Here is a 203,909-nt window from a genome sequence, read left to right as displayed (position 1 = left end):
GCTTTTAAGTTGGGCTTTGGAATGGTCAAATGTACAGTAGAAGTAGAAGCCAATTAAGTGTAATATTTGAGATAAGGTATTTATTGGGAAGAAACAACCCTGGCAGTTCAGATTCATGTGACTTATTTAAAAGATGACCATCTCCAAAGGAAGGCAATCTAAGCATTTTCTTTAGCTTCTGAAGTACAGTGTGGGGGATGTGAAGTCATTCAAGTTAACCAAAATAAATTTCTTAGCCACAACTAGTATAATAGTAGTAACTGCTTCTGCTTGCATGTGGTACCAAAGAGCTAGCAGATAGGGGCCCCAATTCTCCTCTGTTGTCTTATATCCGCGGAGTTACTCCTGATGCACACCAGTGTAAGTTTAACACATGAAAGGTGTGCTTAAGCCTAGTGTAGTGCATCTGTAGAAGGTATCTGTTTCAATATAACAATGTAGTCACATCAATGCAAAGTTTGTTTTCTGTAGGCAGTGCCTTATTCCTGCCAACCACATTCCATGTGTGGACTTTTGTAAACCAGCCTGGGGAAGGAGCTTGTCCACTTCCTGTCCTCCCTGGGCCCCAAAGTAATGTTCTCCAGGACTGCATAAGCTTCTTGTCTGACTTAATCCCCAACTGGCTAGAGTTTTCCTGCTGCTTCAGCACTAGGAGCAGAGGCTTTTTCTTGCCCACACTACTCCTAGAACTGAGAGAAGAATTCACTCAACAAGTTTGTCCTATTTTTCTACTCACGGAATGTCACTTTATTGTGACTGGCTGAGTGCAGCTATCTGATAGCAAGATTCAGTCCATAAAGATACATTGCAACTGGGCATCTGTTCATAACTAGACATTTAAGGCCAGGAGATAAGACACAGAACTGGACAAAGCTCTCCAGACAGAATTTATTACAAGTAATCAGGAAGAAGAAAGCTAACGTGTTCTTTCCTTTTGAAGACTAAGTCAAATGAATCCTTCAAACTGGAATACAGACAAGAATGGAAAAGGAACTAAGCTTAGCCTACCTGACTGCTTCAAGGTTTGCTCTGTTTCAAAACTCCCAACCGAAAAAGCATCCTTCTCTTTCCTGGCTGGGCCCCTTCTCTGCTCCCTTTCTGAAGGAGGCTAGACAGTGTCACTGACCCCGCCCTACTTTAACAGACAGTTGTGGTCCTTTTGTAGTGAAGCTGATAAATCCTTTCCTCACTTCAAGGAAGGGGCATAGGCACCCAAATATACACCTCCCCTTAGGAGTGTGATAAAGGGACACCCAATGGAAGCCAACCCCTGCCTCCTGCAAAAAGAAATTCCACACTGGCTTGGTCATTGCTTGCCAGGTGATGCATAGGAAAGGAATGCTCCACCAGCTCGAACACTAAAGGGCAATGAAGATGCACATCCTTCACCATATGCAGCCAACTATGCTATGCATGGTTGAAAACAAGGAGGAAACAGCAGCCTGGCAGGTAATAGCAGAGGAAGTCAGCTTCCCACACCGGGTTAGAGACATTGTAACAGAATCATTTTCCCCAGCCCCCAAACATACTCTAGAGAATGTTTGTGTGAATGTACATGATTGGGTATATTCCCCCTTCTCCCACTCTTGGACAAATGACTCTCAGGCACACCTCCAATTTGTCAATAGGCAGAATACTTGTTTAAGTGAAGTCTGGACTTCATAGGATGGATTGGTTAAAGAGAATCTTCTTGGGATGGGTAAATGCATGACCACAAGCATCAGACCATGGACTGTGGTTGGGGCTTTCAGTGCTTGAGAGGCAGTCCACATGAAAAATTCAGAACAAATTACCAGTAACGTCAACCCACTACAGAGCTGGTTTTGGTGGTTGGGATAGGATGCTGTAATAGGCCTTGCTCACCTGATCATCTCTCCCAGAACCTAACCCAAAGTCCTTGATTTCTGGGTTTTCCCAGGTCACAGTTAGTTTTACTTACTTTGAGACCTCCTGCTCTATGTAGCAGCTTCTGCTGCAGAGCAGGTTGGTTCAAAATAATCGAAAGTGAATACCTAACTGTGCATCTACTTTTAAGTCAGCATCTGTAGACTTAAGATGTTTTCAGCTGGGCATGCACAGTATGACAGAATCTAGGCCATATGTCAAGTTTTAGCTGGTTTTGGTGCAGTAATCCTGTTTGGTTTTTTTTAAAGGTGTGGGCAAACTTTACACTGTGTGTGGGGTGGCGTGGGGATGGGGAGGAGCATGTTACTTTCTCACCTCTTCTATAATTCAAAAGAGGTTCAGGAGATTTTACTCAGATTTTCAGAAAAACAGCTAAGTTAGTCTCAAGGCAGAGACCGAGCATAGAATGTTTCAACTCTGTAGAGAGGGTTTGTCGGGGTTCATCCCTGTCTGGGGCAGTGGAGAACCACACCGCCCCCTTCAGTCCTTGCACTGGCCCCTGGGGAATCAGTTGGGCCACAGGAGTCCTGGCTCAAGCCATCTGGCAGGGGGCTGAGCCCACACACAGGTAACACTTAGCAGATAACAAGGCCAGGACCTGGGTCAGGGCGGGGCAGTAAAGAGTCACACCTCAGGCCCTTAGGCAGGCTTGAGCAACAGTTTATATAGTCAATAGGCCCAGGCCCTGGGTCAGGGCGGGGCAGCAATGAGTTCAAGGCTCAGGCCCTCAGGCAGGGGCTGAGCAAACATAAGTAAATAGCACACCCAGGCTTCAGGTTCCGAGTGGCCTAGGAGAAGGGGAGACTGCCATCCATGCATTGGGTGGCAGGGGGAACACAAGCCCTCCCACTCCACTGCGTCCTAGCACGGGACCCTAGCAGCGGCCAAAGGCCCGCTGCAATGTCAGTCGGGATCATGGCCGCAACACACTGGCATGGGTTCCGGCTGTGTTGCAGCCAGACTCAGGTCGGCTGCCCCTCGGCTACTTCCCAATTTCCCCTCTGGAGGTACCTGAGTCAAGGAGGTGTCCCCAGGGAGGTTGATCACCATTGGATCCTCGGGGTAGCTGATGAGGGGTAGGCTCAGCGACTCTTCCGGGTAGCTGGTGAGGGGTAGGCTCAGCGACTCTCCCACACGCTGTTCAGTGTCAAGTATCGGCCAGTCAGGCCAGTCTCCAGGTCCGCCACTGGTTGCTGGAGTCTCTCCAGCGGGAGCTGGGCCAGAGGCGTCTGGCCCCTTCAGCGGCTGCCTCTCGAGTGAGCTCTGGGATTGGGCTCTTATACTTCTTGTCCAGCCTCTGACCCCCTGGGGAATGGGCTTGGAGTGCTCTGGCTCCACAGCTTGTCCCTCTCTGCAGCACTGGGAAACCACACCGCCTCCCTACAAGCTCTAATAGTGAATATTTTATAGTATTAATGGAAACATGGAGTTTAATGGAAAGTGTTCCATTTTAACTAAAAGTTGCTATTTGCAACTACTATATGGTGTAGAATTATATTTGTCAGAGAAGAAGAGACCTGGAGACCTGTTGGATGTAAATTTCATCCCCTCTCAAGAGATGTGCATATACTATTCAACAGAAGCTCTTGTGCTGCCCTCACCACCATAGAAGCCCTAAATAGTGCATTAAGCAGCATGACTACCATTTGTCATGTGCACAGTGTAGTCTTTTTGAATTAGTTTTTATTTTAATAAATATGTACATGCTAGGTGTTTATAATTAGAGAAGACAAGGCCAACATAGTATGCTTTGAGCGGAAGGTAGTGAGATTTGTGGGTTTTGTTCCTCAGTCTCAGACAGGACCACCAGAAAGTGCTGTCTCCTGCACAGAACAGCCTTACCCTTGTGATAGAAAGTTCTTTTATGCCTGAGGAATGGGCCTGACGACCACGTCTTCATCCAAATGTTTTAGGTAAGATACGCTGGGTCTAGCCATGGAGTGTCTTGAAGGACAGAGACCTTGAACTTGGCTCATACCCCACACTGAAGATGTAAGAAGTATTCAACTAATGATTCTGTTGATCTCTAGATATATTAAAAAACAAGGAAACAAAACAAATACTGTAGATATTCATCTAACAAATTCGTTATCCCTGTGACATAGAATTTCTTAGGTAGCTATCTGGTGCCCCCTGGTGGTGTTTTCCACAAACTGAAAAAAGAATCATTTTAGTACTTGAATTCTTCTGATTTTTGTATTCTTCCCTTTCTGGATTTTTTAGATTCCCTCTAAAATGGTGGCAGAGGGAATTATAATGTGGCCACAGATACATTTTTAATTTCATTTTTATCAAGTGGGGAAATCAAGACCTTTTGTTCAAGTCGATCAACCAGATTTAGTCCACAGTAACACTTACTCCTTAAAGATAATTCTCATTAGCTTTCCAGGTGGCAGTTAAAGTTCTACTAGTCTTCCAAACCATGATTTTGTTCACCAGCATGCACACCTATGACATACTGTAACTACAAAAGAGCAATTCCCCTGAAGTCACTGAGGAAGGCTTGCACTGATATTATCCTGCTGTATCTGACAGGCAGATATAAATAGAGGGACTTCTGTCTCCCGATTTGTCAAGTGTGGAATCTTGCTGAGCATTTATATTCACTTTAAAGTGGGGGTGTCAAGGCTGATTCCCCACACTAGCACTTCAAGTGCAGAAGGTGGGGGCCCGCAAGGATTCTAAAAAGTAATATTGGCCAAATATTGGCCATTTAATATTGGTATTAAACTCCCAAGGTTACAGCTTCTCTCAGACCTTGGATGGGTAGATGCTGCCACCACTCAAATGCAAAAAATCCCTTTGAACCCAGGAAGGCACACTTGGGAATTCTTCCCTGTGGGATACCCTCAAGTCCTTTTACCTCCCCCCCAGGGAAGAGCTGAGAAAGAAAACAAAGAAAATCAGCTGTTGCCACCAGCTAATTAAACAACATATGTACAAACTTCATAGGACACAAAAGACCCAATCCTGTTCTTAAAAAAGGTAAATTTTATTAAAAACAAAAAGAAAGAAAATACATCTGGAATGTAGGCTATTGCGAGATTTAAAACGAGCAAATATAATAATTAAGCATCAAGAATGGTTTTCTTGCGGTCCAGCTTAAAGGTTACAAGCAAAACAAAAGCACCTGGGGTTAACACAGAGAAGTCCACAAGCCATAAAGAAATAAAAGAGATAAACCTAATCACGTCTTCCTAGACATTCCCCAATCTACTTACATAGCTGGGGTTTCAAATGAGTAGTTCTAGGTATGATCTGATGGTTTTCCATACCTGGCTCAAAGCTTCTTACAGCACACTCCCAGCCCTGTCTCTGCTCTGTCCCCTCTCTCTGGAGAACAACAACAGACAGACAAAGGGAAAGTTTTTTTCCAAATTTAAAAAGTTCTAGCCCTCCCATTGGCTCTTTTGATCAGGTGCCCACTCCCTTCCTTTTACCTATGGGCTTTTTAACCCTTTACAGGTAAAGCAAGTAGAGAACTAACAGGGATTTTATAGCTGGCTGGCTGGGTATCCCTAAAAAGGAGCTACCCTGCCCCTCCTTCATTTATCACAGGGGTATAGTCAGATTAGCAACTATGGTAAAAAGATACCTTTTTGCATACTCTTATATAAACTGTGCCAGTCAAGTAAGTCTGATGCTCTCCCACTCACATAGCTAGCGCCACTTATTGGGAGTGGTTTAATTATGCAGACGGGACAGTTATCTCCTGCCAGCACAGAGCAGCTACACAGGACACCTTACAGCAGCGCAACTGCAGCGGTACAGCTGTGCCGCTGTAAGGTCCATAGTGTAGACATAGCCTAACTCCCTCTGCTTTTTATCCCCCTCTCTTTTCCCCCCTCTAGCTGGAGAGGTGTTAATAGGCCACTACACCTTGAATGGTCCCTTGAAATATGTGTTAACTACTTATGCTAAACATTCTGTTCAACTTTTAGCTGTGACATTCTGAGGGCTCATCTGTGGGCATGGCTACACTTGCAAATATAGAGCGCTTTGAGTTAAACCAGCCTACGTAGAGCGCAGTACGGAAAGTGCTGCAGTCTGTTCACACTGACAGCTGCAAGCGCACAAGCGTGTCCACATTTGCGGCACTTGCAGTGGCATTGGGAGCGGTGCATTGTGGGCAACTATCCCACAGAGCACCTCTTCCCATTCTGTTGCTGTGGCTTGTGGGAAGAGGGCAGAGGGTGGGGGCATTCTGGGTCCTGTCCCAACGCCCTGTGATGCATCGGTTCACATCCCAGCAATCCCTCTGCTTTCATCCACAATTGGCGCCATCTTTCAACATTTTTTGTAGTGCGCGCTCTGTCTTCCCTTTCGATCTGCAGGAACGGAGCTCTAACTGCTGAGAAATATCCTGATGAGTCTCGCCAGCATGTCACGTTTGACAGTTGAGTTACTTCTTAAGATCCAAAGTGACGGCGAGGACTCCAACGATGATATTGATGTGAGTAACGCAAACGACACAAGTTTGCTTGTAGCATTCACGGACATGCTCACCACCATGGAACAGCGCTTTTGGGCTTGGGAAACAAGCACTGAGCGGTGGATCACATCATCATGCAAGTCTGGGATGACGAGCAGTGGCTGCAGAACTTTCGGATGAGAAAAGCCACTTTCATGGGACTGTGTGAGGAGCTCGCCCCTATTCTGCGGTACAAGGACACGAGATTGAGAGCTGCCCTGACAGTGGAGAAGCAGGTGGCTATTGCAATCTGCAAGCTGGCAACTCCAGACAGCTACCGATAGGTCGCTAACCATTTTGGAGAGGGGAAGTCGACCGTTGGAATCGTGTTGATGCAAGTTTGCAAGGCTATTAATCACCTCCTGCTCAGAAGAACTGTGACTCTGGGTAATGTGCATGACATTGTGGATGGCTTTGCACAAATGGGTTTCCCTAACTGCGGAGGGGTGATAGATGGGATGCAGATTCCAATTGTGGCACCAGCCCACCTAGCCTCCAAGTACGTTATTCGGAAGGGCTATTTCTCTATGGTTCTCCAGGCGCTTGTGGATCACCATGGGCGTTTCATTGACATTAACGCAGGCTGGCCCAGAAAGGTGCATGACGCACTCATCTTTCGGAACACTGGCCTGTTCAGGAAGCTGCAAGCCGGGACGTTTTTCCTAGACCAGAAGATCACTGAAATGCCCATTGTCAAAATGCCCATTGTGATCCTTGGAAACCTCACTTACCCTTTAACACTGTGGCTTATGAAACCCTACACAGGGAGCCTTGACAACAGCAAGGAGCGGTTCAACAATGGGCTGAGCTGGTGCAGAATGACTGTGGAGTGTGCTTTTGGCCGTTTAAAGGGCCACTGGTGCTCTCTGTATGGGAAACTGGACCTGACCGATAACAGCATCCCCACAGTTATATCTGCGTGCTGTACCCTCCATAACATTTGTGAAGAGAAGGGTGAAAGATTCACTCAGGCATGGAACTCGGAGGTTCAACACCTGGAGGCTGAATTTGAACAGCCGGAGAGCAGGGCTATTAGAGGGGCCCAGCGTGGGGCTGTAAGGATTAGGGATGCCTTGAAGGAGCAACTTCAGGCTGAAAGCCACCAGTAATGTCTGGTGCCCTGCACAGGAGTGGAGTGCAGTGGTTCCAATGTTAGTAGGAATCTGTGTTTGTTACGTATGATACACTGACTTGCAGTGCCTGTTGCTTTCCTGGGCTAAGGTATCTTTTATGTTATGCAATAATAAAGAATGTTTTCAAAGCAAAAAAATCCAGTTAATGAAAAGAAAATGCATTTATTGAAAAGAAACACAACTACTTGGGAAACACAAAGGGCAAGGGGGTGGGGTGGGGAACGGTACAATCACAGGTTTGCGTATGTCCTGTTATCATACTCAGCCTTCCTGTTGGGAATGCTGTGCAATGAGTGCTGCACTTCAGTATGGCTAAACTGCATGGTGATGGGGGTTTGAGTGCAGTGGGTAAGGGTCATAGTTTTCAGGGCTGGGTGGTGAAGCTACAGGTGTTGGAGGCAGCTGGTGGTGGTAAGAACCCGGATGTTGGGGAAAGTGAGTTGGAGGTGACATGGGGGCACAAGGGAAAGAGTTTGGGGACAAGGGCTGCTGGGGGCGTGGGGCATGGTAGTGCTCCGCCTGCATGGCTATGAGCGCCTGGATCGAGTCCGCTTGGCGCTCCATGATGCTTATCAGCTGCTCTGTGCTTTCATGCCGGCGATCTGCATTCTGCTGGCGGACCCTCCTTTCACTCTCCCGCCACTCCTGCACTTTTTGATTTTCATTAAGGGAGTGCTGCATGACTTCATGCAGCATGTTCTCTTTGCTTCTATGTGGCCTCTTCCTGATTCTTTGCAGCCTCTCGGCCGGTGATAACACAGATGGTTGAGATCTCAAGGTTGCATCTGTAAAGGCAAAATGCAACACTTAATAGAGGCAGCATTGTTGACACCAGATAGAGCAATGATTCCCCCGTACTTAACGAGGGCAAGCACAGTCTACACAATAGCATAATTTGCCCATCCCAAAGCGAGCACACATAACCTCCGGGAGCCCCAAAATGGTGAGTAAGCACAGGGTCAAGGGGGACTGATTTTTTCATGTCTGTACTGTCATAGATTCATAGATTCATAGATATTTAGGCCAGAAGGGACCATTATGATCATCTAGTCTGACCTCCTGCACAACGCAGGCCACAGAATTTCACCCACCACTCCTAAAAAAGACCTCACACCTATATCTGTGCTATTGAAGTCCTCAAATTGTAGTTTGAAGACCTCAAGGAGCAGAGAATCCTCCAGCAAGTGACCCGTGCCCCATGCTACAGAGGAAGGCGAAAAACCTCCAGGGCCTTCCAATCTGCCCTGGAGGAAAATTCCTTCCCGACCCCAAATATGGCGATCAGCTAAACCCTGAGCATATGGGCAAGATTCATCAGCCAGATACTACAGAAAATTCTTTCCCGAGTAACTTGGATCTTACCCCATCTAAAAACCCATCACAGGCCATTGGGCCTATTTACCATGAATATTTAATTACCAAAACCATGTTATCCCATCATACCATCTCCTCCATAAACTTATCGAGTTTAATCTTAAAGCAAGATAGATCTTTTGCCCCCACTACTTCCCTCGGAAGGCTATTCCAAAACTTCACTCCTCTGATGGTTAGAAACCTTCGTCTAATTTCTAATCTAAATTTCCTAGTGGCCAGTTTATATCTATTTGTTCTTGTGTCCACATTGGTACTGAGTTTAAATAATTCCTCTCCCTCTCTGGTATTTATCCCTCTGATATATTTATAGAGAGCAATCATATCTCCCCTCAACCTTCTTTTAGTTAGGCTAAACAAGCCAAGCTCCCTAAGTCTCCTTTCATAAGACAAGTTTTCCATTCCTCGGATCATCCTAGTAGCCCTTCTCTGTACCTGTTCCAGTTTGAATTCATCCTTCTTAAACATGGGAGACCAGAACTGCACACAGTATTCCAGGTGAGGTCTCACCAGTGCCTTATATAACGGTACTAAAACCTCCTTATCCCTACTGGAAATACCTCTCCTGATGCATCCCAAGACGACATTAGCTTTTTTCACAGCCATATCACATTGGCAGCTCATAGTCATCCTATGATCAACCAATACTCCAAGGTCCTTTTCCTCCTCCGTTACTTCTAGTTGATGCGTCCCTAGCTTATAACTAAAATTCTTGTTATTAATCCCTAAATGCATGACCTTACACTTCTCACTATTAAATTTCATCCTATTCCTATTACTCCAGTTTACAAGGTCATCCAGATCCTCCTGTAGGGTATCCCTGTCCTTCTCTAAATTAGCAATACCTCCCAGCTTTGTATCATCTGCAAACTTTATTAGCACACTCCCACTTTTTGTGCCCAGGTCAGTAATAAAAAGATTAAATAAGATTGGTCCCAAAACTGATCCTTGAGGAACTCCACTGGTAACCTCCCTCCAACTTGACAGTTCACCTTTCAGTAGGACCCGTTGTAGTCTCCCCTTTAACCAATTCCCTATCCACCTTTCAATTTTCCTATTGATGCCCATCTTATCCAATTTAACTAATAATTCCCCATGTGGCACAGTATCAAACGCCTTACTAAAATCTAAGTAAATTAGATCCACTGCGTTTCCTTTATCTAAAAAATCTGTTACTCTCTCAAAGAAGGAGATCAGGTTGGTTTGGCACGATCTACCTTTTGTAAAACCATGTTGTATTTTGTCCCATTTACCATTGACTTCAATGTCCTTAACTACCTTCTCCTTCAAAATTTTTTCCAAGACCTTGCATACTACAGATGTCAAACTAACAGGCCTATAATTACTTGGATCACTTTTTTTCCCTTTCTTAAAAATAGGAACTATGTTAGCAATTCTCCAATCATACGGTACAACCCCTGAGTTTACAGATTCATTAAAAATTCTTGCTAATGGGCTTGCAATTTCTTGTGCCAATTCTTTTAATATTCTTGGATGAAGATTATCTGGGCCCCCCGATTTAGTCCCATTAAGCTGTTTGAGTTTCGCTTCTACCTCAGATATGGTGATGTCTACCTCCATATCCTCATTCCCATTTATCATGCTACCATTATCCCTAAGATCCTCTTTAGTCTTATTAAAGACTGAGGCAAAGTATTTGTTTAGATATTGGGCCATGCCTAGATTATCCTTGACCTCCACTCCATCCTCAGTTTTTAGCGGTCCCACTTCTTCTTTCTTTGTTTTCTTCTTATTTATATGACTATAGAACCTTTTACTATTGGTTTTAATTCCCTTTGCAAGGTCCAACTCTACTTGACTTTTAGCCTGTCTCACTTTATCCCTACATATTCTGACCTCAATAAGGTAGCTTTCCTTACTGATCCCTCCCTTCTTCCACTCCCTATATGCTTTCTGCTTTTTCTTAATTACCTCTCTAAGATGCTTGCTCATCCAGCTTGGTCTACAACTCCTGCCTATGAATTTTTTCCCCTTTCTTGGGATGCAGGCTTCCGATAGCTTCTGCAGCTTTAATTTAAAATAATCCCAGGCCTCCTCTACCTTTAAACCCATAAATTCTTCAGTCCAATCCACTTCCCTAACTAATTTCCTTAATTTTTGAAAGTCAGCCCTTTTGAAATCAAAAACCCTAGTTGCAGATTTATTTTTGTTAATCCTTCCATTCAGTTTGAACTGAATTAGCTCATGATCACTTGAACCAAGATTATCCCCTACAACCATTTCCTCTATGAGGTCCTCATTACTCACCAAGACCAAATCTAAAATGGCATCCCCTCTAGTCGGTTCAGCAACTACTTGCTGAAGGAATCCATCAGCTATCGCATCTAGGAAAATCTGAGCCCTATTATTATTACTAGCACTCGTCCTCCAGTCTATATCTGGGAAGTTAAAGTCTCCCATGATCACACAGTTTCCATTAGTATTTACTTTATTAAAAACATTAAAAAGGGCTCTATCCATATCCAAATTAGATCCCGGCGGTCTATAGCACACCCCAAGCACTATCTCAGGGGAGGCTCTAATAGTTTTCTTCCCCAATTTAATTGTTACCCAGACAGACTCAGTCATATCCATTTCATCGCTCACTGTCCTCTGGGTTCTGTGCGTTAGGGACAGCCAACAGCTGCAGGGGGGCCCTATACTGAACATTATCCCCACATTTTCTACAGGAGTTCATCCTGCAAGATATCTCGCTGCTGAGGGTGACCTGGGAAGCAAGGGAGTGTCTTCTACTGCAATGCGGCTTCCGCCCTGGCCCATATGCAGCTTGCCTGTGTGCAGCAATGGTCCCCACGCCCATGACGGCACAGTGGCGCGGACATGTTGGCCTGACTGGGACAAGGACCACAGTGGCTCTCCCACAAAACCTGCGCAAGCGCATTGCCCAAGTTCTGGGTGAGACCTTTGAAGAGATCACTGAGGCCGATTACCGCGCTGTGAGAGAGCACATCAACGCCCTGTTCCACATCTAGGCATGCATGCAGCTCTAAGCCTCCTCGCCCCAAGAGCCCACACCTAATAACTTCCTTCCCAAAATAAAAGCCACTTTTCCAGGAACCTCCTCTGGTGTTTGTCCTTCTCCAAGCACCGGCCGCTGCAACTGGCTACCTTCCTCCTGGCTTGAGAACAGCTCCTGGGTGCATGCATCTAGGGATTCCAGGCTGTCTTCCTCCGCCAGAGCACCCTCGCTCCCGCTTTGCTCCTCCTCCTGCCTTGTTGCACTGACCTCTGAGGTGTCCATGGTGGTCCCTGGAGTGGAGGTGGGGTCGCCTCCAAGTATCGCATCCAGCTCTTTGTAAAAACAGCAGGTCACGGGGGCAGTAGTGCGTCCCGGTCATGGCCCCTTTCCTGCATGGCCCTTGATATCTGCCCGAAGATATCATAATTCCTGTGGCTGGAGTGCAGCTGGGACTGGACAGCTTCTTCCCCCCAAACACTGATGAGGTCCAGCACCTCGCCATTGCTCCATACTGGGGATCACCTGGCACGCGGAGGCATGGTCACCTGGAAAGACTCACTGAAAGCACTCCACGCCTGGCTGAGCAAACAGGAAGGGGATTTTCAAAATTCCCAGAGAATTTAAAGGGTGGGTCTAACAGTTGGTCACCTGACGGCAGGGCAGTAGAGTTCAAAGTCATGACCAGAGTGGCTAGAACAGGCATTGTGGGACACTTCTGGAGGTCGATCAGAACGCATTAACAGACCAGGGTTTTCACACTGGCACCGCGGCGCATCAAATGTTATTCCACTCGCCAAGGTGGATTACCAGGAGCACTCTAGCTGCAGAGTCAGAGTGCTCTACGTGCCTTGCCAGTGTGGACACGTTGTGAGTTAGAGTGCACTGGGCTGCTTTAATGCGCTCTAACTCGCAAGTGTAGTCATGCCCTGTGTTTTAAAACACTACAGCAGCATAGCTGTGCCACTGTAGCATATTCTACATTGGTCTAGGTCAGTGGTTCCCAAACTTGTTCCACCACTTGTGCAGGGAAAGCCCTTGGCGGGCCAGGCCGGTTTGTTTACCTGCCGTGTCTGCAAGTTTGGCCAATCCCGGCTTCCACTGGCCGCAGTTCACTGCTTCAGGCCAATGGGAGCTGCTGGAAGCGGTGTGGGCCGAGAGACCTACTGGCCATGCCTGCTGTTTGGGGTGGCAAAGCCTCCCCCAGCCTATGCGACCCGCTGCTCATGCCCCTGACCAATGAAATTAAACCAACCTAATTTTCTAGTGTAGACCAGGCCTGAGTATGTTTCCCAGACCTGCAAAAGAGCTCTGTGTAAGCTCCTCTCTCTCACTAACAGAAGTTGGTCCAATAAAAGATTACCTGTCTTGTCTCTAATATCCTGGGCCCAACATGGTTATTGCAATACTGCATTACTCATATTAGACTAAGTATTGAATAAGTATTTTCTTTGTACCTCTTCTCACCTTCTGGAGATATTTTAAATAGCAGAAACAGCATATTAGCAAAGTTGAGGATAAAGTCTCAAAGGATGCGAGATTCCTTCTAAAGAGAATTACAAGTAACAGGGGATTGTTTTGTTGGCAGGGACTGCAATGTCAGTTCCATCCACTGCTCTCGGTCTACAGCAGATAGTGAAGTGTGCACAAAGAATGAAGGAAGGTATAAAAAAGGTCTTTATGTAGTGACTTAAGCTTTTAGGGCTAGCTTGTACCTGTTAGAGTCCTTTCAAAGGATGGAGTTCTATTGATCTGTATGTGGAGAGTGGGGTGGGCTGAGCTAATTATCCAACCCACTCCCACCATCTTCTTTGGAACACCCAGCACCTCTAGAGAAATAGTTAAGGAGCGGGGATTACCTAATGTTCTGCCTGATATTTATGCAGGTTGTACAAGGAGTGAGAGATGTCTCTGACTTTTTAATTCATGGTCCCCTGGACTGAAATAGCCCAAATGTGTTGCTCTTTAGGACATACTGCAAAGCAGATGTTCAGAGAAGCATTTTCACACTGGACTAACTTGAATTAATGTAGATTAACTCCCTCCCCGCCACGCTCTTTGGTGGAAGGTACTACTGCAGTGAAAATAATTATTGTTAAAGACATTGTTCTTCTATTTTGTTTTTACCCTAGGTAGATGTAGACTGTAAAATCCCACTTATGTACGTGCACTGCCTTCCTGCTCCTCAGAATTTATTCTAAAGCTTCTGCTCTTACATATATTTTTATTTTCTGAACTATAAAGATAGAACAGGAGATTGTCTTAGAATAACATAGTTCATGCAAATTGCATGGTTTCTCTCTTCCGTCTCAGATATGTCTACAGGCTTTGGAGATAAATTTGACATTACAGGACATGCAACTCTATATAGTAATATTCTGCACTGATGCTACATGAAACACTTTACAGTTGCAAGACAGTTCACAGTGTAGCTTGTTTGTTTATTTTCTACTCAGACAGCTCAGCGGATGTGCAGTGATCACACTACTGCAACCACCACATTGTTACAAGTTAAAACCTTGTGAATAGAGTTTAACAAACAAAGACGTTGATGAAAGGCCCCTATTTATATTTACCTCTAGGAGTGCTGTTGATTTGAGTCTCAGTTAAGATATCCAAATACTTATTTCAGAGTAGCAGCCGTGTTAATCTGTATTCGCAAAAAGAAAAAGGAGGACTTGTGGCACTTTAGAGACTAACCGGTGCCACAAGTCCTCCTTTTCTTTTTCCAAATACTTATGAGACTCTTTATTAAGGCACTGCATGCATCCAGTCTCCTTGCTAGAACAGTTAAACAATTGCCCCATTTCAGTATAAAACTGGCATACACCAGAGAGGGACACCATAATATTGTGAATTAATCTTGATCAACTGCCTTAAGTAAGATTTGTCTGCTTACCAAAGGTTGTTTAGTACAATACTGAGTTAATATTGTATAAAAATTTCTTTATATCTTTTTGGCTGTTTCAAATTGTATCAAGCTGATTATTAATTTAAAAACGTGTCAGCTTGTGTGAAATTTCTATGGCTCTTGATTAATTGCAGTTAACTCATGCGATTAACTCAAAAAAATTAATTGCAATTAAAAACATTAGTTGATTAATCACACTGTTAAACAAAGCATACCAATTGAAAGTTATTAAATATTTTGGATGTTTTTCTACATTTTCAAATATAGTGATTTCTATTGCAACAGAATACGAAGTGTACAGTGCACACTTTGTATTATTTTTATTACAAATATTTGCACTGTAAAAATGATAAAATAAATAGTATTTTTCAATTCACATCATACAACTACTGTAGTGCAATCTCTTTATCATGAATGTAGATGGTTTTGTTTTTGAGTGCAGTTATGTAACAAAAAACAATGTAAAACTTTAGAGCAGCGGTTCTCAAACTTTCTTGCACCATGACCCGCTTCTGACAACAAAAATTACTACATGACCCCGGGGGGGGGGGGAGGGGAACCAGAGCCTGAGCCTGCCCGAGCCCTGCCACCCAGGTGGAGGGGCCAAAGCGCAAGCCCAAGCCCAAGCCTCAGCAAACCTATTGCTAGCCTTGGCGACCCCATTAAAATGGGGTTGAGACCCACTTTGGAGTCCCGACCCAGTTTGAGAACCACTGCTTTAGAGCCTACAAGTCCACTCAGTCCTACTTCTTGTTCAGCCAAATCGCTAAGACAAACAAGTTTGCTTACATTTACAGGAGATACTGCTGCCTGCTTCTTATTTACAATGTCACCTGAAAGTGAGAACAGGTGTTCACACGGCACTTTTGTAGCCGGCGTTGCAAGGTATTTACGTGCCAGATATGCTAAACATTAGTATGCCCCTTCATGCTTCCAGAGGACATGCTTCCATGCTGATGATACTCATTAACACATTATTATTTAATTAAACTCCTTAGGGGAGAATTGTCCTGTTCTGTTTTACCCGCATTCTGCCATATATTTCATGTTATAGCAGTCTCAGATGATGACCCAGCACATGTTCATTTTAAGAACACTTTCAGCAGATTTGACAAATGCAAAGAAGGTACCAATGAGAGATTTCTAAAAATAGCTATGGCAGTCGACCCAAGGTTTAATTTTTTTAATCACTTGACAGTCCTAGAAATTTCTTAACCTGCTTTTGATGATGAAGTAGCAAAATATTAAGTTATTGAGGTATCAAATACATTAATACAATTGGTGGAACAAAAGTAGGCTTAATTTGTTCAAACAAATTTGGAGCAGGTGATCAATGTAGAATGGTTGAAACAAATGTATTCAAATGTCTAAAATATACAATTTTCAGTTACTGGAAATGTGCAATACATAATTAGTTTCTGTTCAATGCAACTCACTTTATAATAAAATTATACAAGCTATACATAGTATTAAAGTGTTTTTAAATTGTAACAATTTATTGTGACACGCTGTTGATCCCATTCAATTAATTATTATTGTAAAAAACAAGCAAAAGGGGGAAAAACAGTAAAGAAATAACTTTAAATTAGAAATTAGTCTTCAGAAGCAAGGAAATTCTGAATGAAGTTTGCTGTTGCACCAATTTTGTCACTTCTGTGCCTTATGCGGCAAACACATGATCCTTTATCTAGAGCAGTGGTTTTCAACCTTTTTTCATTTGCAGACCACTAAAAAAAATTTCAAATGGAGGTTCGGACCCTTTGGAAATCTTAGGCATAGTCTGTGGACCCACAGAGGTCTGTGAACCACAGGTTGAAAACCACTGAGCGAGAGATATTTGTTTAATTATATCCCCTGAAGATAAGATAGTAATTGTGGTGACAATTACCTTGCTTTTGTACTATGCAATGTTGTAGCTATATTGATCCCAGGATATTGGGCAGATAAGGTGGGTGAGGGAATATCCTTTACTGGACCAACTTCTAGATATTACCTCTCCACCTTGTTTCTTCTTTTGTAGGTCTATCATGCATCCTTATTGGGGTATGTTCACAATTCAATGCACTTGGCTTAAAATGTGCTGCACAAATCCCAGTGGGAATTGTGCAACTAATTCCCACAGATTGGACCACTGAATTAAGGACCTGTGGAAATCTGGGACCAGCCGTCTCCTGCACAGACAGCTTTCTCACTTGCCATTTAGGGCTTTGAAACTAGGGACCAAGCTCTTCACCTTAGTGCAATATTGGGAGTGATGGAGGAGCTTTAGGCACATGGATCCCATAGCATGATCCCAGCACACCTCTGGGAAAAACAACAAAAAACAAAAACACACCTGCCCTTGAAGTAGGGTGTGTTTCCGCCCCCTAAATTCCTTGGAACGCATGTGTGGGGTGGAGGTGGGGGCAGTGGTTTTCCCAAGAATTGAAATGGGGGGGGGGTTCGAATTTACAGGGGCGGGAGTGTCAGGGCCGATGAGGGGTGAGACTGAGGGTGAAGGTGGGCTGTATGGCACCATAGTAAAAACTGAAAAAATGTTTCATGACCATTAGATTTAACTCATGTTTTAAAATCTCCACACAAATTAAAGTTGGCTACTCAAGCCTACTATGAAGCACTACGTCTACATCCTTCTTGGTTTCTTGTTAAAATTTTACACAACTCTGTTAATGAACTTCTTGAATTCAGTGTGTTCATCTTTGGTGGCCGGTACTTCGATGGATATGCTCATTAGTTCATTTACATGCAGGCAGAAGGCAACTTCTTTCAGAACACAAAATTCTATTCGTTCAATGATGAAAAAGAACATTCAACTGTAGCTGTTGTGACTGGGAGTAGCAAGAGATGAATTCCTACTTCTTTCATCCCAGGAAACAGAGCACAAAGATCGGGTCGAGCCACTAGTAATGATAAAAAAGAAGTTGAAGTCAAATCTTCATTCATTCGTCATATGACATTCCACTCTGTGTTCAAATTCTCTATTCTGTCCTGATCACATGGCAGCCCCATTGCTGGTAGTGCCTCACTCCACTCAACTGTTGGTGTTTTATAGGACAGGCATCTGTAAAAGCTACATAGAGGTTGAGTAGAATCTAGAAATCGCTGTTGTAGATTTTTAAGAATCAAGTCTGTGTACTTTTTCAGTTGTCTTAAACACTTCTTGTCTTCTTCACTTAAGGATTCAATATAAAGGCCTTCATTAATCAACTTCTGGACTGAAGTCTTTGCTTCTTCCAGTACTTTTTTAATGGATAGCTCTCTGATTGATCCAAATGTAGCATATATTGCTGGACAAAGATCTACTACTGTTATAGCAGATGCCTGGATGGCATTGTTTAATGACCCAAGTGGTTTCAACAATAGACTTACGAGAGAGAGAGAGAGAGGCAATAGTCTTCTCTGAACGTAGTAGCAAAAGTAATCCACCAGCCTCACTACTTAGATCCATCCCATCTTGGTAGATACTTTCCAAAGCCAGTAATAATTTTAAGACAACAGCCAAGGATCGCTCATGAGAAAGCCAGCAGGTTTTCCCAGGTAGAACTAATTTGAACTTCATTCTTAGTGTATCTTCTATATTTTCCAAGATATTCAGTCTTTGGATTTTTGCTGAAAAGAGTATATAAATGAAGACATTACATATATAGCTTTTTAAATGTCTTTTGAAGATTCTGCAGCTCGTACTAGTTGGAGTAGATGGCCTCTGCAGTGTGTATAGGAGAGATTAGGGTTACACTTTTCTCTGAGCAAAGCTTGTACTCCACCATGTCTTCCAGAGAAGTTTGCAGCTTCACCAAATGCACAACTCTAAGATGTGGGTTGTCACAGATGCAGCCCATGTGTCTTCTATAACTTGAACATCTAGAAATGCATCTACTGGCCTACCTCAACATCAAGATTTTTTGAATGTGGTGAGAGAGTTTTTCGCTGTTTCAGCTGCTGAGTCTTTCATTGTTGCACAGCATGCTTCTAGCCAGTCAGCTGAGTTTCCTGCAGAAAGATAGTGAGCATTTGCTGGTTTTGTTCGGAACCAGTGTTCAACTTCAGGATGAACAAGTGACAATGCACTTAACATTGGCTTCCAGTTTGTAATGTGTGGTATCTCTTGCTTAAATAGAAAGTAGGGTGCCACAGCCTTGTTTGTTCGCATGAACTGTGTTGTGTCTCCAGCATTCTTAACAGCCTCATTAAGTACTTCTAAAATTGGTTTTGAAAGTGGGCTTATAAGGCTTTCTGCATGTTGATGCACTCCAGAGGCCTGGTGTTTTGCAGCCTGTTCACGTAGTTTGTCATCATTGGCTTTGCTGATCGGTTTGACAAACCAAGCTCCTCCACTTTTACCAATTATAGCATTGGGAAGCTTTCCTTCTTTGTAAGCTTTTTTGCAAGAGGTGCACCAGCAGCCATTTTTTGTAACTTCAATAAATGAGAACACTTTGACCCACAAACATCAGGAACTGCCTTTAGGTTTTGGAGACACTGTTTCTTCAATAGGTAGCTGTATTTGTGCTTCGGGCTGGTCGGATGTAGATATATCACTTGAACCTTCAGATGACATGTTGATATATTCTTGGTTCTTGATGTGTTCTTCACCTTGGTTAGTTTTTGAGGCCTTTGAGTGGAAAAATTGTTGTATTGTTTTTTTGTCTTTTCATTTTCTCTTTGACCTGCAACATATAAAAGAGATATGAATAAAGTAAATGTTTTGTTAGGATAATGCAAATTTAACATAAGGATAATGCAAGTTACACCAAAACACAACAGGTCTAGATTTCTAAAATATATATATAAATTTAAAAAAAATATGTAATTTAAATTGACTTTTGAAAAGTAAGCCATCATGGGATAAGAGGGAAGTCCTCTCATGGATCAAAAGGAGGACTTGTGGCACCTTAGAGACTAACCAATTTATTAGAGCATAAGCTTTCGTGAGCTACAGCTCACTTCCTCAGATGCATATCGTGGAAACTGCAGCAGGCTTTATATATACACAGAGAATATGAAACAATACCTATTCCCACCCCACTGTCCTGCTGGTAATAGCTTATCTAAAGTGATTTCCAGCACAAATCCAGATTTTCTCACCCTCCACCCCCCCACACAAATTCACTCTCCTGCTGGTGATAGCCCATCCAAAGTGACAACTCTTTACACAATGTGCATGACAATCAAGCTGGGCTATTTCCTGCATAAATCCAGGTTCTCACATCCCCCCCACCCCCATACACACACAAACTCACTCTCCTGCTGGTAATAGCTCATCCAAACTGACCACTCTTCAAGTTAAAATCCAAGTTAAACCAGAACATCTGGGGGGGGGGGGTAGGAAAAAACAAGAGGAAACAGGCTACCTTGCATAATGACTTAGCCACTCCAAGTCTCTATTTAAGCCTAAATTAATAGTATCCAATTTGCAAATGAATTCCAATTCAGCAGTTTCTCGCTGGAGTCTGGATTTGAAGTTTTTTTGTTTTAAGATGATCACAGACATGAAGGTCGCTATCTTAAAACAAAAAAACTTCAAATCCAGACTCCAGCGAGAAACTGCTGAATTGGAATTCATTTGCAAATTGGATACTATTAATTTAGGCTTAAATAGAGACTTGGAGTGGCTAAGTCATTATGCAAGGTAGCCTGTTTCCTCTTGTTTTTTCCTACCCCCCCCCCCCAGATGTTCTGGTTTAACTTGGATTTTAACTTGAAGAGTGGTCAGTTTGGATGAGCTATTACCAGCAGGAGAGTGAGTTTGTGTGTGTATGGGGGTGGGGGGGATGTGAGAACCTGGATTTATGCAGGAAATAGCCCAGCTTGATTGTCATGCACATTGTGTAAAGAGTTGTCACTTTGGATGGGCTATCACCAGCAGGAGAGTGAATTTGTGTGGGGGGGTGGAGGGTGAGAAAACCTGGATTTGTGCTGGAAATCACTTTAGATAAGCTATTACCAGCAGGACAGTGGGGTGGGAGGAGGTATTGTTTCATATTCTCTGTGTATATATAAAGCCTGCTGCAGTTTCCACGATATGCATCTGAGGAAGTGAGCTGTAGTTCACGAAAGCTTATGCTCTAATAAATTGGTTAGTCTCTAAGGTGCCACAAGTCCTCCTTTTCTTTTTGCGAATACAGACTAACACGGCTGCTACTCTGAAACCTCTCATGGATCAGTAACTGGTTAAAAGATGGGAAACAAAGGGTAGGAATAAATTATCAGTTTTCAGAATGGAGAGAGATAAATAGTGGTATCTCTGAGGGGTTGGTACTGGGACCATTACTGTTCAACATATTCATAAATGATCTGGAAAAATCGGTAAACAGTGAGGTGGCAAAATTAGCAGATGATACAAAACTATTCAAGATAGTTAAATCCCAGGCAGACTGTGAAGAGTTACAAAGGGATCTCACAAAACTGGGTGCTTGGGCAACAAAATGGCAGATGAAATTTAATGTTGATAAATGCAAAGTAATGCACATTGGAAAACAATCTCAACTATACATGCAAAATGATGGAGTCTGAATTAGCTGTTAACACTCAAGAAAGAGATCTTGGAGCCATTGTGGATAGTTCTCTGAAAACATCCACTCAATGTGCAGTGGCAGTCAAAAAGCAAACAGAATGTTGGGAATCATTAAGAAAGGGATATATAATAAGACAGAAAATATCATATTGCCTCTATATAAATCCATGGTACGTACCCACCTTGAATACTGTGTGCAGATCTGGTCACTCTGTCCCAAAAAAAGATATATTGGAATTGGAAATGGTACAGAGACGGGCAACTAAAATGATTAGGGGTATGAAACAGGAGGAGAGATTAAAATGACTGGGAATTTTCAGCTTAGAAAAGAGATGACTGGGGGGTGGGGAGAAGATATGGTAGAGATCTATAAAATATTGACTGGTGTGAAGAAAGTGAATAAGGAAACGTTATTTAATCCTTCACATAACAAAAGAACTAGTAGTCACCCAATGAAATTAATAGGCAGCAGGTTTAAAAAACAAAACAAAATGAAGTACTTCTTCACACAACATGAAGTCAACCGGTGGAACTCTTTGCCAGGGGATGCTGTGAAGACCAAAACTATAACAGGATTTAAAAAAGAACTAGATAAATTCCTGGAGAATAGGTCCATCAGTGGCTATTAGCCAGGAGGGGGAGGGATGCAACACCATGCTCTGAGTGTCCCTAGCCTGTTTGCCAGAAGCTGGGAATGGGCAACAGGGGATGGATCACTTGATGATTACCTATTCTGTTCATTCACTCTGAAGCACCTGGCCTTGACCACTGTCAGAAGACAGGATAGTGGGCTATATGGACAATTGGTCTGACCCAGTATGACAATTCTTATGTAAAAATTAAATTATAATAATAAAAATGTTTAGTACAGAAACTCCCCAACATAATGACCTCAAGATAGCAATGATGTGAGATAACAACCTTGGCAAATAATGCATTTTAAAAATCTTGGCTTACTAGGAAATATATTTATATAAGTTTCCATTCCCAGTCACAAATCTAGCATTCTGGAGCAAAGTCACTAAAATATAATCCAACAAACATTTATTTAACGTTCCCCTCATTTTTCCCTCCACCGCACCCCACTCATCAGTAAAAAGAAAAGGAGTACATGTGGCACCTTAGAGACTAACCAATTTATTTGAGCATGAGCTTTCGTGAGCTACAGCTCACTCCATCGGATGCATACTGTGGGAAACTGCAGAAGACATTATATATACACAAAGACCATGAAACAATACCTCCTCCCACCCCACTGTCCTGCTGGTAATAGCTTATCTAAAGTGATCATCAAGTTGGGCCATTTCCAGCACAAATCCAGGTTTTCCTCACCCTCCGCCCCCCCCCACAAACTCACTCTCCTGCTGGTAATAGCTTGCAAGGTAGCCTAACTCCCCCCCCCCCCCGACGTTCTGGTTAAACTTAGATTTATGCTGGAAATGGCCCACCTTGATTATCATGCACATTGTAAGGAGAGTGGTCAGTTTGGATGAGCTATTGCCAGCAGGAGAGTGAGTTTGTGTGTGTATGGGGGGGGGGTGAGAAAACCTGTATTTGTGCTGGAAATGGCCCACCTTGATTATCATGCACATTGTAAGGAGAGTGGTCACTTTGGATGAGCCATTACCAGCAGGAGAGTGAGTTTGTGTGGGGCGGGGGGTGAGAAAACCTGGATTTGTGCTGGAAATGGCCCAACTTGATGATCACTTTAGATAAGCTATTACCAGCAGGAGAGTGGGGTGGGAGGAGGTATTGTTTCATGGTCTCTGTGTATATATAATGTCTTCTGCAGTTTCCACGGTATGCATCCGATGAAGTGAGCTGTAGCTCACGAAAGCTTATGCTCAAATAAATTGGTTAGTCTCTAAGGTGCCGCAAGTACTCCTTTTCTTTTTGCGAATACAGACTAACACGGCTGTTACTCTGAAACCACTCATCAGTGTTGTCCTTGGTCAGTGGAGACTCAGAGTTCAGAGGTGCTTTCACCTGAGTACACTTCCCAGGTGGGGGGCAAGAAGGCACCTTGCTCGTTCCTCCAGCTGCTCGCTGTTTACTCTGGCCGCTGCTGTTCATTGTACCACCGTTCACTCTGCCGCTAATGGCCCTGCGCCGTCACCTTCTGCTGCCACCGTGATCTCTGTGAGTTAGTCTCTTGAGGTTCCACCAGCTCTCAGCAATTTTAGCTGAGCTCTCCGTGGGGGAGCCTCACAGCTAGTTTAGTCTGGGCTGTGTCTTCCACAGAAACATTGTCCCACAGCAGGTCTAAGCACTTAGACCTGCTTATCAGTGATTTCAGCTGTCCTGGTCACTTAACAGAACAAAAGACTCTCTATGGAGCCTAATCAGCTCTGTCTTTAAACAGTGGAGACAGACCCCTCTCTCTTGATTCTCTCAATCAACACAGCCTAAGTACTGTTCTACTGCCCTTTATTCATACAATAAGAACAACAACATTTCATCCCCCTCCCCCCCCCCCCCCGCATTCAAGTGATTTGTAACCCAATCCCAGCCAAAATCTATCACTTAGGCAACACAGCTCTGTTTGCTGGATACCTGGGTAGATTAGGTGTGAATGCAAACACAATCTGGCCCTGAAGCCTTTCCCCCCAGCCCCAGCTCATCACTAGCTGTCAGGGAGAGCTCATTTAGACTTTACTTACAAATCATCATTTGAAATTATTAGGTTGGCTGACATCACCAAAATGAACGCACCTCCATTGTCATAAAAAACAACAGCTGTATAAGGAAGCTAGTCTATGTTCATACTTTTCAAATCTATTATCCTTTTTCAGATACCTGTATTTTATCATACACTGTATATGCTTTTAAAGTGTGCATAAATGTTTCAATTTCAATTCAAATTTCCAAACAGTCACTAAATTGGCATGTAAATAGTTCACAAAACTGATGGGGGGGGGTGTTGGGGAAATCACTGGGTGGGGGTGGGGCTTTTCCTCCGATACCTCCCGTGTGGGAACATATAGTGTCTGAAGGAGCCTCAATCACCACGCAAGAGACGCTTCACCTGGTGCAAGCGGGTTTCCTCTTGTTCTGACGCAGGCAGCAAACGGCAGAGGGGCGACGACACAGCTGCTTGGGGCTGCGCTGTTCGGCTTCAAACGGGCTAAGACACCGCTACCTGGTAGCAGCGGTTTTCCCCTTGGCGGGCTCCGCCTCCGCGGCTCTCGATCGCCGTCTGTCGTGCAGCCCGCGGGCTGGGCCTGGCGAGGGGGACCCGCGAGCCCCGTGAGGGGGACAGTGGCGCTCAATGGTGACAGCCCCAAGGCGGGGGGAAGCTGCGGGGGAGCAGGAACCGTGAAGCCTGAAGGGGCAGCAATAAATAGAGGGAACCAGAGGGTGGGAGAAGCTGGGGAGAGAGACGGGCGGGAGGAGCCAGCTGCTGCGGGAACAGGGGTGAGTGACGACAGGGGGGAGCCTGCCCGGGGGCAGCCTGCCCGGGGGCGAGCAGAGCTCCCCCGCCCAGCCAGCCCGCCACCGCCCCGGGGAGCAGAGGAGGCGCAGGAGAAGGCGGTGCCTTTCGGAGGAAGTTTGCGCTCCGACTGAAGAGGAGGGAGAGAGAAAAACCGCCAGCCCGGGCTGAGCGGCTGTTGCGAGGAGACGCGGAGCTCCCCCACGCCAGCCGCCTCTCCTGCCGACCGGCCCCAGGAGCGCTCCGAGCCGCTCGCGCCCTCCCGCAGCTCGTGTCCGGCGCTGCAGCCCCTGCCCGCGCCATGGGCGGCTCTGCCTCCAGCCTGCTGGACGAGAGCAAATGCAGCTACATCCGAGGTACCGTACGGCGCTGCTGCCTGCCGGCCCGCAGGCGATCGGTACAAGCTAGGCAGAGGGACGCGGTGATTCGTGGGCGGTTCTGAAGTTGCGAAGTATTTAACGGCTGGCTGCCTCCCAGTCTGGATGCTCCCTGAGATCCAGTGACAGGAGACAGGCAGCGGCCACCACCACGTTTGCATCCGAATTTTAATTCCGGGAGGGTGAGAAGCTGGCTGCTTTGGGGGGGAAACGGTGCTGCTTAAAAGTCTAGCAGTGTTCAGTGTTTGCAGAAAGTGAAGGCAGCAGGCAGACAGGACACTCTCCACTGGAGAGATCTGAGAGGTAGGCAGGAGAAATTGATACTTCTGGGTAACTTATTGTCATGAGCACCGACTCTGCTGTATCTGCCTGCCAAAGGATTAGGCAAAGCCTGTTCTCAGGAGCCTCCGGGACCAGACCTGCAGAAAGCAGCACAGCTACAGTGGGAAGTTCACTGTATGACGGAGTGCCCCAGACGTTTCTGCCTGGCAATGAGACGGGGGACTGAATGGGTGGGTCTGGGTGCTGCTGCCCTTTTACAGAGGGACTCCCAGTAAACTAGAGTCGGAGCCTGAAGTTAGTGTAAAATTAGGCAAACTTGGCAAGGGGGGAGCGGAGGAGGGCAGGAAAAATATTGGTGAAAGCAAATATTTTTGTTTTTGGAAAGTAAATACAGCTGCTTGCATTGCCCTCTCCAGGTCGTAACCCAATAAAACCAGGCAGTTGAGACTGGATACTTTCAATGTATGATTGATAATTATGTGAACTATACCATCTTGCCATTGTTGAAAATGCCTTCCATGCTGTCTGGGGCCTATTAAAGTTGTGGGACTTCAGCAAAACATTTAAGCATGTGCTGAATTGGGGAACAGGGCAGATCACTTCAGAGAGGGCCAACATATCACCTGATTCAAAGCAAATGATTTTTCACATTCCAATATTAATGCTTTTGAGCTCTTAATGATTGGCCATGCTTTGTGTAAAATAAATAAATAAAATAAACACATGAAATCAGAGAGGGCCAAAATATCCTGAAACTGGAAAGAGTGTCCACCTGATGTCAAGATCTCAACTCTGTGGTCCTTCTATACTTTGCAAAATCGGGCTCTTAGGGCCAGCATACAAAGCTGATAGTGCCAAGTCCTTTGAAGCCAATAAAGTTTCGTCTGGGTTTTGGATTACAGAGATAATCTGGAAAGGACTTGAGTTACCCAGACTAGTAAGGGGTGCTGTCATCACCTGCCTTGTAATGTTAGGTGCCTTAATACTTTGCCTCTATGACTCAGAGCTCTGACACCAGTAGTCAGCGTACAAACATAAAGGGCTCAACTCTGCCTTCCACCAACCTAGTTATTTCTTGCAGGATGACTTCAACAACCCCTGTTCTGGTCTGGAGTTCCCCCAAATCTGTTTCCCTGAGTTTTTAATGACCAGATATTCATATTTTCCACTTCGGCTCATCACCCCTGAAGAAATGAAATCTCTCCCCACCTATCAGTTCACTTTGGCAAACACACTTCCCACAGTTTGAACAACAGAGGTCAGTTTGGGGTAAAATACCCAGAAAAGTTTGTTTAATAGAGAAATCATAGAATCAAAGGTGAAACAGTAAGGAAAAGCAAACACAGACAAGTTACCCAGAAAATAAACATAAAGATGCAATCTCAGGCTTTACACATGTATATTATCTAAATTCCCCTTTTGCCTTTCAGACTATGGTAATTCGTGTTTATACAGAGCAGGGGAAATTCCCTCCTTCCTTAGTTAGCCAGGACTGGGATTTTCTTTTCCCTTTCAATGTCTTTCCATTAACTTTAATGGTCCACCATTGTCTTCCTCTGTGTTGTTCCATAGTAGGTTGTCAGAATTAGTGCCAGGGAAGCAACTAGCCTGTGAGATATTCCACCCCCCCGGCCTGATTACTTTCCTATGCTGAAGTTATGTGGCAGTTGCACCCTAGTTACCATTAGTGTTCTACGCATAGGGCTAGTCTACACTAGAAGCACTACATGGGTGCTCTATGCTGACAGGAGAGAGCTCTTCCATGGGCATAATAAATCCACTCTGAGAGGCAGTAGCAAGCATAAATAGCCATAGCCATAATCTGTAAACATCTTTCCCAATGACCATCAAGTACAGAACATACAAGCTTTTATTAAAAGACCTTACTTGATGTATATTTGTACACAATAACGTTGTATACAACCAGTTGATTCAACTGCTTATTCTTGGGGTTCAGCCCCTCTTGTTCTCCCCTTGGGGTGTCTGGACCGTCACATCTGCTTGTGTTTATTGTTAAAGTGATAAAGAAAATGACAACTTAATTTTCCAGAATATATATATTTGCTTGTAAAGGGAAATAGATAAAAAATGTCAAACTTTTTGTTACTATCTGTCTAGATGTATATATGCCCCCATCACTGTAGTAACAGCTGATGTTTATGTGACCAATTTTATGTCTGAAAATCTGCTTTTGCTAAACAAAACATATATAAAAAGGTGTGTGTGGGGAGGAATCATATAGTTGGTACTGAGACAAAACTTCTGTTGAAGCCAGTAGGAGTCCTACTGGTTCAGGGCCAACTGAGTCAAAACCTTTTTGGTACAAAATGCAGTCTGACTGCTCAGTGCTGTTTGCTATTTTAGTTGGCGTTCACTGCATTATTTTGTTAGTGTTGTGATCTGTGCTGGAGTAAGAATGTAGAACTGCCACTCCTTTAGGAACCTCATGGAAAATGAATAATGAACTGTCTCTCTCATGAGTGTGCCCAAATTAGAACGTTTTAAAATGAATAAATCACTATCAGATGAAGAATAATGGGCCAAATTGTGGAGCCTACATGGGGAGATCTGTATGTTTCCTAATGTGCAAGGGGGGAGATGAGCTGCCTCTGCAGCTCTGTTAGTTTCCTCCAGACTGTGGAGGATAGACTCAGCACAGGACAGAACCATGATAAATATGTCAATGGGCTCCTCCTCTTTGGCTCCCCTCCTGCCATTCATACAGTGGGGAAGGACAAGAGGGCAAGATCAGTCCCAGTGTAATTTTCAACTTCAAGGCAGTATCTCAGCTTCTTGGTCATTGAGACCTGATGATGAGAGTTGTGAGTCTCTTAAAGGACCAATACCTAGTTACTGCAGATAAGGAGACTGTTTTATACTAGCCCTTTAGATGCATGAAAGCAAAAACTTTTGCAAGTTCCTGCTCTTGGCACTCTTGTCTGTGAGGGGAATGGAGAGAACCATTGTCAGACAGTTAAGAAGTAAATATTTGTTTAGAATGCATCGGGCCATAATCCATTTTCAGTCTGGAAAGGATCTTTGTGTAACTAAACAATTCCTGCTTCTAACTCCTGCTATGAATAATGGTTGATTTTTATTTTTTATTTGTTTTAATCTTGGGAAGAAAACGGCCTATAGTACTACTTTTAGTGGGAGAAGGGAGGAAGATGGAAGCGTGTCTTTAATTCCTGATATCTGTTTAGGACCCAGTCCAGCAAGTGCACACCATACAATACTCCAGTTGGCTTTGGTGGGGGTTTGCAAGATTCAGTCCTTGTTTATCAATGGCTATCTTTTGGTAGAGGTCATGTGGCAAGTTCTTCAAGAAACCAGGGAGGATGTGACAGTGCTTCTCTTTCGAAAAGGGAAGAGGATGAATCAGTGCTTATATTAGAAAGGCAAGCAATTAAAACAATCTTGCTTAATTTTAGAAAGCCAGTTGGATGTTTTTCACAATGAGGGTAATGGAGGGCTTTAGAAATAACAGCAAAATGAGAAGAGACAGCTGTTTTTCCCCTTTTTTTGTTGTTGTTTCTTTTTTGTCAGTAAAACTATACGCCAGCAGCATGTGAATCTCTAAATAACAATAAACCCAAACCCTTATTCATGTGACTTTAGTGGAACTATTCACATGAGTAGTCTTGCAGGATCAGACTTAACAGTACTACTTCATATATCTTATTTTATTTAGAAAATGCATTCAGCTACATATCCTAGATTGCATGGGAATAACTTAGAAAGGGGGAAACACTCGACCTTCTTAAAGCCCCAGTGGTGGGGTTCTGTGTAGATGGAGTGCACCATGTTTAATAGTTATGAATGTCATTTCCACATCCTCCCAAATCAGAGTCAGGGCGCTAGACTGCTATTCCAGCTTGCAGGCTGAATTAGTATCTGCAGCTCCTTACCTTCTATGCCAGCCCCATAAATTTCTGTGCAGAGATCAGTTTTGGTATTTTGAGGTAGTTCATAGGTACCCCAATATAGCAGCTCCACTCATCTGTCATCCTTACAACTCCTATGTGAGGCTTAAGCAATGCATGGGGCTTTGCCAGACCTCTGCACCAGTAGTGAATTTGTCCCATAATGGGCAAATGTGCATGATGCTCGACTGATAAGAGATGAAGTCTCAGCTCTGAGAAGTTTACAACCTCAAGACCAAATTCTGAGGTTCTTCCTCCATTTTTATTCCATCCCTTTTCAAGTCAGTGGCAGTTTGACGAGGTAAAGGCTTGTCTACATGGACAGTCAGGAAAATTAAGCCAAATGAACCGAAAGTGTAAATTTGAACTGGATTAGTAAAACTGCATTCTGACCTTCTGTGGACACTCTCATTCAGAATTAAAATGGCCTTAATGTGGTTTACTTAATTCACAGTCAATTAAGATAAACTGAATTAAGGCCACTTTAATTCTGAATAAGAGAGTCCACAGAGGGTTTTAATGCAGTTTAACTAATCCACTTTAAATTCCCACCTTTAATTAATTTTTCAGTGTCCCCATTTAGAGGAGCCCCTAAGTAAAGACTTTGGGATTTGACTCTAAGGGCTTATCTACACTGCTCCGTGTTCAAACATGGTAATAAGATAACCCTGTCTCACATTTTTACTTGATATGTTGTGTGGTAAGGGTAAGGATGAATTAGATACGCAGTAACATCATGTGGTTACTTTGCTTACAAATAGACACATCTGGTAGATTCCACATTTCTGAGCTTTGTTTGTTTCTTGTGTATTTGAGGGGAGTACTAGAGTATACAGACTTCCAGGAAGAAGAATAGTTTAAGGGTAGTTTGGCTATGTCTACACTAGCACTTTTGTCAGTAAAACTTATGTTGCTCAGAGGTGTGAAAAAAACACATCACTGACTGACATAAGTTACACGGACAGAAGTGCCGGTATGACAGTGCTATGTCAGCAGGAGATACTTCAATCCATCGGTGATCTTCCTGATAACACCATCCTGGCCACTATGGATGTAGAAGCCCTCTACACCAACATTCCACACAAAGATGGACTACAAGCCGTCAAGAACACTATCCCCGATACTGTCACGGCTAACCTGGTAGCTGAACTTTGTGACTTTGTCCTTACCCATAACTACTTCACATTTGGGGACAATGTATACCTTCAGATCAGCGGCACTGCTATGGGTACCCGCATGGCCCCACAGTATGCCAACATTTTTATGGCTGATTTAGAACAACGCTTCCTCAGCTCTCGTCCCCTAAAGCCCCTACTCTACTTGCGCTATATTGATGACATCTTCGTCATCTGGACCCATGGAAAAGAAGCCCTTGAGGAATTCCACCATGATTTCAACAATTTCCATCCCACCACCAACCTCAGCCTGGTCCAGTCCACACAAGAGATCCACTTCCTGGACACTACAGTGCTAATAAACAATGGTCACATAAACACCACCCTATACCGGAAACCTACTGACCGCTATTCCTACCTGCATGCCTCCAGCTTTCACCCTGACCACACCACACGATCCATCGTCTACAGCCAAGCTCTGCGATACAACCGCATTTGCTCCAACCCCTCAGACAGAGACAAACACCTACAAGATCTCTGTCAAGCTTTCTTACAACTACAATACCCACCTGCAGAAGTAAAGAAACAGATTGATAGAGCCAGAAGAGTTCCCAGAAGTTACCTACTACAGGACAGGCCTAACAAAAAAAATAACAGAACGCCGCTAGCCGTCACCTTCAGCTCCCAACTAAAACCCCTCCAACGCATTATTAAGGATCTACAACCTATCCTAAAGGATGACCCAACACTCTCACAAATCTTGGGAGACAGGCCAGTCCTTGCCTACAGACAGCCCCGCAACCTGAAGCAAATACTCACCAACAACCACATACCACACAACAGAACCACTAACCCAGGAACTTATCCTTGCAACAAAGCCCGTTGCCAATTGTGCCCACATATCTATTCAGGGGACACCATCACAGGGCCTAATAACATCAGCCACACTATCAGAGGCTCGTTCACCTGCACATCCACCAATGTGATATATGCCATCATGTGCCAGCAATGCCCCTCTGCCATATACATTGGTCAAACTGGACAGTCTCTACGTAAAAGAATAAATGGACACAAATCAGATGTCAAGAATTATAACATTCATAAACCAGTCGGAGAACACTTCAATCTCTCTGGTCACGCAATCACAGACATGAAGGTCGCTATCTTAAAACAAAAAAACTTCAAATCCAGACTCCAGCGAGAAACTGCTGAATTGGAATTCATTTGCAAATTGGATACTATTAATTTAGGCTTAAATAGAGACTGGGAGTGGCTAAGTCATTATGCAAGGTAGCCTGTTTCCTCTTGTTTTTTCCTACCCCCCCCCCGCCCCCCAGATGTTCTGGTTTAACTTGGATTTAAACTTGAAGAGTGGTCAGTTTGGATGAGCTATTACCAGCAGGAGAGTGAGTTTGTGTGTGTATGGGGGTGGGGGGATGTGAGAGAACCTGGATTTGTGCAGGAAATAGCCCAACTTGATTGTCATGCACATTGTGTAAAGAGTTGTCACTTTGGATGGGCTATCACCAGCAGGAGAGTGAATTTGTGTGGGGGGGTGGAGGGTGAGAAAACCTGGATTTGGGCTGGAAATGGCCCACCTGATGATCACTTTAGATAAGCTATTACCAGCAGGACAGTGGGGTGGGAGTAGGTATTGTTTCATATTCTCTGTGTATATATAAAGCCTGCTGCAGTTTCCACGATATGCATCTGAGGAAGTGAGCTGTAGCTCACGAAAGCTTATGCTCTAATAAATTGGTTAGTCTCTAAGGTGCCACAAGTACTCCTTTTCTTTTTGCGAATACAGACTAACACGGCTGTTACTCTGAAATCTGCTGACATTGCTACTGCCACTCATTGGAGGTGGTTTAATTATGTTGTCAGGAGAGCTCTCTCCCAACGGCATAGAGTGGCTACATGGGAGATCGTATAGCAGCACAGTTGCATCGGTACAGCTTTGCTGCTGTAAGATCTCTAGTGTAGACAGAGCCTTTGAGGAGAGATGGTGGAACCAGCTCAAGAAGGGGTTTTAGATACATTGGATAGCATGGAAGGAAATCAAGAGTTGAGAAGGAAATGATAATGCCAGGCTCCAGCCCAAGCTCAAATGTCTACACTGCAATTTTGTAGCCCTGAAGCTCGAGCTGCATGAGCCTGAGTCAGATGATATGTGCCAGCCATGGATGTTTTATTGCAGTGTAGTCATACCCTTAGAAAAAGAGTTAGGCCTTGTACTGTGACCTAAAGGTCTACAAATTCAGGCCTTGATGAACCAGTTGGGGAAGTGAATTCCAGAGAGAAGGGTCGAACCCTTTGAGACCACCCTTCTATCAGCCCCAGGATTATCAAATCTGGGGACTGTAAACTCAAGTACCCCAATTTACTCAACTATTGTGGCAGCTGGGGGGGTTAGCCATTAGATATCCAGGTCCCAAACCACTGAGGGATTTATACATCTAAGTCAACACCTAGAGCTGTACCTGAATACAAATGGGAAGCCAGTGTAGTTGTTGAAATGCTAATACAATATATTTCCTGTGGCTAGCAACTCTTAATCGGCAAGTGTCCACATTCTACTTGTAGTTAGCACATGGTCCTCATTAGCTATAGCATAAAGGCTACTCATAAAGCCATGAGGGCCTGGATCACCATGCTGAGGCCTGGGTCAGGGAGAGAAGGTCACAAATGTCTAACAAGATGCATATGGAAAAAAATTATGTGTAGGGCCTTTCATGTGAGGATCTCAGTATTTTGCTTCATGCAGTAATTACTTCACTCACTAGGATTTTGTGAGGGTTAAGTAACAGAAGTGTACAGGGTAGAGTTTTCAATGCTACTTCAGAGATCTGGATGTTCAATTTCCATTAGAAATTGATGAGAATAGGGTATTCTCACAGGGGAACTGTCCCTCTGAGAGGGTTGGGGCTCAGCTACACCTGCCCAACTGTAGTCCGACACCCCAGGGACAGGGAATGAGTCCAGGATTAATATGATGGGAGAATGTGAGTCAGAGCCAGGCCTGCAGGGAGATGAAAAGGTCAGCTTGAGTTCAGTGAGGAAGACCCCAAAGAGAATGGACCTGGAAGGGAATGCTCTGTTAAAGAGCAGGAAGGTAGGCAGGAAAGGGTCAGTGAGAAAGCGAGGCTGAGCATATAGGAAGAAAGCCAGGGAAGAAAAGATAGGGCAGCTTGCAGTACATGGGTGGATATCCCAGTTGTCTAGGGACCCAGAGCTGGGAATCCACAGTAAAAGGTGAGTGTGGGTTCCCTTATGTTGCCATGTTCCGAGGGGGATCTATCTGGCTTTAAGATTAAACTCGATAAATTTATGGAGGAGATGGTATGATGGGAGGGTTTTGGTAATTAAATATTCATGGTAAATAGGCCCAATGGCCTGTGATGGGATATTATATGGGGTGGGATCTGAGTTACCCAGGAAAGAATTTTCTGTAGTATCTGGCTGGTGAATCTTGCCCATATGCTCAGGGTTTAGCTGATTGCCATTTTTGGGGTCGGGAAGGAATTTTCCTCCAGGGCAGATTGGAAGAGGCGCTGGAGGTTTTTTGCCTTCCTCTGTAGCATGGGGCATGGGTCACTTGCTGGAGGATTCTCTGCTCCTTGAAGTCTTTAAACCATGTTTTGAGGACTTCAATAGCTCAGACATAGGTGAGAGGTTTTTCGCAGGAGTGGTGCGTGAAATTCTGTGGCCTGCGTTGTGCAGGAGGTCAGACTAGATGATCATAATGGTCCCTTCTGATCTAAATATCTATTAATCTATTCCCATCAACAGTGGGGAAAAGAGACTGATTCCAGCCCAGGAGGACTGGAAGCTGAGCCCAAGAGATGGGCTAAGGACTGTTGAAGAAGAGGCAGACCCTAAAAGGAAGATGGGCTGTGCCTGGCAGTTGTCTAGTACAGAAGATTTATTTTATTTATTCTGTTATTTACATTTCCTTTTGGATTTGGATTAACTCTGGAGTGTTGTGATTTAGCCAGATGATTTAGCCATCTAAACAACCTAACTGCTGGGAGCCCCAGAATCATCTGAGTGGCAGTGGATGACCTGAAACCAGAGTGGGTTAGTCCCTGATTCAGGCATCCAAATCCTCTAGGTGATTTTGAAAATCTCTCTCCTAAGGAATATTTTCCTCACTGAAAAGTAGTAATTTCTGGATTGAAAAGCAGCAGCTGTTTAATAGCACACAGCAACACTTGATAGCTGGTTGGGGCTGTGTATCATAGCCAATTATGACTGCAGGTGGAATGTATGTAGGCATGCGCAGTTACCCTATTTTGAATTTGGACAAGACATCAAGGTTAACACCAACGTTAATCTGATAAAAAGTGGCATAGGATCCTTAATGAACACAACCATCTAAAAGATGGCATCTCCAGCAACACAGTGCCTATTGACGTATTAGATCAGTACTGACTCAGAAGGAAGAGTGCAACACCGCTGAGCTGCCAACACCACTTCCTGTACACATGTACATTTAAGAGATTATATGAACTGTGAGTGGAATTAGGTATATATCTCTCTTCCCTTACCTGTTCACTTCGATATTTTTAAGGGCTTAGGGCTTTAATACCGTAAGATTTTTTGTTGAACATACGTAGTTGCAACCTCCGTTTAAAGGCTTTGTCCATTTTGTTGTTTCTTAAACTCTGTATTTTTGGGCCTTTCTTTGTTAGTAGCTCACTGGGGTCCTGATTTCCCCTTACCCTGTAGAACGATGGAGATCTACAGGTTTTCTTGAAATCCAGCTCCCCCATACCTCACACTGCTCTGCAGAGTTTAGGCACTACCATGGCTTGCAGTCTTGGGAATTGGTAGGGTTTTCTTGTTACTTCCACACAGGAAGGGGTTATTTAATTTACTATAGCTTTAAAAGAGTTGATTTTTTTAAATTCAATAAAGCTTTAAGTTCCCCAGGATGTCAGAATGACAAATATATAAGAAATGTAAATGCTAAGGGCTTGACCTAAAACCTGCTGAAGTTAAAGAGAGTCTTTCTATTGACTTCAATGGACCTTGGATCAGACCCTAAAAGAAGGAACTGCAGATTGTTGTCAACGAGCTGGAGGTAGTTTAGAAAAGAGTGACAATGATAAGTAGGGGGCTGCAGGGATTGATTTATGTGGAAAAATCATAACATTTTATAAATCTAACTTGACTAAGGATGAAGTAAATTTGTAGTGGTGGTGGGTGTGTGTAACATAATTTGTCTATTAGTGGGTGCAGCACCCAACAGGGAAAGGCATTATTTAGGGTGGTACTAGGGAGTATAACTAGAAGTAATGTGGTGAAATTAAGGAAAAACTTCTTGATAACAAGCTCTAATAGACCCTGCCATAGATTTCAAAGGAAAGTAATAGAAGCCTTATTGTTTGAGACATTTAATATTAACAAGGAAAAATACTTGTGTAATATCTAGGAAACAATTCTACATAGCTGGGGGGATAGCTGGAGGATGGACAAGATGACCTAGCAGATCTTACCAGTTTCCCAGTTTAGAGTTAATGGGCCAAATTCTGCTCCGTAATCCATATGCAGCTCTATAGGGCCAGATTTTTGAAAGGGTTTAAGAGCAGACTTCAAGTGCCCAGCACCAGTAATTGAGGCTAGGCTTTCAAAGTAGTTTAGCACCCGGAGCTGACTCTAAATGTGAACTGAGCTCTTTTTAAAATCTACCACCAATTTTTGGTACAAGCAAAGCTGGTAAAAAATGAGATGGTCATTTTATTAAACTTGTTGCAAAACACTTTTTGTATGTGTTTTTCAAAAAGGATTTTTTTTTTAAACAATGTAGTGCTAAGCCCTTCTGAAAATTCTGTCCATGGAATGAAGTGGGGTGCACAGTTGTAACTGAGTAGAATCTGGCATGAAGTAATGAACCATACAGAATACCTCATTTTTGATTCTTCACTACCAAATCTTCCCTATAATTCTAATTTTCTTTCAGCTGTGAAAACTATTAGTTATTTCTATTTGTAATGGGCTCCTAGTAATTGTTTTTGTCTATAAGGATTAGTATGTAACTAATAAAAGTGTAATTTACCACTGAGGATGCAATTAATCATTTAATGATTCATTAAACGCAATGAACTTCTGAGGGATATTGGACACCCTCAACTTCCAAATAGAACTGTTCCGTGTGTGTAGGTTTTAGAGACTAGATGGGGCCTATTTTCCTCTTTATTCACAAGGAAGAGAAAGGGAAATCAGTCAGTTATTTATTAAGTTATACTCCCAAATCTCCTAGGTATCGAGGAGAGAAGTTGGTCCTTGCAACTTGAAGAAAGACTGTTTTTGCAGGGTAAGCACAGGCAGCTATGGAATTCAGCTGTAACAAGTGAGGGAGCCAGTTTGAATTTAATCGTTAACAGGGACACAGGAGAATGGAAGAATAAATTGGAATAGATTGTGAAAAATTTGGCCTTTTTCGGGGGAGGGGAATACAGGGCAGCTCTCAGACTGTGCATTTGACTTTCTGTTAAACTGTAATACATACTTTCAGTTTCTAACTTGCTGTATGTCTGCAAGTAGAACAGAATTTTGCAAAAGAGGCAAATTCTGATGAGATTTTTTTCTCTTAATCTGTACAAACTATGCACTGGAGTGTTTAGGGAATTATTCATCTGGAATTTTTGCAAGTGAGCTGGGTTGTAACTGAGGATATAGTATAAAATGTGACATATATGTGGAGCTATGTATGTTTATCTCCAATGTAGCACTTTTCATCTGTACCCCTCTCTCTGTCTTTCTTTTAGGAAGGTATTAGGAAAATGCACTTGAGTTTCCATTTCCCAATACACTGGGCCCCACAAAGATTTCAGTGTCTAGTGTCAAAGTGTAGGCTTTAAGAAAAGGAGTACTTGTGGCACTTTAGAGACTAACAAATTTATTTGAGTATAAGCTTTCGTGAGCTATGGCTCACTTCATCAGATGCATACCGTGGAAAATACAGTTAGGAGATTTTATATACACAGAGAACATGAAACAATGGGTGTTACCATACAGACTGTAACAAGAGTGATCAGGAAAGGTGAGCTATTACCAGCAGGAGAGCGGGGGTTGGGGGGAAGACACCTTTTGTAGTGATAATCAAGGTGGGCCATTTCCAGCAGTTGACAAGAACAGTAGGGGGGAAGTAAACAAGGGGAAGTAGTTTTATTTTGTGTAATGACACATCCACTCCCAGTCTTCATTCAAGCCTAAGTTAATTGTATCCAGTTTGCAAATTAATTCCAATTCAGCAGTCTCTCATTGGAGTCTGTTTTTGAAGTTTTTTTGTTGAAGAATTGCCACTTTGAGGTCTGTAATTGAGTGACCAAAGAGATTGAAGTGTTCTCCGACTGGCTTTTGAATGTTAATGTTTTCTCTTGGGAGAAAGTGCTCTGTTAAAAGAGCATGTAAGAATCCTGCAGTGGGCTCTGAAGCAGGAAGGACTGGGAGAGACAAGGGGGAAAATACCATGGGACTTGTAGCTCAGGGTGGGCTGAGGAACTGTGTTTGTGATTTGTCTATGTGTAGAAAATATAATTATGCCTCGAAAGAGACTTCAGGTGTGGCAGTGGGCTCTTTGTGGGCTGGGGACAAGTCTGTGCCTTATGTGTGGCTTAAAGGGATATATCCTTACTTGCTGCATTTTCTGAAACTTCAGCTGTAGGCAGATATCCTGCAAACTAGTGGCCATCTTGCCATTTGTCTTTGTAAAATTTGCAGCATGGTAGCTCAGTGGAAGAATCTGTAATCCAGTTTCTAACTTTCTTTAATAGTATTTCTAACTGATATTTTACAAAGTACAGAAGGCTTACATAATACATGGAGGTTACACTATTTAAACATAGTAGGAGTATTATAAGAGAATGGGTGTACTGGTGTTTTGCAGGCTTCTGTGAAGACAGGGTTCCTGCCCACAAGAGCTTACAATCTGTATAAATAGCATAACAGTACACAATGCTGTAGCAGCTCACCAAATGGGGTAGATGTAAACGATCCAAAGATTGAAGCATAATAGCATGATTATGCTAATGCTATATTACAGTATATAAACCATATGGACAAAGTTCTTCTCTTAGATACACTGATAGAACCCAACTGACTTCAAAGGATCTATACTGGAGGAGAATTCAACCCTGTACGGTAGCTGATGTTTTGGGTAACCTAGACACAAGATCAAATTGAGCTCACAGCTACACTGGTGCAACCCCTTTGGCTTCAAATGACATTATTAACAAGATGGCTGTCTTCAGTTCAGAACGGTCAGTTACAATTAAATTTAAGCCATGCTTCAGTATATTCATGGTGAGAAATGTTTCTGGCCACTTACATTTTCAGATTGTTCCTTGGAGCATAATGGGTGCAGTTTTCCTTAAACGCCACCTCACTTGAGTTAAAGGTAAGCTTGGGAGGAGGGTAATTAAATGATTCATACCTTTGCTGCTGCTGTTTGGCTAGAGACCACTTTATGTAAGGCTGAGTTAAGCATTGGTTACTATTGGGAAGACTTTCCTGGCTATAGAGCAAGATTGATTTTTTTTTTTTTAAATGAAAGTTTACATTCAGCTGAAAAGATGAACAATTGAGGGAAGGCCCTAAGGGTGGATTCTGTAATTTTCTTGTACCTGACTTTCCCAGTGTCTCTTCCAGGGTCATAAGAGGCTCTGGAATCTGTCTTGAGTGAGTGGAACTCAGCCACATCCATAACCTTAGCACCAGTTACCAGAGAAACAGTCTTTATCGCTGGGCAGAGGAAGAGAATGTATGTGTTATCAAAGAAATAAAAATTTTGAGGAGTTAGTCAACATTTCTGTGAAAACTTTATCCTGTTTTTTGACCACCACTATACATAAAAAAACCCAGGCCCTTGTTCTGCAAACAGCACATGCTTAACTTTACACAAGGATTCCCAAGATCTCAGTAGGATTGATTACATGGTTAAGTCCTAAAAGATTTTTAAGATCTCAGTCTCATTTTGTGACAAGGCCTCAGTTGTACCCTAGGCCTTAAGGATTGATCTTCAGCCATTGCCAACAACAAAAATCTTAAAACCTGCATAGTATTGGGCAATAGCAATGCTTTGAAGGGCATAATTCAGTTTGTTTTTTGGTACTGGAAAAAGAATTACTTGAGGGACAGCTGGCACCTATGAGGGGATATAGGAAGTTAAGCAAGTCTGAATCCTTCTGGTATCTCTTGATTAGATAATTAAAAAAAAAAAAGGACAGAGAGAGAGAACATTATTTTTAAAAAGCACATTTGAAAATTGCTTTTATAAATGGCTAGCCTAGTAACTTACAATAAAAAAGCGCACACATATCAATAGAGAATAAGAGGCTTTCCACCAGTCTAGTTTCCTTTTAAAATGAAAGATACCAATATAATTTTTAAAAAAATCTCTATCTTTTTCCATACAGTTTCCAATAATCTGACAAAGATTAGTCTATTTTGATGCCTTGAATTGAAAAATCTGAGATTCCTGAGGGTTACACTGGGGATACAAAAGTCACATGGCCGCCTGCTATCGTTTGTGCACAACAAAGCACCAAGTGTGTTTTGTTCCTTAAGAAAATCCCAGTACAATGCCAAATAATTCAGGTGTTTTTCCCATAGCAGCTACTACCTTCTCAATAAACTACGGACCAGATTAAGTCATTAATGAACAGGCCTAAGTAGAGGGAGGGTGTAAAGCCACTGAGCTCCAGGCGGTGACTACTGGATCTTTTTGAAGCCTGTCTCTGCACCCACAATAGGCAATGGGGAGTTGTTGCTGACTTTAATCGGGGCAAGAGCAAGCCCTCTGACAGCACAGGAACTAGGCCAACCCTTTAGGCAGGTGCACTCTGTGGCTGGCCTGTTTTGCTGCCGAGAGCAAGGTCAAAGCCCTGACTCCTCCTCATCCCTTTGGAGAAGCAAATGTTCATGAAGGCACTAGCCCTGAAGTGCCTGTGTGTTTGGGGGTTTGCTGTTGTGGCTGACCGCTGTGTGAGGGCATATGAGAGGAAGGCTCTTTGCATCCTCCCCACTTTGCACATATGTGCAAGGGCAGGCCATGATCTGGCCCTATGAGTTTTTTCTTTTTAAGATTTGTACTGTAAGTGAAATTATTGCTTGACTGAAAGCCTTGCAAATGTAAGTGCTCTCTACAGCACAGGCAGTGACAGTGGTTTCCCTTCCTCTCCCCTCCCCACCGCCATTGTGGCCTCGGGTCAGACCTGGATAGATCAACTGTAAAAGACAGACAGTTCAGTCTGTGTTCATTCCATCTTTGGCCTCTCTGCTAAGAAAACTAAGACGAGTGTGACCAGTGCCAGCTGTGGTGGTAATGATGTTTACAGCTTGAACTCTTATCCATTTGAAATTGGGGCATAAACCTGACAGATGTCAGAGTAATAAATTTCAGGTACTCTGGCTTATATTCTAAATCAATTATACAGTGCTTCTAAGGCAAATTCAGATTTCTAACTTGACCCTCTTTCACTGCAACAAGAGCTCTTTTAGAAATGGAAATTCAAAACTGGGTTTGATACCTAATGTCAAGCTGTCTGGAATAGCTCATGAGCATGAGTACCAACCTCAGGACAGACTGTTAAGAAGCAGACACAAGTCCCAAACTAGATGTGAGTTCTATATTTAGATTTCACCAACTAGTATCAAGTGTGAACTTCTCAAGCACTAGAGTAGTCAACCCTAAAATAATTAACTGAAGATTTATTAAGTAAGAAATAAGAGTTATTTGGAAGGTGTGACAGGGTCAGGCCAGATGGCTATAGGAGAGTAATTTTTTTTTTTTTTGGAAACAGAAAATAAATTTATTTGCATAACACACACAAATCGCCAAAGAAGATAAAACAAAACTATGCAACAAAACAAAAGCAAATGCAATGTATAACTTATCTTCAGGGGAGAGAACTGTTCATGCTTGCCTGGGCCCAGAGCAGGGGGGCTTCCTTGACGCTCATGGTCTTCCACCCTCCTGAGTTACCTGGTGGCCTAGAGTGGGGGGGGCTTCCTCGACACTCATGGTCTTCCACCCCCTCGAGTTACCTAGTGCCACACCCAGTGTCACCAACTATTCCTCTCCTGAGAGTGCCCAACAGGATGGGCAAGACTGCGGAGTGGGCAGTTGTGGGGAGGCGTGCACTCACGTGTGAAAGGGCCCCTCCTAGGTGGTGGTGATGATGGTATCCACAGCGGCAATGGCTGGGGCTGGGGTCTCTCGCTCTTCCCCTCAATCAAAGGGTCAGATGGAGGGAACCGGATGGGGTCACTGAGCAGAGAACCTCAGACAGCGCCCACCGCTCCTCGAAGGCGTCAAGGGAGTTGGTGGATGCCACCCACAGGAACTCTGCCCGGATATGTGAGTGTACTGAGGATTGGAAAACAGCCCTACAGTCGCAGGAAGCTTCATCGGCCAACCTCCTCTCTCTGGTTTTATAGATGGCTGTTTTAGCTAGGGCTAGGAGGAGGTTAACCAGGAGATCCTGTGACTTTGTGGGGCCATGGATGGGGAGTGTGTAAATGAAAAGGTGAGGGGAAAAATGCAGCCAAAAGCATAATAAAATATTCGTGAGGAGCCGGAAAAGGGGCTGCAGCCTGGCACACTCTAAATATACGTGTGCCAGGGTTTCCCTCACATTGCAAAAAGGGCAAGTATCTGGGATGGGGGTGAACCGCGTCAAAAACACGCCTGTGCTCACAGCTCTGTGAAGGAGCTGCCAACTGATGTCCCTGGCAGGCCTCGGGACCCAGGTGGAATACAAGCTGTCCTACCAGGGCTGCTCACCCTCCAAAGGTGGCAGGAGGTCCCGCCACTTTGTATCGGGGAAGGACACCAGGGTGAGGGCATGAAGGGTGTGAAGCGTGAGTGTGTATAGATGTTTCCTTGGCGCGGTCTGGAAACTGACCGGCTGCAGTTCATGCAGCTGGCTCACAGTGAAAGGGTGAGGGGTTTGTTGGGATCTATGGGGTAGGGACCCAACTGAAAGGTCCAGTGGGCCTGGGGTAGAGGGTGGGCGGGGTGTGCCCTCGCGCAGGGCTCGGTTGAGATAAGCCTGAGCAGTGGGCGTCAAAGCAACCTTCACCTCCTGAAGTATGCGCCGGGGGGGTACGAGGTCTGGAGAGCCCCATGCGCCTAGCGAGCGTCAGGGGATCCAGCCAGTCTCCCCAGTCGTAGTCCAGGAGGTCTCCAACTCTCGTGACTTCCGCCAGGACCAAACTCTGGCACACCGAGCGGGACTCCGCCACCTGCACACGGAGCTGGTGGTTGTGTAACGGGCCCAGCGAGGAGATCCACTCCCATGGTGGCCGTCCCGGACCTGGTCATTGAAAACAGTTTCCAGGTCCGGAGGAGTTCCTGGTAGAAGACCGGCAGCCCGGAGAGGTCTCGCAGAAAACCTCTCGGACAGAGATAAAAGAGCTGCCGGTCATATCGGAGCCCTCGGAAGTGGCGTAGGAAGGCGTGCACCAGTATACTCCATGTCGAACTACTTGTACTATAGAGGAGCCTCTGCAGGGCCTCGAGGCAGAAGACACGGACCTGAGTGTTCAGACACTTCAGGCTCTGCCCTCCTTCCTTCATCGGTAGATGAAGAACCCCAACAGGGGCCCAGTGCATTCCTGACCAAAAGAACTCCAGAATGGATGTCTGGAGGTTGGTCAGGAAACCCGGGGTCGAGACCAGGGTGTTGAGCCGGTACGAGAGCATGGACAGGACTAGTTGGTTAAGCACCAGCGCTCTCCCTCAGAGGAAGAGACATCGGAGTAGCCTCGTCCATTTCCGGAGCTGCTCTATCACCCCGCCTTCTAAATTTTGCCAGTTCTCCGGCAGAGAAGGGTGCGTGGCAGAAAGGTAAATGCCTAGGTAGAGCAGCGGACCCGCGCTCCACTGGATAGTCTGAAGCGCGGGTGGGAGGGAGCTCACCTGTCGCCAGTCCCCCACCACCAAGCTAGAGCTCTTGACCCAGTTGACTCGGGTGGAGGAGGCTGCCAAATAGATGGCCTGGCAAGCCTGCACCCGCGCCAAGTTGCCTGGGTCCTGGACCACGAGGAGCACATCATCAGCGTACTCTGACAGGACCAGCCGCAGCTCTGGCTCCCACAGCACCAACCCTGTCAACCTCCTTCGGAGGAGACAGAGGAAGGGCTCAGTCGCCGGAGCGTACTGCTGGCCCGAGAGGGGGCACCCCTGCCGTACACCTCGCCCGAAGCTGACCGGTTCGGTCAGGGTCCAGTTGAGCCTAACCAGACACTGCGTGGAAGCGTACAGCACCCAAAGAAAACTCTCCAACTGAGGTCCGAATCCAAACACCTGCAGAGTGCCCAGGAGGTACCCATGGTCCACTCTATCGAACGCCTTCTCCTGATCAAGAGACAGGAGGGCGAACGACAGACCGTCTCTACGCCTGAGTTCCAAAAGGTCTCAGACTAGAAATAGGTTGTCAAAAATGCTGCAGCCCAGGACAGTGTAGGTCTGGTCTGGGTGGGTCATATCCGCCATCACAGACCCGAGCCGCAGCGAGATTGCTTTAGCTACAATTTTGTAGTCCGTGGTAAGGAGCGAGACAGGATGCCAATTTTGTAAGTCGTGGAGGTCCCCCTTCTTCGGCAACAAGGTGAGCACCGCTCGCCTGCACGAAAGAGGGAGGACCCCGCCCTGCAAAGACTTGGCCCAGACAGTGGCTAGGTCTGGGCCAAGGATGTCCCAGAATGTGCGGTAGAACTCCACGGTCAGCCTGTCCATGCCTGGAGATTTACTGAGGGGCATGTGACGGAGGGCTTCCGAGAACTCGGCCAGGGTGAGAGGCAGCTCTAGTCGGTCTCAGTCGCCCACGCTGGCCGTGGGGAGTTCCTCCCAGAGCATCCTGCAAGCGCCAGGATCGGTCGGAAGTATAGAACTTGTATAGAAGTCACGGGCCCTCCCACATATCTCCACTGGATCTGTGAGGGGGGTGCCGTCTTCTGCTAGAAGGCAGGTGACGTGTTTCTTGGCCCCCCTCGTTTTTTCCAGGGCATAGAAGAAACGGGAGCCACGATCCATCTCCCGAAGGAGGCGGATGCGGGATCAAACAAAGGCACCTTGGATGCGATGGTCCTTGAGGGCCCGGAGCTCCTCCCGCTTCTCCCGGCACGCTCCACAGAGGAACGGGTCCTCGGGGCTGGCGGCCAGACGCCTCTCCATCTCTAAGACCTCCCGTTCCAACAGCTCTATCATTGCATTTCTCCGTCGGCTGGTGCCCCGGGTGTAGTCACAGCAAAAGAGTTTGGCGCGCACCTTCCCTAGATCCCACCATCGCCGCGCCGATGGAAAGGCACGCCGCTGCTCTCGCCAGGCCAGCCAGAACTCCTGGAAGGACGTCACAAAACCCTCATCCTCCAAGAGGCTGTTGTTAAAGTGCCAATAGGCCGGCCCCGGCCTCTCTGCACGGAGGGGGGCTGTTATGGTAGCTAGATGGTGGTCGGAGAAAGGGCCTGGCCAAATGTTGAAGGAGTGGACTCATGAAAGATGGAAACGGGATAAATAAATACGGTCCAACCGAGAGTGGTGTGACCAATGGGCCTCCACCCGGACAAAAGTGAACGTGGAAGTGTCATCTGGGTGGTGGTCATGCCAGACGTCCACTAGGGAGTGATGTTCGACTATTCCTCGGAGAATGTTCGCAGCGGCCGGGCTCAACTCGGCCCCTGAGCAGTCCTGCTCCTCAAGGGTGGTGTTAAAGTCCCCTCCCAAGACTAGGCACTCGTGAGAATCTAGGGTGCCGAGGAAGTCGGACACCCGCTGATAGAATTGCGGCCACTTTGGGCTCGTTGTTGGGGCATAGATGTTAACAAGGTTGACCACGAGCCCCTCCATACGGACTCGGAGATGCAGCAGGTGTTCCGGTATGGCCTCAGTGACCCCTAGCACCTCAGGCCGTAGGTTGGGGGAGAACAGGGTCGCCACTCCAGCTTGTCGAATCGTGAAGTGGCTAAAGTAGACCCTGTCATCCCACTCCAGCTGCCAGCTGTCCTCGGCGGTCGGATCCGTATGGGTCTCCTGTAGGAAAACCACAGAGTACCCCCCTTCCCGAAGGTAAGAGAGCACCTGGGACCTGCGGAGAGCCATCCTACAGCCCCTGGTGTTCAAAGTTGCAATAATGAGGGGCGTCGTGCGGAGGGCTGGGGGGGTGGGGGTTCCATGTTGGCAGGGGTGTTCGCGGCCCCCGGCGGGTCGCGCAACAATCCGTGACCCATCCCGTAAGTGAGTAAATCATCACGGAAGCTGTGGGCCCGCCCGTAGGCCGAGGCACCATACCTTCCTTTCCCTCTACCCTCCTTTATAAGGGCCCTTGTGGCCTGGAGGATTTGATCAAAGTCCCCCATAGCTGGAGAGCCAGCTGTACCCTGTTGCGGGAGCCACGGATGTCTTCTAAAAACTCGCGCAACGCTTTTCGTAGCTCATGGGGGAGTGGGGTTGCGATTTCCGGGTTATTCTCTGGTGGGGCTCTTGGTGCAGCCTCGTGGTCCGCTGAGGCGGGCAGGCAGGGTGCGGACCACCGACGGGGCGTCTGACAGACTAAAGTTATTAGGTCCGTCTCAAGCTGTGGGGTAGAAGGGGATGGCGGAGGGAAAATTGCAGCTCCTAATGGGTCGCGGCAGGCAAACGCAAAGGCTGCTCCTTGGGGGGGAATCCGCAAAAAACGGGAAAGAAATAACCCCAGGGGCGGCAATAGCATTGCAGGAGGAGGTGGATTGGGCAGGGACAGGGGTGGGGGCGGAGGCAGAGGCGAGGCTTTGGGCTTCGGGAGGCAAGCAGCTGAAAGGTGGCGCCTCCTGAGCCGATTCGAGGGTTAGGGGGGAGAGGGGGCTCCCAGTGATGCTAGGCGCAGGCTCTGTGGTGGATTTGGCAGCCACGGCCTCAGGTGGCGGACCACCTTCTGCGGGGTGCTCGCCCGGGAAGGCGGTTAGGGGGAGGGAGCATGGGGAAAGGGCGACTGGGGTGAGGTTGCCCAGATCGAGGCCAGCCGGCAGTAGGTCATCCTCTCCCTGGGTGACCAGAGTCAAACCTAGGGCCTCGATTTCCTCATACATGGAGGAGAGGTCGCCTTCCGCCACCCCGGGGGTCTCCCCTCTGGTGCCCGCTTCAACGGTTGCTTCGGGGTTCGGGTGATATTCGGGCAGAAGGGGCTTCCTCAGGGGTCTCAGAGGGGAGGGTCTCCCATGGAGGGGAGATCATACTTTCCAATGCTATTTTGTCTTCCCCTCCTGACACCGGCGGATGGATCTCACTTGTGGGCATAGCGGAAGGCTCAGTATCAGTGCCTCCCTTCCTGGTCTTCCAGGGGGCCTCCATATCGGATGGGTGCAGCGGAGCTCGAGCCTTCTGCTTGCCTCGCTTCCCCTGGACTAGGGTCCAGCCCTCCATAGCATCGTCTGGGGGCTGGTTAGCAGGGGTCGTGTCGGGGGGCAGAGGCGATGGTTATGGGGTTCGGGGGGGTAACAGTGAGGCAGCATGGGGGGGGGTTCTCCTTGGGGCAGGCCCTCTCCTATGCCCGGTAATATCTTTGCTGCACGCTCCTCCATAGGCTCTGCTGGATTGTTAACAGCAAGGGCGGGGCTCCCTCGCTCATCTGGGCGTTGTAGTGGAGGTGTTTCTTTGGCCCGGGCGGGAGCAGCGGTGGATTGAGCAGGAGGAGAGGTGGTTTCAGGTGCCGGGCGGCCAGGGGCGTCGGCAACAACAGAGCCGATGTCCTGCCGGGTCTCGGGTACCCCTCCCCACCAGGCCAAGGGGCAGTGTTTTCGGACATGCTCCGCTGATTGGCAGAGGTAGCACTGGGCCTCTCCCGTGGAGTAAAAGACACGATAGCAGGCTCCCTGGTCAGGGACTAGGAAGGACCCCTCGAGTGCCTCTCCGTCACACGCCATCGGCGGCAAATGCAGCTGCACTTGCCGGCGGAACGAGAGGACGTGACGGAGGGTGGGGTCCTTGCAGCCCAACGGGAGAGGGCTGATGACAGAGACAGGTTTCCCTAGGGTGGAGGGAGCGGGTAACAGGGCGGCATTGGGTAGAAAAGGAGGGACGGAGGTCAGGACTAGGTGGATGCCCAGGTCCTCTAGCGGCTCCAAGGGGACGAACACCCCCCCCACCGCCAGGCCCTTCTCCACCGCCTCCTGGGCGGCAGCCTCCAATGCTAAGAAAAAAACAACCTTCCCGTACATTTTGGAGGCTGCCACAATAGCTGTGGGTCCTACCACCCTCGCCAACGCCTGCACGTATGTCTCCACGTGGGACTGAGGTTGTTAGAGGGGCCTCACCCCTTTTATTCCCCGCCATTGTGAGCAGGGAGAGATGGGGAGACACCAGAAGGGGGAGGGGGAAGCAGATTAACCACTTCTCCCTGTTGGGCTGCAGGCGGGGAGGGGGGAGAACAGGAGTTGGGGTCAGGTAGTAGGAGCAAACTGTAGGGTGGACAGTCCTGGGCGGGGGGGAATGGACGGACGTGGACCCACGTGCATTTGTCCAAAGAGTCTGGTTTGGTCGGCTGTCGTTTCCGGTCCGGACGGTGGAATCAGAGCAAGTAGCTGAATCCAGAGGCAGATGGCAAGTTGCCAGCAGGGACGGACGGCAGGGGGGCTGTGACGGTTGTAGTAGTGTTGGGGGGGGCACCGATGGATCGGGGGGCAGCTCCGTGCCACACCCCCGTCCCCCTACAAACGCAGTTAAGACACAGTCAAACTCCCCCCACACGAGAGTACAGTTCAAAAGTTACTCAGTCTTATGGCCCCCTCCACGATGATTTGTAGCTTCCCTGGGTGATGTCTCTGTTGGCTGTCTTCTCTCCCAGGCTTTGTGGAGCATCCCAAAAATGCCAAGCAGATAAGATGAAAAAAAAACCCTGTTGGTTAATTACGGGTCCACAAACGAACAGCAAACGGCGGGGTTTGGGGGCTTCCACTCCCCTCCTCCGGGGAGCGGGTCGGCAATCCCCCCCCCGGGGGTTTCAGCTAGAGCAATAACAGCGTCCAAGGGCAGGCGTGGGGGGGCTGGCAGCTAGCTGGCAGCCGACCAGCACTCAAACGACAGCAGAAGAACAGCAAAAAAAAAAAAAAAAAAAACGAAGAAAAAGCGTCTGGCCCGGTGCGGGGGGCTGAAGCAGGGTCAAAAAGTAAGAAAAGCCCAGGCCAGGAGGCTTTAGGAGAGAATAGAAAGCAGATAGCTTAGCAGCAAGCGAAGGAGGTCCCTTTTCCCTAGGTAAGGGAGCAGGGAAGCTTCCAGAACAATCAGGAACCTTCTGAAGACAATTAAGACAGGCTGATTAGAACACCTGCAGCCAATCAAGAAGCTGCTAGAATCAATTAAGGCAGGCTAATCAGGGCACCTGGGTTTTGAAAAGGAGCTCACTTCAATTTGTGGTGTGTGTGCAAGGAGTTGGGAGCAAGAGGCACTAGGAGTTGAGAGTGAGAACACGGACTGTTGAAGGACTGAGGTGTACAAGCATTATCAGACACCAGGAGGAAGGTCCTATGGTGAGGATAAAGAAGGTGTTGGGAGGAGGCCATGGGGAAGTAGCCCAGGGAGTCGTAGCTGTCGCACAGCTGTTCCAGGAGGCATTCTAGACAGCTGCATTCCACAGGGCCCTGGGCTGGAACCCGGAGTAGAGGGCGGGTCAGGGTTCCCCCCAAATCCTCCCAACTCCTGGTCAGACACAGGAGGAGTCGACCTGGTCTGTGAATTCAGAAAAACAGCCAAGCTGAGGGCCGCCATGAAGCTCCAAGGCGAGCAAATCTTCCAATAAGTGCAAGACCTACCAAGGTAGAGCAGGAACTTTGTCACAACTGCTGTCAGAAGTGGGATCTGGTGTCCACAGCGCGGCGGAAGGAGGAGGGTGTTTGGAAGGGAAAGAAAAAAAAAAAAAAAAGGGAAGAGCGTCTATTTTTATTTTTTTTTCACCACAATGGAGGAGGTAGTGCGGGCACTGATAAGCCACGGCTGCCCAGCAGGAGGCTACTCGTTTCCAGGCAGCCGCCCAATAGGAGGCAGTGCGGCTGCAGCAAGAGACTAATCGCCTGCTGATGGACCAGGCTGCTCAAGACCGGGCTATGTTGCAGGGACTGGTAAACCAGATAAAGGCTCTTACAGAGCTGAACTGCAGCCATGATGGGACGCAGATCATGCAGGCCAGCAATTGGCTGCAGAAAATGACGCAGGAGGATGATGTAGAGGCATACCTCCTGGCCTTTGAGAGGACAACCCTGCGGGAGACTTGGCCCCGAGTACAGTGGTCTGGCATCCTCACTCCATTCCTGTGTGGGGAGGCCCAGGAGGCCTACTATGATTTGCCTGAAGAGGCTGCGGCAGACTACCCCCAGCTGAAAGCAGAGATCCTGGCCGGATCTGGGGTAACGACCGCAGTGCAGGCCCAGCGATATCATAAGTGGAGGTACCAGGAAAACTCAACCTCGCGGTCCCAATTATATGACCTCATCCATCTCGCATGAAAGTGGTTACGAACTGAGTCCTGGAGTCCGGAGGAGATACTAGAGGTTCTGTCATCAACCGGTACATGAGAGGACTACCGCCAGACCTTCGCGCTTGGGTAAGCCAGAACGAACCTTCCACCTACGACGAGGTTGTCCCGCTGCTTGAAAGGCGAAGGACTGCGAGGGAGCTGACCCAACCAGTTAAAGAAGAAGTACCCCGGGTTACACTAGCAGCACCCAGCCCTAGAGTTCGGGTGACTGGGCCACCAGGAGAGCCCAGGTGGAAAAAGAGAGGGGTTGAAGGCCCACCAGAAGCCACAAAGAGTCGGAGCGCTGAGGGGGAAGAGGATCGTGATGTTAGACTACCCAAACCAGGAGACCGGGGAATGCCTAGGGCTCCATACAGATGTTACTCCTGCAGGGAGTGGGGACACATAGCTGCACAGTGTCCCAATGCCGAGGAGCCTATGCAGTGTAACCTGGGGAACTGGGCAGACCCATGCTCCCTAATCCACTGTGTGGGGGTCTCACTGACCCCACATATGTACACCAGACCAGTGAAACTAAATGGGGTAGAGATCACAGCACTGGTTGATTCAGGGAGTGCTATCACTCTTGTCTCGGGGAAGCTCGTGAAGTGTAGTCAGCTGCTGTGGGCTAAGCGTATGGGGATAACATGCGTCCATGGGACAGTTGGTTACTACCCCACCATCCCAGTAAAAATCGAGATTCAGGGGAACACTACTGAGGTAGCAGCAGGGGTAGTTCCTAAACTCCCATACCCAGTGCTCATAGGGAGGGACTTCCCAGGCTTTGGAGACTTACTCCTGGTAGGGGAATTGGAGAAAGAGAGAAACCCTGAAAGTAGCGAGGCATCCACAATAGACTGTCAACCCCCAACCTTCTCTGAAATATCCCCAGATTTGCTTTCCACTCCCAGACAGCGTAGAAAGATGAAGAGGGAAAGAAGGGCAGCTAAGGCCTTGGGAACCTGAATACTGGCCCAAAGCCAGAGGGTCGCTCTCATAGGTAGGCGGACCCGAGCAGGTGAAAAGGAGGCCACCCAGGAGGGAGAAGCACCTGAGTCTGACCCACACCCTAACGCTTCTGAACCAGTAGAGGCAACAAAGGCTGGCCCCCTAGATCTCGGGCAGATTAGCCCCGGGAGAGGAAATTTTGGATGGGACCAGGCTGAAGACCCAAGGTATGACAACATTAGGAAGGAGGTGACCGAAATAGATGGGGTCCCCGTGGAAGGGAAAACCCAGGGACCAGGACCCTACTTCATAATGAAGAAGAATCTCTCATACCGAGTTGCACCAGTACAGGGGCAGAAGGTACAGCAGATCCTAGTACCTCAAAAACACCAGAATGCTGTATTAAGTCTGGCCCATAGTCATCTTTTTGGGGGATATTTGGGGGTAGAGAAGACCCTGGCACGGGTCCTGCGACGATTCTTCTGGCCCGGAGTATATGAAGAAGTGCGGAGGTACTGTGCATCCTGCCCAGAGTGTCAGCTGCACAGTCCCCGTCCCCACTTGAGGGCACCTTTAATATCCCTTCCCATCATAGAGGTCCCCTTCGAGCGAATAGCCATAGATCTAGTGGGACACCTGGAGAAGACAGCCCAGGGCCACCAATATATACTTGTCGTTCTGGATTATGCTACTCGCTACTCAGAAGCCATCCCCCTGCGGAACACGGCCTCTAAAACGATAGCTAAAGAGTTGGTGGGGATCTTTGCCCGAGTGGGGCTACCAAAGGAGATGTTAACAGACCAAGGTACCGCATTTATGTCGAAGCTAATGAAGGACCTCTGTACGCTGCTCCATATACATACCCTGAGAATTTCAGTCTATTATCCGCAGACCGATGGGCTGGTAGAAAGGTTTAACCGAACTCTCAAGGCAATGATAAAGAAAGTGGTAAGTCGAGACGGGAAAGATTGGGACACCCTACTACCCTACCTTATGTATGTAATTCGGGAGGTACCTCAGGCCTCAACTGGGTTTTTCACCTTTGAATTATTATACGGACGCCACCCCCGTGGCATACTAGATATTGCAAAAGAAATGTGGGAAGAGGAACCCAATGAGGGGAGAAATATAATTGACCATGTGTTGCAGATGCGAGAACAGGTAGCCCGGGTCACCCCTATTGTACGGGAACATTTGAAAAAGGCGCAGGAGTCCCAGCGAACCCATTACAATCGCCAGGCAAAAGTCCGACAGTTCCAACCAGGGGATCGGGTGATGGTGTGGGTACCCACAGCAGAAAGCAAGCTTTTGGCCCAATGGCAGGGGCCCTATGAGGTGGTTGAACCTGTTGGGAAAGTAACCTACAAGGTGTGGCAGCCAGGATGCTGGAAACAAGAACAAATTTATCACATTAACCTCTTAAAACCTTGGCACCAACGAGAGGCGTATGTAGTGGCCCAAGAGACCCCAATCCAGGGAAATAATATGCAGGAGCCGATCAGGATATCCACTGATCTGACACCAAACCAGAAGAAGGAGGTAACTGAGATGATCAACCGTTACCAGGACGTGTTTTCAACCAAACCAGGCTGGACCACCAAAGCATATCACCACGTTATCACAGACCTTGGGGCAAAGGTAACTTTAAGGCCCTATCGGGTCCCAGCGGCAAAAAGGGAGATCAAGGCAGAGGTAAAAAGGATGTTGGAGCTGGGAGTCATCGAAGAGTCCCACAGTCAGTGGTCAAGCCCGATTGTGTTGGTGCCCAAACCCAATGGCACCACTAGGTTTTGTAATGACTTTCGGTGGCTGAATGAGAGATCCAAATTCGATGCATACCCCATACCCCGTATCGATGAGTTAGTTGACCGCCTGGGCAATGCCTGATTTTTGACCACCCTTGATTTAACAAAGGGATGCTGGCAGATTCCCCTTGCCAAAAATGCGAAAGAAAAGACAGCATTCTCTACACCAGAGGGTCTGTTTCGATATACTGTTCTTCCTTTTGGACTGCATGGGGTACCTGCCAACTTCCAGCATCTTATGGACAAACTCCTACGGCCCCATATCAGTTATGCAGCGGCATACTTCGACGATATGATTATTCACACCCCTGACTGGGAAACCCACTTAGGAAAGGTGGAAGCGGTTCTGGACATGCTAAGACGGGCTGGCCTCACAGCCAACCCAGCCAAGTGTGCTGTAGGGCTAGCCGAGGCTAAATACCTTGGCTACATTGTAGGAAGGGGCATGCTCAAGCCCCAACTAAACAAACTAGAGGCTATCCAAAATTGGCCCTGGCCAAATCGGAAAAAGCAAGTCCGGGCATTCCTGGGTGTGGTGGGGTACTACTGATGATTTATCCCCCATTTTGCTAACAGAGCGAGTCCCCTGACAGACCTAATAAAAGCCTGGGTCCAGACATGGTGAAGTGGACAGATGCCGCAGAGGAAGCATTAATGGATCTACGGCCAGCCCTCTGCAGTAACCTTGTGCTTATAGCCCCAGACTTCAACAAGGAATTCATTTTACAAATAGATGCATCTGAAGTACGATTGGGAGCTGTCCTATCGCAGATGGTTGGAGATGAAGAACACCCAATCCTCTACCTCCCGAGAAAGCAGAAGTATGCCATGGTTGAAAGAGAGTGCCTAGCTGTGAAATGGGCCATGGAAACACTATGTTGTTACTTTCTGGGACGACGGTTTACCCTTGTGACCGACCATGCACCCCTCCAGTGGATGCTGCGAAATAAAGAGAAGAATGCAAGGGTAACCAGATGGTTTCTGTCCCTACAACCTTTCCAATTCACCATACAACACCGGGCCAGAAGCTACCATGGCAATGCAGATGGATTGTCATGAGTACACTGCCTGACGTCCCAAGTTGTCCAACCCCTTAGTGTTGATCGGGGGCGGGGGGGAATTGTGACAGGGTCAGGCCAGATGGCTATAGGAGAGTAATAGAAGGCAGATATATTAGCCCCAGGCTAAATAGGTCCCTTTTCCCTGGGTAAGGTAACAGGGAAGGTTCCTGATTGTTCTGGAACCTTCCCTGTTACCTTACTCAGGGAAAAGGGAGACAATTAAGACAGGCTGATTAGAACACCTGCAGCCAATCAAGAAGCTGCTAGAATCAATTAAGACAGGCTAATCAGGGCACCTGGGTTTTAAAAAGGAGCTCACTTCAGTTTGTGGTGTGTGTGTGTGAGGAGTTGGGAACAAGAGGCACTAGGAGCTGAGAGTGAGAACGCGGACTGTTGGAGTGAGGTGTACAAGCATTATCAGACACCAGGAGGAAGGTCCTATGGTGAGGATAAAGAAGGTGTTGGGAGGAGGCCATGGGGAAGTAGCCCAGGGAGTTGTAGCTGTCGCACAGCTGTTCCAGGAGGCACTCTAGACAGCTGCATTCCACAGGGCCCTGGGCTGGAACCCGGAGTAGAGGGCGGGTCCGGGTTCCCCCCAGATCCTCCCAACTCCTGGTCAGACACAGGAGGAGTCGACCTGGACTGTGAATTCAGAAAAACAGCCAAGCTGAGGGCTGCCATGAAGCTCCAAGGTGAGCAAATCCGCCAATAAGCGCAAGACCCACCAAGGCAGAGCAGGAACTTTGTCACAAAGGTTAAAGCAGGTAAACATACACACACAAATGTACAGTCTTAGGTTCCAAAAGACAATAGAAGCTTCTGTAATATGTAAGCTCTATACATCTTCTAGGGCTAACCCAAGCTAAGCAGCTGGGGATCCTTTGCTTATGCTTGGGAATCTTTGCCCCTCACCGTTCAAGCAGCATAGAGATAATTTCTTCTTGACAAGGATTTTTATTCCCTTCCCCCAGAGTTCAAGCAGATGGGATGAGTATTTTTGCATGTATCCTATTCATGGATGTGGGGAGAACAATCCACAAAGTCTTTTGTCCACTGATGTTCCAAACTGCCTTGTCTGGTGTCTGTGGGCCTTTTTTTTTGCTGGAGAGGAGATGACACCTCTGTGTAAACTAGTTTTTTATACTTGCTAATAGTTCTCTCTGACTGGGTTTACAGTTTGACCAAATACTTTTATAGTTACCGAGCAAATGTTTAAATGTTACGTCCGAGCTATGCAGTTCTCCGTGGTCAGTGAGGACTAGGGGCCTTGATGTGAGCTGGCACTTGGTCTGCCAGCATCACATCTGTTTCTGTGGTAGCACCTAAAGGCCCCTACAAAGACTGGAGCTTTATATTAAGCACTGCACAGAATGAGATAGTCCATGGTCTAATGAGCTTATAGTCTTAAATAGACAAGACATATAAGGAATGAAACAGAGATAAAGTATCTTGACTAAGATGACCCAGTACCAGAACCAGTATGCACATCTTCTGACTCCCAGTCTAGTGCTTGATCCACCAAACCACTATGTCTGTCTATAGTGTAGTATGCTCAGCTCAGTGACAACCTAGAAAGAGTTAATATCTTGTAATATATGGTAGAGTTGAATCCATCTTTTCTTTTAATCCTTAATGGTTGATTTATACTTTCATGCCCAATCTTTGCAAAAGGTCTAGAAACTTGCTTGTATAATAATAAAAAATCTGAGATTTTCCTTTTACCCATTTAGGTTCCCCAAATCAAGCTTTTTAGAACTCAAAGGCTAGCTCTTTCAGGCCTTGTCTACACTACGGGGGGAGATGGATCTAAGTTACACAACTTCAGTTACGTGAATAATGTAGCTGAAGTTGACGTACTTATATCTACTTACCGCAGGGTCCACACTACGCTATGTCGACGGGACACTACGCTCTCCTGTCGACTGCCCTTGTGCTTCTTGTTCAGGTGGAGTACAGGAGTCAGCGGGAGAGCACTCCGCAGTAGATTTAGCGGGTCCACTAAATCGATCACCAATGCATGGATCGCCGCAAATCGATCCCCGGGTAAGTGTAGGCAAGCCCTCAGTGCATATGGGATTGTAAGGCCCCTTGCAGAGCATCTCAAATAACTTGTTTGGCTGAGCAGCACCAACAGAGAATCTCTGCTACTTTTGAGACCTAAACACTAGCAAAATCCGGCCTGGATTTGGCCTTATATGCATTAGCAATATTACAAGAAATGTAATCCCCATCAAAGAGTTATTCAGCATTCTCTTCAATGGCATGCACGCATACCATCCTTTAAAATAGGGGTGGGCAAACTTTTTGGGCTCAGGGTCACATCTGGGTGGGGAAATTGTATGCAGGGCCAGGGCAGGGGGTTGGGGTGCAGGAGGGGGTGCGGTGTGCAGGAAGGGGCTCAGAGCAAGGGATTGGGGCAGAGGAGGGGTGTGGGGTGTATCAGAGGGCTCAGGGAAGGGGGCTAGGATGCAAGAGGAGTGCGGAGTGCAGGAGGGAGCTCAGGGTGGGGGTTGGCGTGCAGGAGGGATGCGGGGTGTGATGGGCCAAAGGGCAGGGATTTGGGGTGCAGGAGGGGTGCGAGGTGCAGGCAGGGGGCTTAGGGCAGGGAGTTGGGGGGCGGGATGCTCCCTGCTTGCCTGCCTGCCCTGGCCCCACGTCGTGCTGTGCCACTCTGAGAAGCAGCCAGCACCATGTCCCTGCGCGGCCCCTGCGGGAGGGGGAGGCACAAGGCTCTGCGTGCTGCCCTTGCCATGCCTCCAGGTACCTCCCCTGAAGCTCCCATTGGCCACAGTTCCCTGTTCCTGGCTAATGGGAGCTGCAGGGGGCGGTGCCTGGAGGCAAGGGCAATGCACGGAGCCTTCTTGCCTCCCTGCCCGGAGCTCCAGGGACATGGTGCCAGCCACTTCTGAGGATGGCGCGGGGCCTGCGGCACCATGGGGGGAAATCCCGTGGGCTGGATCCAAAGCCCTGAGGGGCCGGATCCAGCCCGCGGGCCGTAGTTTGCCCACCCCTGCTTTAAAAGGTAGAAAGATAGCACTAACAAGAATTCAGGCTCACAATACAGCCAATACATCTGCATCCCTTAAAATAGCACTTCTTAAACCCGTCTCATTGGTTATCTTTGTAAAGCTCTAAAATTTGTTTCGCAAGTGATCTCTCTCTTCCTATGTATGAAACCACAGTTGCTATTTGTGATTCTAGAATGTGTTTCATAGTTCGGCTGATGATGACTGAAGACGTGATTTTGCAAGTAGCTCTGCAGGGGCTGCCCACACAGAGCTCCTTGCTGGATCAGGGTCTAAGTATATATGGAAATATTTTTTTTCCTTTTTTTTTTTTTTTTTTGCTTTTGTTTTAACTCATATAGCGGAACTTTGATTATTCCCACTTCACTATTCTGTAAAGCTGACTATTCACACTAAAGGTAGCTTCATTCCACTTCAAGGAAAAAATGTAATAGCAAAGCTCTGTACTGAGGTTTCATGTTCTTAAAACATCATTACCTTTACAAAATACACCACAGTACTTTTAAGCATATTCAATTAAGTATTATCATAAGCATTTTTCATAATCGATATTCACTGATCCAGTGTTATAGGTAGCATTGTATATAATTTAGGTTGCCAGACACTTTCCATTGTAAGACCCTGTTTTTGGTTGCTGATAACTTTACCAAACTCTAACCATTTGGGCTGAAATTTTCTCTGTCAGGTGGCTGTCTCAAGCTGAATTTTTTGGGAAGGCATCAGCTAAAATGGCCTAGGAATTTCAGAGCTAGATTAGGAAAAAATACATTATGCCTAATTATTACACCAGTTCTGAGGATAAGCTCTGTTCTTTGGAGCGAGGACTTTAAATGTAGTGTTGGGAGGGCAGGACATGCTGGGTGAGTGAGTGTGTGTGTGTGTGTGTGTGTGTGTGTGAGAGAGAGAGAGAGAGGTGTGTGTGTGGGAATGTATAGGTCAGATTGGGAACTCTTTTTTGTTTTGTGAGTGCTGTTTTGGTTGTAACCTTCATTGTAACCTTCACCTTGTGTTGTAACCTACAAGAAGGCAGATTCTGTGCCAATTTTGTGATGCAGGCCTCTGTGCACCATGGTGTGAAACAAGACCATCAATAGGCCACCGAGAAGCCGCAAGATGGTAAGAACTTTCAGTCCTTACTGAGATGGGCTTGATTTGAACATGTTAGCTAAAGGTGAAAGGCATTTATACTCTATTCTTGGTCTTGAATCGTCCAGGCCTCCATCAAAGCTTATTTACTAGAAGAATATGATTTTTAATCTGGCTGACAGCATCTCAAATTGCATAAACAAATCACATGTTAATGGGAAATCATACCATTAGGCACTTCCTCTCTTGATGCTCCGAAGTGATCTAACATGCCTATATCCCACTGATAAGTATTCAGTGGCAATTATTTTCATCTTTCTTTAATAATGGAGAAGGATTATTAGTCACAACCCCCATATGGAAATATATGGGGAGGATAACATGTGCTTTAACACATTTCGTCGTTTGAAAAGTATTTGAAAACATATTATTAGAGTTGCCTAGATCATTGGATACATTATTGGAGCTTAGTTCCAGTAAGTTACTGGTATAAGTGAACCCAGTGCAAGCTCCATTTTATTCCAGTGTAGTCCATCCACATTAGAGGTGTGGCTGCACAGGTGCAAATTCCTTAAACTGTGTTCTGTCCTGTTGCAGTTATTGGGGTTACACAGAGTGTAACAAGGGCAAAATTTGGCTCTTAGGTATTTTTGAATAACTGCCTAGCTGTGCATTTACACTAAAGATGGAAAACTGCTAACACAGAGCAACCTTGACAGCGTTTTACAGTCACTAGGCAAGCATGAAATACCCTTGTGATGAAGGTGAGTGAGTGCTGTAATTTCTGCTTCATATACAGGAAGATGAAGGTGTGGGGTGGCTAAGTGACTGGCCTAAGGTGATTGAGGGTGTTAGGATTAAAACTCAAAAGTTTGGAGCTTTTAGAATGCTGTTCAGACCACCAGACCAGACTTGCTTTGGGTAAAAACATGGGTGTAACTTTGTTAAAGATTTTTTTTCCTTGCTAAATCCTGAAAGCACGAGAGAATTAGGTACAAAATATTAGACCAAATTCACCCCTAGTGCAACTCAGTTGTCATAAATGGAGTTAGAACAGGGATGAATCTACTCCAGTTCTTTAACATTTGTGGCAGAATGGCCGATGTTGGTATAGTGGGTCCCATGCTTTTGTTGGTGGGGAGGGGAGCTAGGACGCCACCCCTTGCCCCTGCTCTTGGGGTGCCGAGAGCCACACTAGTGGCTCAGGAAGGTGGTAGAAGAGGGAAGCAGGGAAGGGGTCTGGGTTTGCTCCTCACTCTGAGCACCAGCCCTCACAACCCCTGCGGGTTTCTTACCCTTTTCCCCCTTAGGTAGGTTTACCCTTGGTCTTTGAGGCTGGGGGAGGGAGTCTCCCTGCCCTGCTGGGGCAGGGTCTCCCTTCCTCCAGTTCTCTGGTCTTTCAATGCTCAGCAACACACCTCCAAACTCCAGTCCTTTCTCCTTCCTCACACCACCCTGTCTGCATGAAGCAGGGTTTTTTTATTAGGTTCCTGACAGGGCCTTAGTTGACTACAGGGCTCCAATTAACCTGTAGTAACCTTCCCTAGACTACAGGGAACCATGTCTTAATTAGTTTAGGGCTTATATATCTCCCCTCTACCACTCACATATACTAAAATTGGAATGATACAGAGAAGATTAGCATGGCCCCTGCACAAGGATGACACGCAACTTTGTGAAGTGTTCCATTAAAAAAAACACTCTCCCACTGTCCCTTGGCCCTGCTGAATCACATATCATCCTTCGCCCCCCTGCTCAACACCACGGGGTTGGCTACTTGGGACAAGAGACAGTTGTCGTGACAGGCCAGCCGCATTGCCGTGTTGGCTTCTGGCACTATGCTGCATCCGGAAGTGGAAAGGTTGTAGAGATAGGAACCATCTAGTCCAGTGGTCTCCAAAGTGGGGCGCGCGCAACCCAGGGGGTGTGTCAGAGGATCCCAGGGGATGCACGGCAGGAGGAGCACCACTGGACGGCATTCCGCCATTTTTTTTTCTTCGGCGGCAGCTGTGAACACCTGCAGCAGGTCTTTCCCTCTGGCAGCACGCCTGCAGCAGGTCTTCCCGTCTTCTTTCTTCAGCAGCACGCCTTCGGTAGGTCTTCCGCTCTCCTTTCTTCGGCGGCACCGTGGGGGTGCGTAATCCAAAAACTTTGGAGACCACTGATCTAGTCACTTGTGCATTCCTCTCCTTGTTTGTGTGCATCCATTGGAGTGGAGTGTGGTCCATCACAAGGGTGAACTGCCGCCCAAGTAGGTAGTACCGTAGAATCTCTATGGCCCATTTAACTGCTAGGCATTACTTTTCTACTACAGCGTACCATTGCTCCCTGGGCAAGAGCTTCTGGCTGAGGTAAAGGATCGGGTACTCCTCATCCCCACCATTTGTGAAAGGAGCGCCCCAAGTCCTACCTCCAAGGCGTCTGTTTGTAGAATGAATTCCTTCTTGAAATCTGGGGCTATGAGCACTGGATGACTGCAAAGGGCCATCCTCGTGTGTGTGAAAGCTTCTTCTGCCACCTTGGTCCACTTAACGATCTTCGGGCCCCGAGTTCTTATCAGGTCTGTCAGAGGCGCTGCCCTTGGGGTGAAGTGAGGGATGAACCGGCAATAGTACCCCACTATCCCTAATAATGTTCTGACTTGGCTTCTTGTGGATCAGTTGGGGCCTCCACTTGCATTGTGTTGCCTCCACTTTGTTCCATTGGGGTTTCTTGGAACCCCTTCTGACTACATACCCGAGGTATCTGGCCTCGGCTAGCCCTATTGCACATTTGGATGGGTTAGCGGTGAGGCCGGCCTATCTAAGAGCATCTAATACTGCTTCCACTTTTCCAAGGTGTGTCTCCCAGTCAGGGCTATGGATTACTACATCTTCTAAATAGGCAGCAGCATACTTGGCATGGGGTCAAAGTAATCTGTCCATCAACTGTTGGAAAGTCATGGGAGCCCCATTGGATCCCGAAAGGGAGGACAGTATATTGGAAGAGGCCATTGGGTGTAGAGAAAGCGTTTTTTCCTTGGCGTCCTCAGCCAGGGGGATCTGCCAGTAACCTTTTGTCAAGTCCAAGGTGATCAAGTATTGGGCCTTGCCTAACTGATCCACCAGCTCATTGATACGTGGTATTGGGTAGGCATTGAATTGGAATACCTCATTTAATTTTCGGAAGTCATTACAAAATCTCAGGGTGCTGTCAGACTTGGGGACCAAGACAATAGGGCTGGTCCACTGTCTGTGGGATTCCTCAATCATCCAGAGTTCCAGCGTCTTCCTTACTTCCACCTTCCTTACTTCCTTCTTTTAGCCTAACCAAAAGAAGGTTGAGGGGAGATTTGATTGCTCTCTATAAATATATCAGAGGGATAAATACCGGAGAGGGAGAGGAATTATTTAAGCTCAGTACCAGTGTGGACACAAGAACAAATGGATATAAACTGGCGATTGGGAAGTTTAGACTTGAAATTAGACGAAGGTTTCTAACCATCAGAGGAGTGAAGTTTTGGAATAGCCTTCCAAGGGAAGCAGTGGGGGCAAAAGACCTATCTGGGTTCAAGATTAAACTCGATAAGTTTATGGAGGAGATGGTATGATGGAATAACATGATTTTGGCAATTAATTGATCTTTAACTATTCATGGTAAATAGGTCCAATGGCCTGCGATGGGATGTTAGATGGAGTGGGATCTGAGTTACTACAGAGAATTCTTTCCTGGGTATCTGGCTGGTGAATCTTGCCCGTATGCTCAGGGTTTAGCTGATCGCCATATTTGGGGTTGGGAAGGAATTTTCCTCCAGGGCAGATTGGAAGAAGCCCTGGGGGTTTTTCACCTTCCTCTGTAGCATGGGGCACGGGTCACTTGCTGGAGGATTCTCTGCACCTTGAAGTCTTTAAACCATGATTTGAGGACTTCAATAGCTCAGACATAGGTTTATCACAGGAGTGGTGGGTGAGATTCTGTGGCCTGCATTGTGCAGGAGGTCAGACTAGATGATCATAATGGTCCCTTCTGATCTTAATATCTATGAATCTATAATTTCTTCTCCTTTTGCCTCTGGTATACAATATGGTTTTATCATCATCCTTGCTCCGGGACAGGTGACGATGTGGTGTTGGATCAGCATCGTACAGCCTGGTTGTGTGGAGAATATGTCTTGGTTCCGCTGGTTCATCTCGACGACCTCTGTTCATTGTTCTGGGACTAATTTGGGGGATATCCTTAAGTGCCTTTATCTCCACCCCAGGCATGTCTCCTGATTGAGCCAGGGTTTCAGTAAGTTGACATGGTAGATCTGCTCTGGCCTTTGGCTGCCTGGCTGCGTCACCTTATAATTCACCTCCCCAATGGCTTCCACAATCTCATAGGGTCCACGCCAGCTGGCCAGGAACTTGCTTTCTGTTGCTGGTACCAGTAGCAGTACCCATTCTCCTGGTTGAAATTTCCATGTTTTTGCCCGATGGTTGTAGTGGGTTCGCTGGGCCTCTTGAGCTTTCATACTATGGGGGTCACTTGGGCTATTCATTTTTTCGTCTGGGCCACGTGCATGATGACGTTCTTCCCTGGGTTGGGTTGTTCCTCCCATTCCTCCTTCGCGATGTCTAATATGCCATGTTAGTGGCATCTGTATAGTAGCTTGAAAGGGGAGAATCCAGTAGATGCCTGGGGAACTTCTCGTATCGCAAACATCAGGTACGGTAGGAGGGTATACCAGTCTTTTCCAACTTGAGCCACCACCTTTCAGATCATGCTCTTGAGAGTGCGGTTAAATTGCTCAACCAGACCATCTTTTTGGGGATGATAGACCGAGATCCGCAAGGCTTGGATGAGGAGCAGGGTACATAAGACTTTCATTACTCTCGATATGAAGGGAGTCCCTTGCTCTGTCAGGATCTCCTTAGGGATGCCTACCCTAGCAAATACCTGGACCAGTTCTTTTGCGATTGCCTTGGACGTGGGGTTTCTTAGAAGAATGGCTTCAGGGTACCTTGTAACATAGTCCAGTGTGATGAGTATGCTGCAGTGGCCCCGGGCCATTCTTTCTAGTGGGCCCACTAGATCCATGGCTGTCCTTTCAAACAGGACTTCAGTTACAGGCAAGGGTACCAACAGGGCCCTTAACTGAGGTCAGGGCTATGTATCTGGCATTCTGGGCAGGAGGTGCAATAGCGCTGGACTTCGGCCCGTATCCCCCAGCCAGCAGAACCGCCTTAGGACTCTATCCAAGGAGTGTCTGCTCTTAAATGTCCCCTAAACAGATGACTGTGAGCTAACTTTGATATGGCCCTTTTGTAATTCTGTGGCACCAAGAACTGTTCTACTACTACTTCCCCCCGTATTGGCACTGTGACGGCTTCGGTCACAGAGACCCCCTTGAGGCTGTCACCTGATGTGCTAATGAACTCCGAGCCCATTTTCCCTGCCAGCTTGGGACTCCAGAACCCTGCCTTGTTGAGCCAGACATGCTAGTCGGCTGTAACACAGATCTAGGTCTGGTCCATGCCCCCAGAGTTGTAGACTTTAACCAAAAATTGCTCAGCAAGTCACCTATTTCCAGCACCCAGACACCCAGCTCCCAAAGGGATCCAAACACCAAATAAATCTGTTTTACTCTGTATAAAGCTTATACAGGGTAAACTCATAAATTGTCCACCCTCTAGAACAGTGATAGAGATGCACAGCTGTTTGCTCCCCCAGGTATTAATCACTTACTCTGGGATAATTAATAAACAAAAGTGATTTTATTAAGTATAAAAAGTAGGATTTAAGTGGCTTTAAGAAATAACAGACAGAACACAGTAAGTTACCAAGCAAAATAAAACAAAACACGCAAGTCTAAGCCGAATACGTTTAAAAAACTGAATACAGGTAAATCTCACCCTCAGAGATGTTCCGATAAGCTTCTTTCACAGACTAGACTCCTTCTTAGTCTGGGACCAATCCTTTTCCCTGGTACAGTTCTTATTAGTTCCAGCTCAGGTGGTAACTAGGGGATTTCTCATGACTGGCAACCTCTTTATTCTGTTCCATCCCCTTTTATATCTTTTTCACAAGGCGGGAATCCTTTGTCTCTCTCTGGGTTCCCACCCTTCCTTCTAAATGGAAAAGCACCAGGTTTAAGATGGATTTCAGTATCATGTGACATGTCCTGTGAGACTTCGTTACTCATTGGCACCCATGTATACAGGAAGGCTTACAAGTAAACAGAGCCATTTACAACCAATTGTCCTAGTTAATGGGAGCCATCAAGATTCCAAGCCACCATTAATGGCCCACACTTTGCATAGTTACAATAGGGCTTCAGAATAATACTTCATATTTCTAGCTTCAGATACAAGAATGATACATTCATTCATATAGGATGAACACACTCAGTAGATTATAAGCTTTGTAATGATACCTTACAAGAGACCTTTTGCATAAAGCATATTCCAGTTATATTATATTTACACTCATAAGCATATTTCCATAAACATAGGGAGTGCAACGTCACTACCCAGTACAACAGATCATGTTTGATTATATAGTATAGTCCTGGGCCTTTGGTTTTCCCTTTTACTAGCACTCCATTTACCTCTACTACCTCCTCCTTCTCTCTGGTGCTCTTGGCCTGGCTCAGTTGGTCTTGCCCCACTAACTTCCCTGAGACCAGTGTGACAGCACTCCCAGAGTCCACCAAAGCTATGATCTGTATGCTGTTCATCTTTACTGGCCTGGTGTACTCATGTGGCGCTGTCGTGACCCCCACCAGGCTGATTAGTCCACATTCGTCCCTGCAATCCCCCAGATTGCATTGCATGGGCTCCTCCCTGTTGGGGCAATGGACTGCTATATGCCCCAACTCCCCACGCTCATAACAATGATATCTCATCCCAGAGGTTGCCCTCTGTCTTGGTTTCTCTGACCCTCTCCCCCAGCCCTCTGCCCTTGGATCCCCAGACCCCTTCAGGGCCTTAGGCCGCTCTTTGGTATCTGTTCTTCCAGCTATGGCTTTCTTGGATTTCTTGATGATCCGGGCCTCAGGGTCGGGAACGCTATGTTTCACCTCCTGGGGTTGCAAACAGGTCACAGGCTGTCAGTTATCTCTCTATGAGGGTGACCAGTACGTCAAAGGTGGAGGGGTCATTCTGGCCTACCCAGGCTCAGAAGCCCCGAGGGTAGTCCCCTCATATAGCGGTCCAGCACCAGGAGTTCCATCATTTTCTCAGAGCTGAGGGCCTCTGGGTGTAACCACTCCCGGGCTAGGTGGATTAGGTCAAACAGTTGTGATCGTGGTGTCTTGTCTTTGCAATACTGCCATTCATGGTACCTCTGGGCTCACAAGACTGTTGATACCCTGGACCTGGCCAGGATCTCCGCCTTCAGCCGGGGGGTAATCTGCCACCTCCTCTGTAGTCATATCATAGTAGGCCTTCTGGGCCTCCCTGCACAAAAATGGGGCAAAGATGCCTGACCACTGGCCCTACTGTATCACATATTGTATAAACTAATGGCTTCCTGAACCGAGAAAATGGAAATGTGAGGACACTCATATAATTGTTCCTTTTCTTTCTGGCTATCATTGTTTCAGGCTTGCCTTTTAATGGCAGTATTAAGGATGGAGTGTCAAATTGGTTATCATTTTAAGTGACAGAGAAACCTGCCTGAAGTACAATAACCTAAGTATTATTTTGCAAAAAAACTAATGTGGTGTATGTATTCCTTTTATAATGGTTTCTACATTATTTTCCCCCAGTAGGAACTGCCAGTGTATTGTTAGCATAATTTGTCTGAACCTGCAATGGAGTGTGATTCCAGAAAGTATCATTCTCGCCCCACCCTCACCACCAGTGATCGAGGCAGTTAGCCATCTGTGTATCCACTTTGGATTTTGGCTTTGTAGTGTTTTGTTCTAACTTGCAATTTAGAACTTTCACAAGTGGCTCCTGGTTTGCAGTCAGGTCCCCAGTGAGCAATCTGTTTAGTTTAATTTGGGTCACTCAGGAAGTATCAGTAAAACTAATGGCAGCAATTTAAACACTCCAATGATATGCTGTATGATGGGAACAGTGCCTGTAACTACCTTGGAACCTGATGTTTGTAAAATGCATTATTTGCTCTTGCACAGTAATGTACCATAATACTCATATTGGTACACTTGCCGGGTTTAGGCCTGCTGATCAGAAACCAAGTAAGGAAATATATAAAAATATTGGCCAAGATTTTCAAGAATGACTTGTGACTGAGTGCCTCAGTTTTTGGGTGCTACCCTTTAAAAGCTTGATTTTCGATTCCAGGCTGCAGTCCAGATCCGTGAGGGGCTGTGTCACCACCTGCTCCTCAACCGTGGGTGCCTCACCATGCTTTGCTGCTGTAGCTCCCAGCCCAGGCCCCTCACAAACAGCCTGATAGCACTCAGGTCAGAATTAATGATGTGCCACACCAGAGTGCCATGGAAATGAGGGTGTCTTACACAGAATTTAGCCCCGGGTTGCTGCAGAGCATACAGGGAAATTGAGCATAAGGCTATATAAATTACTTTTAAAAAAAAATCACATCACAATAATAATAATAATGTCTCTACCGTGATTCTCTCCATCAAACAAGGATCAGCTGTTAGAAGTCTAGATCCATCCTCTTTGGAACCCCCTTTCTGGTAGTTGAAAGCAGCTATCAAATCGCCCCTCATTCTTCTCTTCCGCAGGCTAAATAATCCCAGTTCCCTCTTCTCATAAGTCATGTGCTCCAGTCCCCTAATAATTTTTGTTGCCCTCCGTTGGACTCTTTCCAATTTTTCCACATCTTTCTTGTAGTGTGGGGCCCAAAACTGGACACAGTACTCCAGATGAGGCCTCACCAATGCCGAATAGAGGGGAATGATCACGTCCCTCAATCTGCTGGTAATGCTCCTACTTATACAACCCAAAATGCTGTTAGCCTTCTTGGCAAAAAGGGCACACATATCCAGCTTCTCGGCCACTATAGCTGCTTTCAACTATCTGAAACGGAGTTCCAAAGAGGATGGATCTAGACTGTTGTCAGTGGTAGCAGATAACAGAACAAAGACTAATGGTCCCAAGTTGCAGTGGGGGAGGTTTAGGTGGGATATTAGGAAAAACTTTTTCACTAGGAGGGTGGTGAAGCACTGGAATGGGTTACCTAGGGAGGTGGTGGAATCTCCTTCCTTTGAGGTTTTTAAGGTCAGGCTTGACAAAGCCCTGGCTGGGATGATTTAGTTGGGGATTGGTCCTGCTTTGAGCAGGGGGTTGACTAGATGACCTCCTGAGGTCCCTTCCAACCCTGATATTCTATGATTCTAAGTCCTCTTCCTCATTATGGAATCTCTGTCCTTAGGTGATTGATGAAAGGCAGCTACATTAGTCCCTTCACCCTCACCTGTTTATGCCACCTGGGATCCTAGTGCAGTACCCCTATGGTGTGCTTGGGATTTCTGTGTGTGTGAATCAAAGACAGCATATAGTCATTATGTGTACAGGAGAGATTTGTTTGAAGTTGTAGATGGTTTTGGTCAGATTTTCAAGTCATCACCACCCACAATTAGGGCCAGAGTTTCAGAAGAACTTGGCACCCATTGTACTTTTAAAAATCTGGCCACTTAATTTTGTGCCCAAATGGGAGCTGAGCTCTTAAAAATCTGACTTCAATAGGTTTCAGAGTAGCAGCCGTGTTAGTCTGTATCCGCAAAAAGAAAAGGAGGACTTGTGGCACCTTAGAGACTAACAAAAAGTCCTCCTTTTCTTTTTGACCCAATAGGGTTTATTCTCCCATCATTGAAGTCATGAGAGGCAGTTACCTGCACAAGATCCCACAGAATGAACAAAATGTAGGTTCTCTACTGTGTGGAACCCCATCTTTATTACACTGTGGCTGGTAGTCAAACATTTTGGGTGCTGTAGGGGTCTTGTTCCTCATGTTGGAGGATAGAATGCTTTGTCTTTAGAAGCGTGGGTTCAGTCAGTTGGCTTGATTGGGTTTATAGTAAACTCTTGTCAGTTATGACCCAGCTATGCAAGTCTGATCTGACTGTAATGGTGGCTGTCTGTCTGAGACTTCACAGCTAAGGATGGTGACTTAAAGTAACCACATGAGAGGCAGGTTTAGAATTAGGTGAAAGAAAGGATGGGTCCAGAAAGCGTGGGCAAAGAATGCACTCAAACTGGTCTGAATTTGTCACTGATTTCCATTGTATATGGAAAAGCATGAAGTTACTTAGCATATACTTATAGCATATACTTAGTATATATCAGATTGGGGAGCCCTATAAGTGAGACTGCACTTGGATACCAGGGTGTTCCCAGCATAAACAAACATGTAATAACAATGAGTCAGTATGGTTATAAAATACTACTACATGGTAACTTGAGCAAGAACTTGTGGTTTGTTAGTTATTAATCTTGCTACACAGTTTTTCCTTAGCGTGCTGTAAATATTTAGGCAGCAGGAAATGTGGTCAACTGAAATAAAATGTGTGCTTTTCTTGTACCAGTTGGCATTAGCAGGTGTTAGTTTCATTAATTTAAACTGAAAGCAAACACCTCTTTAGAGGATGTGCTTAGAGCCATGTACTGCTAAGGAATTGGTGACTTTAGCCTCCAATGACCAAAGTGCTCATTCAGACACAGTGTAAGGGTTCTGCACTAGGATACTGCATCATTATCATTCATGTAAGAGATGGCCTAAAAAAAAATCCTGAATCCAACCACCCCTGACTGTTGTCATGCTTGAATTCTAAATTTTGGAAAGAGTCCTTTGTTTTATAACAGACTGAACCAAATGTAGATTAAATGCTGAATTTGGGGATGCTCTACAAAATAACCAGGTCCAAATTTTGCAAATGACTCCTGTATTTAAAGTAATCTGATACCATAGAACGACCCTCCCACCCCAATCTTATGAGGAGCTGAAATCCAGATTTTGAGATGTGGGGCTCATCTGTAGTCAGCATTTTAACTACTTTTGAAAGATAGGAACTGAGACATCTGTAAAAATTAATAAGTCACCTTCCAGAATAACTCTATGACTTTTCCAGCTGTTGGCTGCAAGGCTTCCTGTTGAAATAACTCTGGTCTGATGTAAGTTTAAAACAATACAATTATGGTAACTGAAAATATGTTTTTTTCAGTTCTGTGCCATTTTTAGTTTTCTTTATAATTCCAGATATATCTACCTACTGTTGCGTCTCTGGAAGGTCAGAAAATGTGTTACTAAATATTTAAAACTTTATTGACTCTTACAGTCAAGTGATTACAGCTGATAAAATGGTATATTGATCATAGTCTGTAGTTGTTTTCTGCACTGTGTGTCTAATTTTGGTTTATCCTCATAAGTGATCTAAGTACTGTTGATCCTGCTCCCCTTCAAAAACCCAGTTGACTTGAATGATGCAGAAACAAGTTCCATAATGTTGGGTCATGTTATACTTTATTGCAACCACAATAATATGCAATCTGGACATTGTATCATATTTGCCATGTATGTGAAGGAACCAAAGTCGTGAAGGACCCACAAATCATGTCTTGAGCTCTCATTTATGACTGTAGGGCTATAGAATTCAAAAGTTTAGTTTAGGCATCTCTTTGTGATAAAATTCATCTGGACAGAATAATACACTAAGCAAAAGTATGCAAGCCAACAGACTATCAGACGGAGACTAAGAATAACTGGGTGATTTTCAGAATAGTTTTGTAGAAAATAATGTCTTCATTTTTAATAAAGTTTTAAAAAAGTCAAGCTTCTTTTTATCGCATATTTGAAGTTTATATGAGCTAGTAATGAAGGCAGGGCTACGATTGCTTCTGTGTATTTTTTCCCGGTGTATGCTAGAATTTCTATGTTGTAGCTCAACTTCAGAATACAACATTATAGAAGGAGTACAAACAAAACATATTAGAAATGTCAATAAGTTAATAGAAAATTAAGGAAGGAAAAGACTTCTTAGATCATCTGCTCCGTTTCAGGGTCAAGGCAGGATTGTTTCCTACAGCTTACTTTCCAGTGCTTCCTGCTGGTCAGATTTAAATGACACAGACAATAGGAAACTATTCTGAAATCTATTAGATATTTTTTATTATTTTGTTTCTATATTTGTATGCCAAGGATTTGTAAGCATGTTAATACTTCCTAAATAAATAAATGGTATATAGAAAGATTTCTTACAACAAATGGAACCTCATGTAACACTTTTTTAAATTAAGGTCTGTTTTTTAGAGGTGCTGAGCGCTGACAACTCATAGTAATTGTGGGTGCTCAGCAGTTCTGAAAAATCAGACCCAAGGTGCCTTCAAGTTAGGTTTCCAAAACTAGAGGCACCCAAATCTGTGGACACTTTTGAAAAATTTGGCCTTAATCTTTCAGGTGTGTCTACTCCAGTCTTACTGAGCACAGATGCTCCAGTTGATGGGACAGTTGTCCTATAAAGACCTAAGCTTGTTGGTCCAGAAGATGTTTAAAAAGAATCATTTAACACCTCTAGAAATAGACAACCTATTTCTGTAACTACTGTGCCAGTCAGCATCAAAGATTGTAATATTTTGTGGCCACTTTTTTAGTCACTTATGAATGGAGCTGGGCAGGAAATAGTTTTCCCATCCCACAAGAATTTGATAATTTTAAAAAAATTACTGTCTTGAAATTGGACGAAAAATCAATATCAGATTTTTGCAAATATGCAATCCAAAAAACCTTCAGTTTGGGTCAAAACAATTTATTTTGATTTTGGCCTTTTTGAAATCTTTTTTAGTCTAATTTCCTAAAATGTTGTCTCAGAAAATCTGCACTGTCTTGCTTATGAAGACTCCGACTCGTGTCCAAATCATGGATGGCCCTCCACAGGACTATGGGTGCTCAGTGCCGCTGAAATCAGGCCCTTATCTTTGATCTGTGAGTCTCCATCTATGAATTAGAATAATACTCACCTCCTTGCAGGGGTATTGGAAAGATTAATGCTGGTGCAGTGCTTTGAAGATGTAAACCACTATATACTTTCTAAATATGTTTAAATGAGAGCTACAAATATATACATATATATATATATATAATATATGTGTGAATATATATATGTATATATAATATATACATTAACTTAATACAGAAGCAGGGTTATTTTTCTGTTAAGTAAATTCAAATTGAGCATTTGGTTTACATACTATTTCTAGAAAAATATTTTGTCTGACAGAAGAGAAAAATAAACAGTGGTATACTAGTAGAATTATTTCTGAATACGTCTTCCATGAATCCTTAGCAGCTCTTTAATATTCTTAAATGCTTGTATAGCGCTGTAAATATAGAAAGCATTTTAAAGAACATAGAGATTTGAAGAATTTACAATCTGATATGCACAAAACAGAACACAGGACCACCTTTGAGAAAGGAAAATAAATATCAGTGCTGAAGTTAACCTAGGAAGGATTAATGGAAGTGGATTTTAAGGAAGAATTTAAAGACAGAAGTGGGAGACACAATGTAGTGGCAGCATAAAAGACAATATGAAGGCAAGGGTAGGAAAGAGGCTGATTGCTAATCTACTAAATAAAGGATTGCAGTCAAGAAAAAAATCGATTTTTAAAAACATTCCAACTTTGGTGCCTTCTGTGATGTCCATGAAAGAGTTAAGCAGCTAAAAGTTGCATTGTTTCACATGGTATGTATATGCCAGTGAGTGTTCTCTGATGAGTGAGTTTTTGTAAATTAATATCCTGCTGGAGTGCTGTGGTGGCTGGAGTTACTTTGGAAGTAGTAAAAGTTGGAGTTATCTCACCTGCTTATGTAGTTTCAGTTAAGCTAAGTGGAATGAATTTCTTACTGTTAGTAAAGTCAGTTTTGTTTCGCTAGGTACCCTCCCGACTCTTACTCCAAACACAATAGAAAAGTTGTTTAAAATAAATAAATCAAGTAAATAAAGCTGGTACTTGTTACTAGGATTTATCATGGTAAGTGTGGAAGATTAATAAACAGGAAACGAGGCAAGCTATTTTAGAAAAGGAAGTAACGTTGAAGTATTGAGACAGCAGCATTTGGTTGGACTGCGAAATTCTTAAAACATGTGCGGTGATTAAGGAATACAGTGGGTAACCAAGGACATCATCTTCTCATTAGAATGACAGAGCAATAACAAGCAGTACCTATGGTCTTCTCAATGAAGCTTTGATGTACCGTTGAGAGAGAAAGTCAAGCACATCCCAGGGAGACAGAAATAATGTAGAGGAGTTGGCTGATTGTCAAGATCTTTTGAGTGGATACAATAGCTCTCCGAAACTCCTTTCTCCTAATATAAACAAGGATATGGTGAAATCAGCCCCATGGAGGACAAAGAGGATTTCAAAACCCCAGCTTAGTGATATTTGATGTCAACACTTTTATTTCATAGTGAATTAAACTATAGTTGCATGCTGTACAGAAATCTCACTCAAATATTACTTAGTTCTGACAGTTCTGCTAATTAGAGTTAAAAACAATACAAGTTTGGGGATCTTCCTCAGAAAAAAATGCTTTACTTGTTATGGCAAGTAGAGACTAAATTATTAAATATATTTAATATAAATTATTAAAGTGCAATTGTAGTAAAATAAGTGACTACAAAATGACAATATGCTCCATACTGTATTTATAGTTTTTTCCTCAGTGACTGTCATCAGATTCACTCTCTCAATTAAAAGTTGATTTTTCTAACTGTCATCCCTGCAAACTCAACCTGGGATTAGAAAAATCCAGGTGGTTCTTTCTACCTCTTTCACTGTGACTTGTAATAGAGATTCTGCAATCATAACTGACAGTTTTACGGATTATGCATGAGGCAGAATAGGTGTGAGCTCACTGGGCCATCCTGTATCCATGTTGACTCTGCAGGGCCAAGGTATAAAATCCTTGTGTTTTCCCCCCAGAAAACAAACATAAATGACTCAAGCAGTAGATTTGCTGAGTAAGGAGGTGTCCTTTTCATCTTCACTCTTGTAATTGCAGAACTTTTTTGAAATACAAATCTAACTGTTTCCAGGATATAATTGTGGAGTATGGTATTGATTCTAAATTTGAACACTTCATACTATCTTTTATGCAACAGGTTCTCTCTCTGACCCAGAAGGAATCAGTGAAGCAAAACCTGCCAAGTATACAGGGAGTGGTTAATTGGCTTTAATAGTCCTTATTATCATTGTGTACAATGCTTAAAGGTGAAGGACAAAGCAAAACAAAATTTTTAACATTGCTTTTTGGTGATTTGATTTAAAAAAATAATTCTGCTTGGGTTTTTTAAGGCAGAAACACCAAGATCTTGATTCTGAGCTTGGCACATGGGGGAAGGGGAGATCAAAGAGGGTACAAAAAATCATCTCTTGGCCTTCCAGTTTCTGAAGACAACTGGGGGTATGTCTACACAGCAAAGAAAAACCTGTAGCTGACCCATTCTAGCCAACTCAGTCTGTCAGGGCTTGGGCTTTGTGGCTGTTTCATTGCTGTGTAGACTTCCAGGCTCATGCTGCAGTCCGAGCTCTGGGACCCTCCCCAGAATCGTTCATGAGTGGGGATAGAATATTTAGTGAGACCGTTTAAAACTAGGTTTTGAGAGGGGAGATTCTATTCCCGTCCCAAATTTAATTAAGAGTTGATGAGGCTTCCCTTCCAGTGATCCTATCCAAAGCCCTTCAAACTTGAATTTCCATTCACTTCAATGGGCTTTGGATCAGGGTCCAGCTTTCCTGTCTTCTGGTGTCCGCCAGCTAAAACAGGGAGGTCAGGAATGGATATTAGGGCTCCTAGGTATTGTGCTAATATAAATAATTAGTATTTCTGTTATTTCTTATTTAACTTGGTTTTTACAGCTTTGTTTGATGCTGTCTGTACATATTCATAAAGGAAAAGTATGTTTCCTTTGCAGTATGCCATTAACAAATCCACAAACAAGTAGCCATTATAGTAGCTGTGCCTTCACTTCCACAAAGGAGTTGGTGAGTGTATTTGCATAATCATAGGTCCACTGTACACACCTTTTTTACCACCAGTTGCTGCCGGACTACAAATCAAAGTGAAACAAATTGGACAATGAAAATGGACTAAACTTAAGTGTATGTGTATGTATAGACACACGCTGAAAAGTAAATTATATTTAAATATTTCACTTTTTTAATTAAAGATTTGTTAGTACACAAGTGAAGATTTTTAAAATATGATTTAAAACTAATTAGTTTCTCTTTAAATTATGGAGAAGAGTGAGAAATAAAGTTCTTGATTTTTATTCAAAGGGTTACATTTTTACAATTTGATAGCCTAGATTTTTCACCACATCTGCTTAGAGTACATATTTCTAACCTATTGTTGCCATGCCACCTCCTCAACACTGCTACAGAGAAGAAATTGGAACTTTTGAACATTAAAATCCCCACTTACACCTTTTCTTATTCCAGGATGCTTCTCTGTTTCTCAGATAACTAATCATAGTTTGAAAAACATTTTAAATACACTGGAACTGCCTATCTGGTTCTTATATTTGTGAATAAAGCTTGCAGCAGGAAGGTGGCTTATTGTGGTTTGAGTTATTAGAGCTTCCTGGAATAATATAGCCAGAGACTTGATTTAGAAAATTAAGATTACCAAGAAAGAAGTGAGTCAAACACAAGGGCAATATAAGCAACCATAAGTCACAAAAGGCTTTCTTTTGCAACCACTCATGCAAGCACAAACTGAAGTAGGAGATTGAATTCTAGGGAATCTTTGAGTTACTTCTTTAGTTTATTCTATATCGCTTCACCACTCATCTGTTTTGGTGATTGAAATTAATTGGGTTTACCTTTGTTCCAACTTTTCATCTCAATCAGGCTTTTTGTCCTGCTCCTTTTCTGAGATGCCCATACTGTAGGAATCCCTCTGAAGCAATTTAAAGACTCTTACATACTTCCTATTTAGACCCACCACCCCAGATTCTCAGTTTCCACCTACCTTCCTGGGTACTTAGGTTGAGAAGCATTTATTTTGAGATTTACAAGCACCCTGAATGCAGGTACAAAAAATATGAACCAAACCAGTTTATTGACAAATGCCATGTGGATAAACTCCCACCTCAGAATGAAGCTCTATACATTCCTCATGATCATCACACCTAGGCCATTCTGTTTAGTCAGCTTTATTGTCCTGAAGGGTAACAAGACTAAGGGTGTCTACACTTAAACAGTCCAGTGACACAGCTGTGCTGCTGTAGTGCTTCCCAGTAGACACCACGTACGCTGACAGGAAGGATTCTCCCATTGGCGTAGCAACACTGCATTAATGGAAAACTAGTGTCCAGGTGAAGTAGAGGTTGTCTGGCAAGTGTAAAGCAGTTTTAAAGTGAGCGTAAAAATAATCTGTGCCCACTTGGAGGTCACTTGGAAAGCAGTCTGAGTGTAAATAGGAATCGGGCCTAAGAGGTGTTATCTTGTCAAATCCTATATCACTGTTCTGTGAGATGACTATTTCTGTTCATATCAAATCACTGATGTAGAAGATTTTTGATTCATTCTATCTCATGGATATCGGTGCAGAAAAGTGACATCTGCTTGCAGTTTCATCATTATAGGGAAGGAGAGAGGACACATAATTTAAGGGTTATTGCAGTGTTGGCTCGCATTTCTAGAACTTGATATCAATGTCTCTTTACAATGTTTTTAGTACTTGGTACAACTTGGCAGTAATGAGTCTGACAGCCTGTTCACTTTCAGTTAGAGTGAGCCACCTCTATGTTGTAGAGCAAGCATAATCTGCTATTGGTCCCTAGGAGTTGAATTGGATTAATTTATAGGTCTTTTTTTAATCTAAAAGTTTGCTGATGCTTGGAAATACTGTATATAAACAAAAGATTCTCAGACTCCAGGCCTGTAGAATTTGACCTTGATTAGTTGTTTGCAAGCAGAACATTGTGATTCTAACCCCATTACCATTAAAGAACATATATTTCAACAACTTTCAAGACAACCTCTTTTACACCTGTAATAAACACATTGGGCTTAAGAGAAGGGAATGTTTTGCAGGAATAAAAACTGCCAAATTTGGACAACTCTTGAAGTGCTATTCTACCCTGAACAGACACACAATAACAATGCTATTGTGAGGCTCTTTGTTCATTGTCTGTCAATTATTTCTATATAATCAATTAATTTCATAAATAAAAAGCAGAGGGTTTTTTGAGTGTGAGTCTTGCAAACTCAGTTTGGGATATGAAAGTTAATCTGCTCACATTTCAGCACCACTGCTAAAGGTTCTGCAAACCAACTTGCTCACTCTCTGGCAGCTTGCCTGTGCAGTGGTAAAAGGAACAAAAAGTAATGAAACTTATTGTTCTCACTTTAATGAGCAGGAATGACTAAATGCACCCAAGAAGCAGATCTGGTGAGTAAAAAGGTGCCACTCTTATGCCGTCACTTATCACTTTAAAGTGCAGTTCTGTGGTGCTAATGTTTGAATTCCGTCCCCTAAGGGTTAAAATTCAGATTTTTCCAATAGTCGCCTTCAGCTCTATGCCCCAGTCATACGTGCATACAACTAGGGCAGTACAGCCAATACTTTTGCTTGTGTTTATTGGCTCTTTCCTGCTATAGATGAGGCAGAGTTATAGTTATGCTTTCAGAGCTATTTATACCCTTCTTTGTATGTGTGTAATACTTATCTGGCAAGGGGGACCACCCGTCTGCCTCTCATTGGACAAGGAAGCACAGATGCACTAGGAAGAGAGTGACCCACATGGTGAGTGACCCGTGACCCTCATGTACATGAAGAGGTTCATGTCTTAGAGAGTGCATGTATTAAGGGACTAGGTGAATCAACTGGAGATGAATGAGTCACAGAGAGGCATAATGCATTGGTGTCCCAGATCTCTCTCAAAAGTGGAATGTGTAGGAAAGGGGACAAGTCACCAGCAGTACCCTCCTCCCCCTTCAGTCTTGCTTTTATATTAGGGAGGAGGAAGGAAGACCCAAGTAACTGCCCTTGGAATATGCCCTGATTTGGAATCTGGTAGTGCATTTGACCTCCTGTGTATTTTTAAATGTATAATTTAGTGGGCTGTGGTCAAGACTAGTTGTCTGGAACTCCAGAGTTCTAATTCCATCTCTCTTACATGGACTTTTTTTGAGACCTGGGGCAAATTATTTCACCTGTATACACAAGTTTCCCCAAAACTGCGATAGGGGATATAATACTTATATCACATATGTGACCAGATGAGTTGTGAAGATTCATTCATTAAATTTTCTTAGTGACCTCCAATACTCTCTCTCTTAATCTGGACTAAGATGCAGTGCAACAAAAATCCTCTGGCCATATTTCATCATCACTTTCATTTCAGGCTATGATGAGATCCAGATCAGCCAGTTGCTGCGATGTAAAGTTTGTTATCTATTCTAATTAAAGCTCTCATGATTCTGAACTATGCAGGAGGTTGCAGGCACCAATAACAAAATAAGCATCCCTCAAATTTATTTCTGAATGTCTTCCTGCCTGCTACCACCTCATTGTTACAAAACTGACTGCCGGTGTGCAAAAAGTGAGGCAGGCATGCTCTCTATCCCAATGACTTTGCTTGTGGCTCTGCAGATTTTGGATGATATTAAAATATATTACCCCAGGCACCCTAGACTTATGAAAGTTAGAATAAATAATATAAGGATGAAGTTCAAGTGAATGTCAAGCTTCTTAATGAAGAGGTAACATGAAAGTATTTGGAGTTTTGTTTTGATTGCCAATGAACCTATTCTCCAGAGCACTCACTCATAGGTTTTAGTGGACCTTACGAAAGAGAACTGTTGAGTCTCTGTTAACTTAATAATGACTAAGACTAGATCAAAGAACTGGCCTAGCCTCTCTGTGGACTCCAGTGGAGAATCCCCATGGTCCTTTTGATTCCTGCGTGAGGGAGATGGGGAAGATTGTGCCCCCAGGAATCACTCTAGCAGTTTGCACCCAGAAGAACTCTAATGTAGGAAATATGTGAGCCAGTTTTGTGCCCCATAGATTTGGTCAATTCGGTCATATTCAGTCTTAAGCTGAGACTTCAAGACCTACCTTTTAAATCACAGCCTGTTTTTGACCTTCATCCTCCTTACAGTTAGAGAGGGATCACTTACCCCAATGAGTTCTGCACGTGCCTAATGCTCTCGGCCTTTTATCTTTCATAAGCACCAAATTCCTTTTTAAAGCCAAGAGGGACAAATACTGATTCCATATACACTGGTGTAAAATAAGGGCCTCTCCAGCAGTGTAAGTCAGATTCCCCAATTCCCAGGCATATTCTTTAGCCAAAAGACTATCTTCATTAAAGGCATACTTTTGTGTTTGTGGTGGCACCAAGAGTTATTCATTGATAGATAAAGTAGATTTTTATTGTTGGTGTTAAGAATTGAGTTTTACTAATATTGAAGATGACCGTGTGCACTGAGAAATAGGAGCTCTTAACTTATAGTATCAAGGGGATTGGAGTTCAGAAACCAGTAAGTCTGTCCAGGTTGGAATGGAACTGTTAAGGGCCTTGTGATTAATTTAAAGGTCATTAGGCTGATTAATATTGTGAAAAAATGGGAAACAATTGGTGTAAATAAATGGAGACTTAAGCTGCGAGAAACAAGTGCTATTGAAATACTAAAGGGGTTGATGCTGGTGTTAAGGATGGGCTAACAGTTTTGGATTTAAATAAGAGCCATCTGAAGTTCAAGCCCAAACCAAAGTTTTTCTGATCTTCAAAAAAGTTTGGCTAATATTTTTTCTTTTCATGGACTTCCAAGCTATAGACAGAAATGGAAAGGTTGAAATAACAGGTTCTTGCAATATTTCTAGCTTAACTGGAAGAGACAAGTATTGCCCAAAATATTTCAGAGTAGCCTATTTTAATGAGATTTCTTATCCAGTTTTGCAGACTCATGAGATTCAGGCAAACATCCAATCTTTTGGATGTTTATCTGAACGTAGAACTAAATTCACCAGGGGCATAGGGAGAATTTGACCCCTAATCCAAGCTCTGAAATTAGAGGAGGAGGATATAAAACTATGGGTATAGTATAGGTAACATTAAAGATCATCATTTGACCTCATCTGTATCACATTAGGGTCCTGTGGTGGTTTCAGAGCTTAGGTATTGTTTAAAAAATGTATTTCCAATGCTAGCTGTATTGATGGCAGGCAAATACTACACAGTCTTTAACTTTAACGTTTCCTATTTTGTCAGCTTAGTTATCTTCTCTTAATTTTCTTTTATTGATTTTGACACTTTCATCATGTGTCACTGCTTCTTTCTCAACATTTTACAGTGATGACTGTCGTGGCACTCAGCGTATGCAGTGCTCATTGTTTCAGACATGTATTTTTGTCTGGGATTTGCTTTGTTAGAGTAAATATTTTTTCAGTTTTTTGCAGACTGAGAATCATACGAGGAATGAAGGAAGGGATTTTTCAAAAGTGCCTAAGTGATTTCAGAGCTTACCTCAATGTGGGGTGCTGCAGAAAATCCAACCCAAAAGCTGTAGTGTGTAAAGAAAGCTAATGACGCTGGAGATTTCTCCAGTGAAGAGGAAAAAACTTGATAGCATCTTTAAACCCTAAAGACCAAGTTCTGGCTCTACTTACAGAGTGTGTGTGTGTGTATAGTAAAAAGAAAAGGAGTACTTGTGGCACATAGAGACTAACCAATTTATTTGAGCATAAGCTGTTGTGAGCTACAGCTCACTTCATCAGAGGCATGTAGTGGAAAATACAGTGGGGAGATTTTATATACACAGAGAACATGAAACAATGGGTGTTACCATACACACTGTAACGAGAGTGATCAGGTAAGGTGAGCTTTTACCAGCAGGAGAGAAGGGAAAAAAACAAAACAAAAAAAACCCCAAAACCTTTTGTAGTGATAATCAAGGTGGGCCATTTCCAGCAGTTGACAAGAACGTGAGAGTATTTCTTTTCTTTTTGTGGATACAGACTAACACAGCTGCTACTCTGAAACCTGTGTGTATAGTGAGTCTCTGAATTTTTCTTTCTGTACAAGGCAAATGCAGGCAGAACTGTGTGGATGGGAGAGCAGTGGGGGCTGCTACAGCTGGTGCTGAAAGGTGTTACCAAGTTCCTGTTTGCAGGTGTTCTTAGCTTCTAAGCCACCTTACAGCACCTCTAAGGAGTGCTGCTCAGCATGCCAAGCCTTGATATAGCACTGCAGAGTAAAATCTGCCTGTTCCTACAGAATTGCAACTGTGGCTGTGGGGAAGAGTTTACCTGCCTCTCTTAGCACTCCTAACACACTTTTACTCAACATGAGTCAGAATTTAGCCTTAAGTATGGCAACTTACGATTTTTTAGGATATGCAAATCAGAGGGGAAACAATAGTGTAAAAGTCTCCAGGGTAGCTCAAGAGAAATTAATAAGGAAGCAATGAATTTCAGAGAACAAGCTGTGCTCTATTTAAAGTGCTGTATAACCTGTTTATGTTAATAAAAGCAAGTACATTTAATTTGTCTTGTGGAATAAGTTTCAACTATTTGAGCACAAAAGGACATGCTGTACCCTAGTTCAAATTACTCACAGTTTTCATAAGAGTGTCCAGCATACAACTCTCACTTAATATACCCCAGACACTCGTTTTAACAAATATCCAAAACCTAACCACAAAGGAAGACAAGGTGTACAAGATGAGGTAGGGTGCTCTGTTAAAATGTGTTCAGCTAATAAATTAATAAATATGTAGAGTGAGTTCTCAAAATTTAATGGTTTTTTTAAAGCACCCTGGAGAGGATGGGGTGTACTGGGTTTGAGGAGGAATTCTGATAACATAAAGGAGAACTCTTCAGCTTCCATTCCAACATCCTGGATTTTGATGGTTCTTATTCTCTTGTTGGATTCTGAAATCCAAAGCCAATTAGCTGATGATGGATGGAAAGAAAAAGAATCCAAGGACCCATAATCTGCTCCACTGAGAATAACAAACTGCAGATGTAAGAAATTTAAAAGAGCATATTTATAAAGAAGAGAAACCACCTTTCATTAGTTGGGAATTCTAGAACCCTCCCTGCCTCAAAGGGATCACCAGTATATGGGCGTGGCTACACTTGCAGATGTAGAGCGCTGTGAGTTAAACCCGCCTTCGTACAGCACAGTAGGGAAAGTGCTGCAGTCTGCGCACACTGACAGCTGCAAGCGCACTGATGTGGCCACATTTGCGGCACTTGAAGCGGCATTGGGAGCAGTGCATTGTGGGCAGCTATTCCACAGAGCACCTCTTCCCATTCTGGTGCTGTGGCTTGTGGGAAGGGCCGGAGAGTGCAAGGCATTCTAGGACCTGTCCCAATGCCCCGTGATGCATCGGTTTGCATCCCACGATTCCCTTTGCTTCCGTCCACATTTGGCGCCATCTTTTACGGTTTTTGTACTGCGCGCTCTGTCTTCCCTTTCGGTTTGCGGGAATGGAGCCCGAACTGCTGAGGAGGATGCTCACAAGTCTCGCCAGTGCGTCATGTGTGGCAGTCAAGTTATTCCTTAAGATCCAAAGTGACAATGAGGACTCCGACGATGATATCAATTCGAGTAACGCAAATGACACAAGTTTGCTTGTGGCATTCACTGACATGGTCACCACCGTGGAACGGTGCTTTTGGGCTCAGGAAACAAGCACTGAGTGGTGGGATCACATCATCATGCAAGTCTGGGATGTCGAGCAGTGGCTGCAGAACTTTCGGATGAGAAAAGCCACTTTCATGGGACTGTGTGGGGAGCTCTCCCGCACCCTGCGGCCCCAGGACACAAGATTGAGAGCTGCCCTGACAGTGGCGAGGCGGGTGGCTATTGCAATCTGCAAGCTGGCAACTCCAGACAGCTACCGATCAGTCGCTAACCAGTTTGGAGTGGGGAAGCCGACCGTTGGAATCGTGTTGATGCAAGTTTGCAGGGCCATTAATTGCCTCCTGCTCAGAAGAACCATGACTCGAGGTAACGTGCATGACATTGTGGCTGGCTTTGCACAAATGGGTTTCCCTAACTCTGGAGGGGCGATAGATGGGACTCATATTCCAATTGTGGCACCAGCCCATCTAGCCTCCAAGTACGTTATTCGGAAGGGCTATTTCTCTATGGTTCTCTATGCGCTTGTGGATCTCCATGGGTGTTTCATTGACATTAATGCAGGCTGGCCCGGAAAGGTGCAGAACACTGGCCTGTTCAGGAAGCTGCAAGCCAGGACTTTTTTCCCAGACCAGAAGATCACCGTAGGGGAAGTCGAAATGCCCATTGTGATCCTTGGAAACCCCGCTTACTCTTTGATGCCGTCACTCATGAAACCCTACACAGGGAGCCTTGACACCAGCAAGGAGCGGTTCAACAAGAGGCTGAGCCAGTGCAGAATGACTGTGGAGTGTGTTTTTGGTGTTTAAAGGGTCGCTGGCGCTCTCTGTATGGGAAGCTAGACCTGGCCGATAACAGCATCCCCGTGGTTATATCCGCGTGCTGTACCCTCCATAACATTTGGGAAGGGTAAATGATTCATTCAGGCATGGAACTCGGAGGTTCAACACCTGGAGGCTGAATTTGAACAGCCAGAGAGCAGGGCTATTAGAGGGGCCCATTGTGGAGCTGCAAGGATTAGGGATGCCTTGAAGGAGCAATTTCAGGCTGAAAGCCACCAGTAATATCTAGTGTGGTGCCCTGCACGGGAGTGAAGTGGAGTAGGAATCTGTGTTTGCTACTTATGATACACTGATTTGCAGTGCCTGTTGCTTTCCTGGACTAAGGTTTCTTTTATGTTCTGCAATAATAAAGAATGCTTTCAAAGCCAAAAAATCAATTTATTGAAAAGAAACACAACACAACTGCTTGAGAAACACAAAGGGCAAGGGGTTGGGGTGGGAACAGTACAATCACAGATTTGCATGTGTCCTGTCTGGAGTGCTGTGCAATGCGTGCTGCACTTCAGGGTGGCTATACTGCATAGTGATGGGGGTTGAGTGCAGTGGGTAAGGGTCGTAGTTTTCAGGGCTGGGTGGTGAAGCTACAGGTGTTGGAGGCAGCTGGTGGTGGTAAGAACCTGGAGGTTGGGGAAAGTGGGTTGGAGGTGACATGGAAGCACAAGGGAAAGAGTTTGGGGACAAGGGCTGCAGGGGGTTGGGGGCGCGCACGGTAGTGCTCCGACTGCATGGCTACGAGCACCTGGATAGAGTCCGCTTGACACTCCATTATGCGTGCTTTGCTACCAGAGCACTGCGCTTTTGTGCCAGCGCTCCTCATTCTGCTGGCAGATCCTCCTTTCACTGTCCCGCCACTCCTGCACTTTTTGATTTTCATTAGTTGAATGCTGCATGACTTCATGCAGCATGTCCTCTTTGCTTTTACGTGGCCTCTTCCTTATTCTTTGCAGCTTCTCGGCCATTGATAACACGGACGGATGAGATCTCAAGGTTGCATCTGTAAAGGCAAAATGCAACACTTAACAGAGGTAGCATTGTTCACACCAGACAGAGCCATGATTCCCCCATACTTAAGGAGGGCAAGCACAGTCTACACAATAGCATAATTTGCCTGTCCCAAAGCGAGCGCACATAACCCCCAGGAACCCCAAAATGGTGAGTAAGCACAGGGTCAAGCATGACTGATTGTTTCACGGTTGTACTGTCATCTGGGTTTCTGTGCCTTGGGGAGAGCCAACAGCTGCAGGGGAGCCCTATACTGAATACTGTCCCCACATTTTCCACAGGAGTTCATCCTGCAAGATATCTCACTGCTGAGGGTGACCAGGGAAGGAAGGGAGGGTCTTCTACTACAATGCGGCTTCCACCCTGGCCCATATGCAGCTTGCCTGTGTGTAGCAATGTTCCCCCCATCCCTCACGGCACAGTGGCACGGACATGTTAGCCTGACTGGGACAAGGACCACAGTGGCTCTCCCACAAAACCTGCGCAAGCGCATTGCCCAAGTTCTGGGTGAGACCTTTGAAGAGATCACTGAGGCCAGTTACCGCGATGTAAGAGAGCACATCAACGCCCTGTTCCGCATCTAAGCATGCATGCAGCCCTAAGCCACCTCACCCCAAGAGCCCACACCTAATAACTTCCTTCCCAAAATAAAAGCCACTTACTGGGAACCTCCTCTGGTGTTTGTCCTTCCTCAAGTACCGGCCGCTGCAACCGGCTACCTTCCTCCTGGCTTGAGAACAGCTCCTGGGTGCATGCATCTAGGGATTCCAGGGTGTCTTCCTCCGCTGGAGCACCCTCGCTCCCGCTTTGCTCCTCCTCATTCTCCTGCCTTGTTGCACTGACCTCTGAGGTGTCCATGGTGGTCCCTGGAGTGGAGGTTGGGTCGCCCCCAAGTATCGTGTCCAGCTCTTCGTAGAAATGGCAGGTCGTGGGGGCAGCACCGGAGTGGCAGTTTGCCTCTCAGGCTTTGTGGTCAGCATTCCGCAGCTCCTTCACTTTAATCCTGCACTGCAGTGCGTCCTGGTCATGGCCCCTTTCCAGCATGGCCCTTGATAATGCCCGAAGATATAATTTCTGTGGCTGGAGCGCAGCTGGGACTGGACAGCTTCCTCCTCCCAAACATTGAGGTCCAGCACCTCGCCATTGCTCCATACTGGGGATTGCCTGGCGGGTGGAGGCATGTTACCTGGAAAGATTTGCTGAGAGCACTCCACGCCTAGCTGAGCAAACAGGAAGGGGATTTTCAAAATTCCCAGAGTATTTAAAGGGCCGGTCTGACGGTTGGTCACCTAAGGGCAGGGCAGCAGAGTTCAAAGTGATGACCAGAGTGGTTAGAACAGGGATTGTGGGATACTTCTGAAGGTCGATCACAGCGCACTAACAGACCAGGGCGTCCACACTGGCGCCGCAGCACTCCAGCGGTGGTGCAGCAAATGTTATTACACTCGCCGAGGTGGAGTAACAGCAGTGCTGTAGCCACGGAGACAGATCACTCTACCTGTCTTGCCAGTGTGGATGGGGAGTGAGCTAGGGTATCTGGGGCTCATTTATTGCGCTATAACTCGCAAGTGTAGCCAAGCCCTTTGTTTCTAATACAATGGCATTTGTTCTTGTTCTTAAAGATACATTGTTTGCCTTTAAGACTTTTCAACACAAAAGAGCAAATGCACGCTTTCTTTTGTGAAGTGAATCCTGAAGACTTGTGCAGCCTTAGCAGAGTTTTTTCTCCATGATGTAAATCTTCAGTGAAGGAAAAACATCCATCTGTGCTGAGTATTGTCATCCAAATTGTGTAGAAAATCCCTCAACCTCCATGGTTGACTTTTGTTCTTGTTTGTAAATTCAGCTCTGATTCGTCTTCCATTAAAGATAACCTTATATCACATTCTGTTAGGATAAACATTATTCTAGAAGAGTTAGGTTTCAAAACACATTTCATTTGTAAAGGCTGGTGTTGCAGTGTAGTGAAACAAACCAAGTGGGAAACTTGGCTCTGCTTGATATAAACAACTCCAAAAAAGAAAGAAGCACTAAATTTGGGAAAGAACTTGGGGAACTTGTTTCTTAAGTGTTCTGATAACAAAGTGGTTTGAGCTGTATTTATACCACAGTATCATTTCATAGGTAGGGTACCCTTTCTTGTACTTCAATCATTTATATTTTCAGATAACACGGTCTTGTTGTGAACAAACTTAAAAAAAAGTTAGCATGAATAGTACATCAGGGGCTTACTCCTACTCCCACTGAAGCTGGTGTCAAGACTCCCATTCATTTGAGTGGTTCAGGGTCAAGTTCTAATTTAGTTTGAGATTCTGAATGACATTTGAATATTCTCTCCTCTTTTATTATTATGCAGAGCTTATTCTAGCATAATGACAACATACAAGTGGTGCAGAAGTTGAAATAAACATAATGGAAATATGGTATTTTCTCCTTGGTTAATGTTGCAATTGGTTATATCATGCCTCATATACATATCACAGACATAGAAGAAATATATGACATAATCTTTATACGATAAATTGGATTAATCCTAGATCTTTGGCTACCTCACATGCACCTGGCCTACTAATTCGTCTCTGCTTTGTATACACCAAACCTTTGAGCTGCTTCAGTCACTGTTGAAAAGATCTCACAAACACAGCCTGTTGGAGGGAGATTTACTATTTTCTCCCCAGAGGTAGAACTTATTCCCTTACTTTCATAAGTGCTGGAACTAGGGGTGCTGGGGGTGCTGCTGCACACCTTAGCTTGAAGTGGTTTCCTTCATATACTGGGTTTACAGTTTGGTTCAATGGCTCTCAGCACCCCTGCTGTACAAATTGTTTCAGCACCCCTGCTTACTTTCTTCCCTCCCCCTGAAAAAATTACCAGTCCAAGATGCAGACTGGTGGATTTAAGGTCCAGTATCTTTGACCCTCTGTGACAGAGCAACTTGACATTGAAAGTTTGGAGTCTCAGAGAAGAAAAAAACAAGTTTTTAACAAGCAGGGCTTATTCCCCTATTTGTTTATTAGGCCTCCAGTCTAGGTGGGTCAGGGCTCCCCTTTCATGCCAGTGTAACCAGGCTAAGACGGTCCAGTTTCAGGAAAAAGACTATGAAGCAGGCCCTGGGAGGCCTGTCAGTGAAAAACAGGTATTTTTCATTTACAGAGTGGGAAAAATGATGCCTGCCTGTCAATCTTCTTTTTGCAAGGCATGCTGGGAAGGGGAAGACTCTGGGGCCCTATAAAATGCAGACACTTGACAGTCAGCACCTTCTGCTTTCTTGGAGGAGGTCTCTTGTGTGAAAGACCTTCTTAGTTGTATATAGATGATTCTGAAAACTGTCTTACTGACCACTTTGGGTAACTCTTTTATGTAATCTTTTGTCTGGGAGCTATTGGGGATCTCCTGCAAGGTTGCTGAGTGCCCTTAACTCCATTTGCGGTCGATGGAGCCCATGAGATTGGACCCCTTGAGACTGCCAGACCAAAGAACCCCCGGCTCAATTTCCTAGTGAAAAGACTGTCTAACTGACAGATCTGAAAATTTAACTCAACCTGGGATCTGGGAGTCAAGCTGGATCTTTCCTGCTCATATGGCCATCCTCAATAATAATGATTTCACAGGCCACCTCTGCAGCTTCGCTCTGTGCAGAGGAATTGTGCACCTGTGATGCAATTGTTTTCAGTGGAGTTATGGAGCTGTAACTGTCTTCTGTGTGATTGCGGAGGTATAAAATGAGAGCACAATCAAGCTCTTCAGTTGGAATTTGCTCTACAGTTCTATTGATGCCCAAGTAGGAATGGAATCCAGCTCACTCTTTTAGGTGAGCTGGTTCTGCAAGGTAAACAGGAGTAAAAATTTTATTTAAAGTCAGCAGATACAGCTCTCAGTACATGCAGGGGGAAGATATGGTGAGTCAGAAAGTGCCATTTTTCCATACTCGCTTTATAGAGTAGACTCACCAAAGCCTGCTTAATGGCAACGTCTGTTTCTCACAGCTTTTCCTTCCACTAGCAGGAAGTTTTATGTGACTTGCAACTAGCTGAAAATAAAATTGCCAAAGCAGCGGTGTTTGGGGTGTTTATGTCTGTACATGCTCTGAGAGAGAGAGAACTACCTTAGGTTCTATGCAAGAATCAAAAAATTACCTGGATCTAGGCATATAGGACAGAATTACTTCCAGTTATTCTGGAAAGCCTTTCAGATAGGCTTCTGAGTCTAGAGAGCTGCTGGCCCACAAACACGTGAAGGATTAGAAAGGAAATCAAAGTGGGCTCACTGGATAATGGCTTCTAAATTCAAGTCAGCTCTCAATACCAAGCTTCATGTTATAATAACAAAACATCTTTGTGGATGGGATTTTCAGAAGTGCTATGCCCTAGTTTAATTCCACTTTCATTGCCATGGAACTACCACTGACTTCAATGAGAGCAGACCAGACCATAGTGTTGAGCACTTTTGCAAGTTCCACCCACCTTGCAGCTGCAGTTTGCCCTGAGCCTCCTAGCAGAGAAGCCGTTCTGTCCTACAGCAGCGTCAGCCATAGGGAGCTCTGAGACCCATTTGCAGAAGGAAATAAAGTACTCACAAGTGCTAAAATATTAAATCTCACACTTTTAAATGTCAAAATGTTCCTAACCCTGTCTCTGGAAAATACAGAGACTTTTTTCACACAATTTATATTTTTTACAAATCTTGGATTACGTTAAAAATCAAAATTAAGTGAAGAAATTCTGGGGAATGCGTTCATTTTTAAAAACCTTGTTCCTGACTACAGTGAGACTAAAATAAAGAATGATGGATGAAGTTTTGTATGGTTATACATTTCCGGTAACAACATATATGTCAAAACCTTTAGAGTGCATCCAATCTGCTATGGACTTGTGGCTTGTTCTATAAAATGCAGAGCTGGTGGGAAAAATTCCTATTAAAGTATTTTTATGTCAGAATTCGCCAATTTGTCAAAATTGAAACCTTTTTGAGGAGATGGTTTGATTTTGAAAAAATACTGCACTTAGAGTATGTCTGTGTCATGTTTCTGAGGAGAAGAGACCACAATGGCCAAACATAGAAAGTGCCCTTTTTAAAGGGACTGGAGGAAGGTTTCTGAGCCAGCAATAAAATCTGTGACATGTGACAAAGCTGGCTAATTTGCATGAACATCACCCAATATCTTGTGTATATCTTTTTTTTGGTTTGAAACCCTTCTCTTCCTGCTATGGTACATCGGCTGTTCTGAGACACTATGTCACGAGAATGGTAAGATAGCATCTTATCTTACAGGGAAATATGTTTTAGTAAGTTTTAAGAAAAAGATTAGGTAATTACAGTATATGAATAAGAACAGCATTTGCAGTAGACTATGTAAAATAACAGACTATTCTTCTTAGTTTGGGGCACAAATGGCTCACCAGCTGGAGTCAAGAAGAAACGTCCATTGTGTTTACAGTATCACACAGTACATTTATGGGTTTCTTGCTTGCTCTGAAGCAATGAACATTGGCTGCTGTTAGACAGTAAGTTGATATGGTTTGTACTGCTATTTCTAAAATGAATATAAATTAAATGTAATTATTCTCATATGTTCTGTTTCAGGGAAAACTGAGGCTGTAATCAAAAACTTCAGCCCACACTACCAACGCCAGTATGCTGTTGCTTTTTGTGAGCACATACAAAATGAACTGGAACAGCACCAAGACTTCCAGTCTCAATTCCTGAAAACCAAGGTAACATGAGATCTTAGGGGAATCCTAGGTTCTATGATGTTGCCTGACAGCTCTGCTCTGCTAGCACAGAAACAGCCAGACCTTATTAACATAGCTATCTTAAATATACACAAAATGCACTCTGAAACTCAAGATTATATCTGTAATCAAGAGGCAGAATTTCAGAAGTGCTGACCACCCGCAACTTCAGTTAAAGTCAGTGAAAACAGCAGATACTCAGGACCTCTGAAAATCAGGGCCAAAGTATCCTAACTGTGACATATAGTTAAGAAATAAATAATGTATTTCCATTTTCCTTACTTATATTTTTGGATATCTTTTTAATGGCCTGTAAATTTGGACACAAAACATCTTGGGTGCATCTCTCTCTTTTACAGTTAAACCCATGTTACCAGATGTGCCCTTTACTTTGGGGTATGCTCATTTATTAGGGTTACTCTTTGATGTGTGTGGGGGGGGGAGTTCTGTAATTCTGTTAATGTACTGCTTATGTCACTTGTGTGTTCATGTGGAGCTCTACTCCTTACAGCTGCTAGTCCCCTCCCAATGGAGCTATCCTGCACTACCTAGGTTCCCCAGGACTGGGTTCCTCCAGCCCTAGAACTGGATGAATATGCGCGCACACACACTAACAGAGCAAGTCTGAGCGGACCAGGTTAATCAGCACTCTCAAGCTGATCCCCTCATATGTCCCGGTACTCAATGGGCTGGGTTAAGCAGCACCTTCAAGCTGTCACCCTTATGTGCCCCTGATCTCAATAGGCTGGGCTGAGCAGCACCTTCAGGTGCCCACCCCTTATGTGCCACAGGTGTAACACATCCCTATCCCACTTTCATGTCACAATTGTACTGGCAGTAACCCACTTGATGAGCAAACCCCACAGTATTTTTGAGCGCTACAGGGATCTTTAGCTTAGGTAAAAGAAGCGTTGCTGGAGAGCAAATGGGGGAAGCTAAAAACACAAAAGAGTAAAGTTCAGAGAGAGAGAGAAGCAACCAGCTTAACCATAAAAGTTATTTATTGAGTAATAGTGATAACTACACAAGGAGGGCTAAACAAACTTAACATACATTATTAAAGGTATAAATAAGGTAGAAAGGAAAACAGAGAGAGAGAGCATTAGATTTGTTTATGGGTAAACTGATGACTTAAGGGTTTTATTTAGGCTAGACAATAGGAGCTGATCACTCTTGGCTACGGGTGGTGTTTTCTTCCAGGGAGTTCACAATACAACTAGGCTGCTTCAGTATTTTGGATATCGATCAAGGATTTATTACTAGAATTGGTCTGATAATGGCTGAGCTGGGTGTGTGCAGGCGTATGTTCATTAACGTGTGGAGCAGAGATTTCCATGATGCAGTGTGTCCCTGCTTTTCTGATCCCAGAGTTCAGTGCAGTCTCCATTCTGCATGCAAATTGAGATGTCTCCCCATCCCATCTTTCATGCAGATGAGGCTAGGGGAGTTGTCTCTGTATTCCATTCTGTATGCTAATGGAGATGTCTTAATCTTGTCACCTTTGTCAGGAGTAGTCTAGGTGTGTCTCCCATCTGCCCTTCATTGCTCTATGCAAGCCTTCTCTCTGATCGGTTTTGGTTCAAGGTGGGGGGTGTCTTTCACGAGTCAAACTGGATACTGTGCCCTGGTTCCCCAAAAACACAGAGCTGACTGGTATCACCCATGTATGTTTAAAGCTATGGTGTGTGCATGATTGGATAGATCTGTAACGAAGTTGCAAGTGCAGATGCAATTAGCATCCCAGAACTGTTTTCTTTTTGCACACGGTAGAAATGTTAAAGGTGTGTATAAGTGTGACTTCTATTGCTGTGTTTGAGGCCTTTTGAAAATTTGGCTCTGTTTTTTAGTTTACACATCAAGTAACTTGTATTACGTTTTGGGGAAGAGAATATTTTGGAATAAGAAAAATACTGGTATGCAGCATACATTTCAACAGGGGTCAAATTTGGTGGGGAGGGGAGGAATAGTGGGGCTCTGACCACTTGCCAAGTTTTGTAGGTATCTCAGGATAAAGACAATACGTTATGGTTAAGGCCAAGAGTCTGTCACAGAAGTCACGGATTCAGTGACTTTCCATGATCTCCATGACTTCTGCAGCTGGCAGGTGGCTCTGACCCCAAGGCCAGCTGCACTCCCCCCCACTCCCCATAACAATGGCGGTCCTGGGGCTCCTCCTGCCAGCAGTGGCTGCCGCAGTCCAGGGCTGCACCCCGCCAGCAGTGTCGGTGACAGTCCTCATCCGTTGGGGCCGTCCTCTGCCAGCAGCGGCGGTCCTGTGCTGTACCCCCCAGCACCAGCGGGTGCCCTAGAAGCATCCCCAGCACCAGCAGGCATCTCAGAGATGTCCCCAGCACCTGCCGGTGCCCCAGAGGCCCCCCCAACACCAGCAGACACCCCAGAACTGCCACCCTCCCCAGCACCAGCGAGTGCTCCAGAGTCCCCACACCAGAGCTGCAGCTGTGCCCCTGGAGTTCCCTAGAACACCAAAAGTTTAGTCAGGGGTATATAGTACAAGTCATGGCCAGGTCACGGGGACGTGAATTTTTGTTTCTTGCCCGTGAACTGCCCATGACTAAATCTGAGCCTTAATTACAGTGGAAGTTTCTGTGGGAGAGTTAGCCAAATCTGTAAACCATGCCTGCAGGATTCCATAGGAAAGGCCAACACATGTCAAACTAATTCATGGAATAATCTAAAGAAGCATGCATGTATGGTTTTGATAAGGGAACGAAATGCAGAGAAATTGACCTTAATTGAGAGATGGGTGCTCACCTAAGTATTTCACTTGATTTGGCCTGAAATCACAAGTCCTCGCCTTGAGAGGTGTGAAACCTCATAGTTTATACTGCTTATGTGGGTTGGCTAGGCAAAGAGCCAGCACTCAAACACAAGCATTGCCCTTCGAAAAGATATATATGTAATAGCGACAGCAAAGCCAAAAAAAGTATAAATGAAAGAAACGTGAAATATTTTATGCCCACAGAATTGATTCTTTCAATCATAAAGTTAGTCTCCAAAATAAAATGGTCTTTTAACATGTAATGGAGAAGCACCTGGGAATAATGGGCCAGCTCTGCTGCAGAACTGACATATAAAACAAAAGATAATTAATGAATTTGCTAATCTTACCACCATGAAAACTGAAAGGTTAATAAGAACTCCTCTACCACAGAGATCTAGAAATAAGTTTTGAGAGAATTAGGCCCACGAGCGCCCGACCCTCTGAAGCCATCTGAATTCAATTACCTGGGTTGCATCTACTTGATTCAAACAGATGAGCCTAATCCTGAGCTTCAAGAGAAGGCCCAAAGAACCCCCAGATGGTCCTTGCTAATATGCCCTCTGGAAAATTTAGAAGGAAAACCTTCAAAATAGCCAGTATTTGTGCAAAATGCTTTCATATCTGGTCACTTTCTTTTCAGCCCCCTGTGGAATCTGGGATGATCTTATATGAAGCAGAGTTGTTGCATTTTGCTGAAGATCTGAAGAAGTGGAAGGAGAGATATATTGTGATCAGGAATGACTATGAAGTGCAGAGCTTTGAGAGCAAAGAGGTAAAGTTGCTCTAGGGTGACCAGATGTCCCAATTTTATAGGGACTGGCCCGATATTCAGGCTTTGTCTTATATAGTTATCTGTTATCCCCCCATCCTCTGTCCCAATTTTTCACACTTGCTATCTGGTCACTCTAAGCTTCACTCTCACATGTTACTGCTCCCGTGTGGAGTTGGTAACATGTAATTGGGTCTGTTGCACCTCATTCTTTCTGTTCGATTTTAAAAAATTACTGAACTCAATATTCTGAAACTTGTGGATAATCTGAATAGGAGTGGATTCTAGGTTAACACAGATGCTGTTTTATTACAAATGGATCAACTTCTGTCCTCAGATCAGCAGGTGCAACATCCATTAAGCACTTTTCATTTATCAAATGTTTTGCAAGTATTTACAATTAATCTTCACAAGACTTCTGTCTTCCCCATATATATCCATCTATCAACATTTCTAAGGTGTCTATCACTGTAGTACCAAACCGGTGTTTCTGGAACTGCAATTTAACTGGCAATTTATCTGCTGATTCCCATATACCACCGTGCAGCTTTCTGTTTAGCTGGAACGTTGGACCTGCAATAGTGCCGATGTCCAAACTAGTTTTAGCCATCAGACTAAGTAGATATAGCTTGAAAGTTTCACAATGCCAGATAAGCAGTACCGAAGGGCCATTTTTGTACGCATTTTGCTGACCTTTTTACACTTAAACATTATTCAGATTTGATGCTTTCAGGAAATAGATCTGAATTTAGCCCACCAAAACTGCTGTCTTTAGAGAGGATCTATGAACTAGTTCAGGGGCGGGCAAAGTTTTTGGCCTGAGGGCTGCATCAGGTTTCCAAAATTGTATGGAGGGCCAGTTAGGGGAGTCTGGGCCTCCCCATACAGCCAGGCATGGCCCAGCCCCCGACCCTATCCAACGCCCCCTGCTTCTCGCCCCCGATGGCTCCCCCTGGGACTCCTACCCCATCCACCACCCCCTGCTCCCTGTCCCCTGATCACCCCTGGACCCCTCACCCCTGACTATCCTCTGCTGCCCCATCCAACCCCTCCTCTCATTCCTGACTGCCCTCCTGGGACCTCTGCCCCCATTCAACCCCCCTGTTTCCCACCCTCTGACTGCCCTGACCCCTATCCACATTCCTGCCCCCTGACAACCCCCCCCAAACTCCCCTGCCCTCTATCCAACCACCCCGCTCCCTGCCCCCTTACCGCGCTGCCTGGAACACTGGTGGCTGGCGGCGCTACAGCTGCGCTGCCGAGCTGGGCCAGCCACGCACCGCGCAGCACAGAGCACCGGGTCAGGCAGCCGTGCCGCCCGGCTGGAGCCAGCCACGCCACCGCGCAGCACAGAGCACCGGGTCAGGCCGGGCTCTGCAGCTGCGCTGCCCCAGGAGCTCGCAGCCCCGCCGCCCAGAGCATTGCACCGCCGGCACAGTGAGCTGAGGCTGCGGGGGAGGGGGAACAGCAGGGGAGGGGCCGGGGGCTAGTCTCCCAGGGCCAGGAGCTCAGGGGCCGGGTAGAAGGGTTCCGCAGGCCAGATGTGGCCTGCGGGCTGTAGTTTGCCCACCTCTGTACTAATTCCATGTAAATGAATTGGGGATATGTTATAGGCTGAGACTACCATTTTTAAAATCTTTATTTTGATCTTTCTCTCTCATGTACCTTCCCCACCAGGCATATCAGAAGGGAGTCAGCCCTAAATATCGTATTCTTCCTGCAGGAGGCAAAGTACTGACCTTAGAAGAAGATTACAATTTGCTGTCTGATAAGCATTTTCCAGACCCAATTGGTAAGCATTGTCAAAAACTGAAATGCGATATTTCAACTTTTTTCCACAAAGTCTTGTTTTTAGACCTTGAGGCTATGTTTTAAGCAACGTAACAGAAGATGGGTGCTCCATGTTTTCCATTATCGAAACATAATTCCAGAAGACCACACACTACATGCTATTAATTAATGAATAAGTACTGGATACTTGTTGTCGTGCTGTCACTACAAAATAGTTTTGTGAACTGCACAAAGCAAAACCACAAGCAGACTAGAAAATACCTCTTCCATATTTTACTTATCCCCATCATTGGATGTCAGTTGTTTCCCTTTAAAGGCACTTGATTGGGTGTCCTACACACAAATAGAAGGGAAGTTGTTAATTGTAGATACAGTGGAGTCGCATCAGACACACATTTTACTTACGCGAATTCAACTATACGCGCTCAACAAAAAAAAAGAAAAATAACAATAACTTGCAGCAGTGGAGTCGATGGGAGAGTGCTCGGGGGTCAATTTATCGCGTCTAGACTAGATGCGATAAATTGATCCCTGCTGGATCGATCGCTGTCCACTGATCCGGTGAGCATCTCTCTGTGCTGAGTGTGATTCTAGTGTTTAAAGATACGTATTTTTCATACAACATGCCCCCTAAACACAAGCCAACTACTTCATCTGGTGCTCAACCGAAGAAACAGCGATCTGTTCCAATGCTGGAGGAAAAACTGGCTATGTTGGACTTATTGAGAGACGGTATGTCGGTCTCCAACATGGCACGTAAATATGGCTGCAACGAATCTAGCATCCGTGGCATCAAGATTCAAGAGAGAGAAATTCGTCAAGCTGTGGCATCGAGTGCTCCAATAACTGCTAAGGTGACGAGCCAGGTGTGTGATAAGACTTTAGTGAAGACTGAAAAGGCATTAAACTTATGGCTGGAAGACATGAACCGTAAACGGGTGCCTATCAATGGCAACACGTTGCGAGAAAAGGCTCTTAGCCTCTATGCGCTGTTCAAACCTCCTGCCGAAGAGGAACAGCCTTCTGATGAGAAGAAATTCAAAGCCAGCCAGGGTTGGTTTAACAGTTTTAGGAACCGCTTCAACCTCCAAAACGTGCAGACTACTGGTGAAGCTGCATCTGCCAATGAAGAGGCAGCAAAAGCTTACCCTGAACAATTAAAGAAAATCATAGAAGAAAAGGGCTATCATCCGGAACAAATTTTTAATGCTGACGAGACTAGGCTCTTCTGGAAAAAAATACGCAACCGCACTTACACTTCGAAATCAGAAAGACAAGCCCCTAGCTTCAAAGCAGCTAAAGACCGTGTGACTATGTTGTTTTGTGGCAATGCAGCTGGGCATTTAATAAAGCCAGGCTTGCTCTACAGGGCTGAAAATCCCCGTGCCCTAAAAGACAAGAACAAAAATCTCCTGCCTGTGTTCTGGCAATCAAATAAAAAGGCTTGGGTGACGGCAGGATTATTTCTGGATTGGTTCTACAGATGTTTCATTCCGGAGGCCAAGCAGTACCTTGAAGAGAAAGGACTTGACTTTAAAGTGTTGCTGATCATAGACAATGCTTCTGGCCATCCTGAGGCACTCCGGTTTGCGCATAACAACATTGAAGTAGTCTTTCTCCCTTTTTTATTCTTTCATTCTTCCGTCTCTCTCTCTTTTTAACTATACGTGATTTTCGCCTCACGTGCTGACTTTAGAACCTAACCCCTGTGTAAGATGCGACTCCACTGTAATAGCTCCACATTATTTTGTATTGCTTATACACCACAATGATTTTTCCTCCCATGAAAATGAAGAAAGCTCTAAATCTAAGGGGCCAGATGTGGATTGGAACAGCTGAGGAGGGGGATAAGGGACACAGGTGTCTTTCCATCACCTTTCTGACCTCTAAGTCTTTTCAGTGCTGCACTAACTTGTGACTGTTGGCCCAGGATTGCCAGAGGCAGCATGGTCCTGGAATACCTGCTAATATAAATAAATAATAATAGTAATCATACAGCAGCGTTAGGCCATCTGGGGACTCTTCTATACAAAGAGTTCCTAGCTGCCTTTTTCTGGCAGGTCTGTCCCCTTTGTGCCAGTCAAAGATCTGGCTTTGTGAGTTTAACATCTTTACTCCAAGCAAAGTCTCTAAAGAGACTGTAAATGGAATTCCCAGTTGCACACTGCGAAGCATAGATACAATGACTTTTATTCTACTTAACTATAAATGGAGTTCTACAATATCTGTGTGAACAATAAGCCAGTCTAGATGTTTTAAGGGACCTTCTTTGATCTGTCCAAGAGCACAGAATTCACAGAGCTTTTAGAAGATAGTGCATCAGGGCTTAAATGGAAGGAAAAGTGGGGGTAAGGAAATGCTTAAATGGAAGGAAAAGTGGGGGTAAGGAAATGCACACTCTTCCTTTTTGTTAAATATAATTTGATCAATACATTATACAGAGGAGACAGTAGGGAAAGAAATGAGAATTCCCCATGCTTAATTTTTTTTTACCATGAAAGCCCTGCTGCCTACCTTTCATAATCCATCTAAAATTATGATTCTCCAAGGTGCCTAAACTTTGCCCATTTGAGGACTGTATCTAAGTTGAATACAAACAAATGCCTCTGTAATATGGAAGTGCCACCTGCAGAGATTGCAGGTCCAGGCATGCAATGCTGCAACCTGATCTGAATGACCATTTTCTTGGATCAAGAAGACGTGTACTTTTCCTAGGACAGACCTCCATGATAAAGAAGAAATATTATTTGAGAACCTTAATGGATTTATTTCTCCTATAGCTTTAATCACAAGGTAAAAATGTTTTTTAAACTGGCCGGAAAAGCCCAGAAACTTGTTTTAAACCAGATATTTCTATTTATGTATGTATGTATGTATTTATTTATTTAGCTTCTAGTGAGAAGGAAAATGCCCAGGCATTTGTTCTCCTGCCAAAAGAGTTTCCAGTTTACCTGTGGCAGCCCTACCTCAGACACAGCTACTACTGTTTTGAGGATCCAGAAGCTCAGAAACAATTTAGTGCAGTGCTGAACGACTGTGTCAGACACTTAAACCAAGGTAAGTACAACAATGGCTTCCTGTTGTGTACCCTTACTTGTGGTTAAGCCTGATTAGCCTACTGTAAGATCCATCTTGTGGAAAAATAAAATATTATGGGAGTCCCATTCTCTTCTCGGAGGTGCTTCCTTGTAAGTGCCTTGAGTAAAACCTATATTAATGTAGATCATTTTCTTTCAGTGCTACAGCTAAATCTGGTTTAAGTTAAGCTATATTTTAGCAAGTACAAGCACGTTACATTTTAATAGGATTCAAGCAGTTATTCAACATGGCTTTTAATAGTTTAGTGTGCTTGGATGCAAAACACGTTAGCCTCTTTGAAATGGTGTTCCAATCCCTCATGGGAATTTAAAACCTGTACCATAAAATAAAACCATCCAAAGAGTTTATTGGACTCCTACTGTATTATGTATACATGGTCTACTGGACATATGATGTATGCTGGCAGCAAGATGAGAATCTGATGCATGCTATTTAACAGTGTTTTAACACTATAAACATTTTTGCTCAAATGTTATAGAAATCATATGTTAGTGATCATATTGAGATAATTATGGTGCATCAATGATGGTTAGAATTTGTTTTCTTTGGGGGAAGCTCACCCTTCCGCTGATGGCAGTGCAAGGGCTATGCACCAATTAAGACCTCCCGGTAGAACCTGAGTGGTGCATTCACTCTCTGATTTTTCTCAATACTTGGGACTAAAAGGCTTTTTTAAAACTATGAGTTCACTATGAGTATAATTGGTGGGAGTATTTTTTTACATTGACTTCAGTGGGAGCAGAATCAATACCTGCAAAAAAGAAATGATTTAAAATCTTCGAGATAGCTGTACTGAGGTGGGTATCCAAAGGGAGTGAGTGCCACATCCAAAGGATTACTATATCAAATGCTTGTTTACTTGTTGTTCTAGGTTGTAAAGATAAAACCCCGGGAAGATGGCTGGGGCCAAAGCACAGATAATGGTCAGAGCAAGACTTAATGAATAATGATCAAATATAGGCAGATCCCTCACTGTCCAAAAACTAAACTGGATTACCTTAAAACGTAGCAACTGCTCTCTTAAAATAGGCAGCCACTGAAGAGAAAATAGGGTCCACATTTGTCTATAGGGCCTTTATTGCATCATGCCTGAAAGTTCTCTCTTGAAAGTTGTGCTTGCTTTGCAATTACAACAAAAGTAAAATGTTGGCTGGTTTACAGTGAGGTGTCAGTTGAGGATACTTCTTAAAGGCTTGCTGAAAAGATGAAGAAGTCCTGACCTCATCAGTTTCATAAGGAGTTCTTAGAGCTGCTAATGGTTTTCATAGGGCAATATTAAGAGGTTTCAGTATTGTCCAGGGGTCGGCAACCTTTCAGAAGTGGTGTGCCGAGTCTTCATTTATTCACTCTAGTTTAAGGTTTTGAGTACCAGTAATACATTTTAACGTTTTTAGAAGGTCTCTTTCTGTAAGTCTATAATACATAACGAAACTATTGTTGTACGTAAAGTAAATAAGGTTTTTAGAATGTTTAAGAAACTTCATTTAAAATTAAATTAAAATGCAGAGCCCCCGGACCAGTGGCAGGATCCGGGCAGTGTGAGTGCCACTGAATCAGCTCACATGCTGCCTTTGGCACGCGTGCCATAGGTTGCCTACCCCTGGTATAGTCACTATTGAAAAATTTCAGCATTTAACAGCTTCCATGTAGTGCTATTGAAGACCTCAGTATTTCTATATATTTAAGATGAGAAATAGCGGCAGTATCTCAGCTACCACTGTTTGGTAATGGTTGGTAAAAGTCTAAATTCTAGTGGTGAATGTATGTGAAGTTTCCACTGCATAAACATTGGCTGAAGGTACAATATTATTGATTTATTTTTTCTGCAGGAACCCTTCTGAAAATATTAGGGTATTGCATGTTAATGATCCAAAATACTGCAGCTTACAGGAACAATTACGCACTGGGTTTTTTGGGGGGCCATTAGTGCACAATACTGCAGATATTTTCTCATGAGAAAACTTTCCAACCTCCAGAGCAGAGGCTGTCATTCCCTCTCCAAATGAGTTTTGACCGTTAGTATCTAAAGAAATGACCAAGGGACAAAAATGTTCATTTAACAGCAAAAGACAGCTTCATTCCTGTCTTCATTCAAGGCTCAGTCCCACTTCTCACTTACTGAGATGTATATTGCAACGTGTTTAACTGATTTTTTTAAGATACGCAACTGTTTGCACCCATGAACTCAATGGTGGTCATAGGCAGATGCTACCTTTGCAGTCACATAAACCCATGAACACCAGGGGGCTACATGCCTCACCAGTAAATAGATGTCATGGATTCTCTCAGGGTTCTGCAGCCTTCCTCTAGGGACCAGGTGTGGGTGGTCAGGCCTAATGGTCAGAGTCAGGAGCATGGAACCTAAGCTGGGGTCAGACCGAGGTGCCAACTCAAGGGTCAGAGATGGAGACACAGTCAGGTACCAAGCCAGGGGTCAGAGCTGAAGTCAGCATCCAGGGTAGGTTATAGGAGCAGGGACCTGGAGCAAGGCAGGAAAGCAGGAACCGGGAACAGACCAGGTCTGGGATGAGGAGGGCAGGAATGGACAGGAACAGGCTGGGAGTCAGGGTTGAGGAGTCAGGCAAATAAGCAGGGTCCATAGCACCAGCTAGTCAGGGATTCACCTAGTTGCTCAGACAACTTCCTGTGCCTCTTTCAGGTTTAAGTAGTGCATCTCAGCCAATCCGTGGGGCTGGATTTCTCCCCAACTCAGGAGCTTCATGGCTGGGGCCCTTTGTGAGCTAGAGCTTTGGTAGCCCCCTTTTCTACTGGTTCAGGTGAGCTGCTGAGTGGCAGCCCCAGTGTGAACATTGCCTGGGGATCTAGGGTTCAAGGCCTATGATCCCTCGTACCTCCTTTCTCTTCCTTCCTTGCTCATTTGCAAGCTAGTACCAGATTTAGTAAGACACAAGCAAGAGATTTTTCTCTATTCTTTGGTTACCTTGTACAGATCTGGATAAGCTGCACTTCTCTACACAGGTGTAGATATATTAGTGGCTAAAAGCCTAAAGTAGAGACAACCTCAGTCACAGGAAGCATAAAGATTTACCAAATTAGGGCCAGTTTTATATATGTGAAAGGCCTCTGTTTCAGAGGAACACGTATGCTCTTAGCACTTTCAAGTGTCTTGAAACTATAAAGCTTCAACAAATATTCCATGTATAGCTGCCATCTGAAGCCAATTTCCCACAGCATTCTTAAAAGGAAAGTTTCCCCTTGTGGTTTATAATTCTGATTAGTCTGCTCTTTTAGCTGTGATCATACAATACAAAAGTGCTCCAAACTAAAAAGCAATACTTTGGTTCTACAGCGAGTTACAGAATTCACAATAGGGATAGAATCATGTTTTCCTGGCACTGTGTAAGTCGTCTGTGACTTGGATCTTTGTAAGTTTTTGGATTTTGTTTTCCTTCTTATTGCACAAGTATTAACAGACTTGACAGGGCTTTTGGCAGCCTCCATTCTTAACTTAAGTTCACCACGTGCTTTAGGGGACAATCCTGCACTGGCAGATGATGGGAGTAGGTTACCCAATAGGTCTTTTCCATCTTAATGTGTGTGATTCAGTGTTTTATTATATTTCTCACATTTCAGCTGTTGCTGATATATGTGCCTGATCCATGATTTCTTGCTTGCCTCTCTCCTCTTTCCTGAGGTCAGGCTTTTATCTGATACAAGATTTTTAATGAACACCAAGGCATTTTTACCAAGGCACCTTACATCTGGTTTATTCCCACTCAAGAAACGTATTTGCTAAAAGCAAATCAGAATAAAACATATCATTATTCCAGTAGAAGAGCCCAAACATTAAAAACTAAGTAAATTGTAAGCTAATGTTACATAATTCTTATAATCTTACATGCAGTTCCTTGTGAACACATCATTAACAGAAAATGTTGCACTGACCAGCACCCAAAGAACCTTAACTCTTCCCTTCGAGAAAACATTCCTAACAGTTATTTGTGGGAAGAATATTGGTTTATATGCTTTCTCTCTTCTTTGGAAGTCACGGAATCCGTGACTTCCATGACCTCTGTGACTAAATCACAGCCTTAACAATGACTCACTTAAAGTACTGGACATCAGAATGTCTTTTACTAAGATAAGGAGCATTAGTCAAGGCACCATTCTCCCCAAATCTTCTCAAAAAGTGCTAGGTAGCTTTAACTTTTGCCAGGAGAGCTGTTAGAAAATGGCACCAGGTATCTAGATGCAATGTGTTATCTGAAATTGCCATGCTATTTTCCTGCAAAATGCCATTGGGAATTCTAAAATGAGTTTATAATGCTGTTTTATAGGTGAAAATTCTGTAGTTTGCTTTCTGAAATATTTGTTTTCTTCCAAGACACAAAGTTAATTCCTTCATGCACACTGTTTCTTGTAGAGTGTGGAGCTTCAGTGAGTCAGCATGTCGTCTTGACAAGGGAGTGCTGCTGGATTTCCTTTTCTAAACTGTTTTAACTGTTTCAGCTTTGTTTAATTTTTTTGGTCAGAATTCATAGAATCCAAGGAATAATTACAGTGGGATTTACTGATCACTGTTTCTAGATATGAATCAGCTCAATAGATCATGTTTTCTCTTCCAAAAACCAATTCCTATTGGTGCTGGTGTGTTTGCCCTTCATTTATGCTGATCCATGAGGCTTTCAGGTGATGTGGATCAAGCCTGGTGTTCACTAGGAAATTTGGTTAGTATAACTAGGTCGCTCAGGGCTGTGGAAAATCCATGCCCGTGAGCAACACAGTTAAACTGACCTAACCCCTGATGTAGACAGCACTAGGCTGGCTGGAGAATTCTCCCATCAACCTAGCTACAGCCTCTTGGGGACATGGAGTACTTAAACCAATGGGAGAACTTCTCCCATCGGCATAGGTAACATTTTCACTGAAGCACTACAGCAGCACAGCTGCAGTGGTACAGCATTGTAAGTGTAGACAAGCACTCAGATTTGAAGTAATCTGATTTTCTTCGTTATCAGTGGTTTGGTTACAACTTTTGCACCTTTTCTGAGTCCAATTCAGCTGCAGTTAAAGAATATTTAAAAATGTTGGGAGTGACTGAACCAGTCAGAACCAGCCATAGTACCAAATAAAACCCCCACTTCAGAACTTGCTGTATGCTTTGCTTTTTTGAAGCAGTCTCCTTTGGCAAATTCAAAACTGTTTGAGAAATATGAGTGTAGTAATCACTCAGCGGTAGGGATCAAAATGGGAGTTGCCCAACTAGATCTTTATAACACAGATCTACTTTGTCAGCTTTCTGGATACATCAGGTTTTATTGTGAGGGCAAATCAAATGCAACTTGATGTTAAGCTATACTTGCTTTCACTTCTCTTTTTTTAGTTGTTTTTTGGAACCAGTATATTTCAAAGTCTGTGTCATACTCTTTCTAGTTCCTTTTCCCCACTGCTAATTGAAGTCTCTGGCAAAAGTGACAAATGTCTGATTGGCTTCACCGGTGCAGAATAAATCTCTGTAGCACCAGTTGGTGTGGGAGAGTGGTCAAGGTAAACAGGGCCGTCCCTAGCTATTTTGGTGCCCTATGCAGCCCCCCCCGGGGGGGCTGTGTGGGGCCCCAGGCCTCCACAGGGGGGAGTGGAGGGGGCTGGCCCAAGGCCTCTGCAGGCGGGGGACGGGGGTAGTGGGGGTAGTGGCGGCTGGCGCTCCGGGGCCCTTTAACTCCCCACCAGAGCCCCGCTGCCGCTACCCCAGGGCTTTAAATTGCTGTCTGGGAAAGCCAGTCCCGGTACGGTGCACCTGCTCTTGCCGGTACGCTGTACCAGGGCGTACCGGCTTACTTTTACCTCTGCTCACCAGTAGTTTGAAAGAGGTGGTAGGCTGACTTTAAATTATATTGGTACAATGCCACAAACATGCAAAAAACTCCCTCTACCACCATATCTTTCCTTGTTCCACCAACAGTTTAATAACTAAGGAATGCAGTGGCTTCTTGGGTAAGGTTGCCACCTTTCTAATGGCTGGTAATTGGACCCTGGAGGTCCTGCCCTATGCTTCACCTTTTTCCCCCAAGGCCACACCTCTGCTCTGCTTCTTCCCCTAGGCCCTGTCCCCTTCTCTACCTCCTCTCCCCAGGTCCTGCCACGCTCCACCTCTCTTTTCCACCCCCTTTGGCAGTTGACATTTCACAAACGAAACCTAGACTTTAAATCAGTTAAGTGTTGCAGTGATGAATGCTGCAACACCTAAATACTTTTAAAAATCTGGGCCTAAGGGCTTAATTGAAGCCCACTGAAATTAATGGGAGTCTTTGTGTTGACTTCAGTGGGCACTGGATCAGGTGCTAAACGAATAATGTATCAGGATTAATTTCACCTTCAAAATATTCTCAAGTGAAACAAATGGCTTTGTATACTATGAAAGAGGATTTCTAAAGGAGTTAACGAAATATGACACACAGGTCAACCACAAAACATACTTTACAAAGGAGGCTTTTTCAAAGCCAACAAATTTATCAGAGTAATATTAGGGGGACAGAGTAAAATGGCATAATGGTGAGTCTTGAGAAATTAAGACAGTAATTCTTGGCCTCTTCCCTCTTTTGAGATTTGGTGAATCAGATCAAATTTAACCTTAGAGGCTTTGTTCCTCACTAAGAAGGCATAAAAGTCAGTATCGTCGTTTCAGGGAAGGTATAGTCAAAATGCACTGGAGAAGAAACATTATATTCTGGTTGCAATATTACACAATTATGTCTACTTCATTATTTTCATTCCTTATTTTATATGGCACTCAGAATATTTTCCCAGGATCACTGCATTTATTTTTTTCTTTAAGCAACATTGAAATGAAACACTATTTTTTTCTAGATTTAATTCACATAGAGTTTTTTGTTTTTGTTTCAAAAGTACAAATGAGCTGGGCAAAAGATAGTAGTCATGTGAGAGATTCGGGATCAGGATTGACCTGGGGACTCTCACTCCTTGACCTAGTTGAGGTTGGAGAATGTTAACGTTACACTGAATGCAGGAGTAAAACAGTTCTAATTTTAGTGAATGTATAGCTTCACTCAAGACTTGCAAAATCGCCCACTTGAGAATTTGTGATAAATAACTGATTCAGAAACAAAATGATAGTATTGGTTAATAAACTTGTGTCCTAATATGCGGTGGTGGTGTAGCCATGTTGCTCCCAGGCATTAAAAAGTCAAAATAGGTGAGACAATATTTTTTATTGGACCAACTTCTGTTGGTGAGAGAGGCACGGTTTCGTGTGCACAGAGCTCTTGCTTTTGAGCTTACACAGAGCTCTTCTTCAGCTAGCCTGAAGAAGAGCTCTGTGTAAGCTCAAACACTTGTCTCTCACCAACAGAAGTTAGTTCATTAAAAGAATACTTCTTCACCCACTTTGTCTGTCTTGTATCCTATCATAAATATAAAGGGAAGGGTAAACCCCTTTAAAATCCCTCCTGGCCAGAGGAAAACTCCTCTCACCTGTAAAGGGTTAAGAAGCTAAAGGTAACCTCGCTGGCACCTGACCAAAATGACCAATGAGGAGACAAGATACTTTCAAAAGCTGGGAGGAGGGAGAGAAACAAAGGGTCTCTGTCTGTCTATATGCTGCTTTTGTCGGGGATAGAACAGGAATGGAGTCTCAGAACTTTTAGTAAGTAATCTAGCTAGGTATGCGTTAGATTATGATTTCTTTAAATGGCTGAGAAAAGAATTGTGCTGAATAGAATAACTATTTCTGTCTGTGTATCTTTTTTGTAACTTAAGGTTTTGCCTAGAGGGATTCTCTATGTTTTTGAATCTAATTACCCTGTAAGGTATCTACCATCCTGATTTTACAGAGGGGATTTCTTTACTTCTATTTACTCCTATTTTTATTAAAAGTCTTCTTGTAAGAAAACTGAATGCTTTTTCATTGTTCTCAGATCCAAGGGTTTGGGTCTGTGGTCACCTATGCAAATTGGTGAGGCTTTTTATCCAACATTTCTCAGGAAAGGGGGGGGTGCAAGTGTTGGGAGGATTGTTCACTGTTCTTAAGATCCAAGGGTCTGGGTCTGTAGTCACCTAGGCAAATTGGTGAGGCTTTTTACCAAACCTTGTCCAGGAAGTGGGGTGCAAGGTTTTGGGAAGTATTTCGGGGGGAAAGACGTTTGCAAACAGCTCTTCCCCAGTAACCAGTATTTGTTTGGTGGTGGTAGCGGCCAATCCAAGGACAAAGGGTGGAATATTTTGTACCTTGGGGAAGTTTTTGACCTAAGCTGGTAAAGATAAGCTTAGGAGGTTTTCATGCAGGTCCCCACATCTGTACCCTAGCGTTCAGAGTAGGGGAGAAACCTTGAGACCTAATACTCATTTGTCATTGATTGGCCTGACACAACTGACAGCAGAAAGGAGAACTATTTGACTACTAATATGATGTTATGTGGTTTTAACTTTCCCAGTGTACATTTTGGATTGTGGATGGAGGAAGAAGTTGATAACCACCATTTACTAATTAAAAGCAAATCGTTCCAAGGCTACACGGAACTTAGATCTCTATCACAGTTGCACCTTTTCCTTGCAGTTTTGAAAGAGGCTGCTCTTCCGTTAAAACCACTATTTTACTAGTCCATTGCTGGACCTTCTCCTGTTCTGTGAGAAATCACTTGCTATTGTGGTGCACTTCATGTTATTAAAAATGGAAAAAAAACCTGTACACTCAGTGCTGGTATCTAAAGAAGTCTGACTGAGGGGGGAAAAAAGCTGTTAGTGTAATTCTGAGAGACTCAAAAGTTAGGGCAGACCCTTCAAGATTTAATATTCCCATAGCAGACATGATACATCTCATCTTGATCATCATCATCATGACACAGGAAACCCAATGACTTTCAAAAACACATACCAGTGTCTAGCATTTGACCCTACTTGACAAGATATAAAGAAATATGATTTGATAAGATTAAAGTGCAGTGGAGCTGAATGTACTCTGACTGCTGTGTAGGGAATGTTCATGTACTGGCCAAAATTTGGGAGCAGGGGGAGGGGAGATAAGATGATCTCAGATTTTTTCCATTACAAACCTCTACAGTTCCCATATATTCGATCTGTTTTTCCTCTGAGTAATTACTCAGGCTGGCAGGTGTTTTTCCTCATTTATTTCTGTTTGTCTTAAGTTACATGTTTTTAATTCCTATAATATGCCTCAGCATCTCCTGGGACATAATACAAGATAATGATTTAAACTGTCACTTCAGTCAGGGTTGTAAACAGGAGATATTTAAAGGCTGTGTTGTATGATAAGTGGGCTAGGTCAGGAGAAATGCTGACTTTCCCCAAACATTTTCTTCTCTTTCCCTACTGCTTTCTGCACATCTCAGACTTTCATCCCTTTCCTACCCCTTTCCTCCAAGAGCACGCTCCATCCTTCTCAAAAGCTTCTTATGTACAACACATGATCACCCATGTATAATGCAAAATAGTTAAGTGTCCAGAATGACTTTGGAAAGTATTTTGGAGTCCTTATGCTGCAAACAAGGCAATGTTTCCTGGCAAGAACAGCTGAAGACCGGAATTTTCATGTTGCTTCTGTTAAGTGAAATGATCCAGAAGACATTAGTAAGGAAATTTTAAAAAGCCCATAGTGTGTTTAAAGCCACAATCTAGGATTCTGTGTGTGGATAAAGACCAAGAATAAGACTGATTTAATGCTTCCTGTTTTTGTTGCTCTGCAACATCAATTAGTTCAAAGTACATTAGGATTTGTTTTTGCTTTCCCTCTGACTTTCCTGGTTAAGTGGGAGGTGTACTCCTTCTGAAAGGTCAAGACTCAAGACTATTAACGTGCATAAAACTCACATTGTGATTACATTCTGCCTACTTGACCCTAATATGTTGGAATTTATTTCTTCTGTCTTCAAACTATTACGAGGTATGGTGCACTGCCAAAAAAACTGCCATATTCTACCTGAGAGGTGGCCGTATTTCAATGGCTGGTGAAATTATTCCCCTGTGTATATGTCTGGCTATATCCAGGCTAAAAATTCATAACTTTCAGTGGGAGCCATGTGCATGTCTGTAACTGGAATATGGCAACTAGGTAGTAAAAACATTTTGAGATCCTTTGGGATGAAAGGTTTCAGAGGAACAGCCGTGTTAGTCTGTATTCGCAAAAAGAAAAGGAGGACTTGTGGCACCTTAGAGACTAACCAATTTATTTGAGCATGAGCTTTCGTGAGCTACAGCTCACTTCATCAGATCATCAACATCTGATGAAGTGAGCTGTAGCTCACGAAAGCTCATGCTCAAATAAATTGGTTAGTCTCTAAGGTGCCACAAGTCCTCCTTTTCTTTTTGGGATGAAAGGCATTGTGTAAATGTAAGACTTTATTCTATAGGTATATAACATATTAGTGTTTTTACTCTGAAACACAAAGGCAGTGCTCCCAAGTGCTGGGAGTAACTTGGAATCTCTCTAGGATAGTGAAGTCCAATAAATGCGTGCTTTGTTGTTCTCTGCAGGAACTTGCATTACAAGGCTTCATTTGCTATAAATACAGCATGTTATATGTTATTGCAGGGCTGTATCCTGTTTGGAAGTGACCTCATCTAGTTTCTGTTAGTGGTTAGTGGTCTTTTACCACATGATCTATGAATAATGTGATAGTGTATTGCCATTAGAAAAACATCAGCATTGTATTATTGATGCTTCATGTATCCAAACCACTCTGCTTCATTACTATTTCATGTACTATATGCTGGGTAATAGCATGAGAGCGAGAGAACTCAGTGTTTCTAAAACTAAACTCTTTATGAAGAGAAATATTTACAGAGATGCTGCAACTGCAACTAGTGTTGAAACCATGTGCAAACATGGCTTTCTGGTACTTCCTTCAAACTCTTCCCTCCTGCATATTGTGCTGCTCCTGCCAAGTTCCATACAGGTTGCTACATCTTTCCTTATAACAATTGTTGTTGTGTCTTTTGTGCAAGCATTTGCTGACTTGCTGGGGCCAGAGGTTACTTGTACATAGCTCAGTGTAGGGACATGGTCTTTACCATAAGCCCGTTGCAGCCTGTTAGGCCTCACAGTCTGTCAAGTGTTGGTCCTTGAACCAGTCTCCCACCTTTTCTTTGTGTTTTTGCAGGTGATGGGGGACTTGCTTCAACCCTGTTGCTGCCTTTATTCCGTTGGATGGTTGTCAGGGCCTGGGGGTGCAATCCAGACCAGTAATGTGTTGTGTCACCACTTGCCCAGCAACCCTGCGTGCCAAGTTACAATGCTTTGCTGCTGATGCTCCCAGCCAGCATACTAGCATGTAGGTCACAACCTGAGTTACTTCTTTTAGTAGTATGTCTATGGTGCTCCACTTCAGGTGCACATGTGCCTTTTGAGACACTGATCAGAGATTTTCAATTAGTGTCTGTTTGGCCTGTGCATGCACCCTGTGCCTCCTTGTGATGGACATCAAGGCTCTATATGGCTGAACAAGAGAAGCTCCCTTAATTCCTTCTCAACTGCCTCTGCCTGAGATGGAGCCCTAGCATGTCTGCCTTGAACATGCCAGGGCTTTTCTATTTTTCTACAGTGGTTAAGATAGCTAGCTAGCTTCAAATGCTGCCTCCCCTGCCAAGAGGCTATACCTGTGAGCATGGCCACTCTAAGTGGGTCCATTGCCTGGGGGAGTCCCACATCTCCCAGAAGTGCAGTTTCTGCCTGGCCGTCAAGACCAGGGCAAGGAAGAATAGAGAGATTAAACTCAGACTGCTGAAGATGAAATGCTTTGGTCAACTTCTGAGTCAGTGACCAAGGCCCCCCCTCTGCCCCACTCCCTGTACATCTACCTCAGTGCAGTCTTCCCCTAAGTAAAGGAAGACTTTGGATGCTTTAGGAAAGGCTTCCAAAAAGAGACGTATGGACTCTCACCTTAAGGAGCCAGCTCCAAATAAGTCCGTCACTGTTGAGATTTACAGTCTCCAAAGCCTCAACCTCTCAACTCGTTACCATTGAGTTGGAGGACTCCTCTGCCAGTACCGGTCGGGGCGCAAAGTCCTGGAGCTTGAAGTACCCTCTGTCAGCAAAAAGGTCGAGCACAGGCATTTGGGACTGGCGGGTTTGAGCTCAGCCCTGCTGTCGGTACCTGTGCATTCAGCCCAGCCATTGGTACCTATGCCTTCAGCACCCTTGGCACCAAGCAAGCAATGGAGCCAGACATCAATGATACTGTTGGCTTCTGCAACCATGTCCTCAGCTTCTGTGTCAGTGCCAATCCCCTTCTTGGTACCATAAGAATGTAGATATACAAAGGACCTCTCGATAATGGATGAAATGGAGTCCTTTCTTCTTATGGGTAAGAAGCGTCTCTCGATACTGAGACCCTGATCTCTGGGGTATGGGGAGCCCACCGCAGTGCCCTCATGATTCAGGGTAGATGTACAACTCAGGAAACTAGTCTCTGCATCAATCTGTTGGAGCTCAGGGCTGTCAGGAGCACTTGCCTTCATTACTACCTCTCATTTGGGTCAAATCAATCAGGGTCATGATGGATAATCTATCCTGCATGTTCTATATCATCAAGCAGGGAGAAGCAAGATTCCCCTCCCTGTGTGCCAAAGTCATGAAACTATGGAACTGGTGCATAGTTCATCAGATCCAAATTTCAGCTTACCTCCCAGGCATTCAGAACACCACAGCCGATGTCCTCAGCAGGCACTTCTCACAAGGCTATGAATAGGAGCTAGACACTCAAATTCTCCACAGTATATTCCAAAGATTGGGACTGCCATAGGTGAAGCTCTTTTCCACCTCCAGGAACAGGAAATGCCCTCTTTTCCCTCCAAAAGGGGGTCTGCGCTGCCATTCCTTGGTAGATTTCTTTCCTCCAGTTCCTCTGATACTCAGGGTGATGAACAAGATCAGACAGGATGGGGCCAAAGTTATCCTTATAGTGCCAGTCTGGCTGAGACAAGCCTTGTACCCTTACCTGCTTCACCTATGTATCCAACCATAGCTCAAGCTCCCTATCATTCCCCATCTCCTGTCGTGTGCTTCATCCCAACCTAGTGGTTATCTACCTAAGGGTTTCTTCATGGTTCACAGGGTCAGAATCCTCCTGTTCTACAGAAGTTGGGGCAAAAGACATATCTGGCTTCAAGACTAAGCTTGATAAATTTATGGAGGGGATGGTATGATGGGATAGCCTAATTCTGGCAATTAATTGATCTTTGACTATTAGCGGTAAATATGCCCAATGGCCTGTGATGGGATGTTAAATGGGGTGGGATCTGAGTTACTACAGAGAATTCTTTCCTGGGTGTCTGGCTGGTGAGTCTTGCCCACATGCTCAGGGTTCAGCTGATCGCCATATTTGGGGTTGGGAAGGAATTTTTCTCCAGGGCAGATTGACAGAGACCCTGGGTGTTTTTCGCCTTCCTCTGCAGTGTGGGGCACGGATCATTTGCTGGAGGATTCTCTGCACCTTGAAGTCTTTAAACCACAATTTGAGGACTTCAGTAGCTCAGACATAGGTTAGGGGCTTGATACAGGAGTGCGTGGGTGAGATTCTATGGCCTGCGTTGTGCAGGAGGTCAGACTAGACTATCATAATGGTCCCTTCTGACCTTAAGGTCTATGATTCTAGGTGTTACTGAATAGTAGAAAGAAGTCAATCCACAATACTTACCTAAAGAAATGGAAGAGATTCTTCCACTGGTGTTGTCATCGCTGCCTCCTGCCTGATTTGATGCCATTTTCAGTCACCCTGAATTATTTGTTCGAAATTGGGGTTTTCAGTTAGTTCAGTTAAGGTCCATTTGGCTGCAATATCAGCCTTTCATCCTCCAGTACAAGGATTCTTCATATTTGCTCCCCCAGTATTATCTAGGTTTATTAAAGGTTTGGGGAATCTCTACCTGCAGATTAGATACCCCACCCCAATCTGGGACCTCAATCTGGTACTCAGTTACCTTGAGACCTCCATTTGAACCAACGGCAACCTGTTCTCTGCTCCATGTGTCTATGAAGATGGCCTTTGTAGTAACCATCATGTTAGCCCATAGCTTCAGGGAGACTGGAGCCTTGATGACAGACTCCCCACTTTATGGTAATCTACAAGGACAAGGTCTCTTTATGTCCCCACCCTAAATTCTTACCTAGGGTTTTATTAGAGTTCCACTATAATCAATCCATTAATCTACCTGTTTCCCATCCCCCCCACAACCCCCCAAGCCACATACTTCTCTGTAGTTCTGTTTCCGTACCCTGGATGTTTGAAGGTGTTTGCTTTCTACTTAGATGGGGCCAAGCAATTTAGAAAGTCACCTAGGCTGTTCATCTCCTTTGCAGATAGATCCAAGAGGTTCATGATCTCTGCTCTGAGACTATCAAGATAGATATCTGGGTGTATTATTATTTGTTACGATGCTGCAGGCATTCATTCCCTCCAGAGGGTGATAGCACATTTGACCAGATCACAGGCAACATCTATGGTGTTACTTAAAAGTGTGCTAGTATCTGAGATATATGCAGGGCCACTACATGGGCTTCAATATATACATTTTCTAAACATTACGCCCTGATCCATGCTGTCGGATCCAATTCAGCACTTGGTTATGCAGCACTATCTTCAGTTCTGGACTCTGTTCCAAAGCTCCCTCCTCCATCTGGGGATACTGCTTGGAAGTCACCTGAAGTGGTGCACCCATAGGGACACAACTCAAAGAAGAAGAAGGGGTTACTCACTTTGTGCAGCAACTAAGGTTCTTCGAGATGTGTCCCCCCTATGGGTGCACCACTACCTGCCATCCTTCCCCTCTGCTTTGGACTGTTCCCTAGGGAACATTTGGGTAGAGAAGAAGGTGAGTGCGGTTCATCCATACACACCCAGTGGTGAGCTGGAGCTGGTTCACACCGGTTCGCTGGAACCGGTTGTTAAATTTAGAAGCCCTTTTAGAACCGGTTGTCCGGCATTCTAAAAGGGCTTCTAAATTTAACAACTGGCCAAAAGTGGCGCCTTAGGCACCGACTTCGTGGGTGCTCCGGGGCTGGAGCCCCCACGGGGAGAATTTGGTGGGTGCAGAGTACCCACCAGCAGCTCCCCGCCTGGCCCCAGCTCACCTCTGCTCCATCTCCTCCCCGAATGCGCTGCTCCACTCTGCTTCCCCCCCTGCCCCAGTTTCCCACAAATCAGCTGTTCGCGTGGGAAGCCTGGGAGGGCTGAGAAGCAAGCAGCGGCTTTGTGCTCAGGTCCAGGGAGGCGGAGTGGAGGTGAGCGGGCGGGGGGGAGCACAAGGAGGGCTGCCCACTCTGCAGCAGGTAACCTGGGGGGGTTGCGCGCACAGGGGAATCGCTCCCCGCCCCAGTTTGCCTCCGCCTCCCTGGGCCTGAGTGTGAAACCGCTGCCTGCTTATCAGCCCTCCCAGGCTTCCCACGCAAACAGCTGATTCGGGGAGTGGGGGCGGACAAGCAGAGCAGGGTGGCGCGTTCAGTGGTGGAGGCAGAGCAAAGGTGAGCTGGGGCCAGGCACGGGGCAGGGAGCTGTCGGTGAATGCTCTGCACCCACCATATTTTTCCCGTGGGTGCTCCAGCCCCGGAGCACCCACGGAGTCGGTGCCTAAGGCACCACTTTTGATGTGATCAGTGGGGGGTGCGGGGGAGGGGAGGGGTCAAGGAACGCGGGGCGTTGGATGGGGCAGGAGTCCTGGCGGTGGGGGTGGGCCACAATCCCCTCGTGGGGTGAGGAGGGAACTGGTTGTTAAGATTTTGGCAGCTCATCAATGCATACACCCCGTATAGCCTTGGTGTCCAGTAAGAGGAGGCATAGGGCACATACACAGGCCAAATGGACACAGCTAACTGCAAATCTCCAGTCAAGGTCTCAAGATGTGCATGCACATCTGAAGTGGAGCACCCATAGGAATACACATCTTGAAGAACCGTAGTTACTGCATAAAGTGAGTAATCCCTTCCCTTCAAATGCAGCACTTAATTGGTTTATAGTAAAAATAAAACAAATTTATTAACAATAGAACATAGAATAAGTGATGCCAAGAAAAAGGAATAAAGTTAGAAAGGGTTACAAGCAAATAAAAGGGGAAACATGCATCTAAAAGTCTAAAACTTAATCTAGCAAGGTACAGGCTTTGTTCAAGATGGTTTCACTCACCAAACTTCCTTCTTCCCAGACATGGCTGACTTTCCCTCAGTCAGGACCTTCCACAGAAACACAAGATGCAGGCTTCCCCTGTCTTCGTAGGTGAAACATCTTCACCTAAGCCGGTTTCTCACCTATATTCTGTTCCCAGAGACTTCAGTCCCGTCCCATCCCTTTGTTGTGGGACCCATCTTTTTCAGCATGCAAGAGCTCTGTTCCCTTGTGTCTGTCTGTGTGGATGTAGTGATGGATGTCAAAGATGGCTTCTGTCTTTGCTTATATCTTGCAAAGTTCATTGACTTTGTTTGAAGAGGCAGGATGACCTCATACTGTTTTTCCCTTTCTGTGGGCCTCCCATCCCACTGTGTGTAAATGGAGCTTCCATTGTTTTGATTTCATCATGCTAAATTTACCCAGGAGACAGGTAAATAGCTGTGATGTTTAATCCTCTTTGAGAGAGTCCTGCTTTCCCTTTGTTCAGACACAGACTGTAAAGCCTAATATCAATGAGTATCCATAATTCCTTATAAAGTTCAAATACATACATTTCACTATTCTATTAATCACCAGTGTGTCAGAGGCTTTCATAAAACACCTCACGCAAACTTTTATAAAACAGTAATATATACAATCAATTCTTTCAGTTGCTTATCACCGAAGGTTCAAACTCCTTGTCCTTATAGCTCAGATACATTTTCTCTTCGCTGCTGGAAGCTGTCTCCTCCCCTGCTTCTTAGCTTGATAGGTTTGTTCACCTAATATACAAATGGACCTTCATTGGCTTGGCCTGATGACCAGACTGGTCAGAGAAGCAAATACACATTCCTTTGTCTAGGGCAGACCTGTTTACCAACTCCCCTGACATGCCTTGCTTAAACACACTTTAGGCCTAATTCCAGCATATTTCCATAATTCTTACTACATACCATGTACATACATCACACGAGAATATTAATGATCAGTGAGTTATTAGTTTTCCAGTAGCATATTACATGACCCCTTTAAGATACAGATTATAACCATAATGAGGTGGATGTAACGAGCATTTCAGGCCTGACGAATTGTTGACACAGAGTAGTGAACCACTAATGGGCCTTTGTATCACAACAGTGTCCTGTTGATGCTCTGTATTGCTCATATACCTTGTTTCTTCTGACTCTTTTACATCAGGCACACTGAGGGCAGAAGCTCTATGTTCGCCGGGTCCTGGCCTTGGCTCCACATGTTTAGCTGTCCCGTGGCCTTGGCTCCATGTGTGCCAGCTGTCTGCGTCTACTCTTTGGTTTTGTCTCCACCACTGTCCTGAGTCTGTAGCTGCCTTGCATGACCTGTGTCCTACTGCAGCTTGGACTGTTGCCTTTTGCCATTGCTATTTGATGATTGGACCCAAACATGCTCACCTGTGTGTAGTGGCCTTAGGTTGTTGACTCCTTTATAGTAGGCTGTTTGCCTAGCTTAATGGTCTCTTAAATGGTTCTGTGTCCTGCCTATCATCCATGCACTGGGCTGAAGCAGACTACCCCCATGGGAAGCAGAGTTTTGGACTCCTACCTATTCTCAGGCATGTCACCTAACTTCTCTGGGCCTGTTTCTCTGTCAGTTAACTTTTTTTTAAAAAACTTTCCTTAGAGATTTAGCTAACATTTGTAAAGCAGTTTGAGATCCTCAAGCAAAAAGTACTAGAAGTGTAAAGTCTTTATTAATTATAATTTTTATTTATTATTATATTAAATTTCTGTTGTAAGGAAGAGCAACCTGGGGGGGGGGTCTTTCTTTTCCATATTGGACAATAGCATTTACAGTATTAGAAAAGGAATGGTCTGTTTGTTTTGATGAATGACCTGTTCAGCTTTCACACATCCCAAAGTATCCTGAATACAATGCTTGACTAGCTGTACAGTTTAGCAAAGTAACGATGCTTCCAAAGGGCATGAGTCTCAGTGAGGCTCAGCACTGCAGAATGAATGAAGATCCAAAACAAAGCCACAAAACTTTTTAGTCTCAGTAGACGAAACTGCTTAATATATTTGGCTAGGTGGAAATATATGACTGTCTGGTTATCACATTTAATCAAAGTCCTGGCAAGAGCTGAGGAAACACTTCTAGTCCCTTAAGAGTTTCATTCACCTCCCCAAACATAGGTTTTTCCATGCAGCTGCACACGAGTACAGAATGAAGAGTGAGTTCTGCGGATAGTTATATTGAGAACTTAGTTGTTGCCATTACATTTGATAAATTGCCAAAAATACATTGGCATTCTTCAAACTCCTACTTGCATTGCTGTGTTGTCTTATAACCAGGTTAAAGGCAGCTTTGTTGGTGCACTGACTTAGCCTGGAATGGCCTTATATTCATACTAATCACTCAGGGCTTGTCTACACCACGCAGCTTTTAGCGACAAGGCTGTATCGACACAGTCTTGTCGCTAAAGTCAGCGTTTGTAAACGCTCTTTGTTGGTACTTTGTCGGCACTTTTGCCGACAAAATACTTCCAGCCTTGCGAGCGGCATTTGCTTTATTGGCAGGAGCCGCATGCACACTGCCACTTGTGTCGGCAAAACTTTTGTTTTTCTTGGGGGGGCCTTTTATGTACCCATGAAAGGCAAAATTTTTTTTGACAACTTCACAATGTAGACATACCCTCAGAAAGACACTGTCCGGTAGTTTAAACTGGATATAGAATTATTCACTTGTTCTAAACTGGTGTAGTATTAGGTAGTGTAAAATAGGAGCCACGCTTTGTTTCAGAGATGACTGCATTTCTGTAATTCCTGTTTAAGAAAACCAGCATCTAAGCAAATCAAAACACCAATGCTTGTCTGAGCAGTTTGCCTCTGAAGAATAGCCACAGAACCAAAACTGTGAGCATATAATCCGTTACAATATACACATAAATAGAAGCAGTTTGAACTGAATTGTTATGACACCTACAGGGACCTGATTTTTAGACATACTTAGTATCCCCATTTTCAACTAAAGTCAGTGGGAGCTATGGATGGAAGCTTATCACCTTTGATAGTCAGGCCCACGGGTTGCTCAGAAAAGTTTGTCAGTATTTTCACTAATATATGTGTACCCCTACATTTATAATGGAGTACCAAAGGATTCAGGCATGCAGTTCCCAATATTAATGGGTGTCCTCTGGCTAATCCCCCATGTACTATTTTGATGAATTTAGGGTTGAGTTTGTGAATCTCTCTTCAGAGTTCTCAGTGGGATTTACATTGGAAGCTCGTTCTGTTCACCAGATATAAGACTCATTGCACACACCTATCTGATGCTTTGAATGAACTCAAAAATGGCTTTGTGAGACATGCACGTTGCAGGAGAAATAGGAGGAGTCATATTGGTTACAGATGGCTTTCCATCCCTTGAAAAAGAGCTTTGTAGCAGCTAAAGTGCTAATGAATTGCTTTCAGGTTCAGTTTATAGAAGGAAAAGTACCATTAGCAAGCACTTCCATCTGCAATGGCTACTAAGAATCAGGGTTTGTCTATACTTGGAAATTTACTGAAATAGCTATTACGGACTAATTATTCTGAAATTATTATTTCAGTATAGGCCTCAATGTGGACACATATTCTGCAATTAAAGGGTTTCCCCCCCCGAATATAGCTTAATCTGTAATAAGAGGACACTATATTAATCATTCTAGAATTGCTAGTTTGGTTAATTTCCAAGTGTAGAAAAGTCCTTAGTCAGATTTGCAGTATCTGTCTGGATACTTATATGGCCCTTATCACCAGAGTATCTGAGTACATCACAGTGATTAATGAATTTATCTTCCCAGCACCACTGTGAAATATGGAAGTATTAACATAGTGCCCATCTGTAAAAAGGGAAATAAGGACAACTTGGGGAATTACACACTAGTCAGCTTAATTCAGTACCTGGAAAAATAATAGAGCAAATAATTAAGCAATCAATTTGCAAACACCTAGAAGATAATAAGGTGATAAGTAACAGTCAGCATGGATTTGTCAAAAACAAACCATGTCAAACCAACCTAATAGCTTTCTTTGACAGGATAACAAGCTTTGAGGATGGGGGAAGCGGTAGATGTGGTACATCTTGACTTTAGTAGGGCTTTTGATACTGTCTCGTACGACAGTCTCATAAACAAACTAGGGAAATACAACCTAAGTGGAGCTACCTATCAGGTGGGTGCATAACTGGTTGGAAAACCATTCCAAGAGAGTAGTTATTACTGGTTCACAGTCAAGCTGGAAGGGTATATTGAGTGGGGTCCCGTAGGAATCAGTTCTGGGTCCAGTTCTGTTCAATATCTTCATCAGTGATTTAGATAATGGCATAGAGAGTACACTTATAAAGTTTGCGGATGATACTATGCGGGGAGGGGTTGCAAGTGCTTTGGATTATAGGATTAAATTTCAAAATGATCTGGACAAACTGGAGAAATAGTCTGAATAGGATAAAGTTCAATAAGGACAAATGAAAAGTACTCCCCTTAGGAAGGAACAATCAGTTGCACACATACAAAAGGGGAAATTATTACATAGGAAGGAGTACTGCAGAAAGGGATCTGGGGATCATGGTTAAGGCTAAATTCTAGTCACAGGTATTTTTAGTAAAAGTCATGCACAGGTCACTGGCAATAAACAAAAATTCACAACCCATGACCTGTCCATTACTTTTACTATATACCTGTCAAGGTTCCTCCCCCACTCTGAACTCTAGAGTACAGATGTGGGGACCTGCATGAAAAACCTCCTAAGCTTATCTTTACCAGCTTAGGTCAAAACTTCCTCAAGGTACAAAATATTCCACCCGTTGTCCTTGGATTGGCCGCTACCACCACCAAACTAATACTGGTTACTGGGGAAGAGCTGTTTGGACGTGTCTTTCCCCCCAAAATACTTCCCAAAACCTTGCACCCCACTTCCTGGACAAGGTTTGGTAAAAAGCCTCACCAATTTGCCTAGGTGACTACAGACCCAGACCCTTGGATCTTAAGAACAATGAACAATCCTCCCAACACTTGCACCCCCCCCTTTCCTGGGAAATGTTGGATAAAAAGCCTCACCAATTTGCATAGGTGACCACAGACCCAAACCCTTGGATCTGAGAACAATGAAAAAGCATTCAGTTTTCTTACAAGAAGACTTTTAATAAAAATAGAAGTAAATAGAAATAAAGAAATCCCCCCCGTAAAATCAGGATGGTAGATATCTTACAGGGTCATTAGATTCAAAAACATAGAGAACCCCTCTAGGCAAAACCTTAAGTTACAAAAAAGATACACAGACAGAAATAGTTATTCTATTCAGCACAATTCTTTTCTCAGCCATTTAAAGAAATCATAATCTAACACATACCTAGCTAGATTACTTACTAAAAGTTCTAAGACTCCATTCCTGGTCTATCCCCAGCAGAAACCAGCATATAGACAGACACACAGACCCTTTGTTTCTCTCCCTCCTCCCAGCTTTTGAAAGTATCTTGTCTCCTCATTGGTCATTTTGGTCAGGTGCCAGCGAGGTTACCTTTAGCTTCTTAACCCTTTACAGGTGAGAGGAGCTTTCCCCTGGCCAGGAGGGATTTCAAAGGGGTTTACCCTTCCCTTTATATTTATGACAATACCTCTAACTAAAACTTGGGCCGGGGGGCCGCAGGTGCTCTGGGGGAGTTGGTGGGGGGCTCTGCAGATGCTGGGGGTGGTGGCCTGGGACCCCTGCAGATGCTGGCGGGGTGGCAGCGTGCAGCCTGGGAACCCCGCTGGTGGTGGTGGGTGTGGGCGGCAGCACACAGCCTGGGACCCATGCTGTTGCTGGGGAGGGTTAGCGGGGCTGGGAGGCTCCCTACCTGGATCTGATCAACAGGTCCCTGCAGCTTCTAGGGGGAGGGGCAGCCAGGGGGGCTCTGCATGCTGCTCCCACCACAAGTGCTGGGTTCACATCTCCCATTGGCTGGGAACCACAGCCAGTGGGAACTGCAGGGGAGGTGCCTGTGGGTGTGGGCAGCGCACGGAGCCCCCTGGTCCGTCCGCCTAGGAGCTGCAGGGACCTGCTGGTGGGAGCCGGGGAGCCCCCTCCCCCTGAGGTAAGCGCTGCCCTTTCCCAACCCCCTGCGCCTCCTCCCACACACCCAAACTGCTGCTGCTGCTGGCCTAAGAGCTGCCCAGCTCAGGTACCCCCTGAGCCAGAACCAGCCACTGCAGAAGTCATGAAAAGTCACAGCATCCATGACTTCCATGACAGACACACAGCCTTAGTCATAGTGGATCACAAGCTAAATATGAGTCAACAGTGTTGCAAAAAAAGCAAATATCATTCTGGGATGTATTAGCAGGAGTGTTGTAGACAAGACAAAAGAAGTAATTCTTTCGCTCTACTCCGGGCAGATGAAGCCTCAACTGGAGTATTATGTCCAGTTCTGGGTGCCACATTTCAGGAAAGATGTGGACAAATTAGAGATAGTCCAGAGAAGAGCAACAAAAATGATTAAAGGTCTAGAAAACATGACCTATGAGGGAACATTGCAAAAATTGGATTTGTTTACTCTGGAGAAGAGATGACTGAGGGGGGACATGGTAACAGTTTTCAAGTACATAAAACAGAGGTGAGCAAACTACGGCCCGTGGGCCACATCCGGCCCGTGGGACCCTCCTGTCCAGCCCCTGAGCTCCTGGATTGGGAGGCTAGTCTCCGGCCCCTCCCCTGCTGTTCCCACTCCCCCGCAGCCTCAGCTCACTGCGCCGCCAGCACAATGCTCTGGGTGGCGGGGCTGCAAGGTGTTGCTGGGCAGTGCAGCTGCAGAGCTGTGGCCTCACCCGGTGCTCTGTGCTGTGCTGTGCAGTGACATGGCTGGCTCCAGCCAGGCAGCACGGATGCCTGTCCTGGCGCCTTGGGTGGCGCAGCTGTGGTGCTGCCAGCCTCTGGCGCTCCAGGCAGCACGGTAAGGGGGCGGAGAGCAGAGGGAGTTGGATAGAGGGCAGGGGAGTTCGGGGTGGTAGTCAGGGGGCGGGGGTGTGGATAGTGGTCGGGGTGGTCGGAGGGCAGGGAAAGGGGGGGTTAAATGGGGGAAGGGGTCCTGGGGCGGGGGAAGTCAGGAATGAGAGGAGGGGTTGGATGGGGCGGCGGGGGGCAGTCAGGGGACAGGGAGGGAGGGAGGGATGGATGGGGCATGGGTTCCGGGGGGGGGGCGTCAGGGAACAGGGGGGGTTGGATGGGGCAGGAGTCCCGGGGGGGCTGTCAAGGGGCAAGAAGCAGGGGGAGTTGGATATGGGGCAGGGGCCGGGCCACGCCTGGCTGTTTGGGGAGGCACAGCCTCCCCTAACCAGCCCCTCATACAATTTCAGAAACCCGATGTGGCCCTCAGGCCAAAAACTTTGCCTGTCCCTGACATAAAAGGTTGTTACAAGGAGGAGGGAGAAAAATCATTCTCCTTAACCCCTGAGGATGGGACAAGAAGCAATGGGCTTAATTTGCAGCAAATATGGTTTAGGATGGACATTAGGAAAAACTTCCTAACTATCAGAGTGGTTAAGCACTGTAATAAATTGCCCAGGGAAGTTGTGAAATCTTCATCATTGGGGATTTTTAAGAGCAGGTTAGATAAACACCTGTCAGGGATGGTCTAGATAATATTTAGTCCTACCATGGATGCAGGGGAATGGAGTAGATGACTTCTCCTGGTCCCTTCCAGGCCTTCGATTCTATGATTCTGTGATGATGTTTTCAGCAATCTAGCCTAAGCACACTTGCCCACAGACAAGTGCATGAGCATGGGCCCCTTGCTGAAATCGTGGGAGTCATAGTGCAGCTCCTTCTGAGCTTGACCACGCCTCCAGCTTCTCAGACAATGCCCCATTTTCTGACAGCATCTGGGGCCTGTGTGCTTCACTCTGGATTTTGCACAGTACAGCCCACACAAGTCCTGGTTCCCCAGTGCCTTTCACTTTGAGCAGTCACTCACACCAGTGCAAAGTGAATGTAAAACTGCACTGAATCAGAATGGTAGAGGTTGCACACAATCTGCACAGGTGTAAATGACTGCATGAAGTGCAAGGCCCTGGAGAATCAAGCCCCAAAGGTGCATAATAGCACTGCCTTTCCCTGTACTCTATGCAGCTTTTCATAGGGCTGGTGCAATCGCATTCTACTCCTCTACTGCCTGGTACACAAAGGACAGCATGATTGCGATAGTATCGTGGTTGTTGCTTTATATATGTTTCCTGATTGAATTGGTATGTTTTCCCCCCAACCATCCCACCTTCCTCTTTTTCTCTGGGGTCAGAGAGACCTCTGGACAGAGGCTATAAATTTTCTTGTTAAGTTAGGAAATGACAACTATAAATTCTAGAGAGCAGAGTCCCATCACCACTAGCTTGTTGTCACATCCGCACCATCCAAGTACCATCTCTTTGGCCCATCCCTTTTTCCCTTTTGGTTGGGAATGAGTACAGCTGTTAAAAATGAAAACATGTGAGTCAGAATCCCAGGGTTGCAACAATTACAGTTCTGACTTCCTCTAGCCAAATCCCTTCAAAGTACAAGCAGCAACACAGTCTGGCCCCCTTGTGGTCAAAATGATTAATTTTTATACTAAAAAAAGCTTGTGGGTCTGACACATGCTTAATTTTTCAGCCAACAAAATAGAATTAATTGTATGAAATGTATTGTTTACCCTACAGTTTTAATGTCTCGGTGGGTAAGCTGTGACAAAAAGTGTTTTAAGCCAAGATTGTGGAAACAGAGAAATGGTTGGAATCCTGACTGGGACTTTGTTAAAGTTCATGTAGTTTGTTGCAGTCATGATTAGTGAATTATATAGAGGGAAGCACAGGTCTGGGGAAGTCTGGGGAACCCTGGAGTCTATTACCATTTCTGATACTGACCCACTGTATGACCGTGGCCAAGTTGCTTGACCTTTCTAGGCCCAGACTAATTGGAAAATAGGGATAATACTTCCCTACTATCTCTCAGTGGTATTGTGAGGCTTTACTAACTAGAGCTAAAGCATGTAGAACTTACCCATGTACAACTCCTGTTACTTTCCGTGAACGGTTTGAATGAGTAAAGCCATTAGGTTGCACAGTGTTGGCACAGCTGGTTCTATACTCTCTGCTCCCCATCTTGGTGTAGGGGACAGAGAGCTGGCATCTCCGATGTGGGCACAGTGCAGCGTGCCCCACCAGATTTGCTGCTGGTGATGTAATTTAGAGCAGCTTAGGGCTGTTCTTCATTATGCCAGGGTTTCAGGCTGTATATGGCTCAGGTTCACAGATGTGGAAAGATAGCTTAAACACTTTCCCCACACCCTCTCCTCAGCTTTGCTGAGTGTAAACTTAACAGTTGGAAGTTTGCTCTTCCATAGTGACTTTGATACAAGATCTCAAAGTATTATTATTGTTTATAATGTAGTAATGCCAAGGTTCATGGCCCTGTTGTGCTAGGCACTGTACAGACATGACTGTGTATTACTACAAGGGGATTGCCAACCCCAGATGTTTGAGTTCATGTTTAGTTTAGATTGGCATCCAAAAACTTAGCTGTCTGTCTGAACTTTATTGTCTGTGTAGTGGTCCGTGGCCGTCCCGCCCTGTCAGTCTCGGAAGGAGGCCATGCCCCCTCACAACAGTGTGCAAAACGGGGCTGGAAATAGTGCAAGAACAGTCTCGTTCTCATAGCTGATCAGCACTTTCATTCTCCAACCTTGGATGAAAATGAGGAGTGAAGAGGCAATGTGAAAGTGAGAAAAAGCAATGGGAAATGTTAACCAAATGTTTTCAACACTCAAAAATAGTTCCATTCCAGTTCTGGGCAGTCTTCTCCAAACTGGTTAGCTTATTCCTATGCTTAAGATGCAGCAACAGGAGAAAAGAGCTTGCTCTCATGGAATGGCTTCAACCCAGAGAGACGCTTCAGGGTCTATAAGGACCTTTGCTGTGAATCTATTGATTTTGGGGACCTTTTAAGTGTCATAGCTTAACTCTGGTTTCATTTTAAAAAAATTCTTAGGTTGTTTCTTTTTTTCCAGCTTATTTGTATGAGCTATGAGGTCTGCCCTTGGTGCATGTGCAGAGCCCCCACTAATCCATAGAATTTTCCTACACAGATGAAAAGTAGCATACGTTCATATAAGAGATTTTACAGACAAGACTCATGTATTCATTCCCCAGCCTTCCTCATAAAGCTTATTTATAAATATTAATGTCTTAAAAAAAACCTAGCAAAACTAATTCCAGTGGAATAAACATTCTTCCCCTTCCTCTTATTCACGTCTCCCATCCCCCTGTGTGCACATTAGGATTAGAACTATTTATGCTGAAAGTATCCTGTCTTGAAAAGGGGGAACTAAGTAATGCAACTTCATAATCTCCTCAAGATGGTAATCCTCACAGAAGTGGTACTTATCCATTGGGAAGGCCACAGCTCTTTTGGTTCTCAAAGAATCTTGGCAAAGTGCTGTCTTAGGCCCATACCCCTATCCAAGCACAGAGCTCAAGCAGTTGGATTGTGCTATGGAATTTCTCCAGGGCTAGAGAAGATGGAATATTTCCCATGGGTCTTGGAGAAAATACACCCACTATATGGCTGCTACTCTATTTGCATCTCCCATGTGAGGGGAACAGCCAATGGACCAAAGTAGCTGATGTATTCATGACAGAACAGTTCATTGCAGCTATCTTGAAAGTGCTTTGTGGGGTTGGACAGAGAGCAGAGACAATAGCATGTGATGTAACTTGCACTCTGTGACTGGTCATCTACAGTTTACAAAGAGCAAATACTCCAAACTCTCAACCTTGTCCATACCGCAGCCCCCTTTTGCACACTAGAACCTCCCCAGGACTCCTTCTCATGTAGCAATATATGGAGGCCAGGGTGGCCATGAACTGCAGGTGTAAGCAATAGTGGCAATGGATAGTTACCTGACAGGATATGTCTGTATAAAGTGTTCAGCAAATAACCTTGAATAATAGACTAGTTGTATAAAAATAGTCTTTGCAGGTAATGCATGAAAAAAGGAGGTCCTTAATTATCTAATTTGCCCATTTCATTGTTACAATACGTATAGGAAAAATTATCTTGACAAACTCCTAACTACTCTGCCTAGGATAAAAGGTATGTTAAAGTTAGCATGTGTTACCTAACATAATGAAGAGTGTAATGTTAGCACATATTAGCTCTTGCATACTAACACACTTAAAAAGTCTAGTGTAGACAAGGCACACTGCTCTCAAAACGTTAAGATGGTTGTCAGTCTTAACACGCATGAATAGCAGTGTGTCTTGTGTACACTAGACTTTTTAAGTGTGTTAGTGTGTAAGAGCTAACATCACACCTCTAAATTCTAGTCTAGACAAGGCTTGAAAGAAGATTGTGCCAGAGCATTCAGAAATTAGAGCTTGAGTAGAAACATATAAAATAGAATCAGAAAGAATCTTTAAAAACACTCAGCACTCTTTTACCAGTCAATTAATTTTGTTATTTCTTTTTTCTTTAGATTTCCTCAAGCAGACCACATTTGAAGTGCAGGCATTTTTAGAAGCCATCCAGTTCTTCCGTCAGGAGAAAGGCCACTATGGGTCTTGGAAAATGATAACTGGCAATGAAATTCAGGTACAACAGAATCTCCCTTTCTTTGTCCATGGTGGTGTTTGAGCATGGTGGAGGTAGTGAGAAAATGAAAGTTGTGTGAAGGAAACCTTGAGTAAAAAAATATCCAAGATATTTATATCTGTAAACAGACACATGTACACCAAATTTATTCAGTGTTCCATGCTATGAATTTCCACTGCAAGTGAAAATAGTTGGCAATGTAGTTACAAAATGAGAGCCCAATCCTGCTAATGCCAGTCAATGTGCATAGGGCCCAAATCCTGCAAAGACTTATGCTGGTGTTTTAACTTTATGCACTGTGAGCAATCCCACAGGACTACTTGCTGTGCATATAGTTAAGCACCTGTGTAAGCCTTTGCAAGATCTGGGGAGCATAGTGTTAGTGTTGTGAGTAGTTTCACTGAAGTCAGTGGGACTAAGAGTAGTAAACGCCTACTCATTGGCTATGTCTACACTTACAGCGGCTGACATACACTGCACATCACCCTAGCACAGGTGTAAATAGCCATGTAGACAGTGAGGCACTGCTTTGGCAAGTAAAGATACATCAGGTCAGAACCCTAAACTGCTCTCTACAGCTGTATATACCCTACTCAGCTCTCTATGTGCCCAAGCTGTGCATCTCACATATGAATTGCTATTTTTAGACGTGTAGGATCTTGCTGCTGGAACCTTTCCCTCCAGCAGCAGAGCCTTTCCTTGCTTCAGGGAAGTGCCGGAGCCTTTCCCTGCTGCCTTCTTTCTGCCAGAGCCTTTCACTGCTGTGTGTAGCTATACGCTGCAGTGTGGACACAGCCTGCTTTTCACTGCTGTATGTAGCTACGTGAACTCTACATGCTGCCACCAGTGTAACAAGGCCTGTATCAAGTGTTTGCAGGATTGGGCTCTGTTTCTGTCCCTTCCCATTGTAGTGGTTTTGCAGGTAAAATACTTTATTTTCCCTGTTGGTACTGGTTACATTAATAACTATACTAGTTTCCAATCGCCTTCTGTCTAGTGCCTCCAGATGCCCCTACAGAGGTTCATGCTGTCACGCAATATATTTTATGGTGCTGAAATTTTTAAAATGCGCTGTCTAGATTGCAGGAAATTAAATATTATGTGGTTAATTAAAAATTCCCCAGGGAGATGCCTACTAGGAGGTTTTCAGTTGCTATTGCTCAGTGAACCTTGAATTGCACCTGTTTCTTTCCATACTGTAGAGTGGGTGTTTTCAAAATGGGTGATTTACCATCAGAAGAAGCCGTTTGCAAGCTGGTAACAACTTCTACAGTTGGGCCATTAGGAGGTGTTTGAAAAGGGGCTTAGATATATAATATAAAAAACAGTGCAACAGCTGAGTGAAATACCACAGCAGCCAATAGTAATACTTAGGATTGGAAGGATTAGATTTTTATTGGTCAATGTCAATTTCACTGTAAACTGAAAAAATATTTCCAGCAATAAGAATAAAAATTTACAGATAGGCAAGGTAAGAAAATACTGCTTGAAAACTTACAAGAGTTTGATTTAAGGATATTTACTTCGTTTATTTTGATGTGTGATGTTGTGTTCTAACAGTTATATAGCTTCAGCTTTTTGAATCTCAACATGTACTCTCATTAAATAATTATTGCCCAAATCCCACCGCCATAGTTTTCCACAATTGTGAAAAATTAAATAGATAAAAAGAGGAAAATGCTGAAAAATAAATGTTGATATCTGTCAGAATTATTATTTTTTAAAATCAAACTCTGCCAAGCCTAATAATACCTGTAATCATAAAAAAAATGTGTTGCAAAATATATACAAATTTTATTTTGAAATGAGGATAAGGAAATTTTTTTTTTACCCATTTATGTAAGTTTAATTTGTTGAGCAATAAAGGATATTTGGGGAAAACAAGTTTATGTTTACAGCCTGTAATGAGCTGGAAAGTGCTCTCACCCTCCACCATCTCCCCCAGCTCTCCACCTATTATCCTAAACTTCTGTTTTGGTTCTGAGCATAGCGCCAGCTCCCACTGGGCTTGCCATAGCCCTAGCTCGGTAAAACTACTGGTGGGCCAAATCCTGATATCCTTTACTCAGGAAAAGATGCCATTGTTAACAGTGGCAGTAAATAAGGACTGCAGAGTTTGACTGGTTCCAAAACTTTCTATAGGTCTTTGCATCTCATTGTCTACAATTTTATATTAAAAATGCTTTAATGTAATATCCAGGGAGTAGAGAGAGCGCCTGTATTTCCAAATTATTGTGACATAAATGACTAGCCTAAGAATCAAAAGCCTAAAAGAAATTTCAGGTCTACTACTTGGTGCCAGCCACCCCGCTCCATGGCAAAGTATGCACAGAAGAGCAAGGGTTGGAATAAGCCCTGAAACCAACAGAAGTAGGAGCACCAGTTTAGAAGCATGGTCAGCTTCCCAGGAGCCTGCAGAAGCTCTGCTGCAAGACCCTACTGTGTCTTGAGTATTGCAAGTTCCAGGGAAGAGATGAAGGTGAGGATCTGCCACTTTACACATTGTGTTCCTCTCTGGGCAGAAATTCACATGGAAGGCATCACTATTGTCCCCTTTCCAAAATGTGCACTGGATGTGGGATTGGAACCTAGGGCTTAAGTTGCAGCGAAGGGACCCAATAACACCACTGCCATTCTAATGGTGGAGAGGGGAGCCTAGAGAACAGCACAGAGGAGCAGGCCCACCTCCAGGATGTGTAAGGTTGGTGTCAGATTTCCGCAAGACTCCTTAGTCTCTGGGGTTTGAAAATCTTTTCTTTGCCCCTCTGCAATGCTCCAAACACCCGTTCCCCACCAGGGGAGAATGGAACACCAGGTACCTGCAACTCTTGGAGAATCTCTTTAGTATGCTTTTCCCCTCCTTCAGGAAGAAGCTTTTAGTCTTGGGTGGATAAACTAGTAGATACTGCAGTTACTGTGACAAATGGCTGAAACAGAGCACTGCATAGCAACAACCACACTGGAACAAGCCAATGTTCTGCCTCATACAGCACTTAAAATGGATGGCTAAATTTAGGCTCCTAAGTCCATACTTGGGCATCTAAAATAAATGGCTTGGAACACTGCTGTGAGTTGCATAACTCCAATGAGTTCACTGGCATTATTCCAGATATATTTCAGTATAACTAAGAGAGAATCTGGCCCCTGATTATTTTTTTCCCCTAGAAATGCTGAGCTTTCAGCAGCTCTCTTTAGTGCCAGCTGCTGCGTGTTCATCACCCTTGAAAATCATGCTACTCATAGGGAAAATGTAGGGGTCCATTGAAGAATTTGTGATTCAGGGTTTTGTCCTCGCTAACCAGAATAATTCTGATAGTCTGCCTTGGAAAACTGTGGAAGATGTGGAAACTGGATGAAAATATATAAGTAGGGCTTAAATTCTTAGAGTATTTCTTGGAGATCCCATGCTCCCTCCACCCCAACATCCTATTAAAAACTCAAAGTAAATGCTTTGAGTTTTTAATAGGATGTTCTCAAAGTAAATGCTTTGACCAAGTATAATAATTCTTTTAGGCAAATGTCCAAGCTAGGTGAATGGTTTGGAACAACCGGACTAGAAGTTTGTTGCTCTTTAAAAAACAAAAAACTGCAGAATGCTAGTTAATACGTTCATCCTGATTACTTGTTATGACACACAGTATTGCCAGTATTGACTGAAGCTGTCCTTAACTTATCCTGTTCTGCTTAGGTATTGCAATATATGTACATAGGCTTGGAAGGAATAGATTTTTATCAGTAAATGTTATGTGACAAAGTCAGGCCCAACGGCTGCAGGAGGGTCTGGGAAAACAGGTATGTTAGCCCTAGACTGCTTAAGGCCCTTTTCCCTAAAAGCTGGGAAGGGGTTACTTCAGGTCAGTTAGGGACACCTGAGTCCAATTAAGGGCTGCCTGAAACCTGTTAAAATCTTGCTCCTGGTGAGAGAGAGAGAGAGAAACTGCTGCAAGGCTGGAGGCAGCAGGGAGAAAGGTTTCTCCAGTGTGAGAGACTGCGCTCCTCCCCATAGGGGAGACACCCAAAACTCAGTGCCTGTTTAGAGGAAGGACTGACACCCGGAGCCAGCGACAGGACAACACCTGCCCCAGTGAGGGGGCCAGGGAAAGGTATTCCCCTTTTGTTTTGGGGCGTTATAGACTTTTTCCCTTTGTTTGGCAGAGGAGCACTCCTCAGGCCTGCCCTGAGGCCTACCAAGAAGGCTCCGAGAAACCCCAAAGAGGGAAGACACACACGCTCCAGAGTGGGGGGCTGATTTACCCCAGGCCCTGTCCCTGCCAGAGGAGGGAGCGCTAAGTCTGGCGAGGCAGAAGGGGTGCCTTGCCACAGTTTATAAATACTGATTTCTCCATATGTGCACAAACTGACAAAAAAATACTTCCATCAATGATCATCAAAATGTACAGATAGGCAAAGTAAGAAAAATGCTGCTTGAGAGCTTACTAGAGTTTGATTTAAGGATATTTACTGTGTGTGTTTTGACATGATGTTGACAATATGTGTTTTAAAAGTTATAAAACTTTAACTTTTTAATCTCAGCATTTCTGTCATTAAATAATTGTCTGATCCTCCTCCCATAATTACCTGCGACTGTGAAAATTTAAATCAATAAAAGTCTATACAGATGCTTAAAAATGAACATCAATATCTGTTGAAAATTTTTTTTTAAAAAAGATCAGTTCTGCCAAGCCTATGTATACAGTAAAACAAATACTCAACATCTCCCACTGACATATGAAATATTCTTGTGCACCCTTAAAATTCCCTGGTTACGTTTTTGTTTTGTTGCTTACATCATTTTATAAAGATAAATGGGATTGTTGACAGTACAAAATTGTCTGCTTAAGTATTAAAAAAGCATGACAAATACAAAAGGTAAAGGAATACTTTGTGGGGTCCTGGGTTGAGGGCTGTGGCAGTAAAAGCTTGAGTTGCTGTAGGTCTACCTATTAGGCTTGATTCGCTACTGTGCTACTCTGGTTTTACACTGATGTAACTCCACTAATCAATGATACACCAGTGTAAACTGGAGTCATACAGTGGTGAATGAAGCTCATTGTTTTTATAAAAGTTAAATCAATTATTGGTCTTCGAGCGATTGCTCATATTGATTCCAATTAGGTGTGCGTGCGCTGCAAGCACCGTTGTCAGAAAGTTTTTCCCCTAGCAGCACCTATCAGGTCAGCTGTGGAACCCTCTGGAGTTGCGCCTCCATAGTGCTCTGTATATGACCCTGCTGACCCAGCAGCTCCTCAGTTCCTTCTTACCACCAGTGATAGTCGTTGGAACTGTGGCGTCTTGCTCAGCAAGCTCTCCATGTTTCCCTAGCTTCTATCTACTTTAGTGTTTGTCTTCCTTAGTCAGTTTAGTTAGTGTTGTGTTAATAGTTCGCTGTTGGTAGTGGGGGGTTCCCCTCCAACCTGACCGCACTCTCCCTGGGGATTCAGGGCATGCTTAAGTCCCAGGGGTTCAAACCCTGCAAGTCCTCCAAAAAGCCTATGCCAGTGGGCAACCCCCATGACACTTGCTTAAAGTGTCTGGGAGAAAAGCATCAGGCAGATAAGTGCAGGATTTGCAAAGGGTTTCGCCCAAGAACAAAAAAGGAGCAGGATTTTAGACTGAAGCAGCTCCTTATGGAGGTGGTACTTAGACCACAACCAGCAATGATGCTGCAGGACCCGGCACCAAGTGCATCGGTATGTAGTGCCCTGGCATTAGTCACGGAGACAGCACCATGGAAGGACTGTGGACGAGACCTGCAACACCGCCGCTCTCCGGTGCGGAAACAGTCAGAGACAATTCCGCACTGGTTCCATACCCCGGGTTAGAAATGGCACCGGAAACAAGGGAGAAGTGGTTCCACGACTTCAGGACCCACCTCCTCAGAACTGGCCAATGGGGTGCATCCCAGGGAGGAGCACCCAGTGCCAAAAACTTCAGCGCAGGCACTGTCGACTTCAGTTCTGCAAGGGGGACCGCTGAGCCAGGTGAATTGGACTCACCGTGTCAGGTGGTGGAGGAGGTACAACAGCCTTCCACCCCAGACATATCAGAGGCCACGAGAGACCTCATAGACATGACGGCACCATGGTCCCTGGCCCTTCGCGCCAAGCCTCTGATGCCACAGCGTGTGGCACCGTCCCGGAGAAAACCTGCAGTGCTCTTCCCGTCGGCACCACCACCAGAGACGAAATACCGCTTGGAGTCTCGGCGCCGATCAGACTCGCGGCACTGATCGCATTCACGGCACCAGTCCCACCGCTCCAGGTCCTGCCAGCGCTCCTGTTTGCAGTGTCGATCGCTGTTGTGCAACAGGTCCTGTTCCCGCCGCAGTCCATCTCGGGATGGTTCCGTGTCATCGCGCAGACCCTGCTCGCAGCACCGCTCCCCAGCCTTGCGGCACTGCTCCCTGGCCCAACAGCGCTCGGCACCACTCTTGCCCTCGCAGTCTAGGTCCCCGTCTTTGGGCCCGGAGATGGGGTCTAAATATTTGGAGCAGGCCCAATGCAAGTCGGCATGGGGCAGACTAGACATAGGTGTGGCACCCTGGCCCGCACAGTGGCAGATGCCAGCGCAGTGGCCATTTTGGACCCCTTTGGCATACCACCAGGCCCAGGGCACCCAGTCCAGTGGTTACCGTTCGGTGGTGTCCGAGGCGAGGCACCACCAGAGGCAGCAGCCAGTCGTCCCACCCTGAGGGGTGCGGAGGAGTTACCAGTCCTACCACCTTCTCCGGAACCCACCCCTGTTCCTGAGCCTGACCTTGGGGTGGCTGACCCTGGATTAGAGGCAGGACAAAAGGTACCAGAGGACCAGGGTGGTCAGGAGGACCCAGTTTACCGTCTAGCCTCCTCGTCTTCCTCCCTGGACAAGGCTGTGGCTGGCACCTCCACCTCCAGGCCTCCCCCTATAGATAGCCAGGCCCACCAGGAACTCCTATGCAGGGTGTCATGAAATATGAACCTGCAGGTCGAAGAGGTGGTAGAGTCCGAGGACCCCATGATGGATATCCTGGCACTGAAAGAGCCACCCTAGATGGTCCCATCACTCATCAAAACTATCCAGGCCAATGCAAAGACTCCAGCCTCCGTCCCTCCCACTGCCAAGGCAGTGGAGAGGAAATATTTCATCCCTACTGAATGCCTCTGAATACCTCTTCACACACTCGCAGCCCTGTTCCCCAGTGGTGGCTGAAGTGGATGAGAAGAAGAGGCAGGGACAGCAAGCTCCAGCACCTAAGTCCAAGGACGCCAAGTGCCTGGATTTATTCGGACACAAAGTATACTCCACAGGAGGCTTACAATTTAGGATTGCTAATCAGCAGGCAATCTTGAGTAGATACAACTTCAACTCCTGGAATGTGATGCTGAAGTTTAAGGAATTGATACCAGCAAAGCCCAAAGAGGAGTTTGGGGCTATTATCAAAGAGGGCAAGGCAGTGGCATGGACCTCTTTACAGGCCGCACTGGACGCTGTGGACTCGGTAGCGCACACCTTGTCCTCAGGAATCACCATGAGGTGTAGCTCACTGCTGCAGGCCTTGGGGCTTCCGCCCAAGGTTCAACAAACTATGCAGGACCTGCCTTTCGATGGGGTTGGTCTGTTTGCTGAACAGACAGACTCCAGGCTGCATAGCCTAAAGGATTCCAGGGCTACAATGAAATCCTTGGGTGTGCACACCCCGGCAACCCAAAAAAAGCCCTTTAAGCCCTAACCATAGCAACAGCGGTCATATCCTCCTTGGCTGAGGCAGGATCCCTACAGACGCTGGGGCAGAAATGGCTAGTGCAAACCCACCCCCCCCCCCATCCTCTGTCTGGGCAGGACCAGGGCTCAACTAAACCTTCGTCAGGCTCAAAGCAGTCGTTTTGAAGGTGTGCCCGAGGACGGAGCACCTGTCTCAGCACCAGATCCTTCCCCATGTTTTCTGAACAGTCTATCCCACTTCTACCGTGCTTGGTTCCAAATAACATCAGACAGTGCTGGGTTCTTCACACGGCAGGGGTGGGTTACTCTCCAATTCTGCTCCTTCTGTCCCTCCCACCCCCCTTCCCTGTCCCTCTTCAGGGACCCTTCTCACGAGCAGCTCCTTATCCAGGAGGTGCAGTTGCTCCTCACCATAGGAGTGGTGAAGGAGATTCCTCAGGAGCTATGGGGAAAGGGATTCTATTCCCGTTATTTCCTAATCCCCAAGACAAAGGGGGTCTCAGACCCATTCTAGACCTATGAGGACTCAATGAATTCACGGTGAAGTTGAAGTTCCGTATGGTCTCCCTGAGCACGATTATCCCTTCCCTGGATTTGGGAGACTGGTACGCCACCCTCAACATGAAAGATGTGTACTTTCATATAGCCATTTGCCCCACGCACAGACTTTCTAAGTTTTGTGGTCGACCACAAAACTATCAGTTCATGGTCCTCCTATTTGGTCTGACAGCCACCCGAGTTTTCACCAAGTGCGTGTCAGTTGTAGCATCTTCCTTCGCAACAGACAGATGCAGGTACACCCCGACCTCGATGACTGGCTACTCAAGGGGTGCACTAGGGAGCAGGTGGAATCTCAGATCCAGTTTGTCAGATCCACATTTGAGAGACTGGGCCTGCTCCTCAATGTGAACAAGTCAACCTTGTCTCTGACCCAGAGAATAGAGTTCATCAGAGCAGTGCTGGACTCGGTGCAGGCAAGAGTGTTTTTGCCAGACACACAATTCCAAGCCATGTCAAACATCATTCAAGGCCTCAGGTGATTCCCGACCACTACTGCAGGGGGTTACCTATATCTCCTTTGCCACGTGGCAGCCTGCACTTATGTGGTCTGGCATGTCAGGCTGAGGCTCAGACCCCTGCAAGCGTGGCTTGCGTTGGCCTATTGCCCGGGACGTGATAACCTGGACTTAGTAGTGACAGTACCAGAGCACGTACTCGAGTTCCTTGAATGGTGGCTCGACCCTCAAGATGGTGTGCGACGGAGTCCCCTTCAACAGCCCCGAGCCCTCCTCGTCCCTGGTAACGGATACATCACTACTGGGTTGGGGGTGCGCATTTGGGAGATCAACAAACACAGGACCTATGGTCTCTGGATGAGCTCTCCCTTCATATCAACGTCAAGGAGCTCAGGGTGGTACGCCTACCATGCCAAACTTTTTGGGCCCAGCTGTAAGGCCAGTGCGTGGCAATAAGGACAGATAACACCACTGCCATGTTTTACATCAACAAGCAGGGTGGAGCCCATTCCTCCCCTCTGTGTCGAGAAGCCCTCAGGCTCTGGGAGTTCTGCATAGCCTACTTCATTCACCTGGAACTACCTTATCTCCCAGGGGCTCAGAACAACCTGGCAGACCACCTCAGCAGATCGTTCCGCAATCACGAGTGGTCCGTCTGTCCAGATGTCATATACTCCATCTTCCAAAGGTGGGGGTTTCTCCAGGTTGATGTGTTTGCCACCCACAGCAATAGGACGTGCCCAATGTTCTGCTCCTTCCAGAATCACAGCCCGGGCTCCATCACAGACATGTTTCTGCTACCCTGGGGAGGCTGCCTGTTGTATGCCTTTCCCCCATTCCCTCCTGTGCACAAGGTCTGCAGGGACAGAGCAAAGGTAATCCTGGTAGGCCCCAGCGTGGCCTCGACAGCACTGGTACACCACGCTCCTAGAACCGTCAATGGGCTCCCCAATTCCATTGCCATTCCACCCTGACCTGATCACTCAGGACCATAGTCACCTGCTCCACCCAGACCTCAAGTCCCTCCATCTCCTGGCTTGGAAGCTTCATGGTTAAATCCCATGGAACTTCTCTGCTTGGAACCTGTAAGGGAGGTCCTGCTTGGCAGCAGGAAACCACCCACCAGGGCCACTTATCTTGCTAAGTGGAAAAGGTTCACTTGCTGGTGTGCCCAGCGATCTACACCTCCACTCCAGGTGCCTATACCACTCATCCTAGAGTACCTCCTACACCTATAACAACAAGGCCTGGCAGTGTCATCCATCAAGGTTCACCTCTTTACTATCTCGGCCTTCCACCCAGGAGTATCTGGACGCTCCGTATTTGCCAACCCCATGGTGGGACATTTTCTCAAGGGCCTGGAACGCTTCCATCCCCAGATTAGACAGCCAGTCCCTGCATAGGACCTTAACTTGGTCCTCTCCAAACTAATGAGGACCCCCATTTGAACCGCTAGTGACTTGCTCCCTTCTGTCTCTATCATACAAGGTAGCTTTTCTGGTCACCATTACCTCAGCAAGGAGGGTGTCTGAGTTAAAGGCCCTCACCTCTGACCCATCTTACACCGTCTTCCACAAGGATAAGGTGCAGTTTAGGCCTCACTCAGCCTTTCTTCCTAAGGTTGTGTCAATTTTCATACGAGTCAAGACCTATACCTGCACATTTTCTATCCTAAGCCTCATGCCAGTTACCACAAGCAGAGGCTGCACACTCTGGTTGTTAGGTGGGTGCTGGCCTTCTACATCAAACGCACTAAAACTTTCAGAAAGTCGAACCAGCTATTCGTAGCGGTGGCTGACTGGATGAAAGGACTCCCGGTATCATCGCAAAGAATATCTTCCTGGATCACATTCTGCATCCGAGTTGGCCAAAATCCCAGCCCCGACACTTACAGCACACTCCACAAGGGTACAGGCTTCATCGGCAGCATTCCTGGCCCAGGTCCTGATCCAAGAAATCTGCAGGGCAGCGACTTGATCCTCAATGCATACGTTCACCTCTCATTACGCCATCGTCCAACATGCTAGAGATGATGCAGCTTTCGGCAGAGAAGCGCTCCAATGAGCGATTCCATAACTCCGACCCCACTGCCTAAGTAAGGCTTGGGAGTCACCTACCTGGAATCGATATGAGGAATCACTCAAAGAAGAGACAACGGTTATTCACCTTCTTGTAACTATTGTTCTTCAAGACCTGTTGCTCCTATCCATTCCAAACCCACCCGCCTTCCCCTCTGTCGGAGTAACCGGCAAGAAGGAACTGAGGAGGCACCGTGTCTGCAGGGTCATATATAGTGCACCCGACCCGACGGGTGCTGCTAAGGGAAAAAACTTTCCGATGACTGTGCATGCGGCATGCACACACCTAATTATGAGCAACACATCTCGAAGAACAACAGTCATAAGAAGGTGAGTAACCGTTCTTTTTTTGGGGCCCCCTAAAATATACCTTTTATTAAAGAAATATAAATTCAATCGAACATTTCTTAAAAAGGTAACTTTTACATACCTTTAAAATTCACATTGATCAGTGTATGTTTGGTCACTATGAAGATTGTTACTGCCTATTTGATCATGACATCCCAGTTTTGTGTGCATTAGTGCACGCTTCTGGATGACCTTGCAGGACCTTTTCTTAGATCAGTTATTTTCTGATAGGTACTTGGTTCAGCATAGTTGAATCTGACTGTAGTATTTAGATTGTAAGATACTTGTGGCAGCAAACAACATGTTTTCGTATGTATCTGTAAACCATCTAGCACGTTTGGTAAATAACAAAATTCCCAGACAAAGACCTTATGAAGATGGAGTTAAGGCTGAGAAGAACAGATCAGTAACTTAAAAGTTAAAATCCTTAGAAAAACATTGTAGTTGTGGGGGTTGGAAAGGGTGGGGAAAGGGAAATCTTTAAATTTCTGGTTCTAAGTTCAAGCACAGCATGGAAATTTGCAGCTACTGCTATTTCATCATATTGTTGCCTCTTTTTGACCGGACCCATTAGTCAAGGTTTGGGGCCCTGGGATGGTCCAGCTGGAAGTAGAAATTTGTGATAGGTATTTCTTTGGTGCAGTTTTGTTTATTTATAAAGAATGTATGAAGTCCTGTATCTGTGAATGCAGGAGGAACCAAGAACAAAAGGAACAGTTTCTTAGCTTACTGCCCTGAAGCCTCTTTGGGCTAATACCAAACACCAGATAGCCTCTTTGGGCTAATACCAGACCCAAATGCTCGCTGTCTAGCTTTTTCCAGGGTCACACTGTGCTCACAGGCTCCTGCTTGGCTTATCTTGCCTCTTTGCTTCTCCCTCTTTCTCTGTTCTTGTCTGTGACCTCAGTATCTCTGTGTTCTCTCACACTCCCACACATCTATCCAAAGCAATACTCAGCCCAAAAGCTCCCAGGCAGGGTCTCTCACCCCTTTTTCTCTTAGGTAGGGCTTATGTTTAAAGTTAGGTGTGAACTCACCCTTCAGTTAACATATCAACCTCACTGGGGTTTTAACCTAACCCATAGCAAGGTTTCACCCAGCTCATAATGGTATTAATTATCATCATGACCTTAAATGTATGAGTTCTTCCTCCATAAAATCCAATTTTGGAGTGGCTGTTATTCTCTCAAGTCTCAGCCTGAAGTTACTGTTTTTTTTTTTATGGTCTATGCTGTGAGTCCCTGGAAAAATAAATCCTTATTGATAGTGTAAGCATTGGGGTAGCATTAACTTATTCCAAGATTAGACTGAGTTTGTGGACTCTGTTTCCATTTACATCCTGCTCACATACCAGTTCTTCCTCCATTTTGACTTGCTGAGATAATGCTCACCAAAAACAGTCCTCGGATTCCCCACATTGGTGTATTTATATCTTCTTTTGTTGGGTCCAGCATCCCTTCGAAACACTTTTTAGTAGGGCTATCCAGCCTTAGGTGCAACCTTCAGCCAGTAATTCTGTAGAATTGTTTAAAAAGTGACCCCGGCAGGACAGCTAGCAGTGGGTGAGAATGCAGACAGCTTGGGGCAATGGCAACATGAGATCCAAGGCTTCCATTCTGAACCCTTATCAAAACTCACCACTTTTCATCTTGTAAATATTTTAGTCCAGGTCTTCAGTTGATGTAAATCACAGTCGCTCCAGTGACTTGCCACAGCAGAGGAGCCAGCCTTTTATCTTTAAAACCACATAGTAAGTTTTAGGAAAGAGAATCGTGATCTGTAGTATTTCAATAGATCCATGGCCCACACAGTCACATTTCTTGTCTCTTACTACTGTCAATAGCAAATGCATCAAGAAAGCATAAAGGTCCCATTTCCCCCACCCCCCCTCCCACAAGTATAACTGAAGTGCCAAAAATGGTCTCTCAGTTTGAATGCAATCAATTAATCTTCACATTGTGAAAACTGTATTGTGAGAAGATGTCTTGGCTACCTGGGATAGCAAAAGAGTTATGTAATATTTGAGGATACCCACATTTGAAAATGTAGCACAAGTGCAGTGTTCAACAGAAGGGTGAGGACTGAAAATGTCATTCTGGTTGTGTTTTTTTTTTTTTTTTAAACCTTGTAGATCTTGAGCAACCTTGTGATGGAGGAGCTCCTGCCTAACCTTCAGACCATGATCCTGCCTAAAATGAAAGGAAAGAGGAATGATAGGAAGAGGGTTTGGTTTGCTGTAAGTACTGTCCTTTGCACAGCTCTTGTCTTGCATAGCAATTGTCCAGTGTGCTAGTCCAGACATACTTTTATTTTTTGTTTTTAGATTGTGGAAGAAACATACAACCTGGTCCAGGAGCAGGTTTCAGAAGGATTAAACACCTTGAAGGAAGAATGTAAAGATCTTACAAAGAATCTAGAAGGAACCATTCGTTCAGACATGGATCAGATTTTGAATTCAAAGAACTATTTAGCTGGAAAAATCAAAGGTTAGTGGGGATAAAAACAAAACACAACACCCTCTCCCCATATCTCACTGTTCTGGCGCTGTTCTTCAGAATTACCCATTGCCCTCAGATGCTTGAATTATCAAGTGACCGCTGGTTTGCATGCCCGACTCGAGACTCTGATTTACAGAAAGTGCTGAGCACCTGCAGCTTCTACAGGCTTCAGTGGGAATTGTGACTGCTTAGCCCTTCTCAATGTCAGGGGCCAAGTACTTCAACCTGGATTCCTGGAAGTGGAGGCAACCCAAATCACCGGCCACTTTTGAAAATTTTGATTAGAATGGCTAATTCTGCTTTCAGTTTCACGTGCATTATGTGATGAAGATATAGGTTACACAAGCACAACCGAAAGCAGAATATGGCTTACATGCTCCACAGTGGAACTTTTGATTAAGCGATAAATGTCTATGGTGCTGAAGCATACTTAAAACAAATGTCTTATTGAATGATTTAAAACTCGTATGATGTGATTATAGTTTTGTAACAGATATGTAAATTAACATAAAAAGTAGACAAAACATTAGCATATATTGCTGAAGCACTCTTTCTAGAAACCATAGGTGACAAGTAATAGATGAAGATTTGGGCAGTTATTTTAAAAAAACTTGGAGCATTTCTTTTTAGGGCACTAAATATTTTTGTTCAAGGGAGTGTAGGTTGTTTTCCTTGCCATGTAAAGTTCCCTGTTGAATTAACATGTAATACAGTGTACCTTAGATCACAATGACCATGCTATTTACAGACATCCCAGTGTTTGTCAATACCCGCCTATATTTCTTCTTCACTCACAATGCGGCCAATCCACTATAATTTGGCAGGAAGGAAAAAATATCTTTAAATGACAATTTAAACTCCACAAACTCTTCCCTTCCTTACCCAAGTCATGTTTGAGGAGGACAAGTGTCATAAATGGCTCTGGGGAAAGTATTCTGCTAGAACTCATTCTAGCAGTCTGTAGCCCTTTCATTTAGATTCTTCAGTCCACCACCTGGTGGCCTAAAACATGTCTGTCTGATTCTTTAATACCTCAGCAACAGTCTCCGAGCCTGCTGAGAAGTGCTGCATGGAGAATATCCAGCCATTTTTGCCTTCCATATTGGAAGAGCTCATGGGCCCAGTAAGCTCTGGATTCAGTGAAGTCCGTTTGCTCTTTGAAAAAGAAGTTAATGAGATCTGCCAGGACTTCCAGAAGACAAATGATGCCACAAAGCTGAAGGAAGTAAGAAAAGAAGTTTGGGTCCTTTTTTACGCTCTCACATGTTATAAAAATTCTCTATATAGATCTTAATTGACAATAGTTATATTGGCTCTGCAGACCAATAGGTATAAATTCCTGTTTTTTCTCAGTTAAATAGTCATCTGATTCAAAGACACACGGAGTACAATAAATTGAATAATGATTCGCTACAATCAGTTGTGTGACCATCACTAAATTTCTATATTAAGAATCCATCTCAGATTGTTTTCTTTGTAAAATATTTTTTTCCCCCACTGGGATGCAGAATTTGGAGCAGCTGATGAACCTGCCATTCAACTCTGTGAAAATGGAACCTTGCTATCTGAAAGTTCATCTCCTCCAGGAACCACTCCAGGACCTCAAGAACCGCTTCAAATTCTACCATGTTGATTTTGTGGTTAAGAGGACACAGAACTTCATGCAGGAGGTAGTGTAAAATCCATTTTTCCGCTTTGGAAGAACAGGTTAGGTTTGCCCATCTGCTCTGCTTCAAAGTAGTCTTGATAGGGAGCTATGCACATGCACAGAATGGTGAATAGACTAGAATGAAAATAGAGATGACAAAATCCAGGAATATCACATCTGACAGGGGCGCATCATCTTTAAATCAGTGTTTATTCCTTTTAAAGACACAGTAGTTAGGAGCTAAAGGTTGATCATCTCTTCATCTAACCTTTGAATTTCTGAAATCTTAGTGTCTCAGATTCTTAGGGCAAATTTCAGAATGCCCTCAGCATGGCCTCTAAATTTGTACAGTAAAATACTGTTGGCACAGCAGTAGGTGACGAAGAGTCTGCCTCATTTACATACTCAAGAACTGTCTTTTATGAAAGACCATAAAAATATATTTTTGGTATTTATGCAAGGGAATGAATTCTCCTTTACAGTTCTAGCCTCTCATGATAGGCAGTAAGGCATTTCATTAGAAAAATGGGCAATTATTTCTATATTAATTTTTATCTCGGGTATAAATGGATTTAGAGACTTCGATAGAATAACCATGGTGATTCTAGCTCTCATGCAGAGGGTTGAACTGCCTGCCTGATTCTGAATCAAAAAGGAATCCCTCCCGCCTCCTACTTTCACAAAGTATTGGCAGGGACATTTGGCTTTTTTTTACTTCAGGAGCATTAAACAGAGATCACCTATTAGGATCAAGTAGGCATATGCCACACAGACATCTGGTGATTGCCAGAGTACAGGACAGGGTAGGCTTTCATCGCCTTGTGTTGTCTTCTGTATTTTTAGTAATGTAGTCAATAAAGTATATAACCAGTTCAGTAGGGACCTATTAGCAGTGTAATTGGCACAGTTCTGTGGAATGGGGCTCACAAGGCACCTGTTGTGTGACGCAGAGCTGTATTCTGTTGTGACTCTAACTGCAGTAGAGCGAATGAGGTGATGGTGCTTGACATAGCCAGTGGTATTGGTAGCTACATGGATTCATGTGCCACCTGTCTCCCCCCTGCCGTTAGTATCCCAGAAACTACTGTAACTCATTGTAAACTACAACCTCTTTAAAAATATCTCTGCCTGTATATCACACTTTCTTCCCTAGACTTTATCATTCAGGCACTTACTTATAAACAAGAGCTGTGTTGATTATGATCTTGTTGGTTCCTGCTGATTCCCACCTGAAGTTAGAGGGCCAAATTCATACCCGTTGAGCACACCCAACTGCAACAAAGTTGCTCCCTCACACAGCTGCACTGCGTTTTCCTCTAAATGTTGTTTTTTGTGACACCATATTCTTTGTCAAAGCAACCAGCTGTGATGTTACAGGTAGTCAACGGGGGAAAAAGGGAGCATGTACACAGCTCCTCCAGTGTCCTACTGCAAGGAACAGACATTAAACCTCCAACAAGTTAGCAATGTCTCCCTGCCAAAAAACGTTGTTTTTTGTGCCACCATAGTCTTTGTCAAAGCAACCAGCTGTGATGTTACAGAAGATTATGATAGCTCTTAGATACCATAGCTGTCTTTAGGAAAACCTAAAATCAGGAATGATCAGCAGCCAAGGAATTTTTGAGAAACAAAATTCTGTTTTCACTCCCATGTTTTGAGTAGGGACCGCCCTGAATTCCTGCTCAGGCAAAACACCTGTTAAAGGAGGACATTCATAATGAAACAGGAAAAAGAAGAGAGAGATAGAAGAGAACATTTTTCAAGGTTTTCCATAAGTTGCTTAAAAGGGAGAGTACAAGTTGTTCCAACAAGCTCATTTATATTGCTGTTCTCTCTTAAAATGGCCATTATTTTTCTCATGAGAAGTAGAAAAGAGTTTCACTTTGTGTTCATGGGCATATAATATTTATTTTTATTAATAAGCCGCTAGGCCAATATGTTTTCATTAACATTGTTTTAATTTAAAAGAAACCTCTGGCTTAATTCCCACTGACTTTGTACTGATGTAAATGACCTACACAAAGTGCCAGGCACTGGAGCATCAGGTCCCTACTCTTCAAAGTTGCCGAAAAAGTAGTATTTAAAACCTGCTGGGTTATTGTCATCTTCTGGCTAACTTATGAAAACTAGGGGCCACGTGCTCAGATGATATAAATCAATGTAGCTCCGTTGAAGTCAGCTGAGTACCTGGCCCAAGATCTGCAAATGCATAGAAAACATGAGTGGCTAAGCTTTCCAGCTGGTCTCTAAAACTATACCTGCAGTTTTAATGTGCAAGATTTTTGCATGCATGAAGTTTGAATGTTCATGCACTTGTATACATACATTGAGTAGATATGTGGATACTTAATTTACATGTGCAAATGCAACTTGCACGTTCTAATCTGAGTCTGGAGCAAACCTAATTCTAAAAACTACACTTCAAAACTTGACACAACCTATGTTTAGCCATTTAAACAAACAAACAAAAAAACCTGGGTAAGGGCACTGCATACAAGGCCATATCTTTTGCAACGGAAAAATTCCTAGAGTATTACCTGGATATCTATATACTGATTTGAAAATTCCCATGTCAAGCAGAGGACATATGGAGCCCTGGGCTGTTTTCCCATCAGAATGAAGGTGAAAACATAAAGTACAAATTTCCACCTGCAAAATTGTTGCTAATGAAGTTTCTCCAAACTAGGGTAATTATTTAATGTGTCACTGGATGGTGTGAGAACAGAGAAAACAGAGAATTCTGAATCTACTTTAATTTTCATTATATATAAGTTGGCACTAGGAGGGCTTCCCAGAATAGCTGTACCGGTATAGTTCTTCTGGCAATCCTTTTCTAGTGTAGACCTGTCCTTAGACATGAATTAGAAATGGAAATAGTAAGTTGTGTTCTTTTTGCCTTTCCAGTCCCCAAAGAGTGTTCAAATCCAGACTCCTTTTTTCCACTGACATTTTGAATCTTGTTTTAAGAAGTCCTGAAAACATTTCTATTGATTTTTAGGGTTTATACTTTCTTTTCCTCCCCTCGCCCCCACCTCCACCTCACAAGCACACTTTAACAAACTACTAAGTTTACAATGTCTATTTGTGTCTGGAAGAACTTGTAACTAGTGACATGTTGTAGTTCAGAAGTCTATCTAAAAATAGTAGGGGTATAAACTGCACCTGATATTGCTCAGTTTGAAGTCATGGGAATTTTGCTATGAACTTCATCAGGAGTGGGCCCGACAATAAGTATGGCGATTTTAATCCTTTGTCTTTATCACATTTGTCTTTATTTCTAGCTTATGGAAAATGCAGTGTATACTTTTGAACAACTTCTGAGTCTGAGCAGCCAAGGAGATACAGTGAAAATTTCAACTGCCATTGAAAAAGTCAAACTACGAGTACTAAAGGTAAAAATTATCTGACTCTTAAGTGTATCAGAAAACTAGGGGATCTGCTTAGGTGGTGTTTTGTAATAAATTGAAGGCATTTTTTACATACATTTATTTAATAATGAGAAGAAATGTGTTTCATACCATCTTATGGGAAATATTTCAATGCATCCACTTGTTTTCACTCACTGGAATAATTGGCCAGATTCTTAACTGCCTTGCACCTTATCTATCCCTGTGCAAAATGAGTGTAAAATGTTACCTCTGGTTTAAGTGAGTGGAGACTGCTAATTTAGTAGCATTTTGCAAAAAATGCAAATGATTACTCCAGGTGCAATGCAGTGGAGCATTAGGTCCTCCCTATATGGTCTAATGACTTCAGATAATAACACGGTTTTTTCTTACTCCTATACTCAAATCATTGGACCATGCCTTTCTCTAGTCTCATGGTATTCAAGTAGCTATGGACAAACCATATGGATAAAATTTGGACCAAACCTGAACATTTTTTGAGGTTCAAAATAATTTGGCTAACATTAAAAAAAATTTTTTTTGTAAACACTTCATTTGCATGCAACACTGCACTTTTAGGGACAGATCCTCAACTGGTGTAAATTTTCATAGATCCATTGACTTCAGTATAGTTATGACAATTTAGAGAATCTGCCCCCAAAATTCTAACTGATCCCAGAAGTGGAAGTGCTGAAATACCATGAGGAAGGCAGTTCTCACAGTGAGCGCTCATTGGAATTCTCAGACTTTAAGGCCAGAAGGGACCATCATGATCATCTAGTCTGACCTCCTGCCCATTGCAGGCCACAGACCCTCACCCACCCAATTCTTTAATAGGCCCGTAACTTCTGACAGAATTACTGAAGTCCTCAAACCTTGATTTAAAGACAGCAATTCATATTCTTTGGGTTGCCCATCAGCAGGAACAGGCCAACGGGAACAAACTACTTGTATGAATGTTTAATTGTTCTAACTGTGGTTTTTTCTTTTGTCTGTTTTGACAGCAATATGACTATGACAGCAGTACTATACGGAAGAAAATATTTCAGGAAGCATTGGTACAGATCACATTGCCCACAATGCAGAAGACACTGGCTTCAGCTTGCAAACCAGTAGGTAACTTTCTGGCTGCATGCTGGAAAAAAAGAAAGGGAAGGTGGAATTAACACACTGGCTATATCCTAAGCCACCTAATGCAAATTAGCTACAGGTGGTCATGTAAAGTGGCTGGTCACAGGGCCAAAATGATCCTGAGGGTGGTCCATTTGGGGCATCAGTGATGGCGAAAAGATAAAGGATGTGGATCTCATTTGGGGTGGGGAGAGAATTCAAATAAATTCCCTTCTAAAATCTTTTGGCAGCCTTATGCAAATCTTGATCACATCTCTTCTATGCAGTGGGGGTAAATAGGAATTATTCCAGCCCTAGGGCTGCAATAACCCTCATGCTGCTCCAGCAGTTTATGGAGAGATAGGAAGGGACCAGAGTCTTTGTGTTTTTTGTTTTTTTTTTTAATTTTTGTTTTTTGGCAGGGAGACATAGCTAACTTGTTGGAGGTTTAATGGTGGGGCAGTCTCTGGGGGAGATGCTCCCCCAGAAAAATCTGATTACAAGGTCAGGGCAGATGTTAGACCCCATCAAATCGATCTTCTCTCTCTGGCTGACAGCTAAGGTTCTAAGTTCTGAGCCTGTAGTTCCAGCTTCAGGTTCTACAACACCTCTGGGAGACCACTGAGTTGAAAGTCTGTTCCTTGCAGTAGGACACTGGAGGAGCAGTGTGCATGCTCCCTTTCCCCCCATTGACTACCTGTAACATCACAGCTGGTTGCTTTGACAAAGAATAAGGTTTCACAAAAAACAACATTTAGAGGAAAACGCAGTGCAGCTGTGTGAGGGAGCAACTTTGTTGCAGTTGGGTGTGCTCAACGGGTATGAATTTGGCCCTCTAACTTCAGGTGGGAATCAGCAGGAACCAACAAGATCATAATCAACACAGCTCTTGTTTATAAGTAAGTGCCTGAATGATAAAGTCTAGGGAAGAAAGTGCGACATACAGGCTGAGATATTTTTAAAGAGGTTGTAGTTTACAATGAGTTACAGTAGTTTCTGGGATACTAACGCGGGGGGGAGACAGGTGGCACATGAATCCATGTAGCTACCAATACCACTGGCTATGTCAAGCACCATCACCTCATTCGCTCTACTGTAGTTAGTCACAACAGAATACAGCTCTGCGTCACACAACAGGTGCCTTGTGAGCCCCATTCCACAGAACTGTGCCAATTACACTGCTAATAGGTCCCTACTGAACTGGTTATATACTTTATTGACTACATTACTAAAAATACAGAAGACAACACAAGGCGATGAAAGCCTACCCTGTCCTGTACTCTGGCAATCACCAGATGTCTGTGTGGCATATGCCTACTTGATCCTAATAGGTGATCTCTGTTTAATGCTGGAGCTGTCACAGCTGGTGGGGGCCCTGGAGCTCTGAGCTGCCGTGGGCATTGGGTGACCCCTCAGCTGCCAGCAGCCGTGGGGGCCCCAGAGTTCCGAGCTGCCATAGGTTCCCAGCTATTTCTGATGCCAGGGGACCTCAAAACTCCCAGCCACTGAGGCAGGTGCTGTACCCTCTCCCTTTCTGTAGCAGGGCTGGGGCTCCGCCCCATTTTGTCACAGTTATTTTTAGTAAAAGTCAGGGACAGGTCACAGGCCTCTGAATTTTTTTTTGTTTGTTTGCCCGTGACCTGTCCATAACTTTTACTAAAAATAACCGTGAAAAAATCTTAATCTTAGTAATGACTCAGTTGCTACCTAGCTGGGCTGTATATGAACCACTGAGCTAAGGGTGCTATGCCCCAGTAACAAATGCTGGAGTATCCCAGCACCCTGATGAGGATGAATTTGCCTCAGAGGACAGGCATAAACTCAGTCACTTCCTCACCTGCCTGCATTATTTAGAATATAAGAATTATTTATTTAGAGAGCTTAAGGTGATGCAATATAAAAAGTACTGGTAAATGTGAAAAATACTGAACATATGCAGCTCGTTTAGACCTGGAGAGCTGTCGTCATGACAAGATCTCTTACATGGGAGCTGGCAGGGTTCTTTTCTGGGCTGATTGAACCCTTGGACCCCAGATAGCCACATTTTTATACTTTTATTCCTTCTTTGTGTCTCTGCACAGGAGTTGCAGAAATATGAACAGTACATCTTTGCTGATTACACCAGAGTGATACAAGTAGAGAATGTCTATGAAGAGATTTTATTTCAGACATTGCTTGATGAAACCCTAAAAGGTAGGCATGCTTCTGAGATGATAGTAATAATGTTTAGAATGTGGGTCTGTGAGGTCTTATTTCAGAGCTAGTGATAGATCAGAGCTCCCTTATTCAGATCCAGGTCCCAATTTTCTCAGAGGTCGGAAGTGTTAAGAGTCTAAGAGTTTTGATTCACCCCACTAAAGAGATGGGGCAAGCCATGAAGTTTGGATTCAGATCTGAACTTCCCCAAAACTTGGAATATTCAGATCCATAGTGTGGTTCAAGCCTCTTTCTAACGCAAATCATGTCACCTCCAGTATACCTTGGTTCCACTGGTCCAAGAAGCAAAGCCACTCTCAAAGCCCTGAACTTTCAAATAATTGATTACATCTAATGACATTCAGACTGAATTTCTCAGAAGGAAATATGTTGCCAAAATATAATTGCCAATGGGTCACCAATACTAAGAAGAGCAGTCTCCAAAGATCTATCTGTGTGGGCATTGGAGAATGAAAAAGTTCTCTATAATCAATATGTATAGGTGATGATAGGGAAGTTGCTGTATTCCACAAGTTCTAAATGGCTTTCTGGTTGGACTTCTGGCCCAAAATTTAGGTTTTGCAATTTTAAAAAATGAATAGAAATGTTTATGATATTCAATTAAAATACTTCTTTAGTTCTAGATTTAAACCTACAGTGTTGTGAACCCAAACACAGTAGCAGTCTGTTAGTGCATGAGAAATGGGAAGTGTAACTTATTATTAACGTTCCATTGTCCAAGTTGAGTGAAATGAAAAAAAGCACAGATAATTAAAATTAAGTCTTGCTAATAATCCATGATATTAGAAACAGTAAAGGAGTATTTTTATTTTGAGTGTTCTTAAAATGTCAGTTTGTTCAGATCCGTTTGATGTTTTTGTCTACTTAGTAATAAAAGAAGCTGCCATTCTGAAGAAACACAACCTTTTTGAGGACAACGTGAACTTGCCTTATGAAAGTGTGTCCAGTTTAACTGACTTGAAGACCCCTTCAGGATCAGCACAAGCCAGTCCTGATAAGAAACCGTCCACCACTTCAACAGAAACATCAGATACTGAAACTCAAAGTAATGAACTGCTTGTTGTGTCAGAAAAAATGACCCAGGAGAAGTGGTATGATGCTAGACAGGCATCAGACAATGAAGAAGCAGTTTATGTCAATGTGTCTAGCAGTCCTGCAATTAATAGTGAAAAGGTGATCATTACAAACATCACTGACAAACTGGAGTCTCATCCTTTTACTCCTAAGGAAGAAAAGGATGTGGAGGAAATGATAACTTCCCAGAATGAAAATGCGGTGGAGGCAGAGTTTGGAGGGAACACTCAAAAAGAAAATAAGGTACAAGAAGAGGAGAGATGTCTTACAGTCCCTAATACTCTGAATGAGATCAGAAGCTTGCTGATGGTGACAGTTGAATTACCAGCAGTTGCTCCATCTGAGAACAAAACGGAAGGGGTAAATGAATGTGAAATTTTGAAGTTGCAAGAACATGGGGAAGAGAGTGATGAAAACAGCAAAACTAATGCAGAAACCGGTCAAACAGACCAGATAGTGAATAAAGAATTAGAACAGTCTGAGCTCAAGGTGGAGCAGCCACCTCCATCCAGTTTGGGTACAGGTGATATGAATTTAATGATCATTTCAGAGGCAGGCAACCATGTGACTCAAGCAGAATGTTTGGAAGTCTCTGAAAAACTGGATGTGTCTCAAGAGTCAAAGGCAGAAATGGAGACCAACCAAAGTGTCTGGTATTCTGGTCTGGAAAGCTGCAAAGGTCTTCATGACAAATCGCAACCAGAGGCACACACCAAAAGCATAGTTGGAGACAGAAGATCTGATCTGGAGGAAGCAGGTGAAGGTCACATTCATGCTGTCCCAATGGAAACAGAGGCTGAGAGCTTTCCTGGGTGTTCTGCTGAAAGTCCTGATGCAACACAAGTACCCATTTTGAGTATTGAAAACTTAAGAATAGAAACAGCTGATGATTTTGAGGTTTCACTAGTGCTAGAGGAAGATGAGCTTAGCACGGCAGAGGTTACAGTGGATATTAAATCTGAAAGCTTTACTGTTACTGCAAGTGATGAGTTTCAGCCAGCAGGTGCACCTTCTTTAAGTGCTGAAATCAGAAGCTCAGTAGGAAGTGAAACTGTCACACAAGAAAACATTGAGGAGAGTTGTGCAGAGCAACACTTTGAAGAGTAAAAAGTGTTCTTCACAAATATACAGCCTAATCTTGCAGCCATTACTCACTCCAGCAGTCCTCTTGTGAATATTCCTGACTTCATGAGCAAAGGCTGCAGGAATGGGCCTAATTGCAGTGTTGTCAACTCTTGCAGTTTTATCACAAGTTTTCCAGTACTTAGAGGGTACTAAACATTACTATTTACTAAAAAATAGTAGTAAATTTCTGGCCTTAATGTGGAAAAAAGCTTGAAAGCATGACCCCATCCCCCCCAAATGCTTGAACACCTCAAGGCAAATAAAAAGAACCAAAGAAAAATTATTATTTTTTTTTTTAAAAATCTCACAAATTTTAAGACGACCCTATGTTTTTTTGGCGGGGGCCTGACTCATGTTTTTTGAATGATTGGGATTGGAAATATTACAACAGGTCTTAGCTAAAGTTAGTCAATCAAAATGTTATTAAATAAATTCATTTAGGATATGCATTCAGTGTGTTAGAAGGAAAACATTTAAATCTCTCAAGTAGTTAAACAGGAAACAAATAGTTAGGTTGTTCAGCAGCCAAATTGCATGTAAACTTTGAAGTTTGCAAGCTGACTGATTACTTAAGTATTTTAAAGTTTTGACAGAGATTAAGACAATGAAATGTTCTGATTTTTTTTTCTATATTTAAAACTGGGAAAACACTGGGAGCAGGTTTCTCAATCCCACTCTGCACTTCTGGGTTACACAGCCTTTCAGAGCACTTTAGAGCTATTTTCTTTCTTTTCTTTTTTTGGATCTAATGAGAATATTTACAATAAAACCAGCTATCACCATTATGCAGCACCTACCTTCTGCACTCCCCAGTATACAGTACAGTCACCCACAATCCAAAGTTCTGTACTGCAGTCCTGCCACATGCATAAGGCTGTGTCACTAAATCTCAAAAGCATAGGAAATCAGAATGAAGTATGAAATGTCCCATATACCATAATCATACCATTTACTCTCCAATTTCTTGATGCAATGGAAGGGAAAGTAGTTAAGGAATAGCCAGTTGTGCTTAGGTTTTGGCAGACAAACTGGTGATATTTTCAAAAGCAGCTTCAAAAATCAGCAATGCTTTTTCATGTCCAAGATTAATACCACCATACCAAATTGTGGTCCACATATAAGCTGCACTGATGTGTAATTTGCATACACAGATTGGAGTTTTTGGCCACAGAAAATCTTAGAAGTGAAAAATGGAGTTTTAGTAAGTTGAGCATTAAAATTGTATCTGCAATTTTAGAGGTGAGTTTGAGATATCTTAAAAGTTTGGCCCAGGGAATAAGTACAATTTAATGTGAGTAAGAGTTGCAGAATTGGACCCATAAAGAATAATACTGGAAAGTAATGTCCTTTTCAAGAGATAATAAAGAACTGACAGCATAACCTCAGTCTTGTTGGCGTTTAACTGTAGGAAATTTTGTAAGGTCCATAGCATGAGACAGTCAAACTGTTATATAGTACTAACAGGGAAGTGACACTATCTGAACAGACAAACCTCTGTTTGGAAATGCCATGATATTGGTTAACTTGATCAAGTGGAAGGTTTCTGTTGTGAAATAAATGCTACTACAAGGTGTATTCATACATCATAATTATAGGAATAAAGTCAAATACAAGATTTTTTTTGTGGGACTGTCATGAATATTTATTTGATGCAGAAATGTTCATACTAAAGCTCACACAAACAATTGCCAACTAACTGTCTTATGGGTCATTCCTGATTTTTTTTAAATTGGTACTGAACATTAAGGAGTGATTTCAACTGTGTTTGGCAATTAACCAGTGCGTGTCTCTTGTAACCATTTCTTTGGTGGAAGGACATATTTCCAGTATGGATTTCTGTGTGATAGAAGAATAGCAGGATAGTAACAATTATCTCCTACATACAGGACCTCATTTTACAACTAAAGCTATTTAGAAATGAAAGTCTTTTGATGTACTTTCTATATGTACAGAACAAAAGAGAATTTAACATAAATGTTCTCCTCCAAAGTAATATTTAATCATTCACATTACAGGTTTAGATTTGGGGCAATACTTCTCTGTACATATTTGGTAATTCAGTGTTGACTACAAATGTTTAGTGTGGTTGGTTTTTTTTGTAAGAGTAGGGAAGAACTGAGATTCCTCTCGTATATTATCTTTTGTTCTACAGTTTTGAATTCAAGTTATTCATATCAGTAGTTTGTTCTGTGTTTTTATTTACATTTTTCTTGGTTTCCTGTGTATACTAAGAGTAAGGATAAACAGTTGCATACCCCACCTCAACATAGTCTTGAGACATTAAATGTATTTGCTTAATTCTGAATGGAGCAGCACAAAGCAGACTATGGTATCAAGGATCTGTCTCCTGGTACTTCCATCATTGGAAGGTTGCTTTGGACCTTTGATCAATAGAAATAGTTTATTGATGAATCATAATATTTTTTTCAATTTTCTTAGCATTTCCAGCAACATTATCCCAATTGAATTTTCTCCAAGTATGGATAATAAGACTAATTCCTTTACCTCTTAAGTTGGGGGGGTGTAAGAATTAATTGGTTAAGAGTTCTAAAGTGCATTGAAGAGGAAAAGAGCTATATATGTATTAAGTGTTGTTGTTGTTGTTATATTTCACTTGGCTACCAGCTTGAGTAGACAAAACAAGAAACACATTATAACTTGCTTGTAACTTTGTAAAGTGCTTAAACTAAATAAAATATGGTCATCCCTTTCATTGCCGGATGTCAGAGGTGCGGTTTTTAAGTGAATTTGATACTTGTGAGAAATACCAGATGCCGTTTACTTCAGCTCTCATTCATGCTGGTCCATATTTTTATCAGAGGGATCACTGGAGAACAATCTCAGATTATTGCCAGCTGTAGATCTGAACTCTGATGCTCCTGGGTGGTGATATGTGCTGCTGTCTCTAGAAGAGGTATTGTCTGTTAACTGTTAGGCTTAAAAAATAGTTTCTTAAAGTGCTGAAATTCTGAATTCACTTCCACTTGTCATAAACCCAGGCTGTGAGTCCATGTACATGAACTCTGGACACTGGTGGGCATAAGAGAGAAAAATGTCCATTGTAGCACTGTGGCTTTACTGTTTAAATTACAGCAGAAAAGCTGGGACCAATATCAGTGCTGGGAGACAGCCTTTCTTCTCCAGGCTGTTTACAACCATTCAAATGGTTATTTTTAAATCCACTGTTAAATGCAAAAAGCTAATGTCCCATAGAAAAATATTTTTGTTTACAATTTTTTTAAATTAAAACATTTTAGTTAGAAGCAATTCAGACTATAAGTCATATTTTCAATTCCTTCCCCTATTTTTTGCTATTTGGGACATTTGAAGTATCAGGAGCTTTTCATTTAAAGTCACAAATCAGGTGACATTATAAGTACTTCCATAGTTTTGTGTTTGTACAGTGCCTAATACAATAGGGTCCTGATCTATGACAAGAGCTTCCAGGTGCTACAGTAATACAAATAATAGACAAGCCAGGATGTCACCAACGTGGAGGGAGTGGGAATCTGGGTAGGGAATAAGCAGCACTGGTACTCCTGATGCCATCACACAGACTCCCACATGAACTTGTAAAGTGGAAACCAACTAGTGTGAGGAAATGAGGACACCCATAAGAAAAGAGGAGGGAGGGCAGAAGAGTCAATAGAGCAAAATGGAAGCAGCAGTAAATCATAGAATATGAGGGTTGGAAGAGACATTGGGAGGTCACTAGTCCAACCCCCTGCTCAAAGCAGCAACCAATCCCCAGTTTTTACCCCAGATCCCTAAATGGCCCCCTCAGGGATTGAACTCACAAGCCTGGGTTTAGCAGGCCAGTGCTCAAACCACTGAGCTATCCCTCCTCCCAGTGACAGAAAAGAATGGAAGAGACTGGTTTCTGCCCTGTGCTCCAACATTTGTATAGGAAGGATGTAAAAAGCAACAAAACCAGAAGAGTTCCTAAAGAAGATAATCTTCCACTCATGCATGTCACTACAATACAGCCATACAGAATGTGCAACATAGTCAGAATTTATTTAAATGGAGTATGTTTAAATGTTTTATGGAGCACTTCCTTTTCGCATTCTAAGCAAGTGTAATAATTGCACACATTGCCTTCTTAGGGATTCTAATTTTTATTTTAAAGATGTGATTTCTGCACTATTTCAAGATGAACTGACCAGATGTTCACTTGTGCTATCACCTTTCTCTGTCTCTCCTGGCTGGCAAATCCAACATCAGTTGAAATGTAAAGGAAAAACTAAACTCTTCTTTGACTTGATACTATTCTTCAATGTAACTTTGTTAAAGCAGCCATACTTACCTCATGCCCCACAGATTTAATGTGTAATGCCACAAAAAACTCAACAGCTTGCCACCCATGGCCACCTCCTGTTCCCCTGGTATGGCAGAGTTGACCCTACCCACAGAGCAAAAAATTTATAGTAAACGTGTGTATATACAATGCTCACCAAATGCCTGAGCAATGAAAGTAGCCCAAGTAAATCAGCTATACTTTCTTTCAGACTTTGCCCAATTGAGGGCTGTACTGTAATTTGCCAGGAATCATAAGGCTGCAATTTTTGGTATTGTCCTCTGGGGCAGGTTCTCGGCATTATAGTATTGTGATGCTGTTCTGTTCATCACCTTCTTCCCCCCTCAAAAGAGATTTCTAGGTTTATTTTAATATAGCCTGCAAGGTGAGAAATACCCTTGTCAAAATCAACTCTCAGTCAAAAGAAAAGAGGCAGCTATGGCCCTCCAGCGCTATAATGCATCTAATTGACGTAACATTACAATTATAACAGTGCTGTAGATTACTGTAGAACACTAGCTGGCTAGTGTTTGTTGGCTCCATTCCTCTACTGGATACAATCAGAAGTGCTTAATTTGGTGTCATGGGCCCTATACTGTTAACACCAAAAAGAGATTCCTCTTCAGCTAGTGGTTAATGTAGACTGCAACAGACTCCAACCAAGATGGTGGAGGGAGCACTACTTCACCAAGCTAGAGAGATGGGAGATGTCTTTGCCTCTAGCTTCTCCTTACATCAACCCCTGCCCTTCGCTGCTGTGGCAGTGGCCTATGCTTTGGTAGTGGGAGCATCTGGGTTTTATCTCTGTTGTCACAAAAGTCTGAATGGCTTAGGATGACCATATGTCCCTTATTTCAAAGGACCATCTCTTATTTCATTGATTTGGCGTATGAGTAAGGGAAGGCTTTGCAGAGCCGTACTTAAAGAATGTAACTGTTAAAACAAGGTTTAATCTAGAAATCAACCTGAAGAAACCCAGTCCTTTTAACAAAAGCTTCTCCTTTTGTGTTTTAAGACTGCACTGAATTGCACATTTAAAATGAAAATCAAGGATGTGGTTTCTTATTTGAGACTCTGCCTGTTAAACATATTAGATATTCAGACATTTTTCCATCCAGGCCTCTGTTTTTGCACTTTTAAAAACTATTTTTTTATGCACTTGTAACACAAGTAAAGAAATGCTAGGAAGAATTTAGAAAATTTCTGGAAAGGTAAAGGTTCAGTGGCTAAGTAAACAGAAAATGCTTGCCATATATGGGTACCAGTAAGCTTTATTACAATGAAGGTACAGTGAAGAGGTAGAGCTTTGAAACATGGTGTTGGGGACACTGGGGCATGGCCACTAGGTAACTCGAGGGGATGGAAGACCATGAGTGTTGATGAAGCCCCCTCACACTAGGCCCAGGTGTCCTTGGGCCCCCCCTTGCCTGGAGGCACTCGCAGCAGTTATGTGTAGGAGGCCCAAGTGTCCTTGGCCCCCCCACCTCGAGGCACTCACAGCAGTTTGGCTGAGAATCTGCAACAATATGTTGCAGAGTCAGACTGCCTGAAACTAAGCAAGGCCAAACAAGGCAGATATGGAAGAACAATGCTGAATAAAGCAGCTTTATGTATGGTTTAACAAATGATACAGAGAACAAGGGAACTAGTTGGGAACTGGATTGGCTGGCTATATGGATACTTAGGGCAGCTTGCTATTGGATAAGTATGCTGGGAAAAAGGATGTATAAAAGCCTGTGTAACTTCCTGCTCTGTGTGCAGGACTTGAGATTCTATTCTCCCTGTACCTTTTTGCAGCTGCAAATAAACTTTTCTGCTTCTCCACCCCGTTGTGATGACTGGGTGTAGCACACCGGGTAGCGAACCAACCCCAGCTGTTGTTTAGCCTCTCGGCACTGGGTGCCGGCAACAATGGTATCCAGCTCCTCTTCCTTCCAATTTCTTAAAACTGGTGGAATTTATATGTTCAGTCCTACCTCAAATGAAGCAGTGGACAGAATAGTTTCCTTGTGTAAACAGACTTGGATTGCAGAAACCTACTACATTTTTTTTTAAGGCCACGCTTCAAATTAAGTTAATATCAATTGTACATGTAAAGAGTTTTATAAATTGATTTAAAATGTATCAAAACGAATCATAAGGTATCATTTTAAACATTAAATTGAAGTTTATGATTCCATTGTATACTTCAGGGCAGTAGAAATGTACACTTGAGAGAGAAATACATGACATGCTAAGGGAGAAAAGAAGTTTCCCTAAACCATCCCTTAAAATAAAGCATTGTCCCATATTTTTCATGTGATTTTCCCTTTTTTCCATTATCCATTTTTCCATTTATCAAAGGTGGTCACCCTAGAATCTGAAGCATAGAGCAATGACGTGATTTGCTCACGGTCCTATTCAGTGCTAATGCTGGGCACAGTGTCCACACAGACTTCAAGCAAATATAGGACAACTGTATAAGACACTCTTCACTGTTTTATTCATGGCAAAATCATCTCCCAATAGGGCCAGTCTCAAGGTTAAAAAAGTCAGGCCTCAAAAATAATATATTTATTTGTTTGGGGCAAGTGGGGTGGGGGGAAGTCTTTAGTTGCCTTTTAATTTCTGAGCCTTTGGAGCTACACGCAGATGCTGGTTTCAAGCGTGTGGTGGTAAATGCTGTAAACTTTTCTGTTTAAAATTAAAGCTCTGGTTCTCACATAACCACATGAGGCCAGCACCTGGGGCTTTTAGAAAAAAGCCAAATAGCATGAGACTACTGCCAAAATTGTGATAGTTGGGAAACCCCCTTTCCTTAGGCAGTAAGTGCTCCCGTGTGGGGTGAATGCTGAGAAACAAGACATTTGCCCCACAGTGACTTGTTCCAGGCCGCAGGATGAGTGGGGCTCCACAGCCAGGAAGAAGAGGTCCCAGGCCACTGAATGGGCTAGTAGGACTGCAGCCACCCTCATTGTCTATAAGTAAGGTCCTTTACATAACGCCCTTTCAGGGCAACTCACAAACTACTGGTCCCAATACGCAGTGCTCCTAGAGGAGCCAGGCGGCTCAGACCCATCTAGACTACAGCTCCCAGAAGGCAGTGCTCCCTCCAGAGTTCAGCGACCAGCTCGTGGTGGAGTGTTGCATGCTGGAACTTGCAGTCCCCGCGCGCCATCTCCCGAGCCAGGGGCCGACTTCTTCTTTTGTCCACGTCTCACTCCACTAAAGTCTTTCACCGGAATCACGTGGCACAAACGGACCCCCGACCCCTTCGACTCCGATTGGTCCACAGCGGCGCCACGTGATGGGCTGAACCCGGAAGCCGCGGAAGGCGATTGTTTCCTTGGCTACGCCACAGGAAAGCGAAGGTCCGGTCCTTTCCGTTTTCACGTCGGCGGCGCTGAGAGTGGCAGCGGCAGCCGCCGCCGCCGCCAGGGAGAGGGGCGAGCATGGGGCTGAGCCGGGCCTAGCGGGGCGGCGGGCAGCTGCTGCCATGAGCGGAGCTGCCGGTGGTGAGGGGGGGAGCGGGGACCCCGCAGCCCGCTGGGGGAGATGGAAGCTGTTGGCCCTGGGCCTTCTCTCCGCTTCCTCGGTGCTGGCAGCCGCCCCGGGCGCTGGAGCCATGAGCAGGGAGGAAAAGCGCCGGCTCGGGTAAGCTGGGAGACGCGGCGGGGGCCTGAAGGAGGGTGGGTTGTGCGCAGCTGGCAAGCGCTTACCTGGACCGGCTCCAGTCGTCGCTGCCGCGTGGGGCGGCTGGAAGTGGCCACAGCCCCCTCTGGCATCCCTTTTCCCGGGGGGCTGGCCACTGTGGCTGCCTGGCGACAGCCCCCGCACTGTCAGCTCCGTCGGCAGGGGCTCAGCCTCTGCCCCAGTGGAAGGGGTGCGGACCCCTGTGGCTGCTCCCCTCTGAGCGGGGAGAGCACTCCCCCATGGGGCCTGGCGATTCCCCCGGGTCCCACTGGGGTGTGGCTGAACCCCACTCCCCCCACGGATGGATCTCGGCCCTGTGGGGCTGATCCCCAGCACCGACAGCAGGCGACCTGTGTGACGTTCCCAGTCTGCGTGAGAGTAGTGCCTAGCCCCTCAGAGATGTACTTTAATGACCTTGTACTCCCCTGAATTTTTGGTACGATCCCCTTCTCCCCCCGTCACATCTACCTGCCTATCGGGTCATCTTCCCGCTCTCGTGGTTGACACCCCTAGTCTCTGTGTGGTCATGAAGATTTCAGTCAGGCATTGTATATGATTATGGGTATAAGTGGTCAAAGGTCAAAACCATACTCAGTAGGTGTTTGGCATTGTGGTCTAATTATGACAGTGTTTCTGGAACAAGTCAAGGTTTTAGCGTGATAAGAGATAGCATCTTTCATATTAATAAGAGTTGAGATCATCCTTGCCCAGTCACTGTGTGCAATAAAGTAAATTGTTTAGGGAGCCCAATTTGCATGTGTGTATAAAGCTAATTATTTAAAAAACTGTTCTTATATGTAAAGGATAAAGAGTACAACATCAGTGATGAGGTATGTGTGCTAGTACATAGAGTAGGATTTTTTAGAAGGCAGTTCTGCATTCTGATCATGTCAGAGTAACAGCCGTGTTAGTCTGTATTCGCAAAAAGAAGAGGAGTACTTGTGGCACCTCAGAGACTAACCAATTTATTTGAGCATAAGCTTATGCTCAAATAAACTGGTTAGTCTCTGAGGTGCCACAAGTACTCCTCTTCATTCTGATCATTATTGCCACACACTCACTGTGTCACCTTGACAATTTCATTACCTCCTTCATGCTTACTGTCATCCTCTGTAAAATGAAGATAGTAATATTTCACAAGGGTGTTGTGAGGCTTCATTAAGAAGTTTCATTATACGGTCATTAGATAAAAAGCATTATTTAATTATAATATGTGCACTCATTGGCTCTTTCATTCAAAGATGTCGAAGCACTTTGAATACATCACAAAGACTTGAAAAATACCTTAGCTATGTGTTCCTCACACGGCTACCCAAGTGGTTTAGGCTCCTTTCCTGGCCTGTTTACATTTTTAGGTGCTTTGTTTAACTTATGTTCTCTGTGTGCCATCTGATATAGGTGTATTAGTGATCTAGGATCTACCAGTACAGGCAGAAATGTGGACTGCTTCAGGTATTTGTTCAGCTTTTGCAATGCTGCAGAGGTGGAAAGAAGCCACCTTACTTTCAGAGGTGCTTATTTACTGAGGGGTCTGGGTTGGAGCACCTATGCTAGTAGGAGGTAATATATATATTTATATGGTAAGAACGTACCTTCCTCAGAGATCCCTTTGGATAATGGTCTGGGAATACAGTTCATTTGAAGGAGGGAAAAAAAAGTTATAACCTTTTAATGTGCTAAATCATTATTGGACAATGTTTATAGGGTTAGACTCTGATCCTGCATCAGGATCTGCTTGGGTAGACCACACCATCACATTGAAGTGGATGGGGCTCTCTGTGGGCCTAGGATTTCACCTGCACAGCTAAATTGCAGAATTGAGGCCATCAAATAGTTATAATTGGTGAAATGACTGAAAAAGGCACCATTGGGGTTCATGTTTATTCTTTTCCCTACTTTCATAATAAAATTTTTAGATGAGTTAACGTTATTTTTTTAACTGCCAGGGCAGTAAACTCAGTTGGGTGTTTGAAAATCTAGCTGAGTTCTTCTTGCCTCTTACATCAGCCGCAACAGTAATAGATATTTTGTGAACATTGTTGATGCCCAAGTCATCAAGTCATTGTTGATGCCCAAGATGCATCCGATGAAGTGAGCTGTAGCTCACGAAAGCTCATGCTCAAATAAATTGGTTAGTCTCTAAGGTGCCACAAGTACTCCTTTTCTTTTTGCGAATACAGACTAACACGGCTGTTACTCTGAAACAAGTCAGAATAGAATCCAACTTGCTGTGTATTAGGTTTTTCCTTACTATTAGTAGTGCTATCTTTTGTTAGTACAATAGTCTTTGCTAAGACAGGAAGCAGCTATCGAGAGAGTGAGTGCCATTGGATATAGTGACATTTTTGATCGTGACCACTATTTAGACATCACAAATATATACATTCATAAATAATATTGAAACCATTTTTTCTTTACTTACCAAGATTGTAATTCAGGGAAAATATGGAACCTGGTAACTTATGATTCCACTAAATTGTAAAATAGCTTTGGGTGTTGATGATACCAACTGTTGCAGAAGGAACACAGAACTATGTCCTGGGGTTTTTCTGAGTGAGGAGTGTGCCTCCTGGCTGGTTCTTAGATAGACAAGGTGGGTGCTTCTGTTGGTGAGAGAGTCAAGGGTTTCCAGCAACACAGCTCTTCTTCAGGTCTGTGAAAGAAACTCAGGATGTCACAGCTAAATGCAAGACCAAACAGATTGTTTATCATAAGTAGTTAGCACATATTCTCTGTGTATATAAAGCCTGCTGCAGTTTCCACGATATGCATCTGAAGAAGTGAGCTGTAGCTCACGAAAGCTTATGCTCTAATAAATTGGTTAGTCTCTAAGGTGCCACAAGTCCTCCTTTTCTTTTCACATATTCTAAGGGACCATTCAAGATGAAGTGGCCTGTTTACACCTCTGTAATCATAGGACAAAAAGGGGGGTTAGTGGCTTACGAATTGTTGTGATAAGCCATAAATCCATTGTCTTTATTATGGCTTTGTCTATACTGGGGGTATGTCTACACTGGCACTTAGTCAGCAAAACTTTTGTCATTGGGGGTGTTAAAAAAAATGCCCCTGAACGTCAAAAGTTTTACCAAGAAAAAGCGCTGGTGTGAACAACGCTTTGTTGGCAAGAGAACTCTCTTCTGCTGACAAACAGCAGCTACACTGCGTGCCTTTTAGCAGCACGGCTGTAGCGGCATAGCCATGTCGCTAAAAGCGGCATATTGTAGACATAGCCTAAGACCATGATTTTTAGTGTCTAGCAAAGTATCTAGTAGCCTATTTGGTCTTTTCAGTATAATAATTGTGATTTAAAAAATGAAAATATACTGCACTGGAAAATTGGATTTTTATGATTGGAAGTTCTTTTCTCTTTGCAAGTGGAATGCTCCCAGAAACAAATAATTGCACAATAAATTTAGGGACATGAACAAGTTTTATTCAGAAGAAGCCCCAGTATTGGAATAGCAGTAGTGTTCCAGGACTGGCCTGTTGGGGATCAGTTTGTACACCACCTGCTACTTTTGGACTAGCTTTAGATGGTGTTTCATTCCCCTTTCTTTCATGAGGTCCAAACAGATCATAAATATCTTGCCACTGGTTGTTTCACTCATCAGCTTTATTTGGGCAAAGTTCCAGAGATGAAGTGAATGTTATGTATTTTTATGGGCATCTGATATTAATCTCCAGATATTAAACTACAGTACTTCTGTTGTGTTAAAGTTTGACAATTAGAAGAGGAAATATGAAACTGATCATGTATTCAACAAATTTTTTCCTGTTCCTTTTCTTAGGAATCAAGTGTTAGAAATGTTTGATCATGCTTATAGCAATTACATGGTAAGTAAAATACCAATTTCTTCATTATGCTTACACACAAATTAAAGTTTGTGTTGAATTTGTCAGCAGTTTTGTTATCGACCTGGCAGTTTTAAAAAACTTGCTGAAACTCTGTTGGGGGAAAACTGAAGTTGAAGTTCGTATGTGCAGCTTATATTATTTTCTTTTGAAATGTCTGTTTGCATATAAGAAATATGAATATAGGGGGAGAGTAATGTCTGATCACAGGAACAGTGGCTAGGAATTCCTGACAGGATACTTAACCTATGCTTGATTTTTTTCCCCTTAGATCTGAAATGCAGTAGTCTCTAAGAATTTGTGTTTGTAAAGGTAATTGACAATGAAAAGTGCTAAATTCCAGAATTTAAAATATTTTAAAGGGAAGCAGATGTTGCAATATAGTCTTGATATCTGATTTCCCAGTTGGATCCTTACAGGTGGCCTATAAAGCTAAAAGGTAATGGGGCTCTCTACAGGTAAACCTGCATCTCTCTCACTGCAGAGTCAGGACCTTACCATGTAAACCTGCTTGCTATTCTTAATGTATGTTGTCTCCTCTTATACATTTCCTACTATATCAGTGTTCCCTTGACTTATTTGGTAGCATGAGACCACAGAACAAAAATGTTGCAAAATACCATACAGACCAAGAACACTTGAAAAGATACCTGTCTGTAGTTATCAAATTCTAGTGAACACATTAATTGTTAATAATGTATTGGTTGTGCTGGTGAATATTATATAAAAATGTTTATATGTTCCTGCAGATAACTTTGATTATACTTTGTGGGCCTAACATTAATTATATAACCTCATATTTGCTTGGGATGTTACATTTGCTGTAGATTTTGCAGCTGCTTTGCTCTCAAAAATTCCATTTCACTTAAAAAAAATAAAATAAAAAATAACCCCTGTAGCATCAGACCCACATTGCATAACTTGGTGCTAAATAAGCAATTGTAATGTAATTAAGTGATCCACATTTGCTACTGTTTACGTGATATATGTGTGTTGTAATTTAGTGTTGTCAAAACAATTTTAGGTCTTTTAGTTGTCTTCACATGTTGGACATGAGACTGATTTGTTGTTTAGTGGGTCTTGTTATATCCTAATTTATTAGTTTGGTCTTGTTCCAGAATAAATAATTGTTTTTATTTCAACAGTAGAATCTCTACATTTAAAATACAGTTATTGATAAGAAGAATATAATATTATCAATACACTGAAATGGGAAACATTTTAGGGGAAACAGGTGACCCCTGTTAACTGTACATCTGAAAATCTAAGGCAATCTAAGGTTTTTTCCACACCCCTGAATGACATAAGTTATACTGACAAAATCGGTTGTGTAGACATGGCCTGAAATACCAATTATTCTTATGATACCTTAGTCTAGTAAAGTATGTATTTTTTTAACCAAAACATTTTAATTGTTTTCATCTTTGTATTTTCTCTACTGGGCATATAAGTGTTCTTATTATAACACAGACCTTTCTTTCATAAGTTGCACCTGCTCACACATGGAAAACCACTGTCCCTGGAGAGTATGTTGACTGCATGGCTCAATATTATGCTATAACCCTTTAACTTCCAAAGAGGTTAAAAGTTAATGAGACATGTAAATAGATAATGTATGCAGTGAATGAGATTCTTTGCCATTTATAAATGCCAAAGGTATTAAAGCACAGAAGAGAAGCTATTGTGAGGACTGTTTTTTTATTAAACATGTTCAGGTATGCAGGCTATGAAGTGATACAGAATTGTTGTTTGATTTTTGAAAAATAAAACAAAACTTCAAGTAGTTGTTTTTGGTTGACATTCTGACTCTTCTCTATATTGCCTAATAGTGTGACTAGCAACTGGCTTCTTTGGATAGAAATAATTTTTCAGAGTAGCAGCCGTGTTCGTCAGTATTTGTAAAAAGAAAAGGCGTACTTGTGGCACCTTAGAGACTAACAAATTTATTTGAGCATAAGCTTTCATGAGCTACAGCTCACTTCATCGGAAAGCTTATGCTCAAATAAATTTGTTAGTCTCTAAGGTGCCACAAGTCCTCCTTTTCTTTCTGCAATTAATTTCTAGTTAGATACTTGAAACCTCACTACATAAAAATGTCTGGCTTTCAATCTGCCTTGCTTTCTCTTTATTGCTTTTAATTAGGTAACCTACCTTGCCTAACGTTGGACAAAACTCTTCAGTCAGCTGAGATATTTGTGCTTTACTTTTCATTACTATAAATATGAAGCTAATAAATACCTTCTCTACATTTGTGGCAAGAAAATGTTGGGTTAAGAGGAAGTATGACTTCAGATATCCTGGAAGCATAAATGTCAAAAGGATATTTACTTGCCACGTATGCTAGAGCATTAAACAAACAAGTCTCATTCTGTGTTTGTTTAACTTGAAGTAAAGACTCGAGTTTCAACCTTGACCTTGATAGCAAGAAAATTAAGTGTGTGGTTTTTTTTTTTAAAAAACAGCAATTTTTGAGACCGGGAGCTGAAAATTGTTGACTTACTATTTCTATTAATGTTTTTGGACTTGAGTGGATTAGGCTCACATTTCACGTTTGCGTGCAGGGGGATATCTTTTATACTTTTTCATATGTCAATTTGGAGGGCAGAGAGTAGCTTTTTATTCCCTCACAGACAAGTCTAATAGCTAGGAGCATTTCTTCACACTTACACAAAGGACACCTGAAAAGCCAGTTGTGTTAGTCCCTTGGGTCAGTAGTCCTAATCATACAGCACTGGCAGCGCTGTGCATTGTTCGCAAGTGGAATGTATCAATGCTGTTCTTAATTTACAATCCTGACATAGACCAAACAGCCCTATTTGTCAATCAATACATGCTTTTATAAATTTAAGACATACAGATGTTTAAACTATGTAGTTTGTGTGCCTAATTTTGCCCTTGATACATCTCCTCTTTATCCACTGATCTCAACTGAATTGGAAGGGGCATTTGGCCCCATAGCCTTAACCCATCTCCAGATAGATCTAGATAACTAACCTGTATTCCCTCATTTTTCAGAGTGTTTCCTGCTCTTCAGGATGTAGACTGTTTTCTTTTATTTTACTGAGTAATGTTCCCTTTTCTGTCTGTCTTGAAGGTAGCTTTATCAGAATTACCTGATTATTGGCTTTCTCCACAATTTTAGCTCTTAATTTTGAATTTCCTTCTACTTCACAGTTCATTAATCAGTTTTTCAGGATAATTGTAAGGTGTACGATATTCAAAATGAGAGCTATACCCTGGCTCTGGTAGCTGAACTCAGGAAGAATAGAAGGCGGTGATAGGACCAGAGTCTTCAAAGAACAATAGGCCATCAATTGAAAAACAACCCATACTTTTTCTTCCCTACCCCATGTGTCTGGATAACCAGTCACACTAATCTGTCACAGCATATACTCATAAATGAATATACTCATAAATTGAATGTGTTCCACTTCACATATTCATTTGCTGCAATTTTGCTTTTATTATGCTGCTCATTAATTTCTACTTTAAAATTAAAATTAAAAGATAGTATAATACAGCAACCTGTGGAACTGAGGTAGACATGTTCAATCACTAATTGTTCCCTCATACTACACGTCTTATAGGAAGTGAACACCTTGCACAACATTTATTTTAAGTATTTTTTTTGGACTTTATACAGCTTTATTTTACTAATTCTATTGGTGATTATCATAACTTGCCAAAAAACCTGGGTCATTGTTCATAATTAAAATAAGAATTTTTATGTATGTTTTTATTTCTTTATATGTGTCATTCTGGTAGTGGTTTAAAAATAAAACTGTTTGGTGAAAAGCTTTGCATTTACTAGCCCAAGTACAAAACTTACTTGCCTGCCCATTCCTATATTGATAACTAAGAAAAAAGAATAGTAAAGAATAAAATTGTCAGACACACAGAAGAACATAAATTGTTGCTCAAAAGTCAAAATGGTTTCTGTAAAGGGAGATCATGTCTTACTAATCTATTAGAGTTCTTTGAAGGGGTCAACAAACATGTGGACAACTGGGATCCAGTAGACATAGTGTACTTAGATTTCCAGAAAGCCTTTGACAGGGTTCCTCACCAAAGGTAAATTAAGTTGTCATGGGATAAGAAGGAAGATCCCTTCATGGATTGAGAACTGGTTAAAAAACAGGGAACAAAGGATAGGAATAAATGGTTAATTTTCAGAATGGAGAGGGGTAACTCCATTGGTGTTCCCAAGGGTCAGTCCTCGGACCAATCCTATTCAACTTATTCATAAATGACCTGGAGAAAGGGGTAAACAGTGAGGTGGCAAAGTTTGCAGATGATACTAAACTGCTCAAGACTGCTCAGACTGTGAAGAGCTTCAAAAAGATCTCCCAAAACTAAGTGATTGGGCAACAAAATGGCAAATGAAATTTAATATGGATAAATGTAAAGTAATACACATTGGAAAAAATAACCCCAACTATATATACAATATGATGGGGGCTAATTTAGCTACAATTAATCAGGAGAAAGATCTTGGAGTCATCGTGGATAGTTCTCTGAAGACGTCCCCGCAGTGTGCAGTGGCAGTCAAAAAAGCAAATCGGATGTTAGGGATCATTAAAAAAGGGATAGAGAATAAGACGGAGAATATCTTATTGCCCTTATATAAATCCATGATATGCCCACATCTTGACTACTGCGTACAGATGTGGTCCCCTCATCTCAAAAATGATATACTGGCATTAGAAAAGATTCAGAAAAGGGCAACTAAAATGATTAGGGGTTTGGAAAGGGTCCCATATGAGGAGAGATTAGAGACTAGGACTTTTCAGCTTGGAAAAGAGGAGACCAAGGGGGGATATGATAGAGGTATATAAAATCATGAGTGGTGTGGAGAAAGTGAATAAGGAAAAGTTATTTACTTGTTCCCATAATATAAGAACTAGGGGCCACCAAATGAAATTAATGGGTAGCAGGTTTAAAACAAATGAAAGGAAGTTCTTCTTCACTCAGCGCACAGTCAACCTGTGGAACTCCTTGCCTGAGGAGGTTGTGAAGGCTAGGACTATAACAGGATTTAGAAGAGAACTGGATAAATTCATGGAGGTTAAGTCCATTAATGGCTATTAGCCAGGATGGGTAAGGAATGGTGTCCCTAGCCTCTGTTTGTCAGAGGGTGGAGATGGATGGCAGGAGAGAGATCACTTGATCATTACCTGTTAGGTTCACTCCCTATGGGGCACCTGGCATTGGCCACTGTTGGCAGACAGGATACTGGACTGGATGGACCTTTGGTCTGACCCAGTATGGCCGTTCTTATGCTAAAAAACTAGCACTTTATGTGCTTGTCAAAAAAGCCAGGAGCAAATAGAGTTTTGAAAAGCTATTTTAAAAAAAAACTTAAAAATCAAGTCTTACACCAAAATATTTCACCAGTCTCGTCTCACTCTTATGTCAGTTTCTGACTGTCCGATTTTAGTACTTTTTATTTGGCAGTTACCAAAACTCTGAACTAGGGCCCTAAGGCTTGATTCTGTTCTCACTGAAGTCAGCTACAAAATTTGCATTGATTTCAGTGGAACCATAAACAGGTATTTCATAGAATATCAGGGTTGGAAGGGACCTCAGGAGGTCATCTAGTCCAACCCCCTGCTTAAAGCAGGACCAATCCACATGTTTTTGCCCCAGATCCCTAAATGGCCCCCTCAAGGATTGAACTCACAACCCTGGGTTTAGCAGGCCAATGCTCAAACCACTGAGCTGTCCCTCCCCCCCCTTTTATTCAGCACACCTGATTTGGCCTATACTGACATTGTTGATGTTTCTGACTGATTGAAGGGTACTAAGTAGTGTTAGAGTAAAACTGTTTTGCTAGAGCAATGGAAAGTAATCCCTCTCCCCACCCCTGAAATGGCCATCATTTTCAAAAACTACTCCAAACTTGTCATGTTTTCCTTTGTGTTGCATAGTCATTTGGTTGTATTTTATTGTTTTATGTTCTGACTGAGTTCTTTTCTCATTTTCACTGATTCTGTGACCTTGGACAAATCATGTAGGGTAAAATTTTCAAAGCATCTAGGTCCAGTTTTCAAAAGTGGCTTAGGAGCCTCTATCTCTTCAATTTTTTTTTCAGTGAGGCTTAGGTCCGAAGTCACTTAAGTGCTTTTTAAAATGTTATCCCTAACCTTTGAACTTCCTTGTCTCCTTTCTGTAAAATGGAGCTAATTTTCACATTTTCATAAAATGAGCAAGTCTTCCACCCAGACTGTTTTTGCACTAATGTTGGATGAGAGATCAGTTCTTTAATGGAGGAAAAAGACTACTCGGTTCTCCACTGCAGATATGCAATCTCCTGTGCATTTGTTGCAGGAAACACAAGATGAACCTCAAGTGTTCAAATTGAGCAATTATTTCAGAGATGCCATTAAGTACTCCAAAACAATTGTTTCTCTGGGGTAAGGGAGATGGGGCATTGCACTGTATGGCCTGGCTTCCAGTATGTTTTATGTGGTCTAACGGTTGTCAGCCATTGACTATGAAGAGGAAGCTGTTGCTGTGTTATTTTGAGTTTGAGTTTAGCCACATAGGTGATACATAGATTTTCATAAGTTTACTACAATTCTGCTTCCTTTCAATAGGTTGCAGTGATGTACTCTACTCTCTTTACCTTCTGGTTTTGTTCTGACAGGATCATGCCTACCCAGCTGATGAACTCATGCCTTTAACTTGCCGTGGACGGGTTCGGGGTCAGGAACCTAGTCGTGGGGATGTAGACGATGCCTTGGGAAAGTTAGTATTTGAAGCAGTGACTATCTTATATGAACATGCAAATCTTAACACATTTTGCTGCTAATACTTCAGTTGATGTGCACTCAGAACCCTTGTTTGGTTTTCTAAATCAGGGGTGGGCAAACTACAGCCCTTGGGCTGGATCCGGCCCGTCAGGGCTTTGGACTAGCTTGCGGGATTGCCAGCCCCCTGGTGCAGCAGGGTTAAGGCAAGCTCCCTGAAGCAGCCGGAGTCACGTCCCTGGGGAAGGGGGGAGGCAGAGGGCTACGTGTGCTGCCCTCGCCTGCAGGCACTACCCCTCGCAGCTCCCTTTGGCTGGGAACGGGGAACCACGGCCAATGGGAGCTTCGGGGGAGGTACCCGCAGGCAAGGGCAATGCGCCGAGCCCTCTTCCCCCTCCCCCAGGGGCTGCAGGGACGTGGTGCCTGCCGCTTCCGGGAGCGGTGCAGTGCCAGGGTATTTAGGGAGCCTGCCTTAGCCACGCTGCGCACCACTGCCACCCCGGAGCCACTCAAGGTAAGCGGCACCGGATCGGAGCCTGCACCCCAAACCCCTGCCCTGAGTCCCCTGGACCCTTCCTGCACCCCAACCCCTTGCCCTGAACCCCTTCCTGCATACCACACTCCCTCCCGCATCCCATCCCCCTGCCCCAGCCCTACGTTAATGGCCCTGCATGCAATTTTCCCACCCAGATGTGGCTGTCGGGCCAAAAAGTTTGCCCACCCCTGTTCGAGATGCACAAAACTGCAGAATTGTCATATAAATGAGAGAGGTGGTGGGACCAAAACATAGTTTAGTAATTTCTATAGCCACTTTTTCCTCTAGTCCAATGAGGTTAACTAATATGTAGTTACCTTTATCAAGAAAAAAGGAATTGACCTCATCAAATGGGATAAGAGTTTAGAATAATTTTGCATAGTACAGTTTTTTTCTTAGAGAAATCATCGATACATGGGTGCACACTTAAGGCCACCAGTAAATTCAGTGGCTGAAATGGGTGTGGCTGGGTTCATTATCAGCTCTTCAGAGCAATAGACTATTGGCCACTGTGCTAGTTTAATAAGCCACGTTTTAAATGAGAGTTTTCAAAGGTAACTAAAAACAAGAAGTCAAAATGACTCCAACCATCATAAGTGTAAACTATTCTGTAGCTCCAATTCCAGTTAGTAGGAGTTGCAAATGTCTATTCAAAGAAGAATAGGTTTAATTGTTGTCAGTATTTACACCTTCCGGTTAAATATCCCTCATTTAAAACTAGCATATTTTTAATCAGCTGGCAATCTGTGATGATTATGTCACATTATTTCTAAGATTTTTGGGTTAAAAATAACATAACACAATATCTACCAAAAATGTACCGAATTTTAATTATATATCTGGTTTAAATTTTATTTCATAGGTTTTCATTGACACTGATTGATACCTTGGACACTCTTGTGGTAGGTTTGATCTGTTTTGCAATGTTTCACTGGTGAATAACTGTTTATCTACCTCTAGTCAGATTTCCAGGTTAGAATTCTGTTTTTTTGAGATAAATGTGAAGTGTTAAGTAAGGAAACTGAGTTAAGTCTCTTATTCCATTAAAAAGACAGGTACATTCTGTTGTAAAGACCTGTAAACAATGGATATAATAGACAGTGATGTTATTTGGAATTATTATTATTTTTTTAATACTAAAACAGTACCTTGGCCTTGTAGTTCATCTAAATGAATGCCCATTGTGTTGCTGTTAGTTTTTTTTTTTAAACTTATAACAGTAATATACATTTGCTTCCCCTGCTAATGTAAGGGCTTTTCTACACTTAAAATGCTGCAGCAGCACAGCTGCACTGCTGTAGCCTTTCACTGTAGACACTACTTGCACCAACGGAAAGGGTTCTACTGTCAGTGTAGGACACGGTGGGCAAAATTTTTGGCCCAAGGGCCTCATCTTGGTATGGAAAATGTATAGCAGGGCATGAATGCTCACAAAATTGGGGATTGGGATGCGGGAGGGGGTGTGGGCTCTTGTGTGGGGTTGGGGGTGCTGGAGGGTACGTCAGGCTGGGACTGAGGGGTTCGGAGGGCAGGAGGAGGATCAGGGCTAGGGACGCGCGAGGGGGTCAGGAGTGCAGGCTCCAGGTGGCGCTTACTTTAAAGCAGTTCCCAGAACCAGTAGCATGTCTTTTCTCCTGCTCCTATGCGGAGGCGCAGCCAGGAAGTGCACGCTGCCCCGTTGCTTGGGGTGAGGGCAGTGTGTGGAAGCATAGAAGCTGGAGGAGAGACATACCGCTGCTTCCAGGAGTTGCGCGGAGCAGGGCAAGCCCCGGACCCCACTCCCTGGCCTGAGTTAGAGGGCCAGATTAAAACGTCTCGAAGGCTGGATGAGGCCCCTGGGCAGTAGTTTGCCCACTCCTGGTATAGGTACTCCGCCTCCCTGCGAGGTGCTGTTTACACAGAAGGTTAGGTCAGTTTAACTGGATATTTCACACCCCTGAGTGACGTAGTTATACTGAGCTAAATTTCTAGTGTAGACCAGGCCCAAGTTAATCTGTTGACTTCTGAGGCTTTTACTCTTGGGGAAATTCTGTGCCAAAAAATTAACAATTCTACACACGATTCTGCAAAATTTTGATTATTTTATTTGTCAAAATAACACAATATAATCATGCCAGTTTCAATTATTTTGGTAATTAATTTCAAAATACCTTTTAGCAACTCTGGCTGTAACAATACAGACAACAAAAGAGATTCCCTCACGAGTTTAAAAAAAAAAACAAAAAAAACCCCAGTTCCTGCTTCTCTGCCCTGCCCGCACAGAGCCCAGCCACAGGTCCCCCACCCAGACACCTGCACCCTTTCCCCCCCAGAACCCAGCTGTGGGGTGCCCCCAGCCCACACATCTGCACCCCCTCTCCCGCAGAGCCCAGCTGCCTCCTGGCCTAGACACCCATGCCCGCCTCTCCAGACACCTGCAACCAGAGCCCAGCCGCAGGGGCCTCCCTGGCCCAGACATCTGCGCTCCCTCTTCACAGAACCCAGCCGTGGGAGAGCCCCCCTGGCTCAGAGCCCTGTACCCCCGCCCCACCTTGGAGGCCAGCCATGTAAAGCCCAGGGATCCAGAGGGAGAAACAGCCCGTTGCTGCATCCCAGGCTTATATGGAGTTTCCTGCACACCACCTCCTTCCTTCAGGCATGCCAGGAACGGCAGCTGTGGGGAACTCTCCATCTCCAACCCCTCCCTTCAGCAGTGTCTTCTATTTGCAAGCTGGGCTCTGCGGGGTCCAGTGGCCCCTAGTGGCCACCAGCAGCTCTGCAGCGCCAGTTCTGCAGGAAAAAAGACCTTTGCTCTGACCCAGTATGGCTGTTCTTATGTTTCTTTGCAAAATGTACAATACTTGTACTAGGTGAATTGAAAAATATTTCTTTATTTACAGTGCAAATACTTGTAATCAAAAATAAAATGAGCACTGTACACTTTGTATTCTGTGTTGTAATTGAAATCAATATATTTGAAAATCTAGAAAACATCCAAAAATATTTAAATAAATGGCATTATATTATTGTTTAACAGTGCAATTAATCACACAATTAAAAACTATTAATTTTTTAAATTGCATGAGTAATCACGATTAATTTTTTAAATTGCTTGACAGCCCTATTTTCAGACCTTATAGCAGGGATGAGCTTGAACTGTGGAGTTCAGTTCCAGATTTCAAGGAATAGAATATGTGGGTACAGGTGGCGGAAAACATTGATTACAATGCACTATAGTGAAAGAAAGGAACTAACGTGGGTAATCATCATACATTTTCAGTGAATTATTCCCTGTTGAAAACTACTTTGTCATTCATGTACATCACTATAGCAAACCAGACTAATACTGATACCTATTCACATAATGTATCAGAATATGATATGGTCAGGCAGAAAAGCAATTTGAGCTATCTTGACTATTTCCTGGTTTTAACACGTTGAACTTTATATCGTACTTGAATGTCTGACTGCACTAGCGCTTAAATGACTAAAGTTATTTTTGTTTTCTAGGTGTTAAATAAAACCAAAGAGTTTGAAGATGCTGTAAAAAATGTGATAAAAGATGTTAATTTAGATAATGACATAGTTGTATCAGTTTTTGAAACTAACATAAGAGTCCTTGGGTAAGTAACTAGCTTTCTTCATTTTCAATGCACTTAAGATGTGATCTCAAGCTTATGTTTTATCAAACATTTACTTGTACCTCAGCTGATGTTGAGAATGGTGGTTCCACTGGATCAACAGAATTCAACTTCTGTTGTAGGAAGAAACTGATATAATAGATGTCAAATTCAGTTGGCTGTCCACACCGGCAGGAGAGCTATTTTCAATACCGATTGAAAAAAGTGTTAGGATAGCAGTGGCTAACAACCTGTGTGTCAAAGCTCATTTTCTTAACATAGACATGGCCTCAAAGCTAAGATTATGTTGTCAAACATTCGATATACACTGTCAAATTTCTCTAGTTTATAAAATTTGATTTGTACAATCTCATGGGTGCTAGTTATTTATGTTTTGAGTCAATAAGGAGTGTGCAGTATATTAGGTCTGTGGCTAAGGGATAATTCTGAAATGTGATAATCACTCTTGAGAATGAAAAACACAGACAACACATCTGTTTGTGTTTTTTTAAAAAAAATCTTAAGATGCTGACAGGTTCCTTCAAATTACCTTGTTTATAGATATTAAACAAGTATGCCTCTCAGAATTCAGATATCTTAACTTCTGTGTGACAACTTTCTGAAAATGTAGTAAAATGATGATCAATATTTGGTTACTCAGGGCTTATATAAACATCATCACTTCATTTGGCTTATGATAACCTTTAAGATAATGACCTCTACTCCATCCATGTGCAGGATTAATCATTTAGTTCTCTTCAGTAATCTACTACTTCAGTGTGTTTTATATATATTCAGTAAAATGCTATAGGGGACAATTTATTGTTAATCTGCTCATCACTCTAAGTATGTTACCTACGGGGGAGAAAAAAAATTCACTGTAGTCATTAAGTGCTTGATTTTTTTTTTTTTGCCCCCTAGAGGTGCACCACAGCTTCCATTGATTTCAGTTGGAATTGTATGTGCGCAGCACTTCTGAAACACACATCACAATTGTTTATACAGTGCTTGTCACAAATGATAGAAATTACTGTATTACTGTGACTTACTGACTTGAAATACATGTGGATATCTTTTCTTGTGTTTAGAGGTCTTTTAGGTGGGCACTCTGTGGCAATTATGCTGAAAGAAAAAGGTGAATACATGCAGTGGTACAGTGGTGAACTTCTGCACATGGCAAAACAATTGGGCTACAAACTTTTACCTGCTTTTAACACTACTAGTGGTCTCCCTTATCCAAGAGTAAGTGTTTTATAATCCAGATCACTCCACACAATAGGCAAAACTTTGTTAATATTTCAGGAAGTTATTTAATAGAGAGGGAGAGAACCTTATTTGTGACAGATTATGCATTAATTTTCTTTGTATGTAGGATCAGAAAATAGTTCATTTGTGAGTTAAATACAGGCAGAATGTCCTTGCTAACTAGGCTGTGAAGGCATTTGTCACAGAAATCATTTAAACTTTTTTATAAACCCGTTTTTATTAGTGTCAGTTGTGGGTGTAAACAGTTATCACAGATACTTTTATTTTCCATACACCTAATAATGCAGATCAATTAATATTTCATGACCAGTGCTAGCTAATTTCTTAAATTTTGTTTTGGGCTGTGTAGCTTGTTGCTTTTCCAGGTTTGCTGACAATGACCCAGAATGCATCATTCTGACTCATTAGAAATGGCAGAAATCTCATGAAACCACTGTCTACTAGTATCTTGCACCTCTAGGCATGACTAAATAATCTGGAACAACAATGGCTTTTCAGTGTTACTTAAAATTTACTGATGTGCCTTCTACAGCCTGGTTAATTGGGAGTGTTCAGCATGCGCCTTAGGTGAATTCTGAGTTGAACCCAAACTTTCATAGTTTGCCTATTTTAAAAAAATAAAATAAAAAAAGTCTCCAGTCTGCGAAGGTTATTGTTGGGGTATAATTTGGAATTTTTTTTCATATTTGTAACTTCTCATTACATGAAGCTAAAGCATGGCACACTCTTAGCTTATTGGTTAATTATAATGTATAAGACAGAGCAGGGACTTGAATCTGAGTGTTCCACATTCTAGGCGAGTAGCCCTTACCACTGGGTTGTTGAATATATTGGATTCTCTCTCATTTTTCACAAGTAATTTCAAAAGGTCTCTGTTTTGATCTGATGCAGAACAAGAAATGTTTTTGAAATCTTTAACATTTTTTTTTGATAGGATAAGAAACCATTTCCCGTGCAGCTCTACTTCTAAGTGACTTAAGCACTTCTGAAAAGTTTACCTAACATACCTTTCTATGGCAGCAGAGTTAAAAGAACGGTTGTAGTGTCAGCTGAGACTAGATTCAGATTTTTGTTTTTTAATTAGAATAAATAAAGAACAGATAAAGTACAGTATCTAAGTTCCAATCTCTCTCCCATCACTGACACATATATATATATATATTTGCAGCTAGTAAATGATACAATCTTTACTTTCTTTTAGGTTAATTTAAAATTTGGTTTAAGAAGTCCAGAAGCTCGAACAGGAACAGAGACTGATACTTGTACGGCTTGTGCAGGTACCTTGATACTTGAGTTTGCTGCTCTAAGCCGATTCACAGGAACATCAATATTTGAGGTTTGCTTTCTATGGTCTCTTATTTATTGGGGTTAGGTTTTGAACTGCGTGCTGTTACATTATTGTAATTCTAATTCAAATCCATGGGTAAAGAGTGAACTTGTTTCAGATTAGTTGTATTTGTGGTTGGTAATGGATTTTGCATCCTTTAGCTTTACTGTGCACCAGGATAAGGTGCATTTCCAGAAAAACTTACACTAATATGGCATATCTAATTTAAGTACGATTTTAAACTTTTTATTCAAAAAGTTCTAGAAGGTGATTTACAGTACAAGTAGTAATATCAATATAAAACTTAATATATTGAAGAGTCACGTTAATAGACTCTCTCCAAGGTGCTTGGCTAGAAAGGTTCTACTGATTTGTTAGACTAACATTGAAGAAGAGAACTGAGGCACATGGTATTTAAAGTGCATTTCTGTTCTGAAAATTCACTCTGAGAATAGCATAGTGAACTTCCATGTTTTCTGATTTCAAGGCAAACAGGTTTAGTTTGTATGTCCACCCCGCCCCCCCCCCCCCCCAAAAAAAAAAAAAAGGGTGTGTGCTTTGACTGCCAGCCCAGTATACTTAAATAGGGCCCTGATTCTTGAGCTTGGTTCATTCCTTCCTACATACCATCATTGCTAAAAAACATTCTGCTGGCCAAATTAGGCCCTCAGTGACATCTGCGGTCTCCAAGTTATGCCCTAGTGACGTGTGCAACCCCCATTCTCCTCACTGGGTTTGTACAGGTGTATTGATTGCCATGCAACACAGTTTTTTTTTACTTCATAAGGGGAAATATAATCCAGTTTCTCTTAACTGTACTGGCTGTGCAAGGCTAATCAGAGTAAAAAGCAGTAAAAATGCAGGTACAATTCTGAATACACAGTTAAGTTGAATAACAAGGTGCTAGTTTCACACTGCCACTTTTAAGAGTGGAACTGTTTTTGAAATGCTTTCTCTTGTTCTGCTTCATTGAAAAAGCAAAAAAGATATTAAAGTGAAATAATAAAACTAAGGGCTCTAACTTCTTTAAATAAGGCTTGTAACTTTACAGCAGTAAAAGTGTGGTGACTGCAACTTATTCACTGAAGGTGTGAGAATTTGCAAAAGTGCCAGAGTAACTATTCCCATTGGAAAGTCAAAAATATCTAACACATACTGATAGGGCTTTGTCAAATCCGAGTGCTGGACTAGAGATCTGAGACAGATTCTCTCTTTGATGTAGCGTGTAAACAAATTAAACGGGCTCAACCAAGATTTATTCTGGGTTCATCTGTAAGATATTTTTCATTCTTAATTTGATTAACCGAATATTTCAGAGTTAATTCCTGGAGTACACTGCTAGCTTTCTGTAGAGATTATTGTATCTGAACACATCTTAAATTATTCATAGTCTACTCCCTTTTAATACTGATTTATTCCCTTTATGTAACATATTGCAATACAAACTACCTAATATAAACTGCCTAAGCATTTGGTTTAAAGCCTTTAGAATCAGAGACTTTTTGCATATTTTCAACAGCCCTCTGACTCACTGCTGTCTGCCACTTTCTCCTGTTGCTTGTAGAAGGGAGTCACCATCCAAGAGACTCTAAATCAGCAGTGCCCTGTTTCAGCCAAGTGAGCAACCAACTCAGATTCACAGTAGTCTGTATGAAAAGTGCTGTATACATAGCTGTATTGTCTTCAGTTTGTAATGCTAAAGGTAGAAATCCTCCATTGAGAGAGATGGGGTTGGATTTTTAAAAAGCAGTCAGTGTTGGCCTAACTCTGCTCTCATTAACGTCAATGAGAGCAGTTAGGCCAATACTGAGTACTTTTGATTATCTCACCCTTAAAACCTAGCATGCCTGGCTGGTTGTCTGTATCCTTTTTTGGCTAGGTGTCACCCCAGTTCATGCCTCCCTTTGTGTATTTACAGAGGGCTAATACACATACTTAGCCTACTATTGGATAGAGCTACTGTGCCACCTAGAAACATCTGAAAAGATGTGTATGGCAGTGTGGCTGGGGCAGATATAACTTAGAAGGCAATCTGACTATATCCCATTGGATTAGAAGAAATTAGTTGTTGCACCGTTTCATTAGAGGGTCTTGAAATGTTATATAAGGTTTTTGTTTTTAATGAATTTTTTTAATGGTTATAAACAAAAAGGGTCTTTTATACCTATTTTGTCAGTTGGAAACAGAGGCACAGACAAGTTAAGTGACTTACCCAAAGCTATATAGTGTGTGGGTGGCAGTTACAGATAGAATGCAAATCCTTTTAATTAGCAACAAAATGACTGGTTAAATAGAATAAGTGCTGCTTTTCAAGAGAATTCAATGTATTATTGAATAGTTCTACCTTTAGGAAATTCAGTCTAAATAGGAATCTCTCTCTAATATATTCTACTTTATAGCTCCATTATTTTAGTAGACAAAAAACCCAAAAGCTTGTATACCAGCACCTGATGCTTTTTCTTGCCTCCTGCATTGCCCTGTAATTACACTTCAATTAAAATATTTTTTGTTGGTTGCAGGAATATGCACGGAAGGCGCTTGATTTTCTTTGGGAAAAAAGACAACGCAACAGTAATTTAGTGGGAGTTACTATTAATATACATACTGGAGACTGGGTCCGCAAAGGTATGTGACTTTCAGATCTGAAGAAACCAGGTATAATGAAGCCTGGTCTTTCTCTGCAAGAATATTTTGCCTGAGAAATCAGTTTTTGTTTCAAGGAAAACATTCCCTAAGTCCATGGATGCTGAGAGATTTCTAGTGCTAAATTTTCAAAGAATCTACTTTAAGTGCACAGTAAAGTACAAATAGGAGTGCAATTGTGTATTCAGGCCAATAAAAATATTTTCCTACAAAGAAATTAAACACTTGACTTAATAGCACGCCTGAGCATACTCTTTTATGTTCAAATATACTAGAACACATTTTCAAAAAAGTAGGAAAATACTGCATACTACTCAGTGCAGCCCTTCATTAATCTACATGCTCCTTTATTTTCACGCTCAGTTGTCCTGAATAGCTCCTTTTCTTTCATTCAGACAGTAGCCATTGAAATCAAATTGAAAATTAGCAGCTGAAAACTTTTATCCATATAACTACTTAAATTTAAAAATACAGTACTTTTGTATCTTTCTTTGTGCTATTTCTAGATAGTGGAGTTGGAGCAGGAATAGACTCATATTATGAATATTTATTAAAAGCCTATGTCTTGCTTGGAGATGACCGTTTCCTGGAAAGATTTAACACAGTAAGTTGATTAAGTTACTCACAATAACAGACCTAAAAGTAGCAATTCTTCAACAAAAAAACTTCAAAAACAGACTCCAATGTGGAGCTGCAGAACTGGAATTAATTTGCAAACTGGATACCATCAGATTAGCCCTGAATAGACACTCGGAGTGGTTGGGTCATTACAAAACCTAAACTTAATTTCCCCAATACTAATTTCTCCCTACTGTTACTCACACCTTCTTGTCAACTGTCTGTAATGGGCCACTCTCTCACCACTTCAGAAGTTATTTTTCCTCCCTTGGTATCCTGCTGTTAATTGATTAATCTCGTTAGACTGACCTCACACTTGGTAAAGCAACCCCCATCCTTTCATGTATTTATACCTGCTCCTGTATTTTCACTCCATGCATCTGATGAAGTGGGTTCTAACCCACGAAAGCTTTTGCCCAAATAAATTCGTTAGGCTCTAAGGTGCCACAAGGACTCCTAGTTATTTTTGCTGATACAGACTAACATGGCTACCATTCTAAAATCAGTATAGCCATAACTTTCTAACCAAGGAGGGCTGTACTGAGACTTATTTTGGAGCTCTACAGTGCTACTTTTACACTGTTTTACAGAAAACCCGATTAATATAAGGCCTCTCTTATCATAAAAGTAACGTGAAAGCTTCTCTTGCTCTCAGAGCAACAGCTAGAACCTGAAAATCAAATTCTGGGTTTCATCTACCAAGGCAGAACCATGAGTACAGAGACACTAATCCAGCCCAATGCTTATATGATTATAACCTGAAAAAATATATGTGCCCTTGTTCATAGGTTTATTAGATTCATAAGGCTGCTAAATTTTCTGAAAATCATTAACTTTTTTCACTAAAATAATACAGAATGGTGATGCACAAATGAAATGAATTTTCTTGGTTCTTGCAAGCAATATAAAAGTCAGAACCGTTCAGTTAAGATTCTGTCACAACAGTAAAAATAATTTATATTGTTAATGTGTATAGCTGCCATTATACTAATTTAATTGGGCTTCCTATTTGTTCAGCCCATGGTATAGTATTACCTCCTAAACTCCCCAACTGAAGGTTGAGGTCTTTGCATTGCAGGCCTTACAGTTTTTAATATAAACACAAATAAGACAGCTATTCTGGGGAGAAGAGGGATTTGGAATGGGTAAGCAGACAAGTTATCCAAAGGGTTTTTAAACTTTTTACAGCAGTTAGTCCCGTTCAATGTTTTTCTTATAAATGCATTTTTGGAGTTCTCTGCTTCAGCCAAAGTAAGTGAGAAACTGCAGCAATCTTTATTGCTGTTAGCCAGCTTAAAAACAATGCCACAGGAGCCAGTCAATGCAGATGATGTACAGTAGCCAAGTAGAGAAAAAACTTGGATGTTCATAGTAATGGTTGCTGAATATATTTGTGCACAAGTATATGTGTATTACTCTATAGCTGTGCAATAATTATTCAGGTTCTTGCATTCTGATTTGCATAACTAGGAGCTGTGTTTTTATTTATGTATCACTAATTGCAGGGATGCAGTTCCCTGAAACCATTAACTTGCTGATATGAAATATAGCAAACTACTGGGTTTTCATGTCCCTTTTGAAAGAGATGTGAGCTTATGATGTTTCTGTTTTTGTTAGCACTATGATGCCATAATGAGGTACATTAGTCAACCACCTCTTCTGCTTGATGTTCATATTCACAAACCAATGCTAAATGCTCGGACCTGGATGGACTCTTTGCTTGCATTCTTCCCAGGCTTGCAGGTAAGGTTTCTAAAACCCCCAGTCCTCAGATCACATTAAATGGACTTACTAATAATTGTTCATAAAAACAGATATGAAAAATACATAATATAGTTGTTGTCATTTAGGCTCAGTAATTTAACTTATAAAAATGTTATCTGATGTGGAAGAGGGATTTGTTTGCCTTTGCTTTCTCTGCTGGTTATATTAAATCATGCAGCTGACACATTATTTCCAAGTTTGTACGGCTGTTAAGAGGGGAAATTGTCTGAACTTTCATACCCTTTCATTATCCACCTGGCTCTGCTTCTTTCACCTGTTAACTCCTGATGATCATGTAGTCATCATTAGTCTGCAGAAGAGAAGAATGAGGGGGGATTTGATAGCTGCTTTCAACTACCTGAGAGGTGGATCCAGAGAGGATGGTTCTAGACTATTCTCAGTGGTAGAAGAGGACAGGACAAGGAGTAATGGTCTCAAGTTGCAGTGCGGGAGGTTTAGGTTGGATATTAGGAAAAACTTTTTCACTAGGAGGGTGGTGAAACACTGGAATGCGTTGCCTAGGGAGGTGGTGGAATCTCCTTCCTTAGAAGTTTTTAAGGTCAGGCTTGACAAAGCCCTGGCTGGGATGATTTAATTGGGGATTGGTCCTGCTTTTGAGCAGGGGGTTGGACTAGATGACCTCCTGAGGTCCCTTCCAACCCTGATATTCTATGATTCTATGTAAAATGCTTGACTCAAACTGTAATAGTCTTCTGCAGAAGTTTTTCAATTCATGTGCAAATCATTTTTTAAGGGGGGGGGAAACTCCTGCAAGAGTGGAGCAAGGTACTTCCCCTCCACCCCCCGTTTGCTTAACTGTCAACTATAGAGATCCCTTTTCTTCTTAGGGTCTAGCTCTTAGTTGCCAAGCTCACAGCTTACTGATTTTGTTACCCACGCATTGAAAGTGGTGCCCAAAAGGTTCCAAGGCATATCAGATGCTCAACTTCCATTTCTAGCAGTCTAAAATATATATCTGGCCACCCTACTCATGGGTCTTAAGGCTTCCTGTTGATATTTCTGTCTTTGTCATTGGCTCCCTTCATTATATCTCCTCCTCCCCCCCATTTATATGCTACAGATGTTTGTCATTAGTTCCCTTGCCTGTCTTTCCTCCATGACCTACTACATAGTTGTCCAGATCAAATGATTTTGAAACTGGTGGCAGTATTGATTTTCAAAACAACCCCACCTTGTTCACACCCTTCTCTGAGTGTTCATTGCTGAATCTCTGAAACATGATAAGTTTCCTGTTTGTATTTCTTCCCTCTATTTAGAATAAATCTTTGTAAGAATACCTTTTGTATGGATGAATAAAAAGAATAGTCTCTTGTTCCAGGATTTACTTGCAACCAGATTCAGAAGGCTGGTATTATGATTGCATGAGAAGTCCATTCTGCTGCCCGCTAGGCCTTTACAATCATATGAGCCACTCTGGATTCCCAAAGGGGTTTACATATCTGATTGAGAATCTGTCTTTAGAGATTTCAAAAGCAATTCTGGTAGCAAAATTTGAACTGAAGGGAATGGGTCCATTCAAGTCCTGGGCCACAGATGAATTTTGTAACATCTGTCACAAACCTGGGCAAATTCCCTTTTAAAGCAGAATTTCAGTCTCAGTATGATCCTGTCCTCTTTCCTGCAAGTCCATTATGATTGCTGTGAAATAGTGGTCTCTCAGGGGTTGCAGTCACTCATATGTTTCCTATCCCATGCTAAGTAGAAAAACATAAATAAAGTAGATTATACACTGAAACAGAGGATCATGATTTCCTGTATTATTGTGTATGCTGGCAATGTATACATTGCTGGGTAGTCTTGTACAGATATCATGCCTGACTTTTATGTATTTATTGCTATTGTTCTTGATTTGTAGGTATTGAAAGGTGACATTAGACCTGCTATCGAAACTCATGAGATGTTATATCAGGTGATAAAAAAGCATAACTTTCTTCCTGAGGTAAGGCAGGAGGTTATGTAAACTGATTGTGATCTCAGTTCAAGTAATACTAGACATAATGTATAATTTAAAGAAAAAAAAAGTTGGTTTCAACATTCTTCTGAAGCCTACAAATCCACATGCACAACAGGAGTCGTTCTGGATATGAAACATTTTTCCCTGAGATGTTGTAACTACCAATAGAGGGAAACAATTGTTATATAACAGATAAGTGACGATGAATACATTTTGTTTTTTAAACTGACCTTGGATCACTTCACACTAGTATACAAAGTTTACATAACATTGATATGAAACTATCTTCTTGGTGATGTAATGGCTTTATGCAATTGAATCACACTGACTTTTCGTTTCCTTCTGTTTCTTGGCCAAGTGAAGCCTGAATCCATTGGAGAAGTAACATGTTCAGGGCCGTATTTTCACTGAGCCTCTGAAAACGTATTGAGTTGAGCCTATTGTTTTGAGCCTGAAAACAAGTTAACTGTGCACACAAAAGCCTGTTTGCCTGTGTACAATCATTACTGGAACATTTGCAGAGGCACTTAAAAATTTGGTCCTTGGTCTTCAGCGGACAGAGGCTTTCTTGTTTTTTCTGGTACTTGTTTTGTTGCTGACTAGTTGCTGTAGTATTCATACCATAGGTGGCAGCTTGCCTGCTCTAGCATTCAGAGATAACAAGTTGTAGTTTGATTTTGTTTTTAACATAATCAGACCTGCCTATTCTGGATCTATACCTTTTCTACACTTGAAAGGTGAATAACTTTGAATGTCTGACTTCATCCAATCTACTAGAATCCAGAATAGAGCAGAATAAATCAAATGGGCCCATAGGGCCTAATTTTGAACTCTGTCTTTAGTTTATTCTGAAGTAACTCCACTGCCTGACTTATGTGAACACACTGCAGCGCTTTCCTAGTGCGCTCCCCGAGGACTGGTTTAACTCTCAGCGCTCTACATCTGCAAGTGTAGCCATGCCCTTATACTGGTGTATGTAAGATCAGAATCAGGCCTGTCATCAGAGAATATTATTCACTATCAATTTTTTTTCAAAAAGTAATCATCTAACTGTTGACAGGAATCCTAGAACAAGTTTGGATAGGGGCTTTTTATAATTAGAAATGGAAATAAATGAGAAAGGAGTAGAGATTGATGATCAGGACTTGCACCCTTCTGCCTGTTGGTGAATTATTATTTTAGATTTCAAAACAATCTGTACATTTTTATGCCTATATTTATTTATCTCTATTCTTTCTTCCTCAGGCTTTCACAACAGACTTCAGGGTTCATTGGGCTCAGCACCCTTTAAGACCAGAATTTGCAGAAAGCACCTATTTCTTGTATAAAGTAAGGCTACTTTCTTCATTGTTTTGGCTTTTCAACACTTGGTACTAAGGTTTGGATTTTATTGGTGCCGCGTCCCAAAGCTGAAAGAGTAGAACTGGATCCCATCTCATTCACATGTGTTGGAGTTAAATACTTATGGCATGCAAGCCACATGTAGGCACTCTTTGTTATTAGAAAATGTCTTCAGAGTTTTGTTTTATAAGGCAAGGATTTTCAAAGGTACAAAGGGGCCCAGCCTCTTCAGATTCAGTGACAGTTGGGTGCCTGAGGCCCAGATTTTTAAAGGTATTTAGGCATTGCTGCACTCAGCACTGCAAGGCCTAAGTCTTATTTTCAAATATCTTTAAAAATCTGAGTGTAACTCCCTTGTCTTCCTTTGATTGTCCCAGCATAGTATAGCGTATCCATATAGTGTAAATGGTAATGCACTGTATTTGAAAGGAACTTCCTCTTCTGCATATGGCTCTTCTCTTTTGAGACAATGACATTAAATTTCATGGGTGTATAAAAAAGGCAACATACCAGAAACTAATGCATAGCAAGTAGTTCTAAAAAAACAGCTATACATTTTACATGACATCTAAGTATTGTGCAACTTTTCTAAAAATAGGCTACTGGGGACCCTTACTACCTAGAAGTAGGAAAAACGCTCATTGAAAATTTAAACAAATATGCTAGAGTACCCTGTGGATTTGCTGCAATGAAGGATGTTCGTACTGGAAGTCATGAGGACAGGTAAGAGTGTAGTGACTTTTAAGTTTCTTAGAAAATATAAAAGGAGTCTGATTAACTTATTTTTATGTGTATTCAGATTAATTGAATTTTGGATAGATGCGGATAGTGTATTCTGTGTTCATCTAAATAAACAACCCTCAGATTATGCATATTTGATGTTAATGGAATATGTGTAGTCTAATTGGCCTTAAAAACTTTCAAAATTCATAGCCTTAAATCATAACACTTCTGTAAAAAAGTGAAGACAGCCTATTCTGATATTTTCTTTATATATCTTTTTAATAAAACTGGATGATGGTTAAGTAGATTAAATTTGAAGCATATTTCATTTGAAAAATGTTGACTTCGGAATTCTCAAGCAGTATATTGTTGTTGTACCACTTTTCCATTGAACTTTTTGAACTGTTATTTCTGTCTGTAAACAGTTTCCTCCTATTGGAATTCTGCAGTAGTTGCAGCACTCAAGCAGGGCTCATAAGCTCAAAAGTTACTATCATTAAGGCTGCAGATTTGTCACAGCCTTTTTTATTAAACACAGAGCAGTCTCGGTAAATTTAGAACACCCTGTAAAGGCTGCGTCCCCTGCCTGAGCCCTGACACTGTGGGTTGGGAGGGGAGGACGCTGGCACTTTCCTGAGCCCCCTTCCCAGGGTGGAGCATCATTGGGAAGGGGGAATGCAGCATCGGGGGAATGCAGCCTGGATGCTGGAGCTTCCCCCAAGGAGAGAAGCCTCAGGGGGCACGGAGGGCTGAACGGTACCTCCCTCTGCCCTCTTTGGGCTGTGCTCTGTGCCCAGGTTCAGGCTCAGCGCAACCCAGTGCTGCTATTCAGCTCAGTCCAATATGGCGTGGCTGCCCTGCTTCCCTCCTTTCTCCGCATCATGACATAAAGGCACCTGAGCAGTGCTGCGACTGTGTGTGCCAGGTTATAGTGCCCCAGAGTGGGGAGCTGAGCCCAGCCACCCAGGGCAGGATCTCCAGCTGCGGGGAAGTCACGGGAAAAACAGGAATATGACCCTGTTTGACATTGTTCCCCACCATGACAAACCTGCAATGCTAAGTATCATTAACTGTTTGGAAATTGAAAAGGAGGACTTGTGGCACCTTAGAGACTAACCAATTTATTAGAGCATAAGCTTTCGTGAGCTACAGCTCACTTCTTCAGATGCATATCGTGGAAACTGCAGCAGGCTTTATATATACACAGAGAATATGAAACAATACCTATTCCTACCCCACTGTCCTGCTGGTAATAGCTTATCTAAAGTGATTTCCAGCACAAATCCAGGTTTTCTCACCCTCCACCCCCCCACACAAATTCACTCTCCTGCTGGTGATAGCCCATCCAAAGTGATAACTCTTTACACAATGTGCATGACAATTAAGCTGGGCTATTTCCTGCATAAATCCAGGTTCTCACATCCCTCCCACCCCCATACACACACAAACTCACTCTCCTGCTGGTAATAGCTCATCCAAACTGACCACTCTTCAAGTTAAAATCCAAGTTAAACCAGAACATCTGGGGGGGGGGGGGGGGTAGGAAAAAACAAGAGGAAACAGGCTACCTTGCATAATGACTTAGCCACTCCAAGTCTCTATTTAAGCCTAAATTAATAGTATCCAATTTGCAAATGAATTCCAATTCAGCAGTTTCTCGCTGGAGTCTGGATTTGAAGTTTTTTTGTTTTAAGATAGCGACCTTCATGTCTGTGATCGCGTGACCAGAGAGATTGAAGTGTTCTCCGACTGGTTTATGAATGTTATAATTCTTGACATCTGATTTGTGTCCATTTATTCTTTTACGTAGAGACTGTCCATTGAATTGAGTATCCTGAGCATTTGTTTTACTGCCACTTTGGGAAATAGCACTGTTCTTAAGGCTGTCTTCTCTCTCTTCCCCCCCTCCCTGACCCCATAGAATGGACTCTTTCTTCCTGGCTGAGATGTTTAAATACCTTTACCTGCTCTTTGCTGATAAGGAAGACATGATTTTTGATATAGAAGATTATATCTTCACTACAGAGGCTCATCTGTTACCTCTTTGGCTCTCTACTACAAACCAAACAATGTCTAAGAAAAATACAGTGAGTGATCTTTTTAAACTTTTATCTGTTTTTAATACCACTTTAATGTGTTTTTACATGGAAAAATCAGGGTAAACGGTAAGTTTAAGCAATAAGATTTTTGACAAATATTTAATGCAAACTGTTTTATCATGACAGTAATTAGTGGCACCCATGCATATTGTCAATTTTTTCCATGATCAAACCTGTTTTTTAGGTATTTATAACTCAACCATAAAACCTTGCTCCGGGCTGGAACTTGGCAGAAAGGTCACAGAACACATGTGCTTATAAAAAACAAACCAGTAAAACCCTAATCTTCAGTTTTTGTGTTCCCAATAAATAAATAAATAAATACATTTTCTTGTTTTGTGGAGCTCAGATTTATTTCCTCTTTAAAAATACTTTAACCATAGCATAGATTAAATTTGCCAAGTCATTTTTTATATTAAGGGAAAAATAAAATGCAGAGAGAGCTAGCCTGCTGACCTAGGATTTAGTACCTGGGAGGAAACCCAAGTTAGCTTTCCAGCTCTAGGGCCAGATCCTCAGCTGGTGTAAAATGTTGAAATCAGTTGAGCTATAGCAAATAGCAGAACTTGAGGCTCAGGCTCTGTCTCCTTCTCCCCCTTCTTCCTAACTGGGAACCTGTTGAAATAGCATACTCAGTCTCTGCTGGAAGTGGTAATGGTAATGTAGTCTAAACAGTACTTTTCTTGCCTTTTTCATTCTGACAGACTGATATTTCCAGCATCAGTAGCTCAATGGGCAGACTAAATAAACAGATGAGAAAGTGAACAGAGGATTTATCACCTAGGGATTCCCCCAATGTTAATCTGCCATTTTTTTGACTCGAAGTGTGTTCACTCTTGGATAATTCTTAGTTAATCCCTTACTTAGCATTTTCTTACTTATTTACACAGCATGGCAATATGCACTATGAGGGTGAGACTTCTAAAGGCTCCCAAGTGCGCATTAACGTAGTGCTATTTGAAAGAGCACTACATTCATGTGTAATAGGGAACTTTTCGTTCATGACAGCAGACCAGTTAGTTAGTGTACAACACATTGATGTGCTTTAGAAATCACACTTGCCCACTGTGCACTGTAGACAAGACACTCAGTGTATGTTTACACTGTAATAAAAGACCCATGGCTGACCTGGGGCCTGAACCACTACATTGCATTTTTATAGCCCAGCAGTCCAAGCCCCAAAAGCCTGTGTGAGGTTACCCAGGCTCTGAGACTTGGTGCCTATCTGACTAAGGCAAAGATAGAAAAACATCCCATTTAAAGCAGATGTCAGGAGCTTTTCTCTCAAGGAAGAAATCGTAAAATAGACACGAGGTTATTGAAACCAAAACACTGATCATTTTAGAATCATCTGGGTTGCAATAAAATGGGAGGGGAAAAAGGAACACCTCTTACTGGGCTGCATTGCTTATATTTATTTTAAGTACCATGTCAGCCACTTGAAATATCTGTGCCCTAGTGCATGATTAGCAAGGTGGCCTCCTGCTGTTTCACTATTCGATTTGATAGACGATAGTGGGGAAGCAGTTTTACGCGACCTTAGTGTGCAGACTTTTTTCCATGTACAGTAACTCCCCACTTAACTTGCTTAACGTTGTTTCGATCTTATGTCCCTGCTCCATTATAGAACATGCTCCATTTAAAGTTGTGCAATGTTTCGCTATAATGTCGTTTGGCTGCTTGCTTTGTCCACAGCTGGCAGCCCTCCATCAGCTCCCATATGCCCCCCCCCCCCCAGCGCCTCCTGCCCGCCGGCAGACCCCACAGATCAGCGCCTTCCCCCTCTTCTCCCTGCCTCCTGCTGTGGCAATCAGCTGGCTTGCAGTGTTCAGGCAGGAGGGGGAGGAGCGAGGACTTGGCCTGCAGGCTCCCCTTCCTGCCCCTGCCTCTTGAACTCCGCAAACTGCAGAGGCAGGGGAGAGATGGGGGAGGCTGTGTGCTAAGTCCTTGCTCCTCCCCCCTCCCTCTTGCCCCCTGAATGTCGCAAGCCAGCTGATTGCCATGGGCAGAGGGGAGGAGCGAGGATGTGGTGTGCCTCCCTCCCCTGCCTCCTGCCTGCAGCAATCAGCTGGCTTGCAGTGTTCAGGAGGTAGAGGAAGACTGCATGCTGTGTCCTCGCTCCACCCCCCTCCCTCCTGAACGCTGCAAGCTGGCTGATTGCTGTGGGCAGGAGGCAGGGAAGGGAGGGGGGAAGAGCAAGGATGTGGTGTGCAGAGTAAAGGGAGAGGTGGGGGAGAAGAAGAGGAACCTAACCCCCCCATTTACATTCATTCTTATGGGGAAATTGGATTTGCTTAACATCGTTTCACTTCGTCACATTTTTCAGGAACATAACTACAACGTTAAGTGAGGAGTTACTGTAGGTGGTTTGGCTCTATTTATTTTATGTTGGTCATACTTCTAAGAGAACAATTACTTTGTATGTAGTAACTTCTTCCAATAAAATAAGTAACAGCTTTGTTATGCTATAGCAACTTGAATATTTTTTTCTGGAGCCTTTTTATACACCTTTAAATACTGGGTCTTAGAGAATTATTAATTATTGTTGATAAATAATTTTAAATGACTTTTCTCACAGGTGTGTTGTAAACAGATCAGTATTATACTCATTTTACAGATGGGAAAACTGGGCTGTAGTAAAGTTAAATGACTTGCCTGGGATCACCCAACAAGTCATTTGCAGAGCCAGGAACAGATACTAAACTATTATGCACTTCTTATGCGACAGTAAAATAGTGGTATTTGCAAATGTTAAAAACTAATCTCTTCCTTTCAAAGGAAAACGAATGTCATTTGATTTATAGTTAAGGTCTGGTTTGAAATTAGGTGATGTAGTTTTGCCACCCATAGGTTTAGTTGACTGTTGCTATATGGATTGTGAGGAGGAGACTCCTGGGATTGTTCCTATTGAAATATGTGAACAGGAAGCTATATGTGGCAATATAACCTTATTTATTAATGTTTAGTTTTATGGTTTCTTTGTGTCAAGTCATTTTAGGCAGCTCAGAAATCAATAAAGATATTTGAACTGAACTGAACTGAGATGATCTCATGGAATATTCTTTAAAATAATCTGAGGCATGTCTTTTGACATAAAACAGGACAGTCCTAATGGTCTGGAGCTGCCACAGCCAAAATATAGGCACTATTAACTTTACACCTAAAGCAAAAAACAGTTTTCTTCTATCGGAAAGAACAAGAAGTTACATAGGGTGCTAGATGTTTGGTACAGCACGGCTTCAAAACTCCATTTACCAGTAGAGGGCCTAAATCCTTCAATTTCTGTAACTAGGTTTAAAAAAACCAAAAAACCTTCCAAAGAGGAACCAAGGCAGGACTGCATTTGAGTCTTCAGATACACATCTCTGGCGCCTTTGCCGCTGTTCATATCTTTGCCAAATTGCAGCAAAATAGAATCATGACCAACATCATTTGTTTCATTCTGATTGGGAATGCTATGAAGACAGACATGAGAGCTATTCAGAAAGGAAAATAATATAAAAATAGAGACTAGGGGACAATTGGAATGTTAAAGGCTTCAAACATTAACACTTAAAATTTTATACACATGCCAAGAAGCTAGCAAAAAAGCAGGCAAGTAAAAGTCTTACTATTCTTCACTAGTAATTGCAGTTGTATATACCTCCCTACCTTCAGTACTATGCTTTGTATACAATTAACTTTTGATGATGCAGTCTACTGTTTGATATTTCTTTTGATAAGAAATTTAGAGTAATTGGGTTTCTTAATAGATAATCTGCTTTGTTCATTATAGACAACAGAATACTCGGAGCTGGATGACAGTAACTTTGAGTGGACATGTCCGAACACCCAGATTCTCTTCCCAAATGACCCTATGTATGCTCAGAGTATCCGTGAACCTTTGAAAAATGTGGTGGATAAGAGCTGTCCTAGGGGCGTTGCCAGAGTGTAAGAAGCATGTTTTATATCCTCCGTTGCTAGGAATGGCCAGAAAATTGGCTGTCATTCAATTAAAAAACCCCCAAAAAACTAAACCCTCCACCCCCCCCAAAAAACCAAGCCTCCCTATCTCCTCTGCATATGTTAGTCAGATATGCTTACTTTGTTCACAAGATGGTATTCCTTTTGGCCCTAAAGCTAGCTGCATTTCCTATCAGCGTTCAGCTAACTTCCAGCTGCAGTTGATTATGTAAGAGTAGATGGAGCTCAGCACAAATCACAGATCCTAATTTGGGATTGCAGCAGTGCCAATTAGGAAAAAAAAAATCAATTTGTAAACAGAGCAAATAGGATCTGAAATCACTGAGAATAAATAAGAAAATGAAGTTTCATTTTTATAATCAACTGAATAAACACTTTTCCTTGACTTTATTTTATTAATGCTGCTATAGATAATCTTGTATCTTATTTTAGGTGGTTCTGTAAAATTTGGAAAATATCTGCCTTTATATGACTACTGTAATATTTATGCAGGTGAAAATTAAGTGGGCTGAGTAACAGTTGCATTATATGCATCTGATGCTCAGTCTGTTAGGAAAACTGGCTTTTCTGGTTTTATTCAAATTTATTTTCATTTATTACCAAAATGCTGAACATTTAGAAATGATATTGAAGAGTGCTGGCTCACACTTTAATCAGATTGCTGATATATCAGTTTTACATTATCAACATTGCACTAGAAAATTGTTGGGGAAGTTCACAGCTTTTTAAAACAATTATAATTTTAAGGTAACATTTTACCAAGAGTTTTGTTTGCTAGAACTTTAATTTTCAGCTTGAGATACTCCAGTGGGATGCTCATACATTAGAAGATAGGAATGGGTTCTGATCATAGACACCGACTTCCCCTCTTTCATGTGGGTGCTTGATCGCCCCTTCCCTGCCCCAACTCCATCCCCTCCCTGCCAATATTCCAACTCCTTCCCCATATCCCCACCCCCTCCCTGGAGCATGTCACATTCTCCTGCCCCCTGAGTGTGCTAATGCTGCCAAACAGCTGTTTGGCAGTGGCTGGGTGAGAAACGCTGGGAGGAGTGGGGATGTGCTTGGGAGGTAGAGGGGAGCTTGGCTGCTGGTGAGTGCTCCAGCCCTGTAGCACCCATGGAGTTGGTGCCTATGGTTTTGATGGCTTTGTATATATTATGTCTCTAGCTTTGCACACCTCTCATGTGTAAAACTGTTAGATATTTTTTTTAACAAATGTACCAGGATGAAACTTTGATCCTTACCCTCTTTGGCAGAGAAGAGAGTTTTGGGAGTGGACCAAAACCGCCCCTGAGAGCCAGGGATTTCATGGCCAGTAACCCTGAGCATTTGGAGATACTGAAGAAGATGGGAGTCAGTTTGATTCACCTCAAAGATGGAAGAGTACAATTAGTGCAGCACGCAATTCAAGTAAGACCCACATATATTTTGTAGAAATCTTGGCCCATTGAAATCAGTAGAAAAATTCCCAATGACTGCAATAGGAGCAGATTTCATCCCTTGGTTTCACTATATTTCCACAGTTTGAGTTGCTTAATTTTAAAAAGAAGCTTTCAGCATACCTTTTTACCTTTCCTTTGTTGCTACATGTGAAAAATAACATTTTTAAACTAAAGTGTGTTTTGCCTCTTCAACTTTGTCTTGCAATTAAGTGCCATTATCTCCACTTGTTACAACCAGTGCTCCATTTACGTTTCAGCAAAAGACTTGGATAGGGCAACACCCACAGAAATTAATGTGAATTTTTATTGTAGTATTCATTTTCATATTTAGTTCAATCAGTAATCCTTGCATTTGTTTAATTGAGTATTACATGCAGTTTTTTTGCTGTCTGTAAACTTAATTTGCAATGTGCTACAGTTTTGCATTAAACTCATAACAGCATAATAGAATTTGGGGGGGTGGGAAGCTGCAGATTTTGGCAGCTTGGACATTTGGCACCTGAAGCATGTAAGCTTTACTAGCATGATCAGAGGTGCAGTTGTTAAGTGTCTGAATCTACAGCTGATAAGTTAACCAGCCCTCCAGCAAAGTTAAACTATTGTGTCAGGCTGTCTGCAGATTCAAGCAGACATCACTGCACGAGTTTGCATACAGGTCACATTTGGAAAGTTTTCTTTGCTGCCACTAAGAATAAAAACTTCTTTTTTAAAAAATGAATGCATAGATTGTGAGGCACAGATTTGGCAGTCCCTGAATTGTAGACGATATGGTGCCCTAATTAAGACGTCATTGTAAGGAGAAGCTGGACTGAAGGAAAGAGCACTTGTTCGAACAAATCTAAAAATAGCACAGAAAAGGAGAAAAAAAGTAGTTTAGTTTAAAATTACAAATGTTTGTTCAAATGTTTGTGCTTTAGGGTAAAAATTCCTCCTTCAAATAGCAAGATCATAAAATAAATCATTTTAAATGTGTGTTTCTAAAGCTCTAGTGTTTTAGTTAGATTGGTATCAAGCGTAGTTCTATTTTTCAGTTTTTATATAATAGAACAAAAGTATCTTTTTCAAACAGTACAGTCTTGGTACTACACATGTATGTGAATGGATTTTTTTCATTATAGTAAGAGAATGTAATATTTAAGACAAATATTAGCTTGATTGCTTCATAGTTAAGTCTCTCAGCATCCCAGACCTGCATCACTATCTAATATAGAATGTGATGTATATGCCATAAATAAATTGGTATTAAATAGACATCAATTTAATCTTCTTTTAAAGTGAGCCTCTAGAAATTAAGTTTGTGTACGTAATGTATCATAGTAGCCCAAGGCTACATTTAAGATGGATGGTTTCAAATACATTTTTAAATACTTGGCACTTGCTGTATTATGGATTTAGAGTTTATAATCTTATACTTGGCCTTGTCAAAATTCACAAAAGCCCTGAGTCTGGAGCATAAAATTTATTTTCAGGATTAGAGAGAGAAACCAGAATGCTATCAAAATAATTACCTACTTTTGTAAAGTGAAAAATGTTAAAGGGCACGTGAAAGGTGCTGTACAAATACATAAGTATTGTAATTATCGATGATATTCTTTGGAAATACTCCAACATTAGGGTTTTGTCATACTGCTAGTCTTCAGTGTCATCCAGAAATTTCTAATTGGTGGTATTTCTAGTGTGATTTTTTGACCAACTGTGCGGCACAGAAATAATTCTAACTTATTTTTACCTTTCACGTGCCCTTTAACATTTTTCTGTTTATCTGATAAAGCATCAACAGTGTGACTCTCTGCAAACAATATTTTGTCTGAAGACTGCTTTAAAAGTATGGATTTACCACAAAATCCAGATCAGCAAAATAGCACATTCATGTATTTTACACAAGAGTCAAAATACACTACTTATTTACCTTAGACTTATTATATGTGGTCAAGTTGACTTTTTTTTGTATATCTATTGCATTAGTATTTGTCTTTAGTTTAAATTTTAAAGAACACTTGTCAGTTGTTTTATTATAAACATAATTCTGTTACTGATAAAGGAAAAATTAGATGTTCAAGAATTTTTGGTTTTAATAGCTTGTGCCGTTTAACTTTGGCATTTCTCAGACTGGACAATGAGGATCAAGTCAGTTCCCATTTTGTTTAGATTTGGCTTCAGGTTTTCTGCTGCAATACCTGAAAATAGACCTAGCAGGGAAAGGTTTATTAGTTTAAAAACAACTCTTTCCATTGCAATTTAAAAATAATCAAACTTGTATAAACCAGAGATTTGGAAAAAATGAAATTTGTGACAGATTTGATAGATTCTTAAAGTATAATTAACAAAGAATTACATATAAAATACTACAAAACAGCTGATGGAAAGGTCATGGGCCTCTGGGAGCTAGACTTTAGAATGCAGTGCTCTCAATTACTTTTTCCTTCTCAGCCTGGTTGATTGGAGGCAATATTGGCAGATTCTGGAACAAGCCAGCTCTTTTTCCAGGAGGTTGGCTATAACCATGACCTTTGATGAATTCACCAGTGGCAGTAAAATTTTGGTTCTGCAAAATATTTAAGCCGCCACTTATCCTAATGTCTTTACTCCTTAGGCAGCAAGTTCACTTGATGCTGAAGATGGTTTGCGATTCATGCAGGAAATGATTGAACTATCCAGTCAGCAACAAAAAGAGCAGCAGCTACCCCCACGTGCTGTTCAAATTGTTTCCCACCCATTCTTTGGCAGGGTAGTATTGACAGCTGGGCCAGCACAATTTGGAATGGACCTATCCAAACACAGCGTAGGGGTATGTATAATGTGAAAATCTTTAGAACGTATGATTTGCTCTTGAATTTTATTTATTTGTGCTTTTTCTCTGTTGCATTGATCTTAATTTTCTAGTATTGCATTTATTTCAAAATACTCAGCTAGCACTTAGATTTATAATAGACATTTAAAATAGTTAGAATTTTAGATTGTTTCTTTCTTCTGACTCAGACACCGCAGAGTTCAGTCTGTGTTTCCTTAGGCAACAGTCATGATTCAGCTTCCACATGCAGGTGCTCCAGTTGTTTTCTGAATGCTGTATGTGGAATATAACTCTTGCATCCTAGGGGGAGAGGCCAATGTAAGGGAAGAGAGCTTGTCAAGCTGCTAGGATTCAGCATGGCTGCCATTCATGGCTGCCAATTAACAACATTTTAAAAGTTTAATGAGGATTAGGCTCTCCTTAGCCCATCAGAAGTTCAGAGAAAGTGTCTCTCTAGATAAAGAGAAAATTACTTGTCCCCTGTGAAGTCAATGGCAAAACTCCCATTAACTTTAATGGGAGCAGGATTTCAGCCCACAGGGTATACTCTAGATATGAAACAAAGTGTGCTCTCACATGGTTTGTGATATCTTAACCATAATTATTCTGTATTTTGTTGACTATACTTAAAAGGTTACAGATGTTGGCCCAGCATCTTATAATAGCCTTTTTGTTTGTACTATGTGAAAGCCAAATCAGTCCAAACTGTTCAAAGAAATTAGTTTAAAAATTGTTGATTAGACAAGTTTTTTGAGAATCTGTCATAATAAAGATTCCATGATAAAGGTCCTGTAGTATGCTGGGAAACACGGGATGACTGGAAAAATTATAAAAGGTAGGAAACATTTACAGGTTTGACTCCAGTATTTTAAATCATTACATCTCTCAAACAGACAAGAGGATTTGTTGCAACCAGTAAACCTTACAATGGATGCTCGGAGATCACTAATCCTGAATCAGTGAAGGAGAAAATTGCTTTGATGCAGAGAGGCCAGTGCATGTTTGCTGAAAAGGCACGAAACATCCAAAAAGCTGGAGCAATAGGGGGCATTGTTATTGGTAAATAAAACTATCTTTTTTGTTTTGTACAACTGTAATCTGTGTTTTCCACAAGGTTATTTAGATTATATATAAGCATATTTTCAAGGGTGGCAGGCATCTGTTACATTCTTGTGAGCAGTCAGCACAACAAGGTACAGAAATCCTGTTGTTGGAACAAAGGAGGTGTGTATACTTAATATCCTGCTTGCACAACAGAATGGAGCCAGACAGAAACCTACTAGTGGAGAAATTCAGTGAGGGGGTTTGTTCTGACAAATCAGAAGTTACGAATTAACTTTTGTTTGGAGCTGAATGTTGTAAAATAAAAGAATGGTTGTTCTTTCTATAATCTTCATTTTCTAGTCTATGCTTTCCCAGCTAAGTTAGTAGTTCTAGAGAGGAATGTACCATTTACGTTCCTTATTAAAAGTTGAGTAACTGTGATTTCAGTACTGAAAATAGATAACTGATTAGTAGCAATCCTGAAATGATGTACATTGAGACCTTTTACATTCAGGAATGCATCTGCTTGTGAAATAGCTTTTTCCTTCTAGGTCCAGTACTGTTCTTGATTTTCCACAGCCAGGCAGGCATCCACCTTTTGAGGCAAATTGAAAATAAAAAATTAAAACTGCTGGACATGCCAAACAATATTGCCTCCCACCCACAAAGTCTCATCACCATCTCAGGCAAGCAAACAGAATTGAAATACATTCCCCCTTTTGACTTAACTTGCTTCTGTCCACTCAAACCTCTTCTTTGCTGTCTCCACCAGGAAATAAGGTTAGAAAATTGTAAATCTGGGGAATTCTAATTAAACTACAGCACATTCTCTGAAATTCCCACACCAGCTATTCAAGCTGCCTTTATCCTATGTAATGAGAGAGCACCAATCCTGACCGACGTCCATAATGGAAAAGCTTGCTTACTCTGACCTTCTGTTGGCTAGATGACAATGAGGGAAGCAGCAGCGACACTGCTCCTTTATTCCAAATGGCTGGTGATGGAAAGAATACAGACGATATCAAAATCCCCATGCTCTTCCTGTTCAGCAAAGAAGGAAATATTATACTTGATGCAATCCGAGAATACGAGGCTGTAGAAGTGCTTCTTTCTGATAAAGCAAAAGACAGAGGTAAGGGTAAAGCCATTCGTGTCTTATAAAGATAAGTAATAATCTTTATCAGTTGGCATAATGTGAAATATAAAACAAACAATGGTTCTTATTTTCTACCTGAAAAAAATAAGTGAATTGGGATTGAGGTGAAAATTCTGTTTGACTTCCATAATTCTAGTTTGTTGAATTAGTTTCATTCAAACTGTAACCATCTCTTAGAATTTCCCAATACATGTCCAACTTATTTAACTTGAAACACTTTACACAAGGTCCCAAACAGAAAAAGTGAACGTTATAATTTTGCTGTAACGAATTAGACTAATAGTGCTACAACGTGGTTGGGTTTATTTTTATTTAAGCCTCTGAAACCCTTTTTTCTTGGAAGAGCTTTTCATATTCTGCTTTGATATCTAGGCTGTGTGTGTTTCAGGGTCCTGACTTGTAGATGTTTCTCAGTTCCAAGTGATGTTCTTCATATCTATAAAGATAGATCTGATTTTTCTCACTGTAAAGACTAGGCAGAAGTGGTTCTCATTGAGCATTTAATTTCAGAAAGGGGAACTACACAAAAATGAGGTAGTCAGTTAAATAGAAATTAAAAGGTACAGCACCAAAAGTAAAATCCCTGCAAACTGCATGGAAACTTTTTAAAGACACCATAGTAAAGGCTCAACTTAAGTGTATACTCCAAATTAAAAAACGTAGTAAGAGAACCAAAGAAGAGCCACCATAGCTAAACAACAAAGTAAAAAGAAGTGAGAGGGGAAAAAGGCATCCTTTAAAAAGTGGAAGTTAAATCCTAGTGAGGAAAATAGTATAAAATCTGTCCCAGATTGAGGTGTCATTAGAGGTGGTTTTGGAACAAATTGATAAACTAAACAGTTATAATTCACCAGGACCTGATGGTATTCACCCAAGAGTTCTGAAGGAACTCAAATGTGAAATTGCAGGACTACTAACTGTAGTCTGTAACCTATCATTCAAATCAGCTTCTGTACCAAATACCAAATTTGAGGATAGCTAATGTGACGCCAATTTTTTAAAAGGGCTCTAAAGGTGACCCTGGCAACTACAGGCCAGTAAGCCTCACTTCAGTACTGGGCAAACTGGTTGAAACTATAGTAAAGCACAAAATTGTCAGACACATAGAGGAACATAATTTGTTGGGGAAGAGTCAACATGTTTTTTGTAAAGGGAAGTTATGCCTCCCCAGTCTACTAGAATTCTGTGAGGGGGTCAACAAGCATAAGGACAAGGGGAATCCAGTGGATATATAGTGTATTTAGATTTTCAGAAAGCCTTTGACAAGGTCCCTCACGAAAGGTACTTAAGCAATCCTGGGATAAGAGGGAAGGTCCTCTCATGGACTGGTAACTGGTTAAAAGATACAAAACAAAGGGTAGGAATAAATGGTCAGTTTTCATAATGGAGAGAGGTAAATAGTGGTGTCCCCCAGGGGTCTGTTCTGGGACCAGTCCTATTCAACATATTATAAATGATCTGGAAAAAGGAACAAACAGTGAGGTGGCAACATTTGCAGATGATACAAAACTACTCAAGATAGTTAAGTCCCAGGGAGACTGCGAAGAGCTACAAGAGGATCTCTCAAAACTGGGTGACTGGGTAACAAAATGGAAGATGAAATTCAGTGTTCATAAATGCAAAGTAATGCACATTGGAAAACAATCCACCTATACATATAAAATGATGGGATCGAAATTAGCTCTTACCATTCAAGAAAGTGATCTTGGACTCATTGTAGATAGTTCTCTGAAAACATCCACTCAATGTACAGCAGCAGTCAAAAATAAACAATGTCGGGAATCATTAAGAAAGGGATAGATAATAGGACAGAAAATATCATATTGCCTCTATATAAATCCATTTTATGCCCACATCTTGAATTCTGCATTCAGATGTGGTCGCCCCATCTCAAAAAAGATATATTGGAATTGGAAAAGGTTCAGAAAGGGCAGCCAAAATGATTAGGGTTATAGAACGACTTCCATATGAGGAGAGATTAGTAAGACTGGGACTTTTAAAGAGACAACTAAGGGGGGAAATGATAGAGGTCTATAAAATCATGACTAGTGTGGAGAAAGTAAATAAAGAAGTGTTATTTACTCCTCATAACACAAGAACTAGGGGGTCGCCAAATGAAATTAATAGGCAGCAGGTTTAAAACAAAAGGAAGTATTTCTTCACACAACGCAAAGTCAAGCTGTGGAACTCTTTACCAGAGGATGTTGTGAAGTCAAAGACTATAACAGGGTTCAAAAAAGAACTAGATAAGTTCATGGAGGATAGATCCATCTCTGGCTATTAGCCAGAATGGTAGGGATGATGTCCCTAGCCTAGGTTTGCCGGAAACTGGGAATAGGCGACGGGATGGATCACATGATGATTACCTGTTCTGTTCATTCCCTCTGGGGCACCTGGCATTGGCCACTGTCAGAAGCAGGATACTGGACTAGATGGACCTTTGCTGTGATCCACTATGACTGTTCTTACGAGATTAAAGTTGCCAGCACCAGTAATTTTACATGATAGTAATTATCCTGCTTGTGTGGCTCTATCCGTTCCATCAGCGTACATAGGGGATATTCTTTCTAGACTCTTTTTTAACAAACTTTCCCATTCCAGTAATACTGCTTTTTTTCAAACAGGATATCTGGGGAGCAGCATATGAACTTGAACTTCTCTAATAAACTAATATTAGCACATTCATTTTTCCCCATCGTATGTACAAAGCTGGAACGCAAAGTTACAGCACTTCTGGATTCCTCACATGGAATCTTGATGTCCATCTATTTATACCAATGGGTGAACTGTTCAAAGTAGTTCTTCGCTCTACTGGGGCAACTGCAGTATAAACAAACCAATCCTTCGCTTCCACCAAACAAGAGAATATTATGTGTTACGGATTTTTAATGCATATGTGCTTTCTCCCCTCCTTGTGCTACCATTGGAATTTCAGCAACAATATTTAAAGGTAAAATGATTCCAAACTACATTATTGATAGCAGTAAGTATCTTATATTAATAATCAAGTTATATACAGTTGGACTACCTAGCATTCTTAAAAACAGTTTCCTTTATTTAGCAGTGTCAGTTTTCTTTAGTTTTGAACATTTATGTAACTGAACCAGAAGAACCTTCCAACATTAATGTAATGGGGAGCCAAGGTAGGATGCAGATTTATGTATTAGTATGTCTGAATTTAAATTTAAAAGAATAGATCATAGCTTTGCCAGTTTATCAAATGAAGACCTTGTGGCTGTACACACTACCTTTCATGGATCTTTGGGCTGCACTAAAGTCCAATTTTGTAATACATGAGCCATGGTGGGCTGAACTGTACACTCATGATTAAGAGGCAGAAAACAGTGACATAAGAGCATTGCTAGGTAAGCCTGAAGAACCACTACAGATGCTAGTACCGTGAATTGACTAAACTTATGAGCAAATGATAAATTAACTTCACAGTTAAAAAACAGTATTTGCAAAAGGCTTAATACACAGCACTCGAGGGACTAAGATTCTCCATACTAATAAAAATCTGAACCTACATGAGGTCTGGAATAAGATCAAGGGAGACAATTGAAAATAAAATGTAAGTGTTCATTTCCTAGTGTATTTCAATTGCCTTTTGAAAGTACTTACAAAATTCTTTTTTCTTTTTTTAAATAAAGATCTGGAAATGGAAAACATGGACCAGAAGTCATCTGAAAATGATTCACATAAGCGGAGACCAGAAACGACTTCAGCATCTGAGGACCTCAGCTTGGTCAGTCAAGAGCCTGAAGGAGAAGAAAGTTCTGATGTTACTCACCTCGATTCATTATCTCCTGTTGATGCAGACAGTGATAGCATTTCCATTTCAAACCAGGAGTCCTGTATCACAGAAATCCATGAGGCTATTGTTCAAGAGACAGAAAGTACAGAATTAGATAACAAGCCTCAGGAACAATCTCAGACTGAGAGAGATTCCAGCTCCAATGTTAATTGGGATAATAGAGTACAGCCTATGGAATCCATATTAGCAGATTGGAATGAAGATATAGAAGCATTTGAAATGATGGAAAAGGATGAACTATGACTTCTAATAACTTATTTGTGGATAAACAAAATGGTGAATTTGTTGGGTAAAAGTGAGGACCTAATATCTAAGAATTAGAAATTGTTCAGTATTGTGATGAGCAACCAGGTTTCACCTGGATAAAAGAAACCCAGCATGTGTTATAATTTATATGGTTTTAATTTTTCCTGTTTTGAAATGGGAATGTGCAATTGAACTGTTTGTATGGCTCTGTTGCATGGTGCTGTAATACAGAAGGTTTCATTCAGGGAATTAATCAGATTTCTGCATTCCAGGCTTCTGGAGAGCAGATTGCCTTGGCCTCTGGAAAGGTAGAAGTTGAATGTAATGGGATTAATACACCACTTGTTGGCTGGTTATGGCACTTGAAGGCAATAGTCAGAGGCTATTCTAGTTGAAGGTTCAGTTTCACTGATAAAGGCCTTTATGGAGAGAAATAGGTGCAACTGTGAGACATTTCCAGCTGTAATGTCTTTAAAACACAGCTAGAAACAGCTCAATTTGTCCTGACATTTATATCTTATTAAGATATAGCAGTGTTGCTCATCACTCCTTCCATCTGTTTTGTAGAATGTCCAAGATAACCTGGATTTTTCCTCTTCTGCTCTTATTTCAACTAGAGGCTGTATAAACCAAAGGTAATGTGCTGTATTAGGAAGCTCTCTTAGGAAAATTAAGAAAGCTTTGCTAACTAGAGGAGTAGTACATAAAGGTTCACAGTGATTATGAAGATTGTTACTTGAATTAAGGTAAATTGGGCAAAACATGTTTTAATACAATTTTTCCTTTTTGGCCTTCCATGCTTAAAGCTATCAAGCTTAAAACTACCCTAATATACAGAATTTAGCATTATTATTCTCTGAAAATTGAAATTCTCATCTGTTGAGTATTTATGACAATTTCTGTTTTCTCTACAAGATCTATATCTGTCAGCCTTAAATTTGTAACATTTTGGGCAAGAAAGCCAGTATCAATAGTGAAGTACAACTGTTTACCTTTAGCTGTTGGGTCCATAATTCAAAATTTAGTGATGTGAAGTCAAAGAATAATTGATATACTTCGTGGCATCTGGGTTCTTTTTTTTTTTTTTTTTTTAATACAGGTAAGCCTGGTTCCTAATTTATCATGTTTTTGGAAGTATCCTCTAATTAAACCACAAATCTGTTTAAGCAAACAAGAAGCAGTTAGCTTAACTGTGTCCAAATTAAAACTGCCAAAAATCTAGTTTAAGTTGATATATAGACACGGGTTTTAGTTAATTATGGTTCAATTCAGTATTTAATTAATCTGTTTTTTCCTTTTCAAAGAGAGACTTAACACTGCCTATATCACGCACCAGACTAAAACTGAAAGTTTTTATATTTATATATAATCTTTATAATGGCAGACAGATGTATCCCTGTCTGAAGTGCACCTTTCATTTTACTGGTGAGATTAAAATGTGCCGAATATGCAAATGTCAATCAGTACAGCCATACTGTATTGTACTTGTGTATATTTATATACGGTTTCAAGTCCCAGACAAATGTTGTATACATGTAATCTGACAGTGACACTTGCTCTCAAGAGTATCAAAATGCAAAAGTACCTTTGAGAGCATGTTAGTCAATCATAATACTACACAGAAATTGAATGACAATTTAACTGAATAGAGATGTAGTTAACTTTGAGATAGTGAAGCAGTAGGGAACTAGTGAATAAGTGTCCTTTTAAAATGTAGTTTTAATTTCTTTGCACAAATAACTATGGAGGTTTGGGCTTAATATATTGGTACAGCGCTGAAGCTAAATACTTCATCATTTTAGACTGAGGGATTGATTTTAAAGGATGAGATTATTCCTCAAAATCTTTGAAGTGTCCTTTGTAACGGGTGCCCAGCTCATGCAATTGAGGCATGCCTGGTATGGCCACAGAATCCAGTGTGTGTTTTTCTGGGCAACAGATGATATGGCTGCAAGTGACCAGTTGCACCATACAGTGGTGTAGTTCAGAAATCTTAACTCTAAAAAGGAGTTAGATATTTCCAAATGTCAGAATCTGGTGCCACTAATGAGGGTTTTTATTCTAACTCTACTGGATGTAGGCTACACTAATAAAAGCTGCACAGGTTCTGTGGTTATATTCTTTGATCTCACCATGGAAGTACCTTCGTTTAGGTATTTTTAAGGATTGTATGTAAAGTGGTTTTCTGGTCATTACATTAGCAAAAGGTTTGTCAAATTAAATTTTTAATATGACAGCTAAAGTTTTCAGTTCCTTCCTGCAGAAAGTGATTTAGTTGTTAATGCTAAAATTTGTCTTTAGAAACGTTATTAGAAGTTGATGCTCTAATTCTCCCTGTCACCACAAGGTAATCATTTATGACTGACTAACCTTACATTAAGTGTAAGCACCGACACAACAGTTCTGACACAGGCACATTCCATCCTCTGAAGTGAGGGATTGTTAAGAGAATCCCTTGATATAATTTTTGAAGCATCTATTTTGTGGTGGTCTACCTCAGATAAATGTTGTCCCTTTTTTTGAGATTAGTTTAACTTTAACTTTACCTTTTTTAAGCGATTATGATGGCCATGGTTTACAGAACTGATTCAGGTAAAGTAGACCTTTTGGGGAAAAAAGGATAAATTAGGGGACAATTTTATTCAGGTTTTTTCACTGTCTTTTTCCTAATAAAGATGGAAATAGACTTTAGTTTTAACCTCTTCATATCACTCTAAAAATACAATAAAAGTTTCTGTAACATGTTAATGCCATTTTAAAAAGCAAAAGGAATGTGTGATTGGAGAGGAGTAGAGTGTACTTTGCAAATTTTTAAAAACTTCTATTGTGCTTAGAGAATATTCCTCTTGCATCACTAAGTCAATATCATGTGTATATTTCCCTGCTCTGATTGTGTTATTTGGTTAACTAGAACACTGAAGAGTTTAGAATTCTTATTCCCTAATGTAATTCAAAGTCGCCAATTTAATATCTCCTTTGATGTTAAAGGAATATTCTCTATTTACACTTACTGTTTCATAATGAAGTTTTAAAATAAACTGAGCATTGTTTCTCCTCCTACCGTGGTTTTAGCTGAAGGCTTAGCTTTAGTCAGTGAAACAGTGTGTGGCAAGATTGTAGTGAATGTTAACAGGACACCTTATGCAAAGGCTTCAGTCAGAACATAAAAAAAAACATTCTGTGAATGAAATATTGTATGTTTGGATTTTATAGGATTTTTTACCAGCCCAATTTACATCCATATATTTTCTTATGATGTAACTTATGAAATATCTAATAACAGGTGCTGTAATACTACTGTTGGGTTTTACTGTCTGGTGATAAGTGTATACAATATTTCTAAGAGCAACTGTGTACTGTGATGTAAAAGTCTGGGCTAAAATGTATATAATCCTTGTATATAATTGAGTACTGGATTATAATTGCTGATTGTAAAGATTTAATAAAATATGTAAATATTCTGGTCAAACTCCTTTAAGAATTGCCTGCATGATCCACATCTTGGCCTTCTGGAAAGCTTTACACATCATCCCTCACAGTATCAAAGGATATACAAGGAGTCATGGCCCATCACTCACTTCCTTCTGGCAGCCAGAGAAACTAATCACAACCTCCTCTAGCTGTTTAGTGCCATTGAGCTGTACATCTTCGAGTTTAAATAACTGCTTTAGTCTCAGTCCAGAGGGACTCAGTACTAGTGTGACTAATAAGGTATCA

At 43.1% G+C, this 203,909-nt stretch overlaps 3 protein-coding genes and 1 pseudogene across 6 annotated transcripts; 3 read left to right on the top strand and 1 right to left on the bottom strand.

Moving 5' to 3' along the window:
• Nucleotides 1-7,700: 7,700 nt before the first annotated feature.
• Nucleotides 7,701-25,015, bottom strand: LOC144930823 (uncharacterized). Its single transcript, XM_078854182.1, has 3 exons — nt 25,007-25,015; nt 24,308-24,953; nt 7,701-8,294 (listed from the first exon to the last, which is right to left on the bottom strand). Exons 1-3 carry the CDS (start codon nt 25,013-25,015, stop codon nt 7,822-7,824), a joined length of 1,128 nt encoding a protein of 375 aa, XP_078710308.1. The 3' UTR covers nt 7,701-7,821.
• Nucleotides 24,417-152,000, top strand: NIBAN1 (niban apoptosis regulator 1). The gene is made up of 14 exons (XM_073356667.2): nt 24,417-25,068; nt 88,804-88,934; nt 92,375-92,506; nt 94,181-94,295; nt 97,184-97,351; nt 124,957-125,072; nt 138,347-138,451; nt 138,539-138,701; nt 139,751-139,938; nt 140,222-140,383; nt 143,643-143,753; nt 144,752-144,859; nt 146,939-147,050; nt 147,943-152,000. Exons 1-14 carry the CDS (start codon nt 25,014-25,016, stop codon nt 149,253-149,255), a joined length of 2,979 nt encoding a protein of 992 aa, XP_073212768.1. The 5' UTR covers nt 24,417-25,013; the 3' UTR covers nt 149,256-152,000.
• On the top strand, nt 59,428-59,520 carry LOC140916677 (U6 spliceosomal RNA; annotated as a pseudogene).
• A 4,961-nt stretch (nt 152,001-156,961) lies between the features above and the next one.
• Nucleotides 156,962-203,661, top strand: EDEM3 (ER degradation enhancing alpha-mannosidase like protein 3). 4 transcript variants are annotated; one of them, XM_073356666.2, is made up of 21 exons: nt 156,962-157,203; nt 161,031-161,076; nt 167,741-167,841; nt 169,241-169,280; nt 171,868-171,980; nt 173,066-173,219; nt 174,445-174,579; nt 177,090-177,195; nt 177,720-177,817; nt 179,449-179,574; nt 181,472-181,555; nt 182,816-182,899; nt 183,510-183,634; nt 185,556-185,721; nt 189,509-189,663; nt 190,956-191,109; nt 193,735-193,929; nt 194,826-194,991; nt 195,923-196,108; nt 199,068-199,115; nt 199,783-203,661. In XM_073356666.2, exons 1-21 carry the CDS (start codon nt 157,046-157,048, stop codon nt 200,187-200,189), a joined length of 2,847 nt encoding a protein of 948 aa, XP_073212767.1. In that variant the 5' UTR covers nt 156,962-157,045; the 3' UTR covers nt 200,190-203,661. The 4 variants fall into 4 exon arrangements, with proteins under 4 accessions (XP_073212767.1, XP_073212764.1, XP_073212765.1 ...); XM_073356663.2 differs by lacking the exon at nt 199,068-199,115; XM_073356664.1 differs by lacking the exons at nt 199,068-199,115; nt 199,783-203,661 and having other exon boundaries at nt 195,749-195,956.
• Nucleotides 203,662-203,909: the final 248 nt, after the last annotated feature.

Source organism: Lepidochelys kempii, chromosome 8, assembly GCF_965140285.1.
Source record: "Lepidochelys kempii isolate rLepKem1 chromosome 8, rLepKem1.hap1, whole genome shotgun sequence".
NCBI classification, from domain to species: Eukaryota; Metazoa; Chordata; order Testudines; family Cheloniidae; genus Lepidochelys; species Lepidochelys kempii.
The sequence above is the reverse complement of the archived record's forward strand: the minus strand, read 5'-3'. Positions and strand labels throughout refer to the sequence as shown.

Coding starts and splice junctions, on each gene's coding strand:
- NIBAN1 (XM_073356667.2), top strand. CDS start 25,014: ATGGGCGGCTCTGCCTCCAGCCTGCTGGACGAGAGCAAATGCAGCTAC. Junction 25,069..88,803: donor CAAATGCAGCTACATCCGAG/GTACCGTACGGC, acceptor GTTCTGTTTCAG/GGAAAACTGAGGCTGTAATC. Junction 144,860..146,938: donor TGGCTTCAGCTTGCAAACCA/GTAGGTAACTTT, acceptor GTCTCTGCACAG/GAGTTGCAGAAATATGAACA.
- LOC144930823 (XM_078854182.1), bottom strand. Junction 8,295..24,307: donor AGGAAACCCGCTTGCACCAG/GTGAAGCGTCTC, acceptor TTGCCTTTACAG/ATGCAACCTTGAGATCTCAA.
- EDEM3 (XM_073356666.2), top strand. CDS start 157,046: ATGAGCGGAGCTGCCGGTGGTGAGGGGGGGAGCGGGGACCCCGCAGCC. Junction 182,900..183,509: donor GCACCTATTTCTTGTATAAA/GTAAGGCTACTT, acceptor TTCTAAAAATAG/GCTACTGGGGACCCTTACTA. Junction 191,110..193,734: donor TAGTGCAGCACGCAATTCAA/GTAAGACCCACA, acceptor TTTACTCCTTAG/GCAGCAAGTTCACTTGATGC.